This window comes from Acipenser ruthenus, chromosome 1, assembly GCF_902713425.1.
Source record: "Acipenser ruthenus chromosome 1, fAciRut3.2 maternal haplotype, whole genome shotgun sequence".
Taxonomy (NCBI): domain Eukaryota; kingdom Metazoa; phylum Chordata; class Actinopteri; order Acipenseriformes; family Acipenseridae; genus Acipenser; species Acipenser ruthenus.
The window spans coordinates 9,238,032-9,522,327 of record NC_081189.1 but is presented as its reverse complement, the minus strand read 5'-3'; the positions used below and the strand labels follow the sequence as shown (position 1 = coordinate 9,522,327).

The window sequence follows — 284,296 nt, the reverse complement described above, 5'->3', positions numbered from 1 at the left end:
GATTGTACATTCTGTGTGTTTTATATTTTTTTCTGCTTAGATTGGTATTTGTCATGCTACCAAAAATTCCTTCTGAAAGGAAGTGGTGGAATATGGTATGCATGGCGAATTAAAAGCAGCAACAACCATTTTGAATCACAGAACACACATAACAGGATATTTAACAGCTAAGGAATTAAGCATTAGGAAGATGTCCATTATGCCTACAACTAGCATTTTGCCAACTATTTATTGGATGGAAAGTTAATTCCATTGTCTCTAAGAGAAAAACAACTTTATATTTCTTTATGAAAAGCATCTCAGAGCTGAGCCCCTCCTGTGGTGAAAGATGATTATAAAAACAGGTTGCTGCTGTTCAAATGATGAGCTATACCAGGCTCAATAACATTCCTGAAGGACATGCACAGATGATATGTGTCCCTCTACCTGGAATACAAAAAACAGGAGTCAAAAAGTAGGAATATGCCAACTGGAAAAAGAAGAAAAACAGCTTCAGAAAACAAAATATTTCATCTTTGTGAAACAATATGCAGGGAGTCAGTAGCTATGTTTAAAATGACTTTTGGCAAGAGTGTTAAGAAATGCTTATCCTACAACTTCAGAACACAACACCAGGGCCAATGAAACTAAGTATTAAAAAATGCCATTCAGGGAAAGGGTATAGTGCTACATCAGTGCATTACATCTGTGCAAAGTACATTATTAGGGATTTCATCACACACTGTTTATACTGTCTTTTTTAATAACAAATACTATATATTATAGTGGAGATATACACACCTCCAGACTGTTGCTGATAAACCACTGAAATCTCAGCAGCAAGTCAAACTCAGTGTACAGCAGCCCAATCAATAAAGACTTAGCTTAAACTCCTTAAGATCATAGCAATGAATCCCACTGTTAAAAGTATTTTAATACAAAGGTACTTCCCTTATTATAATGATAGCAGTTATAACCTCTCTTTGAAAATTGAATTCGTTTGGAGTTGAGAATAGTACATCTTTTACCAGACATGTTTTGAAATGTATATTACAGTGCAGCTCCTGATTCTGATGATGATGGCATTGCAGAGTGAGGAAGGGAAATACAGTTATTGAAAATAGTTCAAAAAAGAAACTTCAATGGGATTAGTAGCGATAGCCTATTGACACACCTTTAAAATAAACTTCAATGGGATTAGTAGCGATAGCCTATTGACACACCTTTAAAATAAACTGCAATGGGATTAGTAGCAATAGCCTATTGACACACCTTTAAAATAAACTGCAATGGGATTAGTAGCAATAGCCTATTGACACACCTTTAAAATAAACTGCAATGGGATTAGTAGCGATAGCCTATTGGCACACCTTTAAAATAAACTTCAATGGGATTAGTAGTGATAGCCTATTGACACACCTTTAAAAGAAACTTCAATGGGATTAGTAGCAATATCCTATTGACACACCTTTAAAAGAAACCAATGGGATTAGTAGCGATAGCCTATTGGCACACCTTTAAAATAAACTTCAATGGGATTAGTAGCGATAGCCTATTGGCACACCTTTAAAATAAACGTCAATGGGATTAGTAGCGATAGTCTATTGGCACACCTTTAAAATAAACTTCAATGGGATTAGTAGCGATAGCCTATTGGCACACCTTTAAAAGAAACTTCAATGGGATTAGTAGCGATAGCCTATTGGCACACCTTTAAAAGAAACTTCAATGGGATTAGTATCGATAGCCTATTGGCACACCTTTAAAATAAACTTCAATGGGATTAGTAGCGATAGCCTATTGGCACACCTTTAAAATAAACTTCAATGGGATTAGTATCGATAGCCTATTGGCACACCTTTAAAAGAAACCAATGGGATTAGTAGTGATAGCCTATTGGCACACCTTTAAAAGAAACTTCAATGGGATTAGTAGCGATAGCCTATTGACACACCTTTAAAAGAAACCAATGGGATTAGTAGTGATAGCCTATTGGCACACCTTTAAAATGAACTTCAATGGGATTAGTATCGATAGCCTATTGGCACACCTTTAAAATAAACTTCAATGGGATTAGTATCGATAGCCTATTGGCACACCTTTTAAATAAACGTCAATGGGATTAGTAGCGATATCCTATTGACACACCTTTAAAAGAAACCAATGGGATTAGTAGTGATAGCCTATTGGCACACCTTTAAAAGAAACTTCAATGGGATTAGTAGCGATAGCCTATTGACACACCTTTAAAAGAAACTTCAATGGGATTAGTAGCAATAGCCTATTGACACACCTTTAAAATAAACTTTAATGGGATTAGTAGTGATAGCCTATTGGCACACCTTTAAAATAAACTTCAATGGGATTAATAGCGATAGCCTATTGACACACCTTTAAAAGAAACTTCAATGGGATTAGTAGTGATAGCCTATTGACACACCTTTAAAAGAAACTTCAATGGGATTAGTAGCGATAGCCTATTGGCACACCTTTAAAAGAAACTTCAATGGGATTAGTATCGATAGCCTATTGGCACACCTTTAAAATAAACTTCAATGGGATTAGTAGCGATAGCCTATTGGCACACCTTTAAAATAAACTTCAATGGGATTAGTATCGATAGCCTATTGGCACACCTTTAAAATAAACTTCAATGGGATTAGTAGCGATAGCCTATTGACACACCTTTAAAAGAAATTTCAATGGGATTAGTAGCGATAGCCTATTGACACACCTTTAAAAGAAATTTCAATGGGATTAGTAGCGATAGCCTATTGGCACACCTGGACAATATAGCACTCTGCCTTTAATGCACTTTAACTTGCACTTATCTGATCCCTATTTTACTGTATTTAATCATGCACTTAATATTTTGTATTTCACTTGCACTTGTATCTAGCCCTGATGTAACTATCAACACTGTTATCTGCTCTTGAATTGCCCCGATATCAAATCGTACTGTGTTTTCTCTTTGCTCTTATTAGGACTGAAGTCGTTGTATTTTGTATCTTGCTCTTAATTGTACTGTAATTCTTGATATGTATTTTATTTTGTATACAACTGTAAGTCGCCCTGGGTAATGGGCATCTGCTAAGAAATTAATAATAATAATAAAATAATAATAATCTTAATGGAAACATTTCACAAATAATTACATTTAACCATCCTCGGTGATAACAAAAACAAAGCAGAGACGACACAATGACAACCTCTGGTGCAGCACTTTGAATCTTGCTGTAAACCCATGTCATCATAAAAAAGGGACAGGGTCCAGTGGATTTGTTCAGGAACAGTAGCACTACAATCCTTTATAGGGACTATTAACTCATTAAAAGTCACTACAAAGTAGCTGCCGCAGTGGCTAAGGATAAAGAACTGCAGGTCACGTATTCAGGCAACTGGATCGTATTTACGATACGAAGAAGGGCTGCATCCACCAAATATAAGGCGGCGAGGTATACATTTTCCTGCAAGCAGGAACTCGTTTTGGTTGTGTGCATTTCGAAAGACCTGAGGCAGAATGAATGCTGAGTTTCAGCAGCAGTTTAACAACCACCTTTGATGAAGTTCACACTTTTTTTTTTTTTTTTTGTTGGTCTGCAGAGAATGTTCAGACATGTAATGAGAGCCTTCATTAGCTTCCCATGAGTTTACAGTGGAATAATAATAATAGGCACATTTACCTCAAATCTTTCCAGCAGAATCTGGATCACTACCCTGCCTTCGAACAGCATGACACATCGTCGACTGGTCCAGCTCTGACCGTGATCTTTTTAACAGGATCTTTAGCGGTCTCCACGCTAATGCCTGTGGAGTCTGCGTCTCAACTGCGCATTCCACGTCTTTGTGTCCCAAGACTGCTATTGCTTCCTCATTCAAACAAACCCGCTCCTTCCCCTTTCAGTTCAACAGCACTCCATCAACTTCTAAAGCAATTCCCCCCAATCGCTCTACAGTCAGAGATCGATATGGGCATTCCATCTCTTTTTCTGGACCTAGACAAATATGCAACCATTTCAATAACAACGCCTGCCTATGAAAAACATGTATATTTCTTCATATTTGCAGTTATTGTGGCAACGCCCATTTTTTTTTTAGGTTCAACACTGATCACAGTATTCACCCCAATCAATGTACCTGTGCTGGCTCAAACCCTAAGTAGCCCTACCCAGATCAACAGTTCATCTCCTATCTGATCAACGGCTTAACTAACGGTTTTCATACCAGTCTTTTCACGCTCTCTGCTCAACCTTTTATCTCGAATAACCCTCGTTCTGCCATCAACGAACCCTCCATCGTCAGTTCACTAATCCAAGCAGAAGTCGGTAAAGGCTTTATGGTCAGTCCTTTTTCTGCCTTCGCTAACTATCGAATTAACCCTATCGGCATCGCTACTCGAAAGGTTTCAGGCAAGAAGAGATTGATTATTGATCTTTCTGCTCCCCGTGGCAAGTCAACAAGCCGTATCAATGCACTTATACCTCACCACCAGCATTATCTACATTATATTACAATTTCGGAAGCCATTAAATGCATTAAGCGAGCTGGCCAAGGCTCTTGGCTAGCCAGAGCCGTTATCTCAGATGCTTTTAAAGTAATGCCCATCCATCCTTCTCTCTGTCACCTGTTCAGGATCAGCTGGCAAAACAACTTCTACTTTAAAACTCAACTCACCTTCAGGTGCCTCAGTAGCCCAATGATTTTCGACTCTCTCTCCGAGGCTCTCTGCTGGCTGCTGCTTAACTCTCGCCGCGTTCCATTTATCCTGCATCTCCTCGACTACTTCCTGCTAATATCTCCTCCATCAGACCCTCCAGCTCAAGCAATTTCCAATCTAAAATCCTTATTTTCATCAATCGGTGTCCCGATTTCTGAGGATAAAACCATCAGTCCAGTCAACTCCATCGAATTCCTCGGCATTACACAAGACACTCTGAAATGTCTTCCTCCATCCAAACTAGATCGCATTCGCCTCCTAATCAACACTTTTCAAGTTTCATCCTCCATCACGAAGCGTGACCGTCTATCCCTGCTCAGCCACTTTAACTACGCCATCCACATCATTCCACAGGGCAGGTCTTTCATATCCCGTCTCCTGCAGCTATCAACCACAGCAAAACATCTTGGCTCCCACATCAATATAACAGCTGAAGCAAGAAAGGATATCAAAATGTGGGCTACTTTAATAAGTCACTGGAACGGGCTGTTCTTATTTTATGAAACCTGATTTCAGCTCCTCATTATTTGAATCTCTTCACCGACACTTCATTATTAGGATTCGGAGGCTACCTGGGGACCAAATGGTTTTCCAGTGAATGGCCCCCGGAAATTCAGAATATGTCTCCTCTCCTTAAAGCTACAGCTCTCCTGGAACTATTATTATTATTATTATTTATTTCTTAGCAGACGCCCTTATCCAGGGCGACTTACAATCGTAAGCAAATACATTTCAAGTGTTACAATACAAGTAATACAATAAGAGCAAGAAATACAATAACTTTTGTTCAAGCAAAGTACAAGTGTGACAAACCACAATTCAATAATACAGCAGATAATAGTGATAGTTACATCAGGATATGATTAAATAGTGATAGTTACATCAGGATGTGATTAAATACAAAGTACTACAGGTTAAACACTTGGCAGATTACAGTATTCTGAAGTACAGGATTAAATGCAGTAAAATAGGGGGCAGATAAGAGCAAAATAAAGCACATTTACATGAAGGGTAATAGTGTCCCAGGATACAAACAGAGGAGTTCTACAGGTGCTGTTTGAAGAGGTGAGTCTTAAGGAGGCGCCGGAATGTGGTCAGGGACTGGGCAGTCCTGACATCTGTAGGAAGGTCATTCCACCACTGCGGAGCAAGGGTGGAGAAGGAGCGGGCTCTGGAGGCAGGGGAGCGTAGCGGAGGTAGAGCTAGTCTTCTAGTGCAGGCGGAGCGGAGAGGTCGAGTGGGGGTGTAGGGAGAGATGAGGGTCTGGAGGTAGCTGGGTGCAGTCTGGTCAAGGCATCTGTAGGCTAGTACAAGGGTCTTGAACTGGATGCGAGCGGTGATTGGGAGCCAGTGGAGCGAGCGGAGTAGTGGAGTAGCGTGGGCGAAGCGAGGCAGAGAGAACACCAGGCGGGCAACAGAGTTCTGGATGAGCTGGAGCGGACGGGTGGCGGATGCAACTATACATTATCGTCGCAGCCGCTCAAATTTGGGGCCACCAATGGTCACGAAAATCCACCATGTCCATATGATCAATAAAGACTCCCTCATTATGCAGTTACTATGTTGCCTTATTTGGATCTCAGTGTCATTTAACTTCTTCATTCAAGCCTGTTACATTCCAGGTTCACACAATAATGCGGCCAATGCTCTTTCTCGCCTACAGGTCGCCAGATTTCAACAGTTGGTCTCCGCAGCAGCTCCAGCACCTATCCAAGTTCTGCAATACCAGCTCCTAGTGTTCCTGTGAGATCTACTCTCATCAACCTCCTCTAATTGGCCAAAGATTACATGTCTGCTGCTCTAGCTCCATCAACAAGATCTTCTTATTCTACAGGCTGGTCTTCTTTCTCCTCTTTCTGTTCAAAAAAACAAATTCAGCCAATTCCATTCAATCAAAATTGGATCCTAGCCTTTATCGTCCATGCACAAGACATTTAACACATCTCAGCCTCCACAATCAAATCCTATATCTCCAGAATCCAGTTCTACTACCGTATCATGTCGGTATCTTCTTCCTATTGACCAGGTCTAACTAACCTCTAATTAAACTGGGCACATTTCTTTCCATATCTGAAGCACTGTATAAAAAAGCCAGGCTAGTTGATGAGTAGTTACAGATCTGATATACTGCCTACTCGTCCACTATCCTCGTTTAGTATCCACTCAAAAAGAAAGAAAAACAATCACTAATACCTCACAGTTATTGTTGCAAAATCCAAGAAAGAAATCCCTTTAATCTCAAAACTAGTCTTCTTCTGTCATCCCCTGGAACAAAAAGAGTAGGTTTTGAGCTCACTTTGTAATTTTGGAAACACATCAGTTACCCATTAGTCGCAGTGGAGTGAACCTGTAGCTTTCCTGTCATAATGTCATTAGATGCATTCTTCTCATTGTTTGGCATTATCCATATATATAAATAACATTATAGAAGGGACTGTAAACATATGGAAAATGTCCCTCTTGAATTTCTTTATGAAGTCTGGTAACCCATATTGGATTGCTGAATTGAAGATGACGTGTCTTTTTAAATACATTCCCAGGGACATTTTCAATCTCTTTTTGAAATTCAAGTCAACATTTCCTGTCCTGTCTACCATGGAAGATTATGTTTTTTTTTACAGCCGGGTGTGCAACTGTCTCCTTGGCAACAAGACTACAGGATATTAAGCAGATTACTCCACAATCTCTGTCATTATACATCACTGTTTTTTGGTTTTTGTAAGGGGACGTTTCAAGAGCATTTCAGAACCACACTAACGGCACATCAAGCCTGTCAGTTTAAAGCATATCAGGCGCTGGGAATCTGTCCCTTTACTATCCTTTATACAGAGAGGATCAGAAACCTTGTGCTCAAACCCTATGGGGACTTGGTTACTGACGACACCACTCTCATAAAGAGTAAAGAGTATGAGAAAGGCAAGGGAATCAGCTATTAGCATTATTCACATACAGTAAAACAGGGTTACTGTAGTTAGGGTTAGGGTTACACTTTGGGTTAGGTTTTTTTTTCAAGTTCACTTGAAAAAAGCTTGTTTTTGGTAAATAAAATATAGGCTTCTTCAACAACTGTCTAGAAAAGTTTCATTAATATAAACATGTCCGAAATATCATATTTTATTAATTGACATCACAAAACACAGGGTGCGATGTTGCTAGTCCTAATAAAAGGCTAGAAAGCTTTCCTTTCATCACATGCAATCACGGTGTGGAGGATTGCAAGTTGGGTATAAACTTCTATTTCTTCAGTAACAGTGGGCTATACTGTATATAATGCAAACAGCATCATCCCTTGTGTTTTACATACAGTACCCTTCCAGGCAAATGAACACTCGAGAGAGGCACATGCACTGGTAGAGATGTTACTTAAGCTTGGTATACAAAGAAAACCTCTAATGAGCTACATCCTGCTAGTTATTAAAGATCATTAAAAGAGGACCCTCAGGCACTCTTACACAACCTGTACACCAAGTAGCCTTCCTTAGTATAGCATGCATAGCCTCCCCTATTCTCATCCATGGAATTGAAAGAATAGAACACAGCAAACCCGACTGAGCATGTGCTGCAAATGAGCTCCCAATGACAGCATAGCCAATGAGAAGTGTTGAGTCAGTTGGGCCTCCCCATCCTGAGTTAACTATACTTTCTATATCAAGCCCAGCAGAGTATGGTATTCAATTTACACAGCGAAAGGAAATAACCATAACAACTTATTATAACAATATAGTTAAAGAAAACATTAAAATCACAGGTAGATGACAGCTAAAAATGCTCCAAAATTACAAAGTAGCCTGTCCTCAAATGAGAACAACGGCACTTAATAGATTAAGAAAAAATGCTTCAAGAAAGAGTATAATGAGTGTCCATTTACACATATTTATATATGAGGACTACAGAACTATCAGACAGTTGGATACACCGAACCTTGTGAAAAACAAAATGTTATTAGGACATCCAGAATAACAAGTGCCGACCCTCATATGAAACGCTGGCAGTCGCATACTCTGAAATGTGAATTGAAGCTTTCATATAAGTCATAAAACAGATGTCTTTCAGGCTGTTAAGCTAATAGGGAGACAAGGATTTCAAATCACCCATTAATCAGTGGATTATAGCCACAGCAGACTGTTTTGTAATGACTAATGAAAGAAGCTATTCTGATTCTGTGTGCCAGTGTGGTTGTCAGCAATGCTAAATACACTCTGGGAGGATTGTCTGCCAGCTGAGGGAGGCTCTGCAGTTCAGCATGATATCTGGCTACCATCTTGGTCCTCGTTCATGGGCTGGATATAAAAAAAGGAATCCTTCGTCAGAGTGAAAACCATTTAAGCGGATGTAGCAGGCAGTGTTCTGTGATACACTGGCGTTACGGATTCTGTCCTGTCTCTCTCGGTGAGATGAGATGTGGTTAAAAGCTCTAAAAACCAGGAATGCAGGAGTCCGGCTCTTTTGCATTGCGGTTAAGACGCTCGCTTGCGGTGCGTAGGGTCGCCGGTTCATAGATTACCGAGGTCAAAGGGTGAAGAGTGTTGTGTGATACACTGCCGTTACAGATTCTGTCCTGTCCCCTGTCGATGAGATGAGATGTGGTTAAAAGCTCTCAAACCAGGAATGTAGATGTGCTCTTTTGCATTGTGGTTAAAATGCTTGCTTGTGGTGGATGAGGTCGCCGGTCAGCGCCCAGCCTCTGCCCTGTTACATGGACGTCACTGTGATGTGAACTATACAGTCGTGCTGGGTGTGATGGAGATGACCGGCATAATGTAGAACCACAGAGGAGTAAAGACTTTCTCAGGAATGAATGTAGAACACCACAGAGGGGTAAAGACCTTCTCAGGAATGAATGTAGAACACCACAGAGGGGTAAAGACCTTCTCAGGAATGAATGTAGAACACCACAGAGGGGTAAAGACCTTCTCAGGAATGAATGTAGAACACCACAGAGGGGTAAAGACCTTCTCAGGAATGAATGTAGAACACCACAGAGGGGTAAAGACCTTCTCAGGAATGAATGTAGAACACCACAGAGGGGTAAAGACCTTCTCAGGAATGAATGTAGAACACCACAGAGGGGTAAAGACCTTCTCAGGAATGAATGTAGAACACCACAGAGGGGTAAAGACCTTCTCAGGAATGAATGTAGAACACCACAGAGGGGTAAAGACCTTCTCAGGAATGAATGTAGAACACCACAGAGGGGTAAAGACCTTCTCAGGAATGAATGTAGAACACCACAGAGGGGTAAAGACCTTCTCAGGAATGAATGTAGAACACCACAGAGGGGTAAAGACCTTCTCAGGAATGAATGTAGAACACCACAGAGGGGTAAATACCTTCTCAGGAATGAATGTAGAACACCACAGAGGGGTAAAGACCTTCTCAGGAATGAATGTAGAACACCACAGAGGGGTAAAGACCTTCTCAGGAATGAATGTAGAACACCACCGAGGGGTAAAGACCTTCTCAGGAATGAATGTAGAACACCACAGAGGGGTAAAGACCTTCTCAGGAATGAATGTAGAACACCACAGAGGGGTAAAGACCTTCTCAGGAATGAATGTAGAACACCACAGAGGGGTAAAGACCTTCTCAGGAATGAATGTAGAACACCACAGAGGGGTAAAGACCTTCTCAGGAGCACGGTAAGAAGTAGGATGGAAGCATTATTTCCTGTTAATCTGAATCTCCAACATAGAGGCGTGTCCAGCAACTTTTTTCACCAACATATCTCACAAAAGGAAAGTGCTTACAATAATAGATTTAATTGTTTTGGTGCTGTTTATTTTTTACCATTTAAAGTACAAGTGACATATGTGTCCCACAAATAAAATGATGCAAACTTTCTTATTTTTGCAATGAGGTGAGTTTAAAATGTACTGACATGTTGGATCTGGTCATCCAAATTGTCAATTTCGTTGATACTTGAGTTACTCTCAAATGTATTTTAAGATAAACCCGTTTGAACAAGCGCTCAATTCCTTACTAAGCTTCTTCTATAAATGCAACATTTAATATTTCCTTCATTAATTGAGAGGAATGAGCTGAATGACGCACACTTCACTGCAATGGACTCTTCTGAACAGATCCTGTTATGTCATGGAAGGAAAATCCATGAAATCCCTCCTCAAAACAAGTGGAGTAAAGTTCCACATGTCATGGTGAAAGCAAGAACGCTCTTCTGAAACTTTTCATCCGCCAATGAAAGGTCTACAGTAATTAGAAATGGATTGCTGGCATTTAAACAGAATATTTAAATCTAAATAAGAAAAAAAACTGTAATTATATTCAATTTTATAGGGCAGAATTTAGCTGCATTACAAGTTGCATCTTAATTTATAAGGGTAATGCTTTTTAGAATGGAAACCAGGTGGCATATTTATCAGCATCAGTCTACGTCAGCCGTATGTGTTAGTATTAGAGGGGCTACCACAGCGGGGTAATTCAAGATCAAAGACTATAAAGTTCTAATAACCTCATTAGATTCATGCCAGACCCTAACCAAACGCTATGCTGCAGTTATTTACTTTGCTCATAAAGGGGCTCCCAGATGGGTTTCACTGGAGTCAAATTTGGAAGACATATACTAAATCAGCACATTTTACAAAAGTACAGCAACCATATGCTTTCTTCAGTATTACTGACTGTTCTGTTGTCATGCAGAGAAGGTGTTAGGAGCGGTGAGGCGTTGAGTGAGAACAGAGTCATTAATGCAGCTCTGCACAATGGATTTGGAACACATGTTGTGCAGTTGTCCTAATACAGAAGCATTGGTTTATACCATTGTTTAATAACTGTACTGTAGGTCACAACAAGAACATGTTACCCCTGTGCTAACATGCAGGTTCCAGCGTTATTTATTGCGAGGCTAACTTGCAGGTCTCTCTCAGTTCAAACCCCAATATTCTAATCTTCTTCCAACATGTGTATTTCATGTTGGTGAAAGTGGTACACACGTGTGACCATTTTATGTTCTTGTTTACAGTGCTACCTTGGCACGGTAGTTTTGCAGTTTCATCATGCTTTTCCACGGTTATCCCATCATTGGTACTGGTTTTACCACACCACGATGTGCTTCACCAGGATATCATCGTGGATGATATAAAATGCCTTATTAACTGAAAACGGTGTTATTGTTATGCATTTTGGGAGTCCATAAAACAAGAAATGTGTTTGCAATGTTTAAAATGTGACAGCTTGTGGATGTTTCACTGTACTGTATATCTTGGTGGTCGATTCCCTTTTGTTCCAGCTCCTTCCCCTTCTCTGCTTGGCGGTGTCGTCCACAGTGAAAGATGACGTTTAAGACAGCCCCTGGACTGTTGTGATCTTCTCCTCGCAGCCTCCCCATACTCTGAGCACCTCCTACCATTCAGTCTGGGGCTCTGTCCTACAGAGCCTGTGAATTGTGCTGTGCTTTACATAGACAAACGCCTATGGGGCTAGGTTGAGAACCACCCCCAGAGTACAAAATGAATAAAACACATACAGTATGTGACTAAATGATTCGCCACGAGAAATAACAAAATATACCACATAATTACTTTCATGTCTACTTTGGTTGTATAATAATGCATGTGTAAGGTGACCAGATTTTTAAGTCCTTAAACTGGGACTCCATAACTTCCTATGTCCAAGCTACGTGGAAGATCTCTGGTTTTTATTTTCACTTTGGCAATGTTTGATCGAATATTTTACTTTCAAAAACTTTTTTTTATGAATAAATTATCTTAATGTCTTTGTAATGTCATTTCTACACAAGTATAGTTATTACTTTACACAGTAGCAATTCAATAATATCAAATTCTGAGATTCTATTTTATTGCTGTTTACTGATGCAAATCTAGTCCCTTTTTCTGCCTAAGAAACTGCATCTTCTCCTCTGGTTTCCACTTTGAAGTCTCTAATCTAAATCAAAATAATAGATAACGACGCATTTGACCATGGCTAATTTCTTTGCTGATCTTGGCTGGAGTTTGTTTTTTTGAGTCAACAGTATAGGCCGAGACACGGATCCAGGTGTAATAAGATGAAATTGTATTCTTTTTCTGATCAAATGAAATGTCGTCGCTTCTTTACTTACAAAGGAATACTGTTTAATCTTCTTTAATATAAGCATACGCATTAGCCTGTGTAAAATGCGCAGAGACGCTTTCACATTATCATTGATTGGTACTGAAAAACTGCACAGACAAGGCAGCAAATGACATCATACAAATAACACGTTTTTAGCAGGTTTCTTTCTGTTTAAAGTGATACCTGTCAGCTTAAAAAAATGTTAAAAAGGACATTTGGAAATAAAACTATCTGGAGAAACTTAAAGGGATCCCCAGTAATTCAAGCCTTGACATTTGCCTCTTTTGCTGCAGGACAAACATGTTTTTATCAATGTGTTGTTTTTCTTATATTAAACTAATAGCTGTGATAAAGTAAAATACTTATAAAATCCCTTATATAGCTATCACACGTATGCAACAGATAGCATTAATCTTAAATATGAGTAGGCCTACTCCATTGTCTCTTTTTTTTCTTAAACTTTGTAGGATAAAATATACTTCTTCATAATACATTTAACACAGAAATAAAAATAAGAGGTAGAGCCAGTCTTCTAGTGCAGGCGGAGCGGAGAGGTCAAGTGGGGGTGTAGGGACAGATGAGGGTCTGGAGGTAGCTGGGTGCAGTCTGGTCAAAGCATCTGTAGGCTAGTACAAGTCTTGAACTGGATGCGAGCGGTGATCGGGAGCCAGTGGAGCGAGCGGAGTAGTGGAGTAGCGTGGGCGAAGCGAGGCAGAGAGAACACCAGGCGGGCAGCAGAGTTCTGGATGAGCTGGAGCGGACGGGTGGCGGACGCAGGGAGGCCAGCCAGGAGGGAGTTGCAGTAGTCTAGGCGGGAGAGTACCAGGGCCTGGACCAGGAGCTGGGTACCATTGTTGGTGAGGAAGGGTCGGATTCTTCGGATGTTGCTCAGGAAGAATCGGCAAGTGCGTGCCAGAGTGGAGATGTGCTGGGAATAAGAGAGGCAGGGGTCCAGGGTGACTCCAAGGTTCTTAGCTGAGGAAAAGCGAGAGAGTGTGGTAGATTCCAGAGGAACAGAGATAGAGAGATCAGAGGAGGGGGAGGAGGAGGGAAAGAAAAGGAGGTCAGATTTAGAGAGGTTGAGTTTGAGGTGATGCGAGTGCATCCAGGAGGAAATAGCAGACAGACAGGTAGAGATACGGGAGGAGATGGTGGAGTCAGAGGTGGGGAAGGAGAGGAAAATCTGAGCATCATCAGCATAAAAATGGTATGAGAAACCATAGGATGCGATGAGGGGGCCCAGGGAGCGGGTGTAGAGAGAGAACAGGAGAGGACCCAAGACTGACCCTTGGGGGACTCCAGTTAAGAGAGGGTGAGGTGTGGAGGTTGCTCCACGCCAGGTTACCTGGTAAGTGCAGTTGGAGAGGTAGGAGGAGAACCAGGCCAGAGCAGTGCCAGAGATCCCCAGGTCAGCGAGAGATGATAGTAGAATAGAGTGATCAACAGTGTCAAAGGCAGCAGAAAGGTCGAGGAGAATTAGGACAGAGGAGAGAGAGGCAGCTCGGGCACACTTTAGTGAGTTGGTGACAGACAGGAGGGCGGTTTCAGTGGAGTGAGCAGAGCGGAAGCCAGATTGGAGAGGGTCAAGCAGAGAGTGGTTGGACAGGAAAGCAGAGAGCTGGCGGTGTACAGTCCGCTCGAGGGTTTTGGAGAGGAAGGGTAGGAGGGAGACAGGACGGTAGCTCTGGAGGGAGGTGGGGTCGAGGGTAGGTTTTTTGAGGAGGGGAGTGATGGAGGCTTTTTTGAAGGCAGAGGGAAAGATACCAGAAAGTAGAGAGGTGTTGAGGAGGGAGGAGATGAAGGGGAGTAGAGCAGGAGCAGCAGCTTGAAAGAGGTGAGTGGGGAGGGGGTCCAAGGCACACGTGGTGGGTTTGTGACCCTGGAGCAGGGAGGAGAGGTCAGAGTCTAAGAGGGGCAAGAAGGTGGAGAAGGAGGGCGAGTTAGTAGGGGATGTAGTGGGTGTAGGGGTTGGAGCAGGAGGGGGTGCGGGGGAGGGAGAGGTGTTAAAGAGTTTGCGGATATCTGAGATTTTAGAAGAGAAGAAGGAGGCAAAGTCATCAGGGGAGATAGAGGAGGGAGGAGGAGGGGGGGAGGGTTTAGGAGGGAGGAGAAGGTAGAGAATAGTTTACGTAATAGTCATCCTTGCGGCTAAGAGAGGTTCCAGTAAAAGTTTGCAAGGGAATTGAAGGCAAAAAAACCTGAATAAATATGTTGGTCGCATAGCTGCAAATGTAAAGTGTTGAGCGTGGGTGTTTATGATTGGTATGACTGAAGGCACAGTTAATACAATATCAAAACACAAGTACAGCACCATGTGTCAGCAGCAAAAAAGGTACTGGACAAATTAAGAAAAGCTTTTGTTGCCCATTTTGCCCGTCTCAGACCCCCTAAATATGAAATACTGTATATTGATACCTCTCCTCTTCAAATGATATAACACAATTTTAATTAAAAAGCTGTCTCCCAAGTGCAGTGGTACAGTACCTGTAAGTCTATTAATTTACAATGAATACCGAACGAGGGGGCGGGGGTCCAAGAGTGGCTTTAATAGGTTAGGGGTTTTGTGGTAAAATTGCGATTGAAGGTCATTGAAGGAGGCTGTGTGGTCCAGTGGTTAAAGAAAAGGGCTTGTAACCAGGAGGTCCCCGGTTCAAATCCCACCTCAGCCACTGACTCATTGTGTGACCCTGAGCAAGTCACTTAACCTCCTTGTGCTTCGTCTTTCGGGTGAGACGTAATTGTAAGTGACTCTGCAGCTGATGCATAGTTCACACACCCTAGACTCTGTAAGTCGCTTTGGATAAAGGCGTCTGCTAAATAAACAAATAATAATAATAATAATAAGGTCAGGATTAGGGTTATGTGTAGCTGCTCCTGGAAGCGTGATTGTTCCTCGAGCATTTGGTTCTGGAGAGATCGACAATGTGCTATGCAGCAGACACACATGCCTCTACTCCCAATAGTACTCAAAGAAATGAAAGAAGCTATTTACAAACCGCTAACTAAGATCATGCAACAGTCTCTTGAGACAGGGGTTGTACCGACAGACTGGAGAATTGCAAAATGTAATACCGATCCACAAAAAGGGTTACAAAACCGAACCAGCTAACTACAGACCAATAAGCCTGACTTCTATTATTATGAAACTACAATAAGATCCAAAATGGAAAATTACCTATATGGTAACAGTATCCTGGGAGACAGTCAGCATGGTTTTAGGAAAGGGAGATCATGTCTAACTAACCAGCTTAATTTTTTTGACGATGTAACATCGACAATGGATAATTGCAAAGCATATGACATGGTTTATTTAGATTTCCAGAAAGCTGATGACAAAGTCCTGCATAAAAAAATCCAGAAAGTACTGATTAAAGGAGAAACCTCAAAATGGAGCGAGGTAACCAGTGGACTACCACAGGGATCAGTATTAGGTCCTCTGCTATTCCTAATCCTGACTTAGAGTGGCAAACACAGTTGCAGCAACAAAGGTCACTCAAAATGATCTAGACAGCATTCAGAACTGGGCAGACACATGGCAAATGACATTTAATAGAGAAAAGTGTAAGGTACTGCACACAGGCAATAAAAATGTGCATTATAAATACCATATGGGAGATACTGAAATTGAAGAAAGAATCTATGAAAATGATCTATGAGTTTATGTTGACTCAGAAATGTCTTCATCTAGACAATGTGGGGAAGCTATAAAAAAGGCCAACAAAATTCTCAGATATATAGTGAAAAGTGTTTAATTTAAATCAAGGGAAGTAAGACCTCATCTAGAATATTGTGTTCAGTTCTAGTCACCTCGCTACAAAAAGGATATTGCTGCTCTAGAAAGAGTGCAAAGCGACCGGAATTATTCTGGGTTTAAAAGGCATGTCGTATGCACACAGGCTAAAAGAATTTAATCTATTCAGTCTTGAACAAGGAAGACTATGCGGCGATCTGATTCAAGCATTCAAAATTCTAAAAGGTAGTGACAATGTCGACCCAGGGGACTTTTTTTGACCTGAAAAAAGAAACAAGGACCAGGGGTCACAAATGATTAGATAAAGGGCCATTCAGAACAGAAAATAGGAGGCACTTTTTTACACAGAGAATTGTGGGAGTCTGGAACCAACTCCCCAGTAATGTTGTTGAAGCTGACACCCTAGGATCCTTCAAGAAGCTGCTTGATGAGATTCTGGGATCAATACGCTAAACAACCAAACAAGCAAGATGGGCCTAATCGCCTCCTCTCGTTTGTAACCTTTCTTATGTTCTCTGAAAGTCTAAATAAAACAGCATCACATTCATCAATCACCTACCTAACTACTTGCTCTTCAATCACAGTTCATTTAACGCATCAACATTAACTCTCTAAATTTATTTTTAATCTGAATTACACACAGCGGTGCTGATTACTTTATAGCTAAACGTCATGGCCCCAAGTGACTTGTTGTACAGTGACATCTAGTGGCAAGAATAAATGTGCGCTCCCTGGCGAAGGTGTCTGAATGTATTTAGCAGTGCAGATCATTGTGAAAGATCTCAAATCCCTCCAGAACAATTTGAATACCTTGCAGAACCGTCAAGTTGAATCAGGACCACCCTGACATTGTTATAGCAGGCATTTCCAAATCTTTGTATCTATAATATAATAAGGAGAATATGAGGCTACATGCATCCATACCTAAATCATAAGAACCCCTCCATACACAAGCACACATACAAATGAAGAAAAACACAAGAGAATGAAAAAGAATTCCATCCTATTTTATTACACATCAGTTGTATAGCGCAGTAGCTTTCATCTCACTGTATGAAATCCCCCATCAATGTGACCTGGACACCTCAGCACTCCAGTTCAAGAGCTCAATGTGAATCTGTAATAGTACTTCTTATTCATATTGTCTAAAAAACACACACACAGCTGTCCAGTAAGCAGTACAGCAATCACTGTACTGTACATTATGTTGCAAAGCCCAAAATATGGTTGGCATTTACAATAAGATATACCATTTTATTATGGTGGAGATGCATTGTGCATGTATGTGTGTGCTGACAGGGCTGCACTCTGAATGCAGAGCGTCAGTGCACTGAATTCTCAACTGAATGAACAATGGTATCTATACTCAAACATCTAGGTCTACTGAGGGCTAAGTAAAGTAATTACATACACACACACATATATATAGTAGGCTTCCAAGATACCAATTTATTATACATTCTAAAAACAGCAGAAAACTTTAACAAGGAATTAGCCCACAGTTCACTGTGCGATTGACAATAGGCTGACAACAAAGCTGTCTGTATGAAAATGGCTCTTGACGTCCTGTGAAATATCCTTGCTCAAGGTTGTAAGCAGACTGATGTGCGACAGCAGCAGCAAGGAGCTCAATTCAATTTTTTTTTTAAATGGTTACAGTTTACAAAGAAACCCATCCCGCCCTAGCCTGGATTTTCTATGGTGACTGACTGATCACTTCTCACTCGGTATAAAGCATGCTATCATGTTACACAGTAATGCATTGCTGCTGTTGCACATTGATGACACCACACAGGTGTGAAGGACAATGGAAACAAAGCAAAGACCATATCTGATGGTAAGCTCTTAACAGTCCTAATAAATGACAACACTGTCACTGCTGACTGGTAGTATTGCACATGTGCAGCCATGCTAGAAAATCCATATTGCAGTGAACAGATACAGTACAAGGTAGTTACTTGATAGTTGATAGGATGCTAATAGTCTACATGCACCCTTCTATTTTCCACGCCTTGTTAATGTTGTTTAAGTACCGTTATATACCCAAGTGCTCTCATCTTACAGACACCCCACACACACCAAGATCCTCTCCTATACTAAAAGCAGAATTATACTAAGTAGGATCAATCATACTTTACATTTTATTAATATATACAATATTTTAATTAAGCATAAACTGTACATTTTTCAAATTCTTTTGTTAGCTCTATTTTTTTCTCAACCATAAATCAAGGTTTCGAATTCGGCCCGAATACCTACTTTTTGAGCAGGGTTCGGATTGCTTAGGATTCGGTGAACCGAATCTGAATCCTACATCCGCCCAAACACACATCGATTTTAATACATCCCTCCAATGTGTGCAGTTTTTCTTCAAATAAAAGACACAAATCCGGTATTGAACGTAACTGTTGTATTTATTAATTTAATAAGATCACGTTTGAGAAACACTGTCGCGGCTCTCAACTCTCTAAATTACTGGTGGTGCATGCACCAAACACATCACGCAGCTGCTGAATGTAAACATACCCCACCCCCGTATGCAACAGCACATTCACATCACACTTTTCATGGAGTAAAGTTATGCAGTAAACCTGTAATATATAGTAACGGCAAACTGTTGTAGACTTTTGTGCTTTGTTGCTTTGTCTGTGAAACGTGTTCTAGAGATCATACTGAGATAGAAAATAAAAACTCGGTGCACAGAAATATATATTTTTTTGTAACTTTACAACTGTCAGATGTGCAAAATGTTGTTGAACAATATGCTTTAGTAAATTGCATTTTACGTTATTGTAATGTGCCAATACAAGATTAATCATTTGAAACTGCTGTGTTTTATTAAAATAATTTTAAAACTGTTTTGTAGCCTATTTGATAGGTGTTACACACACGGTGCTTTTAAATCAACGTGGGTTTTATTTCGCAGGGAAATTTAGGTCACTTATGGTAATTTTTTTCCTCATAGCTCTCAGATCAGTTGACACGTCATAAAAGAAAATAGTGGGTTATGGCAAAGATGCAGCTCTCCTTTCTTGTAACGGTAAAGTAAACCGTCCTGTATTTTGATATTTCTGTTGTGGTGGGAGGGTGACAGTGGTAAATTGTGTAAGTTTCAAACTGAAATCAGGGATATATTTCCATTCGGTAATAAAAATACTATTAACTAAAAGGCTCAAAACAATAGATTGTGCGTGTCCCTTGCTAGTAGCTGCCAGTCTGTTTTTCATTGAAGAGTTTCCTTCAGTTTTCTTGACAATTTTTGTAGGATTCCGTATTCGTACGAATCTTGAGAGGGATTCGGTATTCGTCCGAATTCCCAAAACTTGGATTGGGTGCATCCCTACTTATGATACACATGTAACCCACATGCCTCATATGTAACAAGCATCCCGTGTGTAGCACACCGCAATGCGTCCCCTATGGTACCTATACACAAGTAATGTTTCCACACTTACACTAATACCTTCTTAAAATAGGAACAATAACTAAATTCACACTGCAAAGAAGCATATTCTAGAAAGCCTAATGACTGTAAATGTGCGATCCATTTGCATGCTGGTATTCAGCACCAGAAGTGAATATATCCTTCACCAACAACAAAGATAACATCATGAATATTTCTGCTAAAATCGGTTTTAAAAAAGAATCTCTTTGTTAAACAATCCTGAGAACATCAACAGCACAGTATCTGTACTAGGAGTGCTACCTGTCCTGGTTTAATATAGAGCGCTCTTATTAGGACGAATTTAGGGGCAAAATTAATAAAATCAAGACCCAAGAAGCATTTTTGTGTAGTTCTGTTTTAAGGCAGCATCACTGGACCATATCATCTATTATACAGCTAATACTGTAACCAACATCAATCACAATTGCCAGTAAAACAACCCCAAACTGATAAACAGCTTTGTCGCAGTGGTTCGGGGTTTCCTGGGCAATCACAAGGCCGAAAACAATGTGGAGCTGGTTGAGACTCTGGTGAAGAACTACGGCACAATGGGCTGTAGGATGTCCCTCAAAGTCCATATCCTTGATGCTCATCTTGATAAATTCAAGGAGAACATGGGAGCGTACTCGGAGGAGCAAGGCGAGCGCTTCCACCAGGATATACTGGACTTTGAACGCCGCTACCAAGGACAGTATAACGAGAACATGATGGGAGACTACATTTGGGGGCTGATTCGTGAAAGTGATTTACAGTATAATCGTAAATCTCGAAAAACTACTCACTTCTAAATCTTTTGTAGTCATTTTTGTATTACTTTAGTATAAATACATGTTAATTTGGATTCATATGTTGTTTTTTTCTGACTTTATATGAACGAAAAGACACAAATTCGCCTGTTTTCTCATTGGAAATAGGTAAATTTCAAAATATCACTGTCCTGGTCACAAAAGCAAAGTTTGTGGGGAATAATAGCCATTTTCTATACTTTTGAGGCATAAGCAATTAGGAAATAACACTTACTACCCAGGAACAAAAATTGTGTTACATAGTGTAATTGTTGATCTATGATTAACAATAAAAAACGTAAATATTGAAGCAACAAATATAAAATAACTTCTCACCCATGTAAGATACAGAATGATTATTTGGGGACACCCCTACCCACCCTCTTATTTACACCTGCTGGTGAAACACTATTTCAGCCGTAATCTGTGACAAACCAGTTTCTATTCAGAGATCGCCCTCTAGTGTGCAGAAGATGCAGGACAGGTTAAACCGTATATCATATTGACTTCAGTTTTATCGAGCGATTCTTCTGCATTTGTACAGCTGGTTTTGGCTGCCACTGTGTACCACCTGACTGCCACAGAAGTGGTTTTGAGTTACTTCTCCAATGATTGACACCGCACACACCCAATCAGATATATACATACATACACTAGAGTTTGTGAAACTGCTTTCTATTTTTAAATTAATCCTACATGTAAAACTAAATTGGGGAGACCAGGTATTTCAGCAAGTAATCATTTCAAAAGAGGGGTCACGACCTACAAAGGATGATGCATGTACATTGAAAAGTCAGTTATTTTACAAGATCTGAGGAGACTTTCGTTCTAAAGACAGAAATACGCATGGATGAATTAAAATTATATATATATATATATATATATATATATATTTTAGCTCAAAGAGCATACTGTATATATAATGTTTCACACATAATTTAAGACCAAATGCAAAGAATCCAATTCAATTTTATGCCATCATAACATAGTGTGTGCTATATTTTTATGAAATAAAAAAGCAAAAATTGCATAGACAACACTGGTTACTAGAACACTTAAAACAGGAACCCTTTTTAAATCAAGGATGAGCATGAATTTTGATAAAAACTTCCTGATTGACACTTTATGGACTGCATCAGATAGACATCAACTGGTAATCTGTCATGCTGTCTAATTAAAAAAATAAAAATACCGCTCTCTAAAGATCAAACCTCACATGTAAGTGTGACGTACGCATGTACAAACCTCTGTAAGCCTCCACTTTATTATGCATGTTCAAAACTCTGGATCAATATGTGCAGCTCGTTGTAGGTCTTCTGGACATGCTCCTCATCAGTTATTGATTGGCATTATCGATAATCTCAGAAGAAATGCATCTATGAAACATCAGAAGCTGCAGATATGGATAACATTGTTAAGCATCTGTCTAACTAGATTTACTTGTAAACCTTTGTTTAATTCAGAACAAAATATCAAGTTTAACTAGGATCAGAAACAGATAAGTCAGTGCAGAGAAAATACTATTTGCTGCAATTAACCACGAAAAAAAACTGCAACTTTACAAAAAAAAAAAAAATTAAGAATAATGCAAATCATGCACACAGTCCATCATTGAGCTTTTTTTCATTTCTTATTTTAAGGCAGAAAGCAAGAGGCGTCACAAACTGAGCTAATGGCCACCCTCCTGGGTGATGTGGTTAGCTGTGCTTCACAAAGTCTGGTGTTTGGATCCCTGTGTGCAGAGTCAGGGACCCGGGTCTATCCACTGCCAGGGCGGGGTGGCAAGCCTCTGTGAATGTGTGCCGGTAGGAGAACAGCAGCTGCCCACTCTGTGTGTTGAAGAACAGCAGCCGCCCGTGCAGGTAATCCAGCAGAGTTCCGATCCGCAGCGGCAGCTCCGCCACCTGGATGTCAGCCTGGGTACTGCTGTGGAGGAACTCGAACCTGCGACTGAGATCAAGGGATGGAGGAGAAATTAAGCAGAAGAAGAAAAAGCAGAATAAGCAGAAGCAGCAGAAGCTGTCTGAATAAGCAGTACCTTGTTGGAGAGGAGTTGCAGCGAATGCACCAGGAGGTGCTGTTCTGCCCCAGGGGACTGTCTCTCGGTGTGGAGGGATACAGCACTCCGATCCTGTAGGCCTCACTTCCGCCCACTGCAGTTTCCCAATAGTGATACCCACGAGGGGGTAGCAGCTCCCCCAGGACCCCCAGAGAGCTGGGACAGAAACAACAGTGAAACAAAACACACTAGAGACTGTGTGCAGGGCTGTGAAATATGGGGATTAAAGTAACAGCCGCAAATTCAGAATGAATTCCGGCTGAATACCACAGGAACAACACCTGAATATCTACTGCACTTCCTCCGAGTTCTGAAGCACTTCATTTTGAATTCGGCCCTGTTAATTCATAGCGATTTTAAAACGTTTAAAGTTCCCCTTTCTCCTCCATCCGTTCCTTATGAATTCACTGTTTATTCTTCACTAATTCATACCCTCTTACTCGCCCAGCAGGGAAGTGCATAAAATATTCAGGGGTTATTCCTGTGGTATTCCGCTGGAATTCATTATGAATTTAAGTGTTACCAGTAATCTTAATTAATAGGGGCCCTGCAATAAACTGATAGCCATGCTGATCCTCTCTGTACATTAAGAACGCACTGTGATTACTTGGGTGTCCAAAGGGACAAACACAACAAAATTCCAACAGCCTAAGGGGCTGAATAAAATGGTCTAAAATCCAGATTATAATACACACATTTGTTTTATTTTTGATACCGCAAACAGAAATGCAGCAGTACAACTAATGGTTTAATAGCTAAAGTCATATGGAAACTTACTCATTGAGTTTGGCCCTGTGTTTGAAGGTCTGCTCCTGGTAGTGAATGGCAGTGCCGTCCTCTGAGAGCACGAGGGCTGAGTTGGCGGTTTCTTTTAACAGGTGAAACCTGGTACCTGTTGATTAAGTGAAGAGTGGCAGGGGTTGGGTGGCTTTCATTCAAGGTGACAAGTCTGCAAGGTGTTTATATTGTTCTGGAGGGCTACAGGATTCTTTTAATGCGTTCAGGGGTGATAATCACATTTGAATCTGTTCCTGGCCCTCTGTCAGATCAGCAGTCTTGTCCATTTTGACTGAAACTGACTCTCAAAAAGAGAGGTATATTACATAATACTGTACTTTATAAAACAGCAGGCAGAGATGCTGCTCTCTGATTGGTCAATCACACGTTCCACCCATTGTTATATTTCACATCACCACCACGGCTGGAGCCTCATCACAAAATATTGATAATGAAATATTAATCTGTTAAGAGTAAGCGGAAACAAAAAGGAGACGGGAAATTGAAGAACACAGGGACTCCAGGCACCCCTCCCGTCACAATAAAGAATGCACTACACCTGAAGAGCTTCAATACAAACAGACGAGTCAGGAAGAAGATATGCAACAAGACCATTCAATGAATCAAATGTGAATCAGAACGCCCACACTCAAACACATCATTCAGCAAGACCTGTCATTGATGATGTTCATATTCTCACCAAAGCGGGGCTTGAAACACGGTAAATAATGTCCAGAATGGGTCACAAAAATAAGGCATTCATCACAAGCTACTGGCAAGCAAGCAATGAAGAAAGAAATACATGGTCCCATATGCTTACTGGCAGCAAACCAACCAAATTCAAACAGTCCTTCGTCCACACTGGAAATGACCCGGAGCAAACAAAGCAGAGACAAACTCTTCCCTCTACACAAGCATCTGCACTGTCCTCTCTCAATAACACAGAGGCTAACTCCTCCCTCTACACACACATCTGCACCGTCCTCTCTCAATAACACAGAGGCTAACTCCTCCCTCTACACACACATCTGCACCGTCCTCTCTCAATAACACAGAGGCTAACTCCTCCCTCTACACACACATCTGCACTGTCCTCTCTCAATAACACAGAGGCTAACTCCTCCCTCTTCACACACATCTGCACTGTCCTCTCTCAATAACACAGAGGCTAACTCCTCCCTCTACACATGCATCTGCACCGTCCTCTCAATAACATGCACATGGGAGCAATAGCTAGTATTACTATTTGTACAAGAATACATGTAGTCTCTCTGTCACAACATCATGATGTATCCTTACCTTTCGTAGAGATTAGCGCTGCCTCGCTTTGCTCACTCGCTCCAGCAAAGTTTACAGCTTTGATATAGAAAAGGTAATTCTCGCTTGGCTGTAAAAGCACCTTCTGTTCACAGTTTCTTATTCCAGATACAGACCTATAAAAGATACAATAAAAACACAATCATGCCTTTTAATGAAAAATAAACTAAACCTAAACTAGGTACATGGTTGTTTTGTAAAGAATATTTCTTACTGCCATTTGAGAAGCACTTTATTACTTAAATAAATTTGCTTGTGTAATATTTAATGTATTTATGCTATATGCTAATGTTTAATAATCTTTTTGGTGACTACATGCACAGTAGTCACAAAAAGTAAAAATTTGTAAATTGTGTGTGCTTGTTGTGGCTAGGACCCCCTTGTAAACAAAGCTAGGACCCCCTTGTAAACAATATGATACATCTAAAGTGTTTAAAACAATTCAGTCTGCAGTCAGCAGTTTTGCAACATCATATAGTAAGCGTAGTAACTATACAGTAGGCATACTATTATCTATGATGCTCAGATAAGCAATCAATATCGAACATTTCATGTAGGCCTTGAGTGTTTAAAGATATTTACATCAAATGGTTTTAACCTGGTGGCTGTATGAATTCTGTTTAGTCTCAAATGGTTTTAACCTGGTGGCTGTATGAATTCTGTTGAGTCTCAAATGGTTTTAACCTGGTGCCTGTATGAATTCTGTTGAGTCTCAAATGGTTTTAACCTGGTGCCTGTATGAATTCTGTTTAGTCTCAAATGGTTTTAACCTGGTGGCTGTATGAATTCTGTTTAGTCTCAAATGGTTTTAACCTGGTGGCTGTATGACTTCAGTTTAGTCTCAAATGGTTTTAACCTGGTGGCTGTATGACTTCAGTTTAGTCTCATCAAATGGTTTTAACCTGGTGCCTGTATGAACCCCTAGAGGGCAGTGTTGAGACACACTAGCAGGGGGACAGTGTGTGTGAGGTGGCTGGCCCTGCCCTTGCCAGTGCTGTAGATGGTCTGTGGATATATTTTAGTGCGTTGAACAATTCATGAGAAACTGAAGGCAAAAAAGTAATGTTAAAAAAATAAAAAAATACATTTTGCACTGATAATGATTTATTTACTAAAACTGCATTGTTAGTATAGTCTGGAAATACTAAAATAAACGTAATAAAAAGTCAATGAAAACATTTCCACTAGAATTTATTTTATTTTGTCAAAATGTTTGACTTTGAATTTATTAAGTTGAAGTAGAATTTGATATTAATAAGTGCTACACCTTGCTGTTGTGCTAGATTATTGACAAGAATGTTACATTGAAAGAAATGGTCGTAGTGGAGCGTTGCTTTGCAGAGCGATGGCCTTTCAGGGCCTGACCCACCTGAGCCCTTCTCCCTCACAAGCGTATTGCTTGCAGTACTCCAGAGTGAAGCACTCCACGGCGTCCAGGTTTGCTGAACTCCATCGGATGGTGGCTGTGTCCCAGCACACCGTGCATTCCTCTGACTTGATTACAGGGCCTGAGGGAGCTGCAAAACAAAACAGGAGAGAGGGGGAATCCCACGGACTCTGCACTCGCGCTAACAACAGGAGTTCATCCAAGAAAAGTGTGGGGCCGCAGGTCAAATGGGAGTAACAATTTAATCTTCAAAATGTGTCAGTCCACTGCAGAGAGATTTCTATGACACCACCATTTCATCTTCCAGTTTATTCATTTTAAGTTTTACAATTTGGGACACATATGTTATGTGTCCCAAACATAAGTTAGTCCAGTGAATCAGAAAGGAAGGCTTGAATAAAGAAGACATAGAGGATACTGTGTGAATATTCATCTGAAGCGCGTGAGTGGGTTATATATCTGCCTGCCAGCAATTACCAGAGTACAACACCAACGCAGATTCACAAAGATGGAGGAGATGCGATAATATTGCTGCGATTTTGCATGTCTGATTCCAATGGATATCTATGTAAACTATTCTAAGGACAACTGAGTAACCTGTTTCTGATAGGACAGCTCCAGGGGCCATGATAGCAGTAGAAAGAAAACAAGATTGTGAAATTGCGCAAGTCATTTGTTTTTCCAGTCTGATAATATGAAATGTTAAGGGAAAGTGAAAATTGAGAGGACACACAGATGGACTTAGATTTAAATGATGGTGGTATTTGTATCCACATACATCACTGAAATAGACTGCAATTATATATATATATGACACACACAGTACAAAATAAACCAATTAGAATCATATACACTCCCAGGAAGCTGTATGCTTTCAAGCATGTAGCGGCAACTTTCAAACATCTCTAGATGCACTTTAGGGCACACTTCTGGCTATACGAAGTGGCGGTCCATGAGTCTTTGGAATTCAGACGTGGGGTGCTGCGTGCTGCCAAGTTCCAACTCGTTTCAAGCAGTGGTTATCATTGAGTGTGAAATACCATCCCCCACAAACATGATGCATCTCTTACCTGTTCTAAAAGAGGTCTTCTCACTGGGTAAACTGCAGCCTGTGTAGTTCACAGCCATGACCCACACCAAATAGCACTTATCAGGCTCCAAGTCCTCCAGTGTGCAATAGCTCTCCTTCACTGTCACTCTGTATTCTTCAGACATGGCTACAGGGTTAAACAGACACACGTTAACAAGGTAACAGCAGGAATCGCAGGCATGTTACACACTGCTAAAGGGTTCATGTTGCTGTTTCCCTTCTACTTTTTTCAAGCGGTGAAAAAAAAAAGCCAGCATGAGTGTGGCTCCTTGCTGGACTCCTGTGTACCACAAACTGCGGAAATAGGAGCAATGTAATATGTGTCGAGATTCCTACAGTTATATATTTTACTGGAAGAAATATATTTACACTATTCTTTCAGAAATGGAGATTTTCACGGCAGCTACATATTACGCGGGAATGGGTTAATTCCACAGAAATCGTGAAATCCGTGAAAAAAAATGAAGCCTTAGAAATAATGAGGTCCCTGGTGGGAGTGAGTACACAGAGATAGAGCCTCTTCTTAACAGAGTCTAGAGGGAGTGAATGAATGAGCCAGCAGCAGCTATGGTCTGTACCTCCCTGTGGTTCCTCCATACAGTAGACCTGGAAGCAGTCAATAACATCGCCCTCGTTCACCTTCCAGTAGACCATCACAGACGAACTGGTGGCAGAGCTTGCTTCCTGTGGCTGTAGCTTTGGGGTCTGAGGAACTGAACAAAACTGCATTTAATACGCACGCCACGGTAAACAGGACAGGAGAAGTCAATCTGTGAGCCATGACATAACCTTGTAGAGGTTTGCAAGGACTATGGAGTGTCTTGTCTTACAGCTCCTGTATCATTTGTGTACCACTTTTTAGTATGGTCAAAAACAGCCTGGATTGTGAACCAATAACTAGCCCCAGCTTCTATTGTGCCGAGAATCATTTGGTTCCTCAGAAAACTCTATAGATAAACTGCAGCACCCTGCTGGCACGTTTGCTGTTGATCACATGGCACAAGATATGATTAAGGTACCAGGAAGCAACAAGGCCGTCTTTAAATTATAGGCATGGATTTTAAAACCTTTAATAACACCATAATAAATGCATGTGTGCATGTTAGTTATAAAAGTATATATAATTCTCTCCAGTCATTAGCTGCTTTGTGTAAAAGACTGAGGGCTTTCTTACCAGCAATGCTTTTCAGTAGCTTCTGTCCATTTCCCGAGGTGCTTTTAGCATAATCTTCAAACACAGGGAAGGCACTGGGGGCCAGTTCTAGAGCCACGGTTGTCTCTAGGGCATTGTTGAGTCTATCAACACAAAGCTAGCTGTATTCATTTAATGACAACACAGTGTAATAAACACAGACTAGTAATGAACACCCAGCAATACTAAGTACAGACACCAAATTAAAACCATCAGGGAACAACAAGGTTAAGAGCCGAGTCAATATCAGTAGTTAAACCTTCAGCAGTTAAGGTTGTTATAATATTATAAATGGTATCCAGAACTTTTGGTTTTTTTTAGTTATTGTCAATGGTTTTTACCCTGGTTTTCTCCCCAATTTGGAATGACCAATTATTGTTTTTATCCCGGTTCACCGCTACAACCCCCTGGCGACTCGGGAAACAGAGGCTGAAACATGCGTCCTCCGAAATACGCGTCCTCCAAAACGTGTTACTGCCAATCCGTCATTTTTTGCACTGCAGATCCACAGCGAAGCCACCAGACTTATAGTGCCAGAGGACAACACAGATCTGAATGACCCACAGGCACCCTATCAGCCACAGGGGTCGCTGGTGCACGGCGAACCGTGGATTCCCCTGCCGACCTAATTCCTCCCTACCCGGGCGGCACTCAGCCAATTGTGCGCCGCCCCCTTGGAACCCCCAGTCAAGATCGGCAATGACATAGCCTGGATTCGAACCTGCGACCTCCAGGCTATAGGGCGCATCCTGCAACCACACAGAGCACCTTTACTGGATGGGTGTCCAGTACTAATTTGAAAATGATATGGTTTAGAAACATCTTAGAACATGCTTTTCCACAGACTACAGTGCACTATTGTACATATACACAATCATACTTTCAACAGATAAACATGGCAACATTCAAAACAAGACAAAGCAGCATTTCTTTTTTATAATTTGAAGTCATTCACAGTGATGAAAGGCTAGCAGTAAGCCTGTTGTACTGCATGCTATATGAAAGGCTAGCAGTAAGCCTGTTGTATTGCATGCCATATGAAAGGCTAGCAGTAAGCCTGTTGTATTGCATGCTATGCAAAGCAGTGCAACTTGCCGCCATTTAAGTTTTCAATTGAATGGACATTGCAGAATCAGCCTAATTTAATGACCCACTAATTATAATGAAAGGAGTTTGCATTATGCAAGACTACTTTGTTGTTTCTTACAGGACTGGATAGTGATATAATCAGAGGCAAGTACTTCTGAGCAAAAACCTTAGCTTTATTAAATTAACTTTAATCTGTTTATAACTATAATGCCCATCACAGCCTTGTACAAGTTGAGTATGTTAAAAGCAAACTGTAGTAAAGCACAGCTAGTATGGTCATGCATGCTGAATGAAACATGACAAACTACAGTACAGGACGGTAAATGCATTGTAAAGACACGGGTAAAGCATGGCAAAAGTACTGTGCAAATTCACCATGGTAAACGAAAAGGAAAACATGCAACGTGTTATCAGAAACTTGCCTTAATGTTTCCATATTTCACAACAAATCTACAGCTGAGTGCAAATGTATTAGAACACCCCATTGTTGTGCATATGAAAATCAAACCACTGGAACTGAACATACTGGAAAATGGTCATAATAGACAAATTAGTGCTTGTCTAGTTTAATTGAGGACTTTAATAGGCCACATGTGCAGTTCATTTAAAATAGAAGGTTTACTTTAACCAATATGCTGCACACAAAACCAGACACAAACTTGTAAGCGTCATGCAGATGTAAATACACATGAAACAAGAATCCAACAAATCTGTCCTGGGCAGCCACCACAGTTAGTATCTCACTGGCACAGTAAGCAAACTTCTTTAAGTTACCTCCTGCTAATGTCGTTGGAGGACTGAGGACAAGAAAGAGGGGAGAATGGTTTTGTTTAGTTTGTAAAGTGAAATGCATATGGAATCTACAGAAAGATACTGTAAGTCTACTCTATTGTAGGACTGAAGAATGCATTGCAGCGTGAGAATGTTACCAAGCATGACAATAAAACAAGCGTTTCTTACCACACTCATCTCCTATGCGTCAAATCAGAAGCTGCCTTGTTTCCCTTTTTTTTTGTTTACTGATAATTAGTACAGTTGCTTACTAACATGTTAACAAATGGGCTTCACTGTCAGGTAAGGTGTAGACACCCTACACACACATACAGACACACGCTTGATGAAGTCTATCATAAAAACAAAAAGTTAAAGCCTTAAAAAAGCAATGTTTGTTTGCTCACATGCTAGTGAGCTAGCAGTTGCTAACAGTTATGTTTTCACTGAGTTTCTCTCTCTGTTCTCAAAGATGGTCAGACTGCATTATTCTTTCTACCTCAGCAACGAGCAGACTGCATTACTCCTACTATCTCAATGCACAGACTGCACTACTCCTACTATCTCAGCAATGCACAGACTGCATTACTCCTACTTTTTCACAAATGAACAGACTGCACTACTCCTACTCCACTGGAGTGTATGTCTCATTGCTCACTCACAGATATGAAGATCAGATCCTCGGGCTCCTCCACCTCCTTCACACTCTCCTCCAGGATCTCCTTGGCAGACTCTGTGCTCTCCTGGAAGGTGACGAGCTGGTCGTATAGCTGCTCCAGTTTGTTCTTCTTCTCCTCCTCCAGGTTCTGAGACATCTGGCTGTACTGTTCCACCACCGTCTTCATCATCTCCTCGTTCTGATCGTCCAGCAGCTGCTCTGTTCTGCTGCAGTTCTCCTAGGCGTTATTCAAACACAGCGGCATGGCTTTACCCTGGCATACACATGGAATCGAGCACTGGCTCAAATGCTTTCTTCTTCAATTACATTTCAGAGTGACTCTGGTATCACGAGGAGGAAACCGACTGATCCAACCTTTCAGTGAATTTGAAACCCTGTTTCGGGAATCTCATTGCGAAAAATAAGAAAGTTAGCATTTGTATTTGTGGGACACACGTCCCTTGTACCTTAACGGGTTAAATATAGAGCCAAGTTATTACATTTAAGGCTATGTATTTCTAGCTCATTTGAAAGCTAATAATCATTTAACAGTTTTAGACAGCTGTTAAAGAAGGCAACAACAACGTACATTTTAAATAACACCCTCAGCATCTTCCACATCGTGAATTACCTTTCGTTTCTGTACCGTCTGGTCATTTCATTTTGTGTCGTGTTACTGCTTAATTAAATTAAACCATAAAATAAGCAAGGGCACTGGGTGTTACTAATTCTAAAATAACGTTCTATCATGAGTGAACAAATACAGCTTATTCTTCTTACTGAAGATTCCTAGAGGTCATTTCAGGATCTTATCTTTTGCATCAGTGAATTCAACACAATGAGCATTCCTGTGTCAGCATCTCCTTCTCTTTTGTACAGCATTGCAGCAAGTTCTAGTCTAATCTTTTCTGATGATTTAACTCTGTAAATTCACATTTTGCTAAATGCCAAATGCAGGAGATTATTTTAAGTGCAAGATTGAACTATTTAAAGCTCAAAGGATTAGACAATTCTTAGATTAGATGATTTTTTTTATTGCAAAATATGCACACAGCTGGCATGGCTTGGCACGATTTCTTGTTTCCCTGATCGTAGAATTGAAGTACTTGTTTAAAGAATTTCTGATTTCAGGCTGGAACACTTCAGGAATAACTCTTACCTCCACTGTATTAAAGGCCAGTTCCAACTCGGACACCAGATCCTCAATCTTTTCGGCTCTTCCTTGCAATTCAGATATGTACTCAATTAGTTTATTCTGTAAGAAAAACAAACAGGAAACATGAAGCACACATGGAGACATGCTTGTAATGCAATGCAACATTAGTATAGGCAAAACCCCTGTTTCAAAAGGTCATTGATTGCTCCAACTGGAGTACGTGACACAGGGGTGCAAATCGTTTTGAAAACTGGTGCTAATCTGTTTTGAAAGTTTAGCACCAGAGAACCGACTGTTGCTAAATTATCAGACCCCCACCCCGCTCTTCAATGAGTTCTTATTGATAAACGATATTAGACACAATCGTGTGCTGTATATTTATATGTATAATCGCTTAAGACCACAATTGCAATATTAACAAACCTGAGTAGCCCAAATGTTCGACATATTAACAAAACAATAGCTCATGAATTCAGCTACACTCGATAGTTAGAAAGAAATCTGTGCACATTGTTGATTAATTTTATGGATTATTATTATTACTATTATTATTTATTTCTTAGCAGATGCCCTTATCCAGGGCGACTTACAATTGTTACAAGATATCACATTATTTTTTTTATTTATTTATTTTTTTTTACATACAATTACCCATTTATACAGTTGGGTTTTTACTGGAGCAATCTAGGTAAAGTACCTTGCTCAAAGGTACAGCAGCAGTGTCCCCCACCTGGGACTGAACCCACGACCCTCCGGTCAAGAGTCCAGAGCCCTAACCACTACTCCACACTGCTGCAGGGGAGCAGCGAGACAGAGACTCGGAGACAAGGAAGGCTGCAGTTTAAGCGCTAAAGCACACCTTTAATACACTAAATAAAACAAAAATACAAACAAAAAGGCACACAGGCCAAAATGAAGGTTTAACAAAACACCAACAGAATATTAGGCTGGGCATTTGCCTTCACTGAACAAACATCTAGTATTTTAACACAGATTCACCCACCAAGCTCCTCTCTCCAAACCTCTTTCAAGCTGCTGCTCCTGCTCTACTCCCCTTCATTGCCTCCCTTAACACCTCTCTCCTCTCTGACCTTCAAACAAGCCTCTATCATCCCCCTACTCAAAAAAACTACCCTCGACCCCACTTCCCTCCATAACTACCATCCTGTCTCCCGCTTACCCTTCCTCTCTGAAACCCTCGAGCGGGCAGTACAACGCCAGCTCTCTGTTTTCCTGTCTAACCACTCTCTGCTCGCCCCTCTCCAATCTGGTTTCTGCTCTGCTCACTCCACTGAAACTGCTCTCCTGTCTGTCACTAACTCGCTAAACTCTGCCTATGCTGCCTCTCTCTCCTCCGTCCTAATTCTCCTTGCTCTCTCTGCTGCCTTTGACACTGTTGATCGCTCTATTCGCTCTGAGGGCCATTTTTTGTTTGCTGTCAAAATCCCTTTAAAACTGAGCAGCTTCTCGAAGTATAATGATATTCTTTGCTATAATTATAAATCGGTACTGTATTACCTCCTAAAAAGATACAAAACACAACAAAAGCACATGGGTTGAAAGGACGGAAAGTATCAAACACAAGCTGAGGTAAGACTGATAAACTATGGGGTCCCTGGCAGTGATGGCAGTGACTGCAGTGGCAGCTGTTTAAAAGATACCACAGTGCCTGACTCAGAAGCACCAGGCAAACAGAATAGCTGACGCTATGAAAGCCTCTAAACATGTGCTACATGATACTTCGCATGTTCCTGCCCTGGTTGAGAACAAAAAATAACCCTTTGCGGGCTCGTAATTGGATGATGAAAATGAACATGGCATAAACTTGCGTCTGGATAATAATTTGTCCTTTTCCTCCGTACCAACAACTTCAGGGAAAACACATAGGTGAAGCCTATGCCTTTAAGACCAGACTGTGTTAGAGATATTTATAAAACTTACGACTGGAGCACCATCAACTTTTTTGGTCAACCCACCCCAGAATCCCAGAGGAAGGGGGAGGAGTCTGGGGGAATGGGGAGGAGTCTGGAGGAATGGGGAGGAGTCTGGAGGAATGGCTCCAGCTGCCCCGCACCTCATGTCTCACGTCTATGGTTATTTATTCCTCTCCATTACAATGTGCAACCTGCTTTAAACCCCAAGCTCAGTATCCTTCTTCCTTTAAAAGCCAGTAAACACAGTGAACCCTTTCCTGTTATGTAAAGGTAAAAATATCACACCTGCACTTCAAAAGTTAAGCACTGGCCATTTAGGTTTGCAGAGCATACCTTTTAAGAATATTAGGCCTATTTAGCCTTTACTGGACTATCTGGGAACAAAAGAACCACATGCCTGCACCAAGGTGCTCTGTGAGATATGAGGTCCTGTCAGTGCAGCAGTGGCACAGCCAGGGGATTTACTAAAGAGGTGTGTAATATGATTCCCAGAGTCTGTCAACAACACTTTCAAGTGTTATACCACATAGAGAAAAGCAGTGCATGACATTTTTGCTCACTGCCTGCAACACTCTTCAATAGCCCCTTCGGTTACGATTTTTTAATTTAACTTTTAGAAATTTTAAAAGTTTGCGTGAACTCTATGGAGTTCGAGAAGTTGTCCTGCCAAAACTTTGAAAAAAACATTATACAAATAGATTATTTCCGGTTCAATAAAAACCTGATTCTTGCCAATAAATACCTGCCGAATTTAATGTTCAAGTCACAGGCATTTCTTTTATAAAACCGATAAAAGCGGAACCTCCACTTGTTTTTATTTTGAACTCCATTTCCTAACATCCCCTGCTGAGAAAGAATGCGTGAGAAGGCTTCCCGCATCAGTTCGGACCTGGTTTGTTGTTGTTGCATACACTCCTTACAATTTCTGTAACGTCCAGGGGATTGTTTCATGAAGGTCCTGCGACTGTGACGTTGTTGCAATGTGGTTGTGATGAGGTTGTGATGTGGTTGTGATGAGGTTGCAAGTGCCATCGCTTATGATCACTGTTTTGCGATCTGTGCTCAATAAAATCAGTAACTCGATAATCCACTTTAAAGCACAGTGACGGATTAGGAAATTACACAATTATTATTATTATTATTATTATTATTATTATTATTATTATTATTATTATTTCTTAGCAGACGCCCTTATCCAGGGCGACTTACAAGATATCACATTATTTTTACATACAGTTACATTATTTTTTACATACAATTACCCATTTATACAGTTGGGTTTTTACTGGAGCAATCTAGGTAAAGTACCTTGCTCAAGGGTACAGCAGCAGTGTCCCCCACTAGGGATTGAACCCACGACCCTCCGGTCAGGAGTCCGGATCCCTAACCACTACTCCACACTGCTGCCCCAATGGCAGGGGTGCAAAGGGAAACATTTTTTTTCAAAGAAGAAATTGATACAATTATAGAAATGGTTGCCCAACACAGATCTGTTCTATTTGGCAAGTTTTCTGGAAGTTTAACTAATGAAGACCAGAAAGTGGCACATAATCACTGATGCAGTAAATGCTTTAAGGGTGGAGCAGAAAACAGTACCCGAAATAATAAAATGGATAGATCTAGTAAGTAGAAAGAGATTAAAAGAATAGATGAAAAAGACCTGAAATGAGGAGGAAAACATTGTCTAAATATAATTGGTTAAGTAGCTGTTGCTGGTATTGAGAGCAAAAAAAAAAAAACAGATAGAAGCTGTTCCTGCTGCCTTTAACCCAACATAAATAAACACATCTTTTGTTAGCCATCTAAGTAAGAAATAATGAAAATATATAGTTATAAGTTACACAACTTGTTAATAAAATGCATTATTAACATTATTATTATTATTATTATTATTATTATTATTATTATTATTAATAATAATAATAATAATAATAATAATAATAATAATAATAATAATAATAATATCATCATCTTGCCCACTGTCTCCCAATATCTCCACTGGCAAAGCGATCAGCAAATATCACAATTTGCCCAAATGGATTGGACTAGTAGTTTTAGTAGTATAAGCGCCATTGTATGTTCTAATATTTGAGCGGAGCTTACGATTGTGAATTGTCGCAAATCACTTTTCTGAAACAGGCTCCAGAACGATCCTCAATGTCTGCAGCTAGCTTGGAAAAATGTGTGCATTTCCTACAATCAAAGCAGATTTAATTCTGACTGATTTCTTCATTTGGCCCGGCTTTAGTTTCAGGCGAGTAAATGCCTGCTACTAGTGTCACAGGCTGCGAATATTTATGTTTTATTGATGTTAGTACTGTTAATATTTCATTACTGTTTAGGTTGTTTTATGTATACCGATTTTTACCAGGTTCTATTGTGGAACATGGGCAGAGGGTTGTTTTAACCAATTTTTACATGTTTCATGGTCCTGAAAATAAGTGCCGATAAGCACCTGCTGATTTATTTATTTATTTATTCATTTTTTAAATGCAGAAAACCGGTCTCCCGAATTATAATGGCTCAATCCTAAAATGCTCGGTGATGCCAAACGCTTGCCATAGCTGTAGATAGGAAACTTAACATGGTCCAATTATACATGCAGTGACTGAAGGGGTATTGTGACTCTAGTGGTTAAGAATCCCTGTGGTCTGGTACACTGTGTTAGTTAAGTGTTAAGCAACATTATACATATCTTTACTTTACCATCATACTTTTATTTTGTATCCCTCCTGTAGTCTCCTAGTTAATCATAAGACTAGACAGGAGTTTCTGAGCCAGAACTGTGTGATATCTCAAAAACAGAAGGTTGGGACAAAACGGAACAAAATTGAAAATGTTCTATAAAATTAAGAATGCTGCTGTAGAGATATCAACATTGCTTTAACATCAATGAATAAAGAAATCTGCTGCTGGAAATGTTGTTTAGCACTTACCTTTGTAGCCACAACTGCTTTATCCAATGTTGACACATCATGGTCCTGGTGCTCTCCAAACAGCTTATCAATAGCTGAAATTGGACATTTGCAGACCAGACAGAATGTGTCTAACAGAGGCTTTTTTGGTTCCTTCAGAGCCATCTCAGCATCTGGGATGATGGAAGTTCCACCTAAGGCCTCGATTATCTCAAAGTCTTCCCCAGTCACTTCTTCAGCTGGTACATCCTCAGCTGCTTCGTCAACAAAGTCAAATTCATTCTCATGATGCTCCCCGGTGCCCTCACTAATATATTCTCTCTCCCCGAGCAGCTCCATCTCTGACGTTGTGTAATCATCTTGTATGTCTTGTTGAGTGACCATTTCATAATCTAAGTCCTCTGCGGTTTCCTCGTCACGCTCAATGCACTGCTCGAAGTACATTTCTGACTGTGATGGTACATTTTCCAAACCGAGATGCAAACCCTCCTCGTATGATTCTGTATCATGTTGCTGAACATCTGGTTTAGCAATGTGCTCCACAGGAGGGTGTTGGTCATCCTGCTTTTCGGGTACAGTTTCTTCCACTGTTTCTTGGATCACTTTGGTCTGGGTTTCTTCTGAACTTCTTAACTCCTGCTCTTGACGTTTTACCACAATATCTGATCTTGCTGTGGATAAATCTGCACTATGCCATTCCTGCAGGTTCTGCAGTTCTTCAGGTTTTTCCACATCTGTATCATGGGTTTTATCTGCAGTTTCATCCACGTTGCAAGTGTCTCTGTGTTCCATGCTAATCTTCTGTTCAGTTATGACTACCACATGATCTACTGCAGCTTCCTTCTTCTGATGGTCGTCTTCAATCAAGGAAGCTTCTGCTTCTAGTTGCTCTGGTTTGATTAGTTGTGGTTCATCCTCTGGAATTTTGACTGCTTTGTCTTGCGTGTCCTGAACGGATACGTGATCTGTTTCAGAGGTTGTTTCTGCAGTGTACAACTTGTTTTTACTTCCTTCCTCCAAATGAATTGGCTCAGAAACTGAGATTTCTTCTTCAGGTTTCAGTTCTGGGACAGCTGTATAAATGTCTTCTGCAGACTCAGCTGAGACCTCATATTTTATTAGAGGTTCGTCTTCAATTTCTAAAGCCTGTGCTTCCATTTCACCTGCTGATGCTTTATTTGGTTCAGAAGGCGCTTCCACTTCACTTTGGTCAAGCTCGTGAACCTCTACAGGAGCATTCAAGGCCGTTCCAGACAGCACATCAAATGGATGTTTGCCAAATTCAGGACTGCTAAGAGTATCCCGAGTAACAACCATGCTTCCTTCCTTCTCCTTTTCTGCTGGCTTTTCTTTTACATCTTGTTGAGTTTGGGGTTCTTCTTCAGCCACCTCCAGACTCTTCTCATCTAGTGTTTCAGCTTCTCCTGCTGAGACTGCGTCATCTTTACTAACCACAGCTTCGAAGACTAAATCCTCAGACTCCTCATAAACATCAATAAGCTGTTTTGCTTCCTCATAAGGAGACAAATCAGAGGTCTTGCTACATGCTTCAGGGCTTGCATCTTCATTAATGATGTCAGGTTCCTTTTTTTTTTGCGTGAAACCACCAGTGAGCTCAAAAGTATTCTGATGCCATATATTTTGTGCTTTCTCCTCTTGAGGTGTAGGTTCCCCTTCGACTAAGGGAACATCGTCTTTCAAATTATATTTTTCAAAATATATGCCTGTGTTATCATCCGAGTCAGACAGCCTGCTAGGGAAAGACGCGTCAGAATTAAGACTCTCTTCATCCGAGGGTTCGTCATCTTTCTCTTTCCTTCCAGTTGCCTGGTCATACAGATCTGTATAGAGAAATGCCATTGCTGGTGGTTCCTCCAGAAGAGAAAGATCAATGTTTTTGGTGGTTACAGGATAGTAACATTTAGTAAGGGTTTCCTCTTCATGGCTAAATAAACTGGCACCACTTTCTTTGAGATGTGCATCTTTTTTGTCATTTGTTTCATCTTCTATGTAATGCTTGGTTGGGGTACAGGCCTCTGCTTCAGTTTGTTCAGTACCATAAAATACTTCATCCAGATGTTCTCCTGCAATTTCAATGTCATCCACAAAGACAAATACATCACGGTCTTCAGAAAATGAAACACACTTAGATTTTTCCTCCACGTTTTCTTCATCTTCATTGACAAGGGTATCCTCCTTTTCTGTTTTTTCTACAATAGGTTTTTCTCCAGGGACTTGCTCATCCATTAAAGTGAATTTTTCAAAATAATCCATGTCGCTATTTCCATTTATCGAAAGTGGAGCAAGCGCTGAAGGCTGTGTTAATTCAGTAGAAGTAGTGCTATTCTGTTCTAAATTTTGAGTCCCTGTTTGTTCTACATTGTCGGTTTCTTTTTGTTCTGAAATGATTGTGTCTTTTAGTTCTCTTTTTTCTTCGCTCTTTTCTTCAGATATGTCATTGCTCTCTGTTTCCATCTCTTCTTCAATGACTGGTATTTCATCAGCCTCTACTGCCTCTTGTAAGACTTTTGGTTTAATTAGTGGATTGTCTTCCAAGTAAGCCAAGTTATCCTGCATGTGACTGCTTTCCTCTTCATCAATGGACAACATTTCCGGAGGAGCAATAATGTTCAGTATTTCATAGCCTTCAGAGACAATGTTAAAGAGTTCTTTCTGACTATCAGGCTCTGCTTTGTGTTCCGTGGTCTGCTTGTCTGCCTCTGGTTCTTGTGAAGAGGTAGCTGCAATAACATTAGGAAGTGTATTCTTGCTTGGATTAGGCAAGGAATATTCTGCTCCCATGAAAGCAGTACCAGTAGACCTAAGTAATGGTACAGACTCTGTTACCACTGGATTCTGGCTCATGTCTGGTAAGAAGCATGGATTCTGCCGAGATGGCTCAGTGGGATCAGCTGCAGAGCTTGCGACAGGGGCTGGGTTTGACAAGGCACTGTCTGGTTTTGGATTATCAGAGACTGAGGACCTCAAGGGCGACGAGGGGTTCATATCTGCAACTCTGGTTTGGTCTTCTTTGGATTCTAATTCTTCTTTTACAGGATCTTTAGAGTATTTTTGGAGGGAAAATGTTGAAATTTTGTGTTCTGGTGGAGGAGTGTTAAATTTCAGTAATGCTCCTTGTACCAATCCACGAGGTTTATCTTCTCTTTTAGGAGGGTCTATTTTTTCTACTGGCTTAGCCGCTACAGGAGCATGAGGCAACAGCTCCTGTGTTTCTGTTTCTTTTTCCTGAAAAGGAAGTGGATGAGGATTGCCTTTGACCACTGGCTTAGCCGACACTGCTGTGTGCTCCGATGGTTCATTGTTGTCTGCTCCTGAAGGATTTGGATGCGGGTTGCCTTTGAACCCTGGCTTAGCAGTCACTGGCATGTGTGGAAGCATCTCCTCTCTTTCTCTTAAACTACTGGGATAGGGGTTCCCTTTGCTTGCTGCTTTAGCTGACACAGGAGTATGTTGTACAGGTTCCTCTGCAACAACATCTGTTTCTCTCAGGGGGTTTAGATGTGGGTTACCTTGGCTTATTGGTATAGATGTCACAGGGGCGTGTGGTCGAGGCTCCCCAGCATGTATTTCAGACTGTCTGTGGAGTGGATTTCCTTGGCCCCCTGATCTAGCCGACACAGGTGAGAGCTCCTCCGGGTATATTTTTGTGCGTTTCAAAGGACTTGGATGAGGGTTTCCGTTATTTGCTGGTCTAGATGTTACGGGAGCATCTGGCGACGGTTCATTTGTACCTGCTTTTTGCAGACTTACTTCCATGATGGGGACAGCGGCTTTCCTGGGAAACTGTTTGGAGTTATCCCTGGTTTTCCCATTGGTTTCACTCATCCTGCTCCCTAGGCTCGATCTTTTTCTCCTTCGAACTATTTTATCTTGATCCATGATGAACACAATTTTTCCTGGTGTGTATCCCGCAGGAGAACCTTCCAAACTGAACACATCAGAGGTACTGCTAGCTTCTGAAGCCCATGGGGTGGAACACCTGCTTGAGGAGGTCTCCCACACTATTCCACTGTCTTCACTCTGGACTGTCACCATGGAAAAGGTAGGGTCCACCATGAGGCACTGCAGCTTGGGTTTGATAGATTGGTCCTGGACAAGATCCTTCAAACTGCAAGAAAATAGCATTGAACAGTTAAGAATGATATCAAATACAGAACTGACACAGAATTAACTACTGTTTTGTTATCATGATTTTACACATACCAAGGGAAAATAAAAGTTATTAAATGTTTTTTTAGAGAGCAATAGCTTCAAATGTCCTTTTTTCCTCTCTCCCCTCTGGTCTTTTTGTGATGTTTGTGATGATGTACATAAAATCACTTAGAGGACGGTTTCTTATTTAACTCTGTTTATTGTTTTCAGCAATTTTTACAAAAGCAGAAAGTATGAAAACAAATCTCAAGCAAATGATAACAAACAAAATACCAAATTAAGTGTAAGTGTACAAAAACAGAGAAGGCAGTAAAGTGATACGTTCTGCACACTTGCAAAGTGTAACTAACATTTTATTGCAAAACGTAACTTATGAAACATGGTCTTTTCTTCAGTACCAATCCCATCTCCTGTTGCTGCACGACACAGAAGGCCAGGGTTCGTGTTTTTGTTCAATTATAGATTAAAAGTGCTTAAGTGCACACAGAAAACAAGAATAAAACATTCCTCTTGCACAGATAAGAAACATTTTCATCACTGCTTTTTTTCATCTTGGCTTGCTTTCCAGCACATACAGTTTGCGGAGAGAAGTATTTTAAAGGGCATAGGCGTAATTTACAGGGGGACATGTCCCCCTCACTTTTTCAATGATGGGGAAATGTCCCCCTCACATTGCAGGAGCACTAAAACTTTTATTTCACGATAATGCATTGGTATAATCACTAGTCATTATAGAAGTACTTGAAAATAGTTACTGGCATGCAACATTCACAATTTTTTTTAAATCTGCAAAATATACATAATTGTATAATTACTCAATTCCGTTACTAGGCTGTGTGGTCCAGTGGTTAAAGAAAAGTGCTTGTAACCAGGAGGTCCCCGGTTCAAATCCCAGCTCAGCCACTAACTCATTGTGTGACCCTGAGCAAGTCACTTAACCTCCTTGTGCTCCGTCTTTCAGGTGAGACGTAATTGTAAGTGACTCTGCAGCTGATGCATAGTTCACACACCCTAGACTCTGTAAGTCGCCTTAGATAAAGGCGTCTGCCACATAAACTAAATAAAGTAATAATATACAGTATGTGTGTAGTCCACATGCGCAAACCTTTTTTGCTGTAAATATGTCCATAGTGAGATATCCACACAATGGATTTTTCACCTTTTATCTTGTATATCTGAAGACAAAACAACAATAAAACCACACTGCTCAATCCTGGGTATATTATTTACATTAAGTACATTGCATTCAGGAATGCCACAGTGAGATGTTCATTTGGGGTCATACACAAACCCCATTCCACTGCAGTGCCGAATGAATTATCAATGAAGACTGACAGTTTGAGTAAATTACTGTGTGTAAGAATACAAATACATTACAAATGTAACGATCAGAATAAAACACCCCAGCTGGTTTGGAATAAAGCCAGTGAAGAAAATGCCTTATATTTTACATTGAGTTACACAAACTCTCAGTCCTCAGAAAAGCTTTCACTGTTCTGAAATTACATTTTACCATATATAGGCTACAGCCTACAAACATGTTTTTATCACTTAAAAGAATAAACACATATTGACACACTACCTGTCACACTGCATTTAGGAACCTGACAGCTTCCGGTACAAGACTGAACACACGATTTCTTAAAATGTCTTCATGAAAAAGACACCAGTGGCATCAAAGACAGGAAATATTTCTGCTGAAGATCACTCTGTCCAGTACAAGAAAGGGACATTTCACGTTGTCTGTTGTTATTTTTACATTTATGTTTTTATTTTCTTTGTTAATTCACTGACGGTGAAAACAGAATGTCTTTAAAAGGTTGATATAAAAAAAAAAACTAAAATATGCTACGGTTTAGCATTTACTGTGTTTTTAAATATAATGACTCTAGAGAACATGATCGATTTTGAATGTGACAACGCTATTTTATTCTGCTTTAATAAATATTATGTTTAAATCGTGAAATATTTTATATTTCCCCTTTCCAAACACAATTCATGCAAATAATACTGTGGTACTTTTAATGAAAATGTCTCTTTGCATTAGATTTTCGGCATACCGTGAAATGAATTATTTCCCAATAATTTCCAGCACTGAATAAACATTAATCTAGTCAAATCATATTCTTATAATATATAACCAGACTGGACCCTCATAATAAGTCAACATGTATGGTAAGCATATTAAGGGAAGCTCAAACTGAGATTTGAAAAGCTTCTTCAGTTTTTATTATCAAAGGCTTTGGTTGGATTAACTAATATTGCCTAATTATTCTTTCTGAACCGTCTTTGAATGGTACTGTGTATGAAAGATAAGAGACTGAAAGCATACAGATCTCACACAAGGCTTATTCGCCCTACTCTCGACAATGTGGCACTGCCATTGAAAGTGGCTTCCACTTTGTCAGAAATGCACTCCGCACAGAAGTGCTGTACACAGAGAGGGGTCTTTTCAATACCGGGCTTGCTCTTTCAGACACATGGCTTCAATTCCGGTACTTTAAAAGCAGAAACACAGAACTCAATTCAAACATTCATAGTGAGGTGAACAACAGACAACAAGAGGGTCTGCTTAATGGACCTCGACAGCAGCCTGTGTAAATATCATCACTGTTTAGAAATGCAAACAGGATTCTTTGGGAATGCTAATCTAGAAGATGCTGGAGGTGTTTCTCTCTTTAAAAACGTGTAAAAAGGGGTTTAATGGTTTAAATGACAGGTGCACCACATTCTGCTGATTTCCCAGTGGAAAGCACCACTGGGGGGACCCTGTTCCCCTCGTCACATACATGATATCAGACAATTAGCTGGGAGGCTATACGTATAGTCTAGTGGAAGTAAAATATTGTACCCGTCTATTTAATCAGGTGAAAAGCACACTCAGTATAGCCACTGTATACTGTGTGGTCCAGTGGTTAAAGAAGGCTGTGTGGTCCAATGGTTAAAGGAAATTGGCTTGTAACCAGGAGGTCCCCGGTTCAAATCCCACCTCAGCCACTGACTCATTGTGTGACCCTGAGCAAGTCACTTAACCTCCTTGTGCTCCGTCTTTCGGGTGAGACGTAGTTGTAAGTGACTCTGCAGCTGATGCATTGTTCACACACCCTAGTCTCTGTAAGTTGCCTTGGATAAAGGCGTCTGCTAAATAAACAAATAATAATAATATACAAGTTTAACGCTATTCCACATTTAGTCATCATGTGTTTTTTTCTACTTTAGATTGGAGCTAGAGATTTGTACAACAATCTTAAATCGATTTTAAAATTGCCATGAAACAGCCCATGGTCTTATTTGTGTGAAGGGTTATGATCCCTCTCTGGGGATGCCTTGTGAAGGGGATACAGTGGGGATGTCGGGATCACACTTCACAGATTTCATGAATCTTGTTATTGACATTTACAATATCACATTCTGGGATGTGGGGGGGGGGGGGGGGGGGTGTCTGTCTGTATCTATCTGTTGAACCGCTCATTATCAAACTGTCATGAAACTTGGTGGTGATTATTCTGTGCTATTCTGTACATACAGTCCTACTGATACATGTCTGAAAGTTATTTTAAAAAATAAACCTTATTAAAGTTTGACAACAAATATTGAAGGAATTTTTACTAGTCCAGTGTGAAACAATACACATGACCATAACATGGCAGCCACATTCAGGGGGTAAGGTTTACAAGGAAGTATTCAAGCAGCCCTCTATATGGAATGCCAAGTAAGTACAAAGTTAAAGGGTGTCGGTGTGAATCCAGAAATAAAACTGGTTCGCTGTAAGAAGCATCAATAGAAATATTGTACCGAGTACAGAACATTCTTCGCTGCTTTACAATGTGCATACTTTTAACATTGTATTCCTCTCTGTAAACCGTTATATTTGCTCTTGATTCAAAAAAGCACCGAGAGTTATATTAACCCTTTCATTAATTAAATATTGAAAACAGCTGGAGGAGAAAAGTAGTTTTGGGCACATCATAAATATTTTTTCACTGACAACTTTTTCCCCCCCTAATGATATGGGAGAAAAACGGCATCCTCATATGAGGCGATCATCCGGGTCTTCCACTTGTCCCCATAACGAACTCGCCATGCATGAAAAGGTAAAAGAACCTGGAATTGTGAAAGTGTTAGAAACGAATAATACCCAAGTTTCTTACTATGTGCTCAAATAAAGTGATGTCTTCTGAGTATAACAAGGTTTGATCCATTTGTAAAACGAAGAACGCAAGTTGTTGGCAACTTTGCTGTCACTTTAGATCAATGTCAATGTCAATACTCAACATAGAAATACTCCTGAATGACAAAACGTTATCAACACGTGATAAAGATTGGGAATAAGAATATTTAAGATACACCGTTACGTTATAGTATTCAAAACAAAAGTAGTAGAACCTTAACAAAAATGAAAAGCAAAAGAAAAACAGCTACCTGTTGCCGAGCTCCTCCGCTTCTTCATTTTCAATCGCTCCTACTTCACTCGACGCATCATCGATCGTGAAAGCAATCTCGGGCTCGATTCTATCTTCAGGTAAACAACAAGCCTCCATTGTCACCGGTTTGAATGATGAATTTGTAATGTATGCCCCTTAATCCTCCAGACAGAGACTCCAAGTCCGTGTCATTCCTATGGTGCAGATCGCCTGACTCGGCGGAGACTTTAAATAGAAAGCATGCTAAGGCAGTTCAGTTTTCTTCTGCTTGAGTTTTGGAAGAGGGGGGAGGGGCTCCCAGTGGCCACTGGGTCTTAATGCCCTTTGGGTTTGTTATTTATTTTCTCAGTTTACAGTAGTGTGCAAATGTGTTGCAATGTGACTGAGGTTAAAAAGTTACCCATTTGTTTATCACCCTTTCATAAGTAAATTACAGAGATATGGTGTCAAGCAAGATACTATAATACTTCTCACAAACTCATTTGGAATAATAAAAACATCGTAAATAAGATAAAATCTATTTTCCTTGATACTTGGTTTAATTCAGGTATTAAATACAGCTGACATTTTGGATGTTGAGGGGAACTTCCTTGCAGATAACAGCCTAACAGAAAATACCAAAGCCACATTATATCAAAGGGAATATGAAATGATTAAGAAAGCTATTCCAAACAGTTTGCTTAGTCATATAAAAAAAATGAAATATGCTACAATGCTAACTGTAACATAAATCAAGGAGATTTAACCTAAAATAGATGGAGTAACATTGCAATCTGTTAAATGCAGTAACATTCGTTTGTAAGAACATACCGTACTTCAACTAAAAAATAACAACACGAACAAATAATATTGCAAAGTGGCAGAACATCGTGGCTGTACCAGAGATGCATGTATGAGAGCGTGGACATCCCCTTTTAAATTCGCAGTCTAAATAAAGCCAAGAAATTCACTTCAGTATTCTACATAGGATCTACCCAACCAACATAAAGAGAATCCAGCCCGTTCTAAATGTTTCCCGGTGCGGTTTTTGTAATGGTTCTAAGGAATCTATTGCACATCTCTTTTAATGTGATATAACCTGTCGATTCCGGAAAGATCTTTCAAGCTATCAGTCCGACAAGCACTCCACTCAACTAACAATTCATGTGCGTGATGTGACCTTCCACTTCACTTTTTCCCCAAAATCATTTGGATTTCATTATATTTTTATATATATATATATATATATATATATATATATATATATATATATATATATATATATACAGGTTAAGCATCATATTATTATTATTATTTATGTCTAAGCAGACGCCCTTATCCAGGGCGACTTACAATTGTTACAAGATATCACATTATACAGATATCACATTATTTTTACATACAATTACCCATTTATACAGTTGGGTTTTTACTGGAGCAATCTAGGTAAAGCACCTTGCTCAAGGGTACAACAGCAGTGTCCCCCACTGGGGATTGAACCCACAACCCTCTGGTAAAGAGTCCAGAGCCCTAACCACTACTCCACACTGCTGCCCATATCCATAAATGTAAACAAAGGAAAACAATAATATTGAATCTTTTACTAAAGAAGTGAAATATTACATGGTAGCTTTATGTACCTGTACAAACATGAACATTTGTAAAATCGTTGAATTGTATAACTGTTATTTTGAATAATACCCTGGTAATGTTTATCAATAATTTTAGATAAATAAATAATAAAAAGTAGTGTGCAAATGTATTAGAACACCTCAAGATTTGTTTCCGTTATATACCATACCTACCTGCATGAAAACCTCAGGGTGTGGGAATTTCAGTTTTCAGTCAGAAATCTACGATATAGAAAACAAGTGTGAAAAATGGTAGACCACTTTGTGCTTAATTAGGCAACTCAAACAACTTCTAAAAAGTCTCACACGTTTTACCATTTGTGGTTGTGTGTTCATGTTCTCTTTCTCTTGCCTATTTTGACATTATTCCAAGATTTTCAGTGACAGTGGTTTGATTTCATATGCACAGCAAAACTACAGAACAATGGGGTAATACATTTGCACACTACTGTAGTATCTTTCTTTCAGACCTGGCATAAATGGCTTGTATGTCCCAGGTTACCAATAATTTTAAAACAAATAACAGAAATACTATATATATATATATATATATATATATATATATATATATATATATATATAGTTTTAGTATTTGATCATGACCCATCTGTAAAAGCAGTGTAAGTCACCATTCTCTAACCTAAATATGAATTGCAAATGACATTGTTTAAACGTTATTGATTTTATATATATATATAAAATACAGCAGGCATATTTTACTGTTTTTTTATTGAATTTTTTTTTGTAATTCAACAAAGCTGCAACTTTATTTCCTGTGTGAGAGTTAGCTGCCTCACACAAAGTTCCAATCAGTACAAATAGAACTATGTGGGGTTCTATAACCTCTAACACAGGAAGTAAACTTCAATCAAACATTTAGTGTTGTAGCAGCAGTGTGCTTCAGTGGAGTAAAAGTTAAAATGCAGCCATATTACCTTACACTTGTCTCAAAGCAACAATATAATAGTAACTTCTGTAGTTAATAAACGTCATCACCTGCTTAGCCTAAGAACAGCTGCACAAACCAACTGGCGAAATCAGCTTATCTAAATGACACATTTTGACAGTAAAGTATTCAACAAGAAAATGCTTCAACAATGATTTCACCGCACATGTACCTCTGTGAAACCGGAAACCATATAACTTCATCTGATAGCTAATGACAAAGTGGGGTTATAGTTTCACCAGGACACCTTGGTAAAATGACAGCCTTATTATATTTTATTTCTCATATTATACATTCAATTTCTTCTAACAGGATGAATCACTTGCACTGCAAGCTTAAAGAGATGTCTGAAGAAAATGACGGGAAACCTGCTGTATCTTTTATAGCACACAACAGCTATCAGAAACATGAATACGTGCACTGCATTCCTGCAGGTCTACTGCAGCATCAGAGAATCCACCCATCTACCACTTGTTTTTAAGGGTAAGCCCAGGATACGCATGGACAGTTGATGCAATTCAGGGAGATTCACCTAGTGCTATAAAATATTCAGGGGAAGAAAAAAGAAATAGCTTATCACTCTTAATTTAGTTGATGAAAATGTAGACAAACCTGGTCCAATGTGTTACAGACCTGTCTTTGGTCTATTAGATACCAAAGACCTGAAATACATGTCTTACCGTTTTAGAATTGAGAAAACCATGCAAAAAAGAGAACAAATGTGAAGTGTTTAATTTTATTTAATGTACTTAAAGTTTAATCCAAGTTAGTCAACAACATACAAAAAAATATATACATAAAAAGAATTGACAAAATAAAACTTAAACAAATGACAGCCAAACAGTAAGACCTAGATTATCAGGTATGAGAGGCACAGTCTGTGCTACAGCAGATTCACACCCGAGTTCAGATTTGCTCCCCCAACATGTCATCCTTTGAGAAACCTATGTTGTTCAAAATCAAGTGAGATATACATTTTCTACAATATTATAATTTATAAAGACCCGTTTTAAGTTACGTCATTTTTCAACATCCATTACACATAGCTTCGCTTCATAGCAGCTCTTTTCGTCGGACCATTACCAGCAGTACCATGTTGACTTTGGGAATTGAATTTGCTTCCTCCCACCATAGCCACAGAAAATGATTTCACTAGCTGAACATATGCATAGCCGAGCTTTGGCCCAAAATGTTTATTTGCACCCCAATTCAGGAAGGACCAAAGAACAACTTAAAAAAAAAAAAAAAAAAAAAAACAGAAAAACAGACATGGATATACTGCATGGCAAAACAAGAAGATATTAACCACCCAGAAAAGTGCATGTTAAAACAAATAAAAATAGAGTCTGTAAGGACTGATGCTGTATTGTTATGCAGTTTAGAAAAAAAAGAAAATCTATTAAAAGCAATTCCCATTCTCTCTTCAGTGAAGGTATGTGAAATTCCATCATCCTTCATGCTTGTCATGAACAGCCACTCACTCTAATGCTAGTTGTTTTGTTTTTTTAAACTACCTTGCTGTTGCGGCTACAGCAAGGTGTTAAAGAAGTTCCAGTGATGGAGTCGAACAATAAAAAGACAACAATCCTAGGAGTCTAGAAGAGAGGTTTAGTTTCCAGACAAGCCTCATTAACCAAACCCTTCAGTGATACTACCTAAACCAGTTCCCTTTTTAAAATCTTGTTCTTTATTTCAGAGTTGTAAACAGAGTCAAAGCGAGTACATATAAACACACCAAATTTCCAGGTGACTTTTTTGAAAATGGGGTAGGTAGGGTAAGGTAGTTAAGCACAGATATCTTCAGGTCCTCCAAATACATAGGTTCCTCCCTCGTTACTGGCATGAACAAGAGTTCTCCTTTTTCAAGTGACATCACAGCCAGACATCAGGTCGTTATCTTTTCTGTATTGTAGCTCTCACTGGTAAGATGACATTCAGATCTTTTCGTACTTGCAATTGTTGCCAGGACTATATATATAAAAAAATATAATTATTAATACATTTAGCTGGGTAGGACATTCCAAATATACAGTTCATTCAGATAACAGTTCAATAACCTTCCACACATGCATGTATTACTCAATTACTATACATATGAAAACATTTTGCAATAACAGGGCCTTTGGTTAGGTACAACGTGTTTTTGTCTCGGAAAATAAAACTTGAGAGAGAGAGAGACTGCAGTGATTCAATTCAATGGTTGCATTGTTTTTAGAGCTCAGTAACAATAACGGAAAATAAGTATTTTATAAAACTATTGACTTGAAAGCCGAGGGGATAGGCTTTCACTGTTTAACTGCACAAAGCTAGTAGTAAACAATTTACTTTAGCATGTTAACTGACTGCATGAATTTTCCCTGATTATCTGGTTGTCATGATTATCATGTTTTAAATATTTTAGACATGTTTAAATAAGACACTTTTGACCTGCTGCTTCTCCTTCTGACACCGAATCATACCTCCATAAACTCTGTTTTGATGGCATCAAACTTCATTTTTTCATGTACCGCTCTTGCTGTGTTTGATCCGTCAAAGGGTTCTGAAACACAAGGTGACAATTCACATTGGCAGTCTGTCCACATTTTCTGAAGTTATTTTGTTGTATCCCAGATGTGGCAAAGATCCTGCGTTTCTTTCACTGCAGAACCAGTCTAGTAATGATAAGCTTGATAAAGCCCCGTAACGTTTTATAGAACTGTAGATGCATTACACACCTGCCTGCATGATCCTGAATTTGATACTTAACAGTGATAACATTAAAAGTACATCTTTTGTTGTCTACTAAACTAAGAAGTTTGATAAGATTTATCGAAATTACAGGGTATTACATTTTGTTTCTAAAATAATGGATATAATTACTAGAAATAATCAATCTTTTCAGCGTTAGGACAGCAATCTGACTTCTTACACATTTCAATTACAATGAATAAGAGGTTATACCAGGATCATTTCGAGTTCTGTACTAACTAACAATATTTTAGTACATCCAGACATACAGTATGCTTCAGAAAAGTTACGCTACTGAATAAGTGCGTGACCTCTACCTTCAACACAGATAAACTTGTTCTTCCATTCATTGCTTCCAGGTTTGGGAAGAGCTTTGGCTTCACGAACTGAAATCATACATTTGTCCCAACTGGTGGAGAAAACAAGAGAGCACTTTAAAAGCATGCTCAGTGCTTTAAAGTAGATTAGGCCATTTATCAAGAAAGATGCATTTGAAATGATGAACCTTTGTCACCAGTTTCCCAGTTATGTGCTACACACTAAGCGTGTTGCTGCAACAGGTAATATTGACAGGAGGTTGGCAAGTAAAACAGTATTTCAAATACAGCTATGAGAGTCGGATCATATTTTTAGGGAGTGCAAAATTCCTCCTCTGCTAACTCTGATGCAATCGTGAATGAGTCAAAACCTGAGCTTTTAAATGTTATGCATATTATTTTAGATTGAAAATCAGTCATTCAAGGATGTGGGGGGGGGGGGGGGGGGGGGGGGGCTACAAAGTTAATAAAAACATTAAAAGATTAAAAACTTGCATCCAAAAACATCTCAAATACAATCTAATTTGATATTACTCAAAATATAAGGAGCATCCAGTTTCTAAGCGTATTTAATTACATTTTTGTGTTTGTTTTTTGTAGCTTGGCAAACTCTTAAAAGAAAAAAATATATACATACTATATATTGCAAACCCAATCAGTAAAGTGGATGGATCTTATCACATGTGGTTTGAATACACAATTAGGGCCTCTGCACATAAACAAGCTATGTATCGAGTCTGTGCAAGTTCTGCCAAAGGCCGAACGTCAACATTTCACCTGCTGCCATCAGTCCCAGCTGCTATGTGTAACTAGAGTCTGGAATGGTAAATGAGACTCCCTGCTTGCATGTTACACCTGCAAAAGCAGCTTTCATTTCCAGATACAACTAAGCCTCCCCTCTGGATATAGCAGCCCAACTAAAGTTCATCTCCAAGACAAACAAGGATTAAAATGGTGGATAAACTTCCTAGAGATAATTTCATATTTTCAGTAGAAAGACTAGCTTATCAAACATTACAATTAAACATGCAAACCGTTTACAAAAAATGCACTACAGTAAGGAGAGGAATGTTCAGTACATATTAAAGTACATGACCCCAAATCCTTGAGTGGTATTACTAAGTTAAGGTTGAAAGTAGTATAGTTAGATTGTCTTTTATGGTTTTACGGTTGTATTGATTTCTAATTCCAACAGTGCTCCAGCCTTATATATGTATTATTTTTTAAAACTCCATACACTTGTGTTTACCTTTTTACTGATCTTTCCTAAGTATCAGTGTTAATGAGAAAGAAAGTAACCAAACAATTCAATCAATCATATTAAGAGGTGGGATTTTGCCAGAAGATTTTTTAAGATATGTGTTATGTAATAAAAATCTTAAATGCTTTTTAAAAATTCAGGAGTGATTTGTCCAGAGCCTGAAAATGATGACAGGGTTGACTGCAGAAAGTAGGCATGTGCTCAAGCTGGTGTGCTTCCTGCTGGAAAGCCTCCTCTACTCCAGTCCCGGTGGACAGACAATGAATTCACGTTTACATTCATCTTCCTTGTAAGCAACAAGCCAGCATATTCATGCTGTGTCAGGAAAAGAGTATTCACAAATGAAGCACTATGTGGCCTGCTGGTTTCCACTGATGGAAATATTTTCCCATATGGTAATTCAGACCATTTTACTTACTTGAAAACTGTGGCATAGTATTTAAGGAAGCCCAGAAGCAAATCTCCGATTGTTGATCGATTCTTGGAGTGGTACTGAGGAACGTTACGTGGTCCTTCGTGTACAAGGTGAAGCTGCATAGCAGAGTTGAAACATTCCTAGAAAATGTAAATTTCATATATATATAAATTTCATATATTTTATTTATTTATTTATTTATATATATATATAAAAAAAATTCATATACTTTATATATATATATATATATTTTTTAACTTTTAAAGCATATTATTAAATAAATAGATTAAAACCAACTAATGCAACAGCTTTTGTATATTTTTGTTCAGCTATCTAGATGTTTTTTACTCTGTAATGAATACTCCTGTATGAAGTAAATCTATTTCAGGTGTGAGTGAAGTACATTACAATGCTTTAAAATGAACCCGTCTCTGCAGAGCTTGCTCCTGACCGTCACAATGTGTTGGTTACAATAACCACTACCTAAAACGTACGTGTGCATGCATTAGAGGAGAACTAGTGTGTACTTTGTGTGGATGAGCTGTCCATCAAAGAGCATATTACATCCTAACAGCATCAACAAGCCAATGAAGAGTTCAGAGGGAAAACGAGTGCTGTAGAGATACACTGACAATGTGAAATGTGCAAACTGAACCATGAGGACCTGGGATGAGACCTGCTATTTATCTGAAGAGTGCATGCTTGTTTTAAAAAAAATGCACTGTATTAGTGCAATGGGTCATTGTTGTCAACATAGATTAGATTTTCTAAATAATGTGTAATCTTCAACACTATAAAAGTTAATAGGACCTCGGTGTAAAATGTGCTCAGAAAAATGGCATCCATATAGATGGGATGCATGGGATTTATTAACATTTGGATCAAGTAGGATACACTTCCAAGGCACAGCTAAGAACACTGGGGGGGGAAGCTGCACAATATAGAGAAGCATCTAACAGGCCTAAAAGACAGACACATAATAATAATAATGAAAATACTAAATGTGTCAAGTTGAACCACAATTGAGAAATTTCACCAAAAGTATTTCAGCATCTTTTAATTTCCATTAGATTAACAAAAAATACCAATATACAACTACCAACAGCAAACACAAAGTTTGTGAAAGCGCCATGTAAATCAATGCACACTAAAAAGTGGTTTCTGTACATTCTTGTGATGTGTAGAAAAAGCTTCCGTGATGAATGAGCACCCAGTCTCCCACAGCATTTAGATATCCAAAGATTAAAGATTATCCCCACTCCCTGATTACCATGTACAGATATCTAAGAGGTAAAGATGATCCCCACTCCCAGATTCCCATTCTACGGAAAGTTTGGGCATGCTTTAAAGATGAAACTACCAAGCAAAGCAAACCGTTTCTGATAGAGCCCCACAATGCAGTGCATGCTAACCCCACAGCACAGCAGCCAATCAAGTTCCACTTGGTCATCATTTAAGTTCAGTATTGTATTTAACTGAAGTCAATGTTCAGTATTTGCCCGCCCCCGATGCAAAGAAAGAAGTCTGTTAAATTAATCTCACAAATAAAAAATGCTAAATCATTTTTCACATTTTAAAGTACATGTATTGCTTCCAGTCTCACAACATTACTCGCCATCAGACTCATTGAAGTGACTATTTTCATTACAGAACGATGGTGATGCAGGACACAACCAGCATGTATGCAGCAAAATGTCAATTCAGTAATTAAGTCCATATAATTGCTGTCCCTCAAAAAAACAAACTGTATTTTAACATCTGAAAGTAATCCTTTGAATTCTGGGTTTTAGCCAATATAGTTGTAAGTTTATTACATTTTTACAGGCTTATATATGTGCCCATTGACAACACTGGAATACACTTACTGGATATTCCTTCTGGAGACAGGGAATAACAGGTTCAGGTAAGGCTAGTGGGGGGGAAAAAAAGGAAATTAACAGTAAATACAATACCCTGACACCTATTCATTGAAATTATATAAATAGATAGATAGCCAGATAGATAGTATACTGCATGCACATTTTGAATCTGCAAGTAACCAATTTGTCTAGAAAAAAAATGTATAACAAAAAGATCAGTTTCATTCCAGCTAATAGCACAGGTGGTAAAAGGTCCTTCCGTACTCACTCTGCAGATAGTGCAAAACCATCAGTACCAATGAGTAGCTACTCAGAGTCCCGCGGCTGGCATCGTTAATTCCATGGTGTCGAGCCCACTTCTTTACCACAAGTATAAGGGGACGAACTCTGTTCTCGACTGCCAACAAACAAATCAAAAGATCTAGGCATTAAACTCCATGTCTAGAGCAGCAAAACAGAAATGGGAGACCGCGTGTTAATAAACGTTAAATGTTAATAAACAGCCTGCAGGGTGTCTCAGGTGGTTATTGTTATAAGCGATGTTATCTAGTGCAGTTTGGCTTTTGTTTCTCTTTTGCTCATCTATCTCTATGCATCACATAAGGAAGTATCATTATTCACTCGTACATGATAATAGCTTCACACCCAATAATACTGAAAGGTTGGAGAGCAGAGCTAGGTGAAAACAAACAAACAAAAGAATCTATGCAACACCGGCAACATACAATCAGACTTGTTAGTCCCTGGCATGTAATAAAAGTATCACTTACTGAACGCATAGGTCCTGAGAAGGAATGTATTTCTTATTCCAACAACATTGTTTACATTCAAGTCAAACTCCACTCCACTGTGGAAAGAAAAACTTGTTAATTATATGGTTATAAAAGACATCAAGTGGATTAAGTATTTATCAGGATAAATTAAGACTACATTTGTGTTAACATCTTTATAATCATAAAACACTGAAATTACTTAGGCTACTGATAAGTATCAATTCCTCAATTTGTAAGTCAGAAAGAGGTTTCTTAGGAAAGTCTGGTTGCTTTTGAGTCTTTGTTCCAGTTTTAAAACACAACCGCATTTTATTACCAGAATTATTTTCTGTTTAACCTTAAAAAAGTGAAAACAAAGGGATTCTTACAAATCAATAACAGAAAGCTTAAGCACATCTTAAGCAGTGATCAATCTGTAAATGAATCTACACTCAGGCACTGTTTTGTAACCTAAAGGTGATTTCCAGATTGTTTTGTTGCACAATACATTTGCCATATGTCGTTACTGATTAGTTACTTCTCTGCATCATGTTTTACAATTTTGCAGATTCAGCCTGCTATAATTTTTCATGCTAAACCAATGTCAATTTATTATCCAAGTTCCATGCACAACAGGTGTGTACTTTCTAACTGTGCTTCCATTTGTGTCATTACCGGAATGAGTCATGGCACAATCTGCACTTTATTCAAATGTAGTGCAAATAATAATGTAAATAAGAAAGGGTGTTTGCTCAACATGGTAAATCACCCCAACGTGCTTCAATCCATTACAGGTTGGTTTTGCAGGTGTTTATAATAATGGTTTGTTATAAAAATCTGAAACTCCAACACCACTAGTAAAAAAAAAAAAAAAAAAAAAAAAATTACAAAGCTATGATGCCCTGCCTCGTAAAAATAAGTTTCAATTCTATCTTTATGAGATACACTCCAAGCATTCATACAGGAAAACTTTAATATATTTTCTTCCACCTTTATTGGTTGATTGCACGAGCACAGCAGCAGTCAATATACACAAAGTAGACAGTCTGATAGTTATGGCATGCAAGTGGGGATTTGAGATTCCTGCCATTATATTTCTATGAAAACATGTAAATAATAAAAAAACATAGTAAAACTGTTCATGCTCACTTAACACTTACCTGACTTTATCCCTGAATTTTAATATGGGCACTTTTGCTCGAATAAGCTGAGGTCTCTCAATGTAAGCTGTAGAAACAAATACGTTACTGTACCAGGTTTCAAAAGACAGATTCCTAAAATTACAACCAGTAATGTGAGCAACAACAGAAAACATCTGCTTCTCTAACAGGAAGCTTATAGGGTTAGGGTTAGCGCAGGTTTTGCTTTCATGTAAAAATGCATTTGATTGGGATTTATGTATTGAGACACCATAACTGCCAGCAAAACATTATTGGGGGTTTCTCAAGGTTCCTTTTAGACCACCCTCTATAACATGCAGGGATACCAAACATGGTACACCACATACCTTAATGTGTGGTCATAATTTGGGCTTGCTCTGATAAACCTTCAGTTAAAGCATATTACCTGTCAGGAGTATTGTGGCACCAACTCAGTTTAAATATTCACCAACAAAGTTGTATTAAAAAAACAGTTACTTCAATAAGACAACAGAAAGCACAGTTAAGTAACATATGCGTGAATGAGATGAACTCAGAGCAGCTTGTTTTGGAATCATGGAAAGTAACTTGCAAGAACATTATCACGTTAAAGAAGAAAAGCATGCAAAATGAACTTAATCAAATTCATAGGACATTTTATTTGGACGAGTGTACGATTCATTTCCATGACCCAACAAAGGGCAGAATGTGAATCATGCAATTAGCAAGATTCATCAATGATACACCCAGGACTGGATTCTGCTGTGCTTTATGTTATTCATAAAAAAATAAATTAAAAAAAAAACACAATCTTACAAAAGTAAAAGTTAAAAGCAAAGTCAGTTGAAGAAATATTTCGGCTAGTACTGTCATCAGTGTAATGACGTAACATTTAATTCAGTAGCACAGTAATATGAACTATATACAGTATAAGTATAATTTCCATAGAAATACTCATATTTATATAAAATAACTCAATTATAATTTCCCCAATTTGATTTTGATGGTTACTTTAGGTTGAACACAGTTAAAGAAAATACTTACATAGTCTGTAGAACAATTGCTGTACTAGACTCAGTATATATATTGCATTTGTTCTCTGATCCACCTGTAAATGAGACAGCTGAGGAGTCAAAAACAGCAACAAAAAAATAAAGATGTCAACAAATTCCTAGGAAGGATTCTGCAACTTCATTAAATAAATTAGCCAATACCTCTGCTTATCTTTGACAGTTTTGTGTGCATTCAAGTTAAGACTTAATAGTGAAAACTCTAGTACTGCTTCAGGCTCACCTATACTATGGGGTGGTCTCTCAAAGGCAGGCTTGAGGGATGTCCACAGGGCAATGTTAATGCTCCATGGATACAAATCAAAACAAAACAAAAAACAACACGGCAAACTTCTTCTGAATGAACTGTGGCAGTGTTTCAAACAGTACCCCCAGGCTTCCTGCAAAGTGAAACAGCAGCGACTGTATCAATCAAACACATACCGGACCCTCTTGAACAACTAGACACAGATCTGCATCGCTGCTTCGACTGCCAAAACCATTCAAAGATGACCCAGCCAAATATACCCGGCTCTCTGAAAAGCAACGAGACATAGACATTGGCATCTCTCTGTAATGCTCTTCTCCAAGTTTATGAAAGTGTTTAAAAAACACAAGTGTTTCAGACATACGTGGGAATAGCCTCTGGATTTCTCTCTGAAGCTCGGCTCTACAAAGCTCCTTCTTTTCCAGATCATCAGACTGCTGCTGGCATGTCTGAAACAGTTCCAGGATTTGTTGACTTAACTGTAAAAAATAAGAGAGCAAATACATGTAAATTTTTAGGATTTATTTTTAAACAGAGTTTAGCCATTAGTACAAACTCAATTATAAAGGGTTTATACGGTAAATGTTTTTCTTTTCCTCAAAAGTATATTTGTTACTAAAACAAGGATTTTTCCACAAAATTTCTATGACGAAAAATGCAACCTTTAAATTAATGGTGATCGATCACACTTTTGTGTGGTCCAATAATTTCAGTAAATTGTCTAATACTGTTGTTACTGTTCTTGTAACTCAGCACCAGTCGAGGAAGGCACATTCCTAGGGCTTTTAAGACTTGCACAAAACCTTTCACAAATAACCCTAAAATTGTATTTTTTAAAATCTATATATATTCCTTTCAGTCACATGATTGTAGCTAGATCACTGGCGAGAGAGTATCAACTACAACCCATTACGCAATTAGGCACCAGGAAGTAGCAGGAACTTTTCATCTACAGCATACAGTAATCCGTAGCGTATCCGTCCGTCACATATCCGCCCTAACCGTTTATCCACCATGATCAAGCTCTTCAGCAATGTTAGTTTATTATTGAACAGAGAAGATTAGTTCAGCTATTATAGATCCCACCAAAGTTCTCGTACACTGTGTTGTATGTGCTCCATGTGCTGCCATTGCTGGTAGCGTCACGTGAGCTGTTCATTGTGTTGATATGTAAATAAATCCTGTTAATCTGCGGGGCGTATCAACTTCAACCTCCGTCTCAATCTCCTGCTTGTCACTCAGCAGCAAATGCACGCACACACACGGCTACTCTGTCACAAGCATTAATACCCAGAGTTTCTGTGACCAAAAATATAACATCCCTGGTTTTAAAATCCATTTAAAATTCACTAAATGTTTGCACCTACATGGATGCAGTAAATGAAAGCAACCTTTGAAAGTACCTTGTCCTTAGCAGCTGGGATTGGGCTGTCAATGAGCTCCGGATAAGGGGAGCCCCTTAGAGGCGGCACGCAGCCAGAGGGCTTTGGAGTCTGTGGTGAAGAAGCTGCACTGAAGGCTGGGGCACAGCTCCTGCCTTCACTTTGCAGATGCACAACCGAATGGGTGGCTGCTGCTAGAGAAGATGCTGCCGTGGCAACCGCTGCCTGAGAGAGGGGTGACTGGAACCGCTGCCGCTTGACATCAAAGGGGCAGTGCTCATCGCTCCGCCTCCTGGAACACAAATACATGGGACACTTCTTTTTTTGTGCAAACTTTTAAAGCACATGCACTATATAACCACACTCATAACAGCAGAACAATGAGGTAGAACATACAGATAATACTATAAAAGACTACTTGCATATAATATCAACCTGGATTTGTGTGGGTGTTTCCATTTATCATTTCCAATATTTTACATGCTGTACCAGAAGGGTGAGTAATCTAGAAAAAAAGTCTTACCTCAAAAGCCTTTCAAAATGCAGAATAAGCCTGAGCAGTTTAGATGACATGGACTGTAAAAATTCTGATCTGGGCAGAAAAGAACCTCCATTCATTCAATAGTAATCTGTACCTCAATAAAAATGATTCATCATGTTGCTAAAGCAGTATCAAAGATACATTTTAATTGTAGTTCATCTGACAATTAAAGCAAGTTATCCTTTTTTCATTTTGGAGTCATTTTAGTGCTTTATATGGAACTGACAGACTGGTTCAAAATGAAAGAGGATTGGGCTTGAAACAGTACACCATTATTTTTTTGGTTGTCCAACAGTACAATGTTGCCCATTAATATTGCATGGACTTTTTTTATAGCTAGAGTACACCTTACCAAATACTGGTCTGTCATAAATGTTGATATCAATATTACAGTATCCACCACTTACACCATACAGGTTTATTTCAGGCAGCCGTTTATCTGACAAATAGTGTTTGCCATTCCCATTGATTTCAATAACAAAGGCATCGTTTATACCGTGTTAAGCACACCTATATTTCAGGCAAACTCAGCTGTTTGGATCTCGTTGTGTGCCATTCACATAGATTGTAGTAATCGCTCTTCTAATCCACCAATCTGTTTTCACTTTTTACTGTAGTAAAAGCTTGACAGATCGATCAATCAGCTGTTTGAACCCCGTTACTGAGCGATTACCCCTGTACTGTACCTTGGCTATTTAATCCCTGTACGCAGTGTCGGGTTTACAGTTTGAAAAAACAGCACTGACTGCAACAGCAAACACGGCTGGAAAGAGAAAAGTGATGCGCATCAGCACAAAAATTCAATGTAAATAAAATGTCTCTGTTGGATGCTATGCGCTTGCTAAAGCATGCTTGGAACTCTGTCAGTCAGCAAACAATGCAACGTTGCTTCAAAAAGCTGGGTTTTCTGTAGTTGAGGAGGAGTGGGCTGGCGAAAATGCAACCGAAACTGAAACTCTGACAACAACAGAGGGGATGTCAGAGGAAGAATTCCCAGCTCTGCCTGAATCAGACACCGATGACGTAAGCATGCGCCTGCGCTTTTAACACTGCGGCGTGCTATGGAGCAGCATTCAGATATAGAGCCCAACTGGGATTTTTTAAGAAAATGCTGAAAGTTTGCCGTCCATACTTGCAAAAAACGACCGTCCAAATGCGTATCACAGAGTTCTTCGCTGGAAACAATCTGCAGTAATGTAGCCTACCTGTTCTGTACATTTCTGCACTTGCATTACTTTTTGGCACTTATTTTTTATTACATTCATAGGTTTTAATACATCTTTTTTATTAGTGTAATGAGTGTCTTAATAAAGATTTTTAACCGCATACACGCTTGTTTGTTTTGATCACTGTACTGGTGACAGGGGGACATTTTGAATGTCAGGTTATTGTGTGGGTGTTTATACCGTCCCTCGCTTACTATGGGCGAATCACGTTAACACAAACGCGCCACAATGTTGCCACAAGATTTTCAATGGACAACTGAACTGTTTTACATTCATCTCTAAAATACATACCTACAGCGTTCTAGGAAAAAGAACACTACATTTACTGACTGTAGTGTTGAATGGGTTAAATATTGACACCAACTTAAATATAGACTTGGGTATTTGAAATTCTCTGTAATAAATTCAGCCATATTTACATGACAATAGGTTGCTGAAACCTAGAATGTGAGCAATATTTGTGGACACCAACTATACACACAGGTGAAGGGGTCTGGACACCACTGTACACACAGGTGAAGCGATCTGGACAGCACTATACACACAAGTGAAGAGGTCTGGGTTGGCAAATGCACTTACTTCCTGCCTTGAGATGTTGTGGGCACAGCAGCGGCCTGTGGAGAAGTGTGGTTGACATGGTTCCAATCATGTGATGATGAAACCGATGGGAAACGAGAAAGAACATTCAGGGGGACACTGTGAAAGCTGAAAAAACAAAACAACATTTAACTTCTCTTGCATACATTATGCTTTATAAGAAGGTTTGTAAGAATATGAAACTAAAAACTATTGAATCTACAGCTCCGTATTTTAATCCTGTGGTGCCTATCACACTTCCAGTCCTGTAGCCAATGTTCACAATATCTAGTCCATGATCAAATGTTGCAGATGTGTTAATCCTAGTCTGTGCCGCCACATCTAAACTTCTTACATGAATAGTCAGATGATTTAAATGATCACTCACATGTTTGTACTGTAATTATATGTAGGGCCCTGCGTTTTACGCGACCTGCTTTCCTCCTACCGCAAGGTGGTCATGTAGTCTGCTTAATTAAACCACTTATTGATTAATAATCTCCTGATTCCTTTAATCATCTCAATTAGTCATTCTATTAACGCGCATTGGTGCGTTGATTAGGCGGCAGCAGCAACTATGGACATTTATTTAGTCATGCATCCCTTTATTACTAATACGTCTTATTCAATATTATTTCTTAGAATGTGTAAATAAATCATTTAAATGTTTCAATTTACTAGTAGAAACACATAATCTGTCAACAAAATATTAAAAAAAAAACAGCACTGATTCCGGGAATAATTTATATAAAATACTGAACTCATAGCATCAATGCTGTAACATATGTATTACAAATATAACATGATAATAATGCAAGGTGGTTTGCAAGCAGCACATTAAGTGTCACTTACAGTTTCATGAAAGAAAATGTCCCGCGCATTAAAACGTTGCTATTAAACTTAAGCATCGTCAGTTGGTTAACCCTGCCTTCTTGCATAGATTGACGTCATTCTGTAAAAACTTGGCCATTAGAAACACTTCTTTCAGCATCTACTGAATTGGTAACTGCCAAATATGTTTTAGCCTTTCATGTTAAATTGGGAAATAATTCTTCAGCTTTAATCCAAAATTCATTCAAAGTCATTCTACTGCTGTTTTCTTTTGCATATGGTAGGTATTTGTCCATTTCTGATTTACAGTCAGCATCCAATCCTGGAATAGAATAGAATATAATGGGAGGGCTTCCAGATCCAAACTACACACTTGTTGTGGGTCGAATATCCTTACTGCCATCAGAAAGTTATGAGCTGGTTGAAAAAAACATGGTTTCTTTTGCATTGATCCGGGTTGTAGTAATTAGTCAGTTTTTCAGAAACGTCATGGAAGGTTTTTACACAGAGTTTGTTTATTGTGGCGTCTGTGCTGTGTACCTCTTGTGCCATTGTCTTTGACTCCATGTTTAGGTGTCTCGATTTTTTTTTTTAACCCATCAATTTATTCAATTATTTATACTCATCATAATTAGCTTTTATTTTTCTAAATAGTCAAAGCGAAATGTGTTGATTCCTTAATTGTGAATTCGATTACTATAACTGGAGTGGCTGCAGGGACATCTAGGGGATAGCAGTTGAATTACAATTTACCAGGATCCAATCCAGATAAGATCATCTTCACAGCCCTTTCCGCCTAATGATTTCATTTTAGTTGTGTTAATTGTCCCTGAATCATTTAAATAGTTTGAATTCAACTGAAAAGTTTAGAGCAGAACATTGTATGGCTTTTTTTCAACACTGCTGACTGGTCAAGGAAATTTAACTCCATTTAACTCAATGCCACTGAAAACAGCAAAACACACCAATATAATATGCGATCTATACCCATTCATTTTTTTTTTTTAATTATTGAATTGGTTATTATAGGGGATAGTCTCTGTAAAAATCAGCTCCAATGTCACTTTTCTAAACAGTAAAAAAAAACCTAAATCCATCAAATGTCTTTTAAATAGAGTCGTCTCCATATACCAGATTTGACACCGTCAACCTGTGCTAAATAACTTGCATCCCCAGCACGTTTCATCACAATTAGTGGTTTTCCATATTTAATGTAAAGATGTGACATACAGATGGTTTGATACACACCTACAGCACAGGATAAAACCACTATCCGAATTAGTAAATCCTGAAATTAAAAAAAGGCTTTTTTTTCTACTGTGCCCTCAGTGACAAAACCTGGCTGGTATAACCTTTTTATTTGGGGGGGGGGGGGGGGTTCTTGAGTTTCTGTTTATTTAACATTTAGAAGTTGAATTATTTCTACAAAAGCGATTTAGAAAAACATTGTTTTAAGATCAAGAAAGGATATCTGAAGATCTCTTGCCCGACATTCTCAATACCATTAAAAGCCCCCGGTGCAAAGGCCAAGTCAATTTTGGCCAAACATACTGTGCAAAAACATATTTTAATAAAACCATTTTCTGCAATACCTACTTAGCATTCCTGGAGTTATACTCTGACTCGATTAGCTGCTGTTGAGAGAACAAGGCAGGTGCTAGATTAAGAGGGATCTGATAGAGAAAGTCATTGGATGTGCCTCTTTTATAGGGTGGGCGCCCCAGAATGGAAGAATTGGGGTACATAATCTTCTTCACTGAATCCAAGCATTTATTCTTCTGCCTGTATATAAAAAATAAATAAATAAAACAACTTCAGATCTCGTATCAAGAAATTTCTCTAATCGGCAACTGCATTTGCGCATCATCATAAATTTCTTTTTAGACCACTCGATCAAACCGACACATTATAAAATGGTGTAAGTACTGTAGGTGGCACATCCTGATAATTCATTTGCCACTCAAGCCTGGGCTAGAAATCCGGTTCTGGTACCAAGTGAAATTGGTTGTGGTCTCAATATAGTCTCCACACCATTGCCAGTCTTTAAATGAGAACACGAGAAAGAGGGAAACTATTATAACCAGTGGTACTTTAATGAAGTAAAATGACTAAGACCTTATCAGAGGTTGGGATTAGCACTGTATAGCTTCAAGGGTGATTCAAATCACCATGTAAACATTGTATAAACTACAAAAACAATAGGCACTAACTTGTAAATATGCTTTTTCAGAGTTATGAATAGCAAAGGCGAGTGGGTTACATTTGTACTTGTGAATACATTTTCATGAAAACGCAAAAGAAAAAAAAACTAGTTAATAATCAGTTTTGTTTTTGTTTTGATTTTAAACTAAATGACTTATTTTTAATGTTACGGGTTATGTCTGTAACTGTAGTTTCGTTACTTCTAATAACCCGCTTGTTACCGTTGTTCAGTTCTCTCGTTTTAATCTTTAAAAGGAGAAAAGTAAAACACCGACAAGACTAAACTCGACCTTTCACAGCACTGCTCGGTTGGGTATTATAGTTTGCTACAGGCACTACACAAAGTTTCACACACTATTTCATTTTCACTCTTTATCAATACCAAAAACGCACAGCTCAAAAAATGAAGACATACCCACATCTGTCGTTCCCGCCCAGATAAATAGTTTTCTTTGTTTGCTCAGCCTTCCGTATGTAACATTGGTATTTTTCATTCAATTTCTTTATTTTATTTTATTTTTTAACATAAATGTTTCGCACAAACTCCTTTTTCTTCCATTTACAAACACCAACCAGACACTTCCTGTCTACGTCACGGGTGAAAAGTACGGCTTCCGGCGCATCTTGTCTCAGCGAAGATAGATCACGTGACAAATAATTCACTCTGCTGTTATCTTGCTGATTACACTGAGTTTTGTACTTATAAAAATGTGAAAACAATAGCAAAACTGGGACGATTGAACAATTGTACTGTTTCCGACCGGGACAAAAAATGATGGCTGAAAACTGTGACAATCCCAATTTTCTTGGGACGTCTGGTAACCCTACAGATCATATCTACCAGTGCAAATTTAAGGCACGAGCCTTAGTTTCTTATAATACTTTTAAACAGCCTGTCTATATATTATCCAAAAGGAGTAATTTGAGATGTAACAATAACTGGAGTTAATAATCTATATGTTATAGCATAATATTAACTTATTATTACAGTTATACAATAACTCAGCCACCTGAAATTTTTTAAAAAAGTAACATGTTGTATAATAAATGCATGGCTCAGTTGATAACAACACAGACACGAGAACCAGTTCAAAAGCTAAAGGTGAAACGCAAGAAGTTGAAATTTTAAACAGCAATGCAACATTTAAAATCATGGCTAAAAATTCCCACTATCACTGACTCTATATAATTAAGTTGAGATGTCAGTATACCCCATTGGGGAATGTTGCCATGCATGGATCGCAGGGGTCACATCATGAGCTAGAGAATGTTTTCTAATATGCTGGAACACACCGTTCCCTTCACAGACATTGCCAAGGGGGTCACATCATGAGCTAGAGAATGTTCTCTAATATGCTGGAACACACCGTTCCCTTCACAGACATTGCCAGGGGGGGTCACATCATAAGCTGGAGGGGGGTGGTTATTATTTCATATCACTATTGTGAGTTTATAATAAAGGCAAAATAAAGGAGAGGATTTAAAGGTAACACAACTTGATAATTATTTAAAATAGGGAATTATTCTTAGAAATAACTAACAATAAATAACATATTCTCACTCCGCGTGGAGTGCAGGATGTGCCCTATAGTCTGGACATCGCAAGTTCGAGTCCAGGCTATTCCTTTGCTGACAGAGGACGGGAGCTTCCATGGGATGGTGCTCAATTGGCCGAGCGCCGCCCAGGGGGAGGGTGGCCTAGGCTCACCGTGCACCAGTGACCCCTGTAGGCTGGCCAGGCGTCTGCGGGTTTGGACCTTACTAAATTGGGGAGAAAACAATAAAAATAATTGGCGATCACAAAATTAAAAATAATAATAATAATAATAATTAGAAATAACACATATTCTGTTGAATCACATGGATTTGTATTGCTTCTTGCTTCTTTTTTATAGTATTTATCTATTTTATTAATATTTCACACTCCTAAGAGTGACATAATGCAACACAGGCACCTGAAGCTACCAAAACCTGCATACAAAGTGTAGAGCTCAGACAAAACCTGACACACTTTTTAAAACCTAGCTTTTTATTTTGGATCCAGCCAGCTGTCCAACCAGCCTGATGACTTCTGAAAACGATATGTACTTTTTGTTTTAAAAGGTACTAATCCAGTGTCTAATAATGGTGGCATTGTTTATCTTGCTTTTTGTTCTGAGGAGGAGTTCAACAAGGTTTGTGCATCATCAGTAGTTACTGTCAGTGAGAATGTCTTAACACAAGGACTCTGTCATCCAAAAGGTTGCACTTGGGGTACCATGATTTAATGGTGCTGTAAAGAGATGCAGAGATTCACAATCCTTCCCAAAACCTCTACCTGGTCTCCTGTGAATATCACATGTTGTAACATACAGTAAAACCTGTCTAACCTGGCATCGCTTGGGAACGGAAAAGAGTGCCGGATTATACAGTGTTCTGTTTAGAGAGGTACTGCAAAAGGTATACAGTACATGACAAACTATTTGAACACTTTCAAAAACTCATTGCAAGACATTCAGTAGAAGTACAGTCCAGGTATATCCTGTATGTATCCTGATGTATTAATGTTACTTTCTCCATTAAGTAAACAAGGATTTTACTATACTGTACCATTGGGTCATGTGCATGTTATGAAACGTACTTGATTATAAACCTAGAAAAGAAAGACTAGGTGACTTGGTGCCAGACTGCACAGCCAGATTTCCATTGATTTTAGGCAAACAAGACTTACAAATCATCGGGATTACAGAACAGGCAGGTTCTGGACTGTAGAGTATACCACGTAATTAATGTCTATAGGGATTTGGTCGGGGCCCGCAAATTCTGCCGAATTATATAGAATGCAGGCTTGTAGAGGGACTGGATTCCAGGTTTTAAGATACCGGTACTTCACTCGTCACACTACAAACAGCCCTTGTCGTTTTTAGTGAAGGCCTTTGGTGTTTGCTTATTTTGAACCAGTCTGAGTAACTAAAAACCTGCACAGCTTTTGCTGATCGATTCATCCAGTGTTCGGTATTGTTGGACCTACACTTTTACAGATACAGTTGGTACTACTGGCTTACCAGAATCTGCTCTCTTCTCCATGTAACATCAGATCCTGTCTCTTCTTGTATTTGGCAAGTTTTCCACCACGCTTACCAAACCAGCTGGGTTTATTCTCAGAAGTGAAGGCAGTTTATAGTTGCTGTTGTGTACCATATGTTGCTAATCTTTCAGCGTGATCTGATTAATTTCTGCTCAGTTCTTTAATTTTAGTGACTAACTCCAGAACTTGAGAATATTGTTGGTTAATCCTTTTAATAGGATTATCTGAATAGGTAGATACATATTTGTAATATATACATTTTAGATATTGTTTTTTGCAGCTGATCCTTTTGAAGGTTATTGCCAAAAAAAATCTTTGTTTTTTACTTCTCAGATATTCATATTCTCTCCTTCTCTCAACAGCCAGATTCATACTGTAGGTACATGGCAGCTATGAGATTGCTTTCCACTGAGTAAGACTTGTTTCAGTGTATATCAACACCAAAAAATGGCATAGAAGCTGAGACATGGGTGTTTTCATCTTGCGAGCTTGTTCAAGCAAAGTAAAGAGTGGTAAGCAGTTTGTACGTGAACATTACATCAGTTTAATAGGTAAGAATTGCACTTGGTTGTTCTTAAGCAGTGGGGAAGCATCTTTGAAGCTGCCCTATACCTGTGATTTATAACAGCCACAGCCACATCACTATTGTAATAACATCACTTGTGCTTTTAAGAGGAATCTCCCTATTGAATTAACCAAACTGCGGCCTATTTGAATACCACCAGTGTTTAAATAATTAGGGAGTCCACAGTGACTCACCTAGTAAAACTGCAACTAAATTATTTAAGAGCGTGAAGTCAGCTTATATGAATACGGGAAAGTATGATACTCATGAAACAGTTCTAGTCTCCTGAAATCTCAATATAATATACAACAAATATTGTTATACTAGATTCACTTTTGTATGCATGATTCTGAATTGAAGTTACTGTAAGTAGTAAGCTTTGATCAATACACTTAAGACTGATAATGGATTGTGCCTGATTCTTGTGACTAATCCTGCATTTTCCTTGGATTTGAAGGTAATAAACAAATTGATTTGACAAGTATACCTCGTTTTCACCTATTCACATTTCTGCTTTAGTTATGTAGTAAATGCATTGCGGAAGGGAAAACACTTGACAGGATTCAGATTGAGCTTTCAGTGAGGTTCTGGCAACTGAACCTTGACTATGATAAACTGCGGCCCCACGGAGAGCTGCATTAACTTTTACACTCCCACAGGTTTATGGAAGGGATTGCCTGGGGTTACTGTGCCTCATTGCGCTGCAGCAACCCCTACTGGTCAGGAACATGTATGACCAGGTCAGGCAGAGGGTTCCCAGGCTGGGTCCTAGGCTCCAGTTTTGTAATTGGTTTGGCGGGTGAAAAGAGGCAATTGGCTGGACAGCAGTAATAGAAGTCTCTCATCAATCTTCTCTCCTCCTCAGCAGTAAGTGTGTAGAGCTTTGAGTTGGAGGTAAATTGTAAAGGAAATGTAAAGTTTGTGGAATTAAGCGAGTGAGTATGAACCAATATTTTGAATAATAATAATAATAATAATAATAATAATAATAATAATAATAATAACCCTGCTAAATCAAGGTTTTTAGATAGTAATGGGGCTTGTCGGGATATGATTATCTACTGAAAGTCCAGTTTTTTCAAGATGTTTGCCTGACATTGTCCGAGCTTGCAACAGCCAAAGAATCTTCCATCCCCATGTTTTTGTTTGACATGTGGGTGGCTATCTGTTCTAGTTTCTATGGCCTCTGAATACCATATAACCACCTTTAGCCGAGCTGCTTTGTCACCTCAAAGAATCATTAGATACTGCAATGCAATAGTGCTGATCTGCAGTTTCAAATGGTCTCTTCTGGCTTTAGTCCCACAGGTACGGGGTCCCAGGAAGTGAACAGCAAAATCATAGCTTTTAAATCATAGCAGTTTTTTTTTAGTTTCCAATAATAAGGAATTTCCAGCATGGGAGTAATGCCATTACATTTGTGAAGTGGCTTCTTCAGAACATCCACAGTAGAGAAAACTACATTACTAAATATTGCTTTTGCTTCCTTCAGCTGAGTTAACATTTACTTATATTCTGCAAGAGCCTCTGAAAGTATTTACACATAGACCGTTAGCACCTTGGTGCAATTTGTGTAGATTTCATTTGTTTTTTTTATTATGATGTATCCAGTTTCTCCAAAGCAGACTGAGATGTTGCGGAGTCTGTTGCTGTCAACTTAAAATACTCAAAACTGAGACGAGAGGGTTTAGCAAGGAGTGTTCAGGCCAGCTCTGAGGTGTACCTGCAGAGTTACAAGGTGAATCACTCTAAACAGCTTATTGGGATCCTGAGAGGCTCACCTGGTAAAGGTATGTCTGTGTGGGGTGCTATAAGTCATACAGTCTGGGGAGCGTAAAATCCTCAGGGACTGTTTTTCCTGCAGCACCCTCTACTGGCCAGACACCTGGTGAGCTCAAGCAGATTTCAAGTTAGCTGTAACATTTTATAAGTAACTTGAACTCTGCAACTGACCACTGCCAGAGGCAGGGATCGGAGGACGTCCACTGAACTTTCAGTTCTCCTGAGCTGGGCGGGGAATCACTGTGGTGAGGGAACATAATTGGACATAATTGAGAACTAGCCTGTAAAATAACATGTTATACATTCTGGCGAGTTTCAGAACTATGACTGAAGACAGATTTCAATGCTTGCACCTCAATAAGCACCTTCATTTTATTGGTCAATCCAAGCCCCTCAGTTTGTTATAGGTTGTTTCATTCTTGATATCATCTGTGTCTGTCTTCATTGGTGGCAAGTACCTTATTGCTCCATAGACACTGCGGCAAATATACAAACGGTCCTACGATGGAATTCGCTTCTGATCCATAAACTCATTTTCAGCAGCCTACTATGCACTAGAGCTGATGTTATTGAGACACTGTGGCCCTACATACTATGCAGGGGAATTCGTATTTAAGTGCAAGTTCAACTGTATCAATGTTATATAAAGTATTCCAACATTGAGTTTTATGTATTTTTAATCAATAAACTCTCAGGTATATAAGGACTTACTACTGAGAACATTCACATTGTCTTTCATATTACTGTACTTTCATTTTTAATTTCAGAAATGAAAACTTAGATAGTACAACCTCTTTGCCTGGTCACCTGTATTATCTGCCAGTAAACCCAGGAACATGTTTTTACAATAGACGTGAATGGTGTAGACAGCTTGCATAAGCCTCTCAGCTATTAGCAATGATAACCCATAGTGGCTTCCTATAAAATGATTCCTAACGGCAGTGTGCGTTGTAATCTGGTTTTATTACTAACAGTCCCACTCCTACACATATAGCCTTCATTTTAGAAAGCCAACGAAAAAACTGCAACACTGCGCTGGGGTTAGTGGATTTGCATGATCTTTCCCTTTATAGTAAGGCTTCCTGAAATAGTTGGACGTCATCCCCTTGATGAGAGTGACGTCTGTCCCCGGAGTGGGAGTGACGTCAGTGCGGAGGGTGGCGTGATGACGTTGCCTATTTAATTCTGTCAGTGAGCGGAGGATGGAGACAGAGGAGTTGGTGACACTGAGACAAGAGGGAGAGAAGCAGCCGGCCGTGGGGAGTCAATGACGAGGATGGAATAATAGGCATCTTTCTGCAGACCCCTTTTTGAATAACACTTGTGCCTTCAGATATTGCTACTGTAAAGGTTTTGGATATTTGATTTTCTTTCTTTTTTTTTAATGCACATTTCTCTGGATGTGTGGCATGTGAAATTATACAAGAGGTGATGGAGGCTTGAGAATGCAGCAACACTGAAAGACGGCTCTATGCTACAGAACGCTCCTCTGTAAAAGCACAGTTTAGCTGAACATTAGCATTTGAATCCTGGATTATTTTTTTTTTGTCCATTTGACCGTTCTTTGTGTTTTTACTGTGAAGGAATTTTAATAGTACAGACAAGATAAGATAATAACTGAATATCAGTGAACGAGGAGGGGAAGAAAATAGTGTCCATTCAGTAGGCTGGGACTCGGTTTTGCATTTGTCTTGCCTCGGGATACGAATGTAGGAGGTGTCAGTTTTGGAAAGTAAATACCACAGGGGTGTTGTGAAAGAACACGGAGCAGTATATAGTCTTTCTGACCGTGAATACAAGGGTCATTTGGAGATCAGAGAAAACAGTGGCGCTAACCAGCCGTTTTCTCAACCACTCACAGCTGCTAGGGAATTCGTATTTAAACACTTAAGAAAAAAATCAAACACAAATTGTTCTGAATACACATTGAAAGACGTAAAGAGACCATTAACTTCGTTTCAAAACTACTAGTCTGTGGAAATGTACGAGTCCGAATAAGATAAATCACGAATGCTGATATACTTCTAAAAATATATTAGGTTTTATTTTTCAGTGTAATGAAAGAAATAGGTCTGGGTCTCTCTTGAAAGCTGCCCGTCTGATTACAGCGCAGAGCTTGGTTTAACAGCAATGTCCTGCTGAAGCCAACTGAATCTCGACATCGCCGCCCTCATCAAAGATCAACAGCGGCTCAATAAAAAAATACTTAAAACAGGAAAATCTTTCCCACAGCGAAGCTACACGGACGTGTCACCGCCTTGTCAAGCAAACATGGGGTAAGTTATTTTTGAACTGGAGTTGTAATGTGTTAATTCATGTCGTCATGAGCCTTCTATAGAAATCTCACGTAACAACATTGCCTATAGTCTCCTACACGATTACATTGGCTCACAGTGCTTGTTTTCTTCATGTAAGTTACTGTGCTGTATTGGTTTGCTGTCTGTTACGAGTAACATGTATTAGATGTACAACGGGCTTGCAGTATACTGAAATATAATGGTTAATTTCAAAGTACTGTAGTTATGTGTTGTGTCACTGGTCAAGATGAAGTGATCATTCCATTGAAACCAAGTAGCCTAGTCCGTAGTGTGTGTGATCTGTACAGTTGAAACAAGTGAGAATGTCACAAGGGTCATGCGCTTATAATCGGAGGAGGGGAGTGTGTGTGTGTGAAAACAAAGTCCACATACTGGTGAAAACAATGCTATGTGTATTAATATTGTGTGTGCTTTCTGTCAATTTGAATGTAAATGCAGAGCTGTCAATCTTTGAGACAGAAGAGTGATATTTTCTTGCTATAAACAGGGAGGTCAAAATGACAGGAAACCTTGGTAAAGAAGGACAGCTGGTACTTTTGAAAAGGCATAAATGCTTGTGAAACTTTTAAAATCAGGATATCCCACTCCTTTCAAAGGTAATGCTGTATGCATTGTGGTTGTGATTCTAATACAACATGTTTTTTTGTCAGGTGTATGTATGTGTGCCTGTGCTATGATAGTAAATGGATATCATTTTTGTCAAGTGTATGTGTGTGCACCTGTATTATCCACTTACAGTAGTAAGTGGATATCATTTTTTTTCGAACACTAGTGTTTAAAGCCTTGGTGTCCCACAGTCCATTGCTGGAAAAGCACCAAGTAGTTGACAGCCCAGTTTGTTTACATTACCTAAGGTGGTTTAGTTGTAGGGACAAAGCTTTCTCCCCAGTGAAAGTGAGTGAGGCCACATGCAGTATGAGTCAGAGTCCCACTCAATGGCTGAAGAGCAGAATCATTTGGGAACACATGCAATTAAACATGTTTTTGTTCTTCTTGTTTTTTTTCTGAAAGGTTGCTTGGATAAAGAATGTGTTTGCCGTCTTGCATCTCTGCTGTAGTGTCAGGTTAATGCCATGATGCTGACTCCAGTGTTTGGAGCTCTCGTCCCTTGCTTGATGTATCGGCTCCACAGTTTCCAGCTGTAATCCAATAGCGCCCGGCTCTCCGGATACATTACAGACAGACTTCCCAGAGTGGGGGATTGGTCCCGTAGTGTTCACTTCGTTTTGGGTTTACGTAAGATGAAGCCGTGTGCACCATAGATTCCTTCCCTTATGACATGTCATTCCTTCCACGTTCTGGTGTTGTCTATTTATTGTAGTGTAGGTTTTTGTCTGCAGACACAATTTTTAAACCAGTTTTACAAACTGCATTTAAACCCAGTGACTGATTGCTAAACCGTGTGAGTTTTATTGCCTGTGTCTGCTTCCATGCATAACTTCTAAAAAGTATTTGAAAAGTTTTACATTTGCAGCGCACTCAATTGAGTTGTTGTTAATTCTGCAGAAAGTCTATTAAATGTTTGAGTTTTGTGTTGGATGTGTCCGAGTCACCATATTTCCAGTATACTGTAGGCTTTGATCACAAGTAAAGGTATAACTAGCTTGACTAATTAATCAGTGTTTGGCTTGGAAGGGGCTTCTGTAGTGAATACTGAACCAATTACCAGTGTAGCTTTATTTAGGGTTATTCACATTTGTGCTCCTTAAATTAGCAGTTCAATCATGGCCCTATATATTTATTTTAGATGATATCAATAACTGAATATTATTTGATTTTAAACCCCTAAAACACTGGAATAGATCAGTGTAAAGCTGCATACTGTACATATGAAACAAGGTTATAGGAAAGGTCTGTTTCGAGATCTCTGATTATGCACTCCCAATGCAAAGCAGGTCAATGAAAACACATGCTTGCAGTTATTTAACTACAAAAGTATCTCTTTGTTCCAGTCTTTAAAAAAGATTGTATCTATTTGACTTAATCTGTTATGGTATTTCCTTATCGGTGTTCATTGTTCAGTCCTATTGTTTTATAACTCAATAAAAGTATGTGTGCCTTGTTTAAATACCATAGTGCATGATTCATTTCATTAAGGAAGAGAAGTCTTTACAGTATTTTCAGTGACATTTCGTGGTGTCAGCAAACAAACTTTGTTCGATTTCTACAGTAGCACCTTTTGTAAACTTTTGTTGTTGAGACCAATCTTGGGTTATATGAGCATCACATAACTGGTCACATGAGGGCACTGTATTTAATGCGTGCTGAAATGGAATTAGATGGTAATTTAATCAACTAATCTCCCACTGGTCCCATTGTTTTAGATTTGAGCGGGTGAGATGGGAAAGTAGAAATTTGATTTTATTTAAATAAGATTCAAATAAAACAAGTACCGTGCTCTTGAGAACAGTACTTCGTAATGCGCCCAATGCTCGGGGTGCGTGCAGTACAGTAATACACGCGCTGTGCGTTACATTCCAGAACATTGCGTTGTGTCTTTACTGTGTTGCCCCTCACGATGGAGATCGGTTACAGTAGAACTGTTTATTGAGATTGGGGTCTATGTATGTATGTTACACTATCTGTGTAGATCACACAGCAGGAGATTTTGTTTGTTTTATTTGTACAGTTTTTTTCCCCTTTTTTTTAATGATTATTATAAGGCCCCTTATTTGTTGTTGTATTCCACATCAGGGGTGGACAAATCACTACTATATGTGGTAGACCGATGGGCTACCAAAAGGTAAACTATGGTAGCCCATCACACATTTTGGTAGCCCACATTTTTCAGTAGGTAAACATTTCCATTTAACGCTACGCACCATTAAAAACAAATGTAGACAGATACAATTGTAAGGTGGTAAGGTTCAGAAAAGAAATCCGACATCACTTCCGAGGGCCAATAATAAAACGTGTTTTTTTTTTACCATATATAACCAGATACTGCCAAAGTTTGCTGTTACTATTTCTACCGAACAATAACAAGCTAATAATAGATTCCTTATATAAAATGTAGGGGATTATGTTTGACCGCATCATTTACATTATTTTCCCAGACTTGATCAGTCCGGGGGACTCACGGTCTGTGTTTTTATTTTTCCTCACCTGTGCCATTTACAGATCCTAGCCCCACCTTTTACCTGTCTTCATTAGCTAAACAATTTTGTACCGTTTACTTTTGTATTTTTAAATATTCATAAAATATCTATAAAACACATAAATATAAAAATGATTAGTTAATTTTCCTTTACCCTGTGCACTCACACTCACAGTATCCACTGCACATTATCAGTAACTAAACTCTGCAAGTGTTACATCTTGAAAACAAATGCATTATTATTATACAATCGATATACAGTAGTACCGTACAAATAAACCTGGTGGCCTAAACGTGTACACAGAATATAAACATGAGCACGGCTTTCTGCTGACTTAATAAAAACAACAATAACGTCAGGGTATACATTTAAAATAGTACAAATGCATTGCACACTTTATAAAGACATTACGATGTGAGGGGGCTCCCTCCCAATACAGTTAGTTAATTGTTCAGTTGGAAATAAAATAACGCACCTTTAACTTTCTACTGTGCTGGAGCTGCAGTGTCCCTGCACCTCGGTAACACTGCGATAGCCACTGAGGTTACGGTGTTCTCTCCTGTTTATTAATTTGTTTTATATATATATATGTATATGTATATTCTCAGCCATAAATCCGGTAAAATATAGTAGCCTACTGTATACTTGCAATCGCTATATACCGCCGGTGCCATTCTAGTAAAGTATAAAGCAAAGTCCCTGCTCTGATTGGTTTATCTGTCATGTCACTGATCTTGCAAGCAATTAATGCTAGATTTAAAAAAAAAAAAAAAATGGAATGTCATGAATCTTAAGGCATGAACCAATCACGATCGGATTTGCTGGTTACTATAGCTACTGCTTCAGCTGAGTAAGCGTGTACTAAACGGGAAGTAAACTGAGCTGGTTTGTACAAAGTAACATTACAGTTCGGTAGTCCGGACCCAATGTTTGGTAGTCCCGGGCACCCGGACTGCCGATTTGTCCGCCCTGCACATGCGAATATTAAGACTGCGAACACTTCAGGTCTTCAATTTATTCTTTCTGTTGCTAATACAACGTGATTTGGTGTTTTTTTCCAGTGTTGAAATGGCACCTTTCCATAACCATTTAGCTTTATGAAAGGATGCTGCTGTCACAGTGCCGATTTCCTCTCCTGATAATAATGTGCTTTACCTCCCAGTTCTCTCCTGGCGCAGTGTGGCTGTGTTCATACTGCCAGCTCTGCCCAGTGGTGGGCTCTGATGAGACAGCTACACTGCTCATTTGGTTGGCAAATTTTAGGAAACCTCAAAACGAACAATGAACACAATCAAACAGATTCCCTTTGCATCGCATGGAATAGTTTAGGAAATGCACTTCAGATGGTGTCATGTGCACAGGTTCAAATCAAATGCGCTGCACACAAGGATCTTCCCATTTGACAGCTCCTTGTGTGAGGTCCAGGAGACTCCTTTCACATTATTTCTAGAACAGCGTTTCACAGACTCGTAAACATGAACATCAATCGTGTATTGGATGGCAGAGCTTGGAATGTGGTGGAGAACCTTGTTTTCTATGTGAACAGCTTTAGCATTGAATACTAGCATGGTAGAAAGCATATAGGCTAGCGACAAAAATATTTACATGTCTTCTATAGCTCTGCATTTTATATTTCATGTTCTATTTTATTTGTATGTTAATAATGTTCTTTTTTTATGCTTATATCAAGTTTTTTATTTGATCTGTCTTCTGCTTCAGCTCCCCAGCACATAAGCACAGCCTATATACAGCCCCTTTCACATTGGCATGTTCTACCTGGGTCGGAACCTACCCGGGTCGGGACCCGGTGTCATGCGGGTCGGCTGGGCGATTTCACACTGCTTTTGATAAAGCAGGGTTGACCTGGGTGACAGACACAAGTAAACAATACGTGTATCAATGCCCCGGAAGCAGCTTGTTATGGACGCTTTCATCTAAGCTTCTCTGGATTGAACCGTCGGCCCAAATGTTGATTAGAGCAAATGTTTCTACATCCCTGCTGCAATCTGGCTCATGGTGTGTCTCAATCAACACAAATATGGTGGGCTATTTGATGAAACATGAAGATGGGAGGTGCCCACCTGATGACCCCTGCGAAGTGCCCCACCCAGCCCATTCCAGACGGCTGTCATGCTGAGGCGCTTGGGAGGATGCAAATAGGCTGATCCCTGGAGGCAGCAGTACACAATTAACACCGGGCCAGTAGGAAATCCACATTACCTGGCAGAGGAAAGGCACTGAAGACAGTGAAGCTACGTCTTGGCTGGTCCACACCACTACTATCTCATTTTATCTTCTCCAGTACTGGCATGAAGTAAATGACAGCTCCTCTCATGTAATAAAAATGAAGACCTGTCTTCTTGCAGTCCACGTTTTTACTGGAAGGACTGAAAGCCTGGGCTTCCAAGACTAAGATTACACTCTAGTCAGTGGTGTTGTTCTATAACAAGCCATGTGAACAATGCTTATATTTATTTATAGTACGGGTTACTCTGGCACAAATATAAATAACTCAAAATGTTGACTTTGAAGTTCCAAGGCTGATTTTAATTTTAGTTTTGCAGGGAGCCTAGTTTGACCCTTGTACTGTGTGAGAGCTGAGCTCTTGTGTACGAAGGCAGACTGCTCTTGCTGTGGGGGTTCCTTCACTAAGCTGTTTAAGGGTTTTAAAGTTGTTAAATCGTCCTGGTTTTGCTCTTGAATTCACATTTTTCTTTAAACTACAAAACTGTAGCAGTGTGCTCAGCAAGTTAACAGTCATTTATTAGGTTGTGTTTAAAAAATAAAATAAACAACCTTTTGGATTTTTTAAAAATTATGATTTATGTGTTTTATAATTTAATATTCTGTTTAATTTCTTGGACTGTGTCTAGTCTTTAAAAATGTGATCTTGCTCATGCCAGGTTAGCCTTAAGTTAGTCCCAATTTTGATAGGAATGCGTGTGTGGTTCCTTATCACTAACATGTCAAACTGGCAAATATTTGTTTTATTTATAACCATGTTGCACAGTAATAGGAAAGTAACTTGACTTAGTATAATCTTTGTACAACAGAACCATGTACAGTGTCAAAAGCCCACTCATGCTGACTGTTGGAACATTTTATTTAGATATAAATTAATTTTTGGTCTATGAATACAACCTCACAGAATGGGTTAAACATTAAGTCAGATTCTGGTTAAATTCCTAGTCAGACAGTAAGTTGATAAAGATCTTTCTGGTCACTTTTGTCTTTGCTAGGACAAGGCTCAAAGACAGTCTGAAATAGGTGTTGGCCTCTCCTTTTGATGTCCAGTTCTAACAAGAAAGGCATTTGCCATTTAGGGTAGATCATTGTTTTTGTGTCAGAAGTACCAACACATTGTTAAACATATTTACAGACTGGAGGGTTATAAAAACTAGCTACTTCAAAGACAAACTGGATTGAACCAGATGCTTGGAAGCTAGGGTTAGGACAATGGACAATTAGCCAAGTGATAAGAGATTTGTGTCTTTGTCTGATTGGTTTAAAGAAAAATCATGATGTCACTGAAAGACTGCATTTAAACTGAGAATACTGAAATGTTGTTTGTATTGCTCTGATCCGTGCTTGGAGAGAGGATACCTGCAAACAGATGCAACATGCGAAATATTTGATGGGCCTTTTGTATTTATTATAAACTAAATTTACACTTGTAGGACATTTTAAATAACATGTCAGGATTACAATAAATGCTTAGGGGTTGTTTAAGGGTTTTACATCATGTATGAGTTCTGATTATTGATTGTAGTCTGGTAGGTTAAAAAACGAGAGAGAGAATTTACTTACTGATTTAAATGAGGGTTTATCTGCACACACACAGAAAAGAGGGGAGGGGTTGTGTGAAATAAGGTTCAGTTTAACACCACAGAAGTTTCAACTTTTAGCCAAGTCGTTTCCACACACTCCCTTTATTAAAAGGATTCCGAGCTTTAGATAAGAGCAGGCTCATAATGCTGAAGACATTACTGAAGAGTTGAAAGTTTTCAACTTCTGATTTTGATCCCGGTGGTAATAAACAAGGCTAAATGGGATGTGTCTTTGAATTTCCAGTTCTACCTGAAGATGAGATTTTTGAGCTCTTGAAAAGAGGTGATTGTATATCACAGTTATTTTAATACACCGTATCAACTCCCTCAAAGCCACTGTATATGGGATAAAAGCCTGCAGCTGATATTTTTCAGTTTTTTTTAGCAGCATATTAAATTAGACACTTCTGTCTGTTTCATTCTTATAAATGCAACAAAAACCTTGCTTTTTCACACCTGTAAATTGTGCATCAATACCAACTCTCCATGCATCAATATCAACTCTCTCTGTGCATCAATACCAACTCTCTCTGTGCATCAATACCAACTCTCTCTGTGCATCAATACCAACTCTCTCTGTGCATCAATATCAACTCTCTCTGTGCATCAATACCAACTCTCTCCGTGCATCAATACCAACTCTCTCCATGCATCAATACCAGCTCTCCGTGCATCAATACCAACTCTCTGTATCAATACCAGCTCTCTGTGTGCACCAATACCAACTCTCTCCGTGCATCAATACCAACTCTCTGTATCAATACCAGCTCTCTGTGTGCACCAATACCAACTCTCTCCGTGCATCAATACCAACTCTCCGTGCATCGACCATAATCTAGCAAAGCTTACTTTAATCACCTGTGTTTCCCCATCAGTCTCCAGCCAGCTAGCATTGATTCATCATTTCAGTACTTTAAATAATTACTTTTGTGATTCCTAAATTTAGAAGCCCTACCAATTACTTTACAGTCCTTTAGGACGCGTCCGGGAGGTCTTGCAGGACCCCTGTGGCCTCGGCCGTTACTTTCCCAACATACATGGCATGAAGGAATCTCCATGATTGTTTTATTTTACACAGTGCCATATTAATCTTATTAGCCAGATAACTGACAGTAAATTAACTTTGTGCAAGGTGTAGCTTTCAGTTCATAGTGCTGACCAAGGTAATGCATAATTTAAAGTCAGCATTTATCTGGTGTAAGTGAAGCCCATTAACCTTGCATGCTGTAATAGGAGCCACATGCCAGAAATCCTCCCCTTTAATAAGACACTTCTGTGTCTAGAGGTTAGGTACAGTAATTCCCCTTGTGGGAGATGCATTTCCCATGCTTTAACATTGCTCTAATCTGTACTTGTACAGCAGATTTTTTTTTTAAATGCAGAAAGTGTTGTACTGTACAGTATGGAGGAACAGTGGAAAGCAGAAATAAATGAGGTGGTACTGAACCACACTGTCGTGTGAAATAATAGAGGCCTGCATAAGATAGAGGCTTACCAGAAGGCCAAATTGACTTGTATGTACCACAGTAAATGCAGGCCAGTGCAAGTAATGCTATAATTACACATTAACACATTATTAAGATGCTCTTAGTGGGGTCCCCTCCCTCGCCACCATGTTAAACATCAATGATGGTAGGTCAAATGCAGTTTGTGGAGCTGTTGTATTTTTGTTCCATTGCTGCAGCAGAATCCCAATTAACAGGGATTAACCTTTACTGTAGATGTTTATACAAATGAAAACCTAGGATAGCACAGCAGAGTAAAATAAATACATATTTTAATCCTGGAAAACAATGGCATATGTTATAAAGGCAAGATCAGATGTGCAATGGAAAGCAACCATGTTGAAAATCGAGTTTTCAACAGGGAAAGGCAGACAGGCAACAGCATACTTGTTTTCCCTTCCATATCCCATTCCAGTTTCAGGACTGTTGGAATGCTAGTTGAGAATCCCTCAGGAATTGGATTGCACTTTTTTTTCCCAGTCAATTTACTGGCAAATATGTTTCTATTTTTTAGCTGTGATTTAAAGATGCACAACACATCTAGCGTTCTAGGTCATGTAGTTTCCTTGAATTGTCAGACGCTTAATACAGTAATTCTTTTGGGAATGCTGTACATGTGATGGATAGTAGAGATCAGTTTTGGGAGGGGGGGGGCTGTACTGATGTGGATCAATGTAACTCAATACAATAATAATTTCCGTTGATGATGGATGATGTAACCTGCAGTACAACACGGTTGCTGCTGATAGCCAGATTGCTTACTACTGTGGATCTACCGTATGCCTTTCTGAACACATCTATAAGCACAGTGATTCTTGCTGTTGCAGTGCTGTGCTCAGGTCAGTTCCTCCTGTACCGTAAACACTCACTCTTCAGGTACACAGTAGTAATAACAAGGAACTTTGTAATACATTTACAGCTGCTTTCACAGACCTCGATTTAGCACTAGACTTGGACTATACCTAAATTAACATTGAGTAGTGCAAGATTAGCGCGAATTTTGGTCTGTAAAACCAGCCAATAGACTTGAGACTTTGTGGCCCATGCAGACTAATCCCTGTTTCTATGTGGCTGTGACGGGGCGGGCCTGTCTTCTGGTGTTTCTGTGTGGATCATGTGACTGGACGGGCCTGTCTTCTGGTGTTTGTGTGGATCATGTGACGGGGTGGGCATGTCTCATGGTGTTTCTGTGTGGATGATGACAGTTAAATAAAAAATAAATGTACCATGAGAAACAGCATAATTTTCAGGTCTATTTGGCTATAAATAAATCACCATGGTTTTAGCATTTTGTATGTGTGGGAAATTGACTGAATGCTGGTCTCTCTAAAGAACAGTGACAGTTTCTGTCAAGTTTTAATAACTTCCATGATGATATTCTCATGAGAACTAATAAGTGCATTTATTACAGGGGAAGAAACGTGATTTGACCTCCTGTACTTAAATTAACTTAATTTTACCTTCCTTGAAGAAAACAATTTCAGCAAGATTCAATGAAATGTAATTCTTTTAGCAGGGTGACACCTACGTGGCCTCGCTATCTCACACTGATGGTTGATAGTGACTGTGAGTGACAATCTGCAGCATCGTTTAATAAGAATCTTTTCTATCCCGATTAATGTGGGCCGATTGAGTGATCCACGGAAGCCCTTACTGTTAGGCCTTGAATAATATTGCTGCTGTAATCAAATACTGTAACCTACGACCAAAGCACTACAGAATACAATGACGCCCCAGAAATGTATACTGGTATCGCCCAAAACATGCTTCAGGAGTGTTAATAAGCTAGCATTGCATTGTGTTGTATTAGGCATTTTAAAAACAATTCACTTTCACTCATAATGTTTATTCTTTATAGCTTCAACAATCTTGTCATGACAGCAATGGTATTGTTTCGATCTGTTTCTAAATGAAAGGATTAACTGATTGCCGTTGGAATCCGCGGCATTGTTTAGTTCCAGTAGTGATGTGGAGGAAATCGTCTTGGGAGTGATAGAGGAGTCTCCTCTTACTGTGAAAGAAAGGGGTGGCACCAGTGTAAAAGTGGCTATCAATCAGTACAAAACCTAAGGGAGGTTCTTTTTAAAAATGCGTACCCTTAAAAAAACGAGAAGATAAAAGCGCTCAGGAAGTCAAACTTTGGAGGGGTGGGAGGGTTACGGAAGCAGTGCCAAAAGTAGGCAGTGGTGGGGGCCGAGGCTCCTGTTTGTGAAGAGGCTCTTGTTAAAATGAGTTTTAATGTGCTGTTCCACGGGAGACCAGGGGTTGGATGCCTGCCGGTACTGGGGGATAAGTAGGATGCATATGTTTGTGTGCAGCTGGTGACATTTTTACACAGCAGCGGGTTGTGTTAGAGGAGGAATATTTTTTAATTGTGTGGGTTATATCTCCAAGAATCCCCTGGGTGTGATTTATTATTGCTTGTATCTGTTCATGTGCATTATTCACCTGTAACAGCTCAAATCCTGATACAGAGCAACATTCAGGGTGGTCATACAGTATTTAGACCCGCTGCTGTTTTTGTCTTTGCCAGACCGGGTTCCCAACAAAAGTCATTAAACCTTTATAAATAACGTGGTGCAATTATCAACTTAATTTCAATCTGGAAAGTAATGTAGTTTCATTAGTATTTCAAGCCAGAAGAAAAGTTAGTGTTTTAATGCTCGCTGCACAGATAGAGTAGCACATATAGTCTGATGAGAGCACTTCCTGTAATTTGATCTCAATTTACATAGATTTATTTAATTAAGACTCTTTTTTAAAAATGCACTGTAGGTAGTGGTCACCATGCACACCAGTTTGTATTATTGAATTATTTTAATTTTGTGAGGCTGCATGGTGGAATCGGGAGTATTCATGTTCTTAGCATTTTAAAAATACACCTAAAATCTCTCTCTGCACTGCTGACTGGTCATTAGCCATGGTTTAAAGGTGTTCTTGGCTGCAGACCACCTTTTATAATAAGTTATTGTTTAGTGCTTTAGCTGCAAAGAATCTCCCTTGGGATAGATATTACTGAGCATGTTTACATTAATGTGACGGGATAGCTGATCATCAGGCTGGTAAAAGCAATAAAACATGCAGGGGTGCACACTTGAATTTCTAAATAAGCAGAGGATTTTTAAACCTAAGCTAGCTCTTTGTCACTGCGGTTCAGAGAGGAACGCAAGCTCCTCCTCTCAACTAAACTGCCAGCCTTCGGAATGAGGTGCTTCTATATTTAACTAATCAATTTACCAAATTTAGCCTGACCAGGCTGCACATCCCATTCCTGACAATGAAAGGAAAACACACAATAATCACGTGCTTCGTAATGCGTAGGGATTTTGTCTTGTCCAAGATGAAAACCAGTGTAAACAATACAACTGAAGAATTAGCTATTATTGAAGTTATGTTTGATGTCACTGCGCTAAATTAATTGTAACTAAAACGCCAAGTTGAGTGAATTCATCACGGGACTTCACTCGAGTGTCTCTGCTGAAAGTCAACATGGCGGCGGCGCCAACGAAGGAAACAGAGAACGCAATGTCTACGCAAAACACAAGCTAAAACATTTCTGATCATGTATGAGCGGGGGGTGGTGGGATACTATTCTGCAAATGTTGCTATCATTCGATTGATCACATACGAGTCAATACCGTTAAGATCATATTGAAGTAGTAAACACATAGAGAACAAGAAAGCAAAAATGACAGGAACAAATGCAAAGCACTGCATTCCGTGCTGAGAAACATAGACCCGGGTGCTGTGCTCAAGCCAGGGCTTTCATAGACCCGGGTGCTGTGCTCAAGCCAGGGCTTTCATAGACCCTGCTGTGCTCAAGCCAGGGCTTTCATAGACCTAAGTGTTTCCTGTTTTATCCTGGTTATTGTAATGGCAATAAAACGCTAAACTTCAAGTCGGATTACTCTCACATGACATTGCTGCACTGTTACTAAACTGTTCAGTATGTTTTATGTTGTTATTGTAATGCCAGCAATAAGATAAACGGGTCTTATCAAAACACTGAAGACTGTAAATATGATTCTCACAACAGTGCAGGGTATTTGTTTTCTGAACCATTGTAATATAATTATGTTTTACTGCTATTTTTACCAGCAATGAGCCAAGCAATGTTGATAAAAATTCACATGTTTGAAGGTTCTTCAAGTGCTTAACTTTCTATTACAGCAACAAGAGTCTGATTTGAAAATCTTGACTTTAATAAAAAAAATAAAACAAGAATTGTGGTAGTATTTATTTTTATTTATTTATTTATTTATTTATTTATTTATTTATTTATTTATTTATTTTAACTATCAACATTATATTTAGGTTCAAATGCCATGTTTAATTATCAATAAATTGATAAAGTGGAACAAAATGGAAAAAACAGAAACTGGTCATTTTTGAAAAAGGGAATTTGCTATTCCCAGAATGGAAAATCAGTAGCGCTGCAATTGCAAGCCACTTTCTTTCTTTAGTGCCATACAGTAGCTGTGCAATCCCTTTGGTGAACATGCAGTTGAATGCTTTTCATCAATAGTTTTTTTTCCACAGAAATTGAAATGATGCTATTGAAGGACGTAGATCATTCGTTCGTCATGCAAATGTCCTGCAGGCATGCAAACTACCATTCTGTATAAGGAATGTAATTAAAAGTACAGTATATTGCTGTTAGTCGAGCTGGTTAGCACTTGTGAAAGGTAGCTTGGAATAGTGATGAAGTACTGTAATGCAGTGGAAGTACAGGAACCATTTAACCAGCCAGCAGTAGGATGATTATTCAGTAATCTGTTATGGTCTCATGCTAAAATTCTCAAAACAGACGGCCTTCATGAAACGCATTGGATAATCTAGTCTACTGCACTGTGTAAGCCAGTGGCATGTATCCCTTTCCATGTTGTCCGATCTTGTTTCACATCATTCCTGTTGGAGTGAGGCTCCCTTATCGGCGCTGTGGTCAGAGCCAGCTTCAGGCTCCGTATTAAAGTTGCAGTGCCCCACAGTCCTGGATGACTGTTTACAACACTGACGTGCACTTTGCCCCTCTGGGCACTGTACTTGATTAGAAACCAGATACTGTCGGCTTTCTGGTTTGCTTGCATTCTGTAAAGAGGATTTCAGCAGTTGGCAATCTGTGTCATTTTATTGTCTTATTGCCTTATTGTCATTCTGCAATGTAATCTGGTGTGGTTTCCCTGTTAAAAACAACAATATAATAAGTGCTCGGACGAACACAGGATTTTCATATTCGGATATTCGCTCATAACTTAAATATTCATTCAGCTATTCCTTCGTTTTCAAAAAGATATAAAACCCATTATATTGCTCGGAATGCAGGCAGAGACAGCATAGGGGCAGGGGGGTGTGGCCCCTGTGTGTGCGCCTTTATTTTACAGCAAGACGTTACAATATTTAACACGTTAAAGTAGAAATATATCCCAGGAGTAAAGAATGCGTTGTGCAGGACTTACTTTACCCCAGTGAATTAACTGCAAAACAAAGGATGCCAAATAGCAGTTCAAGGTAAACATTGTTTCTTTATTCCTGAGATAAATAGTACATAACGTTGACAACGCATTGTATTAATTTTTTACTTTCTCATTCCTTTCCATTGCCGTGTCTTCCCAGTAAACAGCGGCCATCGACACGTTTTCATAAAGTAATAGGTGGTTTACTTGTGCCTTTTTGTAGCTACAGGCAAATGAAAACTGAAATTTTAACTTTAAACACTTCAAATAAAACAAACATGGAAATGGCATTGTAAAACAAAGGGAAAAAAACCTAATCGTTTTGGTTCTTGTTTATTCCACGTAACAAAAATATATAATATATACAATCTATATACAAATCACTACACAACCTTTTCAGGAAGTTGGGTACTATTTAAGTTAGGCTTTTATTTTTATATATTAAATCTCACATACCACACAGAGCTCTTTTTCATTTTTTGTGCAAGGGATTTTTGTCATTTCCAGCGAATACGAACATCTGATTTTTGTATCCGAATACACTACATGTGAAAAAATATTTATTCGGATATTTGTCCCAGCACTAAATATAATACAAACCATGGGAAGTAAAACTAAATGTACACAACAGAAGACAGGATCTCACCTTCTTCAAAAAAAGAAATCCAGGAAATGGCTTGAGTAGATATTTTAGGAGTGTAAACACAGCTTCCTTTTTGTCAGTTAAATTCCCCAGATGAAAACCCATTACGATTTTTCATTTATTTGCCAAGGGGGCCTGGACCGCTGCACTGCACATGATTTAGCCTCTGCCTCTAAAGATAGTTGCTGTTTCTAGTGTTGTGTGATAATGACATTTTCAGTTATCCAAATTCCTGTGGAAATCCTCATACATATGTATTTACCAATATGTGTTATTTTTATTACAGTCAAGAAAGCATTTTTCCCTGAATTAACTTATAAGCACTTGGTAAGTGTGACCAAACACAGTTTTCATAGGTAACAACCATCTATTAATAGAAAAATATGTTTATAAAATCCATAGTAGTGGAGTATGAAATAATACCACACCCAGTAATACAGTAGCACTGTACAGTGGTAGAACTGGCATGGATTGAAACAGTGCCACACCCAGCAATACAGTAGCACTGGCACATTCCGTTTTCCCATCTGGACTGCATGGCATCGGCATGTTTTTTTTTAAACCCAGAGTGATTAAGGGAAGAGGGGAGCGATATGTTCAGCTGTGCCTGTCCATGCAGCGGAAACGCATCCTCTGACCTGAGCAGTTTTAGATCTGAAGCACAGCCTGAAAACAGTTATTTTAATTCACTTGCTAATCCTTGGCTGAGCACTGGACGTTGATAAGTAGCTGTCTCTCTGTTTTTTTTTTGCTATCAGTCTCTGACGTTGTAGACTGCATGGTGAACATCCATTAATGTATGTGCCACTGCAGAGCTGTACAGCTCAATTCCCGCTCTGATTCGCTGCAGCATCCCGGGGGTTCAGTCCCTGGGCCTGTGAGGAAGATGAATGGTTTTAGATGTGAAGGACATGAGGATCAGCAGCAGCTCCTCGCAGGAACGGCCCCTCAGAGTGCGCTGAGTACTTTAGCCTCCCCTTTGATCACAACTTGCTGTGACATTTTTACTCTAAAGCACTTGAGTGCTGTACTTTGGAAGCAGCTGGCTTCAAAGTGCAATAGCTGCCAGGCTTGCGAGTGTCACGTCTTACTGGAACCCTTTTCCTGTCGAGGGAGTGTTCTCATCCTCCAAAGCTACTGGCGATCCACAGCCAGCAGACCTCTGTGAATCCCAAATCAATCAATCAACTGTTTGTATTCATTCTGTTGTTTCAATGAAACTGCGGTTACAGTGGATTGTTGTGTGATCTTACCAGAGCCGACCCGCTTGATTCCAATACTGGAAAGACAGAAAGCCCCCCTGTGAGCCGGCTCTATTATTATTATTATTATTATTATTATTATTATTATTATTATTATTATTATTATTATTATTATTATTTATTTCTTAGCAGACGCCCTTATCCAGGGCGACTTACAATCGTAAGCAAATACATTTCAAGTGTTACAATACCAGTAATACAATAAGAGCAAGAAATACAATAACTTTTGTTCAAGCAAAGTACAAGTGTGACAAACCACAATTCAATAATACAGCAGATAATAGTGATAGTTACATCAGGATATGATTAAATAGTGATAGTTACATCAGGATATGATTAAATACAAAGTACTACAGGTTAAACACTTGGCAGATTACAGTATTCTGAAGTACAGGATTAAATGCAGTAAAATAGGGGGCAGATAAGAGCAACATAAAGCACATTTACATGAAGGGTGATAGTGTCCCAGGAAACAAACAGAGGAGTTCTACAGGTGCTGTTTGAAGAGGTGAGTCTTAAGGAGGCGCCGGAATGTGGTCAGGGACTGGGCAGTCCTGACATCTGTAGGAAGGTCATTCCACCACTGCGGAGCAAGGGTGGAGAAGTAGCGGGCTCTGGAGGCAGGGGAGCGTAGCGGAGGTAGAGCTAGTCTTCTAGTGCAGGCGGAGCGGAGAGGTCGAGTGGGGGTGTAGGGAGAGATGAGGGTCTGGAGGTAGCTGGGTGCAGTCTGGTCAAGGCATCTGTAGGCTAGTACAAGAGTCTTGAACTGGATGCGAGCGGTGATCGGGAGCCAGTGGAGCGAGCGGAGTAGTGGAGTAGCGTGGGCGAAGCGAGGCAGAGAGAACACCAGGCGGGCAGCAGAGTTCTGGATGAGCTGGAGCGGACGGGTGGTGGACGCAGGGAGGCCAGCCAGGAGGGAGTTGCAGTAGTCTAGGCGGGAGAGTACCAGGGCCTGGACCAGGAGCTGGGTAGCATAGCTGGTGAGGAAGGGTCGGATTCTTCGGATGTTGCTCAGGAAGAGTGCATCCAGGAGGAAATAGCAGACAGACAGGTAGAGATACGGGAGGAGATGGTGGAGTCAGAGGTGGGGAAGGAGAGGAAAATCTGAGCATCATCAGCATAAAAATGGTATGAGAAACCATAGGATGCGATGAGGGGGCCCAGGGAGCGGGTGTAGAGAGAGAACAGGAGAGGATCTTTCACACACTGCTTCTCCTGAATTAGTTAGCAAGGGGTTCAGTACGGCACCCCTGGGAGAGAATCCCAGCAGCAGTTCAATAAGAAGCTGGTTCTATGTACTGTACCTGGCACAGCAGATGAGTAAGTGCCTTCACTAGCCTCTCAAGCCCTTCACCTTGGACTGGGTTCAAATCCAGCTCAAGTGAATGTATGTGTCAGTAGTCAAAGAAAAAAAAAACACACACACACACACACACACACACACACTTTGTTCAATTTTACTTCTTTACCTAAAGGGGCTTGCTTGTGTGTACCATTTTCATCTCATGCATTTTCGCCAGCATACACATGTTATTTATTCAGAGTTACTGGACTTCGCTTTGTTTACATACACTTTAAGTAATGATGCCAAAACATCCACCCCCACACACACATGATTTGAACTTGAGGAAATAGAGATACAGAGAGCTGTCGCCATAATGCAGATATTTCATTTTATATATACCGTATTACTTCAGTTTGGCGCTGCAGCGTTTATTTTAAATTGATCAGAATGACTGCGGCCCTTAAACAAGGGCGGCGATTATACGAGGGCGGCCTTTATTAATAATACTATGCTTTACTAACGCTACAATATTTTATTACATGATTTAAACATTTTAGAAATGGTGCTATGAGAGACTGATCTGCAGCACTATACTCTTGTGTGTTTTTGGGGCTTGAATACGTTACATTTACTGACAGTTAATGAGAGCCTATTAGGTGGGAGTTGTCAGGGAGTTGGGAGGTCAGGGGGGTACTGTACCAGCAAATCAGGAGTGTGTATTAGTTGCTATGGGGCTGGACAAAAAGAGGAGAGAGAACGGTAGTTGAGTGTGATGCAGTTGTTTTTCTTAACAAAAACTATTACCTGTGAATATCAGTTTGATTTCTGTTAAAACTAAAATATATCCTTTTTTTCTCACTGTAATTTACATGCTTGTTTATAATTTCTCTGTAAGAGAAACTGAAACTAAATCTTCTCATATAGTAAGAAAGTTGTTATATATATATATATATATATATATATATATATATATATATATATATATATATATATATATATATATATATATATATATATATACATATATATATATATATATAAATATATAAATAAATGTACAGGACTGAGTAAAATTCTATTTGAATAAAAAACTAAACAACTAAACCCCCTGTCTTCAGCCAGCTTTCGGATAGCGCTTCGAGTGACCGGCAAAACTCTAAGTTCCTCTGAGTTTAAGTTTTCACCATCAAAGCTGACGACGAGGTAAACAGACAGCCCTTGTTTTGTTCTCTGCTGTGTTGGCACAGAACTCTGCTTGGGGAAAAAGGGATGTGAAGGACTGCTGTGCTGTAAGTAGTTAATCTTCGGTTGTCTGTTGGGACTGTACTATAAAATAACATTTGCTTACTAAGGTGGGTGTACATTAGTTTGTATTATATGCTGGATTGAGGTTGCAGTCTCTTCGGGGGTGTCATGTACATAGGCAGAGTTGCGCGTTTCTTTATTTTTTGAGCAGGGGTAGGAAAAAAAAATACCTTTACGTTTCTTTATTGAGAGCGGCGTTTATTTGAGGGCGGCGTCTATTAAAAAGCTGGTATCTAAGTGAGGCGTTAATTTGAGGGCGCTGTTAATTCGAAGTAATACGGTATATATATTTTTTTACATATTCATGATAAGGTAACTTTAATCTCACATGGTAATATCAGCTCAAAGATGTTTCCTTTAAAAAATAGATACCGTATCTATGTATCCAGCAGTGTGCACGTTTATTAGAACACCCCATTGCTTCTGTAGTTTTCATTTGTGGTGCATATGAAAACAAAACACTGTAGGCAAATTAGTGATTGTCTAATTTAATTGATGACTTTAATAAGCAAATAATTTAAAATAGTAAGCGAAAAGGAACACATAGATACAAATGGTAAAATACATGAGACTTATACAAATACATGAGTGCCTATTGTTTTATATATCGCCGATTTACTGACCGAAAATTGACATTTGACACCCAGCGGTTTTCATGCAGGAAGATATATAAATGATACATTATAAATGAGCACAACCAATAATATTTACTGTAGGGAGACACCAGACTTTCATGCAATAGCAGTTGATAGTTCCCTTAAGCTGAGGGAACACTAAGCCACTTTGGTTTCATGACACTGCATGGCTCACCAGGGGAAACTTGGGATTTGATACAGCAAAGTTGCCTCAAACTAGTTCTCCAGTGTTCTCCTGGAACCAGGTTTCAAGCCACTGTTCCTGAAAAACGGCAGATAATGGGTTTCCCTTTGAAGGCAATCGACTCAGAATTCTTTAAATAGGACCTTTATCAGCACTTTGCAAAAGCAATCTAGAATTAGCCCTTTCTAAAGACTGAAATGAGGTAGCAGTTAAGTAGCGCAGTGGCTAAACGTGTCCCTCGATGACCTTGGTGTAAATCCAGCTGAGGTAAACACAGTGAGTTTGGTGGAGTTCGTTTTGCAGAGAAGCTGACCCGGTCACCCAACTCGCTGTGTCTGGGTGCATCTAGCGTGTATCAGTCTCTCGCTTTTCGGCACTCAATTCACAGGCAATTTTTAAACAAAGAAGAATTGACTGTAGATAGGGATCATTTAGCCTCTAAAAAGGCATTCTTCCCTCCAGTGAGGGTAACAAAAGGGGCAATAGGAAAGGGATAGTTCCTCCTGTAATTCAGTGAGCTACAATATGCTTTCCCAGTTGTGCTCAAAATTGTGCAGCACTTAATTTGCAAACACATTTATATAATTTAAAGGATTAAGAGAAATATACAATACAGTACAAATACCATCTCTCCCCCCCCCCCCCCCCCCAGATGCCTGTGCATGCCCTACTCATGCCCCCTTGTGGAAATATTTGACAACTGCAGGTGTTTCTGCTGTTTGTTTTATGTACTTTTAACACTTTACCATATATAAACAGCCAAATAAACAATTTAATCCACTTCTTTATTTGTTAGCCATCTCTAATCTCAACAGAGTACACAGTGACTACTGTGTCTGTAAATGTTTGCATGTGGCTCATAAATGAGTGCAAACAGAACAGAACTTCTTGCAGTATTTCACAATGACAGTGACACTAGTCTATTTTTCTTGCATTTTTCTCCTAGGGGGGTCTTTCTGTAAAGTAAACTCCTGCAGAATTTGCTCACGTCTGTATCTTAATTTTCATATCTGTCACTCCTCTACAGCTTCCTGTGTCTTGTCAATCTTGATAACCCTCTATGCACTGCAGACTATTGGGTGACTGCTGTGGGTACTTATTGGCTGCACCGCTGGAACTAAGCGGGCAGTCTCAGAGCAATCTTTAATACATGTTTTGCATTGTAACTTTGTACTGTAATTCCCGTGCTTTACCATACCTATCAGTGCTTTCTGTGTGAGCCTACACTTTACCATGCTTTCACTATGAACTTGTATGGGTAGAGAGCTGTCCTTATTGACAACCCAATGACCTTTCTACTTGATGGGCTACAATAAAGTTGACTGGTTGTTTCTACGGCCATAGCTCCCATTAAGATTTAGTGTTGGAAGACTAAATAAGAAAGTGGCTAAACACTCATAAATACCCAGAAATTTAAATCAGTGATAATCGGTCTCCTTTTGACCTACTGCTATGGCCAAAAGTTTTGCATCACCCTATAGAATTAACTAATTCTGCTTTATGAAGTCCATAAAAATGTGACATTTTGAAATCGAACATGAAACACTGTACTATTATGGCTTCCGTTAGACTTTCGCAATATAGTTTTGTAGTTTCTGTGATTACATGATGTTAAATAAAAGATGAAAATGATGTTCAGATAGTGCTTTATTTTTTAATTTATTTCTTTTAAGTCTCAATCCTAAAATCCTATAGGGTGATGCTAAACTTTTGTCCCTAGCTGTAGTTCTGAAGCTCTTTTTCATTTCTCCCTGCAGTAAGAGCATCTCAGTGGTTTCCCGTGCTGTGTGCACATCTATCTGGGCCCAGGTTCATTTGATTGGGGTTTGGCACACTGCCGGCTGGGGGCTTGCACACTTTGTTCTTGGACACAGTGAACATCGTCCACTCAATCAATCAGCCAGTCTCCACTCAGGGGCACTTCACTGATTGCTTTGTGCAGGCATGCGTCTTTCCAGACGGGCCCTGGCCATGGTTCATGGTGGGAATCTGAACCTGAATATACCCAAGATCAGCTTACTGATTCCTAAAGTAGTATGTCCTCTTAAACATCTGCTGTGCAAAGCACAAGAAACCGACTTCTTCTTACACACTACTGTAGCATACTGTAAAGTAGGTACTATACAGCTGCTGTAAGGTACTAATTCTCACATTTGTATCATGACATACAGTAGGCAGATACAAACAGTCTTTAAGCAATAAAATCGGACTCTGGTATTCTAGTGTTGACTGGCACATGAATAAAGAGACAATTTGTTTTTTTTCTCCTGTTTTTTTCTTCTTTTTTTCAAACTGTCACTTGAACCAGGTGCTCACCTGTGTATAACAGCCAGTAAACCCCAGAATGTATTATTTTCAACACAAGTGAACAAGAGAAGCACTTGGAATACACACCCACCTGGCTCTGGTAGCTGTAGATGTCTATTCCCTCCCCACTGCACTGGAAATATCCCCCCGTTCTGTCTGTGAATCTTACACTGCAGTACAAAGTGATTGAGGGGAGAGCTCTAGCGTGCCTGTCCAAACACACAATACAAAACACAGTGCAGTTTATTATTCACACTTGGATGAACATCTTCCGGCACAGCGCATCACTTCAGATCATTTCAGTCCTTAACAAAGTATCCCTAGAAACAGCCCAGGAGGCATTCTTCATTCAGATGCCTTGCAAGCACTTTTTACATTACATGGCAGCGCTGTCATTTTCAGTACCAGTTCAGTGTATTCATGCTGTCCTAATCCTTTAGGCTTTGCCTCTCGCTCTGGAAGGTTGTTGACTGGGGCTGCATGGACTGTTTGTTGACATGCTTGCTGATCACTCAGGTTCCAGGGAATGATGGGCTAACAGAATACACAATTCTTTCACTTTGCATTTTTGACATAGCTTTTGATATATATATATTTTTTGCCAGTTTGTTTAGTTGTCTCAATGTGCATAGACATTTGTTTACTTTTCTCAATGTGCATAGACATGTGTTAAAGATAATTTACTCTACATAATGAAACGGTTATCATATAATTTTGTTCACTGACACGGAACACAAACTACGCTGCTGTCCAGTGGAGCAGTGTATCCCAGTGCAAATGAGCCAATAAAACTAAATGCCAGTTAACACCGCTTCTGCCCTTTTCAGTTTTATCTGCAGCTGTTATTTATTTGGCATACCAGAGGATGTGAATCCTAGCTTAAGATGTTTTTTTTTGTGATTGCCATCATTCATTGTTTTAGTGCAGCAGCTTCTAAAGGGTTACACTTTTATTTAGGTTTTTTTGTTTGGTTTTGTAGCTGGTTTCAAATGGGGAGGAGGCTTGTGCCCCTAGAGCTAAAATGACCATTGGGGAATTCAAACAGATTGCTCTGTTCTGAAGGGTGCACAGGAGTCTGAACTATGGAAGATAGGCCCATCAGGGTGTGTGGTCTGTGAAAATGTCCTGATTCAGGATACTGACCTGCTTTGAAGCTGGGCAAGGGATTAGAAGTTAGGAATTAATCTAGTGCCCACCTCTCCATTTAGTTAACATTGAATGCACACACACACACACAACCCCCCAAATAGAAACAGATGCACCTCTTCAGTACACTATACCGTATGTGATTGCTCACTACATGATGTTCATTACACTATATAGTATGTGATTGCTCACTACATGATGTTCAATACACTATCCAGTATGTGATTGCTTAATACATGATGTTCAATACACTATCCAGTATGTGATTGCTTAATACATGATGTTCAATACACTATCCAGTATGTGATTGCTCACTACATGATGTTCAATACACTATCCAGTATGTGATTGCTCACTACATGATGTTCAATACACTATATAGTATGTGATTGCTCAACACTATACAGTATGTGATTACTCGATACACTATGTTCAATACAGTATGTGATTTGCCCTGCCTGCAGTTACTGCATCCCATATAGACGTCCCCATCATACAATTGATAGTTTCCGAAACATATTATTAGATTGCCAGTGCATAAGCCCCCGCCCTTCCCTTCTCTCGCTCTCTCTAAGAATGGTGTTCTCAGCAGTGTGTAAGCCCCCGCCCCTCCCTTCTCTTACTCTCTCTAAGAATGGTGTTCTCAGCAGTGCATAAGCCCCCGCCCTTCCCTTCTCTCTCTCTCTCTAAGAATGGTGTTCTTAGCAGTGCATAAGCCCCGCCCCTCCCTTCTCTGGCTCTCTCCAAAAATGGTGTTCTCAGCAGTGTGTAAGCCCCCGCCCCTCCCTTCTCTCGCTCTCTCTAAGAATGGTGTTCTTAGCAGTGCATAAGCCCCGCCCCTCCCTTCTCTGGCTCTCTCCAAGAATGGTGTTCTCAGCAGTGTGTAAGCCCCCGCCCCTCCCTTCTCTTGCTCTCTCTAAGAATGGTGTTCTCAGCAGTGCATAAGCCCCCGCCCTTCCCTTCTCTCGCTCTCTCTAAGAATGGTGTTCTTAGCAGTGCATAAGCCCCCCCCCTCCCTTCTCTGGCTCTCTCCAAAAATGGTGTTCTCAGCAGTGTGTAAGCCCCCGCCCCTCCCTTCTCTCGCTCTCTCTAAGAATGGTGTTCTTAGCAGTGCATAAGCCCCGCCCCTCCCTTCTCTGGCTCTCTCCAAGAATGGTGTTCTCAGCAGTGTGTAAGCTCCCGCCCCTCCCTTCTCTCGCTCTCTCTAAGAATGGTGTTCTTAGCAGTGCATAAGCCCCGCCCCTCCCTTCTCTCGCTCTCTCTAAGAATGGTGTTCTCAGCAGTGCATTGCCTTGTCTGAGGAGGTTTTATTTATTTATTTATTTATTTATTTATTTATTTATTTATCTTTACATTAACCGTTTCATTAATCAGAAGCCATGGATTTAATCTGGGGTTTTAAAGCCATGTGACTTGAACTGTAACCCTGTGCTGTGTCAGCTCGGGTTAATTCCCTTTGGGAAAGCTGTTTTATTATGGTATTCTTTAAACAGTGGACTGTTTCAATGTGTTGAGTGTTCCTAGGACGGAACGCTGTGTTTCATGTTAAACAGAGACCCATTTACAGCAATGACAGCAGCTGCTGTACAGTAGGAGTACTGGTCGTTGGATATGAAAGTGAAAAGGTGGTTCTTTTGTAAGTGATACAGAGACCAACCCTGGTGTATGATTCTGCAGTATAGTACAGCATGTGTTTCCTGTTCTTTTTATAAAGCACAGAGCTCTAATCAGAAAAGTGTTCTTGCTGCTTTTTTAATCGTGAGGCGGCACTGCTTCTCAGTTCAATGGATTTTAAACTGCTAAAAATTCATCAAGTATACATTCTAATTATCTACATGCTTTTTCATTATAATACTTTGAATTTTCCCCAATACAAAGTGTAGCTGTACATTTCTCAATTTACAATTGTTCATTTTGTTAAGACTGGCAGATTTTAAGTTTGTATTACAGTAGATAACCTAGCTACTAATCTTTACAGGGGATTTTATTTCAAATAGTGAAACTGAAATTGACACAGTGGGTCATTGTGTTTTGCACCAGTGTAAAATTTGATCCCATAGTTGTTGTGTGTGTGTTTTTTTTTTTTTTTTTTTTTTTTTTTTTTTTAAAAGTCTTCAATAATAAAGGAATATGAAGCTTAAAAATAGAGTAATACTCCTGAAATAGCACACAAGATAAAGCTGTCTGAGTAGAGCACACTAAATATAAACTTTGCACAGGCATTTTATTTCCAAACGTAATCAATGATTTACTGCTCATTGCAGTAAATGCTGCAGTATAAAAACATTTCTATATTGAAAACAACACTTGATAATGACTGTTCCGGATGTTTTTTGTAAACGTTGGCAGATTTTAAGCCTCCCATCTTGCCGTGGCTGTGGATTCAGCAGAGGCATGTTGGCACAGCTCAGCTCGCTGTCTGTAAATGACAGGTGTAATGTGTCGCTGCCTGTGGTACACATTCCAGGGTGAGGAGTGACGGACTGCACACGGGTCCTGTTACTGTGCCACTCCAACTGCTTTGTCAGACCCAGACACTGGATACAACAGAACGATACAACTGTCTCCAGAAAAAATAAATATCCACATAGCCAATTGTGTTATTTATACTGGATAATACAGTACATGTATTGGAACATCCCATTGCTTCTGTTGATTTGATTTGTTGTGCATATGAAATCAAACCATTGTTACTGAAAATCTTGGAACATTGTCAAAATAGGCAAATTTGAAATGGTCTAATTTAATTGATGACTTTAATAGGCCACACATGCAATTAAATTAAATTAGTAAGAAAAAAGGAACACATAGCCACACATGGTAAAAGTAGCTCACTATAAACTGCAGTAGTAATAAACTAGCAATGCTGTACAGGCTGTTCTTGAATGGAGACAGCCCACAGGGTCTAGTAGCGGGTACTGTGCCAAGACCCTGCAGAGTGTGAATGAACCGCTAAGCTGTGAGTGAGTGAGTGACTAGCCATAGTGATGGGAGTTATTGCCTGGCCTGGGACCATTGTAGGATAGGGCTTCCGAACATTAGCATGTCCACTAAACATGAGCAAACTAAAGTGCACGGCTTTTACACTGTTGTAGAAGTGAAAGCAGTGCTCCCACATACAGAGGCTCCTCATAGTGCCTGAAAGGTTTTAAATATTTGTATAAAATCAAGAGTTCGGTGGATGATTGCTTAACGCACTCTGAAGCGTCTTTATAGGATGGCAAGGAGCGTGTGATAAGTTTGGTGTGGAAGCCAGGTGAATAGGTTATTTAGAGCTTCATTCACAGCAACGTGTCTGACCAGAATCTCTTTGGAACTTGCAACTGTTACAGAGTATCACAGTACAGAGTATCACAGTACAGATAAGAGTTATAAAGTACAGTACCATCAGTAGCAAATAAGATCAAATTCAGATAAGAGCAAACTGAAGAATGCAGTGAATAATTACCTTTTGAGAGCGGGTTCGACTAAGAGCAGTTAACTTTTATAGTAAATATTTGCTTATGCGAGTAAAGTCCAGTAAGGTATAAAGTAATGGTAAAGTTATAATGAAAACCTCTACTGATTGGAGCTGGCTGATCATTTCATCCTGCAAACATGTTTATGTGTGCGTTCTTTATGCTGATGTGTAACACCCTTTGGTAAATGTATCTAAACAAGCAAGGCTTTCAGTGGATTTATTACTGTACTTCTTACATAATGGAGCCCCTGTACTTACATGCAGTGTAATGTGCAACATGTAGAACACTTCATACAGCCTACAGTATCCCAAGAGAAGAGCTTCTGCAGTTCTACTGAACATTTACAACGTTCTGTATCACAAGCTGGCTGCCCATAAATCACAGTTCTATTTTCACGTTACAACACAGCGGATTTCGGTCATGGGGATTCACTTTGTCAGGATGCTTACTGATAGCTCTATTCTTTGATTTGATTTATTTTTTTTGCAGACATAGCCGCTGATGTACAGTAGGTACTAGAACATGCTGCTGGTTTTACCAGGAAATGTAGCAAGACTGTACATTTTATTACATAACAATGAAGTATCAGGGAGTAGCTTAGCTTATGTTGATTCTAACCAGCTTAGTCAACTACTCTGGTGGTCTGCATATATTATTGATGGCTTTGCATAGCTGTATTCCTAAAGGATGGAGGCTGGCTGGCCCTGCTGAGATGCTACTGTAAGTATCCCTTGTATTAAGAGGAAGGATGCCAGGATTTCTAATGCAGGGTTGCAGAGGGATTCCTCTGACCGGATCAACTACACTCCCTCCGACCTAAGCGTCGTGTTTTAATTAATTGCAGTAAAATGTTATCTGAGTACGCAGCAGTGAACTTTGGTGAATTTCTCAATTGCAAGGTTTCTTGATGTTGTTGAGAGGTTGAACACTCTAGCCTGTGTGCACCCCCCCCCCCCCATCTATAGCCACTGTAAATATTCATATTTAAGACAGCTACTCATAGCTACATACTGTACTGCACTATAGTATGCTTTGAATTCTTTAGTACTGTACTACAAAAACACCATTACAGTAGTATGGTTCCTTTCCAGACTGAAGGATCATAAAAGCAATCCCAGGAAGTGGAGATGGACAGGATACATTGCATACAGGGCAGCAGTCTGGAGTAGTGGTTAAGGCTCTGGGCTCTTGACTGGAGGGTCGTGGGTTCAATCCCCGGTCAAGGACACTGCTGTTGTACCCTTGAGCAAGGTACTTTACCTATATTGCTCCAGTAAAAACCCAACTGTATAAATGGGTAATTGTATGTAAAAATAATGTGATATCTTGTAACAATTGTAAGTCGCCCTGGATAAGGGCGTCTGCTAAGAAATAAATAATAATAATAATAATAATAATACATTTCCTGGCTGTTTTTACTTTTTGTTTTTCAGTTTAGATATACTTAGAATCATAAGTCTCTTGTCAGCAGAGCATTGTGGTAGCTCTCTCTCTCTTCTTAAACACTTTCACTGTGTACTGTTTGTAAATCTTCCCACTTCCCATTGAAATCAATCTTAATCCAGCATAAACGATGACAGGCATGTTACCAGGATGAACAGATTGGGGGAGGGGCTATAGAGATTGCCATTTCTCGTGCTCTATATTTAGTTGGCAACTCTCTTCTCCCCACACAGCTGGCACTTCCATTCACGTGGAGAAAGGCCTGCGCTGTTTCCACTGTCCCCACTGCTCGCTTCGGATCTTCAGTTGGGTTCTTGTTTGCACGCGAGCGGCGCTGTGTTTGTGTGTGTGTGTGTGTGTGGTTCTTCTGGATTATTTTTCTTGCTGCTGAAAGACTAGGCGATGCAAGGCGAGATGGTGTGCCGTGGTGTGCCGGCCAGGTCGGAGTCACCTGCAAGACTCTGTGAGGCTACAGTGCTGCGGCCCAATCAGATTCATCACTTCTACTTTCTTCCTCTCAGGGAGCAACCCATCTACAGCACACGAGCTCACGTCTTCCAAATCGACCCCAGTACCAAGAAGAACTGGGTCCCGACCAGCAAGCACGCAGTGACCGTGTCCTACTTCTACGACAGCACAAGGAACGTCTACAGGATCATCAGCCTGGACGGGGCAAAGGTAAGCAGACACCCTTCTGCATTCCGGATGGGTAATGTCACTGGACAAAGAGGCACTAACGATTAGGGGGAGTGCGATTAGGAGTAGTCAGAGTTGAAATGGCATGCCCTAGTTTTTGGAACCCTGCTTTTAAAATTGCACTGGCTGTATTTCCACACTGATACGGCATTCACATTGTGAAAGAGACATCAATGTTGATTCCAAATGAACAGATTCTCTTTTATAATGATTAGCAGTTTTTTGTTTTGTTTGCTTTTTCTAAATTCAGGTTCATTAGTAATATTCTTTGATAAACATTTTCACTAGAAGTCTTACACACTGTCTTATTGCTACCCCATTGCTGTGCTTTTATTGTGTTGAGATAGCTTTTTTTGTGGAAATCATATTGCTGTGTTTACACCATGTGTGGCTCATGTGCTGCTACTGGATTGCCTGAATGAAAGTTAAATGCCAGCTACAGTAGTAACAAAGAACTGAGTTACAAACGCATCTGAGTAATTGGTTGGTGGTGATGTGGCGCTGCACTGTGGAGTTATGCCATCATGTTGTGCCTGCTTTACTTTACTGTATTTTCTTAGTGTTGTATCGCCACAAGCAGGGTTTGTGGTGTGGGTTACTACAGTAACTGGGCTGAAGGAGGGCCGTGCTGAAAGGGTTAGTCACTCAATGGGGGGTTGAAGACGGAGATCACAGAAACATGCGAGGTGAGATCGGAAGTTGTCAGCTCATGTCAATAGGTGCAGAGTTTTATACAATAGTGTGTTTATCAGCTTGTGTAAAAGGAATGTGTTTTGTACTGTTTTGGCAGCTTCGTATGTCAAAACACAATGTATTGTTTTTCAAAATCTGATTGCCTTAGAAGTGGTGTGTGATTTTCACATATAGGCACATAAAGAATTTTTGGTTAGTTTTTCAAGTGGAAAACACTGCGTGGTAGAGTATTTATTGTACTGTAGTAATACGAAAAGAAGCTTAGTAATATACTTTGATAAACATTTTCACTAGAAGTCTTACACATTTTTCTAAGCTTTTTCTGTCATGACTGCTGTGGAAAATGTGGCCCAGTAAGAGTGGGCTGTTCATGACATTTTTGTATTTATTATTACATCATGTATTTATTTATTTATTTAAATTAAGAAATAAATAAGTTCAGAAATGATGCTTGCATGTTTAGATTTAAAGGGTGTTTTTCACACTATGGAGGTCGTTGGTCTATGAGACGATACTGGTAATCTGTGCTAAGAGAGCAGTGGTGTTAGCAGGTGGAGCTTGTGTGACAGAGGCTGGGATTCCTACTGTGGGGTTTCACATTCCAGCCCCTGCAGAGCGAAGGCATCTGCTAGAAGACTGCTGTATATTCCTCTTACAGAGCAAGCAGTTCTTCTGTGAGCTAAATATTTAGTTACAGTATGTATTCATGTATATAACATATGTTGACAGTACAGGGTTTTTAATATCATATTTTTTATTTGCAACTTTGCAAGGTTTTTTTGTTTGTTTTTGCTTTATTAAAAAAAAACAAAAAAAAAAACATTTAAATAAACAAACTAAAAAACGATCTTGGAACACCAGGGTTCATAATTCATAAACATACATAAATAAATAAAGAGAGAATCATACAAAATTATGATTATTTTGGTTATTTTTGTGAATATATCTATATCTATATCTATATATATATATATATATATATATATATATATATATATATATATATATATATATATATATATATATATATATATATATATAAAATATTCTATCCTTAAGAGAAGACTTTCTGAAAATTAGAACGCAAGAAGCAAAGAAGTACAGTGTGTTGGCACTTGCCATGTTGTATGAAAGATGAAAATATAAGTGCTTGTACATGTTTTTGCCTACTCGTAAAGTTATGGTTATGTGTAAAAAGCAGGACTAAATGAAGAAATCAACCAGAAAACTTCACTTTTAAAATCGGTTGTCACTATACTTCAGCTCTGGCTAAACGCATTGCATCACCCTGTAGAATTCACTGATTCTGCATCATGGAGTCGAATGAAACCTGCTCAATAATGTTACATTAACACATTGAATTACACACCGCTTTGTAGTTTCCCCATATATTGAAAAATTTGACATTTCACAATCTAACATGAAATACTGTACTGCTTTTGTGGCTTCCGGTAGACTTCTGCGATTATCATTTTGTCGTTTCTTTGATTACATGATGTTCAATGAAATATCTAAATGATGTTCATGTAGTTGTTTTTTTTTTAAATGATGTCTCAATCCTAATTGTAGGTCATTGTAAACTCTTTTGGCAGTAGCTGTGCACACCTGTAATCGAGCCACACCTATTTGTTCCCTTTTACATATATACTGTAAAATACCTGGTCATGTGCAGATCCACAATCCATCATCTCACAGAGCTTCTGGTCCCTGGCTCGAATATTTCACCCTTCTTTGCTATGAAAAGGGTAGGTGTACATGCGTTATACTAGCCCTGCCTTCTTTGAGGTAAAAAGAGACTTTACTGCCCAACACCTAGGTTCCATTGACAGTAATAACATACTGGAGGCTGCTGTTAGGAGCTTAATAGCACTTCATTACTCAACATCGTGGCCATTATGCATGGCAACAGTTTCCATTTCCTTGAGTTATTATTTTTATTAATGATGTTCCTCTAATGCCGTAATTACACATGGAGGCACTCCATAGCTTCAAGCAAGAGTGCCTTTGCAAGAATGAGAAAGTAAAACAAATGGCCTTTTACATGAACTGGCCTCATTATTCAGTTCTGTTGTATGTGAGCTTTTTGATATAGTTTATCTGCAGTCCTTTCTTTCTTAATGGAAAGTGCTGTGAGCAGCTCCACAGGCATTGCAGGAGATAGTTATTGCAGAGGTCAGCCACCTGACTATGAATGAGTACCTGGTCTAAACTGGGCAACCTCTGATGCCACCAGCTCTATGTGCACCATTATCTAGTCTGTAAAATGTAATGCAGTACACCCCGCTATACGTCCTTCATTATAACAAACCTATGGCTATAACGAACCTGGCCCCTGGACCCTAAATGTAAAAAACAAAAAAAAAAGATAATATAAACTGTTGGAAAACATGGAACAAGTATTGAATAACAGTTTGCTACGCATGAGGAATGACAGGGCTGTATTCATGTTATTTTTCTGAAAAGTGATTTAACATTGGATAGAAAAAACTGTTAGTTCCAAAAATGCAAGCACTGCTGTAATAGATGAAGGCTGGCTATATACTCTGGGTATATAGATACTTGCACTGCATTGACTCCGAGCACGCAAGAAATAATAGCAGCTTCATTGAGCAATGGATGGTAGCGGAGAGCTGAGAAAAACACCAAGTTAACGTATATTTAACTATATTTAAACAACCGCACATTAGAAGTAAATTGAAGAGAATATGGTAGAGAAGTTACCCTGAAGTTATGACAACTGAAAAGGATTCTTTTGTGTCAAAGCAAATGACTGGCCAGCAGCACAAGGTTGTACAAACAAGTCCTTTGACCTCCAGCCCTGACATGAAAGACGTTTGCCCTTCGGGGATACACTGTGGGGTATAAAACTAATTAAACAGGTTTTTGCTTAGAATATACAGCTGGTTTATGAGGGGGCCATAAAGCTAGTCTTCAGGGGGATCTGGAAGGAGCCAGACACTTCAAAGGGGCTAATAAGAGATTTGTAGATTTGTATAAACTAATCAAGAGAAACTTGTTTTTTCCTGATTGGAGTGCACATGGTACATAGTGACCGGAATAATGCATGGTCCCTTTGCCATTGGTTGAGTGTTATAGGAAGAGGAGGAGAGAGACACCTATGTAGAAGGGTATTTAATGTCATGTAAAAGATGTAACAACTGGTAATCGGTTCGATACTTGGACTGGTTTCCCTGCATGTATGAAATAAACTTAAGAAATGGCATCTGTGCAGTTTCTTAAGAAACATCGATACTCACGTTTTAAATTACATCATAAACACACACTGTCAACATCCTGGTCTGTACGTGCAGGATGCCACCTCTGCAGTGAAGTCAACTCTTTTGTCTTAAAAAAAAAGCACGCGCTGTGTTACTATTCCTCTGAAACGAAAATAATTTCATGTTGCAACAAAGCTGGAAACTATATTGATCGTTTGAAAAAAGGAATTACGCTGGCATATCTCTGTCGTGGAATATAGGTTGTCAGAAAGCACTCTGTTTTTTGGCTTGTTCAGCAACCATGTGGCAAAGCAAAACTGATTAAAGAAAAAACAACAACAAAAACTTGATCTGATGAACTTTTCTTGTCAGACTTTTCATGTTGGGTTAATTTCAAGATCAGTTTGGGATTCTTGCACGTTGGATTAAGATTTGGTGCACTTTGAAACAATTCATGTTGGATTGATTTTGAATAGAAGTTCAGCTTCAATTCGGGATTTTTGCTTTTTGTACTGTTTTAATTCTTTAACAAACAGGATAAAGCAAAGGCAGAATACTGCATACACGAGACGAACAGGTACATGTAATTCTACTTTTATTCACACTCTCATCTCATTAACTTACTCCAACAGTTCATCGTTCATTTTGATTGCCCTTTCGCTATAACGAACCCCTCAATATAACGAACAAAAGGCTTGGACCCCAACAGCTTCATTACAGCGAGGGTGTACTGCATCACTTTCGTCTGTAATCTACAACCAATTGCAGGTCCTCTGTTTCTGCAGTTCAGTTTTAACACCAGTGCCACAATCCTTTGCATTGGTCAGCCATCAACAAGGATTTTTGCCAGCAGACAGCTGGGTCTCACAGGGTCACAATTTAAATGCTGGTTTTGATATCGATCAGCTTCCATTTTTAAACTGGGCTGATTTAAAGCGGCTTTCCCTGGAATAACTTTTAGAAGCAGGAATGTATGTCTGTGACTACAATAGGCTTCAAAGTTAAAGGGTTAAATCCGTGGAAGAATTTTCCAAAGCAAGCTGCTTTGTGAACAGCGTGCCGATCCTGTCCGGTGCTGGGTTGAATAGTGAGCTGTGCTCAGGATGAGAAGGCTGGTAATCTCCCTGTGCCCGGCAGCAGGGCATTAGCGAGGAGTTATGCTAATCCCGACACACTTGTTAACCACGGTCGTCTCTGTTATTTCCGAACGTTTCTTCATTTCATTAAGCATAATGAGCTGCGCAGCACAGCCACCTGTTTCCACGTTCAATCACAAGGTGACCCAGCTGAATAAACACTGCACACTGCAATCACACTGCTGTCTGTACTGCATTGCACACTGCAATCACACTGATGTGTGTACCGCATTGCACACTGCAATCGCACTGCTGTGTGTACCGCATGGCACACTGCAATCACACTGCTGTGTGTACTGCATGGCACACTGCAATTGTACTGATGTGTGTACTGCATGGTCTAATACCTAAATAAATTCAAGTTCCCCTTGTGTGACAATTGTTTAAAAAATACAAACATGGCTTCTGCTACAGACCAGGTTTTGATTTCACAGATTACCTGGTGAAACAGTACAGTGTAGGACAGAGGCTACTTGTATATGCAAGACTAGTAACACAGCTTAACTTCATGACTCAAACAGCAGCTCTATGAAGATCTGAGCCGCTCTCGACTGAGGGGAGAGAGATGGAGGGTTCTTGCATCTGCCTCGCTGTGATTATGTAAGCCATATCTGCACAGTGCTTTTTAATGGGCCTGAGCTGACAGATCTGCAGTAAATATATCATTAGGAATCTGTCAAAGCACAGCAGCATGCCAAAACACCACTTTTATGAGGTTATGACAGAACACACAGTACCATACAAAAATGATGTTGCTGTTTTATTACACTTTCCCCAATACCATTCATTCCCCAGCCTAGCTTCCACACTTTTCCTGGTCAGGGGTGATGATTCTTTTGTATAAACTAAAGGAACGTTCAGACATCATTATGTAATTGCCCTTCATTCCCTGCAGTTTCATTTATTTGTCTGCCAGGCTTGGAACAATATCTGATACGCAGCTGTGAGATTATAGTCCTGGTAATTTTAAACGAATGAACCAGATGATCTCATTTAGACTCCTCGGCAGAAGATGGCCACTGACATTAATCCATCTCCCCTGAGGGACTCGCAGTTTCTCTGTTCATTTTTAACATTTTCATTTTTAGTGAGGTTGGTAAGGCTTCAATATTTTTCTAACCCCTTTGTTGTTGTGGTTGTTGCTGTTTTAGATTTGACCAAAGTGAAGCTATTGGTTTATACGTTCACTTCCCCACCTGGGCCTTGCACTATTTCTGTGAGGGCTGTTTTGAAATGGTTTGGGGTTCAGTGAGGTTCCTATAAGCACAATTCTTTTCTCACAATTTTGTACTTTACCTTGATATAGTACACCTTGTGTCCCATGAAGCCGCATTTGGTATTCTGAGCACAATGGTCAGGACTAGTAAGAATGTTAATATGCTAATCAGAAGTAAAGTGTTTAGGGTGATCCCTGAGTAAAGGCAAGGCCTCGTGGTGTGCAGGGTGGGTCACGCAGTCTGGGGAGCTCAGGGGGTCCCTGAGTAAAGGCAAGGCCTCGTGGTGTGCAGGGCGGGTCATGCAGTCTGGGGAGCGCAGGGGGTCCCTGAGTAAAGGCAAGGCCTCGTGGTGTGCAGGGCGGGTCACGCAGTCTGGGGAGCGCAGGGGGTCCCTGAGTAAAGGCAAGGCCTCGTGGTGTGCAGGGCGGGTCACGCAGTCTGGGGAGCTCAGGGGGTCCCTGAGTAAAGGCAAGGCCTCGTAGTGTGCAGGGCGGCTCATGCAGTCTGGGGAGCGCAGGGGGTCCCTGAGTAAAGGCAAGGCCTCGTGGTGTGCAGGGCGGGTCACGCAGTCTGGGGAGCTCAGGGGGTCCCTGAGTAAAGGCAAGGCCTCATGGTGTGCAGGGCGGCTCATGCAGTCTGGGGAGCGCAGGGGGTCCCTGAGTAAAGGCAAGGCCTCGTGGTGTGCAGGGCGGGTCACGCAGTCTGGGGAGCTCAGGTTCACATCCTGGCAATAGTTAGAGCTATACCACACAAATAAGATTGCAGACACTTTTCACTGCTACAAACCTCAACCCGCAGCCTTAGAAAAGTGCTTTTCAATTTCCTTTTGCACAAAGCCTATTGATTCAAGAACAGTCTCCATGTTTGTGCTGAACTGCGTTGGATTATGAGTTGTGGCCCAAATTAGCTACTCATGTAATATTGACATTTACTCATATGCAACTCTTTGTGTTTTGATTGTTGTTCTTCCTGTATGTGAACACAAGATTCTGGTTTTTAGAGGTGGCAAAGATGTGAATGAAATGTTTCCATGAATCCATGTATTTACTCATTCATGAATACAGCGTATTGGCAGAGGGAAGAGGGATGGCCGTTGCTGTTAATGTCCTGCCAGTAGCTTTAAGTTGGGCTCAGGATCACTTGTTTCTGTTCAACCTGGCTACTGAATTCTCCTCCTGGGATATGCCGTGTTCCACTGGTGACCAGTCTCTTTAAAAATAAATAAATAAATAAATAAATGGAAAGCACCTCTGAGTGTGGAATGCTGAAAAGCCAGCTGGCTCATCAGTTTAATACACCCACCTCCCAAGCTCCCTGTTCAAATCAATGCCAGCATGATGTAAGCAGCAGCACAGGCCCTTGCATACATTGATCACTTCCTCTTTACCAATCGATACATACGTGGGCTCAGTTGGAAAACCGTTTAGACCAAGCTCATCCCTTGAGCCTTCTGCCTACAACCTCGAATCATTCCGAGCGCTTTTGTGCTGAAGTAGAAATAAATGCAGCTAATCGGGGGCGTTTAAAGGAAATGGTAGCGAAATATGTCTGTAGCCACTTCTAAAGTCAAAGTCATTTCCAAAATTTACTGTGAGGGTGAAAAAGGAGGGGGAGCTGCTGTTGTTAGGATGAAGGGGGGGGTGGTAAAGTAGCATAATATGCGACCTGCTCATTTGGGCTATATTTACTGGGCAAGGGGACGCCTTGCAGTGTTGTATGTATGGATTGGTGTTTGGTTTTAATATCTAAAAAAAACGTTGTCATACTTTTTACTCTGCGTTAGGGATCCAGCAGTAGTGATCTCTAGATTAAATGCAAGGTTTTGTTTAAACTTTGCCCAGAATTCAATTACAATTTTAACCGAGCATTACAATTGTAAATGTAATGAAATTGACAGAGCAAATCTGGAACAACGAGTTTGTTCTGCTGTGATTTTTTATTTATTTTTTAAAGTATAAGGATCGAATTAACACCATCCAACTACCCTTAATGATGTCCCGTGAGCATTTCTGATATAAATACCTATTGAGACATGAGATCAAGAGAGGCAGAGCTGGACGGCAGCATGGGTGAAAGCATCACATGACAGCGAGTGCTTATTGATTTAAAATCGATATTCTGCCTGGCCCAATGCCACACTGGGAGCACCACCATGGGTCAGTTGACTGTGGCTCTTCAGTGTGCTGTGGCATGGAAAGGTTCAGGGAGATCACCAGCTTCTCTTTATTGCCCAACCCCAGGGAAACACATTTGAATCTTTCCTGGTGATTGCAGTTTGATCACTGTAACCTATTCTTCCTGCAGTTGCATTTAGAATAATACTGATTGGATGCAATGAATTGCAAGGTGATTCGTATGAAAGGGTCCTGGTGACGTAGATCACAAGAGTCGAATGAAGAAGTTCTGCTGTGTCCTAGTTTCACAGTAGAAGTTTAGTTTTCATCTCCTTGTTTCACAAAGTAATATCTAACTACAGTATTCCCAAACAACTCTTTTTAGGGTGTTGGGTATAAAATATAAGTCAGGAATTTCACCCCTCTGCAGTACCTCTAATAATACAAATATGTTAAAAGTGACTCTCTTCCACTTTACCAACTGGATCGCACTGTCTCCCAGAATATCCCGTAAACGTTGCATTAGCCCAACGCTGATTGTGAGCTCATTGCTTCAGCATACCCTGATGAGTGTGACTCAACAGACGCTCGCTTGTGGCGGCTCACACAGTGTGCAATACTGGATGAGATGAGAATATCCCCAGGGGTGTGGCTATAGTGGATGGGATGAGGATATCCCCAGGGGTGGGGCTATAGTGGATGGGATGAGGATATCCCCAGGGGTGGGGCTGTAGTGGATGGGATGAGAATATCCCCAGGGGTGTGACTGTAGTGGATGGGATGAGGATATCCCCAGGGGTGGGGCTGTAGTGGATGGGATGAGAATATCCCCAGGGGTGTGACTGTAGTGGATGGGATGAGACTATCCCCAGGGGTGGGGCTATAGTGGATGGGATGAGGATATCCCCAGGGGTGGGGCTATAGTGGATGGGATGAGGATATCCCCAGGGGTGGGGCTATAGTGGATGGGATGAGGATATCCCCAGGGGTGTGGCCATAGTGGATGGGATGAGAATTAGGGCTGTATTTTTTTTTTTTTATAGTGGCTTTTTTAATGATTTTTTTTTATTAAACTTTACATGGTCATTTTTTTTAACAGTGGTTCCCTTGGCTTAACTGAAGTTAAAGATCCTGCTGGGTAATATACTGTTATGGTATCCCAGCTTCTCTATTAGTGTCTGTATAAAAGAAAGTGCTTTAAGCTGCAAAACAAAACTTTTTTTTTTTTCTTTCTTTTTTAATTTCAGGCAATAATAAACAGCACCATCACTCCGAACATGACTTTCACAAAGACGTCCCAGAAGTTTGGCCAGTGGGCAGACAGCAGAGCTAACACTGTCTACGGACTGGGATTTTCATCAGAACATCATCTTGTGAAGGTGGGGGTTTTGTTTTTTAATGCCCATTATTGAAAGATGAGGAGCTCCTCTTCCCTTTCAGCTGATGTGTAACTATGACATAAACTGTATTACTAAGCCTGTAGGCGGCTTCAGATTTATGTTCTGGTACACCACCTTTTTTTTGTTTTATGAGTCAGACTGCACTTAGGAGTTCTCATATGTAAGTGCCTGGGAAACTAACACAATAAAACTGTTCCTGTGTATTACACTTTGGAAAACATAGATGAGACGGGAGGTGTATAATAAATGCATAATTTCCCCACTGCACTTCTAGGTCTTGAACATTACCAGAACTATCTGAATTCCTTATTCGCTGTGTTTGAAGTAACTGAAGCCTTACTGAACACTCTTCTCTGGCGAGGGTTGTCCCCCGTTTTAAGTGGGTCCATTACTTTGATTTAGAAGCGCTCCAGTGCACATAAGAGTGGATCGTTATTGCACTCGTAACCCAGTAAATCTGACTCCTCTCACACACTGTCTCTCTGGGTTATGTGCATGCCGATGTGTCTCAGCAGCTAACTGTGCTTTGAATGAACTCTGCTTCTGTTTGTGATCAGTGCCAGTGGATCATCCACTTACTGCAAATGAAGTGTGTTGAGGAGGATGGTGACTAGGCAAGACCTGGACACACACAACCTCAATCAATCAATCGAAACCTTTATTCATCCAGACGAGTCATTGAGAACAAATTCTCATTTACAGTGAAGACCTGGCAAGAGGCTCACACCACCACAGCAAACAACTTAAACCACAATAAATAAGGAGTAAAAAATAATCATAAGACAAAACAAACTCAGCAGCAGCATAGCAGGTACAGATATCAGTCAGCAATGAGTCGACCCTACGGCTTAAAGCAACCTCACAGATGAACTTTTCTAATTGCAACTTTTGTTGAAACTTGTTCCAGTCATCTGATAATAGATGAGGCATTGCCTGCAGAGAGCTGTTGTGTTTATGGGTTTATTGATGGACTTTACTGGTCGTAATGCTTTGCATGCTGGCCCGTGTGTATCTTTGCTCCCATGAATCTGAGAGTCATACTTAAACTGCAGCCTGATGGAAACGTTGCTGTTGCTGGTGCCTGACGACACTCCATTGGAAAGCGTACCTGGCAGGCACCCTGGTCAGATGATGGGCAGGCAGGCAGGCAGACAGGAAGGAGGCACAAGAAACAGAAGTGTTTAAGAACAGCTTTGCACAATTGTATTTACAATAATAAAGAAAGGACCACAAGATAAACCAACTTTTTCAAAGCTGTCATGCCAATTCCAATATGTTATGTGGTATAATTTAAGCTTTTCACTTTCTTTGGGGTCACTTGTATCAACACCACACTGCCATTACTACTGAACTCCTGGCCTTCTCTCTCCAATCCTCCCTCTCTTCCTCTTCCTCCCCTTTCCCCTCCTCCTTGCTTCCTCCCACTTTCTTTCTTTCTTTCTTTCTTTCTTTCTTTCTTTCTTCTCTCTCTCTCTCTCTCTCTCTCTCTCTCTCTCTCTCTCAGAATTGAAATGGTCTTTATTGGCATGATAAGTCATACAAGCATTGCCAAAGTTAATGCCGTAAATATATATATATATATATATATATATATATATATATATATATATATATATATATATATATATATATATATATATATATATATATATATATAAAATGACAGTAAGAACAGAGCACATGTATTTAAAGGCCTTTACTCTGCACTTCAAATGAGGTGGCAGCCCGCAAGGTGTTGTGCAGAGATACTACCAGTATCATTTTACTACAAGTGTTAACCCCCCAAAATAAGTTTTTGCAAGACCAGCACCATATTTAGTATCAACTTTTAATGCATGCAATGCTTGTTGGATTTGTCGAGTGGCAACATCGCATCTATGCTTTTCAAACCAATGCTGTCAGGTGTGCACTCAGCTTGCATCAAGGGATGCTAACCTGATGCCCTTCAAATGCTGGTAATGTGATTCAAATGACATGTGGCACTAATCTGTCTTGGTGCCCTGGTCCCACTTTCATTATGGAAAAAGATCTGTGTAGATTAGCATGTGCACTTAACAAAGGCCAAGCTACAAAATAGTCTACACCATCAAGATATCTAAATACACACAAAAAAGAAATGGTTAGCTCTATAAAGATGTGATATATAATACCTTCATTTTCAAATAAAGCTGTGATTATCTTTATGATTTCCCCTCTCCTGGAAATAAGTTTGAGTTTTTAATGTTTTTCGATAAACTGTAACCTTTAACATTTGTTAGTTGTGTATTTGTGACATGTATGCATAAGTGTTCTGTCATTTCAACAGAAGATCAAGTAAAAATGAACCTGTTGTGTCTTGTAGTTTTCAGAAAAGTTTTCGGAGTTTAAGGAAGCTGCCAGGTTAGCGAAGGAGAAGTCTCAAGAGAAGATGGAGCTGACCAGCACTCCCTCTCAGGTAAAGGCTGTGGCAGACCCAGCAACTGTACAAAGATCTTCAGTCTGTTCTCGGATTTTCTCATTATCAGCAGACCTTTAAAATCTCTGGTGCAATCTTGACATTCTGTGTACAAGCTGCAGCCTTGCCCCCTGCACCCTCACATACAATGATGTGTAAATACTGTACAGGGCAAAGCAGCTATGGTCTCTCTCACAGAACAAACATCTGCTGTTTCCCTCCAGTACACATATACCTTGACGAGAATCAGTTTTCTGGAACTATATCTTCAACATATTCCCTGCTTTTTTGTTGAACACTTTATAAATACATTCCTTGAATAATGGAAGGTGGTATTCACTGTGCTGGTACAACAATTGAAGGACTTTGAAATATATCAGTTGTCTCTGATATGACACATGATGATGACATCACCAGAATAGATGTAACAGACTAGAAAGGAAGGCTACAAACCTCTTAAGTCGACGTCTATGTCAGAGTTCTGAAAAGTCAACTTCCCAGAATGGTACTAACCTGAAGCATTAACCCCTCACTGTATCTGGTAATATCGGGGATCATTGAAACATACAGTTCAATTATTATTAATTATTATTATTAATTTCTTAGCAGACACCCTTATCCAGGGTGACTTACAATTGTTACAAGATATCACATTGTTTTTACATACAATTACCCATTTATACAGTTGGGTTTTTAATGGAGCAATCTAGGTAAAGTACCTTGCTCAAGGGTACAGCAGCAGTGTCCCCTACCTGGGATTGAACCCACGACCCTCAGGTTAAGAGTCCAGAGCCCTGAGGGCTCCCGAGTGGCGCATCCAGTAAAGGCGCTCCTCGCAGGATGTGCTCTATAGCCTGGAGATCGCTGGTTCGAATCCAGGCTATGTCACAGCTGACCGTGACCGAGAGTTCCTAGGGGGCAGCGCACAATTGGCTGAGCGCTGCCCGTGTAGGGAGGGCTTAGGTCGGCAGGGGAATCCACGGCTCACCGCGCATCAGCGACCCCTGTGGCCGATAGGGCGCCTGTGGCTCTGCAGCGGAGCCGCCAGATCTGTGTTGTCCTCCGGAGCCCTAACCACTACTCCACACTGCTGCCCTGATTCTTGTCAATTGATGCAGAAGGAGCGTTCTTCCTTTATTAGAGAGAGCTGCCCTGTACTTTGTGTTTGTAGAGTGTGTTGACAGTGGACAGTGCAGGAAATGACATTTAATAATCAGACAAGAATAATCGTTTTTTCGATTCTGCTACTTAATGAAATTGTAAACTGACACTGATCAGTAATAAAGAATACTACTCTGCTTCCTGAAGCAAGCCAGCTTAACAGTAAATACATGAAGCAGTAATGATGTACTATGTTTTGATATCGCAACAGGAATATCGTGGAGGCGTACATGTGTTATCTGACTTTCATTGCTAGCTATATCTTTTATTTTAAGCTGTATGTTAAATGTTGTTCGTCCCGTTTTCATGAAACCTATCACATTTCCTTGTAAAGTGCAGTACCCTCTGCATTAAAAATCTACGACCTGACAAATTAAATTTGCTCATTGAGCCAAAATACACAAGGACAATTTCCATTCTATTAATAATATCAAGCCAGTGTTGTAATCTGCTCTCTTTAAAAATCATAAGCCAGCTCTTGCTTTGCCAAATAACACATGATTGTAGATTGTAATTAATTAATAAAGGACCTACAAACAGATCCCATGAGGAGCCTGAATCCATTTGCAGTGTAATGGTATTAAAGGACCCAGGCGGCTCTTGTATTAATTCAATCATTTGAATTGCGGTTCAGTGATTGCTTGCAAAGCAGTTTAAGCTGACCGTGCTATCAAAGGTGCTACGGTACATATATGTTGTATTGTTGTTAGTTATTGATTTAAAACAAGTAAATGCCCTTGAGTTTGCAGAAATACAAATTTCCTAAGATTTGTCTTCCATTTTTTTCTTGTGATTTAACTAAAAAGTTCGATCTGTCAAAAATAGCCATTAGCCATGCAGTCTTAAGTCCTTCTGTAACATACTGTACAGACCAGCCCACTAATGTACAAAAGAAAATGAAAAAGCTCAAAAGATTTGTTTTCCTTTTTGTTTTAAAGGAGTCTGCCCCAGGGGATATTCAGTCACCTCTGACCCCCGAGAGCATCAATGGGACAGATGATGAGAGGGCCACTCCAGACTTGACCCAGAACTCGGAACTGAGAGCCGAACCTACCCAGAATGCACTATCCTTCATGCACAGGTAATTCAGAGCAAGTCGAGGAGGCCCCATGAGCTCCCAGGTAAACCACAGCAAGGAAGGTGTTGTGGGCAGCTCTGTGATCTCTGAGCTCTCCTCTCAGGGACAGGGCCATTCCTGCAGCTAGTATTGGTTATCAGAACTTACTTTGATATTTTAAGAAAGAGGGGAGGGCTGATTTGAGGAAGTTCATTTGCACTGGTGTTGCTTTTAAATAAGCTTATTGTCTAAGGAAAGCATCCACCTTAAAAAAAGCGAAAGGGAAACGGGAGGTTTCACTCGACGCAGCTTTTGTTGGGATCTCGAGGCTAATAAACATGGCCCACCTGATTTAAGTATCTCCATAATCTCACAAAAGAACAGAACTCATTATTAGAGTGGAGATATTATTTTGTAGCACCAGCTGTTTCTGTTCTGTGTAATAACTAAGGCTGCAACTGGCAGTATTTTTTTGCCAATAGGAGGTTGGCATTGCAAAATAACCCCATTGACGCCCCATACTTGATGCTTTGATTCAACTGTTGCCAACACAAGCCCAGCATTTATTATATCTTCATGAGTTTCAATGTTACTCTCAGTGCTGCAAACTGCTGGATTCAATCAGACTAGCAATGTTCTAGATGAGAACTAGGCAGATTAAATTAAAACTTCCAAGGGCACTGCTGGGGTGAGTCGATTTGAGGTTTGGTTTAGAAAAAGATCTTTTCCTCTCCAAGGAGTTCCCTAAGTACCTCGTGCCTAGTGACCTAAAGCAGCAGCAGCAGCACACTTTGGAACAATTACTTGATTCAGATTTTAATAGATATCAGTGAGTTTGCAGACCTCCTAAAACATGCAGGTTAGGGATGAGGGATTAGGGATTTCTCAGACCTAGTTGATGGCATCCATGGGGGTTGTCTTACAGGTAATGTGACTGCAGCCTCCATGGAAAGTCCTCCAGTTCACACTGTGTCTTTCCCACTGAGGTCAGGCATGCCCCTTTACAGTGACGTGCAGGGAGACTGGAGCACAGCTGGATTGCTGGCTCAGCATACTGTACCTGTCCTAGATCTAGTCAGACAGATATCCGGCTAAAGGGTGTTCCTATTAGTACAGAGTGAAACAATATTGGACCCAGTTTTCATACTGTTGGCACCAGTGCAAGATCTCTGTAAGGAGAAAATGTTATAAAACTGCATCTGATTTACTTATCATCTTTTAAAATAACTGCAGGGCAGTGTAATAAATCATAGGTTTGAAAGCACGCTATGCCAGGCATTAGGAAACACGCCTAATGGCAGGGAATTGGCTGCAGGGATGACAATGGTCACTCACTACTGACTTTGCCTGTGTCTGTGACTTGAGAAGCATATAGTACAAATATAGTACAAAGCGGAGAGGAATCTATCCCATTATGTGCACATCTAGGTGTGTAATGAAAGCCACTTCATGTTGCACCCTTTCCTATAATCTTTACCCTTCAAAATGAGATTTTTAGTAATAACCTGGAGTCAATGACATGCATGATGGGTCACCAGTGAAATATTGCAGTTGGGGAGAAAGGTACCAACACTGATAGAATGTTTTTACTTGCAGCACACCAGTGATGTGCCATTAATTCTAAGAAACGTAATAATGCAGACACCCTACACGCAATCTGTTAACTTATTATAACTCGCCAGCACCAAGCTTGTTCTGAGGAATTTAAAACTTTTTAAAGCTGTGCTGTATATTCTGTGCACAGGATGGCGTCCGTACACAAGGTACGAGATGTACTGGAAGTTTCTCAAATCCTTAACACTGATATATTTTGGCTCAAAGAGGGTCTAACAGTCTCCTTTTAATATAACATGAAGCAATGCAGCCAATCCATTTTAAAACCATTATTTTGGTTGCCATTTTAAGTGTGGAATTTAGAATGGCATGATTTAATGAAATGTTGTTAACAGGAAAGGTTATCCAGCATGAACAGCAACAAAAACTGCTCTCTTTTCTTTTTTCCTCCAATAAAAAACATGACATTTTACATTCGATCTTGTATTTTTTTTTTTCAGACAACTGTTTAAAACTTGTCGAGTCTGCTCCCTTTAAAAAAAAAACGAACGGAGACGTCGTCATTTCGGGTTTCAGGAATTAGACTACTGTTTGTGTCCTTGGTTTGTGCTTGATTTAAAGTTTCCGGTACTTCTCTTCAATCGCAATATTAACACGTCCTGACTGCCCTTCGGAGAAGCTCTGCTCCCCAGTTATGTATCGTTATTGTTCAGTGTGTCACATGTACAGCGGGTCCCAGTCGTACCGGGGGTTGTGAAGATCTACAGTACGTTTGGAAGTTTCCCAGTTTTATACAGTTTACAGAAAAAATGTAGTTGTTAATATACATTGATGCTAAAGGTTTATTATGTGATCTTGTATTCCATGGATATGTTCTAGATTTGAACTGCATCTTGCACTCTTTCTATTTGATACCAGTTTGAAATATGTTTTTACTATATTGTAGTACTGTGCTTGGAGGGTCTTGTGAAGTGGTTTATACTGTATGATTGCTGTTGTTGACTGTTTCTGTACATTTGCTGTGAGTTTTTTCAACATTTTCTATACGTTTAAATGAATAGAATGTCTTTATATTAATTGCATTTACCTCGACAGAGTCTATATATTTATAAAAACCCTTTTCTTGCTTGTATGCAATACCAATATTTAATGTAATATCTTTATTCATTTTTCTGGCTATGTATGTGTTTCTATTAAATAATATGTTATATTGGTGGATATTTCTCAAATAACATCAATTGTTTTGATTTATTCAAAATGTGTTTTGTTTTGTTTCTATCACTATAAAGATAATACATATCCTTAACAAAATATACTTTAAGAAAACAACTACAATGGCTTATTACAAAAAGTGCACATTACAAAGTTGGGAAATGTTTTCATTCTAAAAAAGGCTTTATTTGTAATAGATGTAGGCACTGTGGTATGGCAGACAAATGATTGTATTTAAAGTAAACATTCAATTCAATGCATTCCTTGACCAGGGCCCTCAGAAAGCATATACAAAAGGATAGGAACATTATAATGGTGGTGTTCCTCTGTTCTGTGTCATTCATTTACCTGTTAGAGGCCAGAATGTGTGTGGTCATCTTTCATATTGACTTCTGCACAGAGCGGAGGGAGAGTGTTACATACAGCGACAGCCACAGGTTTTGCATCGCCCTATAGAATTAACTCATTTTGCTTCATAAAGTCAAATAAAACCTGCTGAATAATGTTATGTTAAAATATTGAATTACATACTGCTTTGTAGTTTTCTGTATACTTAACAAAAAACAGACAAATTGAAATGTGATATTTTGAAATCTAACATGAAATACTGTACTACTATTATGGCTTCCGCTAGACTTTTGTGATATCATTTTCTTTGATTACATGATGTTCAATAAAATATCTAAATTATGTTCATATACAGTGCCTATAGAAAGTCTACACCCCCTTGAACTTTTTTCACATTTTGTTGTGTCAGTGCCTCAGAGTTTCATGCATTTAAATTTTTAAAAAATGTTTTCACTTATCTACACACCATATTCCACACTGTTAGGGGAAAAAGGGTTTTATTGAGAAAAAAAATTATATATTAAAAATACAAAACTGAAAGACCATAATTGGATAAGTCACCACTCCCCTGAGTTAATACTTGGTGGAAGCACCTCTGGCAGCAATTACAGTCTGTTGGGATAGGTCTCTACCAACTTTGCACACCTAGATTTGGCAATATTTGACCATTCTTCTTTACAAAACTGTTCAAGCTCTGTCAAGTTCCTTGGGGAGCGTTGATGGACAGCAATCTTCAAGTCATGCCACAAATTTTCGATTGGATTTAGGTCGGGGCTCTGACTGGGCCACTCAACGACATTTACCTTTTTGTTCCTTAGCCACTCCAGTGTAGCTTTGGCTGTGTGCTTTGGGTCGTTGTCATGCTGAAAGGTGAACTTCCGTCCCAGTTTCAGCTTTCTTGCAGGTTTTCCTCAAGGACTTCTCTGTACTTTGCTCCATTCATTTTCCCTTCTATCCTGACAAGTGCCCCAGTCCCTGCCGATGAGAAACATCCCCATAACATGATGCTGCCACCACCATGCTTCACAGTAGGGGTGGTGTTCTTTGGTTGATGCACTGTGTTGGGTTTGCGCCAAAAATAACGCTTTGCATTTAGACGAAAAAGTTCAATTTTGCCACATGGCTACAGAATCTCCTGAGTGTTTTTTTGCATACTTCAAATGGGATCCAAGGTGGGTTTTCTTGAGTAATGGCTTCCTTCTTGCCACCCTACCATACAGGCCACATTTGTGGAGTGCTTGGTATATTTTTGTCACATGCACACTTTGACCAGTCTTGGCCATAAAATCCTGTAGCTCTTGCAAAGTTGCCATTGGCCTCTTGGTAGCCTCTCTGATCAGTCTCCTTCTTGCTCGGTCATCCAGTTTGGAGGGACGGCCTGATCTAGGCAGGGTCTTGGTGGTGCCATACACCTTCCACTTCTTAATAATCGTCTTGACCGTGCTCCAAGGGATATTCAAGGCCTTTGATATTTTTTATACCCAGCCCCTGATCTGTGCCTTTCAACAACTTTGTCCCGGAGTTCTTTTGAAAGCGCCTTGGTGCTCATGGTTGAGTCTTTGCTTTGAAATGCACTACCCAGCAGAGGGAACCTACAGGAACTGCTGAATCTATCCTGAAATCTTGTGAATCACTACAATTTAACACAGGTGGAGGCCACTTAACTTGGTGTGTGATTTTGAAGACGATTGGTTACACCTGAGCTAATTTAGGATTGCTATTACAAGGGGGGTGGACACTTATCCAACCAAGCTATTTCAGTTTTTATTTTTAATTAATTTTCTACAAAATTTCTAGAATTTTTTTTCACTGGAAGTTGTGGGGTAGGATGTGTAAATAAATGAAAAAAAAACTATTTTAATGCATTTTAATTCCAGGCTATAAGGCAACAAAAGGTGAACATTTTGAAAGGGGGTGTAGACTTTCTATAGGCACTGTAGTTTATTTTTATTATGTCTCAATCCTAAAATTCTAGGTGATGCAAAGCTTGTGACCTCGCTGTATATATCACACATAAACAAAGTGAAGACTGCAGCAGTATAGCAAGAGTGATGGAAGGGAAGGGAGAGATTGGAGAGGCTATGGAAGTGAAAGGTGCCTGAGCTGGTCCACACAGTGCAGAGAGGGTGAGGACAGCAGGGAGTTAAATACACCACACATTACCCCTGTGTGAGCTGGGAGGAGAAGGCTCATTGGACTAGAGTTCACTTTAATAGAAGCCTGTGAAACCAGCCTGGCTGTTGTTCTGCCGCAGTATCCAGCTGGGAGACGCCTCCCTAATATTTGCATGCTTGCTTTCCTGTAGTCAGCATGCAGGCTGTTCGCCCTGATCCCAGGCAGCACAGTGCTTTAGTACTTTAAAATGAACACGTTGCAGTGTAAAGGGTGTGCTCCATGTTGTCATCCAGGAAGAAATCTGCAAACTCTACATCTGTACTGGCTACTGCTGGAAAACTGTTAAAATACAAAGATCTGTTTGATTGCAAAAACAACACGATCATCTTGCAATAGACACCATCAAGTAGTAACAGATATACCACATTGAACATAATCACCATCCAATTGCAGATAACATCAAAAACTCTTTCATATAAGCCTCTGATTGATTGAGAATCAGGGGCGGTGTTCCATGTTGTACTGTGAGGTGTTTGGAACCCACAACCCCACACCTTGTTTTCTGCACAGTTACATACAGGCAAGCAGAGTGCAGTGATGCTGGGTCAGGTGTGATCAGGTTTTGTGTGGGCATGTACCTCAAGCCATTGTCAAGTACCCGCTTGCTACTTTCCCTGTCATCCCCTTTTAATCGGATGGCTTATTTTATGGAGCCTTTATGGAGGTGACATCCATACCCTATTGATCACTCCCCCTCAATCAATCAATATCACGATCACATGATGATCACACATTACAGTGTTATAACCAGTTATAAACCCAGCGTGGTCATGGCTCCCATTGCCTCATATGCCATTCCACTAGTAAATGGAAGTATGGCTCCCTACTGATGTGTTATTAGGGTGCGGGGCACTGTATTTAGGCAGATTGAAAATGTTCCTAGTGTGTGTGCAAGGTACTTCCCTCTTCAGCCCACTCTTCACCAGCTACTTGTTATACCCCAAACAACACTTAGCAATATCAACTACAGACAGGCTTTACATGGGGTTATGGGAGAATCAATCAGATGTGTTTTAGCTCCCTTTTTAGCTTGTTATATGAACACAAGCATTTGTCTGTCCTCATACAACATTTACCTAGCAAATTATTACTACCTGAAGCATTTACCTATTTGGTGGATGTCTGCAGTTTTGTTGCAAGCCATTCTTTCTGAAAGTGTTTTCTTCTTCTATTCTTGGTATAAGTGAACAGGTGTTTCAGAAGTGTGTAGTGGACGTGGAGTATTGCTAGAATGCAATTTCTGCATGAATACCACAGACCTGCCTAACCCTAACCCTTAAGAGCACGAGTACCACAGAGCTGCCTAACCCTAACCCTAACCCTTAAGAGCACGAGTACCACAGAGCTGCCTAACCCTAACCCTAACCCTTAAGAGCACGAATACCACAGAGCTGCCTAACCCTAACCCTTAAGAGCACGAGTACCACAGAGCTGCCTAACCCTAACCCTAACCCTTAAGAGCACGAGTACCACAGACCTGCCTAACCCCAACCCTAACCCTTAAGAGCACGAGTACCACAGAGCTGCCTAACCCTAACCCTTAAGAGCACGAGTACCACAGAGCTGCCTAACCCTAACCCTTAAGAGCACGAGTACCACAGAGCTGCCTAACCCTAACCCTAACCCTTAAGAGCACGAATACCACAGAGCTGCCTAACCCTAACCCTAACCCTTAAGAGCACGAGTACCACAGACCTGCCTAACCCTAACCCTAACCCTTAAGAGCACGAGTACCACAGAGCTGCCTAACCCTAACCCTTAAGAGCACGAGTACCACAGAGCTGCCTAACCCTAACCCTAACCCTTAAGAGCACGAATACCACAGACCTGCCTAACCCTAACCCTAACCCTTAAGAGCACGAATACCACAGAGCTGCCTAACCCTAACCCTTTAGAGCACGAGTACCACAGAGCTGCCTAACCCTAACCCTAACCCTTAAGAGCACGAGTACCACAGACCTGCCTAACCCTAACCCTAACCCTTAAGAGCACGAATACCACAGAGCTGCCTAACCCTAACCCTTTAGAGCACGAGTACCACAGAGCTGCCTAACCCTAACCCTAATCCTTTAGAGCAGGAATACCACAGAGCTGCCTAACCCTAACCCTAACCCTTAAGAGCACGAATACCACAGACCTGCCTAACCCTAACCCTTAAGAGCACGAATACCACAGAGCTGCCTAACCCTAACCCTTAAGAGCACGAGTACCACAGAGCTGCCTAACCCCAACCCTAACCCTTAAGAGCACGAGTACCACAGAGCTGCCTAACCCTAACCCTTAAGAGCACGAGTACCACAGAGCTGCCTAACCCTAACCCTTAAGAGCACGAATACCACAGAGCTGCCTAACCCTAACCCTAACCCTTAAGAGCACGAGTACCACAGACCTGCCTAACCCTAACCCTAACCCTTAAGAGCACGAGTACCACAGAGCTGCCTAACCCTAACCCTAACCCTTTAGAGCACGAGTACCACAGACCTGCCTAACCCTAACCCTAACCCTTAAGAGCACGAGTACCACAGAGCTGCCTAACCCTAACCCTTAAGAGCACGAGTACCACAGAGCTGCCTAACCCTAACCCTAACCCTTAAGAGCACGAGTACCACAGACCTGCCTAACCCCAACCCTAACCCTTAAGAGCACGAGTACCACAGACCTGCCTAACCCCAACCCTAACCCTTAAGAGCACGAGTACCACAGAGCTGCCTAACCCTAACCCTTAAGAGCACGAGTACCACAGAGCTGCCTAACCCTAACCCTTAAGAGCACGAGTACCACAGAGCTGCCTAACCCTAACCCTAACCCTTAAGAGCACGAATACCACAGAGCTGCCTAACCCTAACCCTAACCCTTAAGAGCACGAGTACCACAGACCTGCCTAACCCTAACCCTAACCCTTAAGAGCACGAGTACCACAGACCTGCCTAACCCCAACCCTAACCCTTAAGAGCACGAATACCACAGAGCTGCCTAACCCTAACCCTTTAGAGCACGAGTACCACAGAGCTGCCTAACCCTAACCCTTTAGAGCACGAGTACCACAGAGCTGCCTAACCCTAACCCTAACCCTTAAGAGCACGAATACCACAGACCTGCCTAACCCTAACCCTAACCCTTAAGAGCACGAGTACCACAGAGCTGCCTAACCCTAACCCTAACCCTTAAGAGCACGAATACCACAGACCTGCCTAACCCTAACCCTAACCCTTAAGAGCACGAATACCACAGAGCTGCCTAACCCTAACCCTTTAGAGCACGAGTACCACAGAGCTGCCTAACCCTAACCCTTTAGAGCACGAGTACCACAGACCTGCCTAACCCTAACCCTAACCCTTTAGAGCACGAGTACCACAGAGCTGCCTAACCCTAACCCTAACCCTTTAGAGCACGAGTACCACAGAGCTGCCTAACCCTAACCCTAACCCTTAAGAGCAGGAATACCACAGAGCTGCCTAACCTTAACCCTTAAGAGCAACTTAGTAAGATGTGAAATATCTTCTTTTTATTTAGACTCACTTTGCGTTATTGTCTGCTTCAGTCATTACATCCTGGTGACTTTTTAAAAGTCAGAAGTGTAAAGCACCCCTGTAACCTCAGTAGATCTCTCAGGAACATGTCTAACCTCCAAGTACAACTGGTACATCAGAGTGTACCCCAGAACCTGCCCCCCTGCAACACCTGCCTCTAGTGGATGGAAGAAATCAGTATCAAATACCACTTAGAAAAAAAATGATTTTTTGGTATCCACCCAGGACATTATTATTATTATTATTATTATTATTATTATTATTATTATTATTATTATTATTATGAATTAGTTATTTAGCAGATGCTTTTATCCAAAGCGACTTACAGAGACTAGGGGGTGAACTATGCATCACAACTGCTGCTGCAGCGTCACTTCCAATAGGACCTCGGCTTGACGTCTCATCCAAGGAACATGATTCGGAGAGCAATAGGGGTGCTTTAAACTTTTTAGTTGTAGTTAAAGACCACCAGGATATGACGATTTGAACAGAAAATAAAACAAAGTGCACCTGAACAACAAGAGCAATACCTTAGTTAAGATAACTGGTCATTTATACCCACGCCGAGTTGCTCTGTAGCGTCTCCTACAGCAGCGTTTCCCAACCTTTTCCAGCCGAAGGCACACTTAAATAAATAAAACATTTCTGCGCCCCCCCCCCTTATTATTATTATTATTATTATTATTATTATTATTATTATTATTATTATTATTATTATTATTATTATTATTATTTTTATTATTATTATAAACAAAACTTCCTTTCAATGTGAACTCTGAGCTTGCCTCGATGTGCACAGTCACTTTATCCTGGCAGGAATTGATGACAGTGAAACTCTGAGCTCTTGCTCAACCAATCTCAGACGTTCTCTTTGTTTGTTTTTTATGTAAGTCAGACTTGAAAAACTTAACTCACACAGGTAGGTTGTCGAAAATGGCAACAAAATTGAGATGGCGTGGTCGGAGACTACTGGGTATTCATTTTCAACAGTCCACCAGAATGTGTCCAACGGCATGTCACCAAATGTAATTTTAAAACTGCGATCCATCCTTAACTCGGGAAGTTGCTCTTGAGCCATTATGGAAATACTCTTAGCGCTTTCCATTGCAGATGAACTCCAAGGATCACGGTTCCAGTCAAAATTTTCAATATGAACTGAAGAGAAATAAAAATGAAATTACTCTTCGAGACTTTTCAAATGCTGAGAAATTACATTGAACTAAACACTAGTTGGATCTGCTGAATTTGCCAGGGGGAACATTTCTTACGTGCCTTTTGCTACATTTTCACGCCAGAGAGCTAGCTTAGATCTAAGCCCATGCAGTTTATCAGTGCTGGAGAGAAGGTTCTAATTTTTCCTTGCATTTTCCTGTTCAGATCGTTGAGGTGTCTGAAAATATCAGCCAGGTAGGCAAGCTTTGAGCACAATGCTACATGAGCAATCAGGAGCACCATGCTACATGAGCAATCAGGAGCACCATGCTACATGAGCAATCAGGAGCACCATGCTACATGAGCAATCAGGAGCACCATGCTACATGAGCAATCAGGAGCACCATGCTACATCAGCAATCAGGAGCACCGTGCTACATCAGCAATCAGGAGCACCATGCTACATGAGCAATCAGGAGCACCATGCTACATCAGCAATCAGGAGCACCATGCTACATGAGCAATCAGGAGCACCGTGCTACATCAACAATCAGGGGCACCGTGCTACATCAACAATCAGGAGCACCATGCTACATGAGCAATCAGGAGCACCATGCTACATGAGCAATCAGGAGCACCGTGCTACATCAACAATCAGGGGCACCGTACTACATCAACAATCAGGGGCACCGTGCTACATCAACAATCAGGAGCACCATGCTACATCAACAATCAGGGGCACCGTACTACATCAACAATCAGGAGCACCGTGCTACATCAGCAATCAGGAGCACCATGCTACATGAGCAATCAGGAGCACCATGCTACATGAGCAATCAGGAGCACCATGCTACATGAGCAATCAGGAGCACCATGCTACATGAGCAATCAGGAGCACCATGCTACATCAACAATCAGGGGCACCATGCTACATCAACAATCAGGAGCTCCATGCTACATGAGCAATCAGGGGCACCATGCTACATGAGCAATCAGGAGCACCGTGCTACATCAGCAATCAGGAGCACCATGCTACATCAGCAATCAGGAGCACCGTGCTACATGAGCAATCAGGAGCACCATGCTACATCAACAATCAGGGGCACCATGCTACATCAGCAATCAGGGGCACCGTACTACATCAGCAATCAGGAGCACCGTGCTACATCAACAATCAGGTCCGCATGTGCAGATTTCTCTGAAGTTAAGAAGGTTTTTAATTCCTCTCTCAGTTCGTACAAACCTAATAAAACTTTTCCACAGGAAAGCCAGCGTACGTCCATGTGCAAAAGCATAGTATGATGTTCTGCTCCCATATCTTCACACAACAAGGAGAAAAGGCGTCTTTTCAAAGGCCGTGCTTTTATGAAGTTCACAATCTTTATTGCTCCATCCAACACTAAAGCGAGTTCTTCAGGCAATGCTTTGGCCACAGGCGCTTCCCGGTGCAGAAAACCGTGGGTCACCAGCACATCTGGGTTTTATTCTTTGACCATGCTTACAAATCCTTTCACCTTACCTGTCATTGAAGCAGCCCCGTCTGTGCAAACACTCAGGCAGTTTTTCCAGTGCAGTTCTCCCTGCTCTCCCTGAATATTTCTTCTCCAGTTGTTTTACCTGGCAGCTGTTTGCAAAATAAAAAAAAATATTTTATACAACCTCCGTCAGTAAACCTGACGCTAGCCAAGAGCTGAGCATGACCACTGATGTCTGTTGACTCGTCCAGGTGCAATGCAAATTTTACGCTTGATTTTATTTTTTCTCGAACAACAGTTTCAATTTCAGCAATTTCACAATTTCATCAGTGTGGCAACTTACCGTATCATCTAAAAGGGGAAGCTTTGCAATTTCTTAGACTGCATCTGAACCTAACATTACTCTTACAATGTCTTTGCACGCTGGTAAAATTAGACTCTGCCATTGTATGTGGCTTTTTTGTCTTCGCAACAAGCTCAGCGACCAAGTAGCTTGCTTACAGCGCTTTATCAGACACTGTTACACTGTCTTTCATCATTCACACCTGTTTTTCATTTTGATCTTTCAAACGTTTGAAATAATCTTTATCCTTGTTGGCAAGAGACAGGTGCTTGGTTGTAAGGTGTCGTTTCAACTTGGCATCATGGCATGATTTGAAAGTTTCTCCCCGCACACGAGACATAGCGAAATAGAGCAAGGTGGTTCGGCAGTAAAAGAAACTCAGTAAATCATGTGCTTGTGCTCACGTTCAGCTTCGTCACTGCAAGTAGATGTGAAGGCATCAGAATCTTTCCTTTTCAAGTATTTATCCATTTTCACTCCGGACTATTAAAAAAATCACCACTACATCGCACGACCCGCGAAAACTCCTCCCATTACCACGTGAACACAGTCACTAGAGTGTAGCATCCGTCTCACGTCTGTACACCGAAAGAGTACTTTGGTTCCATCCACAAAACTAATTTATGTAAACGATAAGTTTCATTTATTCATTTATTTATTTTTCTCATCTGTGACTTTTCCAAAAAATTTTTTAGACTGTTCAGAATTTGTCAAAATTCCAGTCCATCTTCTCTTGAGTACAGATGCCACCCTGTGCATAGAACAGAAGGCAGAATTCTAGTGTTAATAAACTCTTTAATGTTTAATAGTAGTTCCTGAGTGCAATCTTGGATTTTCAGATTTGTAATAAGTTAATACATCATGTGGCGGGTGTCTCTTTTAATAATAAGAGACACCCTCCACACAGAGTATTAACTTCTACCATGACTCAGGGTCAGTCCTGGAATGTGTGTGTCCCGAGCACCATTTTGTTTTTGTGGAATTGTTTACACTAAAGCAGACCACAGTAAACCAGGACACCACACTGCTGAATCACAGAGCTTGAAGTTATGAGCATGAGTTATTGAAAGAATGTCTTACTGTTCCAGATTGTTGTTGGCTTCTTCACCACTAGTCAAGAAGTGTTGTACCGTATGCATGGCCAATTGCATTGTTTCATTGTTTCAATAGTTAAAGCTTGGTGTTGATGCTTTGTGAATTGGGGCCTGCTGTATATTGTCTTCAGGCAGAAAGGAATGAGCTCAGTGCCCCCCCCCCCTCTTTCTTTCTCTGTTCTTTTTTCCTATAGCACTGCCTTGCACAATGTGAGGGGCTGTTTTAAGATGTGCTGTGTTTGACAGGGAGGTGAAATTGGAACCAGATGAGCATAATTGACTTATCTATGTTCCCTGCTAAATGTCTCATTTTGTCTTGTGTTTGAATGTGGATGTTATTTGGTGGACAATCACAATGGTGACTTCATAAAGCCTTATTTTTATTGTGCTCCTAATATTATTCTCATTTGGCGGTGCTGTATTTCCTAATAATTGTAGCAGACGTTGCAGCTTTAAGCTCTGGCTCTGCTCAGCTAGTGCTGAATAATGATGAAGAGGAGCCTGGATTTCATGCTTCGGGGTCCAGTTTGCAGAATGCTCTGCTATGATTAGGCCACTGCGTGCTGAGTATGGTCATGAGCACTAACCTTTATGAATGTTTTACTTTAAGCTGAAAGGGCCATTATACCTACAGAAGAATATCTACAGCTATGGCCAAAAAGTTTTGCATCACCTAAAAAAAACTATATGAACATAATTTAAATCTTGTATTTAATATCATGCAAGCAAATAAACTACAAAATGATATGGAAAACTACAAAGCGGTATGCAATTCAATATGTTAACGTAACATTGTTCAGCAGGCTTTATTTGACTTTAGGGTGAAGCAAAACTTTTGGCCATAGCTGTATATGCAGGACGTGAAGCGTCGCTCTCCCATTTGACTGTGTGAAAGCACCGCCTGCTGCCACCTGCTGTCCACTTCCAGAATAACATCACCCTCCCATTCACATTATATAGAGCCTGGAAACTATTTGAACAGTCAGATAGCTTAGCACAGTGGTGAATCCACTAGCAAACCACTGGCATAATTTTACAATACCAGTCAATCCTTAGATATAAATAGAACAGCAACAACTAGACAGCCAGGTGTCTTGAAATGACAGTGGTATTCCTGTGATCTAGTGTTTAGGTAACCAAAGCCTCCTTCATCCTTTAGTGCGCAGTGGTGACATTGTTTATGCTTGGGCAACATAAGGAATCATTGCTTTGTTCTGAAACACATTTCTGCACATTCATGAATGGTTTCTCCTATGTCAGTATACCAGTTTACATTTGTATATCTCAGATTGATGCAGTCACATGCATGATCTGTATGCCTTGCATCCTCTGTTGTTGTTGATTTGGTATCATCACATTTCATCTAATGTCTTGTTTCACTCCCTGCAGGAACATCAATGGAGCTGTACCCACCATACTGACACACATGCACCTTGTCTCACCAAACCAAGAGGGGTAAGAGAGAAAAGCACACTCCACTGAAACGCTTACCGGGCTCAAGCGAACAACACTTTGGCTCATCTGTCCTGTGATATAAATATCTACGGTTGGCCACCAAGGCTGTAGAGGAGCTTCTGAATTCAGGCCAAAGCAAGATTAGCACAGATTGCAAAATAAATGTATATCTGATCAAAATCATTGTGCATGAATGAAGATGACCATGCTGAGATCAGCTGTGTTACTCATTGCACATGAATGAAGATGACCATGCTGAGATCAGCTGTGTTACTCATTGCACATGAATGAAGATGACCATGCTGAGATCAGCTGTGTTACTCATTGCACATGAATGAAGATGACCATGCTGAGATCAGCTGTGTTACTCATTGCACATGAATGAAGATGACCATGCTGAGATCAGCTGTGTTACTCATTGCACATGAATGAAGATGACCATGCTGAGATCAGCTGTGTTACTCATTGCACATGAATGAAGATGACCATGCTGAGATCAGCTGTGTTACTCATTGCACATGAATGAAGATGACCATGCTGAGATCAGCTGTGTTACTCATTGCACATGAATGAAGATGACCATGCTGAGATCAGCTGTGTTACTCATTGCACATGAATGAAGATGACCATGCTGAGATCAGCTGTGTTACTCATTGCACATGAATGAAGATGACCATGCTGAGATCAGCTGTGTTACTCATTGCACATGAATGAAGATGACCATGCTGAGATCAGCTGTGTTACTCATTGCACATGAATGAAGATGACCATGCTGAGATCAGCTGTGTTACTCATTGCACATGAATGAAGATGACCATGCTGAGATCAGCTGTGTTACTCATTGCACATGAATGAAGATGACCATGCTGAGATCAGCTGTGTTACTCATTGCACATGAATGAAGATGACCATGCTGAGATCAGCTGTGTTACTCATTGCACATGAATGAAGATGACCATGCTGAGATCAGCTGTGTTACTCATTGCACATGAATGAAGATGACCATGCTGAGATCAGCTGTGTTACTCATTGCACATGAATGAAGATGACCATGCTGAGATCAGCTGTGTTACTCATTGCACATGAATGAAGATGACCATGCTGAGATCAGCTGTGTTACTCATTGCACATGAATGAAGATGACCATGCTGAGATCAGCTGTGTTACTCATTGCACATGAATGAAGATGACCATGCTGAGATCAGCTGTGTTACATATACAAAAGGTCTAGTTACAAAAAAAAAAACAATTCTTTAAAAGTATGGACTGAGCTCAAACTGCCCTGCTTGATGCATGTGTTCATTCACTGTTGCCATCCACTAAGCATCATCACAGGTCGTTTTGTGTCTTGTTTTACTCCCTGTAGGAATGTCAATTTTAATGTTTAATAGTAGTTCCTGAGTGCAATCTCGGATTTCCAGATTTATAATAAGTTAATACATCATGTGGAGGGTGTCTCTTTTAATAACCCTCCACACAGAGTATTAACTTCTACCATGACTCAGGGTCAGTCCTGGAATGTGTGTGTCCCGAGCACCATTTTGTTTTTGTGGAATTGTTTACACTAAAGCAGGCCACAGTAACCCAGGACACCACACTGCTGAATCACAGAGCTTGAAGTTATGAGCATGAGTTATTGAAAGAATGTCTTACTGTTCCAGATTGTCGTTGGCTTCTTCACTAATAGCTGCATTCCCATACTGACCCCCACACACCAAGCTTCACCAAACACAGGGTACATACAGCACATCCCTGAGTTACATTAATGTCCCACCTATGATTAAGCAGGTCCATTTACTGGTGAAATGGGGACTGCTGTCCTAAACATGTAATAGCATAAAGCATCTCATGACTAGAGGGCCCTCATACTGTGTATGTATCTAGCACTGGTTTACAGTGCTGCTCCACTTAGCTGTAGCATGCTGATCATGGAGCACTGCATTCAGACCGCAGGTGTACTGAAGAGTGCAGGCTAGCCCATTGTGACTCAGATGAATTAGAATACTAAACTGCTAAAGTGGAGCCAGTTATTATCCTGCTGGTTTAAGTGGAAGGAATACATTAAAGGGGATTCATGCCTGTATAGAACAGATCCACTTAAAAAGCACACAGCATCTGCATTACTTGCCTGTTCTGAAGCAAACTTCTATCAAGCTTTGTATATAATATGAAGCAGCATTTCTTTTATGTGGGCGATGGGTCCTCCACTCAGGTAAAAACTCGATAGTCAATGTAAAGAAAACGACCCTCGTAAAATCAATTGGAATTTCTCTAAAGGAAATAACATTTACTTTAAGTAAAGATCATATGTTTCAATGAAGTCTGCTTTCCCCACAAACATGTCAATTCATTTACAAAAAACACAAACTGTAAGCAATTGAAGAATGCACTCAGTGTTTATAGCAGAGTCAGTATGGAGTTTCCTTACTGTCTTCCTGTACTGAAAAAAAAACATTGCAGGGGCCCCTGGTTGAATTCCAGGAATTTCCAGTGAAATGAAGTGTCTGGTCCAGTCCACTGTACACAAAAGGCCCAGAATAAAAAACAATTATATTCGATAGGCTATATTCTTGAATTCCTCTTTTTATCAAGAAACTTTTTAAAACCCCCTCAAAACTTCTTTCAGCACTGTGATTTACAATGCTGCCATTTTTCTACATGCATACTAGCAAGCATGTTTCACTTAAAGACACAGCGCACAATTTCTGGCCTTAGTACTGCTGATAACCAGATATGCTGTTTTGATGTGCTTGTTGTCTTTAGCAGCAGCTCTGCAATCAGAATGCTGTTTTGATGTGCTTGTTGTGCTTGCTCTCTGTAGCAGCAGCTCTGCAATCAGAATGCTGTTTTGATGTGCTTGTTGTGCTTGCTCTCTGTAGCAGCAGCTCTGCAATCAGAATGCTGTTTTGATGTGCTTGTTGTGCTTGCTCTCTGTAGCAGCAGCTCTGCAATCAGAATGCTGTTTTGATGTGCTTGTTGTGCTTGCTCTCTGTAGCAGCAGGTCTGCAATCAGAATGCAGTTTTGATGTGCTTGTTGTGCTTGCTCTCTGTAGCAGCAGCTCTGCAATCAGAATGCTGTTTTGATGTGCTTGTTGTGCTTGCTCTCTGTAGCAGCAGCTCTGCAATCAGAATGCTGTTTTGATGTGCTTGTTGTGCTTGCTCTCTGTAGCAGCAGCTCTGCAATCAGAATGCTGTTTTGATGTGCTTGTTGTGCTTGCTCTCTTTAGCAGCAGCTCTGCAATCAATAAGCACTGGGAGGCGGAGCTGGCGGCTCTCAAAGGAAACAACGCCAAGCTCACAGCGGCGCTCCTCGAGTCCACAGGCAACGTGAAGCAGTGGAAACAGCAGCTCGCCGCCTACCAGGACGAGGCCGAGAGGCTACATAAAAGGGTGCGTGTCTGTGTCTGTGACTGTGTGTCTGTGCGCTTGTGTGTCTGTGCATCTGTGTGCTTGTATGTGTCTGCGACTGTGTCTGTGTGTGTGTGTGTACTTGTGTGTGTGTCTCTGTGTACCTGTGTCTGTGTGTCTGTGTCTGTGTGTGAGGGTGGGGGGGGGGGGGGGTAGGGGCAGGTAATCATACTAAACTATACTAAACAAACAAGTCGCTTTCCTAATATTGTGCTTCAGCATGACTTATATCCTTTAGGCCCTGGGGTTGGGGTTACGGTTGGGTTGGGTTTGGGGTTTGGGGTTTGGGGTTGGGGTTGGGGTTGGGGTTGGGGTTTGGGTTTTGGGGTTGGGGTTGGGGTTTGGGGTTTGGGGTTGGGGTTGGGGTTTGGGGTTGGGGTTGGGGCTGGGTTAGGGTTAGGATTAGGCCTGGGGTTGGGGTTGGGGGGTGTTCATATTCACAAATGGGTTTTCAGGACTGAAGGGCATATGTAAAATCTGTAAATCTGTAAAAAAAAAAAAAAAAAAAAAAAAAAAAAGTAAAGCAGTAAAAGTAAAATCGAGCACTTTATCCCCACGAATACCAGGGTAAGTTTAAAAGAAAGTTGCATGAATACGCTGTATTTTCTGGCTATTGCCTTATTGTCATATTCCCAAAAGGAATAAGCACACTATCTGGTAGAATACAGATTGATGTTATCCACGAAGAGGTGGAAAGAATATTAGGTGACTATAAAGTAACTCCTATCGTCTGGTGCGTAGGTCTTGCAGCAAAACATCCATGCGAGGAAGGTTTTGGATGAGCAATATGGGAAGGTTTTGAGTGTGATCAAACTTGAATGGTTTGGTAAAGCCTAAAGTCAACTGTTTCAAATGCATCATTTCTACCTTTGTCTCAGATCCATGGAGATGAAGCACTTGAGTTACACTGAACTGCTGAGGATAGCAGTGCAGCAGCAGAACCTGGTGAAATCAGGACCATAGCACATGGGCTCTAGTATTATTCACAGCAATGCAAGAGGTAGTGAAGGGGGGACAGGCAGGGTAATGAGAATCGACTGTGTGCAGCTGTAGGACACTTAACCTTCTAACTCAGTGCTTCTCAATCCTGGTCCTGGGGACCCCTGTGTCTGCTGGTTTACATTCCAGCTGAGCTCTCGATTACTTAACTAGACCCTTCATTGAACTGATCATTTGCTTAATTAGACCTTTTTAATTGTTTTTTGTTCTTAAACAGTTGCATAGTTCAAGTTACTTATACAATATTAGAGCTAACTTCAAATCTGCAACTGTTTAAGAGCTGAAAACAGTTAAAAATATCTAATTAAGCAAATTATCAGTTCAATTGATAATTAGCAGACACAGGGGTCCCCAAGAGCCAGGTTTGAGAACCACTAGAACTGGTGGAAATGTAGACCTCTTGTTGATGTTTTTGTAGTCATTTTTCTGGCCACAAGGGGGCTCCACTCACCCATCGTCAAAGATGAAACCTGGATGATATTATTATTATTATTATTTATTTCTTAGCAGATGCCCTTATCCAGGGCGACTTACAGTCGTAAACAAAAATACATTTCAAGAATCACAGTACAAGTAATGATACAATTAGGAGCAAGATAAAAATACAATGACTTTGGTTCTAGCAAGTACAAGTATAACAAAATACGATTCAATAACACAGCAGATAACAGTGTGGTAGTTACATCAGGATATAATTAAATACAAAATACTACAGATTAAATAACACTTGTGACAGATTACAGTACTCTAAAGTACAGGATTAAATGCAGTAAAATAGGGAGCAGATAAGAGCAAGTCAAGCGCATTTAAGGAAGAGTGATAAGTGTCCAGAGGGAAAAAAAGAGGAGTTCTACAGGTGCTGTCTGAAGAGGTGCTGTATTCAATATAAATTTTTTTGACAACTTCACATTCTTTCAAAACTGTGTCAGCATCAAACCTGTACATTTCCAGCGACACTGATCAGCGTACGCAGGCTGAAGTTTACAGAGCTTCAGAGTATCTTTTTAAAATATTTTCTACACAATTAAAACAAACTAGACTTTATTGTAGTAAATTAAATAAATAATACATGACGTGACTAATATTTTGAGTAATTTAGTGTGGTAACTAGTTCTGTTCATACAACAAGCTGCCTCACTGACGTGACAGCAATATACACATATGCCATGAAATACATGTTTTATTCAAATATATCTTTATACATTTAATTAAATATATATTAGCTGCACAACGCAGGCACCGCCTCCTTCTCTGTTTGACGTTAGCAACATCTAGCTTTACAGCGAGTTGCTGAAAATAATTGAGTGGCAGCATATATTAAATTGTGTACCTATCAAAAGCTGAAATTGAGCGGCTCATCGTGGTGATGTCAATTTGTCCAGCTCTTCTGTTGTTTTTGTAACAGCACTTGATAATTAAAGGCACAGCAGTCTGTCACAAGTTTGCACCGCTGGCACAGAGCCGGTGGTGGCCTTTCTGCGACGTTGGCATTGCGTGTTAACAGGCAATGCGTGCCCGATTTTCAGTGTACTAGAAAACCGGCCTGTCGGGTCTAAAATACCTTAAAAAGAAGATGAGATACTGTCCCAGTAAGACAGTGTAAATGGATAAGGTAGTTTTGAGACAAATATTCAAATATTCTCCCAAACAGAGCTTGAGATATATTTAGAGGCTAAACTAACCATGCTTGTGTTTGATCCTCTAGTGTCATTGATGCACAAGGAGGGTACAGAAGGGTGTTCTTCTGTTTTGTTTCTCATGGAGTTTGACAGGGCACCAGGCTGATTTAATGTCATTTTGCTGCTGTATTTTTTCAGTTTATTAAAGGTGTAAGAATGTTTGAATATTGAGGATTTGAACATGAGAAACACACAATTGTCCCAGACCTGGTTAAAGCTGACAGGATTTAGTTTGGATCTGTCTCGGTTGTGTTTTTAATCAAGCTAGTTTTATATCCTTAAACCCCTTACCTTTATACAGGAAATTCAACTGAAGAAGATTTTAACAGCTATATTTGGAATATGTCAACAGATAACTTTACTGCCTTTTTTATAAGATTTGCCTATTGCAAACTACTGCCTGTTACCAGAGTGAGAGAACAATAAGGATTGGTGATGCGTCTCTCAGAATCTGAGGGAGCGCTGTGTGAGACACATGTCAGTAGAACTGAAGCCTCCTGTCAGTGTTCCGGTGACCGTACACATTGTGCAAGATGACCTCTTACTGTAACCTTCCACAGGTGACTGAGCTGGAGTGTGTGAGCGCTCAAGCAAACGCAATCAAATCCCACAAGACAGAGTTAAACCAAACAATAGAAGAACTGGAGGCGACATTAAAAGCAAAGGAAGAGGTAAGAAAGGCTGTTTTTTTCATAGCCTGCTTTTTACATGTTTGAAATGATTTTTGGCCTCAGCGATTGGCCGAGGTCATGCGCTAAGGAGAAAGGGTTATGTCGCTTGTTCTTGAAGGAAATCGAGAGGTTGAAAGAGGAAATGGAACATGCCCGACAGCTGCAGACTCAGAGAGACACTCTCACACAGAAGCTTCAGGTAGGGTGCTGTTTCCTTCCAACTCATATTACCTTCAAAAGCCCTAAAGATGAAACAGACACATGCTCGCTCAGCCTCAGGTATTCACCAGCTGTCCTTCTCACAGCATACTGTGCCCTGCTTGTGTGTGTGTAGAGGGGGTGTATGAATTGAAGGATGTCGTGTTCTCTATGCTTGTGTATGTGTAGAGGGGGTGTTTGAATTGAAGGATGTAGTGTTCTCTATGCTTGTGTGTGTGTAGAGGGGGTGTTTGAATTGAAGGATGTCGTGTTCTCTATGCTTGTGTGTGTGTGTAGAGGGGGTGTTTGAATTGAAGGATGTCGTGTTCTCTATGCTTGTGTGTGTGTAGAGGGGGTGTTTGAATTGAAGGATGTCGTGTTCTCTATGCTTGTGTGTGTGTAGAGGGGGTGTTTGAATTGAAGGATGTCGTGTTCTCTATGCTTGTGTGTGTGTAGAGGGGGTGTTTGAATTGAAGGATGCAGTGTTCTCTATGCTTGTGTGTGTGTAGAGGGGGTGTTTGAATTGAAGGATGTAGTGTTCTCTATGCTTGTGTGTGTGTAGAGGGGGTGTTTGAATTGAAGGATGTAGTGTTCTCTATGCTTGTGTGTGTGTAGAGGGGGTGTTTGAATTGAAGGATGTAGTGTTCTCTATGCTTGTGTGTGTGTAGAGGGGGTGTTTGAATTGAAGGATGTAGTGTTCTCTATGCTTGTGTGTGTGTGTGTGTAGAGGGGGTGTTTGAATTGAAGGATGCCGTGTTCTCTATGCTTGTGTGTGTGTAGAGGGGGTGTTTGAATTGAAGGATGTAGTGTTCTCTATGCTTGTGTGTGTGTAGAGGGGGTGTTTGAATTGAAGGATGTAGTGTTCTCTATGCTTGTGTGTGTGTAGAGGGGGTGTTTGAATTGAAGGATGTAGTGTTCTCTATGCTTGTGTGTGTGTGTGTGTAGAGGGGGTGTTTGAATTGAAGGATGCCGTGTTCTCTATGCTTGTGTGTGTGTAGAGGGGGTGTTTGAATTGAAGGATGTCGTGTTCTCTATGCTTGTGTGTGTGTAGAGGGGGTGTTTGAATTGAAGGATGTAGTGTTCTCTATGCTTGTGTGTGTGTAGAGGGGGTGTTTGAATTGAAGGATGCAGTGTTCTCTATGCTTGTGTGTGTGTAGAGGGGGTGTTTGAATTGAAGGATGTCGTGTTCTCTATGCTTGTGTGTGTGTAGAGGGGGTGTTTGAATTGAAGGATGTAGTGTTCTCTATGCTTGTGTGTGTAGAGGGGGTGTTTGAATTGAAGGATGTCGTGTTCTCTATGCTTGTGTGTGTGTAGAGGGGGTGTTTGAATTGAAGGATGTCGTGTTCTCTATGCTTGTGTGTGTGTAGAGGGGGTGTTTGAATTGAAGGATGTAGTGTTCTCTATGCTTGTGTGTGTGTAGAGGGGGTGTTTGAATTGAAGGATGCAGTGTTCTCTATGCTTGTGTGTGTGTAGAGGGGGTGTTTGAATTGAAGGATGTAGTGTTCTCTATGCTTGTGTGTGTGTAGAGGGGGTGTTTGAATTGAAGGATGTCGTGTTCTCTATGCTTGTGTGTGTGTAGAGGGGGTGTTTGAATTGAAGGATGTCGTGTTCTCTATGCTTGTGTGTGTGTAGAGGGGGTGTTTGAATTGAAGGATGTCGTGTTCTCTATGCTTGTGTGTGTGTAGAGGGGGTGTTTGAATTGAAGGATGTAGTGTTCTCTATGCTTGTGTGTGTGTAGAGGGGGTGTTTGAATTGAAGGATGTCGTGTTCTCTATGCTTGTGTGTGTGTAGAGGGGGTGTTTGAATTGAAGGATGTCGTGTTCTCTATGCTTGTGTGTGTGTAGAGGGGGTGTTTGAATTGAAGGATGCAGTGTTCTCTATGCTTGTGTGTGTGTAGAGGGGGTGTTTGAATTGAAGGATGTAGTGTTCTCTATGCTGTGTGTGTAGAGGGGGTGTTTGAATTGAAGGATGTAGTGTTCTCTATGCTTGTGTGTGGGTAGAGGGGGTGTTTGAATTGAAGGATGTAGTGTTCTCTATGCTTGTGTGTGTGTAGAGGGGGTGTTTGAATTGAAGGATGTCGTGTTCTCGATGCTTGTGTGTGTGTAGAGGGGGTGTTTGAATTGAAGGATGTCGTGTTCTCTATGCTTGTGTGTGTGTAGAGGGGGTGTTTGAATTGAAGGATGTAGTGTTCTCTATGCTTGTGTGTGTGTAGAGGGGGTGTTTGAATTGAAGGATGTCGTGTTCTCTATGCTTGTGTGTGTGTAGAGGGGGTGTTTGAATTGAAGGATGTCGTGTTCTCTATGCTTGTGTGTGTGTAGAGGGGGTGTTTGAATTGAAGGATGTAGTGTTCTCTATGCTTGTGTGTGTGTAGAGGGGGTGTTTGAATTGAAGGATGTAGTGTTCTCTATGCTTGTGTGTGTGTAGAGGGGGTGTTTGAATTGAAGGATGTAGTGTTCTCTATGCTTGTGTGTGTGTAGAGGGGGTGTTTGAATTGAAGGATGTCGTGTTCTCTATGCTTGTGTGTGTGTAGAGGGGGTGTTTGAATTGAAGGATGTCGTGTTCTCTATGCTTGTGTGTGTGTAGAGGGGGTGTTTGAATTGAAGGATGTCGTGTTCTCTATGCTTGTGTGTGTGTAGAGGGGGTGTTTGAATTGAAGGATGCAGTGTTCTCTATGCTTGTGTGTGTGTAGAGGGGGTGTTTGAATTGAAGGATGTAGTGTTCTCTATGCTTGTGTGTGTGTAGAGGGGGTGTTTGAATTGAAGGATGTAGTGTTCTCTATGCTTGTGTGTGTGTAGAGGGGGTGTTTGAATTGAAGGATGTAGTGTTCTCTATGCTTGTGTGTGTGTAGAGGGGGTGTTTGAATTGAAGGATGTAGTGTTCTCTATGCTTGTGTGTGTGTGTGTGTAGAGGGGGTGTTTGAATTGAAGGATGCCGTGTTCTCTATGCTTGTGTGTGTGTAGAGGGGGTGTTTGAATTGAAGGATGTAGTGTTCTCTATGCTTGTGTGTGTGTAGAGGGGGTGTTTGAATTGAAGGATGTAGTGTTCTCTATGCTTGTGTGTGTGTAGAGGGGGTGTTTGAATTGAAGGATGTAGTGTTCTCTATGCTTGTGTGTGTGTGTGTGTAGAGGGGGTGTTTGAATTGAAGGATGCCGTGTTCTCTATGCTTGTGTGTGTGTAGAGGGGGTGTTTGAATTGAAGGATGTCGTGTTCTCTATGCTTGTGTGTGTGTAGAGGGGGTGTTTGAATTGAAGGATGTAGTGTTCTCTATGCTTGTGTGTGTGTAGAGGGGGTGTTTGAATTGAAGGATGCAGTGTTCTCTATGCTTGTGTGTGTGTAGAGGGGGTGTTTGAATTGAAGGATGTCGTGTTCTCTATGCTTGTGTGTGTGTAGAGGGGGTGTTTGAATTGAAGGATGTAGTGTTCTCTATGCTTGTGTGTGTAGAGGGGGTGTTTGAATTGAAGGATGTCGTGTTCTCTATGCTTGTGTGTGTGTAGAGGGGGTGTTTGAATTGAAGGATGTCGTGTTCTCTATGCTTGTGTGTGTGTAGAGGGGGTGTTTGAATTGAAGGATGTAGTGTTCTCTATGCTTGTGTGTGTGTAGAGGGGGTGTTTGAATTGAAGGATGCAGTGTTCTCTATGCTTGTGTGTGTGTAGAGGGGGTGTTTGAATTGAAGGATGTAGTGTTCTCTATGCTTGTGTGTGTGTAGAGGGGGTGTTTGAATTGAAGGATGTCGTGTTCTCTATGCTTGTGTGTGTGTAGAGGGGGTGTTTGAATTGAAGGATGTCGTGTTCTCTATGCTTGTGTGTGTGTAGAGGGGGTGTTTGAATTGAAGGATGTCGTGTTCTCTATGCTTGTGTGTGTGTAGAGGGGGTGTTTGAATTGAAGGATGTAGTGTTCTCTATGCTTGTGTGTGTGTAGAGGGGGTGTTTGAATTGAAGGATGTCGTGTTCTCTATGCTTGTGTGTGTGTAGAGGGGGTGTTTGAATTGAAGGATGTCGTGTTCTCTATGCTTGTGTGTGTGTAGAGGGGGTGTTTGAATTGAAGGATGCAGTGTTCTCTATGCTTGTGTGTGTGTAGAGGGGGTGTTTGAATTGAAGGATGTAGTGTTCTCTATGCTGTGTGTGTAGAGGGGGTGTTTGAATTGAAGGATGTAGTGTTCTCTATGCTTGTGTGTGGGTAGAGGGGGTGTTTGAATTGAAGGATGTAGTGTTCTCTATGCTTGTGTGTGTGTAGAGGGGGTGTTTGAATTGAAGGATGTCGTGTTCTCGATGCTTGTGTGTGTGTAGAGGGGGTGTTTGAATTGAAGGATGTCGTGTTCTCTATGCTTGTGTGTGTGTAGAGGGGGTGTTTGAATTGAAGGATGTAGTGTTCTCTATGCTTGTGTGTGTGTAGAGGGGGTGTTTGAATTGAAGGATGTCGTGTTCTCTATGCTTGTGTGTGTGTAGAGGGGGTGTTTGAATTGAAGGATGTCGTGTTCTCTATGCTTGTGTGTGTGTAGAGGGGGTGTTTGAATTGAAGGATGTAGTGTTCTCTATGCTTGTGTGTGTGTAGAGGGGGTGTTTGAATTGAAGGATGTAGTGTTCTCTATGCTTGTGTGTGTGTAGAGGGGGTGTTTGAATTGAAGGATGTAGTGTTCTCTATGCTTGTGTGTGGGTAGAGGGGGTGTTTGAATTGAAGGATGTAGTGTTCTCTATGCTTGTGTGTGTGTAGAGGGGGTGTTTGAATTGAAGGATGTCGTGTTCTCTATGCTTGTGTGTGTGTATAGGGGGTGTTTGAATTGAAGGATGTCGTGTTCTCTATGCTTGTGTGTGTGTAGAGGGGGTGTTTGAATTGAAGGATGTAGTGTTCTCTATGCTTGTGTGTGTGTAGAGGGGGTGTTTGAATTGAAGGATGCCGTGTTCTCTATGCTTGTGTGTGTGTAGAGGGGGTGTTTGAATTGAAGGATGCAGTGTTCTCTATGCTTGTGTGTGTGTAGAGGGGGTGTTTGAATTGAAGGATGTAGTGTTCTCTATGCTTGTGTGTGTGTAGAGGGGGTGTTTGAATTGAAGGATGTCGTGTTCTCTATGCTTGTGTGTGTGTAGAGGGGGTGTTTGAATTGAAGGATGTCGTGTTCTCGATGCTTGTGTGTGTGTAGAGGGGGTGTTTGAATTGAAGGATGTAGTGTTCTCTATGCTTGTGTGTGTGTAGAGGGGGTGTATGAATTGAAGGATGTCGTGTTCTCTATGCTTGTGTGTGTGTATAGGGGGTGTTTGAATTGAAGGATGTCGTGTTCTCTATGCTTGTGTGTGTGTAGAGGGGGTGTTTGAATTGAAGGATGCAGTGTTCTCTATGCTTGTGTGTGTGTAGAGGGGGTGTTTGAATTGAAGGATGTCGTGTTCTCTATGCTTGTGTGTGTGTGTGTAGAGGGGGTGTTTGAATTGAAGGATGTAGTGTTCTCTATGCTTGTGTGTGTGTAGAGGGGGTGTATGAATTGAAGGATGTAGTGTTCTCTATGCTTGTGTGTGTGTAGAGGGGGTGTTTGAATTGAAGGATGTCGTGTTCTCGATGCTTGTGTGTGTGTAGAGGGGGTGTTTGAATTGAAGGATGTAGTGTTCTCTATGCTTGTGTGTGTGTAGAGGGGGTGTTTGAATTGAAGGATGTAGTGTTCTCTATGCTTGTGTGTGTGTAGAGGGGGTGTTTGAATTGAAGGATGTCGTGTTCTCTATGCTTGTGTGTGTGTAGAGGGGGTGTTTGAATTGAAGGATGTCGTGTTCTCTATGCTTGTGTGTGTGTAGAGGGGGTGTTTGAATTGAAGGATGTAGTGTTCTCTATGCTTGTGTGTGTGTAGAGGGGGTGTTTGAATTGAAGGATGTCGTGTTCTCTATGCTTGTGTGTGTGTAGAGGGGGTGTTTGAATTGAAGGATGTAGTGTTCTCTATGCTTGTGTGTGTGTAGAGGGGGTGTTTGAATTGAAGGATGTCGTGTTCTCTATGCTTGTGTGTGTGTAGAGGGGGTGTTTGAATTGAAGGATGTAGTGTTCTCTATGCTTGTGTGTGTGTAGAGGGGGTGTTTGAATTGAAGGATGTCGTGTTCTCTATGCTTGTGTGTGTGTAGAGGGGGTGTTTGAATTGAAGGATGTCGCGTTCTCTATGCTTGTGTGTGTGTAGAGGGGGTGTTTGAATTGAAGGATGTCGTGTTCTCTATGCTTGTGTGTGTGTAGAGGGGGTGTTTGAATTGAAGGATGTAGTGTTCTCTATGCTTGTGTGTGTGTGGGTAGAGGGGGTGTTTGAATTGAAGGATGTCGTGTTCTCTATGCTTGTGTGTGTGTAGAGGGGGTGTTTGAATTGAAGGATGTAGTGTTCTCTATGCTTGTGTGTGTGTAGAGGGGGTGTTTGAATTGAAGGATGTAGTGTTCTCTATGCTTGTGTGTGTGTAGAGGGGGTGTTTGAATTGAAGGATGTCATGTTCTCTATGCTTGTGTGTGTGTAGAGGGGGTGTTTGAATTGAAGGATGCAGTGTTCTCTATGCTTGTGTGTGTGTAGAGGGGGTGTTTGAATTGAAGGATGTAGTGTTCTCTATGCTTGTGTGTGTGTAGAGGGGGTGTTTGAATTGAAGGATGTCGTGTTCTCTATGCTTGTGTGTGTGTAGAGGGGGTGTTTGAATTGAAGGATGCCGTGTTCTCTATGCTTGTGTGTGTGTAGAGGGGGTGTTTGAATTGAAGGATGTAGTGTTCTCTATGCTTGTGTGTGTGTAGAGGGGGTGTTTGAATTGAAGGATGTCGTGTTCTCTATGCTTGTGTGTGTGTAGAGGGGGTGTTTGAATTGAAGGATGTCGTGTTCTCTATGCTTGTGTGTGTGTAGAGGGGGTGTTTGAATTGAAGGATGTCGTGTTCTCGATGCTTGTGTGTGTGTAGAGGGGGTGTTTGAATTGAAGGATGTCGTGTTCTCTATGCTTGTGTATGTGTAGAGGGGGTGTTTGAATTGAAGGATGTAGTGTTCTCTATGCTTGTGTGTGTGTAGAGGGGGTGTTTGAATTGAAGGATGTAGTGTTCTCTATGCTTGTGTGTGTGTGTAGAGGGGGTGTTTGAATTGAAGGATGTAGTGTTCTCTATGCTTGTGTGTGTGTAGAGGGGGTGTTTGAATTGAAGGATGCAGTGTTCTCTATGCTTGTGTGTGTGTGTAGAGGGGGTGTTTGAATTGAAGGATGTAGTGTTCTCTATGCTTGTGTGTGTGTAGAGGGGGTGTTTGAATTGAAGGATGCCGTGTTCTCTATGCTTGTGTGTGTGTAGAGGGGGTGTTTGAATTGAAGGATGTAGTGTTCTCTATGCTTATGTGTGTGTAGAGGGGGTGTATGAATTGAAGGATGTCGTGTTCTCTATGCTTGTGTGTGTGTAGAGGGGGTGTTTGAATTGAAGGATGTAGTGTTCTCTATGCTTGTGTGTGTGTAGAGGGGGTGTTTGAATTGAAGGATGTCGTGTTCTCTATGCTTGTGTGTGTGTAGAGGGGGTGTTTGAATTGAAGGATGTAGTGTTCTCTATGCTTGTGTGTGTGTAGAGGGGGTGTTTGAATTGAAGGATGTCGTGTTCTCTATGCTTGTGTGTGTGTAGAGGGGGTGTTTGAATTGAAGGATGTAGTGTTCTCTATGCTTGTGTGTGTAGAGGGGGTGTTTGAATTGAAGGATGTCGTGTTCTCTATGCTTGTGTGTGTGTAGAGGGGGTGTTTGAATTGAAGGATGTAGTGTTCTCTATGCTTGTGTGTGTGTAGAGGGGGTGTTTGAATTGAAGGATGTCGTGTTCTCTATGCTTGTGTGTGTGTAGAGGGGGTGTTTGAATTGAAGGATGAAGTGTTCTCTATGCTTGTGTGTGTGTAGAGGGGCTGTTTGAATCAATGGATGTATTGTTCTAAGGGTCTACTCTAATCTACTAAGGGTCAGGTGAGTTCAAACAAGGACACCTTTCTGTCAGGATTAGTCTGCAGCACAGCATGTAGGGACTCTGGTTGCTGTTATTTTTCCAAGACCTTGATGAACCTTGCTCTGAACTTAGAGACCAAATTGAAAAAAGGTAGACTGACATCCACATGCAATGCAATGAGAAAAAGAACTCAGTGTTGTTAATCTTTTTACAGCAAAGACTCATTTCACCTGAATGAATGAGTTTGTGCAGAGTAGCTGAGCACTTAATCAGTTACACTTATTACTAGTTGGTTATAAAGGAGTACAGGAGTACTGTCTCCCTCTAAACCCAGAACTAACAGGTAATCCAGCTGTGTGATCCAGTGCAGAGTAAACTGGCTGTTGTGTGAGGGACACTGTGTTATATATTACAGTCATTTGTCCAACGTGTGTATAGCTCTGTGCTTATATTTTTTGTCCCTCATTTGGGATGCTTATCTCTGGAAGCCAGGGGGTACCGGGTGTACCGGGTTACATATATCTGCTACACATATCCAGCGATAAAACTTGGGAATTTCATGGAATTGCTTGTCCGCCTTCCTTGTCACATTTACAAACCTGGGGCTATATGGAGGAAGCTGTCAGTCTCTGTATTATCGCCACATACATACAGTGGATGTAGGTCAGGGAGATCTACTTGTTCCCTGATGCTAATAGAGTAGCTCAAGTATTGTAGTTGCAGTAGTTGGAAGTATGTACTGCATGTGACTTGCTGTTTTATGCTGTCGCTTGTTGACAGTTCTGCAGGCTAAGACTTCCGAGTCTCAGTATGTAAATGTTGAGCCTCCCCTGTCCTGCAGGAAACAGAAACGAGGAACGCAGACCTGGAGGGGCAGCTGACAGAGCTGGGGCGGCGGCTGGAGAGCAGCCAGACGGAGCAGGAGAGCTTCCGCAACAATTTAAAAACTCTGCTCGAGATCCTAGACGGCAAAATCTTTGAACTGACCGAGCTGCGGGATAGCCTGGCCAAGCTGACAGAATGCAGCTAAAGCGTGGCGGTTCTTCAGTGTGACCGCCTCTACAATGTGAACGCCATGCTGGAGCCCACAGGAGTTCTTCCTTCTTTCCTTCCTTCCTTCTTCATCCACCTGGAAGATAGAAAGTATTATTTGAAGTATAAAATACGACAATAATGATGATGCTGGTAAAACTTTTTTTATAGCATTCCATGTTATTGAGAAATATGTGGTGTGCGTTTCACTTCCATTTTGAGCAGATGGTACACCATGCTTTGTGCTTCAATCTCAGGACAAAGCATGATGGTGAGCACTCTTCATTTATTATTATAAGTATTATTTTTACACTATTGTTTAGACATAAAAATTGACCTTACCAACAAAAAGATATGGCAGCTGACTTTACCTTCGATTTATTTTTTGGTTTCCCTTACAATCTTTGAGGTAAGGAAGTCATTGGTTTTCAAAAGATGCTTAGTGCAACACCCCGAAGTTGTATGGTGTGGTTTTGTAGACAAGTTACTGTAGTCGGCGTCTGCAGAAAGATTTCTACACTACAACCCTGACGGGCTTTCCTCTCTGTAGAACTACCTAGCCTCTTGTCCTGTATCCCAGGCGGAGGGTCCCAGTATTCAATTTAATAAAGGGTTATGTGGCTTGAATATGAGGGCAAGGCCTGCGCTGAGCCCCTGTATACACTGAGCAATACTGGAGGAGCCTCGGGAAACCACTGAAATCATGCAATCAGGCATTGCATACTTCTTTGTTTTCCGAGTGATCTGGAAAAGGATCAGAAATGGTGACCCTGCACACTGTAGGAAGCCGTCCGCGCTGTCTTTTCTTTCTAGATCTTTTTCAACAACTTTATACTCTACTTGTAAACTTCAGTCATACCGGACTGTTTGGTTAAATCTAAAAATGATTTTAACTTTTTTTTTTTTTTTTTTTTGCAATGGTGAATTTGAGGTTATTATTTGGTTTTCTTAATTTGTAATATTTTTCTTCTTTTCACTTATTTTTTAAATATTTTCTTTCTTTTTTTTTTAACTTATGGTACTTGGGTATTTATTATGATTGTATTTTTAAGGTGTATAAACCAGGCAATATTTTGAACTGTTTTCAGAAACCAGCAGCTTGTGTTGGTCTTACCTGAAATTAAAGACTTTGAAATGATGCAATTTAAAGATTAAGAAGAACTGATTTGCCAAATATGTTTCTGTGTAGAATATTTATAAAATATGTCTTTGGTATGAAGAAGCATCATGATGAGCTTCCTAGGGACTGTTTTGCAGAGTTTATTATTGCCAAAAAAAAATCTGTATAATGTTGTAAAAACAATGGGGGACACTAGTCAAGGGCTTGTGGTTCGACCTTTTTAATTTGGTGAAACGTCTGATTGGTCTAAGGGTTTAGATTTTACTCTCAGATGTTCTAATCATTAATGTAGAAATGCTAAAAAGGAATATTGTTTGAGTAATAACTTTTAATGTTCATATACCTAGTGCTTAAAACACAATTGTAATCTGAAGTTTATAGTTCAAATGGGCTGTGATCCCATTCTGTATTTCTCCCCAGACTTCTATACCCGGTAGATCAGATGGTTTTGCAGCTTTCTCTGCAGTTCAACAGCTGGAAAAGCTACAATGAATTGAGAGCCCTTTCTTGTCTTCAGAGGACCGTAGCTACTGCAAAGAACAGATACCAGCAGGGTCAGCAGTGAAGCTACTGACCTATCAACAGCAGAGGTCTAAAGTCTCAACTTTAGTTTAACTTGTTCAATTCAAACAAGGGAGTCCTGTAAAATTAAAAACACAGGTTTTATTTTGAAATACAGTGACAATATTCTACAAAAAAAAAAGTTTTGTCTTGTTTTTCTTGAACTTCCTAATTCTTTTTTGAAGTGTTACAAATCCTCATTGAGGTGGAGGAGTGATCACTGACCTGGTTAGAAGTATCCAGTGAGTTTCCAAACCAGAACCAAGCACAAAGAACAGAACGCGAGTCAGTGCAGTACTCATTCCTTGAGAAATCCACTTTGAAATGGTCGGTCTGACCTCCACTGGTAGCTCAGACTTGGTGCTATAACCATGGGAAGCAGTGTTGCATCAAACACTGTGATAAGAGAGACAATGGAATAACCTCTAAACAGCAACTTTTTTGGGAAGCACGGCCTGCTATCAGCTCACAAGTTCACAGTGGAACCTTTTTTTTGTCAATATAAAGTACAGATAGTCCATCATTGCGTGTCCAACACACAGAAACATCTACACTGCTATGTATGCTTTTAAACAATGACATCAAATATTTAGTTTAATACAAATTGCAGCTTTAGACTGAAATACATTGCAGATTAGATTGAAATAAAATGCAGATTGGGTTGATTCTGAATGGCAGTTTTAAATGAAAAGTCTTGGGACAGGTAGTGTATCTGGGGTACAGTACTATATGTACATCCATAATAGAACACATTTAAAGGGTTAATACCACAGTTTGTAGATTATTAAAGTAAACCCCATCGTGTGTTAACAGCAAACAGTGTGAATAAAAAAGTGTGAAGCAACTGAGCGCTCACACACAATATTTGCAATGCCATCTATTACCCTTAAACAGTGAGATTATATAAAGATAAATACAAGACATGTGCTCCCTCAGTGTAACACACCCTAGTCTATAGCAGTACAGTCATGTGCTCCCTCAGTGTAACACACCCTAGTCTATAGCAGTACAGTCATGTGCTCCCTCAGTGTAACACACCCTAGTCTATAGCAGTACAGTCATGTGCTCCCTCAGTGTAACACACCCTAGTCTATAGCAGTAGTCATGTGCTCCCTCAGTGTAACACACCCTAGTCTATAGCAGTACAGTCATGTGCTCCCTCAGTGTAACACAAGCCTAGTCTATAGCAGTACAGTCATGTGCTCCCTCAGTATAACACAAGCCTAGTCTATAGCAGTACAGTCATGTGCTCCCTCAGTGTAACACAAGCCTAGTTTATAGCAGTACAGTCATGTGCTCCCTCAGTATAACACAAGCCTAGTCTATAGCATTACAGTCATGTGCTCCCTCAGTGTAACACACCCTAGTCTATAGCAGTACAGTCATGTGCTCCCTCAGTGTAACACAAGCCTAGTCTACAGCAGTACAGTCATGTGCTCCCTCAGTATAACACAAGCCTAGTCTATAGCAGTACAGTCATGTGCTCCCTCAGTATAACACAAGCCTAGTCTATAGCAGTACAGTCATGTGCTCCCATTTTCTCCATAATGTCATTCTAATGTCGCACTTGCATTCTCGCTGTAAGGGCAGAACACAAATAGTCTCAACTATGCATATGCACCCAGCATAATAATGAGGAAACGGGACAAGTTCAAATAAATATACTTTATTGAATAAAACCAGTGAATCATTAACGTCAGCACCAAAACTGCGAATACGATGTTACATCACTCGTACAGAAAAAAAAGAGGCAATTTCAGTACTTGGTATACAAGGTTTTATTCACCTTGGACACAATGCAGATTTGAAAATACAAAGCAAATAATCAGGATTACAATGGTAAAATAAAGAATAGGCAGAATAAAAGGCAAAAAACAATTAAAAGCAATTATTTTACATTTCAGTGACATTGCTATATAAATGCTTGCTTAGTTTTAAAAATGATATCTGTTACTTAAATATGTAATCTTAGGCAATCGCTCAATGCAACATGAAGGTCCAACTTTAACCCTTTACAATACAATGTACATTTAAATACAATGTTTTTTTTTTTTTTTAATTTATTAATGAATGTTTCTACTTCTAGTATAATAATATTGCACATATCTAGCGAGTGGCTAATCACTGATTCATGAATGTGATCATGATGTGCCCAGGCAAGCCAGATATTTAAGGTAAAAGAGTTCACTGGTTCAGGTACATGTTGCATGTTCAATCTGTAGTGTTGGCCAGAAATAGAACACAAATAAAATATAGAATTAACAAAAAAGCAAAAATTGGTTAACATACAGGTTACATAGTTAACAGTGTTTTCGGCAGCAATAAGAACAAACATATTCTTTTAACAAACCTCAATACAGTACATGAAGTGTATGAATTACCCAACTAAGAAGGTCCATGGCAGGATATATAAGGGTAAACCAGCACTGAAGAGGTCCACACATGTGCTACACTGTACCATGGAAGAACTTTGTGCAATAAGTGACATTATTCAGTTTTGTAAATGAAAAACTTCAACATGCTGTTATCAGCAATCAGTTAAAGAGTTGCTAGAATGCATGCATACACTGCTCTCGTCATATACCGTAAGATGCACTTCTCAGCTGAAACCCCTGCAGAAAAAGAAAAATCGACTGGCCCATTAAGATTGGAAAACGTATTTTATATTACGAGCAGTAAACATATGCCGTTAATTGTTAAAATCCTTTACTTCATTACACATACTGCCATAATCAGTGCAACAACGTGAGATTACAATACAGGTTGGCAAAGAACTTTATTCAAACTGCGTTATCCAGAACTGGTTATTATCTTCCATAAAATGATAGTAATACACACAAAGTAAAACATATAACAGAAATATTTAAAAGAAATAGTAGCTACAGTCACTATGATTCTCCATTAGTAGTGTTAAATACAAGAGGGTTGTTTATTAAATCAGCCTAGTTAATCCTCCTAGATACTTCGTTAGAGTCAGAGGATGAGCAGTGTGTGATTTGGCTGATCATTAAACACTGTAAGAAACGTTATTAGCCACGCTTCAGCTGCTTGGTCACATACAACTCAGTTAAATTGGGTGCAATACAGAAACATCCTCCTGTGTGCTACCTCAGAAAACTCACTCTTTAGACTTCCACATCCCAATCCCTTTACAATACCGATTTATATTGCAGAAAACAATATTCTTAGCAGCACTGGTGAAAATGGAGATTAAAGTAAATTTGCAGCAGAAGCCATGCATAGTTGACTTAGGAACTCTATTAATTCCCATCAATTAGCAACAGAGAAAACAACATAAAAATAAGGAGTAAGTCAAACCGCTCCACATACAAATGCAAAATAATGCTTACTGAACAACCTGAATGGACATGGCATGTTGTTTTTGCCTCTCAGGTAGAATTTGCAGTAGGGTTTTAGAATACATTTGTAATCTCCATTGTTTTGTATCATAATAGAAGTAAAGATTGTATGTGCAGGTCTAATCTGTAGTCAAATGAAAAATGGGTGGCTGTCTCAAGCTTGCACTTCACTGCTGATACTCTCCAGGGTCAGCAGGGCAAACCTTGAGGTGTTCTATTACATTTGCACGCTGCTGTACATGACCTCTATAAAATCATTCTCGCCTGGTATTATTTCAGTAAAACCTGTTCTGTTTCATAGTCCTCTCATTTCAGTAATCCTAATCCCCCTTGTGTGAATCCTGGCAGTTTTACAGCTCTCAGGATACAATCTGATGCAGTTATACAGCTGCTGTACGTATGGGGTCACTGCATCGTCTTTAAAACCCTGTCATTCTGTAAATGATAGGAATTAATACCACATCTTCCATACACATGAAATCCAGGTATGCCAGTGCCAACAGAAGGAAAATGTATATTAGGAAGGAAGATAACCTCCACACATGGAAACAAAGCTGGTGGAGCTAAAGAAATAAATCAAGAATGTTTTATTCTGTGTTCCCTTCAAATTCCGGATCCTCTCGTAACAATGGTTAGCGCTACAAAGGGTCTGAGTGCAAGTCTGCTCACACAAGGGATCTCAAACGAAACACAGACACACTGCAACTTAAAGAAACAAAACAAAACCTCAACAATCATTTCAAAAAATTAGAATAGCACTTAAAATTATACTATATAAAAAAACACAACATAAAGTACTTGGTCAAAAGAACACACGTCTTGTAAAAACTAAACAATAGAAATAAAAACAGCTCACTAAAAACCCACACACACATACACACACAAAATATCTGTCTATTTCAAACATAGTAACCCTTTACTGCCCTGGGTATGCTCCCATACCCATTTAATGCCTATTTTCTCAATGTCAAAGGGTTGAAAACAAACCCATCCTTCTCTTTTTTTGTCTTCATGTGATACAAACTCTGCAAATCTTCTGCAACATGATTCAATTAGAATGCACTGACAGTGCAGCAGGAAAACAGGCAGAATAACTGGGCTATTTCTGTCACTGGAATTGATGCAGCATAGCTTTCAGAACCTGAATTAATCTTGTCTGTAATGTAAAAAATATTAACCCTTAAAACATATGCAAAGAATAGTAAATCAAGGGGTAGTTTTTTTTTCTGCACAACACAAACAAAATGTGACACTAATCCATTAGTGATATTTATTAAAATAAATAAAGTGCTGGTTCTATTTTCCAGATTGGTAAACTTGTTAATTGCAATCTGGGCCATTTCAAATCCTGCATGTGCTGCACTGTGCTTCTGATCTGCTGACAGGCTCCCAGCTGCACCAGAGTGCATGGGGGTGTACAAAGTTTCCGCTGACAAGCCCACAGGGCTGTCTAACCTGGCTTATCTGCATTAGAAACGCTCTGTACAGCCATCAAGCCAGAACTGAAACACGGCAAAGGGAATGATTACTGCCACGTCACAAATATGTCTTGCTGTTTCTCTGTGTACAGTATTGTGCAAAAGTGTTAGCCTGGGTATGACAAAGCCACCCAGAGGAGTCTGTTTCTGTTACGTCAAAATAATCCCTGACATAAACACAAACTTCTGAACAGATCGCGGGAGACGGGAAAATAAAGTATTGGAATGGGTCCCACGGAGTGAAGATCTCAATGCGAGTACTTTCTCTTCAACAACATGAAGCAACTGTGGAATGTTCTTATGGAGAAGGGACACAGTACAAAAGGTACTTCGTAATTATAAAAAATAACAACAGTTATTGCTTAAAACATACTGTTCAGAATTATATGAAAGGATGATCAACTGATTCATTCCATGGCTGGAAAAGCCTGAACGGTGAGCTATGTGGCGCTCCATTGACAACTGAGGAAGCTGGTAGAAGTCACCAATATCATCCCAAGAAGAGGTCCTCATGAAGGAACAGTTACATTTGACAACCCTGCTCTGTGTGCCACTTAAAAACTAACACAAAAAACACTGATGTTTACACAATACTGTACAGTCCGTAATTATAAATAAGACCAGATATGACCTATTTCCAAGCACGTAGTGTGTGTTGCTCTGTCACCGCTTATTAACAGATCTCTTAAGGAAACCTCTTACGGGGCTCTGTTAGCTAAAAGCAAAAACTAAAAAAAACTAAAAATCAGAACCTAGCTTGAAAGCTAGCAGTTCTTTAGCGTGTTCCACACACCAACTATTGATCCTGTTAGCATTATCTCTAGTCTGAAGGGTCTGCTGTGTGAAGGGTTCAATTCGTACAAATCAGTAACTGTCAGCAGTCTGCCTGCAGGAACACTAGCACAGCACTTTCTAACTGTACAGATGTTTATGGTGGGTAGACAGATCCTAGAAACCTTTCTTTTAAATCCCAGCTAAGCTGTAGGATGCCTACATTCCAATGCAATGGGATACAGCTGTTCTGTTTGTTTGTGTTTCAGACCCAGCCAGTTATAAGACTGGGCACAAGCTGGGGCCCACACTGGGAATTTATAAAGTCTGATGAATCCCTGTGGATATATAGTGCCATGTTAAATGACCAGTACACACCATTTTAACAAGGTCCCTTGGGCGGCTGTTATAAGCAGGTATGACTGTAATTCACGTCTAAGAAGCAGTTACTATACAATAAAGTTATCTTTACAAAATTAGGAGTATACGTTGATATTTCTTTAGGTTATTCCGTGTCACACTAAAAGTGCAAAATATTCCACACATTCCCCCCAAAAAAGAATTCCTTACAGTTAGGAGATAACATGCAAAAATATGTCACTTTCCTTGTTCCTTCAATTATTTTGTGCTATACAGAGACACTTGCACTCCTTTTATATTAGCCACAGACATGAAAGGCTTACAGCAATAAAAGGCAGGGGGTAGGCAATCTGCAGAACGAATTCAAACTTCACTGGTTCATTATTAAAAGCTAACCAGAACATGCATACACATGGAAAGAGAAAAGGGCACAGGGGCCCAATAGCGGTTCGGGGTTCTTCACACAGAACACATGGGGCTTGAATGTGCAAACCTCACACTGGATGCCCTAAAAAAGAGTCTGACAGCTATTTATATGGATTGGGGACACATGCTTCAGCAAGCAGGAACAGATATACTTATCCTCTGATTTTAACTATGCTATGAAAAGGCTTTGAGCTTTTATATGCAATTGGTATAAGGGGTTTCTAAATTAATCAATTGTGGATGTATCTGTGTTGAAGATACTTAATATTATATGCATAATAAGGTAAACTGCACACACTGTCCAAATAGTCTACAAATATGTCCTAAAAGATTAAAAGAAATGAGTCAGATATGGATTTTGTAAAATAATTAAAAGTCTGTTATTTTTCTCTGCTACCTGGAACACAAAGAACGATAAGCCTGACAGGATGAAATGCCCAGCTGTGATGGATCTCAATCCAGAAGCAGTGTTCCGACAGGAACGCTCTCCATCCTGTACGCACCTCCCTTTACTCTGCGGGGGAACCAAAACTAATACACTCAATGTGAAAATGAAAAAAGTCACAGGTGCAAACTGGAATTGACCAGACATTACTATGCCAAACAGACCATACTGCACTTTCACCAACAAAAACCTGAACCACAAACTTAATGAAATAAAAGTTTACGTACTGCCATAGCTATACTTTATAATTGTAAGACACATCAATCATTTAGATTGAATCCAGTCCACAGGCTACTCTTTCACTTCACTAAATGACCTTCAGCCTCTGAGCAGCATGTTAAGCATGCGTTTGGTTTCTTTAGTTTGCTCAGCCAGTGTTACTGTGTGAACCTGGGTCCCATGATGTCCTTGTGCTTGTGTCCTGTCTCAGCTGTGAGTTTTTCCTTTTTTTTCACTTTTTTTTTTTTATTTATTTTTTTATAAATTTGGAATCGCCAGTTATTTTTTCAAATTTTCTCCCCAATTGGAAAGGCCAATTATTTGTTTATTTCAACCCAGCTCACCGCTGCCACCCACGCGCTGACTCAGGAGAGATGAAGACGGACACACATGTCCTCCGAAACGTGTGCCGTCAGCTGTCTGCTTCTTTTCACTCTGCAGGCCCACCATGCAGCTACCTCAGAGCTACAGCGTCGGAGGACCACGCAGATCTGGGCAACTTACAGGCAGGCCAGTAGGCCCCCAGCCAGTCTACAGGGGTCGCTGGTGCGCGGTGAGCTGAGGACACCGCGAGCTGAGGACACTGGCCGACCTAAGCCCTCCCCACCCGGGCGGTGCTCGGCCAATTGTGTACCGCCCCCTGGGAACTCCCGTCCACGGTTGGCAGTGGAATAGCCAGGACTCGAACCTGCGATCTCCATGCTATAGGGCGCATCCTGCACTCCACGTGGAGTGCCTTTACCGGATGCGCCACTCGGGAGCCCCAGCTGTGAGTTTTTCAACCCCTGGGTATTCCACAGGAGATTTGAAGATTGTCAGTATCAAAGGCGATGTGCTTTAGAGCAACTCAAAAAAATTTCAAAGCTGGAATACAAGAATTCAGTACATAGGAAAGTGGAGCTAATTGCAAGGTTATCATTACCTTTTCATCAGCCAATTGGAAACAAGACATTGCATCTTAAGGTGGGCTGTCCAATGGAAAAAAATACTAAAATGAAAAGCCTAGTGTCAGTTAGCGAATAGCCTAACCTAGCATTGTGGGATTGGTTGAAGCTGCCCAGTGCTGGGGTGTCCTAGCTGTCCCAGTCGGCGCAGGGCAGGCCCTCGTCCTCAGAGTCAGACTCCGGGGAGGCATCCTTGATGCGGCGCAGTGCCTCGTGAATGCTGCGGGTGAGCGGGTCAGCAGAGTCAGGCAGCTCCCCCAGGGAATCTTGCAGCTCCTCGCGCTGAACCTTCTTCAGCGGGACGCCCTTGCGGATCTGTGCTAGGATGTTGTTGCTGTCGTCTTCCTCCGGGGAAGGGGGCATGGCACGCTGTTCCATCTTGCGTAGGTGGAAGCTGCCTCGTTTCAGAGAAGCCAGCACCTCATCCATAGGGGAACTCGCTGTCAATACAAGAGCAGGCATACAGTACGCACTTACACACACACATACTGTATATAACAGAGCTAGCTGACTGAGAAAGCCAAAGCTTATACCAGAGATGCCACTCTCTTTTAACCCGTACAGAAACAGGACATAGTCACCAGGTTCTGTGTGTCCAGATCCACTGCTCATAGCAAGTCCAAGACTATTTCATTGTCCCCTCAATTTTATTTATAAAGCAATTGTATTTATATAATGTATTTCAACACCTGATCAGGATTTCCATGTGATGATTATAACACATTTCATCATAATATAACTCAGCGGTTCTCAAACTGTGGGTCGTGAATACCTAATCAATTAAAAAAACTAGTTTAGTTTAAGAAACAATTAGATTGATGTATTATTATTATTATTATTGACACTTTTTACTCAATTTTACTCCAAGAGTTCCTCGTCCTACCTGCCTTTGTCTGAACTGGTTACCTAGCAACCAACTTGCCATGTCAGCCAATCAGCGGAATGCACTTCTGTAGTGTTTAGTCTAGCCTCTGCGATTTTTGTTGCGAAGTTTGAGAACCGCTGATATAACTATATACAAATATAACTAAAAAATATAACTAAAAATGCAAAATATGTACAGTACCTTTGAGCAGTTTCACTATAGGGTAATTCCACACCAAATTGACTACATTTGTGGATCTTTCCCACATCGTATCAGATTCTTCTAAATATTAGCCTTTAACTATGGCCTATAATGGGGGGGTGGGGGTATGGCAGATGTAGGTGAGGTGGGGATCATTGGCCATTCTGATGCAGAATGACCCTATATCCATTTTCACAGGGCTGTTCACCCCCCTGCAGAGAATAATAAGAGCATGAGTATTAGTTTAAAGCCTTACTACTTCTTTTCTGTGATCCTTCCATGGCAGATGTCTTCTTGAGCTTCTTCCTGGCGCTCACCAGCTGGCTGCTGTCAAAGAGCTGTGCGGAGGGCAGTGTGCTGGAGGCTTGCAGAGTCTCTGTCACGAGTTCTCCGGGCTGTCTGACGGGGCTGCCGGGCTGTGCCTCGCTCTCGGAGAGGGGGTCCTCGCTGGGGGGGGGTGGAGGAGGGGGCGGGGGTGGAGGAGGGGGCGGGGGTGGAGCAGCTGTGGCTGGGCAGGTAAGCAAAGGTAGGGAGAGGGGCAGCGAGGCAGGCTGGGGTGGTTGGAAGGCGGTGCTAGCAGGAGGTAATAAAACACTTTCTAGCCCCCCTGCTTGCTGGGTGGTGCAGGGGGCTCGAGGCAGTCCTGCCTCCCTCTCCTCTGCGGTCTCGTCGGTCTGCACGCTTGCTGAGAGGGACTGAGCCTGATCCGGGCTGGCACAGGGAACCGAGGGGCTGCTGCTTTTCCTCCTTGCTAGTCGAAGTCTGGTTGATTTCAGTATGACCTGACCTGGGTACCGCTGCAAGGCAACACAAACATTACCAAACAATAATTTCAATCACTGGAGTTAGAATTCTTCCCTGTTTCACACAGAAATGAGAAAGGCTGCATCACAACCAAAATACCCATCAAGCAGTACCCACCTGCTTAAAGCTGCGGAGTCTGTCCAGTGTTCGCTGTCGTTCCTGACTGACCCAAATGTTCTTTTTCTCATCCTCCTCCTGCTAAAGAAATAGAAATGCACCTGTGAGGAATGCTGCAGCATGGTTCAAATGCAAGCGTGTGTTTCTGGGAACAAGCAAAGACCCCTGCGTCCTATTTAAAAAGCATTACCAAGGCAGTGAATCTACTGTATTTACCTCATTTACCTTAATTCTAACGTTGTCTAAAAATGGTCCTGTATTTTACAGCTAATTTTTGTGTGCCGACAGGCAGGCGTGTATTGAAAATACATGTACTGTAATTGAAATTCGGATTTTCATTACATTTTTATTTTTGTAATTTGTAATACAAATGCTAATGCATAAGTATTCAGTATTTTGTACTGAATCACAGTAATGTTAACGGTATGTGATGTAAAATAAGAAGATTACAGATTGTTATTTGCTGATATTTTATTTGAGTCTTGACTGTATGAAATGTGTATTGTGACGGGGAAGACAACAAAACTCAAAACCAAACTGGCTGGGCTAGAAGGGCAGCAGTGTGGAGTAGTGGTTAGGGCTTTGGACTCTTGACTGGAGGGTCGTGGGTTCAATCCCTGATAGGGGACACTGCTGCTGTACCCTTGAGCAAGGTACTTTACCTAGATTGCTCCAGTAAAAACTGTATAAATGGGTAATTGTATGTAAAAATAATGTGATATCTTGTAACAATTGTAAGTCGCCCTGGATAAGGGCGTCTGCTAAGAAATAAATAATAATAATAATAATAATAATAATAATAATAATAATAGAAACAAGAACAAAAATAAAAATCTGTATCTGGCTCTACTGTCAACATGTGGTAATACAAACAGGTAGACAGACTTTGACATGAAACACTTCACTGTGTAAACAAGTATGCCAGCAGATTATCATGACCTCCACCCACCACATGTGCATGTAAATATGTAAGTTTGGCATACTGACAGTTTGACATGCTAAAGAATGTCCTAATCAAGTCATGTCACAACTGAACTGGCACTTCAACAGATATATGCAAAAAAATGTGTGTCATTAGGATGGACAGACAGCTAATAGGTCGTCGTTTGGTGTCATATTCCAGTTTAGAAGATTTATTTCAGAGCATATTGTTTCAAAACACTAGAAATCATATTGAGTTCATGGATCCACAAAATGTGACAGTAGTGATGTAAGTGTGTTGACTTTTATTGATTAGTAAAAAATAAAAAACAAATACATGTAATTAAAGCTTACTAAACCAAGTTAAAAGGGGCATCTGAAACATGACCCTAAACAATGAGTTATTACATATTAGGGGTACATTTGAATTGCTTTATTTACCTAGCTTCAATCTCTTTATTACTTTGAATACGTTTAAGATATTGGGACACGGGGGTTATGGCTGTACAAAATGATGTTGACAGAATTTACCAGTTGCATGGCATGATGGGATGTGTAGTCCTCCTGGCTGCCTTGGCGCTGACACATCTTCTCTCTGTGGTTCACAATACAGATCTCCTGTGGAGAAAGAAGGACTTGGTACTAAAAGTCTACTGCAGGTAGACTTCCATCCTAAACTCATTTTCATTTTCTAAGGCGCTGCATGCTTTTAGTTGGAAGACCTTCCTGTCCACCCAATAATAGGATTCCATCTCAGCTGTTGACTCTGTACTTACATTATTTTACACATAGTATATAGTACTAATCATATACAAAGTACAACATATTAATAGATAACTTTGTTTGAATATCATATTATATATATATATATATATATTATATATATATATTTTCAGAGAGAATATATTTTTGGTCATGTTTATATACTTCAATTAACAGGTCAAAAGTTTCAAAACGTTGAAGTTCAAAACTACGACACAATTGTTTAAAAAGCGTGGTTCCCCTAAGTGACAGCTGGCAACGCTCCCACAGGCTTAAAATAAATTGAAAAGGAAAGAAAGAAAGAAAGAAAGAAAGAAAGAAAGAAAGAAAGAAAGAAGACAAACACCAGCTGTGACAGGATAACAAAAGATTGATATGAAATGCCACTTTACTGTATGTTTCGCATTTAAGTTTTGTTAAAAAAGACAAAAAGCAGTTAACTGACTGACAAGTTTTTTTCTTCAAGGCTGGCCAAGCCAGCAGCGTTACGACAATGAAACGATTCCTCACGTTAAAACAGCTGAAAAGAACGCACATGCCAGCCCCATCAATGACACTAATTCAGCTAATCACTGTCTCACAGTTCATAAAAAAAGGGCTTGCTGCCACCAACGCCAACAATGCAAAATGTCACCGCTGTGATTTCTCATATGACTGTGGGAGCGGTTCAATCTCTGATTTGAAGAATCAGCTTGCAGATGTATTTAGATAGTTATCGGCATTGCTTTACAAGGTTAAATCTCTAGGATAAAATAATGCAGTGCTTTATGTTACAGACCATTTCTTCCTTCAAAAACCAGGAAAGAGCCCTTTGAGCCGATTGAAACAGCAATATTCTTCATGGAGACTACTGGAGGTAGGCTTGGATTCAGATTAACAGTAAAAGCCCCGATACCTGCACTGACTCATTTAAAGCTCTGTTAAGTTGTCTCTAAGGTTCACATTGGTTTCATGTGAAATATAGGGCGGTCGCTGTGGGATGGATACAGGAACCTTGAATCAAAGGCTTCCTTTCCCTTTACCACATTGTGTTCCTCTGTATGATGGCAGAATTTCATGGGACCCCAATGTGAAATAGCTCACCTGCACTCAGTAAAAGTATTTTTGTAAATCAATGAAAATCAGATATGTAACCTTCTTGTTCCTGAGGTAGGCTTTCTTGGCAGATATGCGCCCTCTTCTGGCCTCCAGCTGCCGACCCTTCTGCTGCAGTTTGAGCAGATCCTCTTTCTGCAGGTGAACGGATGCTGCCATGTGCTCAGTGTCCTGCATGGCATCTATACTCTCGTAGGTGTCGTAGTACACCACCTCATCCTGCATCTCTGGCACAAGAAGAGAGACAAGTCATGGAAGCCAGCTGCCACACAACATGCTATTCTCCTAAATCAAAAGTGTTGTGAATTTACACATGTACTTCATTAACAACTATATTAATAAACATTATACTGAGCTTCTATGTTGAGATGCTGTGATACAGGTAGCAGAGCAGATTCATAATTTAGGTGTGTGGAAATACAGATACATTCAGGATCCTAGTTTTGTAATGTATTCGTGGGCTGCAGGTTCTCTGAGCAAGACACTTCTCTCTAGAATGACCTAAGTAACTTTACAGAAAAACGACTATAGCACAAATAATAACAATACAAAAATCAGTGTCTTAGTGTCTTACAAAGAAGAATGCATATAACAGCATACAGTAGATTTATATTAGTATACAGTATATAAGAAAGTTAGGATTTCTTCACTGCTTGGTTGGCACATTCCATACCTATCATCTGCCTCTTGATGCTCTCTAGTTGTGTGGTTAGCAGCAGCTCCTCACACTTCAGGATCTCCCCCTGAATCTCATAGAGCTGGAGCTGCATGTCATAGTAACTGGACTCCAGCTGGTCCAGGCGAGCCATGGCCTCGTCCCCTCCTTGCAGATTCTGCATCTGGATTATAAAAGCTTTCAGGATACTGTTTTAACTTTCTTATGCTGTATATTTCATTGCATTGCGGCAAGCTTACTTAATGCTTTGGAATCTGTGTTTAAAATGTTCTCGTCTCTCCTGTGAATTTTAATGGGGGTGTAAAATAAATATTTTAACACTTTGAATTCAATAACTGCAGTGGTACATTTCACCCTCCAGAATGCCCTTTATATTAGACAGAATAAGCTAACAGCAGTTCCTTGTGTTGATGTGGTGTGGTGACCCCCTGGTCCTGCATCCTAAGAGCTTGTATTTAAACATGACCCCCTGGTCCTGCATCCTAAGAGCTTGTATTTAAACACGACCCCCTGGTCCTGCATCCTAAGAGCTTGTATTTAAAAGCTCTTTTTTACAAAGGACGTCAAGAGGGCAGTCCAAGATGAGAGCACAGTTGGGATTTTTCCTGTTTTGGTATCCTGACCTACCGGATGAACACTGAATGTATTGCAGTATTTTGTTTACTCAAAACCAAATTTACACACAAACAAAAATAAGAACAAAAGTGTGACTCGGGGGGAGGTCCTGGCCCTTGTCTCACCTCTTCTCTCAGTGCATGTTTCCTCTGCTCCAGGCAGATCTCTTTACCCCTCATCAGCTGCAGGGTCTCCTTGGACACAGCGTACTGCAGCTTCTCCATGCGCTCCACCGCTGCTGCCCACGCTGCCTTGCCAAACTTCTTCTGGTCGACCCGCATGCGGTCCGACACAGCTGAAACACAGCATAGCAATGCCATTAAACACATTCACAGCTGAAACACAGCATCGCAATGCCATCAAACACATTCGCAGCTGAAACACAACATCACAATGCCATTAAACACATTCACAGCTGAAACACAGCATCGCAATGCCATCAAACACATTCACAGCTGAAACACAGCATTGCAATGCCATCAAACACATTCACACTTGAAACACAGCATAGCAATGCCATCAAACACATTCTCTTGTCACAGGGCCACAGTGACATCTGGTGCTCACGCATGCCCTCTACTGGCCTCTACGAAACACAGCATCACAATGCCATCAGACACATTCTCTTGTCACAGGGCCACAGTGACATCTGGTGCTCATGCATGACCTCTACTGGCATCTACAGCAAAATGTGGGGGTTTACAAAAACTTTAGGGTTAATTAAAGCCAAAAATGTACCTTAAAACTAAATATACAGTGTACCTAAAATTATGTAGGATGTTCATTTCAGATTGCTTTACACTAAAATTCAAACAATTTAATTAGCTCCCAAACTCTACTTCCAGTCATGTTTAAACAATAACATCCACACAGAGGGCACTGCTGTGCAATCAGGTCTGTTTAGGTGGTAATCCGAGGTGGTACTTCAGGGTTATATAGCCTAATATTTCACAGTCATGTTTTCTTGATTTCTATTGCATTTCTTTTTGTGTTTTTAGCATTCCTCATGTTACACTCTACCATGATTATTTTAATCCTACAGAAAACGTTGATAAATCAATTTATTAAGTTGTTAAAACGATCTGTGACAGATAGTGATTCAAATGCTGGAAATAATGTAGGCTCCTCGTTGCGACAGGCGGTGATATGAGCAGCTAAACTACTAGAGACAGAGAGATAGAGCAGAGAGAACAGCAGACTGTCTGGCATCGCCAGGCACTTCACAATATCATGGATGGCCATGATATGTTTATTGTATGGCTATTGGTGTATCTTAGTGAGATGGTATGCCTATTGCTGCATTGCAACTTCAGTCTACTGCCTGATAAATCAATTTTAAATATTAAAACAAAACAATTGATCATCACAGCAAGTGAACAAGACGTGGTTAAAGTCATCCACACAGTGTGTAATAGTTATTTTATCAATGAATGATCATGAGTGGTATCTAAAGGGAAAAAAAAAATCTGTAGGAAAATCAATATTTGCTAAAGACCTTCAAAGTGGATTCAATTTCTGGATGGTGCAGATACACTTCTATGAAGGGGATATTGGACATGCTGTCTTCAAATGCTCTGCTGTACACTTGTACAATCAGGACTGAATATTGCACACAACTAGTGTTTTGGGGATTTTCTCCTTCGCTAATAAAAAATAAAAGGGGAATTAATTTCATTGTACACTATGTTGAGGAGTGTATTTGATTAAATTGCCTCGGCAAATTGACATTTAAGAAATTACTAATTTTAGTCTAAATTTAGCCTTGTGCAAAAAGCAGACAAGACGACTCAATAAAAGAGTTTAAAAGAAAACAGGTGCTTTCTACAGGCAAGAACATAATCATTTCCAGATTCTATAAAAGGCCTACTGAAGCTAAAAAAAAACCAAACATTAAAAACAGTACCTTACCCCTTGGAGAGACAACAAAAAGGCACTGGTTGGTAATAGGACAGACACAAAGCACGTCAAAGAGAAGACAATGAAAATGCATGCTCTCAACAGGACAGACACAAGGCACAGCATCAAAACGTGGACAATGAAAATGCATGCTCTCAACAGGACAGACACAAAGCACAGCATCAAAACGTGGACAATGAAAATGCATGCTCTCAACAGGACAGACACAAAGCACAGCATCAAAACGTGGACAATGAAAATGCATGCTCTCAACAGGACAGACACAAAGCACAGCATCAAAGCGAGGACAATGAAAATGCATGCTCTCAACAGGACAGACACAAAGCACAGCATCAAAGCGAGGACAATGAAAATGCATGCTCTCAACAGGACAGACACAAAGCACGTCAAAGCGAAGACAATGAAAATGCATGATCTCAACAGGACAGACACAAAGCACGTCAAAGCGAAGACAATGAAAATGCATGCTCTCAACAGGACAGACACAAAGCACAGCATCAAAGCGTGGACAATGAAAATGCATGCTCTCAACAGGACAGACACAAGGCACAGCATCAAAGTGAAGACAATGAAAATGCATGCTCTCAATAGGACAGACACAAAGCACGTCAAAGCGAAGACAATGAAAATGCATGCTCTCAACAGGACAGACACAAAGCACGTCAAAGCGAAGACAATGAAAATGCATGCTCTCAACAGGACAGACACAAAGCACAGCATCAAAGTGAAGACAATGAAAATGCATGCTCTCAATAGGACAGACACAAAGCACGTCAAAGCGAAGACAATGAAAATGCATGCTCTCAACAGGACAGACACAAAGCACGTCAAAGCGAAGACAATGAAAATGCATGCTCTCAACAGGACAGACACAAAGCACAGCATCAAAGTGAAGACAATGAAAATGCATGCTCTCAATAGGACAGACACAAAGCACGTCAAAGCGAAGACAATGAAAATGCATGCTCTCAACAGGACAGACACAAAGCACGTCAAAGCGAAGACAATGAAAATGCATGCTCTCAACAGGACAGACACAAGGCACAGCATCAAAGCGTGGACAATGAAAATGCATGCTCTCAACAGGACAGACACAAGGCACAGCATCAAAGCGTGGACAATGAAAATGCATGCTCTCTTGGTTACCTTTCTGTGCCCTGGCTGTGATTTCAAAGTACTTGACAGTTAGGTCCTGAATGGACAGGACTGCCATATGCGCTTTTCTTTGCCAGTCAGCATCCTCCTTCTTCAAGCTTTCAATCCTTCTTGGACCAAGGTAATCATTCTCCATGGAAATCTGTAAAGGTAAGAGACAGCATCAGCAAGGCCTGGTACTGTAGAGCTTCCGGGCAGCGTGTTGTGAATCAGGTACAGCAGGTACTGTTCAGGGAATACAGGACCCTTGTGAAACAGAGATCCTTTCACCTTTATTCTTTCATTATTCCCAAAGCAGGTGAAGCTGTGCTGGACCATGGATCTGTTTGTGAACACAATGCAGGAATCAAAAAGTTCCTTTGTGGTTAAGCACCTCCACATGATCCTTCATAGGTTTGGTTCAAAGATGTCAGCTTGAGACAAGCCAGACATTATACTGTAGTACTTCACAAGTACAGTACAACGTTGCATATCCGACCCCCTGTGGACTGGGGTATAGGAGGATATGTGAAAAAGTCTGATTTGCCAACTTACACATCCTTAAATAGATTAGTGAACAAAAACAACACACAAACTGCTTTAAACATGGGGACATTTTTTGCTTTAAAAGTAAGCAAATGTAAACAAATACAGTGTTGCTATGCGGTTTGCTATAAGCCGTCTCCACGCAAAGTTTAAAAAAAAAAATACAAAACAAAAACGGTAAATGTACAGTAACCTGCAACTTGATGGCTTCTTTCTTAACTCTAGAAGTCCCTGCCTCCCTGGTTCTGCTTTCTTAATATCTCTGACACGGTACTTTGCGCTTTTTCTTGATATTGCCAACAGCTGATAAGCAGCTCGGTTTGAATACTGCTTCAGCTATTTTAAATAAACGGCCGGTAAGCATTGCGTTTATGAAGCTTGATTTGTTTAATTCAAATGCACTTAAAAGCTACAACAGCACACTGCCAATATCTGCAAGCGTGCTCTCCATCATAAACACATTGCACAAAAAAAAAAGCTTTCTCGACTGGTGTGTTGAAACGTCACTGCTACACGCAGCTGACTGTCACATGCACACAGCCTGTCTCTCTTAAAAGGGGAACGCACCAAAAAGCTGATTGCTATAACGCTTTCTTTCTGTTTCCATCACGGAAGCTGCATTTGCTGCCAATGCCATTACTCTCGTAGCCTACTTTTAATATTTATTTATTTATTTAGCGAGGCGGTTAATTGATCGGGGTGGTTATGTGACGGTCAGATATGCGACGTTCCACTGTATGCAAGTCCCATATATCCAACGTAACAGGTTCTTCCATATCCAGTATCCTCACAATGTTGTGCTCAATAATGTACAAACCAAGATACATCCTATATCATCAGTTCTGATTTATTGCTAGATTTATTTTTGCTGTACCCTGTGTAGGATTCTCTAGTCTGAGCTGTCTTAGGTTGCATATTGTGTATAACGTGCATTCCTTGCATGATACTATATCAAAACCAGAACGCAAAAAACTCTAGTGTGACTGTGACCAGGGTGACTGGTGGTGACGTCAGGCCAGGAAATGAATCCATAACACACAAGGCAACTGCCGGGTGAAACTGAGACGCTACATCACTCAGCTTTTTATAAAACAAAAGATTTTAAACAAACAAAAGACTTTCACAAAACAACACAGGGCATTGGCCAAAATAAATAGACAAACAAAACAGATACAAAACAACAAATACTGTGCTGGTGCTTCCAACACGAGTAGTAATTGTTATCTTTGTTTTTCAGTCTCCTCTCTCTACTCCCATTCTCCACTCACTGAACACCAAACCCAGAGTGAGGAAACACTGCATCTTTTATGCAGCTGTACCGAAACTCAATTGCTAATCAATCATTCAACTAGAATCTAATCTGAACTAATTGTGCTCCCCGTGCTTCCATACTAATACCCACTTTAATCTGCACGTGGAGTGATTGTGCAATCCCTGTGCCTAAATACAACTACATATTTTAAATCACTCGTGCTAACCCAGACTCCATGCACCAATACATACATACATATAACAGACAACATAAAACACAAAACACAAAATACGCTCAGGGGCGGGGTACCCTGCCACAGTGAATATACGGGACAGTGGTTCCAAAAAGTATTTGTACACTGGATAACCTTAAGGCAGGGCAAAGTTATACTGGTATGAACAATGTGTGACCAAAGAGATATTATCAGGAGCTTATACTCACTGACTTACGTTATATTCTGGCAGGGACATTAAATGGAGCCTCCCCATGCCCCAGTGAATCCCTCATAAACCTAGCCCACAATGCACTTGTGATCAAGAAATTCAATCCAACCATCATCAGCAGCTTTCCGTTTCCTCCTGGCTTCTTATTTTCCTTATTTACTAATTTAGATCACAGACAAGATAATAGGAGGGTTCAACTCCCAAATACTCTGAAATCATGCCTCTCTAGGTAGATATAGCATATAAATGTGTGCGCTCATAGTTTCCCAGCATGTTTTGTTCCTGTCAGCAAGTCCCACATCTAAAAATAAGGGTAAATACAACGTTTTCCAAAGTGGTGGCAGCCAACGCAGAAAGCAACCAATTACACTAAATTACTAGATATCTATGAGCTTCAAGTCCAGAAACCTGACGCACACCCTGCGGTCTTAAAACATAACATTTAGCACGGCTGTCATGGTTAGGTTTTGTTTGGCTGGTGAACATGATCGTTCCATGGACTACAGGTCACCTGAACTGGAAGAACACAGTATTTTATAAGGGTACCCTACCGTACAGCTTGACCCAAGCTTGATCATTTTCAAATGCTTTGTGTTCCCAAGTTGCAAGTTGGGGAGTAAAGTTTTTTTTGCCAAAATGTGTCCAAGGTATCAAAGGGCTCTTACCTTAGGTTTTTGCATGGCCAGCTACTGTATAAACATGTATTCATTATTATTATTATTATTATTATTATTATTATTATTATTATTATTATTATAATAATAATAATAATAATAATAATAATAATAATAATAATAATAATAATAATAATAATAATATTTTACAGAAACACCCAAAAGCACCTATTCAATGTTTCTAAATTGTGGAGGATGTAAATATGTGCAGTGTCCGATGTTTGATTTTCAAAACCTTGGTAGAGAAAGAGTTCTATTTTATATAATATAATAATAATAATGATATCTTTATTTTCATATTGTGCCTTTCATAGTGGACCACCATCACAAAGCGCTCTACAGAATTAGGCTGTGGACTGTGCATTATATGCAGTCACTTAAAATAGGACATTGATTTAACATCTCATCTGCATGATGGAGCAAAAGGAGGTTAAGTGACTTGCCCAGGGTCACATAGTGAGTGAGTCAGTGGCAGAAGTGGGATTTGAACCAGTGATCTCCTGGTTACAAGCCCTGGACTTTAACCACTCGGCCACACGGCCTCATTTTAATGATTTAAAGTCTAAATATCTAAATGGGTCACATATGATAGGATTGGAAAGGTACCTGTAATTCTGGAAGAGGGCAACAGTCTAGTAATTTAAAAAATAGTAAAATAAAAAGACATCAGTTTTGAGCATCAATATGGCAATATTGAAAACTATTTCCACTTTGCAAGCTCTGCATGGATAATGGACTGAATTGGTTTCCAAGAATCAATCCTTAAGTCAGGCTTTTAGATTCTGCTGTCTGGAAAATGAATAATAACACATCTTAATCGTAGAGTAATCTAATGAATTAACCAGCCATGCAAGTCTCTCCAGTAATGAGCCTAAACAAATACGTTATTATACTCAAGAAATGCTGTTTTTGATAGAAGACTTTCATGCAGTATCTGTGTTCTTCTTGTTTAAAGGCATTTGATGCACAGTAGGTCAATTGGAAAACTATTTTTATTAAAACAAAGCTTGACACAAACATACCAACGTTTAATACAATTCATCAAGATTGCATTAAAACAACAACGAATACTCAGAGAAGACAGATGTGCTGTACTGCGCTACACAGGGTTATTATTGAATACTCAGAGAAGACAGATGTGCTGTACTGCGCTACACAGGGTTATTATTGAATACTCAGAGAAGACAGATGTGCTGTACTGCGCTACACAGGGTTATTATTGAATACTCAGAGAAGACAGATGTGCTGTACTGCGCTACACAGGGTTATTATTGAATACTCAGAGAAGACAGATGTGCTGTACTGCGCTACACAGGGTTATTGGATTACGCAGTGTGTTAGGATTATACTGGTCTTAATCATACCTACATTATACAGTATGTACAGCACGTGTGCTTGCCTCAGTGTAGGACTGCTGAGTTACGCTATGGTATCCAACCACTTCCTGACAAACTAAAATAAGACAAAGAAAAAAGCACTGCTAAAAACAACACAAAAAAACACAGCCCAATGAACTGAAGACAGGTAACAAAGAGGATACAGTACTTGCAGCTGTTTTTAATGATAACAAAAAAAAGTATTTAAAAGCATTAAAGCAAGACATCAGAGGAGTTTTTCAAAAACAAAGACTGGGTGGATTCAGAACTGTAGCCTCTCTGACAGGCCAGACTGCTGGCCTTCTAGTTACCTTTCTGAGCTCAAAACCTTGCTTCAAAGAGCAGAACTCTTCCAGAAAGCTTAAGCATTCTGGACACACTCGAGGAACTTGAAAAGGCCGATTCATTTGAACTGTCAAGACAATATGGGACAAATAAAACAAACAAAAAACTTGAAAATCTGCCACCTTACATTACAACCCTGGTTTAAAAACAAACTTTTTTTCAAATAAATAGTCTCAGGTGTTCATAAGATAAACACCAGTCTCATTTTGTGGGTTTCGGGGTGTTTAAATTAGAAACCCTAATAACAGTACACAGTGCTGCTGGCAGTCCTTTCAGGATGCCACACTGTCAGAGGCAGCCAGTTCTGAAGGGACGTGACTACAAGCATGTGCTGTTGCAATACACTGTGCCAGAACTGTTACCAACACAGCTGAACACTTTTCAGAGCCCCACAGAGCACAGTCAGCCTCGAAAGTTACTGTAAAGAGGAGGGGATCTCACTCACTTGGGGAAACGGTCTGATAACTAGCAGCTGTGGGAAAGGTACTCATCACTACTGAGGAAACAACTGCTACAGCATAGGAGCAAGTGTATGAGCAGAGCCCTTCACACTACACTATACACAAAACAAATGCTACAGCAAGTGTATGAGCCAGTCCCTTCACAACACACTATACACAAAACAACTGATACAGCATAGGAGCAAGTGTATGAGCCAGTCCCTTCACAACACAACTCACCCTGTGTCTCCAATGCACTATATTATTAGGCCTAAAGGTGTTTATATAGGTGTTTATATTTATCCGTTTCAGTTTTTAAAGCTACTTTCTTAGATTTGCATACCTAACAAAGACATAGCCCCATAGTAAAATAGTAAAAGTGTCCTATAGTCCTATAGTAAAAGTAAGTGTAATACAGCACAGTGAAAGCATGGTAAAGCAAATGAAAAACATAGCAAACCATGGTAAAAGTATAGTACAACAAAGACAGGGAAAAACATCAATTCAATAGCACTATTTTAATATATTTTTTTGTTGGTGGTGTACCAAAGCAAATGTTATCAACATCTTCTGTAGTAGCCAGCCAAACATAATGTATTTGTACTTTAAAACAGGATAACAAAGCATGACAGTTCCACAAGGATATTTCAAAAACAACAATTGGTGAGTTAAGCCAAAAGTAACTTGGGACTTGTTTCCTCTGTGGGTAGGCTAAGCCTTCCCTGTGTCTCGATGAGTGTCTGCAGACTATAGCCTATACTGTAGCTGGCATTCACAGGCAGTCTCTGAGGGTTTTCTATACTGTATACTATAGGACAGACAGCTCATTTATGGCTACTTCTTCAAATCCTGCTCACCAAACTCATCGGGGCATTTTATCATCTTTCATTCATGAAGTCTTTTAGGAGTTTATTTTACATTTGAGAAAAATCATTACATCACTGCCTACAGAAAACAAATGCTGTGTTTATAGGTCTTCGGGGGAATTATAGTGTTGGGTCTAAATCAAACGAACATACTGTACCCTATTTTACAATCCTGGATTACAATAGAATTGTGAATGAAAAATAAAATACTCTAATGTCACAGTCTTTCTTTTAGTGCTGTGATGAGCTAAAAAAAAAAAATACAACACTTTATAATATTCTTCTCTCTCTCTCACTTCCCCACCCCCCAAACACACACAGTGAACAATCTGCCCTTCTGTAATGCTTCAGTCAATGACTCACTCAACATTTAACTCACTGGCTCAATGTTCTCAATGCTGATGTACATTGGTCCCACACTGTCTCCAATAAGAAAATGTGATCCTGCCCATGGGTCGGTCTATTTGAACCCCATGGGTCTGGAAGGTCAGCAGCCAATCCGGAAGCTGGAAAGACATGTGATACTGACAAATGCGCACTACTGTGCATGCTGAAATGTATCAAACACAAACGACTCTGGTACAAAAGCCACTGAAAGAGGTGGCTGAGTAATCTAATCATGAATACATCTGAGAAACTACATGACTTATTTAGCACCGAGTGAAAATGCACTTCATGAAATATAAGACCCACATGACACAGGTCCTCACCGCCCCATTCAAAATACTAAGCTAAAAACACATCAAGGTATGAATGACTGTATCCCTCACATTATGCCGCTTCATTCATACAACTTAACACTGTACAATGATATTGGGGGGGCCTACGGTGGTTGATCTCCATACCACACCTTCTTCATAATTCAAACATGTACTGTAACGGTGCATGTTCGTCTCAATCAAATATAACGCTTGATTGTTCATGTTTCTGTCCCTTCTGTTGTCTTATTTCAGGGTACTCAATCCATAACCTTAAACCTTTCCAAAGCATGTACAGAATTACTACACGTACTGTACAGTAGTGGAAAAAGAAATGTACTTTAAAATTTATACAAATCATTTGGCAAGACAAAAAGCTTGAATACTGAGAGTTACTGTACGGTATAGCATTTGATTTAGATAAGAGGACCACAGACTGCCCAAGCTAAGAATAGCGATCCGTTTTTTATTTCTCCCAAATGATGTAACAACAGCTTCAGCAGGCACATTTTTTTTTTTTTAAACATACAGCAATTCCAATGAATAGAACCCCTTGTTCTGCAGGTGCAAAGAAGTGAAATCAAACAATAACTAAAGCAGGACTATAACTAGATTGAGAACTTTCTTGAATTTTATAACACATCCTAATATTCTCCTATCACATGTTAGCAAAGTACAGTAAATGCTTTCACACGTACACTCAGATTGCAGCAAGATGAAGACAAATAGAATGCAAATTCAATTCAATAAGCCACTTTCCAGCTCCACCTCTCCCTCTCAGTATAGAATGCAAATTCAATAAGCCACTTTCCATCTCCACCTCTCCCTCTCAGTATAGAATGCAAATTCAATTCAATAAGCCACTTTCCATCTCCACCTCTCCCTCTCAGTATAGAATGCAAATTCAATTCAATAAGCCACTTTCCAGCTCCACCTCTCCCTCTCAGTATAGAATGCAAATTCAATTCAATAAGCCACTTTCCATCTCCACCTCTCCCTCTCAGTATAGAATACAAATTCAATAAGCCACTTTCCAGCTCCACCTCTCCCTCTCAGTATAGAATGCAAATTCAATTCAATAAGCCACTTTCCAGCTCCACCTCTCCCTCTCAGTATAGAATACAAATTCAATAAGCCACTTTCCAGCTCCACCTCTCCCTCTCAGTATAGAATACAAATTCAATAAGCCACTTTCCAGCTCCACCTCTCCCTCTCAGTATAGAATACAAATTCAATAAGCCACTTTCCAGCTCCACCTCTCCCTCTCAGTATAGAATACAAATTCAATAAGCCACTTTCCAGCTCCACCTCTCCCTCTCAGTATAGAATGCAAATTCAATAAGCCACTTTCCATCTCCACCTCTCCCTCTCAGTATAGAATACAAATTCAATTCAATAAGCCACTTTCCATCTCCACCTCTCCCTCTCAGTATAGAATGCAAATTCAATTCAATAAGCCACTTTCCAGCTCCACCTCTCCCTCTCAGTATAGAATGCAAATTCAATAAGCCACTTTCCAGCTCCACCTCTCCCTCTCAGTATAGAATGCAAATTCAATTCAATAAGCCACTTTCCATCTCCACCTCTCCCTCTCAGTATAGAATACAAATTCAATAAGCCACTTTCCAGCTCCACCTCTCCCTCTCAGTATAGAATGCAAATTCAATTCAATAAGCCACTTTCCAGCTCCACCTCTCCCTCTCAGTATAGAATGCAAATTCAATAAGCCACTTTCCAGCTCCACCTCTCCCTCTCAGTATAGAATACAAATTCAATAAGCCACTTTCCAGCTCCACCTCTCCCTCTCAGTATAGAATACAAATTCAATAAGCCACTTTCCAGCTCCACCTCTCCCTCTCAGTATAGAATACAAATTCAATAAGCCACTTTCCAGCTCCACCTCTCCCTCTCAGTATAGAATACAAATTCAATAAGCCACTTTCCAGCTCCACCTCTCCCTCTCAGTATAGAATGCAAATTCAATAAGCCACTTTCCAGCTCCACCTCTCCCTCTCAGTATAGAATACAAATTCAATAAGCCACTTTCCAGCTCCACCTCTCCCTCTCAGTCAAGACCAGCTGCTCCTTACTCCAAACATGTAAAATCGTTAATGGCACTGGGCCAGAACTGGGAAATGTACCGCAAGAGCATATTCCCAATGTTTCTATACCCCTTTCCACAAAGACAGAGGAAAGGACATTCTGTTGACGGATGTGAAAACTTCAACATTACATTCCAGTGGCAACTCCTAAAAACATTTCACAGCACTTACAGCACAGAGACTACTGCAGGCTTTCAGCAGGAACATAGAGTACATTGCTTGAACTTTGTTTTTATCCTAGCTTTAATTACTTCATAAGGACATTTCTTCCACTGCTATGCCCAGTTATTGGGTAAAATGCAAAAATCCAGTTACTGTCCTGTTACAAGGGTTTTGTAAAGATTCCTGCGACCAGTAACTAAAAAGCCCCTAAACGCTAAGAAATGCACCTCTTTCTTATTTGCCAATCCAATATAAATCAAGGAGAGACATACTAAACTAGTACTGAAGTTCTCTTCATGTCTGCTGTCTAAACTGCACAGAGAGTGCAATATATTCCCGTTTTCATGGTCAAGCAGCCAGTCTTACAGGAGGTTTCAAGTTGCATGGGGGTTTGCTTAGCAGGAGGACTCACACACACACACACACACACACACACACACACACACACACACACACGCACACACGCACACACGCACACACGATCTCTCCACTATTTCACATGCTCTAGCTGCAAACATGGAATACCCTCCTTTCACGAGGTGTGTAGTTTTCAATTAGAGATTGCATTCAACAGAAATATCCTGCTTGAAGTCAAGGGCTGGACGCCAATCGCAAACCATATGGTTCAAAGACAACATCTTACCATTCAACTGAATTCATTCTACAGTCCTGCATCGGGTCGGGTACCCGCGGGTGACCCGCAAAAGCGGGTCGGGTTCAGGTCGGAACTTTTTAGTGGTTTGTGATTCGGGTGCTGGTCAAAAGAATTACATTTTCGGGTCAGGCTCAGGTCTGAATTTGAATCACCAAAAACGTTTTCTGTCCTTTCAGCTTACTCGTCTGTAACCCTTTCCCAAATAATGTACTAGAAGGTAAATGTACCGGTATTTCCTGCACTAAAGCAGGAGGCGATTACAGAGGAGTCAGCTGACTAAGCAGTGTTCTCAGGTTTGTATTCCCGCTTGTTTGATACGTCGCAAGGTCCTTTTATCGCATCTGCTTGGTGATATTAAAAATGCCTGTGGACAAGGTGAAACAAAACATAGCACTGAGTTTATATCATGGAGTGGATAATAGTTCGACAGGTAAATCAGAAGTTTGGAATTCTTTTGGAATTACAGAGAATGAAAATAATGAACATGTGACTGGGTTTGCTGCTTGTAAAACCTGTCATTATGCTTTTGTGTACGACAGCCACAAAACTGGAACATCTCTGCGAAAGCATAGGTGTGGCTCCTTTTCATCTAGTATAGACAGGTATTTTATAGTAAAGTAAGTAGAGGTAGTTAATATGTTACAATGTTAAAATAGACGCAGACCACTAGAGAAAACTACCACGTTGTATAGCTTATTGTATAAACTAAATCTGTGGAGAATGGTAGATATATCTGTGTGTGAATGTGAGAGAGTCAGTCGACACAGGCAGTACGTAAACGACAAACACTTGCAGGTCTGGGTCAGGTTGCAGATCTTATTAAAGCAGGTCGGGTCGGGTTGGGACGCGGGTAAGAAGACAGTGCTGCAGCAGGTTGCGGGTTCGGGTCCTGTAATAGTGGGTCCGGGTCAGAAGCGGGTCGTATAAATCGGGAGGTAAATACGGGTCTTATGCTGAGGTCAGTATTGTTAACTCATCAGCCACTAGGAGGAGACCCGTTACCAGTGTTGGGCATGTTATTGAAAAAAAGTTACTTATTACTCAGAAAAAACTAATAGAATGTCCTTACTTATTACTAGCGTGTTATAGTATTCGTTATATTCATTTCTCCTGTCTTGTCCTGCGAAACAGTTGTTGTGACTATTGTTTACTGTTTGGTAATTCATTCATTAAATATGTCAAAAGGTTTTAAAACTGTTTGTAGTATAACAAACAAACAACTGTTAATAATGTACTGGATATAGCAAACAGTCAATTGTAATCATTACAATACATGCGACTTTGCAGACATCATAAGGAGTGAAAAAACAAAAAAGCAACTGAAGTTACATAAAGGCTTTAAGAGAATAGCGAGCATTAGTTGGAAAAAAAATGACAATGTATATAAAACATTGTGTTACATAAATTACTTAACGTAATGTAATAGTACACACGTGTATTTTGTAGATACATATTATATATCTATGCATCAATTACACTGTAGTATTTTTCATATGCAGGCAATTTGAGTTCTTCAAAGCTATTTTAAACTTTTTGTCCTTGTTGTATCGCATCAAAAGTAGGTTACTGAAGAAGCTGTTTGTGTACCTGTCGGGATCGCTGTTATAACTTTATTAAGCTCTGTACTCAAGCCAGTTGATCCTGATTGTGCGCACGCATGCAATGAGAGCTGTATGTTCAGGGTTTCTATGTGTTCAAGAAAAATAGCAGTTACGTCTTTAAGGGCAGCCGTAAGCCGAGTTGTTTTAGGTTTGACGGTGTGTCGTCCTGACCGAAAATAAAATAAAGAGCCATTCACGTTTACAGTAACTGAACTGAAACGTACTTCTTTGACTTAAAACAGAGAAAAGGTAACGAGACAAGCTTGTTTATTTTATTTTTTTAAGTAACTGTAATATTATTACGCCCATCACAAATGGAATGTGTTATATTACCTCGTTATTGACAAAAGTATTATTATTACAGTACTGCATTACCCCAACTCTGCCCGTTACACATCCTACAGTATATAAACACAAATATTAAAATAGAAATTAAAAAAAAAAAACATTATTATTTTACAGTTATTCTGCAACATACAAATTATGTTTGTTTTTACTTCAATGTCTTTTGGGAAGCTTTAAGTGACCAAAAAAGAAAATGAAATCTTTTGCTTTACTTTAAAAGGGCAAGCAAATCTCTGCAGCATGCTTTGAAGTGTTATCCAAAGTCTTTCATCAGTGGTGGAGCCTTGCAGTGCCTGTAGTTACTAATGGTAGATATAAATACAGAGGGGGCAGCAGGGGGTTGCATAGAAAATATTAAGCTTGCATTCCTTGTTTTCAGCAGCAGCCGATCAAGTGCTCTGAGAATTGTTTCATTTTCATATGAATATCCACTTCCTTCCTTTCCAGTGGAGCCTAAACTAAGCCAAAGGAGATGTATTTATTAGAATAAAGCTGCCTCAATTCAAAGCTTCCTAATCTATTACAGAAAGTAAAGGAAAGACAATTGTGCACAAAATGTGTACAAAGAATACTTGGGCCAGTAGCATTTCAATAAGTCTCTACTCTTTATACATTACTGTCAAAATATGGGGAAGACAAAGTAGGAGGCTGTGTGGTCCAGTGGTTAAAGAAAGGGGCTCATTGTGTGACCCTGAGCAAGTCACTTAACCTCCTTGTGCTCCGTCTTTCGGGTGAGACGTAATTGTAAGTGACTTTGCAGCTGATGCGAAGTTCACACACCCTAGTCTCTGTAAGTAACCTTGGATAAAGGCGTCTGCTAAATAAACAAATAATAAAGTGCTCGAGGCCTACTTGTCTTGTCCTTGCAGTCGTTTACTATACTTCCAAAGAGCTGAAGTCTAAAACACTTTGCTGTTGTCAAATTAATGCAATGACTGTACATGTGCCATTGCTGCTTTGTGCTACCAGTGGCTATGTTTACAGCACAAATAGAGGTAGCTTGCAATGGTAGTAATTATATTATTCCTGAACAAAAGAATCCACTTGACCCTGTATCTCTTTAATGTGACATGGGTTTACACCATGGGGTTGTAGTGTACAATGTATATTTGTATTTGGACTAGTTTAAATTGTAATCATATAATACCTTATTTGAATTCAAAATCATGTAGGACCCACCAATATTGAAATAATCAGACCGGACAACGCTTCTAGTGAATATAAAGGAATAGTTTTATTAGAAATAAAACTACATAAGGGAAAAATAATAAAGGTGCAACAACTAAACTAAAGTAATACAGAAAGGAAAAAATAACTAAACTAAGTAGTACAGAAAAGAAAATATGAACAACGTCACCCCACTCCCGATAGTTGATTAGCGATCCAAAGCAATCTATGGGAGAGTCCCTTAAAGGTTACAACCACACTCCTGACAGTTATTTAAGCCGAAGGTTAGTCTTAACAGGGGTATCGTTAGTAACACAATTATTTACTTTCATTAATATTTGATAATCAAAGCATTGTTAAATCAGTCTCATATGTATAATTTTGGTTCAGAAGGCACGTCTCACTCTTGCGAGATAAAGACGCTCTTTGCGTCCAGACAACCTATCGAGAATTATCTATTATCAATACAGCTAAATTTGGATTCTAGCTTTAAACACAGAATGATAACTGCCTTGTAAAACCCACATCAATTTGTATAAATCACATACAACAAACAACTGCTATAGTGTTCATTAACTCAAAGCAGGAATTGAAAGCAATAATACTTTTCTTACATTCTACCTCAAACAAAACGTCAATTTTAGTTTAGGTTGGCTTATTCTCGAGTTCATAAGAGGATAAAACACTACGTGTTTAATACTTAACCATTTTTTGCTCCTCCTTCAGCTGATCCATGTCTTCAACAAAACAGGCGCTTGAAGGCTTTCCTGTTGGCAGAGAAATTCCGGGTTCCGGGGTCTGTCTTCTTTGCTTTTTGTGTCTCCTTACCAGGACAATAAAAAATGTCTTTGCAAAAACAAGCGTCATTAACTATTTAGGTATCCCACTGAAACAGCAAATCCTCCACAAAATGTGCACTCTTCGTCCGGGTATATCTGGGACATTCCACCGCAGATTCCGGCTAGTTATGTTAGAGATTTGATTACAAGTACTTTTAGGATTTTAGACGTCTTACGCTGCAGACTCCCACACCAAGACAAACACTAGAGTAGTTATCTCATATCAGATCTTCTGAAAACGCTATCTCTGTTCAAGCCGGTCGCAGGCTGGGTCTTCAGATTGTCAAAGTTCAGAGACTTGTTTGTGTGTCAAGAGCCTTGGGTTTCTTATCAGGAGCCCTGTTTGAATGTCACGCTTGTCCTTTTCTACTTCTTTCTTCACCCCTGTATTGGATAGCTTGTTTATTTTGGGCTGTGCCCAAGTCCACGTGGAGTGTTTTCCCATTGGCTGTTCTCTTTCGGAGACAGCCCAGTGTTCTCAACTGGTCCGCTGTTTTTCCCCTGTCGACTGTATTTATGAGGGGTACTGTTCTCTCTCAGGGGTGTCAAGACATTCAAAATCGTTTGGTTTTCTTTTGAAAGACACCACCGGCACCACAGGATTTACTCAACGATAGTGAAGATAAACCACTTGTCCAGTATTTTAGTTTACGACTCTTTTAAAAGCATTCTTTGTCAGAGGGGGAGTTTGTGACACGAAACCAAGTAGACACAGAGAATGGCTTAGGGCCCACCTCTGTATATTCCATTTCTGTTAATTTCATACACAGAATTATATCATGACCTGGTGCTACAGAGTGTTACTGTTACTATTTAAAAGGGAGCTTCTGTATATGTCATCACACTGTACAATAACGCAACTATTTGAATAGGCCTACCGTTCGAAAGCCTGAAATCAGAAGGTCACGTTTGCGGTTTCATTTTTTGTTTCACTATATATTCTAGTTTCCGAAATATTCTGAAGTGATTTGTATGCAGCATGGGATCTTGGGGGGGTAAAAAGGATGCAATGAGATTAAAAATAAATCCAAAGTTGTAATGCTGCAGACTGCAAGCCATGCAATCATTAGACTGAAGCCATGCTAGGTCCACCAGCACACTGAACAGTATTCAGAAAGAGGACAGTCTTCACTTGGTACAAAACCCCTGTGTATTCTACATTTTAAGTTTATTCTCGAGGGCAAGAAACAATATTTGAATAAAACTCTCCATCTCTTAACTGCGACCATTTGCCATCCCGAAGGATTCGGAGTGACTTGACAGAATTATCTCTTAAGTTCAGCACACATGCTATAGCTAAAACAATGCAAAGAACACGGATATTTAACTACCTGTTTCAACCACAGGGTCGGTTTTCTTTCCCATAGGGCGCCGCTGTGATGAATTGGCATCTCAGAGCACTGAATGGAAAGGCAAGGGCTGGGCGCGAACCTTAAATATGAGTTCAAGAGGTAACTGTATGTCTTATGCTGATGTCAGTATTCTTAACACAACAGCCGCAGGGAGGAGAGATTCACTGCATTATGTGGTGAGAGAAAAAACTAAAAGAGAAAAGCACAACAGAACCAATGCACACAAAGGAGAGAAACTAAAAGGGAGCAAATACACAAATAGCAAAGCTCCAAAGCCTGGAAATATTATTAAAAGAACTTCAATTTCTGCTTCAGAAATGCACAGACAAAACTACTGCAGATAATACAATGACTACTATTAATGTCTTCCCTAATAACTGTACAATGAATGTGTGTCTGTCTGTATGATGATCCCTTTCTAAACTTCTGATCATGACGTACAGTAATATGACAACTAGTTGGAGGATTAGTGAGAAAGAAAAAAAAACAAAAAAAACCCAAATATGTCCCATCCTGTATGCTAAGGATGTTTTTTTTCCTTTAAAATTTACATTAAACCCACTGAAACCCGCCAAACTTGTCAGGTAATTTAAGATGAAAGAACAATGCATCAAGATAAATAGCTCAGTAGTTCAGCGCAGTTACAGCTGGAAGACTGTAACCTCATTTACTGGACTGTACAACTTCCCAGCAGTTCATACAATGACTTCTTTTCAAAGCCAGATCCTTTATCTGATTGGTAATCTCCTGTAGTAAACAAAGCCCTGTAAGAGGTCACCCTCATGGACTGTACTAGATCAAGTTACGGAAATGCAAAACAGCAGCTCTGGTGTTTTCAAACAGCTCACAGCTACCTGCAGAGTTTCTTTGGTTACTAGATTTTATTGTTGCGAATGTCTGATTCTAAACAGAGAGGGGCGCTTTGATTGCCATCAAGAACAAGCATCAAAAAAATAAGAAAATCAAGACAGAAGAGGCTAAACAGGCTCATACACTGGCCTTTCTTTCACTTTCTGAGGCCTGGGTTCAGATCCAGGTCAGACCATAAGTGAAATTAGTTTGATGGCTTAAAAAAAAAAATCACAAAATCAATAGACAACTACGCTAATTGGCAGCCCGCTTAAGAGAGGCACAGGAGCTACTAAAAGGGAAAAACTCTCATGGTGCGACACTAATTGGCTGTCACCAGTGGCATTGTCACTCACAAAATCCACAAGCACCAAAAAACTGTATTAAAAAATTAAATAATGTGTTGTCTCCATCAAGCAGGAACCGAAGAAGTCATAAGGCCTCAATATACAGTCAGCATGCAGCGATAAGTTTTCAGTTCTCAAGTGGTTTCCAAGCAACATGTTTCTTGTGTTATGATTCGGGAATTTGGGCAGAAGCAGTGTGCTGTCATTGCCAAAAAACTGTTTCTTTTGTACTTTAAGGTAAATCTCAAAAACCTAAGTGGATGAAACTCAGTATAAATGTACACGTTTATACTCAATTGCATTGAAAATGAATGCAACACATGCTTTGTTCATGACGGGAACATGGTCTGGTGATAATATAATGCTATCCAGTGGTGTGTTACCTTTATTTGCTGTCTCCTCAGCATAGCCAGCTCTCTCATATCCCTGAAAGGCTGCAGCAGGTACTGGTACAGTTCAGTGGTGGCCTCCACTAGGCTATTATAGGCTTCGTCTTCAGATGTATAGATGTCCAAAAGATCAACCATGCTCTCTGTCGTCTTGTGTTTCTCCAGGAGCTGAAATTACAAATCAAACAACAAAGGTGAGCGGCCAGAGCATATATAAAAAAAAAAACACTTTCAAAGATGATTTTGTCATGAGCAGTTGTTCACAGACACTGGTTCCGATGACTGAAAAGTTTTCAATATGGTTCTAGTCAACATTCATAACAGGCCTAACTATGAAAATACAAGGTGCTGAAAAAAAACAAAAAAACAATAATAATATGCAACACAGACTACATGATCTATATCTACAGTGTATCTATAAGCCATTCATTCGGTTCCTGATTCTATGTGCATACATTATAGCTAACCCTTGAACATGTCAATTACCTATACAGTTTCCAAGAACAGTATTCAACGTATTCTCCTCACAGGGTGCACAGTAACAGATGGCAGGTTCTCCCTGATGGGCTTCCTTTGAGAACAACACAAAACAGACCCTTGAGAGCACAGTGAATAAATCAGCAGAGCTACCCACGTGAAATATCAGTGACTTCGAGAGACCCTCTGGAGATTGCAGGGTTATAGAAAAGAATTCAACACTGATGACAATGCAGCAAAACTTAAAACGGGAGGTGTCACAACATTAAGAATTGTACTTTCACACATCTACTAGCCATACAGTGTATGATTGCATTTGTACAAGTCTGCATTGCTGGGTTGACTGCAGCTTGCCTTTTCTTTTTATACCAGGGTTTGTTTTACAACTGTACAAAGCTGTTATAAGCACTGTAACAACTGACAAGCCGGGTCAGGAAGCTATTTTTATCTCTGAAACTAAAGAACTAAGAATGTGTTTCTACAGTAACAATAATGTCACTGTTTGAGGGTATTTGTTCCTGTCAATACTAGATATTCTTGGCCAGAATTGGCAAATAACGAACAGAATACCATCCCTGGGTCTGTAAGGGGTCATAGTTTTCCCTGCTAATTAGTGATCTGTACTCCAGTTTTTATCATGTATCAAAACAACCTACAAAACGGGAAAAGTAATTCTCTAGTATTCCAGGAATGAGGATTACCAAATATCCTGACAATCACAAGATAATCTCCATGCGACCTCACAAAGGGTGCAACGTTATGAGACATGAAGAGTACAGTTGGAAAAACAAAAGGGTTGAAAATTGAGCAGAACGACACAGTCGGTATTGGAACTATTGTGTTTATACAGCAACATGTTTGCAGCTGAAGCATTTACAGTAACCACTGCTTCATGTTGAGCAATGATGAAGCAATGAAAGCAGGTTTACTATTCTGATGATGTAGCTACTGATTCCACTATCCCTGGTGCCACAAGGACAGGATTTTACTTTGCTAGAAGTGAGCTTAAAACGGACTTGCACCCCTAAAGACACAGCAAGATCTTCAGCTGTTTATTTAAAACTTGCCAGTGCCTCAACTTCAGACAACAACCCTAGATACTGATCAAAGTAAATCATTGTTTAATCCATCTTGTCAATAGTACACTGTGACCACCTGTAATAACAATAGGATGTGAATGAAAGCTTTTTTTCTTTCTCTGTGTCACTAAAGACATTTCTTTCATGCTTTACATTTCTCTGAGCACACTGCTTAATTCAACTGTAAAACAGCAGCCACTGTTTACCTTGGCACCCAACACAACATGGACTCAAGGAAATATTCCCCAGCCCAGCTGTACAGTGCTGTATAAGTCTTCCTATACACATTAACATAGGCAGCAAGAAAACAGAAAACCAGATGACTGGTAAGGAGCCATCCATAAAGGAAACCTGATTTGTGTGCACCATGCAGCCCTTCCCTGCAGAATGGATTTCCCTCTCGTCTATGATGATCAGTTGTAATAAAGATGTGAAAAATCACGAAGGCAGTGTTTTTCAACCTGTGGTACGCAACAGGCTTGCCACTGGTATGCACCAACAATTCTTTATGACAATATGATTCCTCAAAACACAATGCTACCTCAATCGCACCATCGTAATGTATCACTCTGTACCACTGAATCACAGAGAAATGAGAAATTGTTATGCAGGGCTCCAGTCTGCGACTAAAATGGTTACAAACGCAACCAATGTTATCTTTCGCCAGTCAAATCGTAGAGTGCCTAAATAAAATTGAGTCAACACGAATGGATTTTTTTTTTCTTGCATGCCAGATATAATAGATTTAGTTACATTGTTTACCATCAGGAGTTTGAGTATGATTTAATTGCAAAATATTCCATAGTTAGATGTTGAGCTTATAATTGCTTCAGCCAAAGAAGTAGGCACAGTAATTTAAGAGCATCATTACCATTATATAAAACAGTATCTGGCGTGAGTTTTGTACTAAAGCAGGGTCAGCTGTTGCAGGGAAAACAAAGTTTATTTCTCAAACTGACCATTTAAAAAAAGTGAAAGCAGAACACACAGAAATACTTGGGACTGTAATTAGGAAGTGTACTGCAGCTTACTTGATTCCATAAACAAACAAACAAACAAATAAACAAAACGCCATTTACTAAATTTAGCTCTCAGATTGTGCTAATGAAAATATATGACAATGTGCTTGCTGTGGATATCTAAATATAGCAGAACCAACTCACTGCAATTTAAGCTTGTTTTTACTGAAGAATAAACCGTATGTAAATCATAAGAGCTGTCTGTGTTACATGCTGTCAGATCAAGACTTCACCAGCTGAGCATGGGAGCTGCAGCATGCTGTCTCCATATTACAAATGGACACAATTACGGTCACCAATTCCATAGACAACACTTGCAAAATATAAAAAATATAAACATGTTGAGTGCAATGCAGTCATCAGCTGAATAGATTAACCATTCAGCAGAATGAGGCAACAAACAAGCGAGTACAGACACAAACCTGGTTGTAATGGGGTAGGTCTTGGCTTTACATCAGCCGTTTAAGATTGCACATAGTTACTGGTACACCTGGTGGTCCCTGCTGGAAACACTGGTACTTTAGAGGAAAAGGTTGAAAACCACTGCACTAAGGCACCTCTGCAGTACAGACCTAATGAACCCCTGCACATTCATCATGCACAGCAAGATGCATCATTCGTCACATTGTTGTTATGTGTGATAAGCTCTCAATGTGAACACATTATTTTTTTAAGCAGCTACAGCACAACAGGTAACTGCATCTAGAAGTCATTATGGTTCATATAAAAGGGTGATTATATTTCCAAGTGATGCAGCATCTAGTGGTGCAATCGCCACCCTAATTCCGTATTCAATCGATGCATTGACGTTTTATTTTTCAAAATAAAGAACAAGCATTAGTTTTTTTAACAGAAGGTCCAATAACTAAAAACACCGTTATGCATAATAGTTAAACAAAAAGGCACAACTTAAATTTAAATTAGAACACGTCTGATTATTAAAAAAAAGAAATACAAAGGACTTCAGTTTTTAACAACTCAAAAGAATATGTGTGCGTCCGCATCAGATGTCCCTTTAACACTGTAATAATGATTTTAAAAAATGCTGTATTATAGCAGAAGTAATTTCTATCTTAACTATGGTTGTTAATTACTGTTAGCATTTTATGTCCAAAGCAAAGAATTTGAATTAATCTCATAAATCCTGATTAATTTAACTACTGTACTCAATTCAGCTTCTTTTTATATAACATTGTCATATAATCCAAACACAACATGCTTTGAAACAAATGAAGGTAAATCGGTAGATTTAAAAAAAAAAAAAAAAAAAAAAAAAAAACGCAATCAAGACGTAAATATCTGATTTTGGTTGCCCAACGCGAATAGGCCTAAAGTGTGTATCCTAGCAACGCGCTAATCTACCGTACTAGCACTAGAAGCAGCGCACTCACACTCAATGTTTTAATGCAACCCAGCAACAGGAGGCTTCAAACTGGGTTCTAATTTGATGGATCGATTCACCAATATGTAATCAAACCTCTGGAAATATAAGGCCAAATGATCAATAATCGATGCATAGATTAATTGTTGCACCCCTAACAGCATCATATTAAAATGGGTCATTTGGTTCTAATTATGGCATACTTCTGTAATTTGACTCTGACTATTACTCTACTGTAAAATGTGGAAACTTTTCTTTAACAGTTAGCCTACTGATTCTTTCACTGGATAGTGCTAGGATACAGCATCCCACAACTTGAGCAGGTACACTAGGTGTACACTGGGCTCTGAGTTTTTATACCCTTTATACGCATTTTAATAATTCAACATGCATTGGAAACAAGAAAACAATACACTACTGTACAGAAACAACTTTCCAAGAATGATATCCAGTTGTCATGAACCTAACTGTGACATTACACAGCCTGAGTAAACAGACAGAGTTGCAATACAGAATTTCTTGCTACTTTATCCCACACATAAAGTAAACACAAAATAAGCTTACTGTTGTGAGCCTGTTGCATAGCAACATATTGTCTATGGTAACATATGATACTTGTAAAACACTGAACATAAGTTGGGGGAAGATGAGTCTGCACTAAACAAAATAAATCATGACCTTCCTGCCATTCCACTAATGAATAATGCTTATTTCTAGGTTACTGTATTCCTTAAGAAGGCTACAGACAAAACATGCCTTTCCTGATTTTCCTACAATACTGTAAAACTAACTTTGTTTTTGTCCACATATCAACGACGGAGATCACCTCCCCCATTAAAAACTTTTAGTGAAGCAAGCGTCTGTAAGATAAAGTGTTTATACTCTAAGAACTTTATTACCACTTCTAGTTTGGTTGCCAGAATTGAACTGCAATTGTTTTATAGTTTGCACAAGTAAGGAATACTGTATAATGTTCTTTTAAGTCTAAATTGAAAACATCAATTTTTTAATGTGCTTTTATACAGTTGGTTGTAGCTGGAGTGTGTTGTACACATGAGGACTCTTGTTTTGTTTTTAACTTTGTACAGCGCTCTGGGTTGCTGTGTCGTGAAGGGAGGGAGCTATATGAAAATACATTTATATTGTAGTGTATTGTAATAATTGATTGGACGGTTTTAAAATGGGAACACACGTACCAAAATCAGGAGGACACGGCATGTTTTTTTTTTTTGTTTTGTTTTTTATATATCTTGGATTTAAAATAACTGACCATAGAAGTGATCCCTCACTTAAAAAATAAAAAAAAGTATTATAATACAATCATTTAGCAAGCAACAACAGACACAAGCAGAGGGTCTGGGCCCCAGTTCATTCAAATAGACTACTGTATATTCTGTATATAGACACAGTATCAAAACTTGATGTGGTTTACATAAACAAGAAAGCAGCCATATTAAACAGTTGTAGCAACATGTGGGGACGTGTAACGCTATATTTGTCAGAACCCCGCTACTTACTCTTTAATATTAACAGAGACTCATCAATGTGGATGAGGGGACTGTCGGGCAGTGACCTCTTCACCAGACGATGGAAGCTACTGTATATCCTACAAAAATATTTCAGGATGCCCCACCTACCAATACAGTAAAAGGGTGCAGAAAAAAACACCAAGAACTTCAACAGTGTGAAACTACGCCTTTAACACATAGGAGCGACATACTTAAAACCATGGGGAAGATCAGAGTCCATCTGAAAGTTACAAAGAGAGTCCTCATCAGTCTGATACCCATGCTCAGGGTGAAAAAGACTTTTGTGCAAGTGTTTATTCAACATTTATTCATGGCATGTTCCTCAAATGGTAAGTATGGCTGTGAACATGTACAGTGACAAACTCCTGGCAAAACCAAGTGTTAACAATAGGGCTATCAGCTAAGCCTTGAAACAGCAATCAATTAATTGGGCACACAAAATATAATCGTTCGAATAAATATGGACGATTGTACCACCCACACCGCCCAGCGGCGTGATTATTTTAATATCATTGCTGTTAAGTAAAAGCTTGTGCACAACAATTGAATATGAGGGGAAACTGTAATATAGCTTTGTGCGTGGTACTGTAAGAGTACCGGCATAAAAATGTTTAATCTAGAGATGTGCAAACCGGTTCCTTTGAAACAGGGTACCCAGTTCCTGCTTTGAAACCAACAAACCGGATACAGACATCAAGGATCCATTCCAGTGAGTACTATTATGTTTTTAATAAAGCTGATAATTAATTGTTTTATGTTTTTTTAATAAATCAAGACTATTATAATATGTCGCCCTGGGTGTCCTCGGCTCACCACGCATCAGCGACCCCTGTAGACTGGCCGGGCTTGCCTGTAAGCTACCCAGAGCTGCGTTGTCCTCCGACGCTGTAGCTCTGGGTTTGCTGCATGGCAGGCCTGCAGAGTGAAAAGAAGCAGTCGGCTGACGGCACACATTTTGGAGGACAGCGCTTGTTCGTTTTCGCTGCTCCTGAGTCAGCGCGGGGGTGGTAGCGGTGAGCTGAGCCTAAAATACAATTGTATATTTCAAATTGGGAGAAAAACGGGGTCAAATTAATTGGCAACTACTAATTATCCAGTATTTATATCGATGTATATAACTGAAAAATCGATTTTCAGTTTAATTGCAGCAGCCCTAGTTTACAATACTGCATGTTTCTAAACCTTGTACTGGCAGCAAATGAGTCCCTCTGTGTGTATTGTACTTCTGCAGCAAAGTGCAAAAAAAGAAATCACTAACAGCAAGTATTCAAATAGTTCAATGTTTTGGGTGCAAGTAATGAAAAATAAATTAGCACACCAGGTAATATATATATATATATATATATATATATATATATATATATATATATATATATATTTTTTTTTTTTTCAGTATCCCAAGTTTAATACAGACACTGAGGGGAAAGTGGCTTTCTTTGTTTTGTATTATCTAAGTGTTAATAAGGGTTTGCCCATAAATGAATGAACCTCCACCTCCTCTATTAACTGGCTGCCTGCAGTTCCAGACACTTGATCCTAATGAACAGTATCAGATGTGAACCTACTGTATTCCTCTTCTCATTTTAGTGCATGGGGAATAATTAGCTACTTGAAAGAATAATTTCCTAGAACAATTAGTTTAATTTGATGCCAGTATTCAGTGGCAAACAACACGCCAAACTAAATTAGCAATAAACCATGCAGTGCTTGGGGAAGGTCCTCATGCAGACTCAATTCTTGATTATTACACATTCTACTGTAACGTGTCAGTTAAATAAAACGGATTGTGCTCAGGATACTTTGATCAAAACTTTTTTTGCAAAATGAACAGGTGTTTTTGTACTTCTTAGAAAATGTGGCTCCAATTAGTATCCATGACTAGAACAACTTTAATGCAATTTACAAGCTTCCTTCTGGGAGGGAAAAAATAACAAAGTGTAAAAAGAATGCAGAGAGCCCAGTGTTCTGCAATCATGAAGAGCAGGAAGGGAGTGCGAGATTCCTGCCCTTACACCCACCGGTAAAGAATGGAAAACCCTGTGTGTGGTCAAAATGTAACCGACAGGAAGGTGATTCAAGTGTGGACTGCAGCAAGTAACACTGTGTAACTGTAAAGTAAATGTGAGTGCAGCTTTAATGGAAACAATGAGCAGCCAGCACCTTTTATTGTTACCCTTTTATCTGTTTCTAATGAATAACTATATTTAGTGAGCTTATATACTGTAATGCATACGATGTATGTGAAAAACGTATTCCTGTAAAGTAGTGTAGATGTCCCTTACACATTCTCCAGCTGTGAAAGGGTATATATCCTGCACATTTTAAGCCAATAGTGAACAAGTTGTTTTGTATTCACACTGGTTTCCACTTTCTCATCTGCTCTTGCCTCCCTGGTTAGGCAGACTGGCCGACAATAGCTTGAGGAAAAAGACTGGAGTTCACAAATGTTTGGTCTTTTCTCCTGTGTGTCTTTCTGCTGTTCACTTTACAAGGGTATAGATTGAATGTAAAACTATTTCTTTTGCTGGACTATTTAAACAGATGAAATGAGATTGTTTGATTGCAAAAGCAACTTCAAATTGAAAAAACGTCTTTACAACCTTGTCTGAGACTCTTAGTGAGGGGATAGCTTATCCGCAGGAAGCTTAACTTCAAACTTAATTGTCTTGATACAAATTTAATTAGTATGCTAATGAGAGGGAGCAAAATAGGTAAAGAGCAATGTACACTCAACTTACAGTAGTTAGAACTGCCCCCTACCTACCTACAGTTCAAATAAGGAGCCAAAAAACGTAGTAGTAGTAGGACATTATAAATAACACCTTCATGTTTTTATATAGGCAGCAAATAGACATTACAATTGGTGTTTTGCATCGTAGTCCCCCTTTCCTCCCTATTAACAGTCTACTGTGTTAGATTGGTCTGTCCCTAGTAAAAGCACATATGCCATGAATCGTGAAAGCGATCCAAAATAATTGTAGCTTTATTGCAGAGATAACTCCCTAATCCCAGATTCTTAAACCTATAGTCTGCTTTGTGGTTTGCAACTACGCTTCTGTAAATAACTACAGTTGACATACAATTATCCAAATTCCCCACTTGACAGTCGTTTTGCTTGGATTATCTGGTGTTTTGGGTAATTGAATGACATTTGCACAAATAATCCTGGGTTTTCAAGTGGCAGTTTGTGACATGCTTAAGGAGCAAAACTAGAGTGAGTAAAATGAATAAGAGAATTTACACTTGAATGCAATGAAGGGAGCAATTGCTGGTTTATCACAGGTATCTCAGAGATGCACTGCAGGTCCAGGTTTTCTTTCTTAAATCTGAATAATTTGTTTCTTGAAGAAAATGAAGTACAATAGGGGGCTTGAAGTTGCATCTCTGTGGTTTTACAAGAAGAGTGAGGGCCCTAAGTGAAAAGCCATGACCCACAGCTGGGACAGTACATACAAGAGCAGCTCAGCAGAAGCATTGCAATAAGCCTCCATGTGCAGCTGAGACCTGTCTATCAAGCATCAGCTGTGAAAATATTGAAGCTGATAAATGTACAGTGAAAACAAAGAGAAATCAAGGCCAGGGAAAAGGTTAGCCTACAAGTTATATCAGTTCCCTAAATGATATTTACTGTAGTCTAATTATATTTTTCACAAATTATTTGCCAGACCAAATAAAATAACAACAAAAGAGTTTATCATTATTTATATATATATATATATATATAATAGGCTTTCATTCAGCAAGTAAGATGCATTACAAAATGAATTTGTACTGTGGATGGGTGCTCATCTGTTACACACAAACACATTAGGTGGCGAGTGACTACCATAAGTAGCCTGATCCAGCACAATACTCCTTTAATCGACCAATCTGTGAGCCATCGAAAGCTCTTCAGACTTCTAGCGTAGCTTACAGGAACAAATGATTTGCCATGAAAGCAACTGTTAAGAGTACAGTAGGACGGGAATTATTTTCCATGATCGCCTCAAAGAGGGAACTTCATTCTTGAAAGATTTGGCAAGTCCTTTTATCATTCACCTTTTATTTCAGCAGAACATCTATTAATTAGCCAACTGCTACTCCATGCCTACCCTCATTACCAAAACTTCGCCCCTAAGTACAATGAGGTTGGAGACTAGTGTGATACACCAATCTCATTCTGAAGAACGGACAGCAACACTAATTAATAAGAAACTGAGGCTCAAATGCAGTACATGCAGGGATAGCAGCTTACAAAGCGCAGTGATAAACAGGAAATTGCGCGTTCAACAGCCTACCATCTCTATTCACTGTATACAAACTGCAGGAATACATTATTATGCTTGAGCATGTCTGCATTGGTTTAGTTGCACTAACACTTCAGTTCTCCTGAGCTGATCTACAGATTGCTGTGGTGAAGGTATACTGTACAAGAGACAATAACAAATTGTGAACACTTTATTATTATTATTATTTTAAAGGCAAGAACAGATGACTATTATCCCCTCAAGAACTTGTGCTATTAAAGGAATGCCCGTAACAAGTTTCATCTTAATTGGAAGGGTGGTTCTCAAGATAGAACTGAATTTGAAAATATTATGAAATACAGCATTGTGTTGAGAAGTTGTATCACTTGCCCTTATCTTGCACTTACCCTTTTAAGAGTTATTGAAAATACAAACTAAACAGTGGCGTTTCAGGAAAACTGATGTGGAGTTCCAAAACACATGACAATTTTCCAGCAAAGCTATTCATGAACACCATCTTCACCAGTTGTTGGTATTAATAGTTAAAATAAAAAAATAAAAAAATACATTCATGATCAAATAATAAACACAAAGCCAACATTCAGCAGTAATACAGTAAGCTTACGTCGTGCCAGTGGCAAGAAATTCAATTTCTAATTCAATTCCAATTCAAGAACTCTATTCAAGCACACAACGCAAATTAAAATCCTCTATACTTAAAGATCCTTTAAATAACTTTGGGATGTCATGTAATTTCCTCCAATGGACAGCTTTTCAATGCAAAAGCTTGGAAGACCAATTGTGAACTACAATGAAGCAATCCGATCATTTAGATGACAAAGCATATTGGTACTCAAAACAAGCCAGTGTGCAGAACTGTGCAAAACCATCCAGTCACTACAGCAGCATGCATGTTTCACCTTGAAGCAGCCTCCACTGCACAGCAGCAGCAGACACATTGAAAAGTTAACACAGCATTGGGTGCATCATTTGGCTGCTGATCAAATAAGCCCTGTCTACAGTAATTAAGATGTGATGTGTAACCACAGCAGAGGAGCACCTTATAAATACAGTACAAGGATTGCTGGTCCTGCCCACTGCCTTGTCAGTTTTAAAAGCACACAGTGCTCATGTTTGAGGATGTGGCCTCTGCACTTCAGATCATGTTTCTCACATGTAAAGCAACAGATGGCAGCTTCACAGATTTTCCAAACAAAGAGACCCAGAGGTCCGTGTGTTGAATGTTGGAGCCATTAGGCACCAATACATAGTGCTTGGAGAGGGAGCAGGGTTACAGACTACATAACACAGGAGGATTGTTCATTTAAACAACCTTTAGTTAACCTGAAGTCTTCCTTAACTTATATACCATTTAAGCTGCTACTGTACAATAAATACAATCGTATCCAATTATTGCACGAGACAACCTTTGCGGATGAACTACGTTTTGACAGCCACTAGTCAACCATGTAATAACAGGAACCTGCTGTTACAAATACAAAGAAAAACACCTTTTTACTTTTACTTGTGAATTTAACACCATTGTTTACAGTTTAGTTGCCTTACAAACCCAGTGTTGCTGTGATTCAAAACGCAAGTATTCAGAAAGTGCTGTTCATTTTCCAATCCAACAAAGCCGAGCCATTACAGTACAGAATATATATATATATATATATATATATATATATATATATATATATATATATATATATATATTAGTTGTTACTTACATACATACTATACCACAATATATAATATGTAGGCTAATTCAGCCCCACTCCCCACATATTCTCCAAATCCACCTCAGTACATCAGTATAACTACACTATGCCAACATTTGATTTTGTTATTTTTAACACCTTGGCCACTTGGGGATTGTGAATATTCTTATACGTAAGATGGATTCCACTGCTGTAATAATCCCCTACCTCGTGTAACCGTTTCTTGGCTCTCTGCAGGACCTCTTCGTAACCCTTCTGCCTCAGTTCGCTCAGGCTCTCATAGTATTCTTCGGGGTCGTCGCTTTCAGTGAACAGTATCTCGGAGAGGATCTTCCAGCCGCAGGTGTCGAGTGCGTGTCCCAGGTAGACCTGGAGCTGGTAGCAGAGGGTCTCCGTCTCTTTCGGAGTCGCCTCGGGAGGGGCGAACAGCACCGTCCACACTCCGGAGGGCTCTTCCGGGAAGAGCGGCAAGCAGGGCTCCAGGTCCGAATTGACGGAGCACAACTGCTGGTGAATCGCCCTCAGGTCCAAGAAAGAGAACAGACCAGCCCAGCTGCAGTCTTCTCTGACGCCGCTTTCCAGCTCCTCCGACTCTGCCGTTTCGCCCTCTGCGGTCCCAGATCCATCTTTAATAACACTGGGGTCTAATATTTCAATGTCCAACAGTCTTGCTGGACTCTTGCCCCTGACTTTACTGCCACTGCAAGCCTGAGTTGTTTTAATCTGGCTAGATGCAACTGCTGCCTTCCCCTGAACCGGGATTTTGCTACTGCTTTCCCCCTTGACTTCCCTGAGCCCATCTTCTCCTCGATCGATACCATCCCCTGCGCCCGCTTTCCTGCCACGTACTTTTTCTTGAAGTGTGCTTGGGACAGTCTTGTGTTTGTCGTCCCCTGTTCTTATCACTGCCGCGGTAGATGAGGCTGGGTCCTCGACCCGCACTCCGGTTGCTGCAACAGCATCCCTGCCTGCGCTCCTTTGTCTCTGCACAGTTCTGTTATGACACGTGATTGCAAACTTGCCTTCCACTTCATTCCAAGCCACGATAAACACGAATTTGTGTTTTTCTTTCTCTTCAAAAACATTCGGTCTCACTGCCACCCAACCCGACTCCAAAGTGTCTTCCATTGTGAATGACATCGTTTACTTACAAAAAAAATATCACCCGATCGAAAAAAAATAAAATAATAAGAGTAAGTTAATAATACTATAATAAATAAAATAAAACGAACAACCACAGTCGCTATCATATATTCACTGGAAAGCCAGCCATCTTTGCTACTCTTACAAAACAATATACCTTGCTATTTAAAAATAACCGATTTTCTGCCATCTCGTCTCACCTGCGCCCCTACCTGATATCCGACCTAAAAGAAGGTCCTTTGTGTTCTCATTTAAAACCCCCTTCAAACAAAGCGGACGGTTCACATGGTCACGTGTCGCGATCTGTTTACAAGCAAACACAGCAAGCAGCTTGAGCGAGCCGCTGCTGACTGTCAAAAATATATCTATGTTTTTCGCAGTCTTTTCTTTCAAATGTACTGTTCCCGGCCAAAGCTCGTCCCAAACTCCCCTCTTCTTGCCAGACTACCGTTGACCCATAAACGTCCTCTTTTGTTCCACCAGCTTTTCGGATCTCGTCTATTTCGCTCCACTTCGCTCCATAACAAATGTTTTCATCTGACTGCTGACGTTGCGTAAACATCTACACGTGGGGCACGCAGCGAACGGAGTGACGCAATTCAGTAACCGCATTCTGTTGCCATGCCATGCTACGGCACGGTGGAGAAGAAAACAATAGCGTGTGCAGCTTTTGCAGGTATCACGTGTCGTGAGATACACCGTATTGCCATATGAGGTACACGATGGTTTTGAAAGTACTGTTGTCAGTGCACGGGAAGGGAACAGGCAGAGCCGCTGTTTACACACAACGGTGCTGCAGAGTTTGTAGAAGTGCACTGTATGTACCATATACGATTCTGCTCTGTCTGAGCAATAGCAGCAGTGACACTGACGATGTATGCTCAGTGTATCAGGGTTCACATGGGCAGGGAGCTTGTGTCCCTGAAGTATCATGACCTTTAGGAATGTAAACAAACTGAACAGCTAATAAAGCCTGTTATGTGCCAATAAAGGTTAAACTGGGTGAATGACTCAATACAGGGGCACTGCAGCTTTACAACAGTTAAATAAATAATTTTCTTTAAAAAAAATTCACATTTCTACATGCTGGAGAGCTTTAGGTATTCCTCTGTAATGAATACAATCACTATAGTAATGCAACACATATAGGAACTTCAAACAGGTCCCAAAAGGTCTGGGACAAACCTATTTTAAATGAGTAAATTACACAGCATGTACCAATATGTTTTCCCTCACTGTTTTCAAAAAGGAGTTCCCAACCTAGCATGTAAAGGAAGATAGTTGCATCCGTGTGCAAATTAGCACTTGCCATGATTTAAACAAACAGATGAAAGTCAGATCACAGATCACAGAAACATCTGTTTTAAACATTATAGCACATCTGTTATGCAGTCAGTTACAGTGAAATAGTGTAGTTCTCATGGTTTGTGTTTAAAGTTCTGGATATTACTGCCAGTAATGTTAACTGTAAGTTACACAGGGGATCAATATGTTAGTGTTCTTACAAATATGTTTGAGGAATTTAGCACACATTCGCACACTCATGCCACTAATTGACATTTTGAACGGAAGTGTTTACTTTGACACCCCTTTATGATAAGGTCTGGAATGGCAATTTCAGTATATATGGATTGAACCAGAAAGGGTCCCAAGCAAACCATGGCTCCAAATAGAAAACAAGATCTTATGTCCCTCTAATCTGTAGACTGTTTTATAGGGGGCCATATTGATTCACATTGTGGAGGGGGATTGCTTGCAATTTGGATGAAGATTAGGAAAAGAGCTGAACCCACCAGAACTGGGTTTACATTGCATACAGTAAGTCCCCAACAGCCACCAGACTGTCCATCACTGCTGACCTTGGCTGGAGTCAACCCAGTGACCTTTGTGTCTTTGTATCCCAGTGGAAATCCACTGATGCATGTGCTGACACATTTGTTGTTGTTTTTTATATTTTTAATCAAAGGCTTTGGTACTTTAAAGAAATGCATTCATAAATGTAGACAGACATTTTGATGCTAAGTCTTTATCAGGGTTTTTATATTCTATTATGTTTTAAATCCATTTCCTTTTGCAAGACCAATTTTTGAGTTTATATTAAAAAACAAAACAAAAGTCTAGCTCATAAATAAAGAGCTGTTGGCACATGCTCCTTTCTGTTTCTCTAGCTCTCCGTCTTTAACTGAGAGAGAAAAAAAACAGCTCATTAATTATGTATCTGAGGCTGATCTTAGATATGTGACTCAGCTCAACCCTTTATCCTGTGATACTGTTCTTATGAATTAACTGCTGTCTATAACAAGGTCTGGAAGAGTGCCAAGGGCTAGGTACAAATCTACTTTTATTTTCAGCATATCCTGGGATTCTTTGCATATTTTTACAAAAGCATCAGAAATGAAACTGCAAATTACAAGATAACAGCAGTTTATTGAACCCCTCCTCTGTGGCATCCCTTCAGTTCTTACTGCCGTGTATATCGGTGCTGCTGCAGTACAAATGCGTGTCATTTAGCAGCTGTCAATGCCATACTGGGCCAGTGATTCTGCAGTGCAATGGATTTGAATGCTGTATTGCTACAGTAAACTGAAGAAAAAAAAGTAGACCATCATTCATGACCTCCTGTACAGCCACAGTGCACAAGTTTGCCATACATACATGTGACTCCGGATTCTCACAATAACTTGAATGTTCAAAGCAAATGATCACACTTGAGGAAGTGCGTCTCTAGATATACTGTACAAGCTCTTTGCAGGCCATACTAAAAATAGCAAGAGTTCAGAAACGATATAAATGTTCAGTAAACCAAGAACCAGGAACAGGTTTTTTGTTGGTAGGGCAGCTGCCCAGGCCAGTCCTAAACCAAACAGTGTCAGCAAAGGCACTAAAAATAAAATTATTATTATTATTATTATTATTATTATTATTATTATTATTATTATTAATAATAATAATAATAATAATAATAATAATAATAATAATAATAATAATAATAATAATAATTCAAGTGTGGTTAAGACAAGTCACAAACAGTACTTACAAAAAAAATAAAAATATGCAAGTTTTCTAGGTGCTGCTGTCCTTGCATTGCTGTGATCAGGCAAGGAGAACACACAATAAGAGTAACAAGTAATGTCCAGACTGCTGTGCTATAGTCCTTGATCTGTTCAGCGAAAACCAAAGGGAACACGATACAGCCCAACAGTCAAACCAACACACAGCTTGCCCTTGGCAGGGGTCAGACAGTACTTTCCTGTTTAGCCTCTTCAGATCTCTCCATTGTGCTCTAGCACATGGCTTTTATAGATTGAAAACTAGCATTCCAACCGTGCCAATTTAGTAATTAGTCAATTAAGTCCCTTAAAGGACAGATACAAGGTAATTTAGCACAGCACACGGCAGTCTTCACATTCGTAGGAAGGTCATTCCACCACTGCGGGGCGAGGGTGGAGAAGGAGCGGGCTCTGGAGGCAGGGGAGCGTAGAGGAGATACAGCCAGTCTTCTAGTGCAGGCGGAGCGGAGAGGTCGGGTGGGGGTGTAGGGAGAGATGAGAGACTGGAGATAGCTGGGTGCAGTCTGGTCAAGGCATCTGTGGGCAAGTACAAGAGTCTTCAACTGGATGCGAGCGGTGATCAGGACCCAGTGGAGTGAGCGGAGCAGTAGAGTAGTGTGGGAGAAGCGAGCCAGAGAAAACACCGGGCAAGCATGGTACGCTCTGTTAAGTGTTACCACAACTGAGAAAGCATGTCTCTAGATACTGGATGTGCAGAACTCTAGTGTGAAACACGTACGCATAGACATTGGGACATACCTATCCCTACCTCAGCTGTAGCCCCTCTGCCAGGGGTATGCATCCCCAGTGGGGTTGATAATCATAGTACAGGTTATACAGTGTTACCCACTATCAATTTCTAAAATTCTAAGGGGTAACAGAGCCAGTTGCAATCCCCAGTGGGGGACACTGCTGTTGTACCCTTGAGCAAGGTACTTTACCTAAAATTGCTCCAGTAAAAACCCAACTGTATAAATGGGTAATTATATGTAAAAAATAATGTGTAAAAAAATAATGTGATAACTTGTAACAATTGTAAGTCGCCCTGGATAAGGGCGTCTGCTAAGAAATAAATAATAATAAATAATAATAATAATACTAGTTTAAAGTAATTAGTATGGTAGTGAATGTTATTCACCACAAGGGGGCATCCTTCACTTGCTTTTGAAAATATTAAGGAATGTCTTATTGAGGAAGTATTTCAAGTTACCCTTTATTTATCACCATGCACTAAATAGGGCTTGTGTGTCCACAAGGTTTCAAGAATGTAATAATGTCTTTGCAATCATTGCCATTAATACACCAAGCATTCAGATCTTGAGTAATGTGCTCATCTTTAGTGGTCTGTCTGAATCTGAGCCATTGAAGGTCAGCCAGTAGCAGGTGGAAGTTTCTACCACTAGTTTCGGTGAGAAAGAAAAGGAAAGAAAAATAAATCTCATATTTAGCTAATATTAATACCCAACTGCAAAAAGAGAAGAGAGAGTGCAGCAATGAAGTTACATTAAGAGGAGCAGAATTTCTAGCAGACCCTGAGGCAATCTCCATACAGTCAGGCTTGGGTTCAGTGCAGACTCTGTTATTCACATGTGTTCAGCTTCACATGTGTTCAGCTCACATGTTCAATTCCACAAGTACTAATATTGGCAGTCCAGGAAAGAGGCACACAGCAAGTGCTTTTATCTGCTGATAGGCTGACCAGAATGCACAGAATCTCATTTCTTTTAGAACTGTACAACAGTTGTGATACTGAGATGTGGAAAACTGAAACTAAGATCTCAATTTATTGAAGAGCCCTCGTGCCATACCTGGCTCTGACAGAGGGCTTGGTGTGCATTTACAGATCTACACAGCATATTAACAGAACAGTCTCTAATGAAGAGCCCTCGTGCCATACCTGGCTCTGACCCAGGGCTTGGTGTGCATTTACAGATCTATACAGCATATTAACAGAACAGTCTCTAATGGAGAGCCCTCATGCCATACCTGGCTCTGACAGAGGGCTTGGTGTGCATTTACAGATCTATACAGCATATTAACAGCTCTAATGAAGAGCCCTCGTGCCATACCTGGCTCTGACCCAGGGCTTGGTGTGCATTTCCAGGCTGCTGCCCCAGCTGCCGTGCTTCTCCGAGGCTGTGGGCAGGAAGCCCCTCTCTGGTGCCTGCGACTGCTCTGATGTGGTAGGGCTCAAACCCACAGCAGCCACCGATGTAGCGAATTCCGAGACTGTAGGCCTCCCTGGTGTACTTGTGAACACTCTACCTGGTAAGGGTTCCTGGTTCCATGGCTATATTTTTTTAAATAAAAAAAAAACTTTTCAAGATATATAAAAAAAAGGAATCAAAAGCTTTGATGGAATATAGAGACTTTATGGAAATTCTAAGGTATTTCCAGATATATCCCACTTGTTGGAAGTTATTTAATCCTATTGTTTTCTGTACTGATCTAGACACTGAAAGACACTGGCATGATTGTCTGAAAAATCTATTAACTTATAATATCAAACCAGTTTTTTTAGACACCCTATTTTATTCTGGTTGCGTTAATTTTCCACTGTGATCTACGACCACAGAATCAACACTTCTAGTGTGATTCAAGGCATGATCTTCAGTTTGTGTGCTGATGCTTACCAGCTTTGACCAGCTTGACAGCACAGTCCCCTGGAGACACTCCATTCAGGTCTCCAGTAGGTCCAATGCACAGAGTGGCTGCAACTGGCTTCCCACTGCCCTTCAGAACTGGAACTGCCCACTCAGCCTCCTCCACGTGCTCAGAATACTAAACACAAGGAACAAGCACACAGCAAGATTTGCACCATTATAGTGTGCAATACTGCTGGACTCATTTCTCAATAGCTAACAAGGTTTACAATAAACACAGTATTTAATACACACACAATATACAAACACGGTCACCAGTCTAAAATGAGTGCTGCAGTGCTCATGGTGCAAATACAATTTATCATGAAACAAGTGCAGTGTTGTCTGGGTTTGGTGCTGGCCTGTAGCGACAGCTCCGGATCGTGTTAGCCGTCTAAACAACAAACAAGGATAATTAGACACAACAAAACAAACAAAACACTCATGACAGACAATACGGTTCTTCTTCCAGTTCAGCATTAACCATAACAAAGGAACAGATCACCTCGCTACATCCCCTTATATACCATTAATCACGCCCCCTTGGTTAACGAGTGCAACCGCTCCTCCAATCCACTACTGCCACATCGTTTCCCTTCCGAGTCGATGATTTAGTGTACCGTAGCTCCGCCCCCTTTCTAGATGGCCAACTTCTGCCTAACCCTGGGAATTAATTGTCTGGCCATCCAGTCCAGGGCACTCTGCTCCCTTTACACAGCGCCCTCACAGGTCGGGAGATTTATCAACAAGAATCATTCTGTCTCTGTCACAGTCTCCAAGAATTTTTATCAATAAATGTCCAATTTCAATTTGTCTTGGCATGCCTTGCATATGTAATACATGTTTCAACATGTGTGTAGGTAGTGTAGACAGGGTATAACTGTTTCAAGTCAGTCCTGAACTGTAAACATGAACTGTAGGGAAGTGACCAATATGTGGAACAGACTGTAATTTGGTTTATCCAGACTGTGATTATTGATTAAGGAAAGACAAATATGAACAAATATGAACTGGGTTGAAGTTATCCTAAAAGTGAACAGTACTACCAGAGATTGAATATGCAGGTGAACTGAAACACTACCTAAGAGTCAAGCACCTGCCCTATCCTTCGAAAACCATGTCATTTATCAATGTTTGTTTGAGAATCTTGAACTAAAAAGTTACACAGCAGTGAATAGAGCCATGCAGCCTTTTCATTACACCCTGCCTCTTTGTCACAATATCCAGTAATTTCTTTGGCTGGCTTCCAGAATGCCTGGTTTCAGCTAGCATCCATTTTCTATAGCCAGTAGAGGACTAACATCCTTTAACAGTATAAAAATAATACAAAATTAAAGAACACACACACAGAACAACAATTTAACCACTCCTTCCTGCAACTACACGTCAACTAACTAAAGTTTTTTTTTGAAGATTTGTTGTTCAATTATTGTATTCCTTTCTGTAAATGTACAATTGCTTTTGAACTTGCTTCAAAATAGGCTTCAATGCCTCTGACCCTGAAAACCTCCTGAGTGATTCTTGTACAGCATGGCAAAGAAAGATAGCTTTATACTCATATGCAGATTTTAAAAACATGTTTAAGAAATGAAAAAGGATATATAGCATAGATAAGTGTAGCAATCAGAAGTTTAGGGGGTATAAGAAGTTAAAATAACCGACACAAAGGGGGGTTTCCTTCCTTCTCGAAAGCATTCAGGTTTATGGATCCAAAAAGTACAGTGGGTTTAAAAAAAAAAAAAATCATACAGGTTGGGAAATTGGGATTATTATCAACAAGGTTTGTTTTTTGTCTTTGGGAAGAAGGTTATAGTGTTTTTGGTTTACCTCAGCAATCATGAAGTCCTCATCCTCCTCCACAAAGACATCCAGTTGCTTCTTGAAAATGGCCTTAACATCGCACTGAATGATTAATTGTCAATCTACCCCTGGCCACACCCTATAAAAGGAACAAAGGAATGAATGTTTGGGTGTTGTGTAGGTGAGTGCTTGGAGCAGTGAAAAGTGGAACAGAGTAAGGTACCGTGATAGGTAGGTTTGGGTACTGTTTTGTTTATTTTAAAGAGTTCAGTGTGTAGGTTTTTTTTTTGTCTAAACTGTTATTTTGTTCCTGTGTTGTTTTTTTTTTGTTTATTAAAAGTGCGCTGAAAACGCTGAACTACAAGTCCTGTGTTTGTGCTATTTTCCACCGTTGTCTGCCTTGGCTGCAAGCCACTCTACCACAGCCCTCCATCACATTTTGTTTTCCTGTCCCAAAAGAGAGGTGCATTGGTTTTGCATGAGTGTCAGATACACCTTAAACGAATCAGTCAGTCCTCCCTTAAAAAAGTGTGTGCTACACATGGGAAGTGTTTTCATTTTTTGTCCCACTCATATTTCAAGTGCCATGACTTATGACATTGAAACCCCTTTCTCTGGACAACCACTCATGTAACCTTGAGTCTACAACACTGGACAAACAACCAAATATATTGTAATGTAAACGGTGGGTGAAAGGTTGAGCAGAACAAGAGAAAATAACACTGGAACATTGCAGCAAGCGATGTGCTACAGACTTGCTCGTGCCGATGGTCGAGGTCACTTTCTCCTTTTAACTTGCGGTCACCATGAGTCACGAACTGTTCAGTATGAAAAAACAAAAAAGAATTCCAGAAGATTGCTTACTCTTATAAAATGATATTACGTTTACCTTGGCGACCACATATTTCAATGGGACTGACCACAGCCTAACCAATGGCCAGGATATTCATCATTGTTATATTGCCCAGGTTTTGGTGCTGTCCAGTGTATATACTTGTTCTGCTTGAGGGGTTCATGAATTTATTGTAGAAAGTTGAATTGAGTAATGATGTGGTTCTGTATTTGTTCAATAACCCAATAAAGTGATTCATAGGCATGCACCAGTGCCTCCAATCAATACCATAATAATGAACAAGCGATCCTACTCCTGGCTATTCTTAACCACAGACACACAGAAGCCAATGGTTTATGCTTGTTCTGTACAAAAAAGAGAATTGCCAAGGTCATCTCTATTTACACCATTGCTGCTATGTAAATATAAAGAACGTGGTATATCCACAGTACTGGTAAGATGTTGATATACTGTATGATATGATTCTTAAGACTGTATTAGATGTCACAAATACACTAACCAGTGGTCCCTGTGAATTTTTTAAACATCCAGATGAGATGTAAAAGCTGTAAGTTTAATAGTGGGCTGCAACAAATACATTAAAACATTCCTTTGACATAGTGCCTTCCTCAAACATCACCAGCATGACCAGCACAGAAACAGTTAACCATTGAGCATGGTAGTTAATGTTGTTCACCACAAGGGAGCACAGTTCACTTCCTTTTACTAAAGATTCTTCAGTGCAGGGCTGCTGTTTGACAAGATATGCGGTTCTGTCCTTTAGTATGCTGTGCAGGGGCAAACTGCACCATAGTCAGCCTCTTCTCTGCTGTTATTACCTGCCAGGCTTCACTGCTCTCTGTGTCATTTCCTTGGCATAGTCAAGCTGGCTAAGTGCCCAGTGAATCATCTTTAACATTGCTATAGGGGACGCAAGGTGTTACTTAATGAATGGTCTTTCTAACTGTCCAGAATAGTTCAATGAATATCAAACTTTATTTAATCCATTACCTTCTTCAATTCATTTCAATAACTCCAGAGTTTAGCTGTGTGAATAAGACCAGGCCTTTCTATAAATAGCTTGTGTTTAAGAATAGAAGTAGGGCCTAGAATGTAAATTATTTGGAATCATTGCCTCATTGCAGGTAACCAATCCTATTAGCAGGATATGTCACCTATTGATTCTAAGATGATTAGACAAAACAGAAGAGTGATCTGTGCTTCCAAACATCTGCATCAACACACTTAGATGTAACAATATGTTTAACATCATTACCGTGAGGACCTAAAACGAAGTGGCAAATGTATTTGTCATTCTGTAAATAGTATGTGAATAAGTTTCCTAGACACTCTGTTGTATCAGTTTAAATTGAGGGTGAGATTTCTGTTGTACTTCATGTTACTGGGATAAAGAATGAAACTGATTGAAAACTTAATGGACTCTTTGTTCCACAGCATACGCTAGGCCTTAGCCACAACACCTGTCAACTTGACTTTGTTTTTCATAGTCTCACCTAAGAACAGATGATTGGATGATTATATAGGTCATAGATCAACATCCATTATAATGTATACCACTGTGACAGAGTCGATACCCTCCTCCCTCACTCTGTAAAAACATTACTGCCGCAAGGGTACCGGGACTGTATAATGCAGTTTGAAAAACTGACAAAATGAGACACTGAACCTTTGAATATAATGGACTCATGATTTAATTTCATGTGAAAATAAAATATTGGTGGTATTTGTATGTGTGGGTTCAGCAAAAGAAAACACTGTTAGTAAACCCACAAAGTAAACCGAAGTTTAAAAGTACAGATTAGGATTGTACAGGTGTGAATGTTCTATAAAAGGGTCCACACTGTTATTAAGCTGATCTCGCAGGTGCAAATGTTCATGTTTAAATGTTCAAATGCAAGGGGTATATTTGCCTGCTAAATAAGTACGATTTATATGCATGTTTTAAATGTACCAAACAGTGATATATATATATATATATATATATATATATATATATATATATATATATATGCACAGTATCATTTTCCCAGGGATGGTATTGCCAGGGGAGGAGCCTAGGCTAGACATTTGCGTTTCAAACTGCAAAAAGTTTGAGATTTTATTTGTGTTTTTTTTGTTTAATAATAAAATGATGTACTTAATTACATCTATTTGAAGTGCTTGTCTGCTTCTCGTAAACCACAAGCGCTCAGCAATCCCTCTCAAACACATAACAACTAATATTGCAAGTAAATAAAGCACATGACAACTGAGATTCTTTAATGAAACCAAATCTGGGTTCAATTGAATGGTCCAAGAATTAAAAACATAAAATCAGTCAGCAGTCAGTGCTTAATATCCAAAAGTTGAAATGGGAATGGGGATGGTGGGCAGGGGGTGGTTTGGGGTCATTACCCTGCCAAGCCCCTAATCCCTGGAAATCCCACCCCTCTGCGTTACGGCACTCAGTGGCTGGTGTTTTCCTTCTGCTTCTGGAAAAGGTCCTTCAGCTGCTGCTCAGATGTTGCTTCTTTCTGTTGCACCAGATCTGCATGTCCTTTGGTCACCCCCCAGCTGTCTGGATGAGACATGGAAGAGCAAAACGGCCGGCCGGAAGCAGGGGCCAGTTTCTCCCAGTAATCCCGACGAGCCCTTGGAAAGGAAAGAATTGAGTTGGTAGTCACTGACTGCAACTTCACACGTAAAGATCTATACAGTATATTAACAGAAGAGCCCTCGTGCCATACCTGCCTCTGACCCAGGGCTCGGTGCGCATTTACAGATCTATACAGCATATTAACAGAACAGTCTGTAATGAAGAGCCCTCGTGCCATACCTCGCTCTGACCCAGGGCTTGGTGTGCATTTCCAGGCCGCTGCCCCAGCTGCCATGCTTTTCCGAGGCTGGGGGCAGGAAGCCCCTCTCTGGTGCCAGCTCCTCTGCGACGGCTCTGATGTGGTAGGGCTCGAACCCACAGCAGCCACCGATGTAGCGGATTCCCAGACTGTAGGCCTCCCTGGCGTACTTGTGCATGTCCCATCTAGTGAGGACTCTTGGTTCCAATCCTACAGTTTATAATATATATATATATTATATATATATATATATATAGACACACACACACACACACACACACACACACACACAGACAGAGGAATATGGATATTAAAGCCATTGTGACATCACCTATCAAGGTGTTCATGGTCTCTTACCAAAGGGGAATTCTGGCAGGTCAATGAAGCCCTGGTGATTGCAGTCAGGGGTGTGGTAAGCAAGGGGCTGGACCATTAGATGGGCTTTCAGTTTCGCTGCTTCCAAGCCAGCCTTCATGAGCTTCATTGTCTCCAAGCAGGTCATTGGATCAAAATGGCAATTGATTCCAACAATCTGAGCACCTGGAGGAACAAAAGATGAATTCTGCTTGAAGTTCATGGCCCGGTTCAAGTTCCGGATCACTGTGTGGTAGTCCCAGTACTGTACTTATCCACCCTGTTTATAGTTATGGCTGTAACTGGGGCACAAACGCTACCCTGTGTCTCACACACAATCACTCTACCCACTATCCTAAAATAACAAGGCACCATTAAGCCAGGTCTGTGTCCACCCAGCTTCGTTGGCAACACTGTTGGTGAATTTTGTTGGGTGCAAAAATCTGTTATGTTCCTTCCCCCAAATCATTTTATCTGTCATATGAAAAATTATAATGTACCAAAGATCTGATAACATATTATAGCATATAGCATTATGCATAAGACACATTTTTAATAAATGAAAACACAATTTTTATGTCTAATCATGGGAATGCAATAATCCATTGTAGCACCTGATGAAAAAAAAAAAAAAAAAGACTGCCAACATACACAAAGACTGGCGCAATGTTGTACATAACCAACATGACTGGCCAACAATATACCCTACCAGCTTTGACCAGCTTGACAGCACAGTCCCCTGGAGACACTCCATTCAGGTCTCCAGTAGGTCCAATGCACAGAGTGGCTGCAACTGGCTTCCCACTGCCCTTCAGAACTTGAACTGCCCACTCAGCCTCCTCCACGTGCTCAAAATACTAAAGAAACAAAACACACAACAAATTAAGCATCGTTTATGGTTAAAATATGACATCAGAAATAGTACTGTAGGTGTAAGTATTATGGCATTCCAACAGCATTTCAAAGTGTGTTATTCTGCCATTTGCGCTCTACAATGTACAGTTTAGCACCACATCATCACTCTCAATATACAGGTCCTTTCTGCAGATGGCAACCTGGTACTGTAGAGTAGGCTGTAAAAAGTGCTTTGATAGATCAGTCTGGCATCTTTATACATTCAGACCATATCATTAATTAGCATCCTCTCACATTTTAACTATGCTAACAATCAACATTTTATAAAGGCTTCACCTATAAAAACAGTATATTAATTCAACTTTCACTTCCAAGGCTACCTGAATTCAGGGATATGCTTTTAGAGTGCCGGCTTACCTCAGCAATCATGAAGTCCACATTCTTTTTCACAAAGACGTCCAGTTGCTTCTTGAAAATGGCCTTCACATCAGCCTCGCTCTTGCAGCTCAGGTAAGAGGGGGTCTGGCTCACACCTCCAGCCACCAGTGCATCTCCTTCATCAGCCACCTCCCTGGCAATGTCGCAAGCAGCCTCGTTCACTTTTTGGCCCTGGGAAGAAATTAAAATAGCTTGTAATAGTTTCCATGGGGAGCAGCACATGTTCAGTAAAAAATCATTTAAAAAAATGCACACAAGCACCACAATACAGGTTTCAAAAGTGAAACCTACACCCATGAATACATGGAATGCACTGTCCATCAAATGTACATATCGATTCCCAAGATATAACCTTTCATTGCTCAGATGCTCCAGAAACAGCAAAAATGCAATTATGCTACAGTACGTACACACTTTCCATTACCAGGGATAATGAACATGGGATACTGCAGCATGTATTTGCAGATCAGGCCTACATAGCTGACACTGATACATACAATTATTTTTCTACCCTCAGCCAGAATGTTTTTTTTTTAATTTTTTTATTAGACTGACCATTGTGCTTGAATGATGTTGTCGCCTTAATTGTCAAAAAATATGCTGCTGCAGTAGAAAGTAATTTCACATGAGTATTTGCATTCACTGGTTCTGAACACATAACCAGCCTCTGGTTATTGAACTAAACCTACAGCAGCAATATAACAGCTCTCACCGAAAACTTCTGTGCCACATAATTGCCCCTGTTCTCCAGCTTATCATCGCTGGCATAGAATGTGAAAGTCTGCATCACATCAGATCCAGATCTCAGGAACTCTCGGTGCAGCTGGCGGACTGCAATGCAACAGGCAAACCCAAAATGAGTATCATTTTACAAGCCATCAGTATGTGTAAAATATTTCATACATCGCTGGATTACATTAAAAGGCTGTCTTGCTGCAAGCATGTCTTACCAGCTTCAGGGTGCTCCAGTGTGGCCTCGGGGGTCCATGGCCCTGCTTTCACATAACCTCTCTTTTCCAGAGCAAACACAAAACCCCCGTCTCCAATAACAACTTCCCCTGCATCCAGACGTGCAAGAATCCCCTGGAATACATAGTTATGGAAGAACGTGAGCATTTCATTCTGTAAACTTTAGAGAGTTCCATTTGTGATCCCTGCGAAGAGATCCTAGCACCGCTGTGGAAGCAGTAACTCTGCTGCAGTACTGTAAATTAGACATACCATAATAATCACCCCGTGCAGCTACAGCACATCATAGTGTTACAAAGTTCGGACATTTCTGGGTACTTCCTCACAGCAAGAACCATCTTAGCACTTTTTTCAGTTGCCGTATTTCAAGGGCTTTTTTCAGTTTAAACTGAAGCTATAAAAAACGCACAAGAATAACTGTTTAACCCTTTGCAAAGTATTTTTTGGTACAGTAGTACTACTTAGTAAACCTTGTACCGTATGTACAATGCATTACAAAGTTACTGGTACCAAATACGAATACATACAGTTAATTTACAGTTTAATTACATTACATGTGCATTACACCTGAAAGCTGAGACACAAATTAGCATTAGCAAACTATCTCCCCACTTTGCCATATTCACTCAAGTCAAAAGCCGCTCAGCTTACCTTCCATACTCGACGATCTTTGACGATAATTATCACCCATGTGTCTGTGATATTGGTTAATTACGCACATTACTGACAGTGACATTGCTAATCATAAAATTAAAATTGTACCTACCTTTTTAGGTGCCATTTCTTCCCAAGATAAGCGTTAATTGGAAGCACTTCAACAGCCACAAACCTGAAGCCCTAATTTAGCTGTACTGCAAAACAAAACGCTTCTCGCTATATATTACAAGCGGCATGGTGGGCGGGTCTGATGTCACCAGAAGACTTCTGTGTGATTGGTAATTAACATCTGGATACAAGAAGTGTACGGAAAACTATTTCTAATATATAGAAAACTTCATCGAAATGTTTAAACCTGTTTACAAAACATTCTTGACTTTAAAAACAAATATACACAATGGTATTTCATATTTTGTTAAATATTCTTTAAATAACTAAGCTGTTTGAATAGGGATCTTTATTTCTATTATAAATGATGTACTTATTATTATTTTATTCAACTTTACTTAAACCCAAAACACACGTTTTATTTGTTTTAATCCGTTATCGTTGGAGCTTGGTGTCTTCACTAATGAATCAAACGAGGCAGTGATTGGTTATTTCTGAACTTGGTTAAATTCGGGGAAGCAGGCGGTGGGAGGGTTCTGTAAACTGTTCGTGAATGAGACAGTCGCAGTTCAGCATGACTATGAGTGTATGTGGAATCGTATGGTGAATTGTTAGGCTTTTTAACCATGTCAAGAGTTTTAAGTGTAGTTAGCTCCCAACTACGAAGAAATGTATATTTTTACCCAAGTCTGTTCCGAGTTCTCCAGCGGTCACTAAGCAGCACAGCACCCGCCAGATATGCAGCCGAGCAAGGGTGAGTGTTTCCCAGCAGTAATACAGTTATGCTAGGTTTCAAATACATTTTAGTCTACACCAATGGTAAACATTTTGGCGTTACCCCTAGGTACAGGGCGTTAAGAGAGTGATTATGTAAATTGCAAAAATACAAGGTGAAATGTTGATAGTTTGTAGAGATTACTGAATATGCACCCATGAATAAATGGGCGATGAATGTTTTGATCCAGAAGCCAGATTTTCTTAATGTATGCTTTTTTAAAAATTTGTACAAGGGTAGACTTACAGTTTATAATTTTTTTCCTATTGTTTTAATGCGCATTTATTGCACTTTATCATGGTTTATGCCTCTCTGTGGTTTTCCTTGCTTGTATTGCCCTGTAAGTTGCCTTGGATAAAGGCATCTGCCAAATAATAATAATAATAATAATAATAATAATAATAATAATAATAATAATAATAATAACTGTGCCTTCACTATGCTTTTAGTATACTTTACTACACTTGCTATGTTTTAGAATTTGGAACACTGCATGCAGTTAAACCTCTTAAGGACAGGATCATCTGAATTTGGTCAAACTTTGCCAGATTTGTTGCGCCTATTAGATAACTATAAATCCCAAATTGTGATATTCTTGCTCCTGTTAGTTTGTCTTTACTGAGCCTTCAAAGTTCAATACTGTCACTGTAAAATTGGAAAATCCACAAGTCTACAGGACCATGTTTTGAAATGATATTTTTTTTCTGCAGAATATCTGTGGTTTTATATTTCTGCAGGTGACAGATTGTTGCAGCAGGCATCACAAAATCATAGCTTCATGCTGCAAGGGGGTACCTGCTGTAATGGCGTTTATATTAAAAAAAACACTTTTTGCTCTCCTCAGTTTCTTTCATGAACTCCCAGACAAATTCATGAAGAGCCTGTTTGAGGTTCATTCAAGGACCAACTCTGTGTCATTCACATAAAAATGGTGTCTCACTTAAACAGTACCAGGTAACAAGATTTCAAAATGTGCTGCGTTTAGGGATTTTCCAGTGCCAGAGTGCAGACCTTGAAACATGAAGGTGCCGCAATTACAAAATAACAGGAGCTACGACCCCATATTCTCAGTATATAGGAGCAACAAACCGGTTTCTTAAAAAAATGGACACGCCAAGAGCACCACACAGCTGCTTGTTTAAAAAAAAAAAATGCACAAAAACAAGCAGAATATTTCCAGGTTTACTTGCACCTCTTCTCTCCCAAACATGCATTGTCTTCCCTTTTTACTTCCATGGCAGGTACAGTATATCAAGTATGCTGCAATATGAATAACTCTCACAATGTGGAGAATATTTCATTTTATCAAATCGAATAGCAGCACAAAATGATACATTTTCAAACCCTTCCCAGTTCTAATTGAATTTTCACACTCGTGGCTGTTTCTGAACATCACGGATATCAGTTGAGTTTTGTATTGCCTTTAGGACCCTATTAACTTGAACAGTTCTTCTGTTTTGTACATAAACTTATTACCAAATAGCCAAATACATATATAGCAAGGGTGGTAATTAATTAGAATGGTTACAACCTTTTTACTGTAAAACAATGCATGCTGGGTTTTCTCACTCCAGGCAAATTGTCTACGTAATCTGTTTCCAATGGAAAGTATTTGTGTCACCAGTGATGCCAATGGCTCTACCCCCCTTGGGATGCGGTGGAAGGACTCTGCTGAGACTGTGATCATTGGGGGAGGATGTGTGGGCGTGAGTCTAGCCTATCACCTGGCCAAGGCTGGCATGAAGGATGTGGTGCTACTGGAGAAGTCCCAGCTCACGGCTGGATCCACCTGGCATGCTGTACGGAATTCACTTTTTGTTTTGTGTTTATCAATGGTGGTATACAATTGTATACTGTATGCAGTAACATATGTAGTACTACTAAAAGAAACATATAATATTTCTAGACATTGAGATTATTATTATTATTTCTTAGCATATACCTAAACTTTTAATTTTAGAAGTCCGTCTTGTAGTATTATTACAATTTGTAAGGAGCTGGCTTGCCTATATGCTGTAAGGACTACAATTAAAAAGATGGCGGCATATTAACAAGTTGGGGTGTAACAATGATATATTGTATCGTAATATCTGTACATTGTGTGTATGGCCGCCATGGTTCTTGTACTCTCCCTCCATGGTTCTTGTATTCTAGCATCATGCTTCTTGTACTCTAGCATCATGGTTTTTGTACTCTACCGTCAAGGTTCTTGTACTGTCCCATCACGGTTCTTGTACTCTCCCATCACGGTTCTTGTACTCTACCACCATGGTTCTTGTACACTAGCATCATGGTTCTTGTACTCTCCCACCATGGTTCTTGTACACTAGCATCATGGTTCTTGTACTCTCCCACCATGGTTCTTGTACTGTCCCATCATGGTTCTTGTACTCTACCTTCATGGTTCTTGTACTCTACCTTCATGGTTCTTGTACTCTACCACCATGGTTCTTGTACTCTCCCGTCATGGTCCTTGTACTCTCCCACCATGGTCCTTGTATTCTCGCACCGTGGTCCTTGTACTCTCCCACCATGGTCCTTGTACTGTCCCATCATGGTTCTTGTACTCTACCACCATGGTTCTTGTAGTCTAGCATCATGGTTCTTGTACTGTCCCATCACGGTTCTTGTACTGTCCCATCACGGTTCTTGTACACTAGCATCACAGTTCTTGTACACTAGCATCATGGTTCTTGTACTGTCCCATCATGGTTCTTGTACGTTAGCATCATGGTTCTTGAATGATAAATATGTCAGTGTTTATGTACCTGAGCCGCTCAGAGCCACACAGTGAAAGAACACACTTAGCAGCATGCTCAGTTCCACTCCTTCTGAGCAGCTCAGAGCTACAGAGCAGATGTTATCTGTGATCTGAGTGTTTAGAGAAATTCCCGTTCTGGGCCTCTCAGTTACTTAACGCACCCACTGTGACTCATGAGTACATGCTCCCCAATCTCATTTCACTTTTAAATACTGATCATTGGGTCTTTTTACACATCATACAAAGTAGCCCATCAGGGCCATGGCTTTGTATTGTAATATGTATTGTATTGTGAACTTAGTGTACCTATTAGTGAGTCAATTTTGCAATAAGAGGACATAGGTGGACAATTCACAAATTGTCGTTGTGTGTCTTCTTTCTAATGCTGTAATTATAGTAGTAGCTGTGTAAAATAAATCCAATTGTCTCTGTTGCTCAGGCTGGTTTAACTGCATATTATCACCCGGGGATTAACCTGAAGAAAATTCACTACTACAGCATGAAACTGTATGAGAAGCTGGAGGAAGAAACAGGACAGGTAATAAGAATGTTTCTGAAACACCAGCTTGTTTCGGTCACAGAGCTATACCTTCTATTGTTGACACTTGGACCGGAAATGTAATTTCATAAATAAATATTGTCCTGTTTTTGCATTTATAACCATGGTCTTCTTTTTAATTTCTGGGTTTATTTTAGAATCAAATGGGATATTTTGAATGATACAGTAGGTTAGCAAAATGTGTTTTTTATTCAAAGTAGATTCATTTTGAATTCTTTCTCAGCATGTTCAAGCGGATTGTGTGTTTTGTTTACTAAAAGCATTCTTTAAAATCTGATTAAAGTACTAAAATGAAACCAGTTACTCTACATTCTTTGTCCTAACTTTTTTTAAATCAAAATAAAGACATTTGTCGATGTTGTTAATAGATGTGAAGACTCTGCTTGTGTCGCTGTCTGAGCTGCCTGGTCATTCATTTCTCATTTGAATCTCTCCAGGCAGTTGGGTTTCACCAGCCGGGCAGTATCCGCATTGCCTCCACCCCAGAGAGAGTGGACGAGCTGAAATACCAGATGAGCCGCGCTCACTGGCACCCCAATCCCCAGTCTCTGATTAGCCCTGAGAAAATACAAGAACTCTTCCCTCTGCTTAACATGGACAAGGTGAGCGTTCGCATTACCGGAGATGCAATCAGGTATGGTAAGGCAGTGAAGATATATTTGAAATGTAAAATACCGCTCTGCATTGCACAGGTCCTGGCAGGGCTCTATAACCCAGGAGATGGCCACATTGATCCCTATTCTCTGACCATGGCGCTGGCAGCTGGAGCTAGGCAGTATGGGGCCAAGCTCTACTTCCCTGCCCCAGTGACGGGACTCACACCCACAGCTGAGGGAAAGTGGGACGTGGAAACTCCACAAGGGACAATAAGAGCAAACCGTATTGTTAATGCTACAGGTTAGTGTTTCATGCAGTTAGTGCAATTATTCCTCATCTCTGAGGTTCTGTTTAGAGAATGTACTTGCATAAACATCCCAGATGCAGTATATGTTTTGTTCAGTGTGTTTGTCAGTAGATAACTGTCACAAAGACGGCCGGAGTGGGTGGTGTCAGACCAGAAGCAGGAAATAAACAGACAGAGAGGTGTGGTTTGGTGAAGCTGAGCGAATGCTTTCGCTCAGCATTTAATAAACAGAACAGAAAATAAAAGGTTGGAACAGGCAAAACACAGGACACGACACTTGAGGCCAAAATAAATAGACGAACAAAACGGACTAGACAGACAAACAAACACGGTGAGCAGATACTCTAACTATTCACTTTTATCATTCACAATTACCTCCGTCTCCAGTCCCATTCTCCACTCACCGAACACCCAACCCTGACTGAATGAAATGTGCATCTATATATACTGTTGTGCTAGGATTCAATTACTAATTAATTATTCACTTGAATCCCAGAACGTGAATTAATTCTGTGCAACCCCGTGCTCACATATTACATTTAACCAGCACGTGAAGTGATTTGTGCCCTCCTCGTGCCTAAATACAAATCTACCTTTTTAAATCACACGTGAAACACAGACCCGTTTATATCCCGTGTACCAATCTATACACCAACATTAACACACGCACGCAACATACAACACATAATAGGCACACAGGGGCGGGGCACATTGCCACATATACCCCCCCCTGTGCAAAGCACACATGGCCTCAACGGCCACCTCCCCCCTTAAAAATCCAGCAGTCCAGGACAAAGTCTCGGGCTGGGAAGGGAGGCTTCAGTGGGCCCATGGCTGGCCATGCTGTCAGCAGACGTGCTGACAGCTCCCAGACTGACTCCTTCAGCCGGGGCAGTCCTGGCAGCGGAAAGGCTGCTTGGGGAATGGTCTCCTGACCTCCCCTCTTCTTCGTAGCCGGCAGCTCCCTCTTCCGGGGCTCCGGCCACAGTACTTCCGGCAGCAAAGAAGCTGCAGTGGGAGCAGGTCTCCGGACCTCCCCCACAATCTCCGGCAGCGAAACTGCTGCTGGGGTTGGTGGTCTCCAGACCTCCACCCCCTTCTTCGTGGCCGACAGCTCCCCTTTCTGGGGCTCCGGCCACCGTACTCCCTGTGGTGGAGGTACGGGAAGCAGAGACAGCTCCTGCTGCTCTGCTCCTTGCGGTGGAGGCAGAGGCCATGGGGCTGATGCTGGCCACTCAGAGGGAGGCTGTGGCGGTGCTGGCTCCCTCTGCTGTGGCGGCTGGGCTGGTGTGCGCCGTGCTCCCTTCAGCAGCATAAATAGAGGCTGCTGGGGGACACCAGCATCCTGCCCTTCTCCCCCCCAGAAAAATTCAGGGGGTTGAGCCTGTAATTCCTCCCCTTCTGGCTCTTGGGACGGCAGCGATGGCTCCTCCCCTTTTAGCTCTCGGGATGGCAGCAGCAGGTGAACCAACAGGCATGCTTCCTCTGCTGGTGTAGATGGGGACAGCAGGCATTGTTCTTCTGCTGGTGGAGGTGGAATCAGCAGGTATTCTCCCTCTGCTGGCAGCTTGGGTCCTAGGGATGTGGAAGCCCCGACTTCCCTCTCTTCGGGCTGTGGACGCACCGACTCCTCCCTTTTGGGCTGTGGACGCACCGACTCCTCCCTTTTGGGCTGTGGACGCACCGACTCCTCCCTTTTGGGCTGTGGACGCACCGGCTCCTCCCTTTTGGGCTGTGGACGCACCGACTCCCCCACTCAGGCGTAGGACGTTCGGGCTCCTCCCACTCAGGCGTAGGACGTTCGGGCTCCTCCCACTCAGGCGTAGGACGTTCGGGCTCCTCCCACTCAGGCGTAGGACGTTCGGGCTCCTCCCACTCAGGCGTAGGACGTTCGGGCTCCTCCCACTCAGGCGTAGGACGTTTGGGCTCCTCCCCCTTGGGCTGTGGACGCTCTGGCTCCTCCCGCTTGGGCTGTGGACGCTCTGGCTCCTCCCGCTTGGGCTGTGGACGCTCTGGCTCCTCCCGCTTGGGCTGTGGACGCTCTGGCTCCTCCCGCTCGGGCTGTGGACGCTCTGGCTCCTCCCGCTCGGGCTGTGGACGCTCTGGCTCCTCCCGCTTGGGCTGTGGAGGCAAAACCAGCAGGCATTCTTCCTCTGCTGGTGGAGACGGGGACAGCAGGCATTCTTCCTCTGCTGGTGGACCTGCTACCAGGGCTGTTGTAGTAATGACCGCCTCCAGGTAGCTGAGGACCAACTCCACACCTTCCTCCCAGGTGCTTACGGTCTGTTCCCTCTCGTAAGCCTCCCATCGTTCCCTATCCATCAACCGCAGGAACCGGACGGCTACTGGTATAGACTGGGCCTCCAGCCCAGCATTTTCCAGGATCCAGTCCCGCACTTTGATGGCGTCTTCTGACATTTTTTTTTTTCCTCTTTTTTTTTTTTTTTTTTTTTTTTAAGCCAAAAATGCGGTTCCTGCTCTGGCCTGAGTCCTGGCGGCGCTGAAGATCCCACTTAGGACACCACGTGTCACAAAGACGGCCGGAGTGGGTGGCGTCAGACCAGAAGTAGGAAATAAACAGACAGAGAGGTGTGGTTTGGTGAAGCTGAGCGAATGCTTTCGCTCAGCATTTAATAAACAGAACAGAAAATAAAAGGTTTGGACAGACAAAACACAGGGCACGGCACTTGAGGCCAAAATAAATAGACGAACAAAACGGACTAGACAGACAAACAAACACGGTGAGCAGATACTCTAACTATTCACTTTTATCATTCACAATTACCTCCGTCTCCAATCCCGTTCTCCACTCACCGAACACCCAACCCCGACTGAATGAAATGTGCATCTATATATACTGTTGTGCTGGGATTCAATTACTAATTAATTATTCACTTGAATCCCAGCACGTGAATTAATTCTGTGCAACCCCGTGCTCACATATTACATTTAACCAGGACGTGAAGTGATTTGTGCCCTTCTCGTGCCTAAATACAAATCTACCTTTTTAAATCACACGTGAAACACAGACCCGTTTATATCCCGTGTACCAATCTATACACCAACATTAACACACGCATGCAACATACAACACATAATATGCACACAGGGGCGGGGCACATTGCCACAATAACTTATTGCAAATTAGCAATAATTTGATTGGTTGAAATGTAAGATAGCAGATGCTTCACCCTGGATTACTCCTGTTCTTGTGTGCAGTGGGTGGGTGCAGTGTGGAGTGGGTGCCATCTGACTGACCCTTGCACGATGAGAACGTTGTACTTTGAACAGAGTCACTTTCTTTGTTGGTGAAGTTTGGTCTGTATCAGTTTAGGCTGGACTTTGTTGCTGACTGTCCCAGGGACTTTTAGTTTGTTGACATAATGTTGTAAGCGCAATTGTTTTTCAGAAAGGAAAAAGACACACAACACAAAGTTACTAAGCAGAATTAAATGATGGGGACATTTCATTTTGGGTCGAGTAAGCAGTCCTGAGTTGCTGTTCGTTTAATTAGGTTTTAGAATTGTAATCGGAGGGTTTCCCTTTCAGAAGAAATTGTGCTAATGACGATTTGGAGTAAATAGCTTTGAGAATCCAGCCCCATCTTTTTTATGCTTCATACTCTTGAGGTGGAGGGGCGTACCATATATATTAATGCACACTCGGCTACTCGTCTTACTCCAACAATTACACACAATAGAACTAACAATATTTTGTAATCAACTAGTCACACATGAAAGCAGTATATTGAATTTCAGCAAGGTTACTTGTTGCATTTTATTCAAACTTTTTGCAGAGAACAACTCAGTTGTTTCACTGATTTATTTTTTTGTCTGAATGCACTGAAATGTATACTGGCTGGTTCCGCAGGTTTCACGAGATTATCCTGTTTCCTTCACGGTAGCGCCCTCCCTACAGCCAGTCAAACATGCTTCAGAATCAGCCAAGATTGAATATGTTCTAGCCACCCGTGTTCTGTTATAACTTGTAAGTAACAGGGAACCAGAAGAACATGTATTCATCCATCACACATTGTTTTGCTGAGACTAAGCTAACGCTAAAGACTTTTGGCATCCTCTTTTGTCTCTTCATTGCTTCCAAGGCATTTTTTGGGTGATTACCTCAGCAGGGACTTCTGCTTTTTGGATTGAGAAGTTTGTTCCGTCTCCAAATTGGTTGTGTTTTTATCTCTTTAGTCCCATATTGCAGCATGTTGTGCAAATGGGGTGCCAATGTTCTAGTGGTTTGGTAACACTTAGTTATAAACCTATTGGATTCTGAAGTGATCTGATCATTACATCAGATATTGAGGTCCTCAAAGCGAGGGTCTTAACCTAGGAGGCCAGTGATTCCGCTTCATGTGTTACTGTATATCTCCTGCTTGTCAGTGTGTTACTAATCCCCGCTTGGTGCTGATTGGCATGCTGGTGGTGTACATTTCAGTTAATGAATTGCGTTTTATGTAAATAAGAGTGAGATTATTGTTGCCTTCTCTTTCGTGCTGTGGTAAATGACACGAGAGATAAGATGATGATAAGCAGTTTGATCCATTGAGAACCCCCCCCCCCCTCCCGCTCATCCAGTGCAGTATTGGCCTTGTAATTAACATGTTACTGCATTGTTACTACACAGCCATCTGTGCAGGTACTGGCTAAAATTTACATTTTTAGACTGATCAGGTCAAGGGGTCAAAAGTTATAGAGAGGTCAAAATATGGTTACTCTGACCCCCCCCCCCCCCCCCCAACGTTAACCAACCGTTTACTCAAATTCAAAAAAGGTATTAAAAAATACATTTGAAAGAAAACAAAAGGAAGTCAAACCTACCAAAGTTTTTGACTTTTACCTTGGGGACGAAACCTCAAAAATAAATATCTCAAAAAAGAAAAGGTCAAGGTCTCAGCTTCATCTGTGCAAAATGTCAGGAAAGTAATATTTTTGGTTTGATTTGAAAGAATCAAAACCTAACCTGCGCCCCCCCCCCCCCTTCTAAGAAACCTGAATAATCTTCAGAGAAGAAACATTTCATTTGAATCAGATAACCTGAGTAAATGAATAACACATCATCAGTGGGAATAAAATAACAGCTCCCACAGGTCAGCACAAACTGTTTTGGAATAAAAGGTTGGTTAACGTTAAGGGAGGGGAGCCCAGTAACCACATTTTGACCCCTTTACCTGATCAGTCTAGAAATGTAAATTTGAGCTTGTTTGCCTGAAACAACCCCAAGAACCATGTCTGGTGTGAACCGGAGATTGTGTGATTTGTCACGAAATGACCTAATACCAGATGCAGTGTGTCTTCTGAAGCCTGGCTAATAATGCATGCCATGTCTACCATGTCTACCATCTCAATCCCTTTAATCCTCCTGCATGTAACCAGTGTATGTGGTTACCATTACCTTTATTATTATTATTATTCGCCTGGCTGCCTGATATTTCGTTTTTCATAAGCTGTTGTTTTTCTGATGAATGTTCAAGTGCAGAGGATCAGGCAGCTTGCCATTGATAGTTGTGCAATGTGTCTGTGCTCCACAGCATCGTTGTGCAGAAAACGAAGGCTGACGTACTTAAAAAAAAAAAAAAAAAAAAAAAAAAAAAATGACCCTGTCTCAGTAATTCAGTTATTTTAGATTATTCTACCATTTGTTCATTTACAGAGCAAGGATGTTTGTTTTATAAATTAAAAACTGGAACAGAGTTGGTTCAAATTCAACTCAAGGTCGCTGCAGAAGTCATCAAAAGTCCTATTGATCTGATGGCTGTTGCAGAGGATCTAAGGTTAGTAAGTATCTTAGGAGAGTGAATGATTTCTGTATTTACAGGACTCTGATTGCAAGACTAGTATACGAGGATACAGTGCTATCCTTAGGCATTCTGAGTATCACTGGCACTCGTTATGGAAGAAGTCGACTTCAAAGGAAATATTTCAAAAGGATATATCCTACTACTCAAATACAATGCAAAGCCCCATAAACATTCTGAATTATACAGTTTGTATAAAAAAAAAAAACTTGCATTGTTGAAATAAATAATGTTTTAGTATGTAAAACATTATATAGTATGTTAGTATGTTTCTCATTTGTCAAATAAATAATTAAACAATACATATACCATATACATGCTATTCCCATGTTATGCATAGTAATGTTTGTTTTTTTTACCATGTTAACCAAGTTTTCTTTCCATACTTATCTGACATTAACCTTGCTTGCCTTTGCTTTACTGTGCTTTCACTATGATTTACTTCACTTGCTATTTACTTTATTGACGTATTTCGCTTTAACAAAACAATATTGCATGCAGGAGTGAAATGGATTGGTAATAAATAAACCTTGTGCTGCTTTGTAAAACATTAAATCGAAGGAGTTTTTGTCATGCACTTAGTTACTCATCAGTACACTGAGATACAGGTAGCTCATTATTTTTGTGTTGGAAATCAATTTTTGACCTAATTCTAATAAGAGCCAATCCTGGTCTGCCACAATATCCATTTCAGCCAACCTGGGGCCATGGTTTCAATCCCGCCTCTCTGCTCACAGTTAACGTGTGCTTTTGCAGCCAGATCTTACTGTACAAAGCTGTACGTTTCTGCTTCTCCTGATCATCCAATCCCTCAACAACAAGGCTCCCAAGAACCTTCTAGGTCACATAGTCCTCGGTTTGCTTGACAAATGAAACACAGAGTTAATGGTTGTGCTGCTTTCCTAGCAAAGTCTATATAGACATTTCTATTATAATTTTGTATCACAGATCAGTTTCCATTGCCGCCACTGCCATGTTAAACAGTGACATAAGATCTAATATTATTGGGTCCGGTGATAGAAGCTCCTTGCATTGTGATTGGATGCACTGATGAGTCACACCCAATCAGAGGGCTAAACTCTATTAGGAAAGGTTCCTGCTGTTGTGGAAGTAGAGCATGGTGAGGTACTGTTGTGTTGTGCTTCTGACACCTGTGCTGTGTTACGGACTGTATTTCCATGTTTGGTGATGTGTAAAAGTCTCAGCAGACTTTGGAATGGGAGGTTTCAGGAGGGCATCGCCCTTCTCCACAGTTTCTTTCCTGAACCAGTTTTTGCTAGAATTCCCAGACAGATTCATGAAGAGCCTATTTGAGCTTCATTCACATTAAAATGACATCTCACTTGGAGCCGCACCAGGTAACAAGATTTCAAAATGTGCTGCATTTAGGGATTTTTCAATGCCAGAGTGCAGACCTTGAAACGTGAAGGTGCCCTGTAAACAAAATAATAGGATCTATGATCCAATATTATCAGTATATAGGAGCAACAAAACAGTTTCTTAAAGAAAAAAGGGCTTCCCAGGAGCTTGGCACATTTTTTCTTTTTTTCATTAACAAACAATATTCTTTAGCTGTCATATTGACTAAAGCACTAGCCATGGTATGTGCACTCTCTTTAGCTATAGGTCTGAACCCACCCCATCCTCCTTCATTGAAAAGGGTCAGGGGTCAGTGAAGTATCTATATTTACCAAAGATAGACAAGTTCAGAGGCAACATCCCAGTGGGAGGTCCATTAACCAAGTTCAAACAATGGATCCCTGACTGGACTAGTTGTTTGATCCCTTATTGCCAATTGCTTTTATATGATACAGAGACATTGCTGTGGTTAAAGCTAGGTTTGCAATAACAGCTTAAAACACCAGCAACATTTATGTAGCCAGTGATTGACAAAATACAACACATATGCACTGCTGTGTGCTTCAGACTGTTTAGATGCAGGGTTCACATTACACATATTCTCACCAAGAAGAGCTGCTTGTTTCTGTGGTGTAAGATGACCCAGAGGAACTTGCTTGCTATTTCACTGGGTCAGCAGGCACTGGGTTCAGAAGAAAGCAAGGCTGCAGCTGTCACCTTCACAGGACGGGAGTGGAGAGTAAGCAGATAAGAACATAAGAACATAAGAAGGTTTACAAACGAGAGGAGGCCATTCTTGCTCGTTTGGTTGTTAGTAGCTTATTGATCCCAGAATCTCATCAAGCAGCTTCTTGAAGGATCCCAGGGTGTCGGCTTCAACAACATTACTGGGGTTGGTTCCAGACCCGACTAAAATGTACCGTATATCACCTGCAGTCCTATATTACAGATTCTGCTTTTTAGGTGGTTTCTGTTTGTGTGAAAGGTCCACCGAGCCCATACATTGCTCAGCATGGGTTCAGTACGATGCCAAAGGCTGTGCTGCTTTGTGTTGTGGTTTAAGGACTGCAATAAATAACAGGATACTTCTTGGTAAAAATAGTGTAATCAGTGCTGTTTTGAGTACAAGACTTGTTTGCAACAGGGAGTTACTCCAGAAACATTTTGGCATTTTATTTTGTAAGTGTCTACTGCTAGTAGTGCTCCATATGAGATAATATAGGACTGCAGGTGATATACTGTACATTTTGAAGTAGTCCCTGGATACAGTTCCAGCAGCAGGTTTCTATTATTGGCAGTCAGAGGATTTGTACACTAGCGGTATGCAAAAAACTGTTCATTGGCTCTGAGAAGGCAGTATTAGTAGTGCTTTTTTTTTTTTTACTAGCTCAAAGAGATTCAAGTTTAAGTGAATGGAGATATTGCCTACAGCTAAAGTAAGTGTAAGCATTGATAAGTGGGCACTGCCAAAGTTATAAATGAATGAAAGGAGTGCAGCCCATATAAGGGGAGCTGTAGAATAAATCTGTTGGGGAGAGGGAAGACTAAGTTAGGCTGCTCATACATTTTATTTTTGTCTTGGCTGCTCGATGTCAACATGTTCACAAGCCTTCCCAGGATCAAGTTGCACGCTGCAGTCTCAGAATAACAGCTGTTTCCAGCTGTGCCCTCGTCTTCACCAGAGCGTTATCAGTAAAGCACTAACATAACTGGCACTTTGTAAGGAAAGAGTTCATGAAAAGAATATAAGGACAGAACTATGATTGAGATGCAGCTGTGTTGCTGCTATGTGGGCACTTTATGCTGCTATCAGGGAAAGAATGTTTTATTGCCTGGGAAAGGGGCTATAAAATGAACAGAACTGACCTGGTGCAAGTAAGAGTGGTCTGGGCAAAGTGTTGCTGACGGACAGAGAGAAGCAAGCAGCTTGCTTTGCCTGAGTCCTCTCCTGATGACTGCCCACCCCATGCCCGTGCTTCTTCCAGAGGATTAGGTCATTGATCACTGCTTCATTTCTGTTCATAACTAGGTGCAGCATTGCTGTGTCTAATGATAATGTTAAAGCGATATGTGTGTAACTTTTGATTATTGGAATCAATAAAAGGAAACCTATAACTTCATGTACTTCAATCCTTGTTGTTGGCGCTCCTTCACACCCGTAAATCATTTAGTTTCCTTACAACGTGTTGTTTGAAACACATATTCTCCTTATTTGTTTTTAACCAGGTTAATCTTTATGTATGTTAAGGAGCTTGCCCTTTAAGCCTCTTGAATAACAACTTCTGCCCTCGTGAATGTTAATATGTTACAATGTTGACATTCTAAGAGTGGGATGGAGTACACACTCAGCAGACTTAGTGGAGCTATATCAAGTTTCCTTTGCTACAAGGCTCAAGACAAATTGTTTTAATTATAAAATGATAGTTAACAACAAATGGTAAATAATAATCATTTAGAAATTACCCCTCCCCAGCCTGCGAACCTCCACATTCTCATTGCTGGATCCATCCAGCCTTGAGACTCCAAGTGAGTTTCTTGTATCACTTGGTGTCAATGGCAATGTTGTTTTTGTGATGAATGGAGTCTTCCAATGAAACAAATGTTAAGAAGACTAATGAACTGCAGCCAGTATGGTCCAGACCCCCATTCTTAGCTGTAGTGATTCTTCATGGGACAGGCAAGTGAGTAGAGTGAGACGAAGGTAAAGAATGGGGGATGTACCAGAAACCCTTACAATGTTCAAAATGGGCAATACAGACCCAGAGCAGGGTTCCTCTGTAAACATGGGCTGAAACACTTTCAGCAGCTAGGTCATGGTCCTGGTGCTCACTCAATCCCAAGCTGATCTGGAATTCAGACAATGTCAACAGAGGGGAAAGACTCAAAACTGTGTTTCATTCCCAGTCTACAACCTGGTGTCATCATGTGTTGGCAAGAGTGGTGAAAAGCGTAACTCAATATGGAGCGAACTTCATATCCAGCTTGGCAGAAATAGCAACATGGCCAACAGCTGTGACAAATGGTCACCGTTTCACCAACCAGAACTGGTCTCTACAGGTTGTTACCAGTGTTTTAAAAGCAAACAGCAGGAGTTATCTGACTCAAGGGCTTTCACAACTAAACATGTTTACTGTCTGGGCCAGTAGCCAGCATGCCTGATACTAGCGAGTGCATAGAGACGTGTGAATGCAGAACATGGGAGCGGAGGTCCTCCTGAGCTGCATATAGGAGAGCGGGGGCCTGGTTGGGGTGGCAGTGTGCGGTCAGTTCCTGACCTGTGTGTATCGTGAACAAAAGTGTCTGTTCATTTTACACACCCACCCCTCGTTCTTTCCTCCACAGCTGTAATCTTTTACAATATGTTAAACAAGACGTTTGTAGAGTTACAGCTATGGGACGAGTCATTGGTAGAATTATACCACAGTAATAACAGGTATTAAGTTCATATTTGTGACATTCCAATGTTGGGAATGAATACATATTGTTCTAAATCACTGACCTCTGAATCAGGACCAAATGACCATGCTAGCAATGCTGTGGCTTGCTGATGGTTCTTCAAGGGCTTTAGCAGGTTTATAATGGTGCCCCAATGGTATATGTTTCACTATTTCTGTAAGGTCAGACTCACTTTAAATCTAGAAGTCCTTGTTGATGTCTCATTGCTCTCTCTCTCTCTCTCTCTCTCTCTCTCTCTCTCTCTCTCTCTCTCTCTGTTTGTTAGGGTTTTGGAAGTCCTTGTTGATGTCTCATTGCTCGCTCTCTCTCTCTGTGTTAGGGTTTTGGAAGTCCTTGTTGATGTCTCATTGCTCTCTCTCTCTCTCTCTCTCTGTGTTAGGGTTTTGGATGTCCTTGTTGATGTCTCATTGCTCTCTCTCTCTCTCTCTCTCTCTCTCTCTCTGTGTTAGGGTTTTGGAAGTCCTTGTTGATGTCTCATTGCTCTCTCTCTCTCTCTCTCTCTCTCTCTCTCTCTGTGTTAGGGTTTTGGAAGTCCTTGTTGATGTCTCATTGCTCGCTCTCTCTCTCTGTGTTAGGGTTTTGGAAGTCCTTGTTGATGTCTCATTGCTCTCTCTCTCTCTCTCTCTGTGTTAGGGTTTTGGAAGTCCTTGTTGATGTCTCATTGCTCTCTCTCTCTCTCTGTGTTAGGGTTTTGGAAGTCCTTGTTGATGCCTCATTGCTCTCTCTCTCTCTCTCTCTCTCTCTCTCTGTGTTAGGGTTTTGGAAGTCCTTGTTGATGTCTCATTGCTCTCTCTCTCTCTCTCTCTCTCTCTCTCTCTGTGTTAGGGTTTTGGAAGTCCTTGTTGATGTCTCATTGCTCGCTCTCTCTCTCTCTGTGTTAGGGTTTTGGAAGTCCTTGTTGATGTCTCATTGCTCTCTCTCTCTCTCTCTCTCTCTCTCTCTCTCTCTGTGTTAGGGTTTTGGAAGTCCTTGTTGATGTCTCATTGCTCTCTCTCTCTCTCTGTGTTAGGGTTTTGGAAGTCCTTGTTGATGCCTCATTGCTCTCTCTCTCTCTCTGTTAGGGTTTTGGAAGTCCTTGTTGATGTCTCATTGCTCTCTCTCTGTGTTAGGGTTTTGGAAGTCCTTGTTGATGTATCATTGCTCTCTCTCTCTCTGTTAGGGTTTTGGAAGTCCTTGTTGATGTCTCATTGCTCTCTCTGTGTTAGGGTTTTGGAAGTCCTTGTTGATGTCTCATTGCTCTCTCTCTCTCTCTGTGTTAGGGTTTTGGAAGTCCTTGTTGATGCCTCATTGCTATCTCTCTCTCTGTGTTAGGGTTTTGGAAGTCCTTGTTGATGTCTCATTGCTCTCTCTGTGTTAGGGTTTTGGAAGTCCTTGTTGATGTCTCATTGCTCTCTCTGTGTTAGGGTTTTGGAAGTCCTTGTTGATGTATCATTGCTCGCTCTCTCTGTGTTAGGGTTTTGGAAGTCCTTGTTGATGTATCATTGCTCGCTCTCTCTGTGTTAGGGTTTTGGAAGTCCTTGTTGATGTATCATTGCTCTCTCTCTCTGTGTTAGGGTTTTGGAAGTCCTTGTTGATGTATCATTGCTCACTCTCTCTGTGTTAGGGTTTTGGAAGTCCTTGTTGATGTATCATTGCTCTCTCTCTCTGTGTTAGGGTTTTGGAAGTCCTTGTTGATGTCTCATTGCTCTCTCTCTCTCTCTGTGTTATGGTTTTGGAAGTCCTTGTTGATGTCTCATTGCTCGCTCTCTCTCTCTCTCTCTCTCTCTCTCTCTCTCTCTCTGTCTCTGTGTTAGGGTTTTGGAAGTCCTTGTTGATGTCTCATTGCTCTCTCTCTCTCTCTGTTAGGGTTTTGGAAGTCCTTGTTGATGTCTCATTGCTCTCTCTCTCTCTCTCTCTCTCTCTCTCTCTCTCTCTCTCTGTGTTTAGGGTTTTGGGCTCGTGAAGTGGGGAAGCTGGTTGGGTTTCAGCATCCTGTCATTCCCGTACATCACCAGTATGTCGTCACGGCGTCCGTCCCTGAGGTGAAGGCTCTGAAGACGGAGCTGCCAGTGATTCGGGACCTGGAGGGATCGTACTACCTGCGGCAGGAGCGAGACGGCCTGCTCTTCGGACCTTATGAGAGGCAGGAGAAAATGAAGCTGCAGGAATCCTGGGTAACAGACGGCGTCCCGCCAGGTATGCATGTAAACTGCTTCAAGATGCATCTAATGACATTACCGTTATTTGTAGGTAATGTTATTATTATTATTATTATTTATTTCTTAGCAGACGCCCTTATCCAGGGCGACTTACAATTGTTACAAGATATCACATTATACATTATTTCACATACAATTACCCATTTATACAGTTGGGTTTTTACTGGAGCAATCTAGGTAAAGTACCTTGCTCAAGGGTACAACAGCAGTGTCCCCCCACCAGGGATTGAACCCACAACCCTGCGGTCAAGAGTCCAGAGCCCTAACCACTACTCCACACTGCTGCCCTGAAATGTTGAAACAATTCCTTATTCAGACGAGAATTTACAAATACAAACGTAGCTATTATGCCAGTGACATAAAAACTGGATTAACCCTTTAAGGTACATACAATGGACATATGTGTCCCACAAATAAAAATTATACTAACTGTCTTATTTTTGCAATGAGGTGCACGAAACAGAGTTTAAAATGCACTGACAGGTTGGATCTGGTCATCCAAATTGTTAGTTTCCGCCTCGTGATAGTTGAGTCACTCTGAAATGTATTTTAAGAAGAAACCGTTTGCTCAAGCCACTCAATTCCTTGTGTTACCTTAGGGGTTAATACATCAGTATCAATACAGAGGTGCACAGCACAGTACTGGTGCATCCCAGAGCTTGCTGTACAGACTGACAATGTGCTGGTTGTTCTTGCAGGCTTTGGGAAAGAGCTGTTTGAGTCCGATTTGGACAGAATCATGGACCATGTAGAAGCTGCTATGGAGATGGTCCCTGTGCTGAAGGATGCTGACATCATTAATGTGGTGTCAGGCCCAATTACCTACACCCCTGACCTGCTTCCCATGGTGGGGCCACACCAAGGGGTGAGGAATTACTGGGTGGCTATAGGCTTTGGGTAAGTGGCGTCTTGAGAGAAAAGGAATCAATTGAAATACTGTTGTGACTCGGTCAGTTCCGGCCAATGGGTGGGGGGGGGGGACACCGGGCTTTCCAACTGAGAGGAAAATGAATACCATGGAATCTAGGCTCAGGACAAGTTGTATTTAATAAAGGTCTGTTGATAAAAAAAAACTCACAGTAAAGGGGGATTTTGTTATAGAGCTACATAAGCAGTGGGCACTTTGAAAAACAAACAAGAAGCAAGAAGATTGATTTTATTCTATTTTATTTTATTGCACATCTATTGCATTATTGGGATTGACATAGATCTTTCTTACCTTCTTCAATAAGTAGGACAGACTTCAGAGTGAAAGGTATACAAAGCACTACGTAGGAAGGACAGTTTGTGTATCTGTTGTAGACAAGTCCTTACTTCAGCATTAAGACCGAATGAACAACCATTCCTCTGACAGCCTGTGTAGTTAACAGATCAGAATCAACACAACCATTGCTGACAGCCTAATTACTATATAAACCTCAGTGATCGCCTTTGCCCATCCGAGTCCAAGTAGATTGGTTATTACCCTATGGTAGATGTGTTGGTGTGTGATGATTGCTGCTGTATTTCACAGAGCCTAGCTGCGCTGTTCACAGCTAGCCATGCTCTTTGACAACACTAACCTGGTAGATCTACAGTAACTGAAGCTATGAACTCAGATACAAAACAAAGCCCACCTTTCAGAATAGCAATACTGTCCTCCACAGCGAGCCCTGTATGCAGGATAGTTGAGCATTGTGACAGGTTAGTTCTCCTGAACATCACTTCAGAATGTTCTTTCTCTGTCCGCTATCTTCAGGAGCTTCTTATAGAAGTCGTATAAGTTTGCCTTGCCTGGTTTAGCCAAAGACTGTTTCAGTTGTTTATTGTAAGGGCTTTGACATGCCATTCCAGTTGAAACTCTCTTACACTCCCAGTGGAACCCTTGGTGGGGAGTGACTTCGGTCTGACTGTGATTTTAGGTACGGTATCATCCATGCGGGTGGCGTGGGGAAGTTCCTGAGTGACTGGATCATGAATGGAGAACCTTCCTATGACCTCATAGAGCTTGATCCCAATCGCTATGGAAAATGGACCTCCACAGCATTCACTGCTGCCAAAGCCAGAGAATCCTATGGGTTTAACAACATCGGTGAGCTAATCCTTGCATACAGTCTGTTGCCCCAGCTGAGAACTGTGCTACACATACTGTAAAAGGAACAGCTTAGTGGAAGCATTGGCACCCCTACATTGGCATGTAGTATTCGTTTCTGGCATAACACAGTAAACACAAACTTTACATATATCTGTGGGATACAGCAGTTTGGCATATGATTTTCAGTCTTCATTGTGGGGGTCATTTATAATCTTGGTACTGGGTTGCACCCCTGTGTAACTATACTCCATCATTTTTTTTTTTTTTTTTTTTTTTTTTTTTTTTTTACTTATGACAAGTCACTGTACAGTTTAAAGCAATAATTACTGATGGCATTGACGACCTGTTAAATATCTTTCTTCTCACTAGTTGGGTTTCCTAAGGAGGAGCGGTTTGCAGGCAGACCAACAGAGCGAGTGAGTGGGATTTATGAAACTCTGAAGTCCAAAGCATCCATGGGATTCCATGCTGGATGGGAGCAGCCCCACTGGTTTTATAAACCCGGAGATGATGTCGGTTACAAGTAAGTGCTTTTTGTTTCTCATAGGAATTATGTTCCAATAACCTACCAGAAAAGATCCACTCACGTAACTTATATCAGTGTTCCAAAAGATTGTGATGGATTGCTTTATAGACAAATCGGCATAGGCACTGAAAGACAGGCCACGCTCTTTACCTGGTGCACAGTTAGTTCACATGCAGACTGTGCTGGGATTCAAGTGAATGATTGATTAGCAAGCGAGTCCCAGCACAGCTGCATAAGAGTCCGTTTTCACGCACACAGGGTTGGTGTGTTGAGGTGGAACGAGAGTCGGGAGGTAGAGAGAAAATATATAAATAATAACTTGCAGTTGCTATTCGAGCTGGAATTATACCAGCTCGATACTTGTGTGTTCTATGTCTGTTTTGGCCATTGTGCCGTTTTGTTTTGGATCAGTGTTTTGTTCTGTTTAAATCATTTTATTTTGTTATTAAACTCAAATACCACTCTGTGTTCTACACTTCCTGGCCTGATGAGCTGTCTGACTTCATGCTGCTGGTTGTTCCAGTTCCATGCTCTTTATGGAGAAAAGTAGTAGCGTGCAGCAAAGATCCTGTGTCTTATCCCTTTCTGTCCTTTATGAAGTGTACTTGCACTGACCCTGACTGACTTCATTTTAATGCTGCTTCCTTTTCTCAGAGAGATACTATGAAAGGTGGTGGGTTCCTTTTTTAAGAAACTATATTCTGGGATTAGAATTATAGAGCCCTATTCACAAAACTTTAAGGACCGTGTGGCGGAGTGTCCCGCCCCTATTTATTATTATTTGTATTTTTGGTTGCGGCGCGGGTAAAAGCGCCGCGTCTTTTGTTATTATATTTAAAAACCCCGTGAGGATGCATGGCTGATCAGCTACTGATTATTTAACTAGCTGACAGTCATGCATCCTTACCAAACGCGTGCAGACTCTGGCCGGGGGATAATAAGATAATTACCAACTAGTTAAATCCCTCGGCCAGAGTATATAAACGAGCAGCACTCTGCACTCGGGGTTGAGAGTGTAGAGGAGAGTACGGGAGAGCGGAGAGAGAAAATAACATTTAAAAAACAATTGCTAAAACGTGCTGGATTAGCCAGCACGACACTTACTTGTTTGTTTGTTTATTCGTTTGGCCCTCGCGCCTTTTTGTTTTGTGTTTTTGTTTAAATCTTTTGTTTTGTTTATTAAATACGCTGAGTGCACTAACACTCAGCTTCAACCGCCCATCCACTGTTTGGTTTGAGTTACTTCCTGGTCCGTGACGTCATCCACATCACCACTGCGAGCCAGACTGTCACATATGGTGTCCTGCGTGGGACAAACAACGCCTCCAACAGCCGGACCAGGATTGAAAAGTGCGTTTTTTTTGTTTGTTCGTTTTTTTTTTCAAATTAAAAATGGGGAAAAGTAGCCGGAGGAGAAAGCAGCAGCAGCAGCAACAACAGCAGCAGGAGGCGCAGCAACATCAGCCTTACCTTGCCACACTGGATATCTGCCTCACCTGCCTGAAGGGTGAGGAGTGGTGCTTCGCGGTTGGTGAGGTTGGGCACGTGGCACCAGACCAACCCCCTCCATGGCAGGAGAAAGAGGAGCCAGAGCGTCCAGTGAGGGAGGACCTGCATCCTCCAAAGAGGACGAATGCACTCTCCTCTGAGGGAGTCTGGGACTGGCTGGTGGAGCCGGGGAGGGATTATGAGGAAGCCCTCCCTGCAGTGATCAACCTCCTGTGGGCAAGAGATGGGGAGCGCTGGGAGGCCTGGGAACAGCAACACCACCCAGCTTCCCTCCCAGACATCGCAGCCATGGTGTTCAACTACCTGGCTGCGGATATGGGAGAGACCCTGCTGCTGCCATCTCCAGCATCAGAGGGAGAGGAGCCATCGCTGCCGTCTCCAGCGCCAGAGGGAGAGGAGCCATCGCTGCCGTCTCCAGCGCCAGAGGGAGAGGAGCCATCGCTGCCGTCTCCAGCGCCAGAGGGAGAGGAGCCATCGCTGCCGTCTCCAGCGCCAGAGGGAGAGGAGCCATCGCTGCCGTCTCCAGCGCCAGAGGGAGAGGAGCCATCGCTGCCGTCTCCAGCGTCAGAGGGAGAGGAGCCATCGCTGCCATCTCCAGCATCAGAGGGAGAGGAGCCATCGCTACCGTCTCCAGCATCAGAGGGAGAGGAGCCATCGCTGCCATCTCCAGCATCAGAGGGAGAGGAGCCATCGCTACCGTCTCCAGCATCAGAGGGAGAGGAGCCATCGCTACCGTCTCCAGCATCAGAGGGAGAGGAGCCATCGCTACCGTCTCCACCAGCAGAGGGAGAATGCCTGCTGGTTTCGCCTCCACAGTCTGGGGAGGAGCCCGAACGTCCTACGCCCGAGTGGGAGGAGCCCGAACGTCCTACGCCCGAGTGGGAGGAGCCCGAACGTCCTACGCCCGAGTGGGAGGAGCCCGAACGTCCTACGCCCGAGTGGGAGGAGCCCGAACGTCCTACGCCCGAGTGGGAGGAGCCCGAACGTCCTACGCCCAAGAGGGGGGAGTCGGTGCGTCCACAGCCCAAGAGGGAGGAGTCGGTGCGTCCACAGCCCAAGAGGGAGGAGTCGGTGCGTCCACAGCCCAAAGAGGGGGGAGTCGGTGCGTCCATAGCCCAAGAGGTGGAAGTCTGCGCTTCCACAGCCTTAGGACCCAAGCTGCAGTCCCAAGAGCCAGAAGGGGAGGAGTTACAGGCTCAACCCCCTGAATTTTTCTGGGGGGGAGAAGGGCAGGATGCTGGTGTTCCCCAGCAGCCTCTATTTATGCTGCTGAAGGGAGCACGGCACACACCAGCCCAGCCGCCACAGCAGAGGGAGCCAGCACCGCCACAGCCTCCCTCTGAGTGGCCAGCATCCGCCCCATCGCCTCTGCCTCCACCACCACCAGGAGCAGAGCAGCAGGAGCTGCCTCTGTCTCCACCACCACCAGGAGCAGGGCAGCAGGAGCTGCTTCTGTCTCCACCATCACCAGGAGCAGAGCAGCAAGAGCTGCCTCTGCCTCCGCCACCTCCACCAGCAGAGGGTGAATGCCTGCTGGTTCCACATCCACCGTCGTGGGAGGACTGCTTGCCCCTCCCACCTCCACCAGCAGAGGATGAATGCCTGCTGGTTCTGCCTCAACCGTCGTGGGAGGACTGCTTGCCCCTCCCACCTCCACCAGCAGAGGATGAATACCTGCTGGTTCCGCCTCAGCCGCCGTGGGAGGACTGCTTGCCACTCCCAGCTCCACCAGCAGAGGGTGAATACCTGCTGGTTCCGTCTCAGCCGCTGTGGGAGGACTGCTTTCCCCTCCCACCTCCACCAGCAGAGGGTGAATACCTGCTGGTTCCACATCCACCGTCATGGGAAGGACTGCTCCTGCCCTGCCTCGCACCACCCAGGGATGCCTGCCTCGCATCGCCTGGGGCTGCCTGTTCCACATCGCCTGGGGTCGCCAGGGATCCTGCTTCGCCTGGGGTCGCCAGGGATCCTGCTTCGCCTGGGGTCGCCAGGGATCCTGCTTTGCCTGGGGTCGCCAGGGATCCTGCTTCGCCTGGGGTCGCCAGGGATCCTGCTTTGCCTGGGGTCGCCAGGGATCCTGCTTCGCCTGGGGTCACTACACTGTGGTCGGAGCCCCACGGAGGGGAGCTGCCGGCCATGAAGAAAGGGGGGGAGGTCAGGAGACCAGCTCCCCCAGCCGCACTTTCGCGGCCGGAGATCATGTGGTCAGAGCCCCACGAAGGGGAGCTGCCAGCCATGGAAAAGGGGGGGGAGGTCAGGAGACCAGCTCCCCCAGCCGCACTTTCGCGGCAGGAAATACTGTGGCTGGAGCCCCGTGAAGGGCAGCTGTCAGCCATGGAAAAGGGGGGGGAGGTCAGGAGACCAGCTTCCCCAGCCGCACTTTCGCGGCAGGAAATACTGTGGCTGGAGCCCCGTGAAGGGCAGCTGTCAGCCATGAAGAAGGGGGGGGAGGTCAGGAGACCAGCTTCCCCCGCAGCAATTTCGCTGCAGGAGAAAGGGTGGCCAGAGCCCCACGGAGGGGAGCTGTCGGCCATGAAGAAGGGGGGGCAGGTCTGGAGACCACCCCCAAAAATTTTTTGGCCAGAGGAGCTGGCCGGTGCGCGGGCCATTGGAACACTACGGCTGTTTGGGTGGGAGGAGGACATCCCACCGTGGCCGCCACCTTTGGCCCGTTGCTGCCCCTGTTCCTGCGCCGGGACTGCTGACCGGGACTTTGGGGACTAAGGGGGGAGGTGGCCGAAAAGGCCATGTGTGCTGCGCACAAGGGGGGGCATGTGTGGCGGAGTGTCCCGCCCCTATTTATTATTATTTGTATTTTTGGTTGCGGCGCGGGTAAAAGCGCCGCGTCTTTTGTTATTATATTTAAAAACCCCGTGAGGATGCATGGCTGATCAGCTACTGATTATTTAACTAGCTGACAGTCATGCATCCTTACCAAACGCGTGCAGACTCTGGCCGGGGGATAATAAGATAATTACCAACTAGTTAAATCCCTCGGCCAGAGTATATAAACGAGCAGCACTCTGCACTCGGGGTTGAGAGTGTAGAGGAGAGTACGGGAGAGCGGAGAGAGAAAATAACATTTAAAAAACAATTGCTAAAACGTGCTGGATTAGCCAGCACGACACTTACTTGTTTGTTTGTTTATTCGTTTGGCCCTCGCGCCTTTTTGTTTTGTGTTTTTGTTTAAATCTTTTGTTTTGTTTATTAAATACGCTGAGTGCACTAACACTCAGCTTCAACCGCCCATCCACTGTTTGGTTTGAGTTACTTCCTGGTCCGTGACGTCATCCACATCACCACTGCGAGCCAGACTGTCACAGACCGTTTTTAAAGACCGTTTTGATAAAGTCTGCGGTTCCCAGCGCCCCATTGCATAAATATATTTTTAAATAATGTTGAACATCGTTGTGTTCTGTCTACAAAGCACTGGGTGTTTTTGGCATCTCTACCTAGGCAGCACACTGTGACCTCACTAAGACGCCTCACTAACTGCAAAATGGAGTGCATATTTCTTCAAAAACAAAAATAGTCAAAATAACGTTCTGGCAAAATCAGCAGTATGAGCAGCCAGTATTTATTTCAGGCATTTTCAAAGGGCTCATTCAGCTTGTTAAAATGACTAATTTCACAGTTGAGATGCATTGCATTTCAGCAGCTATGCAAGCGTCGTCCAATTGTGAAAATCCAGTCCGGTGCCTTCCTGTCCAGGATCGGATTCCAAATATTTAAAACACTTTTGAGCCACGAATCTCTGTAAGGATGCAATGCTGAAGGGCAGAGGAACCCTATGTTCAGTAGGAAGAACGATAAACAGATATCCTGTGTGGATGGCCTAATAGCACATGAATGGCAAAGCCACGAGTTTAGGTCAGGCCATTCTCACGTGTGTTATAAACGTTATCCCATACTGGTTCATGACAGAGATCTATTTTACATACCCTGTTACATGAACACATGCTGAGACCAAACATGAGCTGTTACCCATGAGTTAGAGAATTTATTTGATCCTGCATCCCAATTTCTTTAGAGAAGCAGTATCGTCAGTTAGAACAGAGGTGACTCAGTCCACTTAAAGACAAGGATCTTGCGGTCCGTCTGGCTCTTTATCACAAGCCTAGCAGCTTGTTCTTTCAGCATTCAGGAGCAGAATAGTCCAAATAAGGCAAACCCATACTCATGGTGAATCTTTTTGGAGGTGGTGTGTGCATTAGGACACTGCCATGCTGACAACACATGCATGTTGTTTTTAACTTGCATGGTTGGAATGAACCAGTTTGTTGTCTCACAAATGCCCCATCACAGTTAAGTATTACGATATGTCTTTCCTCATGGGTAGACCCAGCTTCCGGCGTACAAACTGGTTTGAGCCGGTGGGACGGGAGTGCAAGCTGGTGATGGAGAAGGTGGGAGTGATGGATCTGACCCCCTTCGGGAAGTTCATCGTCAGAGGAAAGGACTCCACAAAGCTGCTGGAACGCCTCTTTGCCAATGTTATTCCAAAGGTGCACCTTGTTCATCATAGGCATTTTACAACTAGATCATAATGCAAGGAAACCAAGCATTAGACAGCACTTAATATAGCCATAGTACATTAGACTTGGATCAGTCTGAGTATCTGGATGTATTTGTCTATGTGGCTGAATGTATTGGTCTGTGTGGGTGAATGACCCATAAACAGGATGGAATTGCTATTTGGTGACATGCACAGAATGTTCTCAGCATTCCTCAGGTGGTAGTCAGTAGGGGAAAGAGCACTCTACTCTTTAGTGAAGCAGATTGTGTTTTCATTGCAGGTAGGTGTAACGAACATCAGCCACATGCTGACACCCAGAGGCCGTGTGTACGCGGAGGTCACTGTGACCCAGCTGTCTCCGGGGGAGTTCATGCTGGTCACGGGTTCAGGGTCAGAGCTCCATGACCTAAGGTAAATGTACTCTTGTTCCTGCTGTATAGTCTGCATTGCATTTCATACAGCTGTTTCAGTGAGGTGTGCATGCAGTAGCATGCAGTGACAATGACTCTATACAGTGATGTAATTGCAAACATGTAGGGCTTTTTAGAAACTGGATGGGCTGGTGATCAGTGACATTCATTCTGAGCTGTTAATACACACAGGAGGCATATAGCCCCAGTTTCTTTAAATGACATAAAATGTATTTTAAAGGGGTATGGAATGTGACTCTGAATAACAAAAATAATGATTATATTAAGTGTTTTTTAGAAGAAACACAAAACAACTTCCACCAGGTAAATAATAAAAACCTCTTCAATACCAGTGTCATCACAAAAAGCAGCTCTGAGCTCATGTCGCAACCTAGTGCCTGCAGTGTATATTGCACAGTAATTGCTGGAGCCCATGCAGTCTGCAAGCTGATTTTGTGTGTGACCCAGGTGGATTGAGCAGGAGGCTGTGGAAGGCAGGTACAGTGTGGAGATCACAAACGTGACCGATGACATGGGAGTGCTGGGCGTGGCTGGGCCGAACGCTCGCAAGGTCCTCCAGAAGCTGACAGACGAGGATCTGAGCGACTCCGCCTTCAGATTCCTGCACTGCCGATCCGTCACACTCGCCGACATTCCTGTGACTGCAATCAGGATATCATACACCGGTGGGCTTGGCAATACCTGGCACATATACTTTGAACCTCTTTTAATTATCAGTCCACATCGTGTGATTTAGGCACAGTGTCGGTTTACTGGCAGCTTTGAACCATCACTGTGCGTATACGTCCCATTCTAATGCTGTGGTGTGGTTTGGTTTGTGTGTCAGGGGAACTTGGCTGGGAGATGTACCACAAACGGCAGCACACCGCCTCACTTTACCAAGCCATCATGGAGGCGGGGCAGGAGGAGGGGATTGACAGCTTCGGAGCGTATGCCATGAACTCGCTGCGCATGGAGAAGGGTTTCAGAGCATGGGGAGCGGAGGTCAGGAATACACACATCTACTTTACCAAGTATTTCACCATGGGCTGCATTCCCAAAGCTGCTTACAATAGTCATGAGCACATTTTATATTCTAAAAGGAAAGGAACAAATACAGAAGAACTTTAAAACTGGTTCATTTTCCTTTCTGAAAAAAGGTTTGGTTGGAGTTCTGATAACATGAACCCATAATGCCAGATTATCAAAGCATGTTTTTTTAGAAACGTACCATTCTACAAGTAAACAGCTCAGATGTTTCATTAATTTAGTTTTAAGTTGTTTTATTATTTGCATTAGAATTGCGTTTTCATTCCAAAAACAATGCACAATTTGGAGTAAACAGCTTTGAGAATGTGGCTAACTATAGTCTGGTAGTGACGTTGATGCTGGTGGCTTTCTGAATGTTTCTGTGTTTGTTGGTTTGTTTTTATAGATGAACTGTGACACAAACCCACTGGAGGCCGGTTTAGACTACTTCATCAAGTTAAACAAGGTACCACAGAGGATTGGGAGGCTTGGGTTAGACTACTTCATCAAGTTAAACAAGGTACCACCACAGAGGATTGGGAGACTTAGGTTAGACTACTTCATCAAGTTAAACAAGGTACCACCACAGAGGATTGGGAGGCTTAGGTTAGACTGCTTCATCAAGTTAAATAAGGTACCACAGAGGATTGGGAGGCTTAGGTTAGACTACTTCATCAAGTTAAACAAGGTACCACAGAGGATTGGGAGACTTGGGTTAGACTACTTCATCAAGTTAAATAGGGTACCACAGAGGATTGGGAGGCTTGGGTTATAAGTCGTCTACTAAGTAAATGCCCTGCTGAAGAAATCTTTGGTCTTTTGAAAAGTTTCCTGAACGTACAGTAAGAACTGTGGCAGAGAATCCCATAACCTTGGCTGTATCAGTTAAAAGCTGTGAAACCACAAGACTCCCGTCCAGCAGATCATTCAGGGCACTGAGAAATAGACCAGCTTCTGTAAACATCCAGGTGCATGTTGGGAAAAGACACAACATATCCCCAAGATTCTGATCAAAGATTTGTGAGGCTAGGTTGTGATTCAGTGCAGAGACAGTGTGACGTTTTCAAAAGCTGAATATTCTCTTTTTGATAAGACATTTACTCGACTTTAGGGATATAATTTAGGGATATATAATATAATATTTAATTACTACTTTTTCTTGAGTTACTGTTTCTACTCAACAGGCTCCATTCACATTTTTTCTTTGGTTTTTAGTCTTTTGATCTTTTTGTGCTATTCCTATTTTCCGCCACTAGATGGCGCTATGGGATCTTTCTCCCGACATTTCAAAACTAAGCTGCCCATATAGAAGCGATTTAGGCATAGTTATAAGTTTCGCTTCTGTTTAAAAACACAACACAACACTATTTGATATATTATTTGCTGATGGTTTTGAGTCAGCTAAACACTTTGAGAATAACATCTGGTTGTCACATTCTTAAAAATGAGCAGTTCAGGGGAACAGTGGTTCAAAAGACATTTTAATTTTAACCACTTCACTTGAAATTCCTCCGAGCCAGATACAGAATAATGAATACATGTGTGTGTGTACCATGGATGCGCACTGGCAATTGATTTGACAGTGCGTGAGGGGATTCTGATACAGTCCACATCAGTGTAACACGGGCCAGGTCTGTCAATAGCAGTTTCAAAGTAAGTAAGATCTTTAAGGGAATGAAAAACAAGGCTTTAAATCAAGCATCTTTACAGCATTGTGGGCAAGTCGATCAAACTAACTTCCCTGCAGCGCAGTACCGAAACAGACTCTTAACTTCCCAGCAGCATAGTACAGAAACAGACTCTTAACTTCCCAGCAGCATAGTACTGAAACAGACTCTTAACTTCCCAGCAGCATAGTACTGAAACAGACTCTTAAGTTCCCTCAGACTTCCCAGTACTAACTCCCTGAAGTCAAGCACCATTAAGAATAGTGGGGAGTGGCAGGGAAGTTCATTGAAGGACAGAAAATTCAGATTGGGTGTGGTTTGGGAGTGGAGAAGCACAGCCAATTGTTGTGCATGTTCTTTTTCCAAACCACTTTCCCCATCCCTACTTGATAAACTGAGACAGCTATGCACAATAGTCTAAATCGATTACAGTACATTTCACCATTCGAAACCTGTCCACTTTCGCTATTTAACATTGCCGTGGTTTCCTGTTTCGTTGTGCACTAATCTGTCGTCAAACCATATTAGCATTGATCTCATCATTCAATAAAGCATGGCCTAGTGCTGAGCTTGAAAATGTAATGTGAACCTCCCTATGAATCATTATAGTGCTAAGTGATGAATTATTATCATAAGAACATTGGGAGACGCAGGATATTTACATTATGCAAGTTATGCCAGTTTTATTTTTACTAAAGCAGTGTTTTGGTTCTTGTTTTAACTGTAGGTAAAGAAATTAAAAATAATGAACAAACGTTAAGAGTCTTCTGCCCTGTGACTCGTAGCTTGTACCTGGTATGCAGTGTTGCTTTTTCCCAGAGAACATTCACAGGCTGCAGCTAATCTCTTTATTTTGTTAATGTAGGGGAGGCTGTTTTAAATTGGGTCACCGCTTGGGTAATGTTTCATGAACTGTTTTTGTTTGAAACAGGCAAAGACCTTGGTGTTTCAATACTTTAATCCACACAAATCTGATGTACTTTCTCAGGTTACCTTTCTTTCTATTTTAAAAACCATTTCCTTAGTTTATTTTTAATTGATTATGTTTCCCTGTTAAACACTATATGAATTTAAATGTGTTCACATTCGGGTGGCAGTATGAAGGCTGCTGGTCCACAGGGCAGACAGTCCCTCAAGCTCATTAGCGGGTTCCTCTTCTCAGCCTGCAGATTTCATCGGGAAGCAGGCGTTGCTGGATATCAAGGCAAAGGGGTTGTCTCGCAAGCTGGCCTACCTCACCATGCAAACCGATGACGTTGATCCAGAGGGGAACGAAACTGTGTGGCACAATGGCAAGGTCAGGGTTTCTTTTTTTAACTGAATTTGGGGCACTGTGACATCAGTGGTTGGGTTTAAAAGGTCGTCCTTGAGAACACTGTAGCTCAGCACAGCTGCAAGGTAAACAGTCGAGGGAAGATGTTTGCTACTCAAGATAAAGAGCCTAGAACTGAGTGGGGTGTGGGAATTGGCCTGGGTTGGAACACAGCTGACACAAATAGAAACTAAGCTGGCAAAAACAAGGTTTAGCTGCACACACACATTTAGGTAAGATATACAAGACAGGCATTTGAGAATGCTTTTGAAGCATTCAAGATCCTCGACAAACACACGCCAGCGTCGTGTCCAATGCTCCCTAAGAGATTAGACACTGATTAGGTAATTGAGTCAAATGATAATAATTTATGCTGCAACAGTGTGACTTTTGATTATTGGAGTCAATAAAGTAATCTTGTTATATTTGTTCACACAGGAACACATACATAATTTAGTTTACTTACAATCTAATAATCATTTTGAACCCCAAGATGCTGTTTTGTTTGTGTGTGTGTGTGTGTGTGTGTGTGTGTGTGTGTATATATATATATATATATATATATGTATGTATATATTTTAACTTTAATGTCCATCTCGTTTCAGGTTGTTGGTAACACGACTTCTGGAGCCTACAGCTACTCCAGTCAGCAGAGTGTGGCCTTTGCCTACGTCCCCACAGAGCTCAATACAATAGGCCAGAAGCTAGAGGTTGAGCTTCTGGGCAAAAACTACGAAGCAACTATTACACAAGAGCCACTGATACTCACAGAGCCCACAAGAACCCGCCTGCAGAAAAAGAGCAAGGCCACCAAGTGAGAGGGAAGACTAGGTGTCTCCAGGCTGAACGAGTCTATCAAAGAAAACAACAAGGAACAATGTGTTTACACCAGCCTGGAAACTGGGAACGCTTTTTAAAGGAAGCATCTTTTAAACAAAAAGCACAAGGGATGATATTACACACTGGGAGTCCACAGGATTGGAAAGATGGAAAAATAATATTTTTACAATGAGTAAAATCTTACTGTGAGTCAGGGATTGGTAACAATAGTTTTTTTTAAATTTTTTATTTATACAAAGCTAGCACTGCAGTGGTCCTTGTGCTAACTTTGCTCCGTGTCTGTAGTGCCACTCACTGCATAGCTAGTGATGAGAATCTGGGAAGAGTCGTCAGAAGCTGGTTGTACACCTTCAATTGTCAGGACCTGAACTGTAAATACACACCTTCAGTGAGGGAAGGAAACACATTAAGAGCCATTGTTTTGCATAGTGAAGTAAGCACACATGAATGTAATTAACTGTATAATTAAGATGCATTGCATTTTTAAAAACAGTATTAAAAAGTGGACCCTATTTGTTGTAAGTTATGCAATGAAAATAAAAAGTTTGCTTTCCTTGAAATCAGCTACCGGTATAGAAAGAACCATTTTTGTAGAGGAACAAAACATGAGTGTTACATAAAAAGGGTTCCAGGACAGATTGATGATGCTGCAAAGATAAATGAAGTTAAGTGTGTGTGTGTGTGTGTGTGTGTGTGTGTGTTTCACCATGAAGGCAGAAAGCTGGACAGAATTTAGTGTTCAATGTGTGGATGAATTGAAAATGTATGTGACATTTTAACTGAGTGATGCAAAATAATATCTTCAGGTCTTTAGTTTGTACAGGACTTGGAAGAAGTGCCAAGTCTAAAAGAGTGCTTTGTTACAGTGAGCCTCCTCACAGGGAATGGAACTCATATCAGTGAAGTGTACAACAGCTTCTACACTACCTCGAACCAGTACAACAGCTTCTACACTAGAAGAGCTCTAACCAGTGCAACAGCTTATACACTAGAAGAGCTCTAACCAGTGCAACAACTTCTCCACTAGAAGAGCTCTAACCAGTGCAACAGCTTCTACATTAGAGGAGCTCTAACCAGTACAACAGCTTATACACTAGGAGAGCTCTAAACAGTGCAACAGCTTCTACACTAGAGGAGCTCTAACCAGTGCAACAGCTTCTACACTAGAACAGCTCTAACCAGTACAACAGCTTCTACACTAGAAGAGCTCTAACCAGTGCAACAGCTTATACACTAGAAGAGCTCTAACCAGTGCAACAACTTCTCCACTAGAAGAGCTCTAACCAGTGCAACAGCTTCTACATTAGAGGAGCTCTAACCAGTACAACAGCTTATACACTAGGAGAGCTCTAACCAGTGCAACAGCTTCTACACTAGAGGAGCTCTAACCAGTGCAACAGCTTCTACACTAGAACAGCTCTAACCAGTACAACAGCCTCTACATTAGAAGAGCTCTAACCAGTGCAACAGCTTCTACATTAGAAGAGCTCTAACCAGTACAACAGCTTCTACACTAGAAGAGTTCTAACCAGTGCAACAGCTTCTACACTAGAAGAGCTCTAACCAGTGCAACAGCTTCTACACTAAAAGAGCTCTAACCAGTGCAACAGCTTCTACACTAGAAGAGCTCTAACCAGTGCAACAGCTTCTACACTAGAAGAGCTCTAACCCGTGCTACCCTGTGATGAGGTAGCGAAGCAGCACTAGTTTCCTACCTCAGCTCCTGACGGGTAAGATGATTGGTTATGGGGCAGTGATGTGCTGGAGATCCAACTTCTCACTCGAAGCTGCTGCTGCTGCTGCACCTCATTTCAGTTTCCTATAAATTCTCAAAGTGTGGTCAGTAAGTCAGCTCTCCAATATTTTTCAGTTTTGAAGAAAAAATGACTGCATTAAAATACATCTGCTGAATGCATGTCACATACTCACAACTGAGACATCTATTAATGGACCTTTATATCTGTAAAAGCTACTAAAGCACATAGTACATGAAACTGGTTCTATGAAACTGGTTCTGATTAACAATGACGTTTCTTTTAAATTTTAGTTTCCCCACTATTCCATACACTATGCATGTACTTGATTTTGTTTTATTTCAATCTCCCACAGTCACCTATTGCTCTCTCTCTCTCTCTCCTAAACTCTGACTATACCAACCGGCTGAGCATTACCTACAATACCTACTTTTAAAATTGCATTTCCTTCTTTTGACATCACCTGCCCTTTATTTTCTTGATTGTGTTTATTGCAGTGGAAAAAGATGCTCTTGGTCACCATGGAAACAGATTCAAATTGTCATGATGACCAATATTCAAGGTTGTCTTGGAAACCACCAGATATTAAACGTAAATATAAAAAATTAAAAACAAAACAAAAAAAAAAACATATTTATTATTATTATTATTATTATTATTTGTTTCTTAGCAGACGCCCTTATCCAGGGCGACTTACAATCGTAAGCAAAAACATTTCAAGCGTTACAATACAAGTAATACAATAAGAGCAAGAGTAATTTACACACAGAGACTCTCAGAGTTTCTGCACTGAACCAGCTGTAGCAAAGATTTTTTTCATTATTTGTTACCATATTGTAGTTAAGCCTTTTTTTGCATTCAACTTGATCAGAAGGCAGACCTAATTTACATCCCAGTTTTGTAGGAGCTCCGTTGTGCCTTTAAAGCCTTAGAAGCCTCCTGCTCCCATCACGGCAGTCATTTACGTTGCAAAACACTATATTATACTGCGGAGCTCACAGCCTATATTATAGGAATGTTCAATGTTTTTGGACAGTACTACTAGGCTAGTATTTTGTACGTGCCTACTCCGGTAGTGTTTGCGTACGCCTGTCTCTTTAAGAGTGAGGCAGTGGGGACGCAGCGATTTCCTTGTTCAGTTTTAGTTCAGGAAGACCACGTCTCGAAAGCAGCATGCAAACTTCCAGAGAAACTAAACTCACGGTGCTAGCGATTCATTTACTGTACTGTTGTGTGCTTGTCGTATCAAAAGAAGGTACACCACAGCCGCCTCATTTGGTGTTTATTTTGGCAGACGACTACGGGTGGAACGATGTGGGTTTTCACGGATCAGAAATTAAAACTCCGAATCTGGACAAACTGTCCGCTCAAGGTGTCCGTTTGGACAACTACTACGTCCAGCCGCTGTGTACACCGTCCCGAAGCCAACTCATGACAGGCAGGTACCAGGTAAGAATCAAACTACGCTACCTGTCTGCTGTATGTTAGTTAAAGGTTCATGCTCCGGTGCTGCATAGATTTACATTTGCAAACGTGCAAAGCATAAAACTGAATACAAATCTGAATAAACGCAGGTAAATAAAACTAGAACTACACTGTTACCTGATATTGTGTTATCCCTTTGTTAACGTAAAGTGGGTCTCGGATGGGCTGCGTTTCACTGAACAGTTCGAGCTGTACTGTACGGTTCAATCGTTAGTGCAGAACAGCGCAGCTGTAGTCATGTGATTAGATGCGTGCTCAGCGTCCTTCGAGTTTACTCTTTGCTAACCAGTGTAGTGGCATGCAGTTACTTTGCACAAAAAGACAGAGTAAGGTCATTAAAAATGCACAGCAACATTTTTAACAAAGCCATAAATAAATACATACATAAATAAATAATGCTGGTTGTCCAGTCCAGTCTTGTGATGACCCAACACCTTGATGATTACTACACTTCAGCTTTCCCTTAAAGTATTCTAGTAAAAGCCACCCTATAATTATGATAAAAAGGAAAATGATGTAATAAGCAGAGGGTGGTCAATCGGAACCCTGGCAGAAAAACTTTAACCCTTTCATGCATGGCGACCTATGGGGATGGATAAAAACAACTCTCTTCTAGTCTTTATATGGGGGCGTATGGGAAACGGAAATGCTAACACTAACCTTCTAACTTGCTAAAATATGTATACAGCATGTACAAGGTAAGGCTAATAAATATTTTTCTACATACTCTAGCGTTGTGCGCAGGCAGACAGAGAAGAAGGGCGACAACACGCTGAAATCAGTTCCAAATCTTTTATTTTGGAACGCTAGTCTCTAGCACCCTGCTGTAGCCCACCACCGCTCTGACATTCTGCACACAACCAAATCAGGACAGCAACAACAACCATGATTGGCGGCGCAGCACTCTTTTATATCATAGCTCCGCCCCTTTATGTTAATCGGGTGCCAGAGTTTTAAACACATCCCATTGGTCCTCAGCCGCACACCAGGACCAATGGGCACAGAAAAACAACAGCCAATTATAGGGGAGACATAGACAGCACCACACGCCACACAGGTTACATTTACACAGACACAGTGAGGGTTATACAAGCAAACGGCGGGAACTACAGAGCAGAAGGGAACACAATACAGCGGGAATTACAGTACGCCAAAACACCGTAGGAACACAGTACAAAACATAATTGCACGGATCGCTCCAATACTGTATTTAATATTTACTGTTTCTGTACACTGTTTTGACATTAAGTACACACATATTTTATTCATGTAGTCCTACAACTCTTGTAATTTATATAACAAACCTCTAAAGTAAAATTACAAAAAGCAGCACTGTATTGGTTCTGTTTTTAAGCGTGTGTGTTGTGCCTTATGCTCTGTGCACGGGATGACGTCTGTGCACTGGATGAAATGTACAGGAATGTTGATGAAACAGTCACTGATTTAAGATATGCAGAGCTCGCAGCCTGACTGGTCAGCGAACACCTTTCCTGCTGCCTGCAGACTTGCCCTCTCTTCACTGACAGATCCACACAGGCATGCAGCATCAGATCATCTGGCCCTGTCAGCCGTACTGCGTTCCCCTGGACGAGAAGCTGCTACCTGAGCTGCTCAAGGAGGCTGGCTACTCCACACACATGGTGGGCAAGTGGCACCTGGGCATGTACAAGAAACACTGCCTTCCCACCCGCAGAGGATTCGACACCTACTTTGGTAATAAGGCTACAGCCTCACAAAGCTTTACCTCATGAGCTTTTAAAAAGTTGTTATTTTTAAATGAATCAAATGTTAATGAACTTGTTGTCGACTGCTGTTTTTTTTAAACAGTATAACAGTTTTCTGATTTTCAAACTCAGTTTTATTCATAAAAAACTCATGCAGCTTTTTCTAATCCTCACGCTGTAGCTGGGAAGTAGTATCACTGAAGAGCCACCATCCCTAACAGAGTGACTAAGAATGAAAGTGGGATCTCCTGGTTTGCAGGCCAGCGTGGTGTTGGCTGAAAGCACCAGGCTTTATCAGCAGAGCATCTTTCAAGGAGCCTGTTCCTCGCTCGGCTGTTGACAGCTCTTGGTCTCTGATTGCAGGTTACCTAACCGGAAGTGAGGATTACTTCTCTCACCATCGCTGCGCATTCATCACTCCCCTCAATGTGACCCGCTGTGCTTTAGACTTCAGAGATGGAGAGGAAGTGGCCACGGGATTTACAGGCATGTACTCAACACACGTCTTCACTGAGAGAGCCACAGAACTCATAGCCAAGCACGACCCTCACAAGGTAAATCTGCTGATACTGTGCAATTGAACTCAACACTGGTAAAACAGTGATTCCCAGTGAGCAATACAGAATGTACTGAAATAAAGTAGGCAAGTAACAACAAATCGGTTTAATAATGTGCTGGACATGTTTAGTAGTTTCCATTTCCGAGTTTCATTGAAATATTATTAAATGGAAAAGCGTTTAGTGGTAGTTAAACGCAATTCCCATACACTACACTGTAAGACAGTGTATATTTGATTTATGCTCCCTGATTGGATTGCTAACATTAGTTTAGCACCCAAAGGCAGACTGGCATTGAATGATCTTGTTCTGTTGCTCTTAGTTTAACTTTGGTGCACATTGCACTTAAAGACCTTAAAGAAGCTGGCCACCCCTGTGCTAATGCCTCCCATAAATGAGATATGGTTTTAATGAGATTACCCAGTACCGTTTTACCAAAATGAAATGACTAAGAACTCAGGCCCTTCCTTACTGTGGCTTGTCCACGTGCAGCCCCTGTTCCTGTACGTGGCGCTGCAGGCTGTCCACGCCCCCCTGCAGGTGCCCGAGCGCTACCTGGAGCAGTACCGCTTCATCCAAGATGAGAACAGGAGGCACTACGCTGGCATGGTGTCTGCGATGGACCAGGCTGTGGGCAACATCACTGAGGCTCTGCACACCAGTGGGCTCTGGGACAACACTGTGCTGGTCTTCTCTACAGGTAATGCACAATATATGTACTGTAGATGTTTATACAGATCTTAAAAAGCACAAATGAGACTTCCCCTTTAGTGTTGGCGGTGAGTAACTTCAAATGCTTTGTAGTCATGCACTGGACGAGTTGAGGGGCTGTGAGGGGAAGCATGGAGCGGTTGCTCGTTCAGATAACACCGTTGCACAAGTGTTATACAGTATGTGACAAGAGTCCCAGCAGGTGCTGTGTCATTTTCCTCTAGCTTGTTTTTTGCATTATGTTTTACTGTTGGGACGCTGGACAAACACCACTGAAACATGAAACTGAAGCTCTTTAACATTCTCTCATGCAGCTATTGCATGACCAAACATAGCACTTCTCCAGTCCCATTAGTGTATTCACACTGAAGTAAATGAAGTATAACAGTAGTTCTCAACCTGTGGGCCAATATGCAATGTTGACTACTGTTAATAACTATTAACTGAATTGAGTGCCTATTCATTATGATACTGCTGGAACAGTAATTGAAAGGGTACATAAAGACAATGTAGCCCACAGGACAGCTGGGTGCCTCATGTATCTGTACAGTAAAAAACAAAAACAATGCTGTAAGATTTGAATATCAAAAGTAGGTTTCCAAGAGAAGGTTGTGCAATCAAGTTATAAAACAATTGCTTAAATCTACACACTCAGTACTGGGTTAGAGTGTGTGTGTGTGTGCGTGTGTGTGTGTGTGTGTGTGTGTGGAGTAACAGCAGGGATATTTTCACAGGATGCTGGCAACTTAAGCTGCTTTGTGTCTGGAGAGAGTGTCACAGCTAAACAGAGGGAAAACTGTTTGTTTAGCTTGTGAAAAGGTCCTCCAATCTATAGGAGGTGCAGCTGTACCTTCAAACTCAATTGTCTTGAAGCACAGTAATCCCGGATCTTCCAAGCGCAGTTCAGCATGTTGCTAAGGTTTTGTGCAGTGATGTGTAATGCGGTTTTGAAATTAGACCACACATACTGCAGTCACACCAGCGTGAGGCCTTCATCGTCGCCAGGCACTCTACATTTCCTCCACATGCAGGCTTTGCCCAGTAACGAGGAAGGTTAACATGACCCACAGAAAGGGAGGGTCGCTGGAGAGACGACTGGGCCTCCCCTTCTTTAATTCAACCCAATGGACTCAGTGCTAAAAGTGACCTACCTGTTGCTGAGGACCAGCACCCTTTGGGTTTATGAAACCTAGTCTTGCTACACAAGTTGGTGTTGCAGTTCAGTTTAACCGTATCCTGCTGCAGCATTATGAACGCAATGGTGAAACCCAAAGGGGTGCAGTGTCATTGCTACAGCTGACATCTGTTTGTCAGGGTAGATTTTGCACGAATTCGATTAAATGCAAAATTCATCTGTGTTGGAGTTATTTGTTTTTTAAATGTCCACAGATTCATAATGAGTTGAACACCATTGGAATAGCATGTATTCCATTTGTATTTATATGAATTTTCTCATTTCTTTTTTGTTTTTTTTTAAGTGCAGTGTGATGCTTTACAATGAAATAATACTTTATTGTGTTGTATATCTTACAGCAGATTAAACTCTATTTCAGTTCATTAGTTCAGTAGTTTTAACCCTTTCATGCATGGCGACCTCATGGGAACAGATAGTTTATATGGGGACATGCGGAAGATGCCTCATATGAGGATGACATTTTTTCACCATATGAAGCAATGGAATAAAAAAATGTAAAGAAGAATATATTTGTATCCCAACACTATTGTTTTGTCCGGTTATTTCAGTATTTCATGCATGAAAGGGTTACAGTGGCTTTGCCTCAGAAGCTGTGTGTAAGCCTTCATATTACAGCAGTAACATTTTCTTCCACAAGTGTGGGGTTGTTAACAGCACAGTGGTTGTCTTTGCTGAATCATAGCAAGGGAAGGAAGTGGCACTTGGGACACACACAAACCACAATGTCCCCAGAAAAGATGTTATTAGTATTATAGATATATTCCCTTTAGATACATTTAGGAATGAATTGAACCCGCTTCACCTCGTGGTGTCCGAATAGTTCTTAACTCCTGAAAGTACACAAGGACTGTGTTCAGGTCAGGAAGGAGCGGTGCTGTGAGGGGAAGCCCTTATTTTGTCTGCTGGCACCGAGTCTGGCTGTTGCCAGAGCTCTTGTCCCTCGTGAGCATTGGACTCGAAAGCACCAAACCTCAGGGGAGGGGGAGGCACATTTAATCCAAATACATACAATATCCTAATGCGTTTTGTCACAGCAAAGAGAAGAATGATGTCTTGGGCATTCAGAAACAGTTTCCAGTGCGAAGGCCAATTCCTCACATCAAACTGTGCATAACCTGCTCCAAGCTGTTTGGCAAGCTGTCGTAGAGTTTTAAAATAAATTCAAATCGTTTTTTTTATGCCATGTCCTAAATCCATTAGTGTATGTTAAAAGCAAAAGAAATGGACCCATAAAATCTAAATGGCACAATAAAACATTAAGCATATCGAAGCAATTATGATAGCGTATAACTTCACCAAGCAGGGGTGCATTTTGGATTGGTTCTTGTTTGTAATTAACCATTATATATTTTATATGAATTACCACACCCTGCCACCCTTACTTTGTGAAAGTAAGGACCAGCTGAAGGTTAAGTTTAAATAAATACATGTTTATTTTTTCAGCAGAATCTGCTGGTTCCAAGTTTACCGCTGGTACTGTACTATACAGTACAGGAAGCACATAAACATATCTTAAAGAATAACCAACAGAGACGATGCAACCAGTACAAGCACTGTACTTGTCCTCTCCAGCAGTCCTAGTATTGGAAGTGACTTGGCATATAACTCAAGTGTAACGCTGCTGCTGTTGTGTGCACATGGACATGGGTTTCTTTGTGCAGTTAACTATGTGCGCAAGCCTGTAGCACGCATGCTGCTTTTATGTGTTTTATTTGATAGATGTTTGTTTGTATGAAAGCTTGTGTCTCTATTAACTTGTAAACGGCTTGTGGGTTTGATTTTAAAATGTGTATACCGTATGTAGGTACAGGTATTTGAACAGGACACAAAGTTGTTCTAGGCAGTCTCCAGTCTGTGTGAAGAGAGAGGCTCTCACTGTGAAGAGACCGGTGTGGTTTTCAAGGTAGCGCGTAAACCTTTTTGTCTGCGTGTGAAGAAAAGCTTAGTTAGTACTCCATGTGTGAGTTAGAATTGTGTCCTGTTTAAATAACTGCCTGTTAATTCCAGGCAGGTGACACAAATTCAATTAAAATAATAATAATAATAATTTTACCTTTATAAATACACCACCCACTCGTTTATCGGGGGTGTCAGGGTCCAATATAAGTCCTCTACGCAACCCGCTTTTTCTCATCTTTCGTATAAAAAAGCAGCACACAGATTTAATTCGTACAGCGGAGGGTAACTGCTTCTCATCAACTTCAGTCTCCAATTAACTTCATGAGTTTTCCTATCCTTTCTCAATGCCAAACCCGAATCCACTTCCAACACAGGCTTGTTGCTAGGGAGCTGACGTCACTGTCTTGTGACTTGCTAGTGCATTGCTGCCACAACTGAACACCTTGTTGGCTCAAATAAAAACCGCTTCAGCAAGTAGATATTTAATTTGCTTTGTGTTATTGTGCTGTACGTGTGTATATGATAACAGTACGATATGAGTGCTTTGTTTTTAATTGTTTTGTATATTGTTGTTTGTGATGTGCAGTACGAAATAAAACGAACAGTAATTGTAAGTGCCTGTGTTTTGAATATTGCAGCTAAGGCATACGCAGTTAGACAGTAAAAATTGCGAGCCAACTCCAGGACCGCGATATATCCAAATCCGCAGTTTAGCGAGGGGCGATATAACGAGGGTGGGTGTATTTTCAAATAATCATTTTTAGTAAAGAAAAAACACTTTTTCCCCACAAGAGGTCTCATAGAGCCAAGGCTACACACAGCAGAGGACTGACTGTTTCTACATACTGATGCCCTCTAGTGGTGTATTTACAGTTCTACATGGAACACATAAATGCAACCTTTCACACTATATGTAGTGTGTTCAGGGTACCCATGGAGATTTCATATAAAAGCAATTTCAATCAGTTACATATCACTTTTATTATTGTATGAAATAACAAGCAATACATAACCCTGGATGCAGATCTTTGTTTTCGATATGAACCTTTTAAATTTCCTTTAGAAGAATCGAAGAGCTACGTATTGCTTTAGTTTAAACAAGTCAACTGCTGTACACAGGCACTGAAAATACAAAAAGAGAGAGACCTACAGTAGCAGTCTGAGTGGGTATTTAAAGACCCTGATACGAGATCTTTTAACCTTTAAACGTACTTGCTATTTCTCTGTTGATGCCTAGCAATGCCAATATTTCAACACTATGTCTGTATCCTTGCTTTAATTTCACCCCTCAATTCACCCCTTCCCTGGTTTTGTATAACTCAGCAGTCGCACAGACCTCTGTTTGCCAGGGCTACAGTACTGCTGTTAGCTTTATGGACATCCAAGTTTGCAAGTGGCCAAGAAAAGTAACTGTCAGTAACGGGACCTTTAACTCCTTAACCTTCCCGTTTTCATCTTAAACAACTGAAGGCATCATAAGTCCCATTTGTTTGACAAGAACATTTGAATTTACTAATGATCTGTTATTGTAATAAGAATGGTCCTTCGCTATTATACTATAAGTCTATTATACTGTAGCTCAATATGATATGTGCTTTCAGTGAGGAGCAAACTGGTATAATGGGGCTGTTCTTAAGAAACCAAAGTAAATGTAAAATTGAAAAAATACATCATATTTTTTATTTTATTTATTTATTTATTGCCCAAGAGGCTAGATTTGATGTTTTTTGCATAACCTTTTTTGGTGCCTAGAAATCAAGCACTTTTTATTTATCTGAAGATAATCCTAACTCTGTTTTGCTGTTGAGTTGGGGCTGATTTACAGTACTGCAGTAGAGCAGGATTGGGGCAGTCTGAACCCCTGTTTGCATACTGAGCCTGCCCGGAAGACTTCTATATCTTCCTGAAAACTGCAGTTCGTGTCCAAGAACAAAAGGGCCATAAAAAGTACAAAGAACCCAACACAGTTTTACAAGGGTGCGCATTTGCAATCAAAAACTCCACGTGCTTCTTAAGAATTGAATTGTAACAATTTTTACGGACTGCACCTGAATGCCAGAATATTCTAGTTGGTTGGGCTGCGCAGCACCTAAACATATTAAGATTGAATCAGATCAAAGACGTTTTTAATTCAGTCAACTGTGAACAATTTATTTTAATTTTGATAACATAGCACCTTTATAATGTTTACTATATACACCACTCTAATGCAACTGTCACATCAGCCAGAATGACAATATAGGTCATAAAATATTTGGTGATAAAACTGTATAAGCCAAGCCTCTCTCAACTGTCATGCCACATTCCCCTATAAGGATTGCACAGTGGTTGAGCTGGGACTCAAAGTCGGAATCCATTAGTTTCTAGTTCTGTGCTCTGACACCAGCAGTCTAGACTGGTATCTTGAAAGAAATTTGTAGCAGCAGGAGATTGTTCATTATGAATAGGTGGAAATGGTTTTAGCATAACAAGAATCGCTGTGATGTGAAAAATGAAAAGATGCAGCAGAAAAAAAAGACACGACATGAAAAGAAAGCTGTTCAGTACAGTTTGTACCGACCGGTATTGCTTTAAATCTCCCACCAGGATTTAAAAGCATGTCTCTACAGTTCACAGGAGTGTAAAGCAACATGCTGAAACATATTGAAGCCCATGGAGTGGCCCGTGACTGCTGAAGCTAAAATCCATTGTGACAAAGAATAAATGTTTAAGTGATCGCTGGTCCATTACCATATTTTCCTTGCTGTCGTTCTTGCTTTGGAGATTGTGTTTAATGCTTGAGAATTGAAATGCATGTCAGGCACAGCCATGCCGGGAGGGATCTCCTGGGAAAGACGAGCATGGCAGTGCTTCGGAACAATGTGTGAAAGAAACGGATGGTGCAGTGATAACAGGATTGCTGTATTACTGTGCCAGGAGGGATCTCCTGGGAAAGACGAGCATGGCAGTGCTTCGGAACAATGTGTGAAAGAAACAGACGGTGCAGTGATAACAGGATTGCTGTATTACTGCTAGAAATACAGCTCCTGCTTTCTTGGGAAACTTCAGCCTAATGAAGGACTTTATGGGCCGTATTTTCAAAACATTTCCCCCAGTCTGTAATTCACTCCTATTTTGTGAACGAGGTGAAATGCCTGTTGCATTTTTTTAAACTAGACCCAAACAACTAAGCGATATAATCCAAGTTTAAAGTGCTGTGTGATGGTGGTCCATTATGAAAGGCGCTATGTAAAATAAAGATTGATTGAAGTTCTCTTCAGCATTGCGAAGGTGTTTGTTTCTCATGGTGTAATATGTACATGATTTATTTTTTCTCCTTTCAAAAAGTAGGAGTTAATTAAAGACCAGAGGAAGCGCTTTGAAAACATGGCCCAGCATCCTAAATGTGTTGGTGCCGGTGACATTGAGCGCTGGCCTAACATGGCTGATATATTGAGCTTTTTAAGTTCCTGTGATAGAGACAGTACCTTGTGAGTCATTGTCCTGATGTGTGGGGCACAGGTGTGGTCTTTGATTTTCTTAGTGAAGTTACATTATCAGTGCTGTCCAGTAAACAGCTAACACCTGGTACCATAATACAGCTTGCATACCTTACTTTCAGTAGTGTGTCACTAGCTCACTGGCTGCAAACCATGTCAGTCATTATGGGAAAGCAGCTTATTGGTTAATGACAGGAAAGGCATGTTGAAGGGGTGTGGACAATTTCACTCTCCAGCTGAAATGACAAAAGAAGTTAAAAACTTCACAGCAGTAAGGTATGCCATCAGATCTTTCTTTAAACTACCAGCTATTTTTTAATGTGTGACTTACATAGTGAATGGAGGATTTCTGGAATAATTGCATTAGTTAGAACCATTTTTACCATTTAAGGTACAAGGGACATATAAGGGACATATAAAATTATGCTAACTTTCTTATTTTTTTTACAATGCGGTGCACGAAACAGGGTTTACAAAATACTGACAGGTTGGATCTGGTCATCCAAATTGTCAGTTTCCTCCTCGTGATACTTGAGTCACTCTCAAATGTATTTTTAGAAGAAACCGTTTGAAAAACCGCTCAGTTCCTTGTGCACCTTCAGGGGTTAACCTCTGGTCATATCAGTGACACAGACAACATATTTAAATGGTACACAACTGTATTCTATGATTCCCTCACGAGTGGTGTTCAGCAGACCCATTCAGTGCCATATTGTTTTACCTCTGGACACTGTAAAGATACATCCCTTTTTCCCTTTAAGCCAAAGATGTGGAACAAAATGAAAACAACATTTGCTTTTATGTAATGTTATTTTCAGGCTGGGGGCTTTCATACAGCTCAAATGTAATGTCTGAGAATGGGAAAGGTTGTAATAACTAACTAAGATGGCATTCCTTGATTTGCTAGGAGGTACCTTGACTTGAAGCAGTGTGTTCTGTCATCTTGTCTTCTCTGCTGATCCTCACAGTGTGAGGTCTTTCATAGCAAAACAACTGTAAGACCACCCAAGAAAATCTAACACTAGCCCAGACACTACACTGTTAGTCCATACCGCAATCTATCTGCATTAAAAAAAACAATCTTTAATCCTGAAGGAGGAGGACAGGCTGGGGAGCACCTACCCAGTATTTATTTAATGCCAGTATTACTCAAGGAGAGCCTCTTTTATTTCAAGCAGAGTTCCATAAAGTACACTGAGCAGTGTTATGCATGCTGATAGTAATGTAGCAAATATCACACTGCTGTAAGCAACACACAATTCAGATCTGTTCACTGCTCATATTTGAGTCATATCTGAGAGAGAAATTTAAAATGCAATGCATCTTAAGTACTAGTATCACACAGTAATATTAAAATGGCATCCCTATCATTATATTTGGACCTAAGCAGAGGTCTCTTTAAAGATGTTATTGACCATTAAAGAATTGCTTGCATGTATAAGTTGTATGCAAAAAGTTTTGCTTTGTATAGATCACAAGCCATTTGTCAATCCCACCCTAGACTGGATGCTTCCCATTTCCACTGACTTCCAACAGAGTGGAATGCTACCAGTACTGCACCGTAAGACTGTAACTAACACCACTGCCTTTTTAAGCATCACCGTTTAAAGTTGATTGTTCATGAGAGGAATACGGGTGTTTTAAGCTGACACTAAAGCTGCATTAGTGAAGCTGTGACCTTTAGTTTGGAATTGGTTCTGTGCCCATTGGTTATGCAGCACCTCAAGGGGAGAGGCTCTGTTTGTGTAAGTCGGCCGCTGCTGTTTTGTTTTTAGAAACAGCGCATGGTTCTGGAAGCTGTTTATTTTTACCTGTGACCTACAGTAAAGTCACCAGAATGAGAGGATTGAAACAGAGAGATAAACAAAGTGAATCTAAACATCATTAAACATGAATGCGTTAAGAGAACTCTGATACTTCATCCCCAAACCAAGCTGCTCTTTAAGGAGTTAATAGGCATCTGGACGTTCTTAAATCTAGAAAGACATCCTAAAAGAATGTAACTGTACATGACAGCTATAATACGGTGCTGCTGTTTTCCTCCTACAGGACTGATATTGTGGTCAGTGTGGATGTGAGTGGATCTGGTGTCCAGAATGCACATCATGACTTCACATGTCTCATGATATACAGCCTCCCTGTACACTCTGCAGTTTCACCTCACAGCCTCCCTGTACACTCTGCAGTTTCACCTCACAGCCTCCCTGTACACTCTGCAATTTTACCTCACAGTCTTCCTGTACACTGCAGTTTCACCTCACAGCCTCCCTGTACACTCTGCAGTTTCACCTCACAGTCTTCCTGTACACTCTGCAGTTTCACCTCACAGCCTCCCTGTACACTCTGCAGTTTCACCTCACAGCCTCCCTGTACACTCTGCAGTTTCATCTTATAATAAATGGTCAGAACTACTTCACCAAGTCCATTCTGAGGTGCTCTACTCTCTAAGACAAATTATTACACTTGGCAAAAATAGTCTTTATATAGACAAATGCAAGCCAGCATGAGGTGAGAAAGCACTGAATGTAGTGTCTGTTGTAAACCATCACTCACACAAGCACTTGTTTTATTAGAACTCTTGTTGACTGGTATACTTATTTCAGTCCTGTGCACTGTTGGATGTTTTCATTACATTGGTCCTATTTTAATGATCTAAAATGTTCTGGCTCTGGTCAACCTATATACACATTATCCAGTTCGGGTTTAACCATTTAACTACCGCACAGAGTAGAACATTGGCTGGTTGCACTGAAGGATGCATTTTAAAAAGCCAGGTTACCTCTTCCCTGACAGATAACGGAGGGCAGACGCTGTCCGGAGGGAATAACTGGCCGCTGCGGGGCAGGAAGTGGTCCCTGTGGGAAGGAGGAGTGCGAGGGGTGGGCTTCGTCACCAGCCCTTTACTGAAGCAGAGCGGCGTGGTCAGCAGGGAGCTCATCCACATCTCGGACTGGCTGCCCACTCTGGTGGGGCTGGCCGGGGGCTCCACCAACGGGACCAAGCCCCTGGACGGGTTCGACGTGTGGAAGAGCATCAGGTGATTCTCAGCTGTTCTCTTTTCTCCGCTTGCCTTTTGTTGCATTAGCAATAATACTGTAAGAATCCGAGTTTTACTATACACTGGGGGTGTTTGATTTCCTAGCACTTTAAACTTTAAGATTAATCATGTTTCAACATTTTACATATTTGCAATGTTGTTAACCAGTCCGATATACAACACTAATGTATATAAGACTACAGGTGTGCACCTCCAATGTTTTATGGCATAAACTATGAAGCACTGAATATTCAAATAATAACCATACACTCGATAGTTACAGCTGTATAAACACAGAGGCCAGCATCTGTGCTTCACAACGTTGAAACATTTAGACACAGTTCTAAACATTTGATGTTTGGGCAACGTTTAAACTTTCATTAGACATACGTGAGTGTACCAAGATAGATCCTTATATCTGATATTTTTACAGCTTGTACCATATTGTCTTTATTACTGTTGGGAGCCCAAAATACTTTAATGACTGACTCACCTTCTAGAGGAATACTTTAATGACTGACTCACCTTCTAGAGGAATACTTTAATGACTGACTCGCCTTCTAGAGGAATTGCTTGCCTTGCAGTGTAAAGGCTGCTCTCTAACCCTTCTTCCTGGTCACTGTAACAATCATTACAGGAAGTGTCTGCTGCGAGCTCCATTGGTGATTAGCAGTGATGTGAGGCTATGTGTGCAACAAGAGACCTGGGACTGTTGCCAAGGTTACAGTGCCTCACAGTTTGAGTGTGTTGTTGTAGGTTTTCTGGATACAGTAATCAGATTTATGTCTTCAAGGATGTTGTGTAATTGTTTTATCTCTTGCCCGTGTATTGTTATTGCCTGGATCATATCAAAGTGCACACTTCCCCGTGACGATATTCTGCACTCTGTGTAAACTGCTGTAACATGCTCGTCTCCTGACATCACTGGCAGATTCTTTAGTGTACATTCGTGATATGAAAACATCTAACCCTGTTTTATATAGTGGCTGGTAAACCCTCTTATTCTCAGCCTGCCTTGGTCAATGGCCCTTTTATGTGTCTTGGGACTGATGATGTGTCTGAGAAAAGGAAATCCCACAAGTCATTTTCACAGCAGTTCTCCTCAGCACTTTGAATACTGGATATACTTTTTGATGTTTCAGCTTCTTTAAAGAATAGTGTTACCCTGTGGGCCTGGTAATTTAATCATGCAGTCATTTTAGTGCACCAGTCCACTGGAGGAACCAGTTATCTGTCTTTCCTCTTTGAACTCTCTGGGCTATCATTGATGCTACACACAGTTAAATGTCTCAGAGTCTGTCTATACTTTTAGTGCTGTGATATGCACCTGAAAGCAATTCATGTTTTAAAACAAATGTTTATTTCCTGGTTGAGACAAAAACACTGCACTAGAGCCCTGGTATTTTCACGGTGTCTTGATGCTACGTTAAAATAACCCTCTATCCCAGTTCAGTTAGGGGCTATCCACTGGGACCAAGCTGCATACCCCCTGTGCCTCCATACCTTTTCTGTATCCTTCTTTTAAATGAGTTTTAATTGTGTAATTGATTATTTTTAATTAAAATATTTGGAACCTGCTGCACAAATATTAAATAAAACACATTTCAGTTAAAACAAAAAAAAAATAATTCTAGTTTCACTCTAAATCTGTAGCAATATTTAATTGGAAGTCAATATAAAAGCTATTGCTGTGTTTGCTGTTTGTTTTTCTTTCTCGTTTATCTCGCTGCAGTTGAGCTGACTGCAGATCTTTTACCATCACAAAGTGGCTGTGGGTCCCTGTCGAGTCTTTGTTCAGCGGACTTCAAAAAACACTCTGGGTGGGGTGGGGGGATTGAATGTGGTTCTGAAACCAAGCCAGAGAAGGAAGCGACTGACCACATATTGTTAACAAAGAACAATCAGCAGGGAAACAGATTTAGATTGAATAATCTAGCCAAGTAAGAGAAGTACAGTTGGCACCTCTTAGAACAGGCGAGTTTGTGTTAACATGATTCACCCACAGTAAGCGAGGGACGGTATAAACACCCACACAATAACCTGACATTCAAAATGTCCCCCATCACCAGTACAGTGATCAAAACAAACAAGCGTGTATGCGGTTAAAAATCTTTATTAAGACACTCATTACACTAATAAAAAAGATGTATTAAAACCTATGAATGTAATAAAAAATAAGTGCCAAAAAGTAATGCAAGTGCAGAAATGTACAGTACAGGTAGATACATTACTGCAGATTGTTTCCAGCAAAGAACTCTGTGATACGCATCTGGACAATCTTTTTTTGCAAGTGTGCAAACCTTGTCAGCGTTTTCTATAAAATCCCAATTCGGCTCTATATCTGGATGCTGCTCCATATTAGCAGTGTTACAAGCGCAGCACGCACGCTTACATCTTTGGTGTCTGTTTCAGGCAGAGCGTCCTGGTCGCTAAGGTGACACGGCTGAGAATTCTTCCTCTGACATCCCCTCTGTTGTTGTCAGAGTTTCAGTTTCGGTTGCATTTTCGCCAGCCCACTCCTCCTCAACTACAGAAACCCCAGCTTTTTGAAGCGACGTTGCATTGTTTGCTGACTGACAGTTCCAAGCATGCTTTAGCAAGCGCACAGTATCTAACACAGACTTTTTATTTAAAACACTGAATTTTCTTGCTGATGCTCATGGCTTTCCTCTTTCCAGCCATGCTTGCTGCTGCAGTCACTGGGATGTGGTTAAAAAGGGTGTTCTTAATCTGAGGGAACACAAAGCCTCTTAATCTGAGGGAACACAAAGCCCCTTTGTGGCTTGGACTAGGTTTTATGGCTTTGTGCCCCCTAGGCTTAAGATGGACAGAGGCTTGAGCTTAGAAGTTAATACAGGCTAGAGGTCAAACAGGAACAACAATTAGGTGCAATTTACCAGCAGTTTGAAAGGGCAAATTAGCAGGTCAAGATCAGAAGTGAAAAGAGCAAATATCTTCTATCTATGAAGACAGCTAGTGGGCAGGGGAAGGGTCTTCAGACGCCAGGTGCATTACACCTCATCTGGAAGCAACATCACAGGGCTTATCGAAGCAGGCTGTGGAAAGCCTTGCCGTTTATTACCCCCCGTAGGGGTGCATATCACCAGCAACAGGAAGAAATGTTGTTCTGCTACTTGGTAGGGAAATTTCTCAGCACAAATTCTCAGTTGTATCCAAATCAAGGACCTGCCATAGCTAGTGTTGGTCGGACGATTCGAAGCTAAGTCACAGGTATCTCTTTCCCAATTTGGTGAAACAGGCACAGAGATGTATTACAACAAGTCAGTCCATAGCGACCACCTGTTGAAGACTGTCTTGGTGATCTATATTTTAAACGCATTTCTATACTTGTCAAGGAGCATGATCTCTCATATTAGTGCCCTTGTTTTGGTTCCCTTCACTATGACCTCCCTTTAACAGCTGATGCAGTGCTGTTCTCAACTTACTTTTATTGATCTTCCATTTGTGCTCTCTCATCGTTCTTTTAACCGTCATCAAAGATCATCCCATTTCTTCCTGTGGGTAGCTAAGCCCTTCTCTGTGTATCTAAAATCTTAGCACAATTCCCCTTTGACTTGTATTTCACACTTGGTTATGTAAGTTATCGTTCTGTTTGCTCCAGTTGGGAAATCCGCATACACAATAGCTGTGTCTAGCGAGGAACTCTTCCACTCCTTAGTCTTGTCTGGGTCTCAGCATTTCTGATCAATATGAATAATATTCTTGCAGTCCCTCCTCGTTCTCACTTGTAAGCAGCAAAAGATTATTGTAAATGATAAATTGTGGGCTCCCAAGTGGCGCATCTGGTAAAGGATGCACCCTATAGCCTGGAGGTCGCCGGTTTGAGTCCAGGCTAGTCTAATGCCGACCGTAGACTGGAGCTCCCAGGGGGCGGCACACAATTGGCCGCATGCCGCCTGGGGGAGGGGGTGGGGGGGAGGCTTAGGTCGGCCAGGGTGTTCTCGGCTCACCGTGCAACAGCAACCCCTGTAGTCTAGCCGGGCGCCTGCGGGCTTGCCTGTAAGCTGCCCAGAGCTGCGTTGTCCTCCAACGCTGTAGCTCTGAGGTGGCTGCACAGTGAGTCTGCAGTGTGGACAGCGTGTGTTTGTCTTTGCTGCTCCCAAGTCAGTGCAGGGGTGGTAGCGGTGAGCTGAGCCAAAAAATGATTGGATATGCCAAATTGGGAGAAAATAATTGACAATTTACTAAAACAAAAACAAAACAAAACAAAAGATAAATTGCAGTATCTGGAATTGGGCCTAGATGGCAGTCTCACATGACCTTATAAGAGCCCTGGTCTGGCATGCTGAAATACTGTCCTACCTTTTAAACAGCTTGAAAACAACAGCTGTTTGTGTTGAAGTTATTGTGAACATCCACCATTTACAATACCAGTATTTGTGGTAATAGGAAATTCCATGTTTTACACAATATATTATGAAAAGGTCAGAAAACCTATACCACATCATTGACTATGTTATATTAGTACTGCATTTGTATGTTAAGGTCAATGCTTAGCCATGTTTATCGATTTCTCCATGGTTTGATGTTGTCGTGTATGTTAACAATTGAACTTGCTGCAAAAGTTTTGTTCATTGGTTACCACTGTGGCGCAGTTGCTATTTTACAGGTATGGTTTCCTACAGTTAAGCATTTCCATCCACAAACAGTCCCATCTTCTGTAGTGAACTTTCTAAAAGTAGGGGTGGAACCGAGTTTGGTTCAGTGTTGTATAAATACACTGCTATGGAAGCACACTGTGGTAGCTGCAGCCATTGCCTTGCACTGAGAACAACATCATCTGCACTGTGCTTAGTAGATAGTAGATGTGACCGTCTTCTGTTTAAACAATTTCCTTGAAAATAAATAGGAATCGAGTCTGTATCAAACTCTGCATGTGTAAATCAGATTGCCTGCTTTACAAAAGATGGTCCTATTTATTTATTTATTTATATATACAGTATATATATATATTTATTACCTCTTCTGCTTAATGATTTACTTGCAGTAGGCTCCATACCCTATTGTTAACCCATATCCTTGTACTGCATGTCACTCAGTTTATCTGTGTCACAATGACCTCCATCACTTACTTGGCTTGTTTGTGAGATATGGAATGTAAAGAATGGATGGACTGATAGAAAACATCCTTTTAGTTCCCTGCATCTCCCTTTTACCTGGCTGCAGATAATTTAGTCAAGCAGCCAAACATTTCACAAGTGTTAGGCGCTGACTGGCACGTTTGTCTACTTGACTTAGTTTTCACTTAGAACCTATGATTGTGCATTTTTAAGTTGTTGAAGGATAACAAAGCTTTCCTTTATTCTATCAGTCAACACTTATTATCCAGCCGCATCAGCCAACCTATTCATTTATAAATAGAGGCTGGCAAATGCATTTTGCAGGCCCTTGCTTCGTATTTAGCCTTCCTGTAAATCAGTCTAGCTACCAAACAGTCTGTGATATAAATAAACAAATATTGTTTAAGTGCCCCCATTCGTGCTTCCTTTGGGTCACAGGAGATAACAGAGGAAGTTTTAAAATAGTGTTCATACACTCGCTGCATGGAAGGAAGCTAAAGGTTTTGTTTTTTTATTATTGTGTTTCAGTGAAGGGAAACGGTCACCGAGAGTGGAGCTGCTGCATAACATTGACCCTCTGTACTTCGACATTGCCCCATGTGAGTACAGTACATGTGTTATGATTATTATTATATATTATAATTAGCTCAGTTATGTTTTCTGCAAAGGAGAATTAAAGGACATGGACCTACAGGCTGGTAGAATCCCAAGTAGCCTTGGAAGATGGCGTCCAACAGGTACTGTAGTGTAGGTGCGTAGATCACCAATAGCTCATGAATGGCAGACATGCACTAGCCCCATGGGAAATAGCCCCATGAGATGTTGAAAAATACATTTCAATTTGGGCAAAATTAGTCCGAATATAAAATGTTTGCTTTATGATGAACAGTCGTTATGGGTATGGAATGTAAATATGTAAAATAAATACAGTAGTGTAGTAGGGCAGCAGTGTGGAGTAGTGGTTAGGGTTCTGGACTCTTGACCGGAGGGTCATGGGTTCAATCCCCGGTGGGGACACTGCTGCTGTACCCTTAAGCAAGGTACTTTACCTAGATTGCTCCAGTAAAAACCCAACTGTATAAATGGGTAATTGTATGTAAAAATAATGTGATATCTTGTAAGTCGCCCTGGATAAGGGCGTCTGCTAAGAAATAAATTATTATTATTATTAAGTACAGTAAAGATGCATGTGACATCACTCTTTTACAAGACCAGCCCCCCTATTTACCTGTCTGATTCGGTGTTCATACAGTGTACACAGCATTCTGGAAACATGTAGACACAAAGTAAGAATAGATTTCATACGGTCCATACATAAATATGTTGTTTTTTAAATGCCTGTGAGTGATGCATCCTTCAGTTTGTATTAAGTATGCCCCCCTGTGGTGTGATAGCCCTGCCTATATGATAGCCAGTAGATTAATAAAGAATAAGAAGCTGCAGTGTCTCGTGTCAATATGCATTGATAACACAGAGCACTTTCACATTGATGAGCAGTTACTTTGAGGCATTGTTGATGTAAAACAGGCAGTGGATTTATTAGTGAGCTGGGAAACATTAAACCCTAACTCTTCAGTGATTCCTGAACAGTGGGCTTGAACACTAGCTACCAAGTAATCCTTAAATGTACACTTCACTGTGATACATCGCAAAATAGCTTGAGAAATAAAGGGTCTTTCAGAATGCTTTTTGAATGTGTGGTTTGTGTGCTCTCTAGGATTTTCAGTTTCCCTGTTTAACAAACCAAAGGACTCATAAGGCGCTGGCTCTTGCTAGTTTGGCACCAGTCTCTGCCCTATAATGCCCAGAATTTAGCCCACAAACAAGGGTGCCATAGTATTTCTTTCATGGCATGATGGTTCATCTCAGAACAAACTGGGTTTAGATAAGTTTTAGTTGCATAACTAGGCAAGCTTAAAGGAGTGATTATAAGCAAGCCTGTCACCAGCACAGCTGTCCTACAGGTTCCTTGTTCATTTGTAGCAGTGTTGTTTAGACACAGGCACTCCCACTCAGAGCAGACTCAGGAGAATGACATGGATTCTGAATGGATGCTGATGAAAGGGTTGAACTTGAACACACGTTCAAGCACAGTACGCCTTCCACTCACACTCACACATCATCAGGATGGTTTGATTCACACGTTTCCTTTGCAGTCTCCAGCAGAGCATAATTACAGCCCTCGGGGGGCGATGTCAGTAGCAGTGTCAACAGGCAGCTTTCATTTTGGCGACGTCTCCAACATTTTCACAATTATAGAAATAGGAAAAATGTTAGGACTTGAACAAAAGATCCCAGGGACCTAGATAATTATATAAAAAACATTCTAGGATTCTGGCATTCTAAAGGACCAACTAAAACAATTTTCACATTTTTTCAAATTCAATTTTATTTATTTATGTTTCATTGTATTTATTTAGTTTAATTGAGTGTGTCTTATTACTATTTAGCTGATTGAACAGTGCGGTAATCTGTTATAAGGGAGACGGAGGGGCAGTGCAGCTGTGTGGTGCCCATTTCATCAGGCAGAATAAACACTGAAGAAGTATGAGTCACGTCCCCCTGCTGAGAAGCTGCTAATGACTCAGTCAGTACTGGCCTGCTGATTACCATTCACTTAATGGTCTAGTGCCGTTAATGAAAATGTTTGAGAAGAAGGAAAAACGAGTTCCTGTTCCCTGCTGGGTTTATAGAACTGTGTGTATTGCTGTGCCAGTTTCTGACTTGTGTCTTACTGAATCCACTCTGTAGCTTTTACAGGCTTCTAATTATCAGGCAATCAAGAGAGGATATGAGGCAGCCTTGCTCAATTTATAGTATTTCTGTCCGAAAGCTGCCTTAATTGTTTAATTGCCATGGTTACGAACACAGAAATGCCCTTTGTTAAAATTCTCTTTTGTTTTGTTTTTAAGAGAGTCCCTTGTAAAAGAATTCTATGCTATTAAAGGTCTCGCATAAATAACCTCAGAGTTTTTCAAAGCAAGGATATTGGCTTTTCACTGTTTCCCAAAAACAGCTCCTCGTAGTTATTGATTTCCTCTGACCTTGGATTTTGGAGTGCAGCAATAATTTTGGATGACATTTTTTTTGGCTATGAAATGAAAAAAAAAATGTAAAATGGTAGTTAATAAGCCCATGCTGGAAATACCCACTTACAGGTGTTTCCTATAAAATGTTGCTGTAAAAACACCGTTAATTGTTAAGGGGAAGAAGTTTGGAAGAACTGTATGGAGATTTAAACCAACTGCATGATCAGCATAGTCTATAGTACAGTGCAGAGAAAGAGGAATTATATTATTATGTGAAATCCAACACGATTGTGGGATACTGCAGCTTAAAAGTACATATTAGGTCAGTCTAGAGTAAGCAGATGTATGTAAGCAATTCCATATTTTCTGTATAGCAAGTCTTCATCGCATTATATTACTAAAAAAAATAGACCAAGAAATGTTTGTCTAAATGTATTCAGTTTTTTTTTTTTAAATTTAGTAGTCGCCAATTGATTTTACCCCGTTTTTCTCCCAATTTGAAATAGCCAATTGTATTTTAGGCTCAGCTCCCCGCTACCACCCCCGCGCTGATTCGGGAGCAGAATAGACAAACACGCCATCCTCCGAAACGTGTGCTGTCAGCCGACCGCTTCTTTTCACTCTGCAGGCCTGCCATGCAGCCAACCCAGAGCTACAGCGTTGGAGGACTACACAGCTCTCGGGCAACTTACAGGCAAGCCCGCAGGTGCCCAGCCCATCTACAGGGTCGCTGGTGCACGGTGAGCGGAGGACACCCTGGCTGACCTAAGCCCTCCCCCCCAGGGCAGCCCTCATAATTACACGATCCTTTAGGAAATGGCATTCCTCTTACACTGTGCCCCTGGGTGTTTTTGTTCTTCAGTTAAATAGTATTTTTCTTACGATATAATGTTACACTGAAAAAGAAGTTGGCAAAGCTGTGTGCTCTTTCTGAATTGTAATTTTTTGGCACACCTGGCCTCGTGATTCTATTGTTTCGTGTGCCAGAGTTTATGTTCAATACGTCTGAGAGATCTCTCTAGTTTCAAACAATTATACATGAACAAATTGCAGTGCTTTGGACCACAGAGCTTATTCTGCGTCTGAATCGGGTGCTCAGAAATCAATAACGTAACTGGAAGTGCTGCTCTCTAAAATAATGAGCACTGCACAAGTGCAGTCTGTGAATGGAAGGACTGTGTGTGCTGTTAAATGTGGTCTGCTTTGTATAAATCCCTTTTCATTGTTGTATGTACAAATTAACCAACAAAATAGAATAACTAAGGGTAACTTAAGTTTTATTAAGTGACGCATCTCTGAAGGTTTTCACATTTTCACTTTAGATGAATTCTACTGATTCCCTCTCACTACGTTCCTGTAATCATCACCACATAGGGAGTTTAAAAAAGGTGCTTTTGGAACACACTTCAGTTACGTCAGGGTAGTTTACTGTACATGTCGCACCATTTGTTTTATTGTTGACAGTTTCTCGCAGGCTGTTGTTTTTTCACACAGCTCCAATGGGCTGAGGAGCATATTGGGCCAGTTCTGGGTTAGGTCTCTGTATATTTGAAAGTATTCAATTAGTCTTATTTCATCCCTGTCCAAGAATGTTCTCAGAACCCAAAAATCCTCTGCCGGCTCTGAGCAGGAGACCACACTGCTAGGAAATGCTGCAGGCTTCAATCCCTAGCTGCTGTTGCTGCTCCGTACCATCAGGGCTAGAAGTGGTTGCTGTTACAAATAAATGCTAGGCTGAAAAAAGAAATCCCTCTTTCATCCTCTGCCATCATGGGCTGCTCCTCTGGGTTCCCATTAGTCTTAATAGCATGCTGTGGCCAGGCTTGTCAAGGAATAAGTAAAACATGTTGTGCTTTCCTCCCTGACATTGTTAAGAAGGAGTTGTGCTCTGAGGTTTGTGTGTTTACAGAGCTATGCACTTCAAGATGTATGATATTAAAGTGAGGATTTCTGTACAAGAAGCCCCGGGCCTGGGGAATCGTAAGAAATAAATGGTCTGGTTGCATCTGCAGGTACATTGACTTGACGAGTGTGTGGAGTTAGCACCCAAACTAAAAAATATTTTCCTTCTTTGGAAAAGAGGAAGGGAAATATGCCTTTTTAACAATACAGAAGCTTGGCTGGTCAGATCTGCTTTTGTGTAATAAAGCATAATAAAGTCCCTGAATTGAACCTTGAGGTCCTTCACGAGTCACAGAAAAGCAGCAGCAGTTAGGTAAGAAAAAAAAGCCATTTATAATATGGGGGGGACAGGACCTCATTTTGATGACAGTGTTGTTTATGAAATTTATAACAAATTCCTCTCATGTAGTTTTTGTTGATCGTCAGAGCTTCTAGTCTAGGAAAGCCCTGATGGAGATAATAACCCATTAACTTCTAATATAAACTATTATTAACACTTCTAGATTGAAACTTGCAACCCTGTTGCCTAATAGTGTCACATGACCAAAAATAGTTAGCCGTTGCACAAAACTGGCCAATAGTCACTTTAGTGGTCAAAGAACTCTTGTGCTCTGACATCACTCAGCAGTCAACAGTCCAAACACAATTGCCCTGTGACAGCACAGGTTCAAAGAAACAGGTACACTTGAAAAAGTGACCTCCAGTGAGCAATAATCGACTACTGTCTGTCACTTTTCCCACACTGGGGCAGCAGTTTTCAACTATTAGCCTCAATTCCAGTACATATTTGTATACTGTTCCCCTCGTGGCATTTCAGTTATGAATCAGCAGTTAAACAGAGACAGGCTGATGGAATACTGTCTGTATGTTCCACCAAAATCAGAAAGTAAACAGTAACAGCGAGGAACAAATGTTAAAGGGGCTTGAGATGGGTCAGTTAAGTAAATGAAGAGCGGCTGCCCATTCAACAGCAATGCATGAACCATCCACCAGGAGCTTCCTGCAGCGTTTCTGATCTGCTTTTGATACACATAGAGGTCACAGAAGGAATTAAAAATGACTGAAGCTAGCCACACCCCATGAACAAAACCAGTTTGCAGACTGTATCGTCTTTCACTTTATTGTAGCGATCGGTTTTATCATTATGCAATTTCATGTCTTTACAAACCCACTGGGAACAAATTGCTTTCAGTCAATTTAATCAAATTGCACAACCAATACATGTGGTGATACTTTCTGTTGTTGAGCATATAGTCCATAAGCAAGCATCTTCCTCAGTTAACATTAGTAACATTTACTGCTGTGCATTTTAACAAGGGACTCCATGAAACTGCCTTGAGATTCTGCATCATCAACTTCACTAGTGCAGTGTCTTTCAAGGACTTGAAACTTCGAAGGAAAATATAACTAGACACTTTTGTATTGTTGTGATTTTTCGATTCATGCACTCACTCTTCGGATGCTATCTAAATGGGCTGAAGGGTATGGGCTCTCCTGTACTATACGTCTGTGCAGAACTGAACCCACAGCAAACACATCATTAAGCCCTGCATGTCTGCAAGATTGGATCCAGATGTTTTGAAACCGTTAGCAGTTGATGTTGTTAATATACAGACAGACGAGTTACGCCCTGTGTTTAATAAGATAGCTAGCTGTTATTGTTGAGAGTGATAACAAAAGCCAACCTATTTCATTAGACGTTCTGTGCCGCTAAAGTTTAAAAAAAGCTAATCAGGCAGAATATGGGGACCATATGTGTTGTTATAACTGGTAATTTTATAGATATAAACACTTAACTATATAGACTAACTAAGCACAGTGTGCAAAGTTAATAAAACCTGATTATGCTACTCTTTCTCATTATCTTTGATGAGAAAATACCAGCCTTTTGTTTTTAAGGCCTTACAGTTTACTAATTGTCTTGCCAGTTTTTCTAGTAGCAGATGATCACATGATCTTGGAAAATCTTGCTGACAGACTGCAAAAATATACCACATTGCTTCAGTGCAAGTAACTTTTTGGACCAAAAAGTTTGGAGCTGCAGTATGGGACACTTACTGGTGATCCATCCCTAAACGGGACTCAGCATTAATATCTGGGCTATGTTTGGAGCTGCAGTATAGGACACTTTACTGGTGATCCATCCCTGAACAGGACTCAGCATTAATATCTGGGCTGTGTTAAATGTTTCATTTTAATGGCCTTCACTTGTTTATGGTGTGAATTATCATTAGCCACATTGATAAAGGCCATTGATCTATGATGTTACTATACAACTATTTGTAAGAGAACACAACATACATGTCATCATACTGTTTATCTCACATACTCTGGTAGAAAGCATGAGCAATGTTCTTTCTGATGAAATTAGGAGTTGTTTTCAGATCAGATCAGAGCAAACATTTAAGTTTTGTTAAACACTGATCCTTTGTAGAAGTTGATTTTTTTTTTTTTACAGAGTTTATAGAGCATTTTAGCATTCCAATGCTGGTATGACAAAAGGTGTTTTCATGTCCACATATTGTTCGTATTGATTGTGACCAATATACTGTATTTTTTCTCTGCCACAGTATTAAAAGGATTGAAATTGAACATTATTATTAAATGGTTACTGAGAACACTGATCAGTAGCACTTCAGCATATCAGCAAAGTGAAAATGCTGTGCTTTTTATAAAGTAAAGGCAATTCCCATTAAAATGCCCTCTGAAATTACAGGTACACATGCCTGTGCCGCCATCAATTAGAAAGAGAGAAAGAACGCAGAATTGGTTAGTGAGAGATGGCAAGAATAATGCTGGTTTTCTATTTAGAAATAGACAAGCAAGGTTTAGACACTGGTATAGTATAACAAGAGGCAAAACAACTATTGTATGTTATGTTATACTCGGTGGGTTATACTGATTCGAGTGTTAAGGCGCTGCATGACAGTATTAATTGGTTTGGAGAAGACGTTGGCACATGTCCTTGACTTTCTGTTTTTTATCAGAAACCAACTGACTGACTATTTGTTTTACTTTTACTATAGTGAAAAGCATATGTTTGAAGACTCCACTGTCGTCCTCTTGAATTACAGTGTGTCATGTACTGTACAGTTTATGGCTTACGCAATAATTGCATACATATTTCTGGGCTCAAGTTGCACTGTAAACCTCTGTTGCCACAACAATGCTTCCCACATGTTCGGTTATTTTACAGGCATGTTTCTCTTTGGCGTAATTGCAGCAGAGCACAATTGAAAATTAGATGACATTTAACAGAGAATTCACTGGGGAAAACACATGTGTTTTAAAACCCTGGATTTCTGCTTCATTTTAATGGTTGGTACTTGCTTACAGTACAGTAGAATTTATACTTTGTGACAAAGGCTTTAGCTTTATAATGTTACTATGACAGCCATTTATGTGAAATCCAGCACACAAATGATATAATGATCTCAGTTAGGGGAAAGAAATAAAAAAGTATGTTTTCATTTGTGCTGTATACAAAGTATGTCAAACCTTTTTCTTTTAAATGTTTTTTTAGTCCTTATACAAATGTGATTCATCGGTCTGGAAATGCTTTAGCAGAAGGAAATCTGAGGAGATATGAAGACATTTTTCCGTCTGTCGCTCCAACTTACAGTGTATATGTGTCGTAGTGACTGATTTTTTAATTCAGGATGAATGTCACAAACTTTTTTAAAGCACTTTTTGACAAGGCCTTCCCGTTCCAGTTTATCAAAAGGTGTTTTTTCCATACAGATTTGTATAAACACACACACTCCTGCCAGTTTAAATTACATCCTTCAGAAAACTTCCCATAGGGATATATACGACTTTCAAAATAAACAAGCTGAAAAAGAAATTCTAACTGTAACATGTGGACCTGCAGCTGCATCATTCCTTATTAGTACCTAACCAAAAAGCTGGGCCTCAGTGTTGGAGATGGAAATGTTCAAACTGTATAGACATCACAACACACACTAGGGGGATTCCAGTTGTTCAGATTCAGATGGATCCTCTTCAAGGTGTTTTGAGCTGACTGGTTTTGATATTATAATATCTGCTCATTATCTGAAGAAGGTATTGCACAGTATTGTTAATAACAGGTTACAGCTATTCAGCACTGTCAATAAGTTACTACAACTCGTCTTAGAAATACTGCGGTAGATTCTGTAGATTAAAGCGTTAAACGTCAGTAATTGTAATTGCTAGAACATTTTAGTGAATGTTTTTGTGTGGAAGCACAGTATGGTGGTATATTTAATAACACCTTAAACGCATATATCAATAGCGCGTTGTCGATTAGGTTGATCTCAGCAGAGATTCAGCACTGCACTGAGCCCCGCCTGACATGTGGTTTACAGCATTGCTCTAAAACGCTACATGAAAACCATCTCATTAACAGCTTATTCCAGGAAACAAATGAGTGAAAAAGAGCTCCCCTGAAAGACTTCACTGGTGCTTGTTCTTTTTTCATATAAACAAAACAATACTCTCTTTAAGCAAAGTGCAGAAAAGATTGTGCTAACTAATTTTTTGCTTACAGCTGTTCATGATGAAGTATAGAATGTATAGTAATTTGCACAGCTATTTAAATAGAAACTTGTTCAGTTTTAGCACATGCTTGTCATGTGTGTAACTAATAAGGAGAGGGACAGACGGTGTGAGTAATCATCAAGCAGTGCTGTCCAGCTTTACTGATACTGTGGGAAGGGTGAATATCACAGAGTTACACGCATTATCTGAAAGGGACTCTGTCCAGCACAGAGAGCACTGGGGACTCGAATGCCGTGCCTGTGGATCACATGGCATATCACATGTAGTACCTTCACAGATGTTTTTAACATTTTGTGTTTATCTTTCATTCAGTTTTAGTCATTTTGAAGCTAAGAATCTGTCCTTGCAATTCACAGCTGTTAGTTATTTTATATGTTTCAGCAGACAGCTGATAAACTTTTATTAAAAAGTGAAGTGTGTGGTTATGTAAAAATGCATACAGCAGTCGTGGAGTTGTGATCTTGAATAATTGAATGAAGCGTTAGAGTAATGGGGGAGCACTGCCATAGTTTTACAGAACACCCTGACGGTTTTACACACCTGTGAATGAGGTCACACGTGGAATGTCACACGTGGGTTAAAGGGTTACAAGAGAACTCTGCTGTGTTACAAGGAACACATTCCTTTACCCCTGCTGTGTCCTGTGTTGTCTGTATCGCAGCGATATTTTAAATGACGTAACGGATCGTTTCAATAATATTTTTCACACCACATGTCATGTCGGAGGACGCGAGTGCTCGTCTTCGTCTGTCCCAAGTTAGTTCGGGGGTTGCAGCGATGAGCCAGGTTGAATAATAAGTGGACATTCCAAAATTGGGAGAAAATTGGAAAATGAATAAAATAATTGTTTTAAAAAAAAAAAAATATATATATATATATATATATATATATATATATATATATATATATATATATATATATACACACACTGCTGATTTATTATTATTATTTTATTATTATTTATTTCTTAGCAGACGCCCTTATCCAGGGCGACTTACAATTGTTACAAGATATCACATTATTTTTACATACAATTACCCATTTATACAGTTGGGTTTTTACTGGAGCAATCTAGGTAAAGTACCTTGCTCAAGGGTACAGCAGCAGTGTCCCCACCTGGGATTGAACCCACGACCCTCCGGTCAAGAGCCCAGAGCCCTAACCACAACTCCACACTGCTGCTCCACACTGATTTACCGAAAATACAGCCAGGATATAGCCAATATAAAGTGCAAATATAAAGAGAATGCGTCTCTTGTAAACATGGCAAACCCTTTAATAAAACGTGTGACATACCACACCACCTCATCCTTTAAACAGCTGTAAAACCTTGGAGGGGATTCCAGTGTAACTCGTCTTGTGTTTCTGCAGGTCCTGACAGAGCCTATAACTGGACTTCAGCCCCAACACTTGATCAAGGTTCTTGGAGTCACTCCACCTTCAACATTTCTGTGCACGCCGCCATTCGATCTGGGGATTGGAAGCTGCTGACTGGAGACCCAGGTACACTCTGCTAATTCACTTCAGCAGCATTGAGGCTATTGTGGTTTTATAAAGGAATCTAGGAAAGAAAGAGGGGCTGCTGCCTGACCTGAAGTACAGCCGTGATGCTTTTTCACAGCCCCATACAACAACACATAACTGGAAAGTTGGGAGTCTGTAGAATATGTGCATTTCATGCATTTACTACAATGACATAATGAGAGATCACAAAGGGCTGAAAATTGAAGTGGCGCAGTTTTCCCTGTCTAAATCCTCTCTTGAAATGAAGCCTTGCTTATTTCTATAGCGCTTCTCCTGTGTGAGTACGTAGTATTCCATTTAATATTCCAAAGTGTATTCTAAGAAAGGAAGTCAACCCAACACCCCCCGCCCCCCAAAGTGGGGTTCGCTGATTGGCTGTTTTTGTGTTTGCTAGCATCTTAATAACTGAAGGGATGGCTTTGTTATTACAATGATGCCTATTAGGCTTGCAGAATGAAAACACCAACCTCCAGGCCCTCAAAGGACTCTTTGCCCTTTGCTGGTAATTCATTATAAAATCATTCCCTGAGCGGTCACTGCAGCAGTACACAATTATATACACACTGGGGTATAGCATGTGCCCTAGCTTTCCAGCCATAGCAGTGAGGCTTTATTCTTTGGGTTACCTTGTTTCTCCTGATTAATCCCATTGTAGATTACCAAGCCATAACTATTCATTCAAAGACAAGTGTACAGAATTACTGTCCAGATGCGCTGCTGATGTTTTTTTGGTTGCTACAGTTTCTAAAGGCAGGTCTTCATATTATCCAGTAAATCAGTCATATTCATGCAATTAATGTTGGTTGATGGTAACAAGTTCTACAGCTCTGGCCAAAAGTTTTGCATTACCTCGAATTTTACGATTGTGACACAATTAAAAAAACAACAACTATATGAACATAATTTAGATATTTTATTGTAATCAAAGAAACTGCAAAATGATACCGCAAAAGTCTACCGGAAGCCATAGTAGTACAGTATTTCATGTTAGATTTCAAAATGTCACATTTTTCAATTTCGGCCAGTTTTTCGTTAAGTATATGGAAAACTACAAAGCGGTATGTAATTCAGTGTAATGCAAAGTTAGTTCATTCTTGAGGGTGATGCAAAACATTTGGCCATAGCTGTATACTCTGTTTTTGATTTACTTATTGACTTCTAAAACTGCCAACCCAGAGCTACAGCGTCGGAGGGCAACGCAGCTCTGGGCAGCTTACAGGCAAGCCCGCAGGCGCCAGGCCAGTCCACAGGGGTCGCTGGTGCGCGGTGAGCCGAGGACACCCTGGCCGACATAAGTCCTCCCCCCGGCAGCGCTCGGCCAGTTGTGCGCCGCCCCCTGGGAGCTCCCATCCACGGTCGGCAGTGGAATAGTCTGGACTCGAACCAGTGACCTCCAGGCTATAGGGCGCATCCTACACTCCACGCAGAGTGCCTTTACTGGATGCACCACTCGGGAGCCCCCCAAAACTGCTTTTAAATGCAAATAAAACTTGATTGAAAAATAATCATGTGTATTGAAACTCTGACAGATTCAGATATTTGGAGACATGTCAGTTCGTCCTGCAGCCAGCAACTGATGCACAAAAATTAAATAAAAAGACCAGTGACTGAAGCCCACAGCACCATGTGTTTTACATTTGGATCTGGGTAATGATTGTTGTATTTTAGGGGCTCAGTTGGGGAAAAGGTTTTAATCACTGCAGTCCTTTATATATGTGCCTGGCTGTCTCGCTACTTTAATTAAACCATCAATTAAATGAAATATGAAGCAGTTATGGGCAGCCCTGAGCGAAGGAGGTTTGTATACAGAATGTAGATTACTGCAGAGTACTTTAGGCAGCTGGGAAGTCTTTTGGAGTCTGTATATTTAATATAACCTATTCAGAGCCATTGCAAGCTGGTGTGTTGGTCCTGCTGTACTGCAGTATTCTGCATGCTGTGTGCCCTGGGTAATAGTGACCTGGTTTTGTGGAGATAATGTTGTATCAAAGTTATTTTAATGTTAACTCCCTGCGTTAAAAAAAGGTTTCTAAATATTAAAAAAAAGCTTTTATTTCTGACACCATTTATGTTGTTTGTAATAGAATATGTTGTAGTGTACAGCAAGGGAGATTGTACAGGGGGAATTCAGAAATAATATGTGTTTGTTCCCTGTACTCTTGTTTGATTGATTTTCTTTATGTTTGAATGAATCTTTCTCTCAGGTTGTGCCAGATGGTTTCCTCCTCCAGAGCTGTTCAGCGGTGCAGAGCTGCTGTCGCCTGACTCGCCCAAGAAGAACGTGTGGCTCTTTGATGTTGTTTCTGATCCCGAGGAGAGACAGGACCTGTCGCACAAGCATCCCGACATTGTGGATAAACTGCTCTCCCGACTTCAGGAGTACCAGGAAGGCTCTGTGCCGGTCGTCTATCCTGACGAGGATCCGAGGTGTGACCCCAAAGCCACAGGAGCTTGGGGTCCCTGGGCGTAGAGAACCATTCTCCACCAAACAAAAGCGCTCTCATCCACAGTGGCACACTGGGATTTTTTCGCATTTACCCACAATCCTCTATTTTAACTAAGGTTTTTAAAATCCATTTTGCTACCCCTTTATTGACTTCAGTATCATTCTCACTGCCGCATCCCTGACGCATGGTTCTAGGCTTTGTTCAAATTGAAAGCACTCTGGAGGTAAGACACAGTAGGGCAGCACTCTCCTCCATACTGGTCACCCTGCATTGGCTCTGTCTGCTGGGAGCATGCACCTCTTGCACGCTGATCTTCTCTGACTACGCCTTTCTGGCTGAATGAAGGAATGAAGCACACAGGGGAGCCAAGCACTTTCTGGAGTGGCATATTTATAGCTGGGAGCATAGCTTATGTGAAATTGTAGGTTTGGTATGCTATAACGATTAAATCATTAGTATAGCATTATAAGCTTAGCTCATTTATCATTATTACTGCCATAATTATTACAGCCATCTTCCAATACACACATTTGCCTTTATACAGTATGATCTAATAATCCTCATTAAATGGTTATAAAACTCAAAATGTCCTATGATAACATGGTTACTACGGCTACAAGCGAATGACCATGTGTGGTCCCTGTTATGATCCATTACTTACAGTGTATGGTGACTCCAGTTATCCAGCAATGCTGGAACAGTTACCCATGTATAGTGAAAACTCTTTATTAACCTGTTAAGGGCCATTGTCCTCATTTGAGGACAGGCTACTTTGTAATTTTGTGGAGTATTTTTAACTGGCATCTACCTGTTATTTAAATGGTATCTCTTAACTATATTGTTATGATAACTTACTGCAATTGTGTTTACTGTAAAAGTCAAGTCTAAATGTAATGTATCAAATTACACAAAATACAGCTTGTGTTCTGATTTTTTTTTAAAGAAAAATACATTTGGTACTTAATGGGTTAAGGCCAGCAAAGCGCCTTAAACTAATACCATTGATACCAGTTTAGCTCATTTATTTAACTTTATTAAACATCATTTTATTTTCATGCAAAATGATTTCGCTTGTAGCAGTGGTGAATGAGAGGACTTATCCAGGACAAACTTGAGTTGTTACCAGCGCACTGATATGGAATGGAGGCCCGCCCTGGAATCCTCAGTTCCACTGCTGGCAGTTCTGGGGGTTGGGAGATGTATTAGCAATGCAGAGGGGGCCACATACTTACAGGGTTAACGCTGGAGTTTCAGGTCTTTCAATTTCCACGTGTTTTGACTATTGTGTTTCCTGTTATGAAGCAGCACAGCAGATTACATGCTCCACCTCCTCAAAGAGTATTCCAGTATGGGTCACACTTTTCTGTGGCAAACACAATGCTGATTGAACAGGCTCAGTGCAAAGTAAGCCTTGTATGTGATGGTTTGAGAGCTGAACAAGCTGTTTTTTTATGAACTGATACATTTCACTCATCTCTCTAACAGCTGGCTGCATATCCTGTCATTGCCCATAATCATTGTAACCATACCATTGTAAAATATGAGCCTGTCGTTCAGTGTATTTAGTCTGCTGTAAAAGACATTGTGATGCTTGCACGTGAAATGTATTATATTGTATTGTATTGAATTGGGCAGGAAATGAATTTATACTTGCCTTAGGCTTAATTAGCTGTAACCAGAAAATTCATCCTGGTGTTTAATTCATGGTTGTTTTCTAGCAAAAAAGTGCCTTCAATTACACTTTATAACTGACCTGTTATAATTACTATATTCATCATGGCTTGAAAAGCATCATATTTTTGCATAATTCTGAATTGCACACAAAAAGAACCCAACAATGACCAGTTCATTCACCCTTGAAGAGATGTTCTAAATTGTGGTTAATCTAACTGCTTTGTGTAACTGTCCACATTAAACTGATTAGCTATAGTTCTCAGTTCCAGTGCCCCTGCTGTACAATGGTGGCCATTGGTCTACGCCGGTACTGATAACAAACAGCACATGATGGCCAATTGACTAGTTGTGTCCATCAGAAATGCCACTCTGCTGTGAGCTATGGAGCTGGGGAGCCCCTCAATCAGCAGCTAGGAGTGTTACCTTGTAATAATCCACTGTGCACACAAGAAGACCAGGAGAAGCGTGGAACGACACTGCTGCCTTGAGGAGCTACTTCACACGTGTTGACGTAGATGAACAGCAATCAATTATTAGAGAGAGACCGATTCCAGATTTACAATGAGCCTGCACTCCATCATAAAAGCTCTGGCCACTTCGCGCCTGGTCTTGATCTGGCTGTGCTGCAACTGAACCGGTTTACTGGGTCATTTTCAGTGATTTTTCATACGTGGGATTTATTAAAATGAAGGCTGTGTTCTTCACAAGGTGCAGACTTTGATGAAACCCATGCTACCCTGTTGTAAATGTGTTCACAGACCTTTTGATTTGATTCAGAGATCCCATCTGTTCCACAAATCAAAGCTCATGCCCATTTTCAATACTGACCCGTTCCTCCCCATCCCGCCTTTCAGCAGTGTTATTAATATCATGGGTGTGTCCAGATCACCACCGGGATGAGGGTTAGGGTTAGGGAAGCTCGGTTCGTGAACAGGCTTGTGTACCCGGTTTCTGTCGATGCAGGTTGTATCGGCCAGTTCCTCTGCTTTTAGAAGTCTGAAATTTAAAAGCATTTTAGGTAGCTGGACTTCTGAAAGAGGATCTCCCTTATGAATTTTAGAGTAGCATATTTGTTTCAAGCTTTTATCACTTAATGTGACAGCTTTGAATTCGTTCTTTGTTTTGGATCAGCTGCATGAAACTGCCTGACTGAGTGGGTGGAATACTGAGTGCACGGAAGTTGTAATCAGTCGTTTATTATGACTCGCATTATCGGAACAATTCTCCATGAAGTACAACAGTAGGGGGCTCATGTCCAGCTTGCTTACAGCCAATCAGAAAGACCTGTCGTGATCTCGTTCTCCAAGTGTTAGCCATATACACTGTACATGATGATGGTGAAGACATGGTCCGTATCAAAAGTAGTACCACAGCTGGCTGTAGGTGGCGCCACCTATCTTGGGACGGAATCATGAATTTTATCATGTGATGCATTATACCCATCTGTGGTAAATACCACCTACACACCATTATACAGTCCTGCAATGGTTTATTTTCATACTATAGCTTGCCGAATCTCCTTACCAACTTTCTTTCAACTACCTGCATGTAATGTATGTCTGTATATTATGAAGTATTAGAACTTTGATTTTAGATTTAATTAGAAATAACTCTGTTGAAATAAAACAGTTCTTTCTGAAACAAACAAAAAAAAAACAAAAAACAGAATAATACAGTAGGATTCTTTCAACTTACAAATATCAGGCAGGTATGTAATGTCAGTTTCTGGAGTGTGTATTCTTGATCTATGACTCATTTGAAGATAATCTTTGGTATGCCCCTGCCACATGCATGCTGGTGCTATGAGGAATCTGTTCTGTCGTTGTGAATATTTCAGCTGGAGTCTGACTGGCGTGTTCACATTGTGTTGGTTTGATGAAATGCAGCATGTTAGTGGAGTGCCTTTAATGTAAATTCCACCCTGACCTCTCTGTTCAAGAGTAATCACTCCTTAAAAATGAAATATGATCCACGTTTGAGTAATGGAAACATTTAGACTTGTGAAAAACTGTCTTGAACCATTGGGCTGAGCTGCCACTAAATTATTTCCCAGTTTGAAACTGGGATTGTGCACATTTAAATAAAATCAAATTATACAATCTACCTGTGGGTTGAAACTGTAAGTGGAAACTGCTTCTCATCTTAAATTCTAACTGAGGCTGATACTGCAGGACATGTCTGCAGGACTGTCTTTGTTACTTGAACAGTATTTTCAATCTTTTGCATTCTGTGCCGCTAAGTTGTAAAAAATATTGTTAAAAGTTATGGATCCTCATAAAATGATTATATTAACCTGATAAACAAATAAAACAGTTGCTTTTTATTTTTATTTTTGAGTTCTGAAGTCACTGTGTCACATTCTTTGACATCCTAGTCAGAGTGACAAGGATTTAACTACAGAGGGAGACCAATAGTGTCTTATCTGATTCCTTATCCCAAAAATGTGGCAGTATTTACATACGTATCTGTAAACATACATACCTAGATACATTGCTTTTTAACTTTGAACCACTGTGCAAAGGACTTCATAAAAACAGGGCCTTTAAGTTTTTTTTCACCCCAAATTGCAAATGTTTTTTTTTTTTGCTTTAGAAGTGAGTCTTTAGTGCAAATCTTTGCATTGAAATAATTCAAGGAGTCCTGTCCTTGACCAGATGACCCTGTTTCCATGACAATAAGGAAGGTAAGTGGTTATTCTTTGTATTTCCACTCACAGTCCTGCCGATCCCTCAACACTGAGCTCTCAGTTTATCTGCAGTGAACAATACCAGCACAAACCCAGATCCGCTCCACTAATCCTCAGCTTACCTTAACCCATGACTAACCCTAATATTATGTCTTAACTTAACCTTAATGGTAGGATTTCCTGTCAATCACAGCAGTTTCCTCCAATCCTCTGACAGCAGAGGAATGCTTGGTATGTCACTTGAGTGTGCTTTCAGGAAGATGCCATGCTAGTGAAGGATTCTTTCAACATGTTTCCACTTCTATTAAGAAACTTTTCACAGCTGTCACCTCCACTGAAAGTAAAAGAATTTGGCGGTGGGCAGTATTACTAACAGTGCCCTCCCCCCTGAACCAATAAACCAGTCAGCTTGCTTTACAATCCCTGAGCAAATCGTTCTCTTAGCCATTTGGACCTACGAGGTTATAGTACCTACCTGTTATGTTTAGTAATAGCATCCTTATTATAACGCTTTTGTAAAAGACCATTCATTCTCATATTATTCTGCAGATAATAATACTGTATGTATATTTCAGCAGCTCTGTTGAGGATTCCGATTGGGAACACACAATTGCAGTTTGTTTGTGCAGCACATGTTTACAGCTAATGTCCAGTCACTGTGTGCATAAATAACTTTACTATATCTATTTTATAATACATAAATGTTTTGTTTTGGCAACTTCTCAAACTCCACAGAGTTCACAAGGACCATTTATACTACCCCACTGCTGTGAAATGAGTAAATAATTGGATTACTTGTTCTTTCTAGGAGGCATTCATATCATTGGCTGGGCTTTTTCATCTGCCAATGGTAGAGTCGTTGTGATTTATGCTATTCTGAAATTGCATTGTGAATCATTTCCACAGCAGAACTAAAGCATCTCTTAAAGATGTACCACACTAACGTTGACCAGACATGTTGCAGTTTTACCCCCATGCTATGGGTATGATGTGGTAACATGGTTTTATTCCACTCAGAAGTTTCTGACCCGTCAAATCGACTAAAAGCTATGAGTGGTCTTGAACATTATGATATTTTTATTATAGCATTTTGTTAAGTACTGCTACTGTGCATGTTATTGTGTTGAGATGATAAAAACCCCACCTCATTACCTTGGGGGGAAATGATCTTCTAAAACAAATGGTCCTAACGGATTAAATGTACAATTTTCCGTTTCAGCTTAGCAGCAGTGTAAGACTTGTTTATAATGAGCTGTGGAATGTTTCCCCACAAGCTCAAACTGTATTGTATAAGGCTTCTATCATTCGTATCCTGGAGTTCCTTATTGTCCAAACTGTTTTTTTTTTTTTTTGTTAACTGCTTTCTGTAAAAAAAAACAGAATCTGTGCTTTGTGCATACAACAGGTAAATACCCCTCTGCTCAGTCAATCCCATGTTATTCTTTGTTTTGGACACTTCCTCTGGTGTATTGTTCATTTAACTCAATCCTACAATTACTGTTGATTAAGCTCAATGCAAGGAGAGAGGTCATGTGTTTAGAACTGCGGGGTCCATTTAAGGTGGTCTTTTGTGAAGGGATAATAGCTTTTAAGGGGCACTGGTTATGCATTAAAAATAAAAGTGATCTCTGTGCATAGTGGTAACCGGGCCTGTCTATCAACTAAAGTACTTTCAATTAGATAGAAACTTAGACTTTTTTAATGGCTATGTTTTTAATTCTATTGCATGCAGAAATAAAATGAGTTGAAAGTATTTTTGTATAAAGACTATTCAATCATTTTCTGTTTGCCCTATGAATTGATTTCTTTCAGAAACAAAAAGCGTTGGAGGCACACTAGATTCTTTATTTATGAAGTGTTTGAAATTCTAAACATCTGTGCATGATTTCAGCTGGTCAAAGCAACTGGTCAGTATTATTTCAGGAGTGCAATAAGCATTATACAGGTTCACGAGCTGATTATATTGGTTCAATATAACATTTTAAGACGTCCTGTTGTCTGCAATAGAATGTATTGTTAGTTGAATGTAGTTCTTTTATAAAGAGTCTGAGGAATCAGAGACACTGGTAAGTGCAAGTGATTACGAAAGTGATAACTACAGTTATATTTCATTTTGAAACAGGGAATGGTTTTCAGGATTGATTACAGCCAGCTATCACAATAATGACTGTTAAAGGGACTGATTTCATTCTACCACAAACAGGAACAGCAGTTTCTCAACTTTTCCTTGGTTATCTTGATTTCTGGCCCCTTCAGCGCCTACACATCACTGCACTGGAGATACAGACTCACAATATAAACAAGCACATGGAGGAGCCGAGCGCTGTCTTATCTTCACACTGTCAGTCATGGGAGCTGCCTGAAGAATGCCAATAGGGCTTGAGTGTGTTACAGAATGTGCTATGAGATAAATATATATATACACACACACACACTGATGCGCAAATTTGGTCCCACAGATGTTCTATTGGACTCAGGTCAGGAGAAAAAGTTTGCCACGGCAAGACCTCGACATTGTTTTATTGAAGTCGTGCAATTGTAATCGCTGTTCTTGTGTTAATTAAAACCATGTATTTTCAAATGGCTTTCACACCGCAGACTCACCATGCAGCCACCCAGAGCTACAGTGTCGGAGGACAATGCAGCTCTGGGCAGCCTACAGGCAAGCCCGCAGGCGCCCGGCCAGACTACAGGTGTCGTTGGTGCACAGTGAACCGAGAACACCCTGGCCAACCTAACCCTTCCTCCCCCCGGGCAGCGCTTGGCCAATTGTGCGCCGCCCCCTGGGAGCAGTCATCCTCAGTTGGCAAAGGAATAGCCTGGACTCGAACCGACGACATCCAGACTATGGGGCACTGTGGAGGAGTGTCCCGCCCCTATATATTTATTTATTATTATTTATATTATTGTTTGCGGCACGGATAACAGCGCAGCATATTTCTTATTGTTTTTATATTTAAAAACCTCGTGAGGATGCGTGGCTGATCAGCTACTGATTATTTAACTAGCTGACAGTCACGCATCCTTACTAAACGCGTGCAAACTGGCCGAGGGGTAATAAGATCATTAACAGCTAGTTTACCCCTCGGCCAGAGTATAAGAACCTGCAGCTGTCTGTGCTGCGAGGTTGAGTGTACAGAGGAGAGTACGGGGAGCGGAGAGAGTGAGGAAAAATAAGAACAATTGCTATATTTAAGTATACTCGTTTCTGTTTATTTGTTTGGCCAACGCGCCTTTTTGTTTTATGTTTTGTTTGTTTAAATCTTTTGGTTTATGATTTAATAAAATCAGCTGAACGCTGTTGCGTTCAGCTTCACCCGCCCATCCATTGTTTTGGTTCAGTTACTTCCTGGTCCGTGATGTCACCACACCTCACCACTGCAAGCCATCCTGCCACAGGCGCATCCTGCACTCTGCTGGAAGTGACACTCGGGAGCCTTCATTTTGGCAATTTTAACTCAACTCAAATACCAAATACTGAGCACAGGGAGTTTTTTTTATGAAATTACATGACAAGCTCAGTATTTTGTTATCCCAAGGAACAATACTACTGAAACAATCAACAAACCTATCTGCTCACTATTTAAAATGTATATAACATATATGAGAGAGAGAGAGAGAGAGAGAGAGAGAGAGAAATGGGTACTGACAGTAAACCTGGACAAGACCAGAGTTAAGGTATCAGGGTCAAAAACACAAAACATAGACAGATCCTTACCAAGTACAGACTCAGTGACCACAGCCTGGCCATTGAAACTGGCCGGCACAAAAAAACCTTGATTGCCAAAGAAAAAAGGCTGTGCTGTCATTGTGATCTGTGAGAGGCAGGGACAGAAATGCACTTCCTCTTACACTGTCCCCAGTATAAGCTAATCAGGGACACGTACTTCCCCAAACTGGCCAACATTCCAGCTGCTCTCTGCCAGTTCTGTTAGGAGAGGAGCAGCAGACAGCAGAGCTAGCTGCCCAGTATGTAGCTGCCTGCCACACCCAAAGAGACAGAGAGACAGACCTTGGTGTAGACTCCCTGGAGCACGGGGACCAGGCACTCATGCGCACCCATGTCCACTGTAAATATAGAGAAGGAGGGAAGGAGGGAAAGGGGAGGATTGTTGTATTGTATTGTCTGGACTGTTTTGTAAAAATGTTCATTGTTGAATTGCTTTGGCAAAACTCAATTTCATTTTGTCATGCCAATGAAGCTTTTTTATTTTAATTTTAATTTGAGAGAGAGACAGAGAGAGAGAGAATTTCCTCCCAGCAAGAAGAAAATCTAGATACCTGATCGGTTGCGAAAAAAACAAAACTACAGTAGCAGCACATTAACATTTTAGTAACAACATTTATCTGTAACCAAAACGCTCAACCAGAATTACAAGGTAACACTATGATGAAGTCAGGTACACTGAATAAGGCTCTGGCCAAAACGTTAGTCTGCTTGACTTGAATTGTTTTTATAGTTTTACCTTAATAACAACTTTTACCTCAGAACCTTAAAAAAAAAAAGTCCTGAGATGGCAGATTGCTCTATCAGCACGCTTGAAAGAAGCTACAAATAAATTGGTAATTGGATCAACTCAACTGGACACAATAATCAATATGCTGCTCAGCAGAGGGCTGTGCTAGTGCCACTGTTGCCTAGTTGATCTTGTACTTGCACTTGTACAGCAGCAACAGGGAGACACATTTAAACCTGTTATAATTCTATAGAACCATACAGTATGGCTTCTTCACTGTTTCTGTGGAACCCTTTTGTTTATATGGTATACAGAACCTTCATATTTACTGAATAACAAAGGGGCTGCTACAGTAGGTTCTAAATGGAACCATCCCATCCACATTCCCTAATTGTTCCAAAATATATAGAACTCTGCAGACCACCAAATTGACATTAAAACCTGCATACCTGCGGCAGTCATTGTACAACCTGCAAATTAAAATGTATGTGTAAGATCACTGTTTGGTTTGTCATTATCGACATATGATTGTATGCACACTCCATTCATTCTTAATTCATGTGCTAATAATTTAGGTCAGATTCATCATTGTCCAAAATGTTACCCTGAACCCCTAGCGCCCCCCCCCCCCCCCCCCCAGGTCATCTGCAGCAAATAGTCTGGCCCCACACTCCAGTGATGAAACCCATTCCAGACCTCTGCACTGTGTTGCAGGTATAGACTGTAGAACCCCAGACAAGGGTTACAATAAATAGATTCAATAGACTAGTGTAGACAACAAACTGTTGACCGTGGAACTACACAGTACAGGGATTTGTACCTAAGAGCAGCTTACCAGCTCTTAGCATCACCAGGTCTCCTGGCCCAGCCCTGCAGATGAAACCCAGCACACCACCAGCTGTGCCCAGTGCTGCTCATTGCTGCATCTCCCACTGGGCAAATCACACATAGGGCTCTACATGAACTATATACAAGGAAGCTGGTTGAAAACAAGTGTTGTTATACTGAGCAATGAATAATAAAGTGTATTTAGCAAACACACCTACTGGAGTTATACAAGATGTTTTATGTATTAATTTTTTTATTACTCAAGCAAATTAAAGGGCGTCGGTCAGAGTTGAGCTTTGCTTGACCTACAGTAAGAGGAGATGCTTGTTGGCTGATCGGTTTTCAGATCATCAACAATCCCTACAGTGGCAAACACTGTTGCAGCAGCAAAGGTCATTCAAAATGATCTAGACAGCATTCAGAACAGGGCAGACACGTGGCAAATGACATTTAATAGAGAAAAGTGTAAAGTACTGCACACAGGCAAAAATAAATGTGCATTATAAATATCATATGGGAGATACTGAAATTGAAGAAGGAATCTATGATTCAAGCATTCAAAATCCTAAAAGGTATAGACAATGTCAACCCAGGGGACTTTTTTTACCTGAAAAAAGAAACAAGGACCAGGGGTCACAAATGGAGATTAGATAAAGGGACATTTAGAACAGAAAATAGGAGGCACTTTTTTACACAGAGAATTGTGGGAGTCTGGAACCAACTCCCCATTAGTGTTGTTGAAGCTGACACTCTGGGATCCTTCAAGAAGCTGCTTGATGAGCTACTAACAACCAAACGAG

At 40.8% G+C, this 284,296-nt stretch overlaps 7 protein-coding genes across 11 annotated transcripts; 3 read left to right on the top strand and 4 right to left on the bottom strand.

Moving 5' to 3' along the window:
* Nucleotides 1-17,508: 17,508 nt before the first annotated feature.
* Nucleotides 17,509-45,929, bottom strand: LOC117973387 (cardiomyopathy-associated protein 5-like). Its single transcript, XM_034925650.2, has 13 exons — nucleotides 45,688-45,929; nucleotides 37,114-41,221; nucleotides 32,247-32,342; nucleotides 31,092-31,325; nucleotides 30,433-30,455; nucleotides 28,552-28,673; nucleotides 27,956-28,090; nucleotides 27,358-27,504; nucleotides 26,270-26,417; nucleotides 24,883-25,016; nucleotides 23,584-23,698; nucleotides 22,786-22,962; nucleotides 17,509-22,697 (listed from the first exon to the last, which is right to left on the bottom strand). The coding sequence occupies exons 1-13, from the start codon at nucleotides 45,804-45,806 to the stop codon at nucleotides 22,445-22,447; spliced, it is 5,811 nt and encodes a 1,936-aa protein (XP_034781541.2). The 5' UTR covers nucleotides 45,807-45,929; the 3' UTR covers nucleotides 17,509-22,444.
* A 3,038-nt stretch (nucleotides 45,930-48,967) lies between these two features.
* Nucleotides 48,968-65,413, bottom strand: LOC117404136 (poly(A) RNA polymerase GLD2). Of its 4 annotated transcripts, none has more exons than XM_058995589.1 (16): nucleotides 65,206-65,413; nucleotides 64,185-64,370; nucleotides 61,761-61,886; nucleotides 59,938-60,006; nucleotides 59,436-59,706; nucleotides 58,397-58,511; nucleotides 58,209-58,300; nucleotides 57,760-57,838; nucleotides 56,737-56,803; nucleotides 55,595-55,671; nucleotides 55,093-55,221; nucleotides 54,831-54,874; nucleotides 52,969-53,105; nucleotides 51,290-51,381; nucleotides 50,705-50,784; nucleotides 48,968-50,213 (listed from the first exon to the last, which is right to left on the bottom strand). In XM_058995589.1, exons 2-16 carry the CDS (start codon nucleotides 64,331-64,333, stop codon nucleotides 50,139-50,141), a joined length of 1,602 nt encoding a protein of 533 aa, XP_058851572.1. In that variant the 5' UTR covers nucleotides 64,334-64,370; nucleotides 65,206-65,413; the 3' UTR covers nucleotides 48,968-50,138. The 4 variants fall into 4 exon arrangements, with proteins under 4 accessions (XP_058851572.1, XP_058851436.1, XP_058851507.1 ...); XM_058995453.1 differs by having other exon boundaries at nucleotides 65,210-65,413; XM_058995524.1 differs by having other exon boundaries at nucleotides 57,760-57,823; nucleotides 65,210-65,413.
* Nucleotides 65,414-71,392: 5,979 nt separating this feature from the next.
* Nucleotides 71,393-147,229, top strand: LOC117404105 (homer protein homolog 1). Its single transcript, XM_058995371.1, has 11 exons — nucleotides 71,393-72,480; nucleotides 100,598-100,754; nucleotides 110,398-110,529; nucleotides 112,892-112,984; nucleotides 115,084-115,226; nucleotides 129,475-129,540; nucleotides 132,768-132,930; nucleotides 136,187-136,297; nucleotides 136,416-136,496; nucleotides 145,227-145,570; nucleotides 146,958-147,229. The coding sequence occupies exons 1-10, from the start codon at nucleotides 72,476-72,478 to the stop codon at nucleotides 145,413-145,415; spliced, it is 1,140 nt and encodes a 379-aa protein (XP_058851354.1). The 5' UTR covers nucleotides 71,393-72,475; the 3' UTR covers nucleotides 145,416-145,570; nucleotides 146,958-147,229.
* Nucleotides 147,230-148,748: 1,519 nt separating this feature from the next.
* On the bottom strand, nucleotides 148,749-193,627 carry LOC117403611 (junction-mediating and -regulatory protein-like). The gene is made up of 10 exons (XM_034005843.3): nucleotides 192,295-193,627; nucleotides 180,650-180,823; nucleotides 164,220-164,370; nucleotides 161,282-161,451; nucleotides 160,539-160,704; nucleotides 159,905-160,092; nucleotides 158,540-158,626; nucleotides 157,088-157,168; nucleotides 156,423-156,963; nucleotides 148,749-155,540 (listed from the first exon to the last, which is right to left on the bottom strand). Exons 1-10 carry the CDS (start codon nucleotides 193,225-193,227, stop codon nucleotides 155,230-155,232), a joined length of 2,802 nt encoding a protein of 933 aa, XP_033861734.3. The 5' UTR covers nucleotides 193,228-193,627; the 3' UTR covers nucleotides 148,749-155,229.
* Nucleotides 193,628-203,817: 10,190 nt separating this feature from the next.
* Nucleotides 203,818-207,918, bottom strand: LOC117974146 (betaine--homocysteine S-methyltransferase 1). Its single transcript, XM_058995199.1, has 8 exons — nucleotides 207,792-207,918; nucleotides 207,007-207,139; nucleotides 206,769-206,887; nucleotides 206,036-206,227; nucleotides 205,473-205,620; nucleotides 204,767-204,949; nucleotides 204,391-204,619; nucleotides 203,818-204,206 (listed from the first exon to the last, which is right to left on the bottom strand). Exons 1-8 carry the CDS (start codon nucleotides 207,804-207,806, stop codon nucleotides 204,020-204,022), a joined length of 1,206 nt encoding a protein of 401 aa, XP_058851182.1. The 5' UTR covers nucleotides 207,807-207,918; the 3' UTR covers nucleotides 203,818-204,019.
* Nucleotides 207,919-208,317: 399 nt separating this feature from the next.
* LOC117403612 (dimethylglycine dehydrogenase, mitochondrial-like) lies at nucleotides 208,318-240,051 on the top strand. Of its 2 annotated transcripts, none has more exons than XM_058994959.1 (16): nucleotides 208,318-208,544; nucleotides 210,190-210,364; nucleotides 211,766-211,864; nucleotides 212,323-212,487; nucleotides 212,578-212,782; nucleotides 225,334-225,582; nucleotides 226,304-226,502; nucleotides 227,507-227,676; nucleotides 228,049-228,202; nucleotides 234,054-234,219; nucleotides 234,511-234,641; nucleotides 235,109-235,326; nucleotides 235,488-235,645; nucleotides 236,076-236,189; nucleotides 238,499-238,633; nucleotides 239,254-240,051. In XM_058994959.1, the coding sequence occupies exons 1-16, from the start codon at nucleotides 208,417-208,419 to the stop codon at nucleotides 239,464-239,466; spliced, it is 2,679 nt and encodes an 892-aa protein (XP_058850942.1). In that variant the 5' UTR covers nucleotides 208,318-208,416; the 3' UTR covers nucleotides 239,467-240,051. The 2 variants fall into 2 exon arrangements, with proteins under 2 accessions (XP_058850942.1, XP_058850999.1); XM_058995016.1 differs by having other exon boundaries at nucleotides 208,319-208,544; nucleotides 236,076-236,135.
* A 2,235-nt stretch (nucleotides 240,052-242,286) lies between these two features.
* On the top strand, nucleotides 242,287-277,861 carry LOC117403499 (arylsulfatase B-like). Its single transcript, XM_058995111.1, has 8 exons — nucleotides 242,287-242,691; nucleotides 244,254-244,440; nucleotides 244,815-245,005; nucleotides 245,501-245,708; nucleotides 255,086-255,329; nucleotides 260,939-261,009; nucleotides 271,252-271,383; nucleotides 273,609-277,861. Exons 1-8 carry the CDS (start codon nucleotides 242,416-242,418, stop codon nucleotides 273,872-273,874), a joined length of 1,575 nt encoding a protein of 524 aa, XP_058851094.1. The 5' UTR covers nucleotides 242,287-242,415; the 3' UTR covers nucleotides 273,875-277,861.
* Nucleotides 277,862-284,296: the final 6,435 nt, after the last annotated feature.

What these genes read in the sequence shown, in the direction of transcription:
- LOC117403612 (XM_058994959.1), top strand. Translation starts at nt 208,417, where the DNA reads ATGTCAAGAGTTTTAAGTGTAGTTAGCTCCCAACTACGAAGAAATGTA. An exon ending in AGATATGCAGCCGAGCAAGG is followed by an intron (nt 208,545 to 210,189) that starts GTGAGTGTTTCC and finishes TTGTGTCACCAG; the next exon opens with TGATGCCAATGGCTCTACCC. An exon ending in TTGCCAATGTTATTCCAAAG is followed by an intron (nt 234,220 to 234,510) that starts GTGCACCTTGTT and finishes TTTTCATTGCAG; the next exon opens with GTAGGTGTAACGAACATCAG.
- LOC117404136 (XM_058995453.1), bottom strand. An exon ending in CATTTTGAAAGGCTTTTGAG is followed by an intron (nt 59,707 to 59,937) that starts GTAAGACTTTTT and finishes TTTGTGTTCCAG; the next exon opens with GAGGCGGAGCGATGAGCACT. An exon ending in GGTTTTGCACTATCTGCAGA is followed by an intron (nt 54,875 to 55,092) that starts GTGAGTACGGAA and finishes CCCCCCCACTAG; the next exon opens with CCTTACCTGAACCTGTTATT.
- LOC117973387 (XM_034925650.2), bottom strand. Translation starts at nt 45,806, where the DNA reads ATGGAGGCTTGTTGTTTACCTGAAGATAGAATCGAGCCCGAGATTGCT. An exon ending in TGGCCTTTAATACAGTGGAG is followed by an intron (nt 31,326 to 32,246) that starts GTAAGAGTTATT and finishes AATAACGCCTAG; the next exon opens with GAGAACTGCAGCAGAACAGA. An exon ending in CACAGGGCCAAACTCAATGA is followed by an intron (nt 22,963 to 23,583) that starts GTAAGTTTCCAT and finishes TTTCTGTCCCAG; the next exon opens with CTCTCTGGGGGTCCTGGGGG.
- LOC117403499 (XM_058995111.1), top strand. Translation starts at nt 242,416, where the DNA reads ATGCAAACTTCCAGAGAAACTAAACTCACGGTGCTAGCGATTCATTTA. An exon ending in AGGATTCGACACCTACTTTG is followed by an intron (nt 244,441 to 244,814) that starts GTAATAAGGCTA and finishes CTCTGATTGCAG; the next exon opens with GTTACCTAACCGGAAGTGAG. An exon ending in GCTGCTGACTGGAGACCCAG is followed by an intron (nt 271,384 to 273,608) that starts GTACACTCTGCT and finishes TCTTTCTCTCAG; the next exon opens with GTTGTGCCAGATGGTTTCCT.
- LOC117403611 (XM_034005843.3), bottom strand. Translation starts at nt 193,227, where the DNA reads ATGTCATTCACAATGGAAGACACTTTGGAGTCGGGTTGGGTGGCAGTG. An exon ending in CCAAGAAACGGTTACACGAG is followed by an intron (nt 180,824 to 192,294) that starts GTAGGGGATTAT and finishes TTGTAATTTCAG; the next exon opens with CTCCTGGAGAAACACAAGAC. An exon ending in AGGATCACAGAAAAGAAGTA is followed by an intron (nt 155,541 to 156,422) that starts GTAAGGCTTTAA and finishes TTGTATTGACAG; the next exon opens with CGAGTTCCCCTATGGATGAG.
- LOC117404105 (XM_058995371.1), top strand. An exon ending in TGACCAGCACTCCCTCTCAG is followed by an intron (nt 112,985 to 115,083) that starts GTAAAGGCTGTG and finishes TTTGTTTTAAAG; the next exon opens with GAGTCTGCCCCAGGGGATAT. An exon ending in GCACTATCCTTCATGCACAG is followed by an intron (nt 115,227 to 129,474) that starts GTAATTCAGAGC and finishes CACTCCCTGCAG; the next exon opens with GAACATCAATGGAGCTGTAC.
- LOC117974146 (XM_058995199.1), bottom strand. An exon ending in ATGTGGCACAGAAGTTTTCG is followed by an intron (nt 206,228 to 206,768) that starts GTGAGAGCTGTT and finishes ATTTCTTCCCAG; the next exon opens with GGCCAAAAAGTGAACGAGGC. An exon ending in CCTGCCAGAATTCCCCTTTG is followed by an intron (nt 204,620 to 204,766) that starts GTAAGAGACCAT and finishes TATAAACTGTAG; the next exon opens with GATTGGAACCAAGAGTCCTC.